Source organism: Anas acuta, chromosome 5 (assembly GCF_963932015.1).
Source record: "Anas acuta chromosome 5, bAnaAcu1.1, whole genome shotgun sequence".
NCBI classification, from domain to species: Eukaryota; Metazoa; Chordata; class Aves; order Anseriformes; family Anatidae; genus Anas; species Anas acuta.
Window position 1 is genome coordinate 26,793,661 of NC_088983.1, and position 204,238 is coordinate 26,997,898.

The following is a 204,238-nucleotide window of genomic DNA, read 5'->3' on the forward strand; positions in this document are numbered from 1 at the left end:
TGCCACTCCTAGATCACACGCAGCCCTGGATTCTGTTTGTAGCCAAACATAAAGCTTTTTCAAAAGATGAGCTCATCAGTTTAAAACCACATGCATGTGAACCAAAGCAGGCAGGGGAGCAGTGGCTGAAAGGGATGGAGGGCTCCACATGGGCAGCACATGCACATTGCTTGCAGTGGAACAACCCATGTGTTTTTCCAGCCATAAGCCTCAATTCTGCCATCAGCATGTGTGGGGCTGAGCAGAATGTCCTTTTTTGTGAGTGTTTGCAGTTTTGTTAACCAGCAGGGAATACTGGAAAATGTCAGGCTCTTAGTGAGAGCTGTCAGACTGTAATCATCTCACAAGGGAAGGAGCAGCAGCCCCATGGGAGTTCAAAACCATGAAGTGCCACAGGAAAAATCCTAAGGATGAATAGGATGATTTAGTAACTCTTCTGCAAAGAGACAGTGAATGATGAAGAAATTAGATTAGCTGGAGAGAACTGTGTGCATGGTAAAAGAAAAAAAAAAAAGACCAGGCATTCCCATGAAGAATAGTATTTTCTTAACTGTATGGGGCTATTAGCCTTCATACTTCAGGGTATACAAGATTGCTGGTCAGATGAAAGAGAAACACACCTCTGCATGCATTTGTACAGAACTGTCTGCAGAAGGAATTAATTCCCAGAACTGAAGCACCCTGTGAGGTACCTGATGTTAGTGCTGAAGAGATGTTGCTCCCTGGCTGACTTGAGTTGCTAGCTGATTTGCTAGCTTTGCTTTGTTCCATGTAGCAGGGTCATAGGTCATTTCTGGCCACAGGACTGTGTAAAGGTTCACTTCATCAAGTTGTCCTTTTCCTAGCTCAGCTTTAAGGCTCTTTCTGATTGCTTCTCACTATAGACAGCGCACTGCAGCTGCAAGGTGGGACTGTCTCATCCCCTCACTAGGTTGTGTGGATACCCTATGGCTGTTACTTCCTACTCCATAGCATGTACTGCGTTCACATGTTCATGTGTTGGTCTAGGAATTGTCATCCCACAACAGCTTTGAAGTGTATATGCTTCACCCGTTGCCAACACAGACCTCTTGTTTTATATATATTAAAAAACAAAACAAAGCAAAACACCATGTGTGAGATGTCTCTTCCACATCTCTGAATCTGTTTGGTTCAAGTCCTTCATGTCCTGCCGTTTCCTGCACAAACTGACCAGCAAGGTGCCACAGGAAGGGGTAATCCGTATTCTGAGCTTTTATTACACCTGCAAACCCCTTTACTACTGCTAATTTAAACTAAAGACTGCTTATCAAAGGATATACCTTTATATCATATACCTTTTTTGGGGGCTGCCATGTGCTGTTTGTTTTCTCAATAGGCTTCCTGGTCATTCCAGTGAGCTGAAGAGGTCGTAATACAGATGAGACTAATAATAAACTTGCAGTAAAAGCAGCTGCACTCTAGAGCTTTAAACCTAAAAGAAAAGCAGGCAGGGACAGTTTTAACCACAAAGTTCTCTTTAATTGAAACCTGGGCTGGAACTGACCTGCCTGCCTTGTGATACTGTGTGGGTTGGGTGGGGATTCAGTCTGCATTGTTAACCTACCCCTGTAATATTTACATAGACAATTTTAGCCTCTGACAACATGAAAATTATTTCTGTGTAACCTTTGGCCTAGGCCACCCACAGGCCCTGGGAGAGAGGAGGTCATAGGAGCACGGGCTTCATTGGTTCCTTGAGGTTATCACACTCCAGAGAGGTAAAACAGTCCCAGTGCAGGAGACAGTACTAGCTCCGGGGAAGAGGGATTTCAAATCATCTCACTTTTTTTTTTTTTTCTCTCTTTTTTTTTTCCCCCCTTTGCAGTGTTGCTGAAGGCTTCTTTCCAGTACAGATTCCCCTCATTGTGTGTTTTTCTCTTGTCTAAGGAGGCTTCAAAGTCTCTTCAAGAGACTTCTGCCTTAGAGTGGTGCCTCTTACAGCCAGCTTTGCACAGCACTAGCAGAGCTGGGGAAGGAGTGTGGGACAGGCAGAGCAGACTGTGCAGCGAACTGAGGCTGAAGTGGTTAGGCAGGTCCCTGGGAGTCCATTACTCTGAGACTATACAGATGTGCTACAGCACCACCTATTCTTGAGCCAGCTGAACCTAAGGAAAAATGGGCATCTTGAGAGGAAGTCCATGCTAGTGAGGACTCTGGTTTGATACTGGAGCCCGATAACCACTTCGTCCCTGTGCGGCCAGTGATTCAAAGCTTGTGGGGCCTTAACAGCGGCCTGCCCTCAGTGTCACTCTCTGAGTAAGCTGCCTGTGCGAGCAGCTGAAGTGGAAGGTTGGTTTGGTGTCAGGACAGGGTTTCTCCTATTGGCTCAGAAGAGAAAGGGCTAGGAGAACTGAAAATGGGCCAAGGGGGCTGTTGCTGGCTTTTGTGACAGGTGGCAGCTCAGCAGGCAGAGAAAAGCTCTTCTCACTCTGAGTCTTGCAGTTGCGTTCGCCAGAGTTAAGGAATGGTCGAAAGTGGGCCTGCTCTGCAGGTTGCAGTAAAAACAGAGAGCAGGAGGTAAAGGAGATGGGTCCTTCACATTTCTTACTGAGCTCCATGTCCATTGTACTTTGCCCTCAAAGGAAGAGCCCTCTTTGCAGTCAAGCTGGCTGGAGCTGCATGGCAAGAAGATGACAAAGCCTGGCAGAACGTTGTGGTGATGGGGTGTGCATCTATAGGGGCACAATACACCAGTGCCATTGCCCAAGAGGAGGGGCATATTCAGAGGGGCATTGCCCAAGATGAAGGGGATATTCCTTCATCTTCTTCTTAGAGCATTTATACAGCCACGTAGCTCATCTCATCTGAGGGTATGGAGGCATAAGCAGAGAGCATGGGCTGATCGAGAGCACCAGGTACTCTTCTTCCCTGTAAGACTACTTGGAGGCAATGAGCCTAGGCAGCTGGAAAAGCAGAGCAGCGGGAGCAGGGCTGCACCTTATGCATCCCAGCTGCAGTGCAGGGTGATCAAGTGCTCTGGTGAAACGTGCTTCCTGATGGATCACTTGTCAGGATGTGGTGCATGGCATTGCAGCAAATTTAGGTGTGCCTGAAAATGCCACCAGTCAGCTGTGTCTCATGATGTGGTCACAGAGGGAATGCAGGCAACTTGAAGCCAGAGGAGCTCACCCCATTGGGTTGGTCAGATTGGAGCCAGGACCAGAGCGTCACTTGGCCTCTGCAGCCTTCTAACAGATAGTGGCACTGCTGGCTTCCTGTAGGGCAGGTGTCTGGAAATGTATGACAAGTGCCAGCCTTGCTGCCTGTGCTCCAGGACACCTTACCATGGGATCCATTTTCCATCCTCCTGTGGCTGCCTCCCAAAGTTCAAAGGTACTTTTATTAAGATCTTGGGATAGAAAACAAGAGATGTATCCTTAGTATTACACTGTCCAGGATAACGGAGACACAGGAACAACTGTGGATGTACCACAAAGTATTTAGCCTTCAAGTGCATAAGAATGAGAGAAGTTTTCCAAAACCTCTTCTATTCAATGTGACTTTTGTTAGTTGATCTTTGATTGCATTTAAATATTTTAGCCATGCTCCCTGCATTGGGCTGGAGGCTTACATATACTGAGATGCTGCTGCCCATGGGTTGAAAAGCTTGTTACTGGTACAGAGCAGACAGATTTGAAGTAGAAAGAGAATGCACAGAGAGAAATGGCAACTAACTTAAAGATGTAGAGCATGATAGTGGTGAAATCCAGAGAAGTGGCAGGGCCTCTGGTTTCCGGATTATTTCTCCCCCCATCCTCCCCTCACAATATGGCTTCTGCTGTTTTTGTACAAGAAGAACAATCTGCAGCAGGGAGGGGAGAGAACAGAAGCTGCCGTGCTCTAGAGGCAGCATTAGTCCTGCTTCGAAGCTTTCCACAAGGCATCAGCTCACCATCAAAGATGTCAGCTCCAAATAAAACTGTTCCAGGACATTTCCTCAGTGTGCTGCTCCGCAGCAGGCTGCGTTGGCTGTGACACTGAACAGACCACTCAGAGTGGTTTGGAAGAGCAACAAGCCGGCTGCCAGGAAACACGCCTTCGTTTTGTGGCAGGCCAGGAGAAAATGTGCACAGGGCTGCAGTTGTTTTGCATATAAGAAACACTGGCTATTTTGAATCATGGGAGAGGGAATGAGGCACCAAGGCACAACGTGCCTTGAATGGACAGAGCAGAGATGGTATTCTGAGCAGAAGGTCTCAGAACATGCACATTTTCATAAAAATTGATTTTTATCTTGGTCTGGGGTGTGAGTAGCCGGGGCAGGAAAAAGGACCTTTCGTTTTCTGATATCTACTCTTCTTCTCATGCTGGATGATAAGAGCTTTGTGTTGATCTTGTGGCTTCATGCCACAACAGCAGTGTCACCTGTAAATCCAGTTTTAGGTGTCACTTCGTCAGGCATTTGTTCCCCAGGGGTTACTGCATCCTCTGTTGTGCTCTGTGCAAAATCAACAGCATGGCTTGTTGGGGGTAGGAGGGTGTTGCTTGTTTTTTACTGTTTCAACCAAAAAATCTTTAAAATTAATTGGAGTTGGTTCATTTCATGGCTGTGCATTACAGATGAGCTGTCCCCAGGGGGATCATTAGCACTAAGAGAGGAGCATGGCAGACAAAATGAGCAGCCTGAATCAGAGCACTGACCTCTCACATCAGATTGCATCCTGAAAGTGGGGTCCAAGGAGAGGCACTTGGTGTTCCCTTGCTCCATTCCTGTTTTCTCTGTCACGCTGAAGTCATTGCTCAGAAGTGCTTTGGCCCTCTGAGCTCTCTGTGTGGAAGGCTAAATATTGCTCTACCCTATTACTGCCTTTTCCTGTTCCTGGTTTGGGATGATCCAACAACCACCTTGATAATTTCCCTACAGAGGTTTGCAATAACTCACTCCTCTCAGTCTCAGTGACTGTATGACCAGGTGAAACCTACTCGAGCAGACAGATACTCTTTGTGGAGCTGAAGAAAGGAGCCTCACCTTGTCAGCTCTGCAAACCCGGGGGTGAGCTGTACCTCCTTATCCTAAGAATAGGCTGTTCTTTCCCACCATCTTTCTCTTGCCTGACATTGTATGCAACCTTTCCCTTAAACTGCTTTCCTTTGTCCTGAAGAACTGGCTCTACAGAAAGTCTTTTCTAGCACTGAAGTGTCATGAACTCCATCACCATTACTGCTATTGAGAAATTAATGCCTGAGAGACTCATCTCTGGATTTGTTCCTGGATTTTAAGTAGCGGATCCTGAGTAGGTTAGTTCAGTAGGCACTGATGTGTTTCAGCTATTTTGAGATGTGTTTTCACTGGAAAACTAACAGTGCATGGCTGAGCCAACTTTAAAAGTTCTCTCCTCTTGCTGAAGAACAGGATTGCTCAAGATGAGATTACAGAAAATTTATTTTAACATTTAAATGATGGCAGCAGTTGTATTTTTCCTTGCCTATTCATTGCCTTAAAACTGAAAAACATCTGAACCAAACTTTCCAAAAATATTAGGCAGAAACCAGAAGGGCAGAATTCCAGCTGAAAAAGTTAAAGTTTAATGAAGTTGCCTACAACTGAAAAAAGCCACTTGAGAACAGAAATGATTAGGTGGCCTTAAAAAGAGTTGTTCATACGTGCTCCTCTTCTAATACATCCTAACAGCCAGAAAGTTACAGATGGCTAAGGAGCATTTTATAGGTACTTCAGGTACCTAAAAAGTTTCCAGGAGTCTGTCATGTAGACAGGTCTTAACAGTATATGGCAGCATTGCACAACAGCTCTTGAGAAGCGGAGAAAACTGGTTCCTGGTGAAAACTGAAGTTCCCTTCAAGCATGGAAAGGGAACTGTAATTACTCCAGCTGGATTGGGACATGGCCAGCAGGCTTCTAAAATTTTGCTTGCTGCAAACTGCATCGAAAACGGTCAGTTCTGTCACTTTTTATCTGACACAGAAACGGAGCTTCCGAGAGCAAAGTTTTGCCTGGCACTGGGACTGGATGAAGATACAGAGCTCAGGCTGGGAAGGGAATCATCTAGTGAAATGCAAATGCCACCTCTGGCAGCACCAGGTATTTTATTGGCAGCTGTTTATTCAAGTGTTGACTCAGCCTAGTTTTTGAGATCTGACAAGATCAAGAGCCCTAAAGGGCTATGGCCGTGGGCATTAATAAAGTAATCGTGTTAAGAGATAATTAAGTTGCATTTATTAAATTCCTAATTAAGAAGCAAACTGTAAGTTTGTTAGGTAAGGAATGCTCAGTTGGAATTATTCACTTTCCACACCCTTGCAAAAGGTTAAAATGGGGAAAAAATGAAAAAATCCCCCACCTTCTGAAAAATAAATTATATTTTAGGTGTGGTGCCAGTGGAGGAAGCAAGACTCGAGCCTCTGCCCTCCCGAGATGTGCCGATTAGCACATGGAAGGGTGGGGGCTTCATTTGCAGAGTTTTACCCTCATCCTCCTAGGGAGGATTGCACAATGTGAGCGGGTGGTACCGCAGCAGTAGCTCTGTATGGGTGCTGCTCCTTGTGAACAAGAGTAATGCAAACTTTAATGTGAAAAGAAAGATCTTTTGCTTTCTTAGGCAGTTTGGGTTAAACTCAGCTCCGCTGTGAACCCGTAGCCTCCTCAAGTCTTAACAACAACCATAACCAGATCTCAACTGCAGGATGTATGCTCTGGCCAGACAGAAAGGGCGTGAAGGAATGAGATGTTTGGCTACCTGTGTTTTACAGATGGGGGAAAAACAGGACCTAAGAGTCTAAGCTAAGTCTAGCTTGAGATCTTCTTGGCAGAATCCCAAACAGATCAATCTTTCTCCGTTTAAAGTGAGTGAAAAAAGTGCTGAATTGTTACTTCCATGCCAGGAAGATGGGAATCCAGAGGAAAAAAATCTGCTGGCATTATTTTGGGTATTTTGTTTGTTTGTTTGCTTGGCTCTGCAGAGGTGGAGGATGGGAAGAGGGCTCCTCCAGTGCACGGCAACCTTTCGCAGAGCTGGCGAGGGCGCGGTGATGCTGGCGGCTTTGGCCGCACCTAGGGGAGTGGATGGCATGCAGCGTTTGGCCTGAGGCTCTGGGGCAGGCTTCTAGGTGGAGCCTAATAACCTTCCCCTGCTGTTCCTCCGAGCTACCGACAGCAGTCCTGGAAGCTGTGCTTTGGTTGATAATTTGTCTCCCAAACCGTGCTCCTTGCCTGAAAACTCTTGTGGAGCCTATCATTAAGATAAATTTTGTTTGTTTGTTTGTTCGTTTGTTTGTTTTTACTACAGGATTTCCTTTCCCTCTCTGCATTGTATTCATGTCTTGCAAGAGACATATCCATAGCTGTAGACAGCTTGTGTATTTGGACTGATCACAGACATCTCTGATACTCATTTTCTGTTACTGGTTTGGTTTAAGCTCCTCTGTTCTCTAGAAGGGAGATTCCTCCCCAGTCTGCCTCATGCCCACACACATCCCAACGGCCTTGCTTTTCACACATCCCCCTGGTGAAATGCTGCCTGCAGACAGAGATCTAGCAGGAGTCTGCAGAAGCCATCCCACGGGCTGAGTGCATGTCCCTTGATCCCTGGCCTTTCATCACAGCCAAGGGCACTCTGAAGCATTTCTTCTGTGAGCACCGCAGTAAAGATGACAGAAAGACTGAGTTTGTGGAAAGGTTTAAAGTCTGGGGCACCGGCTGATCTCCAGGTTCAGCTGCTGCTAAACTGTGTCTCCACTGGGCAGTGCATCCCAGTCCAAGCTGTTCCAGCACCTGGCCTGGGTGCGAGCAGTTGTTTCTTTCGGTGGTCCTGAGAAGCATGGGGAGTCAGGAATACAAGAATTCCAGATCCCATGAGGATTATTTTCCTTTCATGCACACACCATGGCAGGAGATAACATTCAGGACTAGCACGAATCAAAATCATGACTGAAGAAGAAATGTGGTAGGCACGTATGTACGCAATGACAAGTGGTTTGTGAAGACTTTGTACTCTTATTTTGCCTCCTCAGTCATTTCTGGTGCCTCTGTCTTTGGCTCCCATTCTGCTATAGGTTCCTCAGTCTGTAACAGAACCTATATGGCATTAGTGACATCTTCAGCCAGAGCCAAGTCTGTTCCTTGCTGTCTTGAGTCAAAAAAAAAAAAAAAAAAAAAAAAAAAAAAGTGAAGTTTCAGGCATTGAAACTTGCATGATTTTTTTTTTTTTTTTTCCATGATTTTGGGAGGCCTTTTGCTTCTAAAGCCTTGCACTCACAGGCTGGGTGTTTATGCTGCTTCCTCACTTGTATCCTCCAGCCACAGAACAGGTAAGCACCAGAGGATATTAGTCGAGCTCTGGATTCATGCACAGAGCCTCTTTTAAGGAAAGAGGGTGTGCTCTGAGGACCTGGGTGAGGGACAGAACATGCAATTAAGGGGCTGAGACTGTGTGACACAGTTCCTGAAAGGCTCTTGCTGGGGTAGGGGGGCAGCAGCAGCCACATGGCACCAGGTGTCACCCATGGAAAGTGAGACCTTGCAGGTAACAAGCAGAGCTGGATTGTGCCTTAAAGCCATTCGCTTCAAATCACTTCAGTTGTTAATGTCATTACAAGCTGGATGAATGTTGACAAGGAGGACATCTCCTTTTGACTTCTCCCTTTCTTTTTTTTTTTTTTTTTTTTTTTTTTTTTTTCTGTGCAAGTAGCAGGACCAGCATTCATGCAGTGTTTTCTTGAATACAGTGTCTGGGTCCCATTAGTACCCCTACTGCTTATTTTCATTTCAATCAGCCAGGAAAGCAATTAGCACAGAGGTGAGATCTCTGATAAGATCAATCCCTTTTCTGGCAGCTGTTCAGAGTCTGAAATCATTGTGAGGATATGAAGTGCCCACAAAATGATCCATAAGTCTTGCCTCTCCTGTTGATCTAGGTCCATAGTTTGGTAGGAAGGGATGATCTTGTGTAGTGGGCAGGGTTGTCTTTGCCACACCATGAACACTAGCCAAAGCTGAAGCCTCCCTTCATATGCACGTATATTTTACTAACCTGAATTTGTACTGGCAGAGGTTGAGGGGTGCTTGTCACATATGTGGTTGTACATTCACAAACACTTACTCACTTCTACATACTAATATATACATATAAGTATTTAATTTCTTTCTATTAGGGTTGCTTTCTCCGTGGGAACTCTGATTTACAGCGATACTCTTTCTGGTTATTCAAATTCCTTTTCTCTACCCTCCTCCTGTTGCCTCTTTCATAGCTTAAGCCAAAATATTTGTCTACCACAAGCGATCAATGCCAGATTTGTTGTATGGGCAGGACTAACACAGTAAAGGATAACAAAACAGAGAAAATTGATGCTTTACTAAAAATAGTCCTGCTGCAGAAGGTAGAAACTAGTTCCTCATGTCAAAGCTAAAGGATAATTAATTGAGCAATTGGGATGAATTTGGAAAATGGTTCTTGGTGAACCACATCCTTCCCGTGCTCAATGAGCAGGCAGTGTGTGTGCTCTGAGGGGGCAGGATGATACAATTAAGTGAGTGTAGCAGTGGTGAGAGGGGCTGTGTTTACAGCTGTCGGTGACTAAAGCTGCCTATCATTTTGTTTTTATTGCAAGAGGTTAGAGCATTATTGCCAGAGGCACGTGGGCAGTTCTTGAGATATTCCTGTCTGAATGTGTGGAGCCCAGTCTCATGTGGAGACTTGGCAGAGGGAAGGGGACACGACCAGGTTTCTGGGCCTGGCATGCCTTGAGTCTGCCCCAAACAAAATTCCTTGCCTGCTCTCTACTGTACTTCACCTGTTGTGCCCACAGACTGTCACTTGCCAAGGGCTCAGGCAGTGCCAAGCTCTCATTTTAGCAGGGGGACATCCATGCTTTAGGATAGCAAACGCTACTGGTCCGTTGGAGGTTATTTAGACTTAATTCTGTATTCTGCACGCTGGACCAAGGCCTGCAGCTTAATGCAGCTATACTACTGGATCTACTGAACATCGCTTTGTCATTTCATCTGTCGTCCTCTAACCCACGGTCTCTGCGCCATCTGACTCAAATCTCCCAAATGGAGGATGTTTTCACCATTTTGCTACAACAGATTAGAGCAGCTGATTCCTGAGGCAGCACCTGCTGTTTAATTACAGCTAATAGATTGTTAGCTATAAGCACCACAGTTGCCAGCCTGGGGAAGAAAACTGTGCTAGAAACAAGCTGTTTGTGATGCTGGGGAACTGGAGGCTGCTGGGGGATACGAGGCATGCCTGGATGAGTCTGTTGCACTTTTCTTTGAAGAAGAAAATATCAGAGTAAGTGGGAAATGACCTAAAATGACCTGGAACAGAACAGGTGCCACACTACTTTTGTTGACAGTCTGCATCATTAATAAGGTCACAGATATAATGAGATGCCTATGTGAAAGGCCCAGCCACAAGCACTGTGCCCCCTTCAATTAGTCAGAAGGTTAGCAACATCAAGCTGAAGGGGCAGAGGAAGGAAGAGCCACGAGAAGCACTGAGATGAGTGTTAGGTCTTGACTGCCTAACATAAACCTGTATGAAATGTTTTCTAGAAAATAATCTAGCTTTGATTCAAGAATGGCCAGGGGAGGAGAATCTGCAATTTTTTAAGCTAGATTACAAGGTTAGTAGAAGTCTGCGTTAAGAAGGTGTGCTATGTTCCTAGTCAGGATTTTGGTATGAGGCCACTTGAGCTTATTGTGTCTGTGGCAGTGGTAAGAGAAGGCCCTCTTGTGAAACACAGGTGCATCTAGACTGTTGTCAAGTCATCTCTTAATCTTATATTCAGCAGGTTAAAGGAAAGATATGGCCCATTGAAACCAGTGGGTGAACCACTCATCACCTGAATCAGTTATTTCCTAGTTATCAGTGATGATGAATTAGGCAGAGGTCTTTCTGCCTCAATAGTAAAGCACCTATAAATCTAATGAAAGACATGAGTAGGTAGAAGAGAGAAACACAGACTGGTGCCCTTACTGAGGATGAGACCAGCAAAGCTCAGCTGTGACAGTGTCCCAGCATCTGTTTTGTCAAACACCATGATGTGGGCTGGCCAGCTGGTGCTATGCATAGCTGTGACTGGCTGCAAGGCATTATTTCCTGGCTGGTGGGCAGGAAACAGGGAAGCTGCAAGGTTTTGAATTGTGGAGGTGTGACAGTGAACGTGGGATGTAAAGAAAAGAAACACTCTTTCCCTGGAAAGAGGGTTGCTTCCATTCTGCTTTTTTTTTTTTTTTTTTTTTTTCCAGAGCTACTTATCTTCAGATGTAGCTTTCCCTCTACTTTTGCTACTGAGCCTTTCTAAAACAGGCTATAACATTGTTTTGGATATTCTTACAAGGCTTTAGAAATATCCAGAGAGGTATTATTTAGAAATACTCAGAGGCTGTCCTCTTGGGGGAGACTTTGACTCCCTTTGTGTATTGCCTAGTCTGCACTTTGCATTCTCTTGTCTTCACTAGATTTATTCTTGGCATCTTGAATCCTTGGGTGTCCTAGACATGCAGGCAGGGAAAAAACTTAGTAAATGAATGCGTTTCTTCCTCTGTACAAAGGCAGCGTCAGGCATATCTAGGCCATCCTGTATAGAACACCTAGTCATTTTGATTAATTGTCTAAACCTGTTCCTGGATCCTACATGAAGATGATCCCACAGTCTAAGTGAAGTTGTCTACAATAATGCTTAACTAACATTACAGTTATGAAGTTTTATTGCACTGATTAACTGAAATCTTGCTTATAATAAATACAGATTTTTTTTTTTTTTTTTTTTAGATGGAGAGAACTTAAGCCATATTCTTTAATTTCATTTTTTTATACATTTAAGATATTTTGCCATATATTCCGTACGTCTTTCCTGTGTGAGGCAAAACAAGTATGTTCTTTCTAACTCTTTGTTGTTGTTCACTGTAATTCCTAAACTATCAATATTACTAATTTTCCTTTAACTAGCTTGCATTTTGGGTAAGTGTGAGGCCTAGAAGAGATTAAAACTCTGCTAAGGTAGAGATTAAATCTGCAATGGTAGAAAAATACATGTAACCTAATAGCAAGTCATACACGACAGTTCAGTGCACTATAAGGTATCTAGTGCTGCTCAGTAATGAATAGGGAAAATGTAAGAATCCTACTATACTTAATCCATAAGTCTGTCTCTGCATTCAGCAATCAGTGGTTTAAAAACTTCCTGAACTGGTGGTTGCATCTGCATCATCATATTTAATAGGCCCTGATGGGCTAATTGGTTGAAAAAGAAGTTAGACAAATCTTATGGTTAATCTTCAAAGCATCTGGTGACACTGAGTTCCTCAATTTACGTGCTATCCACACAAAAAACATATTTCCCACAGCTTGTCTCAGATGTGTTTGCCTGGCAATTTAACCACTGCTCCCTCCCTCCCCGTTAGCTCTTGCATCGTGAGAAATAGCAAATGTTCTTCACGTCTTCCTTATCACTTATGTTTGCACAGACCTGTGGCATGCTTCTTTTCTAGTACCAAGTGTGTACCGCTCCTGTAGTCCTAGCATAAGATTGACCTTTTCTAGACAAATTATAGCAATTGGTTTGCACTCTGGGCTCCTGTTCAGTTTGTGGTTTGGTTTAAGTCCTGACCATTTCCTTCAGGGAAGTTAGTCCCCTTTGTGAATAGGTGGATTTTTTTTCTTTCTCATCTGTATCATAGGACTTCACACTTCTCTTTGCATCATGAAAGACAAAGTTCAGTAGACATTTATCCTGCAGGTAGGGATCACTGGAATCAGTACTGTGTCTTCACTAAGGGCACCAAAACTCTGTATCACAATACATGTTTAACCAACAGTTCTCTTTCTAGTTCTCTACTTCTACGTTTATTTATTTATTTTTCAGGAACAAAAACCAGAAGCTTGTCTCCATTAAGCTACCTAAATTTAATCCATTGATTAGTGCCAAGGAATAAGAACGTGCTTCTGGATGGGTAGGTGGCATCTGGGGATTTGATTGCCTGAACTTTGAGAATTCAGGATTATTATCTCTGTCAGAGTAGTCTGAGAACCTTTCATCCACTTTGATTGCTGTTTCTACAACAGAAAGTAATAATTAAATGCTGGGCCCCAGTCAAACTAGTCTGCCAGTTCTCGCATCATATGTGGTATTTCACCTGAACAGTTCCTTCCAGCTAAACAAATGAGGTGATCACTTAAGGGTCAAATTTTTCATCTTAAAGCTTAAGGAGAAGTGCTGGGAGATGTGATCCCTAAAGGCAAGTAAAAATATAATTTTATATTTTTTTCATTGGAAATTCATGACTTCTTGAAGTCTTAGGGAGGGTGTAATGTTGAAAATTGAGTTAAGTTGCATATGATTCGCTTAAATCCCTGTTTGCTGCCAGGAGCCAGTGTCTTGGAGCTTAAGCTGCTGTTTGGAGAGCTGGATGCTAACTTGCTGCCTTCTGCCAACCCCGGGCTCGGTGTCACAGTGCTGCACCGAGCCACCAGAGGGAGATGGAGGGTAAATTTCTCGGAGGACCTGGGTTTGGCTCTCCAGCGTCTCTGCAACCTTTCCAGGGGCTGTTGTACCCTGAGGATGGCCACCAGAAAGGCGCAGGCTCTGCTGCAGGCATTGCATGTGTGCACGCCTGTATGTGCTGGGTAAGGTTATAAAGCTGGATGAGCTAAAACTACTGCAGTTACAAAAGGTATCCAGCGCAGGCTTTTGCCATCTCTTACCTTTTTTCCTAATGTGGCCTGATTTAATGGCATTGATTGTGATTAAATAACCTTTGGTGCTTTGTAGAAGTGAGTTTTTGCAGCTGAAAAAAGCTGCATAGGAGTCATGCAGAGAGGCAAAACAGCCTCTTCGTTCCACTTTTTCTTCCTGTAAATGGTATGTGTGTTTTATCACTCGCTCTTACGTGCATACTTCTAAAACACTGATTTTAAAAGCTGGAAAGCTGCTGTTTCAGCTCTGCTCCAAATGTTTTAAGGATGGCTCTGCAGGGTTTTAGTGGGACCAAAGTGACCTGCAGGTAACCCACTGTTATGGGCTTCTCTGGAGGATGAAAGTGCCAGCATTCTGTGCAGGACACTGCATGGACAGTGGTGTTGGAACAACACGACATATTTTATGGGATTTTACAAGGTTTTAGGAAGGAGGTTTCTTACTGGGTAATTTATGAGGGTAATGAAAAAAATGTGAGGTCTGCTGTGATTACAGTTTGGAGCAACCAAACCTTTGTCACTTATGGAAGTTGTGACTATTCCTTGCCCCATTCTGTAACTTCTTTCCTGCAGAGAAGTGTCCTGCATGCTTTCTTTAAAATACAGCAGCAGCTGCTCCTGCCTTTCTGCAATGCCACAAATCTCCTGCTGAAATGGGGTGAGATGCTGCAGTTTCCTGCACAAATTAACCACAGACTTCAGCTGCTGAAGTAATTGCCTGTGGGAAGGGGACAGCATGTAATTTGAGAAAGGATTTTTGCCTTCCCTACTGCGTGTAGTAGAAACCTGCTTGGTACATATGCCTGGTGCTGGAAAATCAGAAGGGCTGGAGAAAATGGCTGCACCTGTGCTCTGCAAATGTGTCCACATCATCCTTATACAGGCTTGCTCACTTGTCACTTCTTTCACCTCGGTGATATCTGGAGGGTGCTGCTGTACTAAACCTTTATTTTGAGCTCTTTGCAGTCCCTCAATGTTCTTTCAGTAATGTTATGTGTCTGGTTTAATTGTAATAAATGCTGTATTTATGTCTATAAAAATAATGAAAGGGCTTTGTTCCTCATCCACATACTACTTATTCTACATATCTGACCTCAGGAAAGTTACTGGGAATCTTCTGTAGAGCACAGCTGGGTGCTGGTGATGATATAAGTGGGGGATGTGAAAAACATACGGTGGCCCTACCTCTACATTAAGGATAATATAATTATGTGTAACACAGGAAATTACAGGCCAAATGCTGACCACTGCATCCTATGTAGATTTTGCTGAGATTGGCTTTGATTGTCAACTGGTGGCCAGAAATGAGCTGTGACTCAGTTTTCTCTAAGGCCACCCACCTGGTGGCTCAGAGGCACTGGAGTAGGCAGATTGCTTGTGGCTGCAGCAAATGCTACAGCCAGAGGTCAAGTGGGCAGGAGATGGCATTTCCCTGCCCATGCAAAATGGGTTGTCCTGATCCTATCTTATTGGTAGATTTGTTTTAGGCCAGATGTGAGCTGGCTCCATGTACTGTAGTATTAAAACTTCATATATATTTATGCACACCCTCATTGGAGAAGTCTCAGTATCAGATTTTGATGTTAGTCATGAAAATCTGTTGGGAGGGATAGGTAGGAGGAAGTATTCACAAACTATTACTCCAGGGACTTCTGCTAACAGGCTCACCAACCCACTGCACTGAATTGGCTGAAAACCCCTGTGGGAGGTGAACTTTAAGATGCTTGCGGATGGAGCTGGGATGGCCTTACCTGCTCAAAATATAGCTGTGAGTACAAGCTCCAGCAAGTCCCATGGATGCTGGTATTTGCTGCTATGGCCTCTAGGTACTCTGGTGAGAACGACCTTTGTGGGATACAGGAGTGATTTGCTAATCATCAGGAGTAAGGAGGGTGTGGCAGGGGAGGGATTGTTCCATACACAATCTGTCTCATATGCTTTCTCTGTTGACTCCTGTAAACCACAGAAATCCCAACATACTTCTGTCTGGAGGGAGAAAGAGGTGAGGTGAACCTTTAGTCTCACCTATACATCGGTCCTTATGATGTACTTGGGTGGAGAGACAGAGCCAATGAATCCCTAGAGAGGAAAAGGCAAAGGCCTAGCAGATGCCTCTGAAAAAATGTGGTGGTAGGGATTTTTTTTCCTCCTTTTGACCTAAATCAATGAAGCCATTTTCAAAGCAGACCTGAAAGGATGGGGTTCCTTGCACACCTTCAGGCTTGTTTAGTCACAGGTGAGCCCCCTGCATCTAAGCCACCTGTTTCTGTGCATTGAATCAGTGTTGTCTACAGAGGTGACAATAGAACTAACATTTCCTTTGTGAAAACCATTGTTCGCATGAAATTCATGACCTTTAAAGGAAGGGGAAGGAATATCAGCCTTTTTGTAGCCATTCCAGCTTAGCAGGTGCGATGGACAGGACGGTCAAACTTTGCTGTAGGTGGAGCAAGAGGAGAAATCCTGGAGGCCTGCTTGTATTTGTGCACTCATCTTCTCCAGGAAGGCAGTTGGTCTAGCATGCTGCCCATGTAGCAATGCTGCTGGGCTGAGAAGGGGAGCAAGGTAGGGGTTAAAATGCAGGAAAACTTGCTCTTTGGCTGTCAAGCTGACAGCGAGCTTGTCTTTCTAAGCCACAAGAATTCCACTGTTAAGGAAATTAGTACCTGAAGCTAGCTTGCAGGAGAGCAAGCCTTGAGATAGTCTTAGTACATCCTAGTTATTAGTGTACTCAGTAAACAAAGGTTTTGTGGGAGAAGAGCCTGCTTTGTGACCCTCCTTTGTTCTGCCTTGCTTTCACATTCTCCCTCAGTTCTTTGTGTAATGTTAGAACAAATTTTGATAACTTATGTGGCTGACCTAGAGCTCAGAAAACTGGAGAAAAAAATATCAGGAAAGAAAGTATAGTGTCAGTGCTTCTCCCTGCCTGGTCACTGCTCCTTTTCCCTAGCCCTGGCTGCCAGTAGCTCAGGTTGATCTTGAAACAGAGATTGCTGGGTGGGAGGAGAATTGAGCAGCAAAAAGGCAGGCAGGACCTCAGCATTGCAGGAACTAATATTTTCTGGGAAGGAAAAACAAAAAAAAAAGAAATCCCTAAGCAGCTCTGAAAGTCACCACATTACAAGAGGGTGCACTGAAATGTGTTGCTGGTGCCTGAAATCATTCAGTATGTCTTGGCTATGTCAATGGCTTGCACATGCTTTTTTTTTTTTTTTTTTTTCCTTTGAGTAGCAAAAATGGCAGATGATAGATTTCTGGGGTTGGTAGTGTGGTTCAAATCAATTTGTGTTGTCCCGGGTTCCTCAGAGTGCAGTCCACCAAAATGAATTCAGTTGTTTTTGTGCCAACAAGGGCCACATCACGACTTGACTTTCACAGCCAAACCGGAGGGGTAAAATTCTCACCAGCCTTCTGTTCAGTAGGTACGCAGCACTTTCTTCTGTACTGAAACCTAAACACAATCACCCAAACTTGTCCAGTTTGTAGAACTGAACCTGAAAGATCACATGCCCAAACCTTCTCTGTGAATTTTGCCGTAATAGTTTCTATCAGAAAATGGGATGCAAAGTGAAACAGAAGAACTGTTCATCACCTGCCTGTTTTAATCAGGATTCCACCTGGTGAGAAATTGTAGTGATGTTCAGTCAGATTCTTGCTGCTCTGCAGTGATTTTCCTATCTCTACTTCAAACCACCCTCTGTGGTGTTTTTTAGAGAAAGAAGAATGTGCTGCTCTGCTCCACAGAAGCTACTTATAGCAATGTTCATGGTGCTGGAGGGATGTCAGCTTTCCTAAGCTGTGGGGCAGGGGGTAAGCAGGGATTCAAGATAAGAATAGCACATGAAATCTTAAATTTGACAGGCCTGTCAGGGAGGAAATTACAGCTTGGAGGAGGAAAAGTGGTTGTCTTTTCGAATTTTCTGTAGTAAATATAAAGTCTGGGGGTTTTGGCGGTGAGGAGGCAGTTCCACCAGGAATGTGTAAGGCTTTGTTTGGGACATGCCTGCCACAGCTGTTTTCCATTATAAGAGAGCAAGAGGAGGACTTGGTGACAAGGAACACTCTATGCTGTGGTAGAGCTGGTGTATAAGGCAGGCTAAGGGTTAGAGGCTGGAAGATGCTGGAAATCACTTAAACAGCCCAGGTGGTACTTGAATGAGCTTGGCATTGGGTTGTCCTTTCCTTCCCTTCTCCACTGAAACAATAAATTGCTGACCTCACCTGGCAGTAACTGCAATGCAGTTTCCAGCTGCACCAGGGGCTGGACTCTTGTCTCTTTATAGTCTGTGTTTAAGAATATTTTGCTTGCTTTTTAAATTATATTTTAAAGCCTGTTCTCAGGCCAGCTTGAATGTGTGCTGTGGAAGAAATACTGGTATTTATGGCTGCTATGCTGAGTTTCTGCAAAAACTTACACCACAGGGAGTAGAGGGCAGAAGGGAGGATGAGAGGTGTGGAGAAGAGCTCTGTAGCTCTGATCTAGAAATGTGCTGGCGCACATACATGCACTATCACAGGCTGTTCACAGGTCAAGAGTTGCTCTGGCCTCATCTTTGAGGCAAGATCAGTGTGTCATCCCAGTATTGGAACAGGGATGTCCAGTAACATTGAGACACCCCTTACCCGCCGGTTGTGCAGAAGAGTCCCACACAGGGTACAGAAGCTCTGTCTGTCACCACCTGTGCGGCTGCTTCTCTGGAGATCAGCCTGCAGTTGTGCCACCTTCTGTGAGCCATCCTCTCCTCAGCAGACTTGGGCTAGCTTAGTCAGTTGGCCAGACCTTCCCCAGGGGAAGAGGAGACACTTCCAGATAGCACAAGCGTTAGTGAAGTGGGGCCAGGTATTTGGGTGCTGTGAACACCCAGCAACTAGGCCTGAGTTTCTGAAGTGCCACCCTTGGGCCCAGTCTTTCCATCCTTAGTACCCTGAGATGTTTAAGAAATCCAGCCTTTTATTTCAATGTTTATATGACTGCCAGTCTACACACCTGGCCTTGCATTGTGTGTGTATGTAAGATATTGGGATATTTCACTTTACTCTTCCTGGTTGCCGTCCTATTTTAAGGGAAGGAGGTGAATGATTTTTTGCGTGTCCTCTAAGTAAGACTCAGCACTGATGATGTCCTACCTTACAGGAATACCAGCTTACTAATGAGTTTGGTCTTTGAATTCAAAGCTGTTTTTTTCCCACCTATTCCAGCCTGGGTTGTGCCCACAAACTCCTTCAGAGTCCTTTTGGATTATTTCTTATAGTTAAAGAGCAAATAAACGAGAGTTCCTCTTGTTTATGAGGGAAATAAGAACGTTAGAACCAAAAACTGGCCTGTTCCCTGAGGACATGTTATTGTGATAACGGGGAGCTGATGACTATCCCAGGGCAGTACCAGAAAGCCAGCATGATGACCACCACTCCTACCAGGGCTCTGGTGTTGGCTTCTTACAGTGACATCACGGCGCCAGGAGCTCAGGCCAGGGACGGTCATGGAGCCAAAGAAAATATTTAAGCAAGGGCTGATGAGCACAGACTGCGTCTCTAACGTCATGTGTTTCTTGGAAATTTGAGTGCTAAGAGCTCAAGCTTTTTCACTTCTGCTGTAACAACAAGTCAACAGCTCAGACTACCTCCTTCCCTCAATCTTTTCCCCTATCTCTTCTCTTCCAACTTATTTTTTATTATTTTTCCCCGTGGGTCACAAATAATGATTATTCTTCACTTACAAGGCTTGAAAATAGCAGGGAGGTATGGAATGAAGGATTCAGCCTCTCCCATCCAGATAGCATGGGCTGGAACACAGAGAAAGCAACAGGCTTTGTGTCCTTTCTCCTGGCAAAGACAGGACAAAGATAATATGCAGGTCAAGTTGCCCAAGGAGAGGGTATCAATAAGGCATTGATGAATTTTGGAAGGATAGCTCAGTTGTTGTTTCTCTTTCTTTGTTCTTTTTGGCCTCTCAGACAGGTTACAGAACTAGAACAGGTCTGGCTCCTGCTTCCCAGTCAGCTGAAATTCCACGGGATGTGGCTTCTCTGCTTTTCCTCTCCAGTCCTCCAGAGATGAGACTTTCATACTCCAAATACAACCACTTCAGAGAGAAGGCGCAGGCAGACTTCCCCACACCCATTTTCTCCAAACAAGCAATGTGAGTGCTCCCCCTTTGACCAAGTAGCAATACAAAGTGCATTCCACAGCTTCTTGCTGAAATTCACTGCCATAGGTTTAGCTACCACTTGCCCTCTTTTAATTGCAATTATTCAAAGACATACCTTTTAGTTCAAGTAGGAGGAGTTCTGGTGTTTTTATACTAAGTAGAGTCATGGTCAGATTTCAGCCTGAAGTTTTTGGAGGCTTGAAAAACCTTCCCCCCCCCCCTAAATCCAAGCTGCTTAATAACCTGTTGCAGCTTATACTTACTAATGGTCTCACACAGAGCTATTGCCCCTATGTAGATTTCTTTTTTTTTTCCCCTGGCATGCTTTCCTGACGTTAGTCTTTTAGTCTTGGCAGATAAAGTGTGAGCTCCTTGTTTGCAAGTAGCTGCTTTATACTTTCCACTTTGGCTTTTTATTGCCCAGTTGCTAAGGGGCCTTTATTTCTGTTGTGTTTTCCCTTTATTTTCCATTTGGTTTTGGGTTGTTTCAGAATTTATAGTGTCTTTTTGCAATAATAACAGATGTCAGCGTGGCTTGTCTCATGTCATAGACTGTGTAGACCAAAACAGGATTGACCGCCGTTGAACTGGGCCTCTTCACATGAGCAGGCGGTGCATCCTAAAAGTCCTTTGGGACTTAAAGGAAGGTAAAGACATGATTTTAACATGAGGAATCTTTTGTTTTCCTCACTGATGAATTGATGGAAGGTGGTGTAGTTGTGATGTAGTGTTCTTTACGTATGGACTTCAAAACATTTCAGAGGAAAGTAGGATTCTTCTCCCTTTTGTAGGTGGTTAAAGCAAAGCACACAGTAAAAGTATCATCAGATGCTGAACTTGAGAATACAACCCAAGCATCCAGCACCTCAGACCATGCCCTCTTCATTAGGTGATGTTGCCTCTATTTTCATTCCATTGCTGTCCAAATCTGCCTGCTGCACAGGGAAAAGTGTGTGCAGTGGCTGTGGCTGGATGGGCATCTTGTTACCCCATAAAACCACAGAGCAGCATCAGCAATTTGCAGTGTCGCAGAGCCCTTCCTAATGCCATGACTTCCAAGATTACTAAAGTAAAGCAGCTTAACAGCTTTATCTACTTATTTATTTTTTTTATTTATTTTTCCCCCTTCTTGGTGAGTATTCTTTTTTTTTTTTTTTTTAGCCTGGGCAAGAGAGAGAAGCTAGTCAATTTGTACTTCAGTTCATTAGCACTGGTTTACCCCTTTGGGCTACTGGGCATCCTAGTAAACTAATGCAATTCTTTTGTAAGGAATTGTTAAAATCAGGGTGAAAAAGGGACCGCAAGAGGTCAGCTGGCCCATGACCCAGCCTCAGGAGAGAACTGACTGTGTGCAATAAATCTGAGAGGTGTGTGTCTTATTGGATTGCTTAAAACCTCTGGCAGGGCTGATTCCTCACTCTCCATTAGCATCTATTCCAGCTAGCCTTATAATAATTTTCCTCAGTTCTAACCTGGACTTCCCTTGCTGTGATTTGAGCTTCTTGACCTGTTTACCAAGGGTGTAAATTTTTTTCTTTTCTCTTTAAAGAAGCTAATAGTCTTCTCACTTTTCTCAGTTCTCTTTCCTATAGACCAGCCAATCCTGATGACTATTGCAGCTACTGATGCCATTTTCCAATGAATATCACAGCTACTCTGTAGCATTTTCATCCAACCCATATTTTTCTGGTTAGCTTTTGAGGTCATGTGAAACAGTGCTAAAGCCCTTAGCAGAGTTAAAGTATGTGGTTTCCTGTGCTTGTCATCTGTCTGTATCATAAAAAGGAATTTAAACACGCTTCAAGTGATTTGTTTGTGACAGATGTGTGCTGGATGTTACTTACCTCATGATTTACCTGGTGGGTGCTTCCAAACGGTTTGTGTTGGTTTCTGTTGGAATTGAAGTTGAACTAAGCAAGTCATGCTTCTGAGTCCTCCCTTTCCCTTTTCAAATTTTCAAAGATGAATACAGTCTGCATTCAAAATGTGTGGATGACTCTTCTGTCTTCCAGAAACTTTCCAGTCCTGCACAAACTGTCAGAGATTACCTGTGATGGGTCTGAAGGTTCTCCTAAATTTTCCAGGATTAATAATATCCAACTAAGAACAATGTATCAAGTCTATTCTGTTCTTCCTGAATTCTATCCTGAGGTTTTCCCGTACATTGTTATTATTATGTTGACTGCCTGATCCATAGTGGTTTAAAATGATTTTTTGCTTCAGTGTCTATTAAAAACTATGCCTGCTTCATGACATCTAACAAGAGACTTCATTGTCTTGTAGTAAATCAATTCCTCAATTGTTTTCCTTTCTCTGTTATTCTAACAAGGCAAGCTTTTGTCATCTTTCTTCTCCATGCTAGTTGTATTTCTGTTTCTGCCATGGCCTCCCTGATTATCTCTGTATACCTGTACCGTTGTTTTATATCCACAGGCTTTCGTTCTGTGGGGAGGGCTGCTGAAGAAGTCATGATTTGGTCTCTTTGTCCCTGCAACTTTTATGTTAGGGCAGTTTGTGTCTTAGGTACCCTTTCTTTAAGGATAGGAGACCTGTCTGAGCTTCTTTCCCATGGGATCTTTCCTCTGAATTCTGTTAATTTAATTCCATGTTCCTTACAATAGAGCGAGAAAAAACAGATTAAGCTTTCTTAAGGCTCTGAGGCTTTGTTGTTTGGTCACTCTCAACCAGCTTGCGTTCCTCGTTTGTTTCAGTGTGTTTCAACACTACTAGCATCAAATAGGGAGGACTTCAATCCTGTGTGTGGTTTCTCAAGATTTTGCATCCACAGTGTTTCTCCTCATGTATGGCTGAGGAACTTGTGGAACAGCCCATGCTCTGTGATATTCCTGTCTCACTAGTCCCTTCCTTCCCCTGGCAATTAAAGGTATTCTCATAATGAAAATTGCCATATTTCAATTTGGCTGGAGTTCTATAACTTGGTTTCTAAACAGTTTTCTTATGGCCTGAATTTACACCGGGTGTAAATTACACTTCTGTCAGGTTTTATTCTTGATTTACCAGCCACATTGAGGAATTCAGATGCTTACTTTACAAAATCCCTCAGGGAACGCAGCAGCAAGGAAAACCCAGAAATGCTGGAGAGGTGAAAATCAGTAAATCAAAGTTAACTTTAAGACTGGCCTGTTTCTGCAGTGAAGTCAAACAGTAAACTGAAGATAGAGCTGGTAGAAATTTCTTGTAAAGACACTCTTTTTTTCTCTGGAGTGAAGAAGTCCAAGATATTAACACTGTCATGTTTGGCACAAATGCTCTGATATGTTGACTTAAGCAATTATTTTGATCTCATAGAAATCCAGTTAATAAAACCCTAATACTTATCACTTCTGTTTCCTATGCTGAACGTCATAAGTTTTTTAATTGATGATGCTATGCTGATATTTCATTAGTACAAGTATTAGCTTTCAAATAAATTCTTGTGCAGAAGTTCTGAACTCCTGAGTGGTGCCTCAGCACCACGTTCCTGTGCCTCTGTATGTGGTGTGCTGTACCAAAACGCGTGTCTGTTATGTATTTGTACTGTGCAAATATTGTTTGTTTAATGTATGATCTCAGCATCAGAGAAATATCGGTGAACGCGAGCGGTGAAGTGTCCGGAATCATTAATGGATTAAAAAAAAAAAAAACAACAAACAAACACCACCTTGCTTTCCAACAGTGAAAGGTGCTACAAAAATCGTAGGTATTAGTTGGACTACCCAGAGCTGCGGTGTGGCTGGTGATGCTCACCAATGCTGCCATCTACGGGAAGTTATTCACCATTACCGACCTTCAGGCACATTTCACGCTGTTGCACCACCACAGAAATAACTTCAGTTTTCTGTACAGAGTTTCAGTCAACTGACTTGCAACACAGTGAACTCAGTGTGGGCATATTATAGGTTCTCCTGTTTACGAAGTGCTGAGAGGATAATGTTCAAGAGAATGCTAAATGTAGGAAACTTGCATGTGTATGTATTGATGCCTGCATAAATACTATAGAAATATTATAGGAAGTCAGGACTCTTTTCCCATTTACACCTGTCTGCAGCTTTTCCTTTGCACGTCACCTTTCTTTTTTTTTTTCTCCCTTACCTTCCACCTCCTTTCTTTGGCAGCCGACAGGAGCACTTGGTGCGATCCCAGCAAGAACCACTCCAAGTGCTGTCAGCAGGCAGCTAGCACGTAGGGTTCATGTAACATTGCATTCGGGACCAGTTTCAACATCCACAATTTTAATATCTAAATAGTCATGGCACTGAGCCATGTCGTGGGGCCTTTCCCACTGCATACAAGAAAGATTCACATCTTGCCAGGACAAAGCAAGTCTTGCCTGGCATCTTAACCGCCCACAAAAATTAGTCAGACAGTAACTAGTCGAGCATGGCTTCACCCCTGCTTACAACACTTTTTATCTTAAGCAGCTTTGAAAAGTCAAAGAATTTTCTTTTTACGTGCTGAAAATATCAAAGAAATGACCTTTGTGACCTTAGCTATAACTTAGTTAAGGGAGCATCTTACCACCAGTTTGCTCTGATACTATTTTTACATCTTCTAATCCTACACTACTTGACTTGGTGATGCTTTTAATGCTTGGAGGTGAGCTTTGTCTTTTAAGGTGTGAATGAATATGACAGGCATGTACTAGTGCTAACAGATCATGGTGTTTTGCAATGTTTCCTCTCTACACCCATGTGCTTGCTGAAAGGGTAATCACACTACAAATGTAGCACATTCTGTGGCCTGTCACACACATTGTAGCAGCTTATTTTTATTGTATTATTTTATAATATTTATAGTATTATTTTAGATGTATCAACCACAGTTGGTTGGGGGTAAAGTGAGGCAGGACTTGGCTGTTGTATGAATAAATGCTGTGTCTCTGAAGACAGATGGATGCCAGATTTACCTCTTCTACTATGAGAAGTATGGGCTACTCAGCAGCTTGAGTATGACTGCGTGGAGCTTCTGTTTGCAACCACTGACTGTAATCTGCCAGCTGTAGCAAACCTATGGTACATAGGGAAAAGAAGGCAAATACACCAACCGAAGTTTGCAGTGAATTGAATGTTGTGGTGAAAAGCCAGTTATCATGGGTGGGCAGATGGGAGATGTGGAATGATCATTTATAGACATCAATTACTGCATAATGCTTTTCTTCAAACAATGAGATTACCGGGGCTTCAGGATCCTTCATAAGAATCTTTCCTTGCTCTGCTTGGTACAAGACTCCTGTGTAATGCAGAGATGCTTGGAGCAGTGTAGAGGCATGTAAAGATGCCACCCTAAATCACAACACCTCTCTCTGACCCTTTCAGGATCTGCTCTTACATTCTTCTTATCTCAAGCCCAGTTCTTTCCAGTCAATGCTGCATTTGGAGAAGGCATCTCAGGTTACCCTTTATCTTATGTCATGACTGGAGCTGAGATACTCCTTGAGAAGTTCCCATGTGATGAATATAGCATTGGAGTGAGACTGAAGAAACCTGCTACTGGCTGTTGTAGTAAGGCCTCAGGTGATACCTTGTGTTAATGGCTGTGCAAACCTAATGTTTTAGGTCCCTGCAAGCACTGGAAAAAGAGAGATGCGTAGCTCTATGAATGGACCTACTTGGTCAGTTATGTGGATGCAGCATAGGCTAGATCTAATGACCTTGCAGTCTGGATCAGGCAGAACATATTATGTTCAACTTATCTGAATTTCTTAAAAAAAACAACAACAAAAAAAAGTGTTTCATTTGGGGATTTTTATAGTGCTACTTCAATACTTATTTCTGTGCTGAATCCTTTAATTTTTGCTGTCACTTTAGATTTCCACTGGAATACTGGAGTTGCTTGTAAAAAAAAAAAAAAAAAAAAAAAGTCTTCCACGAGGAATATAGGGCAAAAAGTTGCAGCTGGCTTTCTGTGTTTCTCCAGGCAGAATCACTCTCCTTTCACAGTTCCCTTATTTCCTGCTAAAGGGATGATATTTCCTCACTTTGATACAGAACTTTGGTGACCAATAATGAGATGTAAAGTGCAGCTCAAATAGATTTACAACTGGCTTTGCGAAGGTAGCTGCATGGAAATTTTAAACAGCAACTCTTGCCTGTACAGCGCAGAGAAATGTGATGACTGCTGGTCTGGTAGCTGTAGCAGGGAGTTTAGTTGTGACCAGAAAAGTATTCAGAGTCCAAGAATCACCACCAAAAAAACCCACTGAACTATTTTTATGTTTTCATAACTTTTTATGGTGACATGTTTCTCCTCCTCAGGCAGTGTCAGCCCCTCTGTTCCTGAGGCTGCTGGCCAGCAGGAGGCTTTGGGAACAGGCTCTTTACCCTCGCCATCTCACTAACACAGGACAACCTTAACTATTGTTTCAATTAATACTACCAGGATGCCTTTCATACATTTTTTAACATTGGTGTTCCTCTTGCAAACCTGTCAGCCATCTCTCCCTAAGCTCACTCCTTCCAGGAAGTCTGTCCCATAGCACTCTGATCTCTTGACTTGCAATGTCTCCAGATTTTCCTGTATTTACATTATTGGCATGTGTGTTCTTTTTGTCTCTGTTGGAGTAGAAGCTCTTGGCAGATGGGCCCTGAGTACTGTGGAAGATCTCAAGCACTGGCAAATGCTTAAAGATTGCCATTCTCGGGCTCCTTCCTTCTGTAGTCCCATCTAAATTACTTACAGCACTTCCCTTCCTTAGAATATAACTATTTGACAAAATTGTCTTTTTTTTTTTTTTTTTTTCCCTCCCAGCCCTGTTTAGCTGCTGTAACCTCACTGGGGTCACGACACTGGAAATGGCTGCACTAGAAATGTCAGGGTTTTACTTCCATGCATGGCACTGGAACCCTGCCTGGGAAGGAAAGTTCTCCAGTTTATACATGTATAATGCACAGTGTTCTACAGTTGTATCTATAACGCACACACGCTCTTTTGCTTGGCTGCCTAGGCCCCAAAAGAGTAGCTTTTTTTGATGTTTAACCATAACCCTTTCCTGACCAACCTAAACCTTTTAACCTTTTTCAGTGCTTGAACCCTTATAGCTCTCCTAATAAGCATAACAAGTCCTGTATAGAAAATTTAACATAACAAAGTTTGACTTGCTTTTCGTTGTTATTTTCATAAGTGTCTTAAAGCATACAAACCAGAGGCTGAAAGATCACTGGCTTTAACTTAAATCACACATTTTTTATGTCTGTATGACAGATTCTTGCTGTTTTAACTGTTCAGTTCATGTTATAGTTTATCTGGGGAGGGGAAAGAAACAATAAACTGGCCATTTTTAAAAAAAAAAAAAAAAAAAGAATGTTGGGTTGTGGAGATATTTTGGGGAGTATTTGATCTGAACAAGATCTGCTTTTATGACTGTGCAATGCCAGGGAACCTGCATGATGTAAACAAATGTGTATGTCTTATGGCCTTTTTTCTAGGGATTAGGAGGTAGTAATGATAATGCTCTTTTACCATGTCAGGCAGCTTCTTAATTAGTGGCAGTGCAGCTATTTAGTTCTAAACATTTAAGTGTCATTTAATGCTCAACAAGTGACTTTTTTCAAATCAGTGCCTGAAAGTCCTGTGCAACCTCAGACCTGGCTTGGACTGTGCTAGCATCTGCAGGGAATAATGCTCTGAACTGGCAAGACAGATAAAGGAAGAGGAAAAAATTTACCATGTGGGCAGAATACAAGCAACTGATGTTGCGGGAGCCACTGAGTGGTTCCTATAGAGTCTGATGGATGGATGTGGAGACAAAGCTGAAATTTTCTGAAGCATGTCATGGTGAGCCCATAACGACACTCATCCTATGCGAAGATTTCTTCAGATGTCTTCTCAGTAGGTGTAATCTTAACTGTGGCTGTTGTATACGTGGTGTCCTCCTTGCATTGAGTTTTTGGAGGAGACAAGGGAACCTGCATCCAGATGATATTTTCCTCAGTCATTTCTTTCTTATTCTAGATTACCTATACACATTTTCTATTGTGATAAAGGGTGAGAAGGACTGAGTCCCTACATAGTTCTAGTTTGAGGCTGCTTTCTGTCCAAAAGGTGGGTGAGGAAGTATGAAGAAGTGTATTTGAGATGCTGAAAAAGGAAAGTGATTCAGTCTTATGGTCTTAAGAGTAGTAAAGGAAAATGTAGTCTTATTATTATTTTCTGTTCACTTTGCATTCTTTTTGTAAAACACCACAGAATATCCTCAACGGATTTGGATCTAGTGACTTTGTCTTCAATAAACAGTGCTGCCCCAGAGGAATAAAGATGCATGTCTTGGTACTGATATTCACCATAAAATAAACCTGTGTGTCATTTATAAGGCAGTAAATTCACTTTAGGGGCTTCTGCAGTTGTCATTAAGTGTTTAGCTCTACAGGAGCTCAGACAGCTCTGGCAGCTGGGAGAGAAGGATGCTGTAAACTGGGATAGGAGGGAGAAATCCAGGAGGAGTAAATACATAGAAAGCATTTAAATCAATTCAGTCAAGCCAAGTTTTCCAGCTGTGGTGGGATGGCTAGGCTACCCCGAAGGACATCCCTCAGAGTTCACATACAGCTGGGCTCTTTGTTTTCCCTTCTATGCCTCTGCACTTCCCTCCTTTCTCCGTCAGGGATGACCACAATGGCAGAATGCAAGAACTGGCCTGCTTGCAACTTCGAGGGGGTGTGCTGGGCTTGCAGTCTGCATTTCTCCTCTTCCTTCTTCCTATAGGCGGGCCCTAAACCTGCTGCAGCTTCTTTTACACTATGTGGACAGGATGAAAGGAAAATTATTCCCCCTGCCCCTTTCATGAAAGGAGAAACTGATGAAATGCTAGACTGTGACTTGCCCAGGGGGTTACTCAATGCCTTGTTTCACCTACGTTTTCTTGGCTCTGTTCTTGGAGTCCTACTTGGGTGCTGTGTGCATGCAACCTTCTCTGAAAGGAGTGCCTCTTTCTTCTATTAGGAAAAGAAAAAAGAAAAGTGTAACACTATGTTGTTGCTATTCCAATAAGGTATTTTTAACCAGTTTTTTACTTCCTCACAAATGTATGTGTCCGATATTTCAGGAATGTCACAGCTTTGCTCTCCCAGGTTTTGCTGGAGGAATTCTTGCAGGGCTGGCAAAAAGGTGGGAGGCAGCTTTCTCAGCACACAGGTCAGACTTCCTTTTGGAGTTGCCCAAGTTTAATTTTCTCCCCAAACCCCAACAACTTATTAGCTGAGGTTAAAATGGCATCATCCAGTTTGGAGGAATACTGCATTCCTCCTGACTGCTACTAGATTTGCCAGCACTTTAGATAGCAATTAATGTTTTAGCAGAGGTCTTATCATCAAAGCCCCCCAAAAAGCATTCTGGTAAGACTTTTTTTTTCTGTAGTTGCCTACCTCCATAGCCTGGTCTCTCTCCCCTTTGCTTTAGCTTTAAGTCTGCCACCCAATCTGTTAATTGAGGTAGGCTGATTCAGGAAGGAAAGGGGGTACCAAGTGAGAATACTCTCTAAAAAGAAACATTCAAACATTTTATTCCAGCTCCATGCTACTGTGAAGAATGAACTTCCATGTGGCATGAAACTGCAGTTTATGCCCATGAATAGTTCTCTTGGTTTGCTGTGTGGGTCCAGTTGGTCACCAATGGCTTTTTCTAGCCTAAAGAGTTATTCTTAAAGCAGATACCTTCCTTTGGAAAATGTGTTCTCTGTTGAAATCTGTCTAAATCCAGTCAGTGCCATCTTTATCTTTTTTAGCCTCTACTTTTGTATAACATGCTTCTGCCCCTTTCTTGTTGGTAATGCGTTTATATGAACAGGCAACGCAAACTTGCTGCTGAAAAGTGCCTTTATTTGAGAAGTAAGGTAGATGAGAAGCGTTTTCAGAAAATGTTTTGGTGAGAAGAGAAAGGAAAATTCCCCCTCCCAGGAGCAGGCACCCACCTTTTTTCCTGGAGACAGGTAAAGGAGCATGCATCTGCACACTGCTTTTCTACATCAGTTGCAGAAACCTTTCTTTTTAAACATGGGGCAAGCAACTTTTTCTGACCCTTCCTCTGCCCCCCTTGCAACCTCCTGCCTGGTTTTAGAGTAAGTGCTCCAGAAAGAAGAGGGAAAGGAGGCAAGGAAGGGAAGAAGACAGGAAGAAGGACGGAAGAAGTAAAGAAGGAAGAAAACACCCCTAACTCCCCCCCAAACAGCCTCAAAGACAGAACCGCCCCAACAGCCCCTCAGAGCCCCGCGTCCCCCGGATCCACGGGCTCGGGGCCTGGGCCGCTCCCCCGGGCGTGGGGCGGCCGGGCTCGGGGCTCCTCCCCGGGTGCGAGCAGGAGGAGGCGGAGGAGGAGAAGGAGGAGGAGGAGGAGGGTCGTCTCCAGCGCCTCCCCCCTTGCCCGCCTCCCTCCCCGCCGAGCGCAGCGCCCCGAGCATGGAGCCTGCCTGAGACGCTCCGGCGGCTGCTGCTGCGGCACAACATGGAGGCGGCGGCGCCGCCGCTCCTGCTGCTGCTGCTGCGCCTCCTGGCCGCCTCCCTGCTTCGCTGCCAGCCCGGCCCGGCCGGGGGTGAGTTCTTCTGGGCTCCGCGGGGCCCGTGGGGGCGGCGGTGGGGGGGAGCCTCAGCCCCTTTTGTTGTAGGACTTCGCCAAACTTATCCCCCCCCCCCCTTCTCTCCTTCCCTCCCGGGATGGGGACGGGATGGGGTGAATGGGGTGAGAGGGGGTTTTGGTGGGGGGTACGTGGGCGGGATTTGGGGTGAGTGGGGTTTTGGTGGCGGGGGTGCTTGTGCTGTGGGTTGCTACTCCTGCTCCTAACCCCTCTTTGCTCCCCCTAAAGGCACGTGTGTGGTGGGGAGTGGGGGGGCCTTCTTTCTGCACCCCCTCGGGACACGTCCTTGGGGTCCGAGGGTATTTCCCCCCCGGGGCAGAGGCGGGGGAACTCTGGTGAACTCGTAGGGTTGAAAAAAAAAAAAAAAAAAAAAAAAACCAAAACCCACAAAAGTCGTGCCCCCAGAAAAACCCCAACCCACCCTGCGCCGTGCTTCTTCCGCGGTCCCAGCCGCGGCTTTCTGCGGGGTTTGGGGAAGCTGGTGTCGGGTGTCGCTCCCAGGCGGAATCAAACCTCTTGGCACGGCTGCCGAAGGGGGTGGGAGGAAGGCGAGGGCCCCCCCGCAGCCCCCCCGGCTCCGTTTGTCAGGCTGTGGGCGGGCTGGGGGGCTGCCACGCGTGGGCCCCGGCCCCGCCGAGCCCGGTTTGCTTCCCCCTTCCCACCCAGTGTGCTGACCTGGGCACCCAGGTTGCTGGGACCTTGCTCTTCGCAGTGATCCACGACGCTACTTTAAAGTAAAAGTGCTCCCACTTGAAAAATAAAATGTATATGGAGAGATAAACGAAGGCTGCGTTCTGTCCCCAACATCCTTGGGGAAGGGTCTGGGGATTGTTCCTCTCCTTTTCCACTGCTTCAGTCCCGTGTTCGTAACATCCTCCTTTGGGAGACTTCTGGCTTCTTGCTGCTGCATCTGGCCCGCCTGGATCCATCAGCTCCCTTGGATCCATCACCTGAGCGCTTTAGCAAGCTGAAGCCTAATTGTTGCAATTTCCTAGGCAGTTTAGAAAACTCGGCAGCGCGGCCAAGGCTGGCAGAACATCACCTCAGGGCCTTTTTTATTAGGCCACCCACCTTTAGAAACCATCTGTAATTATTAGAACTGTCATTTAGAGCAGGAGAACTGACCGTTTTCTGCTGGCATCGTTGCTCGCTGTTTTTAGTTGGAACTGTACGCAGGTGTATGCTGCGCCTTGCTTATTCTGCCATAATTATAGGAAAAAGATGTCCTTTGCATCTCAGACTGCACCTTCTCTATCTATACACATCGCCCTGGTCTCTTAAAAATGTTTCAGAAAACCTGAAGTGTGACTTGTTCCATTCTGAGCGTTTCTGTTTGTGTAAAGATGTTCAAGTTCATACTTGAGTGAATTCAGCTATGTAGCTTTAGGAAGGGGGGGGGGAAGTTAACTTCTAGGGTGTCTTAAATGGAGAGAGAACAGGCTGATAGTGCTCCTTGAGGGTATCCACACATTTATTTGTCGATATTATGGACTCTAATCGAAAGGAACATTTTAAAAAGGAGGTAAGTTTGCTTTTGGAACTCCTAGGGAAGAAATGTAATGCAGTTCACAGTAAAACTAAGAAATATGTTGTAACTTGAAGGTTGGATTTGATTCACCTCGTATTAGAGCCAGTGATTCTTTTAATATAGTATACGTTCTGTATCAAGAGTCACCTTCCTGAAAAATGGGTGGAAAAACTCCTCTACAAATGTGCTGGTTTTTAGTAATTAGCTGAAGAGTCTTGGTTATAAATCTTTGTGACATTGCTTTTGTTCTGAGTACTTAGTAGGAAGGTATGTGATTCTTTGTTAGGTTGGTCTGATGGTGCTTTTAAGGACAGCTCATCTGTCCTTTTGGGAAGAGCATGAATGTACTATGAGGGGCTCCCCACATTTTCAGTGGAGTAGTCTTGGTTATCAGTATGTTCTGTATTTGTAGACTGCAAAACGTCAGAGAGGTGTAATATGTACTGTATTTCCACCTTCCAGACATGTTTATAAAGCTGTGATCCCTCCAAGTTCGAAGAATTACAGCGTGTTTTTCATGCATGTGAGACAGACCAGCTGTAAACAATCTGAAGAGGCTCGTGCTTTCTGTTTCCATTCCTGAGAATCGAAGCAGATGCCTGACTTTGAGGGACTTCTACCTCTTGAAATTATTTTGATGTGCTTATCTTACAAATATGTAAATAGATCTCTGCAAGGTGGGGGATGTGTTGGAACTTCTCTAGTGTTAAAGCTTCTGCTAAGTTTAGCGTGTTATAATAGATTCTGAATACTTTGGCCATGAAATAATTTTTGCTGTGGAGTAATGTCCTTGCTCTGTATGTGGTCGTGTCAGGAGAGGTTTTATTTATGTGGCTTGAAATAGTGATAGTCAAGATGTGTGTTATGATGGACTGTTTTCACCGAGGTGAGACAAAATGATTATTGCATTTAGCACTTCCTTGAAGGGGGGTTCATTTGCCTGTTGAAGTATTCAGGAACAGGATAACTATAGCATGTTACTGTTACATTATTACATGTCTTGTTTTGTTTTGTTTTTCAGAAAATATTTTAAGTTCCAAATGCTTTATACTGTATAACAGATGTTTTACGTGTAGCTCTTGAAACCTAAATGCGTTTGAAATAAGTCTCGCTAAAAAGTTATCTTAAGCAAGAGTTGCTCTTAAACTCACAGGAGCTTGGTTAGCTGTTGTTTGTGGTGTATGAGAATGCTTGACAAAATTGTGGGACTATATCATAATTTTATTTAATGGAATGATTATTTGCCTAACATTAAGAAAAGCAAGATAAGGAAAGCTGAACAGAGAAGTGTGTGGGTGATTTATGAAAGTTTGAAACCAGGGATGCAGTGTGAAATAAAAAGTGCAGTTGAGCACAGCACTAAAATGGCTTTTAATTCATAGCACTTTTCTTGAGATAAGCTAAAAGTAATGAAACTTATCACTCTGCTTAAACACAGAACGCAGCAAGATAGAACATGTGCTACTTTTATGATGAGGGAATGTGCTACGTAGGAGTCCCTACAACTTCAGAGCTGTTTCAGTCAGTCTGTCGCTGGTTTCGGGAGCTATTTTCCTAGTAGCTACTAGTAGCATGGTCTCAGGGTCTGTCACAAATTATGGTCATCAATCCGCTGAACTAGTGAAGAAATGCTGGAACTTCAGACTAACTATGAAGTTTAAGTTCGTGTTTTCAGAGCACTGCTGCTTCTCTGTCCAGACACAAAGGTTTCTCTCTCTTTTTGGTATGGTGTTTGAATTCATTCATTAGTTCTGGATGCTTTAAATTTACTCTTATGGTAGATGTTTACATAATACATATATCAGTTTGACACACAAAGTTAATACTGTAGAAGAGTGTGAATGTATTTCATCAAAATTTGGCCAGTAATGTAAAGTTAAAAGCAGTTGTCCTCTTTTTGTCAAAGCATAAACAAGAATAATAAATCACTCTTGATGATTTTCAGAAATAGCTTTAATGGCAACAGTTCAATTTGTTTAGTTTCATATTAGGTCTGTATTTTTTGTGAACTTAGTATATTGTGTGAAAGCAACCTGCTTTGTTGAGGTTGAGAACAATGACTAGGTTTAAATCTATTGTTAGAAAGAAGCTGCACATTGTAGGTAACTTTTTTTCAAAGAAATCCTCTTACTTTTCCCCTTACATCTTTAACATAAGAGCTATTAAACATTCAAAATATCTGACTATTTTTTAGTACAGAATTTCTTCTGTGTGTTGATATGGGTGAGAAAAAACACAGCATTGAGAATACTTGAAGGAAATTGTTATTTTTTGCTTGGGATCTCTGTGAACAACTCAATAGGTATCAAATAGGTGTCAACCTGATCCTTGAGAGATGAAGTTCACTTAGGGCATGACCAGGTAATGAGAATATAGGCTGGAGACACTGGCTGGCCAAAGTCCCGTGCTGTTTGGACACTTGGGATGTTGTGAAGGTGTCAAAGATGTGCATCTGACAGTACATATCTGGGACTTCTGAACTAGAAAAACACTTCTGGAGAGCCCTACGCTCATTAAGTTAGGCCATGGAATGTATCCTAATAGAGTTAAGGGATATTTTGAGCAGCATTTGAGATTGTGGGTGATTAAACTGTTGTGGTGAGAGGAAGAGAGAAAATTGGAAGTATGCCCCAGAGGGTATTGTTCAGTACGGTTTTTCGTTAGGAGTTTATGGGCCAACAATTCTTTTGGTTCCTTCTCTCTCTTGGAAAAAATAGAATGTGGAACTCACCAGTGTTTCATCTCTGCGGTTTCTGCTCACTAAAGAATAGATGGAAACTATCTGTCAAGCCACAAACTTCTACTGTGATGTTCCAAGGAGTTTAAAGAATGGATGATGCATTGGTAAGGGTGCTGAGGGTCCGTGTTATAAACAGGATTTTTAATTTGATTGCTTGATTTGATTGCTGCGGATTGCTTTGCTCTTTCTTGACTTGTCCTTTACCTGCCAGCACAGGCAGATGTGAGGTTGTGGTTTTATATTAATTGTAAATCCATGGTGACTTGCAAGGACACAAATAAATTCACACGTTAGGATTCAACTGGTTAGTTTGTTGCGGATAATAAAATAGTTAAAGCAACCAAAACAACTTTTAAACAAATAAATAACTTCTGTGATTGTGTTGCATTAAATTAGCTGAAAGAGGACAGTCTTAGGTTCAGGCAGGCCTGTTGGGAATAAGAATATATCAAACAATATTTAAAAATATATAATCAGCTACAGGTATTGTTTCATTTCAGGTCAGTGTGCTGACAGCAGATGCAATAGCAAGTTCCCAGTGCAGTTGTGAATGGTCTGCAACCATCAAATATTGATATATGTATTTAGTAGTGCCCCTGCTTAATAATGTAGTTGTTGAATATCATTTGGCACTTTGGGTTTCTGAAGTGCATTTGATAATTCTGAATATTCTGCTAGCATAGCATCTATTATTTAATACATAAGGAAATTGAGCTTTCCCAGAATAATTAATCTGGGGGTTCTGTCCTTTCATTCATAGAGGACCACCACTGGCTTGAGCTTTATCTGAGGCAGCTGACTTGTGGACTATGTAGCTATATTAGGCTCAGTATTTAATATCTTTTTTTTTTTTTTATGATTTCAGAGGTTCTCTGCTGTCCTTCTTTTGGGTTGTCATGAGTTTATGTTGATGTTAATTTCAGTGTTGTTGCATTAAATCTGATTCATCAATCTAAACCTTCTTTTTGCAAGTGACTTAGTACATACGATAATGAAGGTGTTAAATTAGCCTTGAGGGACTCTAGATACTCAGTCTGCAAGAATAGGTTTGATCTGAAGTAGGAGGTGGCTGCAAGTGAAGACAGAAGCTTGGCCTCTTCTTTCTGTGATGTTTGAGGTGTGTTTTTTTTTTTATCGTTATAATTTATTAAAAAAAAAAAAAAGCTAGAGTGTGAAGGAAGCATTGTCTACATAGTGTTTCCAAACCTCTTGGCTGATGAGGAAGATTGGCTGATTGAGTGGACCTGTTGAGTTAGTTTCTTGTATTTTTTTGTGTGTTTGGGGACCAGATAACATCTACAAAATCATGTTGTAGTGATGCTCATTTTCTTTTCTACTCTTCTGTGCTGTTTTAACTAAACCAAAGAGAAAAGGAGTGGAGAATGTGAGAATTTGATGGTACAGTGCTACTTTAACTTACAAACTTCCGAAACGTCGGGTTTTGAGTTAAGCACAGGTTATGCCAAACGGCAGGAATCCTCTTAAATCCTTATCAATAACTTCAGTGTACCTTCTGTGCAGATTTCAGTTTCACTTGGATTCGATTCATGAATACTTTGTCCAGTCCTTGTACTTCTATTGGTTTGCGTTTTGTATGAACACATTCTTTCTGGTTGTTGCTGTTTGTTTGTTTCTTTATTTGTTCCAAATTAAAACTGTCCTAGCTGGAATTCAGAGGGTAGAAAAATGCTCAGAAGACCAGAAATGTAATTCAAAGTTATTTTTTTTTTTATGCAAAATTTCATGCTGTAGAGCATGGCTGTCAAGAAGGTCGTTTCCTGTAATATCATTGTAAATTGAGAGGAAAATGTAACCCTAAGCTTAACAGGTGTACTTGTCTTCATATGAATTAAAAACAAACAAACAAAAAACAACATGAGTGCCTAACTGACAATGTATCAGTTGTGGATCAGCTGAGCAAAATGTCTTTGTGATAACTTGTATTGCTGTAAAATATCCATAGGATATCCTGACCTTAAACTTCTGTGCCCATGTACTCCACTGCATGCCCCACTTCTGCCAGGCTGTTTTCTCCAGGTGGTTCTTAAAGATGTGGGTTTGACCTTGCTGTGAGAGAAAAAGCGAAAAAAAGTGAACTTTGTGTGACAGTGGTGTTCTGCAGTACCACATTTTTATGTTGTTGCATGCTGCTGGAGGAAGGAGCTGGGCTGTGCGTGCCGTGGGTGTTTTGCAGGTTTCCCTCCCTGGTGCATCTCTGTGAGCTTTTTACCTTTCTGGAGTAGCTGGCATATGCCACCTAAAGCTTAATTTCTTTGGAGCATGTTATATTCCTTTTTAGACATCTATATTTGTATTTGTTTTTCCTTTCATTATAAAGGAATTTAAAAAGAAAGAGTTTGGCTTTTGGATAAGAAGCTGACTGATGATGGTGAATAATTCAGAAGGAATGGAAGGTTATGAGATTTATTACCTGATGTGTAACTATAGGGGATGTCTGCATAATATACATAAGCTAAAAGTGCTAAGACAGAACATTAATACAAAAGCCAGAATGCTGTTCCTTGAACTTTTTAAAAAGAGCAGAATTTAAACTAAAAAAATGAATCATTTGTTTTATAGACAGTGTCACCTTTGACCACTAAATCATAAATTACGCAGTGTAATATGTTGTGACTGATACGCATGTGTTGTGCAAATTTTGCCTTGGTTTAAAGTTGCTTCAGAGGCTTTCTTTCATTTATGTAACTTCAGTTATTTCAGGTAAAGTGTGGTCTACTTATGAATTTGAACCCATTTAAGGAAGGTCACTCGGGCCACAGAATTATCTGTTTTCTCTATCACACTTTAGTTTCATTTTAGTCATTGAAAATTTTCTGATTCTGGATCAGTTGAGAAGTTCAGATCAGAGCTGCCTGCTTACATCAATGAATTTTGATGTAATTTCTCATATAAATAGTGTTTTTTTTCTTTCTTTAGATTTTTCTCGTTGCTTCCTCTACTTAAGAATTGGAAGCTTAAAGTATGTGTTTAAATTTTTTTTTTTTTTTTAGAGGAAAATGCATTAGTATCAGAAAAGAGTATTGGTAACCTACCTGGATGTGTGTTTTGCAAAATCTATGAAAGCAAATTAAACTGCTGTGTTAGAGTTCACATTCCCAAGTCAGAGTCAAGAGGATGGAAATAAACATGGGTAGCACTTTATACATAGAGGGTCTACACAGCTGTGGAGGGTTTAAAAAAAAAATCTATACATTTTTTGAGTCTTCAATAGTTGAGTGAAAGAAATCTGTACTATGGAGGATTTTTGTCTGTCTGGGTTTTCACAGCTTGTTTTTACTATCTGGATAAAGCTAAGACTGACTTATCCATGCTTTAAAACTCAGTTTGCAGGTGTTTAAGTGCTAGAAAGTGTATACCCAGAAACAGTTGAACATCTGGACCGATTTAGGCAAACTTCATGGTGAGATTTAGGTAGGGAGTGGCTATTGCAGGCAAAACCATAGTGAAGCCTCAATAAATTGAACTTGGATCATTTGCAAGGCTTTCCCTTTTGCCTTCCTCAAAACCTGCATGATCTTCATCCCGTCAAAACTTTCTTTATAACCCCCTTCCAACCCACCCTGAACCACAAGGCCCCACTACACTAGATGGCAGCTCTGACTTGGGAGCTTGTGTACAGAAGGAGAGCGTTTTCTGTGATGCCATCAAAAGCTGCATTTTTCAATTGCAAAAGTCAGATATGGGGACTATGAGAAGAAACAATGCATGCCGTAAGGAGACAGGATATATTCCTGGGGACTTTTTTTTTTTTTTTTTTTTTTTTTGAACAGTGTAAATCAAACTCTAAGGGAGATCAAAATTTTGGTCAATATTGTGGCTAATGACGTGACTGGGAGAAACGCACACAAAACAGCAAAAATTTACGTCAGCATTGGATAATATTTGCAGTAAATACGCCACTGTCAGGAGGTGTTACGGAAGAGCTGCAGACAAACAACTGCAGGAGTGAGCTCTGTAGCTTGCCTGCAGAACCAAGGCGAACCATTTGAACTTTGAATTGTGTGCTCTCAGGAGAAGGACCTGGGGTTGTTGGTTAATGAGAGCTCGGTGTGAGCCAGCAAGGTGCACTTGCAGCTCAGAAAGCCTCCCGTACCCTGGGCTGCACCAAAAGCAGTGTGGGCATCAGGGTGAGGGAGGGGATTCTCCCCCTCTGCTCTGCTCTCATGAGACCCCATCTGGAGCCCTGTGTCCAGCTCTGGGGCCTCTGGTATGAGAAGGACATGGATGTATTAGACTGAGTCCAGAGGAGGGCCGTGAGGATGATCAGAGGGCTGAAGAAGTAGAAGGCTGGCTGTGAAGAGAAAGGCGAGGGGTCTGGGGTTGTTTGGCCTGGAGGAGAGAAGGCCCCGAGGAGACATCACAGCAGCCTGCCAGTGCCTAAAGGGGGCTGCAGGAGAGCTGGGGAGGGACTCTTTGTCAGGGGGTGTGGTGATAGTGGTTTTAAATTGACAGAGGGTGGGTTTAGATCAGCTGTAAGGAAAAAATTCTTCACTCAGAGGGTGGTGAGGCTCTTGCCAGGCTGCCCAGAAGCTGTGAGTGCCCCGTCCCTGGAGGTGTTCAAGGCCAGGTGTCTGTTACTGCTCAAAGATGTGACGTACATTGCGATTAGTTTGTTCTCTCAAGTGTTTTTCTTGTCTCTGTTCATTTCCCACTGGTCACTACCGTCACATCTGACTGCAAGCAAAAATGAAATGCTCGGCTGGAAAGACTTTTACTTTAAAGGGCAGGGAGTTGGCCATGAAGTTACTGTAGCTACTTCAGAACTTCCCTTCTGCTGTCAAAGCAGTAGACGCCAACATGTTCACTGGGGGTGAGGGGCGGTAATCCTTCTACTTGAAGGAATCCCAAATGGTTGTGACAAAACCCATGTGTTGCATGCCTGTTAACACAGAGGTCATTCTGCTGTTTGCGAATTTCAGTGCTTTAAAGAGCCTTCAAGACATTTGTGGAAAGTGAACACATTTTGCTTGAGCCAGAGGACTGGAATATGCTTGGGTTTTGTTTACTGACTGGTAGTTACTCAGAGTTGAAATGTGCTACCAGATAACTGAATTCCCCAGAGCAGAGACAGATTTGCTCATAGTTCACAGAAGTGCTGACATAGGCAGAAGAAATCTCTTACAAGGTCCTGGTGAGCTTATGCTGAAGAACGTACGTGGGGAAGTGTGTGAGATGTTTGAGAGGGGAATGCGTTCCCTGTATGTATGTGTATGTGAGTGTGTATACAATATGTATGTTTTTATGTGCTTAAATACTTGATTAACCAGTTTCTCCTGCTCTGTTTTTTTTTCCCTCCATTCTAATGTTTGTGTTATTCAATAACCTTCCATTTCTAAGGGGGAAAAAATGCTTTTTTGTGTAACTTCAACTCCGTGTCTTTATATGGGAGTTTAAGGAGGAAAGTTTCACAGTTGCTAGGCGTTGTGCTGGAATTCAGTACACCTGGGTTTCTTCTTGGTATTGTTACTGAAGCATGCCCGTAAGTCTGTGAACTCCAGCTTTTCATCTTAGAAAAGGTGACAGCGATATGTAAATGATCTCCCTGATTGCATCTTGGAGTGCTTTACTCGAGAAGCACCTTGGAGTAATCTTTTCCTATACCAATGCTTTTTAAATAACGTTCTGGTAATAAACCTGCTCCATGTTCTGGTAATAAACCTGCTCCATTTGACTTCGGTGTGTTAGTCTCTCAGTAAATGGTGTTTCATGAGAAGAAAATGAAGCTGCAAACTAGCAGAACAATAGGGAAAGTGTCCCTGAAAAGGTAGGAAGATGTGTTTTATTAATGAGAATTGTATACCTGATCAATTTTGTGCAGCATAATCTTTTATCTTGTGTAACCAACACTTTCCAAAACTTTTTCAGTCTTTATTTTATAATTTCTACATGGTGTAACTTTCTTCTGTGTCGGTAGTGTTTCTTAGCTTGTAAGCTCTTCTAGGCAGGGATGTTTTGTATGACTTTTTTTTACCTGCTTGCTTTCTGCTTTTTTTCCCACTGTCTGAAGAACCACGATTGCTAAAGGCTGTAATGTGTGTAGGTGTGTAATTAAAAACAGTGGTCAAGAGAGCTCTTGGAAACTTGTTGGGTTACTTCTCTAAGTAGGATGATGAGACAGCATTGTTGAATGGAAGAAAAACAAAACAAAAAACCACCACCCTCCTTTTTCTGGCAGCTTGAGGAGACTGCTTGCTGTCCCCTTAGCATGTGGTTCAGCTAACATTGCCTGCCCATGGTAGAATTGGTAAAAATGGAGAAGGTACAACTTACATTTGAGGATTGCTGTTTGGTGTTCAGCCATGTGCACAACAGAGAGAAGATGAGTAGGTAGAAGTACTTTACATCTGTGACCTCTGTTCCAAATCGTCTCTCAACTTGCACGGTCCAAATTAAGGTCTTCATTGTTATCTGCAAAAGATTTAAGTGATCTAGGATTCATTTACCTTTGGGATTATCACCTCAACACATCCAGCCCTTCTCCATACTGCTATAATAATTACAGCTCATGGAAAATAACTCTGGCTGCTGCTCCCCAGGGTGTGGAACTCCTGGCATCTGGAGATAGAGCACATCTGGCGCTGGTCCTCAGAGGCACAACTCAGTCAGCCAGAGCTTCAGAGCTTATTGCATGTGGGGAATGATGCAAGTGACATGTTTTCTCTGAACAATGGCTATGGGATCTTTGTAAGCATTGGCCTCTGGCCTGGTTATCCTGATTTTTTTTTTTTTTCCTGAGGAAGTCTGTGTGCAGTGAGGGAGGATGTGGAGCGCTGTTAAGTTCTCGATGCAGCCAGCTCAGTACCTCCAACCATACTCACTCTTTGGGACTGTAGTTCTTACATATGCAGAAAGTGTGTGTAAAGGCTGCAGGGCCCATCCAGAAGGTAGTTGGTAGATCTTGGTAAAGATTCTGGTGTGCATTTGTGTTTTTCTGATTCCGAGGATTTTGTGGGGTCAATATTACAATATCATATTGGGACACGGAGTTTTCTTTTTAAAGGAGATATGCTGTAGTGCATGACTTTGAGGAATGTTCTTGGGACCTGTTTGTATGGATTATGAGGCTTTTGTAGGGTAACAAAATGTACTTCATTTGAGATGGAATATGCATTCAAAATTTAACAGCTGTTGCACAATAAAGTCCCCAGTAATGCTTTTATTTTAAAATGGTTTCCATACAAAGCTCTGTTCAAGAATACTGTATTGTAATTCTTTCTTAGCATTAGCCTTGGAGCTTGTTTCGGACTACAGGAATTGGGACTGTATAACAGGTTCATATATTGACTCTGAGCATCTTCTGGTCACATCATGATATAAACTGATTCATTAGCATGGTTGTCTCTAACATAACACCTGCCCATATGATTTTTGACAGCCTGTTAAGACCCTCTTGTCCATGAATGCTAGTTTCTGAGGGAGGATGCCTTCTTCTATGTATCTCTTGTCTTAACGCAATGCTAAGAGACTGTGAGAACATCTTTGGGGCTATGCAGCAAGAGAAGAGCATCTGGACATGTTTTGCTGAGGTTTGATACTTGTTTGTCATTGCTAGGAGTAGATGGGAGGACTATTTGTGTGGACAGCAGAAAAACTAATGCTTTGCTTTGGAGTCCATGCTGTAGGACAGGTATGCTCAAAGCAGTGAACTAGTACATGACATGCATTTGTTCTTCTTTACTTGCTGCTGAATTCTCCAGATGTTTCTCTTTACTACAGTTCCCCAGATATTAATTGGGAAGAAGCTGCTTTAGACTTTCTTTCCTATGCTCATTTTGAGACTAGCAGCAGTTCCTTTTTTTTTTTAATACATAAAATCTTGGTCTGTGTTGGAAACCAAAATGACTTCAGGTCTCTCTTCCCTCCTGGGTGACTGTCACTGCGGTTGCAAACCACTGCGTTGACAGAACCTCATCATTGGCTCAGTAAAACTTGAGCGATTGAGAGGTTGTGTACCGGTGCATAGGAAACGCCTTTGTGTGCTTTATGGAGACTTGGGCATCACCAGGTACGTGGAGAGGTTGCAGAGAAAAATACAACTTGACAGCTACCATGCTTAGGATTATACCTGTATACAATGCTTTGTCCTGTATAACTTGTCAGCTGCTTCTCTGTGAGGCAGAAGTAATGTGTTGGATTCAACAAGAATCTCCTTTTTTTGTCTGGGAAGTTGAATTTTGAAATTTTTTGATTTTTTTAACTATAGTCTCAGTATGCAAGTATAGCGCATTCGGGCTCGGTGGGAGATGGGAAGCATTACGTGCATACACTTAAGACTGTAAAAAGAAGCTTTAGCACTAGTTTGTTGTTATAAAATCTGAACTAATGTTGGCTGTTTATAAAATAGAATGGAGTTTGCAGTATTATTTTCCTATTTGAACATCAGCAGGACACAAAACCGATTACTGTGAATATTTGAGCAAGTCATGTTTGCTTAGTGAGCTTGGCAACGTTTCTGTCATTGAAAGTTTAACTTTTTATCCAAGTTCAATTTCAAAACTTCGGCCTCAGTCAGGAAGGTGAGATGGCTGGGAAAAAATATTTTTATTTTTACTTCTATTTTTGGTGTGGATGATGTCAGTCATATATATGGCCAGAAGCGAGTGTTTTATTATCTTTGTTGAGAAAGACTTTTTGAAACGAGGAACAGCAATTTAAGTCCAGTCATAAATATTGCTTGTTCCTAAGAGGATGATTTTTCTGGAACATTAACAAATAGATCAGACTCCAGCAGATAGCATTCTGTGCCTGTCTTTCTCCCAGGTTCTGCTGAGCATATGCCAAACGTATGATCAGACTCCCTGCAAGATGCTACAGATCTTCCAGCTTCGATTCCACTTGTTGCACTGGCTTCAGCAATGCATTGCTAAAGCAGTAAAGTTTCCAAAACACTGCTCAGTGTCTGAAATGGCATGAACGTTCTAGTCCTGACAGTGGTAAATTCATGTTAAAAACCTGATCTTAAAGCAAGAATCCCTGAAACTTGTCTATTAGCAACTTCAAAGGCCACCTTTCTGTACAGTTGTAAAATTGGCACCAACAAAAAAGGCTGTGTTTAAATTGTACGCAGAACTTTACATGCAAACCCCAAATAGCACAGAATTTGGATTATCTGCAACTTAGAGTTCAGATACTATTTTTTCCTTCTTCCCTGATAGTTAAATTGAATTCAGCAAGTGCTTCTCTTGTTGCTTCCTGAATGCAGTAGTTTTGTTTGTTTTAAGAAACAATTGAATCAATATTTAGGCATAGATTACTGCAAATGGGGTTGCAACAGTGTCATGCCACTCAGTGGACTAATTTTAAATGTTCTAGACCCTACTGGGAACATTTTCTTAACTATCTGTGTTGCTTTAAGCCTGAGTGAAAAGGAATTTGGTTGCAAAATCCAGCATAGTTTAGGAAGAGGCTGCTTCTAAAGGAGCATTTTGTGCAGTGGTTCTAGTTTAAGCAGCTCGCAGGCTTCTGTACCGTGATCCATGCAGGGACAGTACAAAACAAGTGTGGTCACTTGGCAAATCAGATTTTGAGGACTGGTTGGGCTGAAAGTAACCTGCTGTTACATCACCTGCTGGTTTGTGGGATGGTTTTTCCTTGCTGGATTTTTTTCTAACTTTCTTCCTCTCCTCCTTTCCCCAGCTAAATCATTTTCCTGTCTGGTTCACAGAAACATGATAGCATTAATGTATAGCTTGTGATAGCTGGGGAGCCACTGGGTGAGAGATAGCCACAAAGATATTTAGGTATATTTGTTCTAGTTTTGACTAGGATATAGTTAGGTGCCTTCATAGCAGCTGGTGTGGTGCTCTCTTGTGATGAAAATGGTGGTGATAACACACTGATGTCCTTGTGAGAAGTTTTTACATGGACTTGAGGGCTCTTCTGAAAACTGGGGGGTAAAGAAGGAGGAAGGAGGGGATGTTGGGAGTGATGGCATTTGTCCTCCCAAGAAACTGTTAGGCACAAGGAGCCCTGCTTTCCTGAAAGTGCCTGAACATCTGCTGCTGGTGGGAAGCAGTGAGTGAATTCCCAGTTTTGCTTTGCTTGCATGTGTAGCTTTAGCTTTACCTAGCCATCTCCCTTTATCTTTCTTACAGTTTTCTTCCTTCTACCCTTCTGATTCTCATCCACATCCCACTGTACAAAGAGTGAGTGAGTGGCTGTGTGGTGCTGAGCCTGCCTACCAGTGTTAAACTGCAATAATACTGAACGTCTCCAGACTGCAGGTGCTTCTTTCAGCCACCCAGCCTCTCCCCGATTGACTTTATTTCTTCAGTAATAATGTGCTGTCTGACCAAGTCCCTGTAAACTAATGCAGAACGTGGGTTTTAGGGAGAGTGGGGCATGTCTCTATTTGTATGCACATAACAAAATCAGAGTATAGAAGTGTTCCACACCTTGGTTTACAGTTTGCTCCAAAGCTGCAGTCATGCAGCTGTGATGTGTTACGTTAGTGGTGTTGCTGTCCTGTGTTCAGCTCTGGAGCCCCCAGCATAAGGATAGGAACCTGTTGGAGGACAGGAATCTGTTGGAGTGAGTCCAGAGGAGGCCATGAGGATGCTCAGAGGGCTGGAGCACGTCTCCTGTGAAGACAGTCTGCAGGAGCTGGGTTGTTCAGCCTGGAGAAGAGAAGGCTCTGGGGGAGACCTTCCAGTACCTAAAGGGGGCTGCAGGAGAACTGGGGAGGGACTCTTTGTTGGCAGGTGGTGATGACAAGGGGTGATGGCTTCAAATTGCCAGAGGGTAGATTTAGGTAGGGTTTGTTCTTCAGTGAAATTCTTCACTCAGATGGTGATGAGGCACTGGCGCAGGCTGCCCAGAGAAGATGTGGATGCACCATCCTCGGAACAGTAAGGTCAGGAATAACATCTGCGTGTGGAAGGGAAACCTGAGTTTAGAAATGACCTCTGCTGGCTTTGCCAGCGTCCCTTGGCATCCTTTTGAAATAATTTTCTGATAAGTGGAAGGTGGTAGCGAGTATGTAACTCGCCTACCTGCATAAGAGGAGCTGTGTTTGCATTGTCAGAGTTCGGGTGGTTGGAAAGCAAAAGCAACGCTTGTACTGTGAGTGTAGGCATAGAGCCATCCGTCAGGTGTAGTGTTAACAAATACCTGCATCAGGGGAGAGAGAGGGGTTGCTTTATGATACTGGGCAAAACACAATTTAAATCAATTTTTCTCTAGTCTAATAAAAATTGTGATAGTGCAAGATCAAGGATTTGATGGGTCTGACTTACTCAGCTTTGGAGGAAGGGTAATGCCACATGTTTCCATGCAATTCAGATGTTACGCAGCCTATGATGTTTTGTTCTCTGTTCTTTTTTTTTTTTTTTTAAATCTAAACTCAATGTGTTATTTTTGCAAGTCTTTAATTGTTTGTTCTGCACCTCATTAGCGACAAGAATAGCATCTTGGAGAATCTTCTAAGGAACACAGAAATGGAGCATGTGTTTGCATTTACAGTGTGATGTTATAGAGGGTTAATTGTATGGATTAACTGTTATGCAGGAGCAGATAAACGTTCTCTTCTTTGATGTTGTGTTGTTCTGTGGTGTGCTTGGACAATTATTGCATGAGACGAAATTTCTATTTTGAAGGCTTCAACTTAAGTAGCCTTAAGAAACGTTTGGTGTCATTTGATGTCAAGTCTTACAACCGTATGAAGTGTATACACACACGCACACATTTATATATGTAAAGATAGTAGGCACTCGAGGGTTTCATAAAGGCGGCAACATAATGCTGTAATCAGTGGGGCACATGCTTTTGAGAGATTTTAGATACCCTAACTGCCTCCAAGTAAAACATAAGATGTTTTTCACGTGTTGAGAACGGAGAGGAAATAAAATGCATCATCTTGCTGCAGTGGCTTGTGGTGCAATTATTAAGAAGAGGAAGTGGCCTGGTGGTAATGACTTGGAGTTACTGGTTCCTCAGTGACCTGTAGAAAAGGAGTTGGTGCTTCTGAATCTCTTTCCTGCTGAATCGGTAGGTGTTTCTCACAGTGCTGCTGTATGGTACAAGCTGTAGCATCAGCAAAGGGAACAACAACAAACAACAACAAAAACCACAAACACCCAACCTGAATTGCCCTTGAAAGTGATTTACTTGTCACCTAGCTGGGGTCTGTTAACAGCAAGGTTGGCCTGTATTGCACATGGTAATTACTACAAGACTGACATAAACAGGGAATTCGGTGTTTCCAGTCCACTTATTAAAGGAGAAAGAAATCTTCATTTCTTTTTAAATCTTCATTGATTGATTTTTGCACTAGATGAGCTTGATGAGGGAGTTACTCCTTTTCACTTTGTACTGCTCTTGCTCTTCGTGTAATGTTGCAATGCTTTCTGCCAGTAGAAAGTGGAGGTTGCCCTAACTCCGAGCAAGTATTTGGTTACAGATGGAGGTGCCTAAGTTTAGTACAGAAGCGAAGGACTTCTGTCGGCTCTGCTTCAAGTTTGTGCTTGTTTGTGTGGGCTGGGATTTTTTTATTTGCTTTTTTGTTTTTGTTCTCAGGAGAAAGTTGAGTTTCATAAAAAAGCAAGTGCTTCTGTGGTCTAGTTTACATCTAGTTTTTGGGGAAGGTAGGTTTTTCCTTTAGTTTAGCCTCGTCTCTGACAGTGCTGCAGAGGCTGAGTGAGTTCAGACACAGTGTGCAATCTTGCAATTCACTAATGAATTTTAAGGTATCTTTTGGGCTGTTGTTTTTGTTAAAAAATATTCACATAAACCTTATGTTTGGGTCAAAACATAATTTTTAAACAAGTTTTCCCCCTTTAGTATGTAGGAAGAACAGCTCTTCTCCTCTGCATGTAAATATGTGGGTTAAATTGGGTTCGTAAGCCCCCATTGCTTTTTAGCAAGAAGTAGGTGTTTACTTCTGTATTTCGTCATTATAGGTCATACCTGGAGGGAGTTACTTAAACGCAGTCATTTCTTGCGTATATTTTGTGTTTATTAACAAACTACTGCAGGGGATTCTTTAGAAAAGGTAAAATGCAGTTATTGAACGCTAATGATGTCCTAGTGTCTAGCATGGCCACTGTGCCACACGCATCACATTTTTGGATTGGAAATGTGATTTTAGGCTTGTAGCTTTTTGTATTAAGTGGCATGCAGTGTGTTTTATAATTGCATACTGGGGAGGGCAGAATCCATGGCATTGCAACTCCAAAACAGTCCGCAGCAATTGGAAATGGAAGAAGTTTCCTGGTTCGGCTCCTGAATCATAGCAGTGGTTTGTTTCTTTTTTTTTTTTTTTTTCTTTTCTAATCTATAGCACATAGTTGGGAATGTTTGCAGAATGGTGCTTGGTGGTTGTTTGTAAAAGTAGTGGATGTTTCCCAGACACAAAGGGAGCTTGCTTCCTGCTCCGAAAGGCATGCGGTCCAGAGTCGTGTCTGCAGTGCTGAAACAGGTGTAATTGTTACACCAGGAAAGCAATCCTGCTGTAAAAATCCAGATAGAGGGAGTCAATGTGGCTCCATGTACCTGATGAAATCTCAGGTGAGGAGTGACACTGGCTTTTTACTTGATGTAGAAGTTTCCTTTTCTCTGCTGGCATTTTAAAATTGAAATAGTGCATTACTCAACACGTCTTACTCAGAGCATATTAACTCCCTCTCGGTGTAATAATTACATCTTTAGCAAGGAGCACACAGCCAAATAGTGAAAATGAAGGCGAGGGGAAAGGGATACGGTGCACAAAACAGTATAATCAGATCACTGACAGCAACACATTGTTTGAGTTGGCTTCATTTTAGTATAAACAAATGCATTTTGCTCTGCCCTCCACGCTGCTGCTTCCTTGTGTAATGCTCATAGGCTTGCACCCTTCCTTCTGCAGAAATAAGGGGTAGATAGAGCATTACATGAAATAATAAAAACCAGATAAGCTCTTCCCTCCCCAATGTGTTTTGTCACCTGTGTTCTTTGAGCAGATTCAGATTTTGTATACTTCGATTATTTGTGGGGGGAACTGTGTTCTTCTTCCTCTCCCTATCATTCCAGCAGTGTGCTGCTCGTGTCTGTGGTCTTCTGATTTTGCAGATGAGCCAGCTGTCTTTTCATTCCCAAAATGGTAGCCTGTATCTTCATTTTTCTTTGATCTGACTCTGGCATTTTTAGAATTTTTTTCCCTCTATTTGAAACAACTGACTGTAGCAAAGCCCCAGAGTTCTCTTTATGCACTTAAAGTTGCTAAAATCGGAGAGGAGAGAGATGGAAAAATCTTCAGTTGCATTTCTCCGGATGTTTTGTACATCAGGAGTACAGTTCATTATTTGTAGTGCACCTTGTCTAGACTGCCGAAGGGATGGGGTGGGGTATATCCGTACTCTGTCTGGAATGAAACCCTGGTTACGGTGTAGTGCTCCTCTTGGTGCATCCTAGTTCCCATCTCAGCTCTGCCACAGCCTGAAATGTGTAGCCACGGGTAAGACCCCTAATCCCAGTCTTCTGTGGGCTTCCTTTCTTTGTCTTGTGTGTCTAGATGGCAAGTTCAGGTGTGAGTCTTTCACGATGTGTCTGCGTCGTATTTTGAGGATGAGAATCTCAGTTCTGGCTTTTAGGTGTTAACCTAATGGATGGTGTAGGGCTTGTGCTTTTTTCCCCTTGCATAGTTCCTTTGAAGGGAGCGTATTGAATTCCTTCTCATTTTGGACCTCTTCTATGATGATCTGAAAACTTTTTAGGTATTCATTTCCTTTCTTGTTTGGGAAAGGCAGATATGTGTTGGGTTAAAACAACAATTAGGCTGGGCTGTTTATACAGGTGGGGAAGCATGTGGGCAGAAGAGAGCTTCTCAGAGTGAACTGGGAAGAAAAGAATAATACGTTTTTTTCCCTTTAACCTGCCACTGAAGTGCTAGTTGAAGTGCACAAGACCTTCCTAGTTGCTTTCTAGGACCTCTCCAGCTCGCTGTTAGGACAACTTCGTGTTTCTGCAATAAGAGAGTATCTGACAAACTTGTGGCAGCTCCTCCTCTTTGTGCAATGAAGATATTTAATTTATTCTGGCAGTAGTATGCTGTTGAGACTCGGATGCAAATTTCAAAAGGTAAAAAAGCATAATTAAAAAAATCAAAGATGAATTGTAATTTGTAGCTCTATATGAAATTATAAAATAATCTTAATTTTGTGTATGTGTGGGTGGCCAGGTCAGTGTTTGGACATCAGACTTGCATTACGCATTGCTGTTCAGACACTTCAGAACAAATGCTTTAACCTCTCTCCTGACCCTGTTACACAGGTAGGCTGGTTAAATGAAAGTTTTGCTTACTGCTTATTCAGATCATGTTTGTGTTGACCTGTTCTGATGTGGAATTTAAGAAATGAATGGCTTCAACTTGAGATGAGTAGTGGTATTTATGTGCCTTTGCTAGCAAAGTCCACCCCATTAACCTTTCTGTGCAAAGTGGTAAATTGTGCATAGATTCCTTATAGGACTGTGTTAGACTCAGAGAGCTGCATTAGGAATGGGTGTTTTTGGGGTCACGGTACTGGTAAGCCACTTGGCAGATTGTAATTTGTTTTCTATTTTACCAGACCACCTCATGCAACCACTGCTTAAATATTGCCCCTCTTTGCATTGCTTCTAAGAAACAGTTTCATACTTTGATTAAGGATTCAAGTACAAACTTGCATTTGCCTAATACAATAGAGCGCTAGTTTAAATTCCATAGCAGTGTTTACCATTTTCAAACCACACTGGAGCTATCTGTCAGCTGACTCGAGACAGTTTTCTTTGTGAGAATTAATATGGCACTGTGCTTGTGACCGCAAAAACTGGAAACAGCCTGTCCGCTGAGATTTCTGGTATTTTCTGATTTAAGAATAAGCAGAAGTGGCATCGAAATAGTCTCTTACGTGGTACTGCAGCTGGGCTTTGCCAAAATGGTAAGTGCAAAGGCTGTGCTTAAAAATACGGATGGGGGATGTGGCAGGAGAAAACCATACTTGGATGTTTCACATCCTATGATGCAGAGTACATGGCAATAATTTATTTCGCTGCTGTTATTTTAAATGTACTAGGCATGGATTCCCCCACCCCCAGTGTTATGCTCAGTGCAAACTGAAAATTTGTCCTATTGATGCATAAACTGGTGTGGAAAAAATGCAGATGAAGGGGTTACTTCCGTGAACACCTAAAGAGTAGTTTTGCTTACAATGAAATGGGGGGGACGACAAACAAAAGACCTGTGGTGTCCCCTTTTAGATTCTGGATGCCAAATGTTTGTGAAGGGAGCAAGGTCCATTTCTGTTGTTTTTGCAGTTTATTTTATTCCTTCTTGGTTTGGCAGACAACTGTCTAGCCAATAATAGTAGATTATGCAGTGATGATGGTTCCAAAATCTTAATGGATAAAATAGTGGTTCTACATCATTTGGAAAATTTGGCTTTCAAATTTTCTTCAGGACTTCAACAAATATAGGCTTGACAAAGGTATGCTTGTTTCTAATCTGAATTGTTTCCAATTCCTAGTTCCAGATGTTATATTAACTCCAAAGGGCACTCATCTTTTTTTTTTAAAAAAAAAAAAAAAAAAAAAAAAGCTGAAAAGAGACTTCTTGCTTCTGTCTGCACTAAATATACGATATCACTAAAACTGTGAAGAATGAGCATATGCTAGATTTGACTGGTGGCAAATGTCATTCATTGGAACAAACGTATAGTTGAGTCAGATACGAAGGTCTCAATTGTAGGCTCTACAATAAGACTTGCTTTTATTCTAACTGTTGCAAGTCTTCCCAAATAAAATTGTTTTTTAGGTGGAACCTGCCCCATGGTGCTGTGCTTTAGAAGGTATGAAGTGGGGAGAAGTTTCTAGTGACTAGTCGTGGACAGCACTTCTGTGCCAGTCGTATGGCTGTCTTCCAAGCAAATATTCAATGTTTTGGTTTTGTGTTAGCTAGTTAGGAAGGAGAGCAAAAAGAAGGTGAAGTGGAAAGGATTATTTAAGACAATGAAATCTGTAATACTGTATTTATAGCACTGATAATATTTAATTTACAGCCTCTGATGTAGCACAGAACTATCGCAATCTACACTCAGCTCTGTAAATCATTCCTTGCTGGGGGTGATTCTGCTTTAGCCAAGATCATTGATTAAACTAAATTTGTTCCTTATGGCTCCTTCATTTCTCTGTAAGGCCAGTGTTTGTCCTGCTGCAATGACATGAAGGAATATTTTTTCTACTGTCTTCTGTATTATTCTGTGAATATAAGTGGTGCTCAGTCTTGTGGAGTCAAACACATGACATTTCTGATTTTTTTTTATTTTATTTTTTTCCCTCAAGAATCTGGTCTAAAAGAGTGGTTTCCCTGAAAGAGAGGGCGTGTTCAAAATTTCACTAAATCTTCTCCCACTTTATATCAGAAGTTTGCCAAGGGTCTGGAAAAAAATAAATCTGACTTTATTTTAGAGTTAAAATGTTCATAGTATGTTACAAACTGAGTGGAAAAATGCTTCCAAGATCTGTAGGGGTTTGAGTGCTCCTTCAATTAAAAAGGGCATCAATTCTAGGAATTTCCATCATTTGGGTAGGATTAACAATTTCTGCTACTGCCTCAAGTTTCTCCTTCAGAATCAATACTTATATGTTCATTTATCTTACTACAGTTGCAAGAACGTATAGAATAATTTTAGGACTGAAGATTATTGCTTGTGATGTTGCTAATCATTAGTAGAGGTCAAAAAGCTGTCTTGCCAATAAAATGGGAAGAAAGGGGAGGACCTATCCATTTGATTGCTTCAGGTTTTGCATTGGCAACTCTGGTATGTGTAAAAAGACTGCAAAGAAGATCTACTACCAAGCTAAGGTTTGGTGGCATGTCTCTGTTGGACAGAATATCTCCTTGGATTTCTTGGAAAAGATTCTGAGTCTAGATCATGATTTGAAACTGAAGAAAATCCCCAAGAGCGTGGAAGTTTGGGACCTTGGAGTCTTAAAAGATGAGTTAAAGACGAGTTATGTAAGAGCTATTTGAACGGTTTTGTTCTGTGTGTTGTTCTGTTGTTTTGCTTTTTTCTATTTTTCTTTACAGCTGACTAATTACTTCTCTGCCTAATGATGCGGCTATTAACTGGTCCCTTCTTCAGTATCTGAATTCTGGTGCTTGTAGCCTCGTGCCTGCAGTATGATACGTAGTTGAGGCTAAAGCCCAAACACAAGTGGTGTGAGAAGGCTGAGCTACTGAAGTGGGCAGGTGGCACCAAGACTGGAAACCAGTTTTTGCCAGGGTATAATGGGCAGGAGAGGGAACTAGAGGTCCCAGGACTTTTGAGGTGAGACCTCAGCCCTGGGGTGTTGCCTTTCGTTTGTGTTTTCTCTTGAGTTCCTGGCAAAATCGTGCATTTAGTCACATGGTCTGAACTTTTGGGTTGACCTATGTGGGTGGTGCTGGGAATTGGACTCGATGATCCTTGTTGGTCCCTTCCAACTCAGGATATTGTCTGATTCTATGAGAACAGGCAGGTTTTTCTGCAGGCACAGCCAGGAGCTCATCTCTGTTGAGACTGCAGGAGGGGCCTCCCCGGGAGTGTTGTTTCTTCAACACGCAGGTTCAAAGGTAAAGCTGCCTTTACCATACGGTGTTTCTAAGCGTATAGTCCCAGAAAGGAGACTTAAAAACAACGAAAAAAAGCATCGATGCCCACCTCTGGTTGAACTTGTGTGTTCCTGCCTGTCCCCAGCTGCTGGTTGCTCCCCAGCCTCTCCGCTGCCTTGCAGATGTTTTGGTGCCCTGAGAGCTGCCAGCATGACTGCACATGCTATTGCTTTCCTTGGGAGGATTCTGCCAAAAGGATCCAAGTTTGAAAAGGCGAGCCCAAAAACGTGTGTTACAGTGTGCTACAGCAGCTTCTTCACCCAGCTGAGCTGCAGCCGGAGCACAAATGGAAAAATGCAGCAAATGGAAAAAACTTTTACTGTTGCAGTAGGTTTTTAAGAAATGCTCTCAGTGCTGCTGCAGTAGAGAAACAAATGGATTCACACTGAAGGGCCACAGACCTGGCCTTGAAGCAAATGTGCATGCCATTAGCAACTTTTTTTTTTTTTATGCTTGTGTCATCTTGGTGACTTGCAGAGTGACTGATGCCTCACAGTATGGTCCTGAGACTGCTCAGCTGTGTTTCTTGCTGAGGTAGGGTCACTGTGGGCTTGTATGAGAGGCACTATAAAGGAATACTCTTCTTCCCACAGGGAAAGTAACCTGTGTTTTGGAGCCAGGGTTACACGTTTGCATCTCCCGCTCCTACAAAAGGCGTAGCAGAGACTGTGGTTTGGTAGAGCTGAAGGAAGCGAGATGCAGTGCAGTGCTCTGTGGTGTCTCTGGAGCGGTTCGCTCCTCACATTTTGAGACAGCAGCTGGTGTGGGAGGCCTGTGACAGCCCTCATTGTGTCACACTGTTCTTAATTTAACATAGAGGGGATTTGGAGGCTAGCTGCAGCTGGCTGTGGTGGGGGTCAGTGGATAGCCCTCACGTATGCAGTGGGTTTCCTTCTATCCAATTCCTTCCTTTGGACGCAGTGGCGGACTTGAGCAAACTGGTGCTTTTACAAACCAGGGCTGCTTGGAGTTTGCTGCTTTGCCCTTGGAGCTGTTGTCGATTCCTCCAGTGTGCAGGTAATTTTGCGAGCCTGCATTTGGGAGCACAGGACCTTGGGATCTGGCTACTATGATCCCTTGAAGACTGAGAAACTGCAGGGCAAAACTGGAAGGGAGGCAGCTTCAGAACAGCTTAAAACAAAATTGCTGCTTGGTAGTAAAATAAACCAACCCAAATGCAACGTCCGCGGTGAATTAGGTAAACTGCAGCAGAGGGACTCGAGGTATTTTTTAAATGATAGGTTGCAGTCAGATGTGTGTTGGTTTTTAAGCTAATGCAATTCCATCGTTATTTTTCAGGGTGTCAGACATTCTTACAGACAGCAATTGTTATCTTAAGTGATAGATTAGACCTATGAGTTACTGTTGTCCAGTTGTTCATAAAGACTGGGAAAGGTTTTTCAGCTTCCTCGTGGAAGGTCTGGAATTTACTGTCTGCATTTAGAGTGGGATTTTCTGTGGAGCCAGGGAGCTTTGGCCTTCATTGCTGAAATTTGATGGCAATTCTGTTTAAACTCACTTTGAATTCAGTACAAATCCAAATCTCTAACCATCACCAACCCAAAAAGTGGACTTTTGAGCCAAGCATGCTTAACTTTTCAAAATGCATAGGAATTTTCAAAGCCTGCTGTTGATCCTCATTTGGAGGAAAAATGTCCTAATCCCAAATAGACAACGTATTTGCATTGAAGCTGTCACATGCATTGTGGTTATTGAGTAGTGAAGTCCTATTACCCCATCACAAAAAGCTTATATAACGATTACTTCTTCAGAAGTACTGTGCTTAAAATCACAAATTGTAGCAGGATCCTCGGAAGAACTGACAAACTGTTGTGAACAGCATACTTTTGCTTTTGGTATGTTGAAACTGGAAAATCCTATGGATGCTTTAACCTCTGTAAAATGCTCAGATGGAGAATCTGAGGTCAGGAAGAGGTGGAGGTTCAGGCTGCAGAGAGATGATCTGTTTAGCATTAGCTAGTCAGGATTGCATGAGACTGCAGTCCTCACAACTGTTTGGCTGAGCACCAGCTCTGCATTACATAGAGAGCGATTGCCAAGAGCCGGGAGTTTTGCAATAATGTTTAGAAATTTCCTCTATTTAACAAAACAGAGCAGAGGAAAATTGTTCTATACTCCAGTGAATTGTGTTCTCCTCTAAATAAAATGGTTAAGGTGGTTGTGAGTCTTATCTAATGAGCATCTGAGCAATTTCATATACGTATCCCCAAATCTCTGCTGATATTCTGGTTTTTGTTCAGTTATCCAGCACATCTCTAAACACGTTCTGCGTGCTGCTTGGTGGTCCGGGCCGTGTTGGCTGCTCTCATGGGCTTGGCTGTCCTCCTTCCCAGCTGCTGAACTGTGTTAAGAGATGATGAAATGTGCTGTTCCATGTAACCAATTTCAGTATTTGCTGCAGGGGTATTAAGGACAGTCTGAGAGCTATTGCCTTGTGCACCAGGAGGGGAGTTCATGTGGCATGCTTAATGGGTGGTCTGTGGGAAAAGAAAGAAAAGTTTGAGGAGCACTCCTTAAAAGTATGTCTGTAGGAAAGTGGTCTGAAAGACACACGGAAAGCTTGTTTCCAGCCTCTGCGGAGATGGAAGCGTGCTAGGTTATGCGCGCTGAATCCAGTCAGTTGCCTCTTCTGGTGCGTGAAGGTTTTTACTTGGAGTAGGCGATGTAATTAGATGCAAGACAAAACAATGAGTAAGTTCAGAGTGTGCTGTTGGAGAGTTTCGAAACACTTTAGTGCCATCCCAGAGAATCCCAACAAATCCTAAGTTACAAATAAGGAAAGAAAAAAAAAAAAGAAAATTAAAAGGCAGCTTTTCTGGATTTCTTCAGAGAAATCCTTTCACATCTTTCAGCCAGGTGCTATACACCAACTCAGGCCAGTTGAGATGAAATTGAATATAACATTTTATTGTAAATAATAATGTTAACAGTGACAAACAGCAGGCTGTGCCAAACAAAATCAACACTGAACTAAATCTCTTCTTCCTCAGACACCGTTATTATTTGGGGGGAAGGATCCTAAGACATATAACAAGATCTTAATAAACTTGCTTATTTTATTTAAAAGCTAAAGAGCAGTTTATCTTAATATTTTACCATATTTTAACATTAGTATTCAATAATAAGTTCTAGATACATCTGCTTTGGGAGGCTGATAGGATCGTGACTGTGATGTTACTGGGAGAGGTGTGTGGTTTTTGGTGGTGGTGTTTATTGTTATGTCTTGCATTTCAAGGCACACATGAAACTCATTTGCTGGGGTAAGATTCAATTGAACAAAAAACTTGAGGGTAATGGCTATCCAGCTGCTATTTAAAATCACCTTTTGCAATGAATTCTACAGTTTTTGTAGCGTGTTCCAGTGTCTTCAGTGCGTGTGTTGCTCCGTACCCCATCCACATTGACAAAAAACCCGAAGCCTGCCCAGATCTAATTTCTTCAGTGTGCCTTTTCTCCAGGGTCTAAGAATAAATGATCATGATCCTCTCATAAAGTTTTTGCTGGTCGGACTGTTACTTTACTCGTCTCTTTCTCCATGACAACCTTAGCACATCTCCTGAACAAGGAGGACAAATCCCTTAATTCTTTCACTTCATCTGTTTTCTGAAGCCAGTTACAACTTTTTATTTTTTAGGCTTTTCTCTGGACCTTTTCCAACTTGCTGCTGCTAAACTAGATTTCCTTTAAACTTACAGCTAATTTACACGAACCCTCCTTCTAACATATGTGTAACCAAAGCTGTTTTGCTTCTTGGAGGTACATTGGTGGCTGAGCAGGCTCTCTTATTCTAGCCTGGTGGCAAATAGATGACTGAGCTTCTGGTTGTCTTCTAATACTTAGCAGTGATACTCAATATAATACTTAGCATATATAAATAAAACTGGCACCAAATGGGTTCGTATTTTGGGATACGAGTGTGGATAGGATTACTTTGCACTGATTTATGCCTAGTGTAACCATGTAAACAATTTAAAGTATAGGTTTTTAAAGAGTAAAATTTATGAAAATTGCCTGACATCTGCTACACACTCTTGGCATAAATGTGGGATATTCTTAGTGGTTTAAAATAACACCTCAGTCTCCCCAGAGTTTCAGACCTCAATTCCACCCAAAATTAGATAAATTGCAAATGAATCCTCCTTCTGTGATAACCAGAATGCTTAATTTCACATTTTAGAGGGGAAAATTACCACCAAGTGGGTTTGGAGAGTTAGATGGAGTGGAGAGTGGGAGGTGTGGAGCGGGTGCAAATGGAGTGGGGAGTTAGAGGAACGGGGTGGAATGTGGGAGAAGGAACATATTTTCCTCTCAAAGGTGGGACTTCAAACCAGCCATCACCGAATAGCTGTGCCTTTACAGCTCCTCAACCCCCATGCTCACTGCCTGATTAATTTATTACAAATGGAGCAAGGAGTAGGCTGCTGAAGCACCTGCCCAAGCTCTTGGAGGCGGTGTATGTGGGAGGAGAATTGGGGAACCCTGGTTTGAGTGAGGTCCATGAACTGCTACCACCTACCTCTGGGTTGCAGCACAAATATTCTTTAATTCGGTAATTACACTGGGAATTCACCTTATCTAGAATAATGGTTTTTGAGGATGAAAGTCATAGCCTTCTATTCTTTAGAGGACTGTATCTGGCAAGTTTAAACTCGGGCTGGATATGCGCAGTTAGTACAAGATCAACATTTAATCTTTCTTTTTGAAGTTGGTGATCAATGGATTTCAGATTCTCTGCAACAACAGCTGCCAGTAAAAAGGACTGGGGTCCAGAATGCAGAGCTTAGGGTTTTTAAGAAAGATTTTTTTTCCTGCTGAATATATAACAGTTGTGTTAAAAGAGGAAAAGCAACTTGTGTTTGTAGGATTTGTGCGTGCCGTTGTCTTCTTGCACAGTGAGTTGTCAGAATTTTATTTTTAGTTGTGCTTGATTTTTGGAAATGGGCCTGGCAAAACTCTTGATTCCCATACTTTCTCTTCCACGCCTGAATCCCTTTCCTTTTTACCTTCTTTCCTGGGTCTTTATGGCTCTTGTAGCATCTGTGTGTTCTGGCGTGTGAGCTTCCTGCTGCCACCAGCTGCTGGCTCACCCCCTGAGCTAAGCCATGAAAAATGGGGCTAACACCCAAAAGGGTGACAGCATGTGGAAGAACTTCCTTCTCTGGGTGTTTAAAAGCAGCCTTATGCTTCATATCAAAGGCCTAGTCTCCTTATGTTCCGAAAGTGTTAGAGCTGAACGAGGGAAGGGATCACTCTGTGCTGTTGATCTGGTTTCTCTGTTGAATTTCAGGCTGGTGGGACCGTACTGACTCGGGCTGTTTCTGTGCAGCAGCTATTTTTGAGCCCAGAAAGCTGGTGCACGCTGGCCCCGTATCCCGCCTTAGAGTTTGCATAAGACTGTAACACACTTGGGTGCAAAAGTTTTGACATGTTTGTTTTTACCATCTTGTGTGCCTGTGGCATCGGGTGTGGGGGTTGTTTTTGTTCCATGGTAATGAGTGTTTTTGTGGTTTGGGACATGGACTGCAGAAATAATTAGATGCTATTCTCTCTGTCCAGCAGCACAGACAGCTTAACCACGGAGGTCTCCGATGCATTTGTCCTGTTAAGAATTGCTATAATGTTTAAAATTTCAGCTGTTGCACGTACGGTTATTTTGGATAGCTGGTTTAGGTTGTGTGCTTGTTAAAATGAGATCTTCGTTCTGTGTTGTGATCCTCGGTCGTGTGTGTTAAAAGTGCAGCCAAACCTTTCAGTGACCTTTAGCCTAGTTAGCTGTGTTAAGATTTGTTAAGTAAGGCTTTTTTCCTGAGCTATACATAGGATTTGTGTGTCTTCAAGTGCTTTCGAGAGTAAGAATCATGCATGTGTCCAGTGGTGTCACGCCTTCAGCTTGCAGGGGATGCAGACAAACTGTGGGCACGTAAACAACTGTGAGCCAGTAGTATAAATATCACTGCCTAAAACCTGATAGCTCAGCTCATCTTAGTAGGGCTACTACAGCCTTACAACTGACCAGCAACTGGTAACACGCTCTCTTGGTACTACTTAATGTCATCTTGGTCTTAATATGTCAATGAGTTGAGCAGTGTCTGACTTTTGCTGAAACCAAGCACAAAGGCTGTTTCTGAAGGTCCCGTAGTCATCTAAGTGCAGTTGGCAGTCGTTTGTCCCACACCACTTCTGCTGGGGATAGCGGAGGGCGTCGTAAGCTTTAAGTGCTGTAGCTGGGACTGGTGAACTTAAACCCCAAATGAATGTGAATGACTGAATTCAGAAGCAGGTTGGGGAACAAGAGGCACATACTGGCCTGCTCTGCTAGAAGGCAGTTGGTTATAGCATCAATAGAAGATGTGCCCAAGAGCATTCAGAAGATCTAGAGCAAGGCTGGAAACTGAGCCCACGCTTGCTTCCCAAGCAGGCTGATCAGGACTGTTTTTTCCAGCTAACAGACCGATGAGAAGCTGTATTTTCACACTCCGGTGCAATAAGCTTCTGTGTAGACAGCTCCCCCATGAACTCAAGGGTGTGTTTTCCAACAAGCAGAAAACAACAGGAAAATGCTGTTTTAATAATGTAGTATCTTTCTAGAATAAAGCAATGTTCTTCAGACACTGCATAATGCAGATTAGGTTGTAGAACTACTACAGATCTGTACCTGAACTGCAGTAGTTTTTACCTGGTTAGAGTTCATTTGTTACTTTGTGGGATTTCATGGTGTGTTTCTTTTTCTTTGTCAAGGGATTGTGATCTCCATCTATGTGTGGAGGTTGTAAATGTTGCCTATTATGGAAAAATATGAACTGTTCTAATTTTACTGAAGAAAATACAACTTCTTTTTTTTTTTTTTTAGTAGCTACATTAAAATGTTGTCCTTTCAATTGGGTGGTAATAGGCTGCATATAAACAGTTTGTCCTCCACATTCATCATTCATCCTCCTTCTGTTTATTCTTTACTCTCTTCAAAATAGAAGCTGGTTTCCCTTTTCCAGCATTTTGCAGTTGTCAGGAGCGTTGCTGATCAAAACAGAACACAGAACCAAGTGTTCATTGAGTGTCTTTTAACTTGCTACCCATGAAATAACTTCTCAAGCAAGGGATGTTGCATCTCGTTGTCTAACAGATAAGCCCATTTGAAGGTAAGCAGTAATCAAAATTGCTGCTAGTTTTTTGGGTCTGCTTCACGTGCCCTCACCTCTAGCCTGTCTTAGTAAAAAGGGTCAGAGGTTTCAGAACAGTTTGGAGTAGGATGCAAAATGAGCTTGACTGCAGATGGATTTTGAATACAGCCCACAGTGACAGTGTTTACAAATTAGTTGCTTTCACTCGGATTTCTGTAGAAACACATTGGTTGTTTGACATAATAAACATGACAGAGTTTATGGTGTGAAGATGGAGCAGATAGTGGTAAGAGCAGAAATTGTTATTAACCGTGTTTCCAGTTTGCCTTTTTAAGAGCTGTGCAGTAGACTTAAATGCATCAAAGACGAACTGTTCTTGGAAGCTTCAAGCCCAGCTCAGGATTTGAGTATATTAGTAAGACTTGTTTGTAAGGAGATTGATCTTCACGTTTTTAGAAATGAACCTTCCATTCTACATAAAGACGGGATTAAAAATGAACAAATTAGTACTATGTGTTGGTGGGATGATATTGAATCTCTGGTTGTTCTGATGATGGCACAGAAAATCAAGTTGTCGTTTTTTTTTGTCAATCATGTTTGTTTTGTTTCTTTCTGAGCTTTCTGTTTTCTCGTTCTAATGCCTTTAGAAAATAAATGGTTATAATCACATAGAGGCTGAATGTATCGTTTGAATTGCTAAACTGTTGAATTCAGTAATTCTATGAAACTAAATGCCATGAAGCAGTTGCCAGCATGTTAGAAGTCTGAGCTGAGGCATGAGGCAATTTTTTCTCCCTCTTCCATATGTCTTAAAGGCCATCTTTGTAGGTTGAAAATGACTTCTGCGGTGTTGCCATAGGTCATGTTAACTGACTGCTGACTGGTAGCCTTTCCCTTTTGTGCCCCAGACACCCCTGGGTTGTCCACTTTACAATTCAGTGAATTGTTCACAAGTGTGAAGTGGTTTTTCTTTGGTTGGGTCGAAGCCTGAAAAGGCAGGTATGTTTCTCTATCAAGAGGAGCACAGCTCCTAGCTCTGAAAGTAATGCTATGTATAAAGGCTGCTGTTTTACCTGTCATTCTAGAAAAGCATCTGCTTTCCTGAGTGTCTCTTTCAGATTTACTCTTTACTCTCTGGGAAAGGTGGAAGTTTGCAAAATTTTCTCAACTTTTCTTTGGACACCATAGAGTTTGTATTTACTTGAAAAGCTGCAGAGTTGGCAGAACTAACCTTGCCACAGCGTTAAGAGTTCAGACCTCATGTGGTAAGTGCCAGTCCATGGAAACGGAGCATTTAATCTCTCTTCTGACTCTTGTGTTATTTGCAAAGTTGGGACAGCCTGTGTTTCTTCAGCAGCATTCCGAGCAAGAATCAGTGTTGAGAACCAGCTTGTTGTTTTGATTCCTGTTTTTTTCCCCTTTCTTCTCCATGCCAGCAGTGCTCTAAAAGTGCTCTGCGGTGATTTTTATAGAACATGGTCTGCATAAAACATGCTAGCGGGGAGGAGCAGAGAAGTGAACATGATTTTTAAAATCAGAGTTCCGCCAATTATCTTTTTTTTTTTCCAAAAGAAATTGAATACTCATTTGTTTTTAAAAGGGATGAGCTCTGGACATCTTTCAATAATCAATCGGTTTACATCTGTGTACAAATGCAGTAAAACTTTAACACAACTGCAAGCAGGGCAGTATGATCTCCCTGCTGGGTGTTCGTAGCGAAAACAATGCAGCTGTACTTCAATCAGGACAACTCTGAAGCACAGAAGTGACAGTGAACACAGCGGTTAATGCGTTATCTGTATGCTGTTGCCCTACTGTGTGCATCAGTGGGGAAGAAATCTCTTGAAAGGGATGGGGAACTGGGATAATATTGATACTGATTGGATTAGACGTTGTTCATGTCTGATCTTTAGTTAAGAAGCTGTTGAGTTCCTCTGATGTTGATTGGAGTTGATATTTCAGGCTCCTTTTTCCTTTGTAGCAGTATTAATGATGGCTTCAGTGTGGAAATGTCTAGTGGAAAATCTGTCTATTCGTATTCCTTAAAACATTTTGGGGAATATATATATTTAATTTTGTACGTAGACCTTTTATGGCTTTAATCTTAGGCTGGATATGGGACAGGTTTGGTGAAGCAATATGCATAACTGAAAAATCCTGTCCCAAAGAACTTGTGACTTAAACAGAGCCCACTATCATCAAACTTTCCAAGTGTTCAGATGGTTTGGTACAGTGCCACTTAAAATAGACATAGTTATGGGGAAACAATGAGTTGCAGAGAAGAAAACAAGCACTTTGCATTCTAGATGTTTTTTCTGTTTTCAATAACTAACCTGTTGGGCTTGTGTGATATTGCTGGTGCTTTTAAAGATGACAGGGGAGGACGTGGCAAGTTAGGAAATGAGATGGAAGTGATACTGGGACTTCATTTCTTAATAAATAATTCTCTTCAAGCTGTGTAAACTTTTCTGAGTTATAAATGTTGTAGAGGAAAAATGCTTCACTGAAAATAAAACATACACGATAACAATTGTCTGTCTCTGTGCCGTCCGAGATCCTCCCCAAAACCTGCAGCTGAATTAAATTTTCCTTATTACTTTCATCAGTTCAGGCTTCCTTTAAAAAGAAAAACAAAGCCATCTCTTTCCTGACTTGGGGGGAAAAAGGCAGTGCAGAATGTTAATAAAAAGGTGGAGTTTTTAAGCATGTTTTTAATTTCATCTGAAGTTGAGTCGTAGACTCCGACTGAGCCCTTGGCCTGCAGATAAATACATAAAGTGTTGTCCTGGGTGTACTTTGCTTTGGCCCATGCAGTTCCAGGTGCTCTCCAGTGCGCTTGTAGTTGGAGCCAGAGGTCAGGAGCAATAGCACGGGATCAGGCTGCCAGCATAGCAGACCTGGAACTCAGAACTTGTACAAACTCTCGTCTTTTTTAAAGGATCGGAGGAACTGAATGTAAAAGACATATGAAAGTTAGCTCTTGATATTATTATATACAGTAATGTGGAATTGAAACAGGGGGTATTTATATCACAGGCTTGAAATAATAGACAAAATAACATCTGTCATTGCTGCTCTGTGTGTTGTTCCTTGATATGAGTGGCAAGTTTATGGACCTCTGCTGGTTGTGCATTGGAAGCAAAAGCATGAAGTGAAATGATGAAGCTAGAAGTCAACAGTTGACCAGCATAGACCTCTGCCAGCTGTTGTTTGAGACAGAAGAACTGGAAGAAGGGATGGGGAGAGTACTGGGTTTCAAGGTGGCCAAAGTAGGGGCAAATGAAAATAGTTCTTCATTTGATGACAGATCGCTACCAGACTTGGTCAGTCTGAGGAGAAGCTGAGGGAGCTCCATTACTTCCAGCAGTTAATGACTTCTTATGGAATGTTGGTCTTCTCCTAACCTGCAAGTAGTGTTTGCAGCCGTGACAGGGATGGTAGCACCATTGTACTTGGCTGCTGTCTCCTGAGCCATATCTGAAGATAAGCAATTTTCTGTTTTATTGCTGGATGAATAAGAAAGACTTTACTTTTGGGGGAGAGATGAAGTAGTTAATTTGACCATCAGTCTGACTGGCATGGTTGGGAAAGCACGTTCTGCAATATGGCTACTTAACGTCCTCTTCTGGAAGGAGCAGTGGGACTGAATCATGCCTTTGTCCCATCTGTAGTGGGTCCTTCAGAGGACACTTAAGCTTTCCCTTTCCTGGAGTTTTGTAACCTGGCTTTTTAGAATTTGTCCTAAACCTGGGTTTACAGATTGATCTGCGTGGGAGTTGGAGTATCCATGATTACATTGGAGGGTGTGAGTACAATAGCAAAGAGTTGTTTTTTTTTTTTTTTTTTTTCTGAACTGGCAAGGTATTTCCTGTATTAATATTGGCATCTTGTCTATGTTAGTCTCAGCTGAATGCTTTTTCACCCACTTGCTAATATGTAAGAATGAGTTCTAGGTGAGTTTGGACTAAGCTATCGAAGGGCCTCAGTCCAAACCCTTCAGTTGTGTGAAGGGCCCTATTGTAGATAAGGAATTGGGCCCACTTGTCCCTCTGTCTTTTCTTGTACTCCTTTGTCTGACAAATAGAGGCAATAAGTTATGGACAGGGTGCATTTTTCTCTCACATGAAACTTCTGTGTTCCTCTTTCTGTACTGCCTTCCCTGACGATCTGGGAAAATACATCTTCCTCTGCAGTAGTCATACTTGGCACTTGAACATCTGTAGATGCTGCTAATGCTAATACGTTTTTGTTTTTCTCTTCTGTAGCATCTCCCTTCCTGCTTTTTGCCAACCGTCGGGACGTTCGACTCGTGGATGCTGGAGGCACGAAGCTGGAGTCCACTGTGGTGGTCAGTGGTTTAGAGGATGCTGCTGCGGTTGACTTCCAGTATTCGCAAGGCATCGTTTTCTGGACAGATGTGAGTGAAGAAGCCATCAAGCAAACCTACATTAACCAAACTGGGAATGTGGTGCAGAATGTCATCATTTCTGGTCTGGTTTCCCCGGATGGCCTGGCATGTGATTGGATTGGGAAAAAACTTTACTGGACAGACTCAGAAACCAATAGGATAGAAGTAGCTAATCTCAATGGAACATCCAGAAAAGTCCTCTTCTGGCAAGACCTTGATCAGCCCAGGGCAATAGCTTTGGATCCGGCTCATGGGTAAATATTAATTTGACTTAAATGCTTAAATGGGTACAGTCGTGATTTATGTTGGGTTTTCATTTCCGAAAGAGAAACATAGTCTTTTGTTTCAGTTTACTTTTTCCCAAGGTATTTTTCTCAAGATCTGTAGCTGAACATATGTTTAAACTTAAATATTTTGTGGTCAGAAAGGAGAGTCCTGGGCCAAAAAGAAAAATACAGCTGTTCCTAGGTGCCAAGTCAAATACTTGATCAGTATGATTGCCTAAGTTATTGCATTTCAGAAGCACTATGGAATTAATTTTTCCAGCTTTCTTTATTATTATTCCCTCAGTTATCTTGTCTGGTAAATTCCTTATTTGGTATATGGTATCTAATGTGTCCAGTCAGCAAGGTGTGTAAATCCGTGTGTGTCAAAACAGAAATTCTCTCTTGCTGTGCTCTGGTAAACACAACCAGGATATTTTTAAGTGGTGACTCGAACGGTTATGTTTGTGCTGGCAAGTGAAAGAACCCAGGTGAAATCAGGGGCTCTTCATGCTTTAAGATGACCAGGGTAGGCAGTAAAAAGAGAAGAGGCTGGATTTGTTGCAACAACCAGTCAGGTGCTTGTAGTACTCCCGAAAATACTTGTGTCTCTGTATGGTTCATCTTTCCCTCCCTCTTCAATAACCCCCAGCCCTGCACATGCACTATTTGCTGTCCCTATGCACAAACAGTACTGCTGTTCACTTTGTGCCCTGTATTCATTGCAGTGATGATTGAAGGGGTCCCTGCCCCTTGTGGATGGAAATCATACTTTCAGCAGTGATGGACTGTGGGTAAGGGGAATAGCAAGGAGAAGCATTATGTTCACAAGCAAGGCTATTTGCTGTTTTTAGTTTGCTGCCCTTTTTTACAACTTTTTCTGAGGGTATTTATCTTCTTCTTCTGTATGGTCTGTGCCCTTAGGTTTCTCATCTTCAGGACATCAGGTGACAATTTCATTGAGTCCATCCTCTTTGTAAAGGGATGCTGAGTTAATGCAAGGTCTTAGCATAAACCACAGACAGAAAGTAATTTTATTGCTTATTGGTAAAATGGAACCGACTGCTCTGGGAGATCGTCAGTCTCTGGAGAAATGATCTTCAGGTGTGTGAGAAGTGAATACTGAAACAGAGCAATGAAAGAGTGCAGCTTGGGATTGCCATGTCAGCAACTGCCACATGCTACAGACTGAAGCTTTGAGAAGTTATTTTTGCAGTGATCTTAGCATAAGGCTTTTCAGATGAATGGGAGGTGTTATGGGTACATTTATGATTAACATATGAAGGACACAAAAGAACTAAATGAAACTGTGTGCAGCCAAAGAAACAGAATCCTTAGTTTTGTTGACATACCAAGTGCCAGAGCTGCCAGTGTTCTCCAGATAACTGATAGAAGGGGAAGTTATAATTGGTAAGAAGGAAAGTGGAGAGACTGTTTTGGACCACAGGACTTTCAGGAGAGACTTTGTTCTCTTAATGCTGACTTCACTTCTGCTACTGATGCCTTCAGGTGAAAGGAAGGAGAGAATTTACCTTCAGGGGTCAAGAAGTTCAGTAAAATATTGATTAAAAAATCTTCAAAACCTGAAATCTGTAAAATTCTTCCCCTAGCAAATTGTATGCAAATATTTTAAGTAAATTATCTGGAATCCTTTGTCTATCCTTACAGTAACTAATCTGTGCTTAGTTAACAGTGTACGCTAACTTTAAATGAGTTCAGTAGTATAATTTAAAGAGAGAATATGATGTTAAATTCAGTATTTCGTAATGAAGTAGATCAGAAATAGTGGAATGGCACTGTCCAGCAATACCAATGCCAGGCTGACATCTCGTAAGTGGATCCAGTTCCTCACCTTTTGACTATTTTCTTTAGAGTAGCCTACATGTTGGTCATGGAAATGCATTTCATGCCTTCTTAGGTGCTTTCTGACTGTTTTGAAAAACTGATGGCTTTAATTGGGGATTTCTGGTAACATTCCTCCTATATTACGGGAAATGCAAAATTAATCTTTTTAATAAAAACTGGATTAAAACAACTGGGAGAAAAAGTGTGGCTGGTACAGTCAAATGGAGAACTTTTATAAAAATCACTGGCATTGTTGGTGAAGCTGTAGTGTTCTGCAGATCTAATCCTTGGTTGTGTTTGGAAGGAGGAGGCGGCACAGGTGTGGTTCATTTTGCATGACTTTGAAAGAAAGATCTCGGCGGCAGTACTCTGTTCAGAACAGATGTGCAGTATTTCTTAAGCATACACAAAATTCACCAAGTGTAACAATAGAGGACTTTGTTTCACACTTGCTTCCTGTTGCCTGGGAGTTGTACTGTGTCCAGTTTACAGCTCAATATTTTTTGGTTATAAGCCACATTGCAAGATTAAGAATACAGTGCCAGCATACAAGGAAGTTACCTGGCATTAGCTGCCTGCTGTATGCTAGGCATCATACCTTGGGTTTGCGTTTCTATGGGTCCCGTGGTAGCCTTCTCTTTCTTTCCTGGAGGACTTCTCCACTTCTAATTATCTTGCATTTAGTCCTCCAGAGAAAGTGTGCAGACATGAACTGTGGAATGGGCTAATATAAGGAACAACATTTATTTGCCAAAATGGTAGGTATCTGCAGGTGAACTGGTCACCTTGCAACATTTCGGTTTTGATTATCGTTATTACTTGAGGTGAGGAGAGAATGATAGTTCTTCTAAGTTTTACACAGATAATTTTTTCACTTGCTGGTGTGGCTTTGCTGAGCATTAGTTCAGTCTGTAGGGGATTTTTTTTTTTCCCATTGGGAGCAGCAGCGTTAAATGAAACACTTCCATTGGTTTTTAACTTGTGGCAGATATTTCTAATGTTTAGTCTGATTTAAGTATTAATCCAGTGCAACAAAGCAAAGTAAATTAAACCTTAAGCAGTCTGTGAAAATGAACGTATATATATCTTTTATAATTAACCGATTCACCCCCATTAAGGTTTATAAAAATCAGCCTCCAAAGAGCTGCTGTTCTGGTTAAAAGTGACAAAATCCAGTATTGCCTAATTGCACGAGAATCCTATTGAATTAAAAGCAGATTTGGCCAAATAAGTATGTCTGTTAGTGTAATGCAGTGAACTTAAGTCAACAAATCACGTACGTGGCATGACAAATTTGAATTTAATGTGATTTTACAACCAGTTTCATGTGGTAGATCTGAAACATTTTATAGGTGTAGACATGACATTTGACTTAGGCACAGCAGGCTCTGGGTTTGAGCTCCTCTAGAAACAGTTGTTCCTCATTGACCAGTATTTTCCGGGGTAGGAAAGTGGGTTTGTCAAGAATGTTCTTATATCGTATCAATATGTTAACAGAATTTCTGTCATTAGAATTTCTTTGTAATGACGAAATGTGTCCTTGTGCAGATAGGTGACACTGTTACTTCCATTGTAGCTTCAGTGAGGCTGTTCTGCAGAGGTGAATGGAAGACCCAGTTTCATGGTTGGGAGTTTACATTGAAATATTGTGCCCAGTTTGGTATTTGCATAATATATATATTTTTTTCCATTTTAATGCAGTTCAAGACATAGACTAATTTTAGAGAATAGAGGAGAACATACTGAATATGCAGTAATCCTGAAAACATGGCCTCTGAGGAAAGATCAAATGGTTTCATGTTGTTTATAGAGATGTAGGTGACAGAAGCTATGGAGAGGAACATGAGATATGAAATACAGAGGTTTTGACAGATCATAGCAAAGTTGTTCTTAAAACCTTTAGTGTTTAGTGTTAGAGACTCTATGACCTCTCTGGGCTACCTTTTCCAGGTCTTTAAGTAGCCTTATGATTAGAAAGCTTTCTTAGTAACAAGCTTAAATCCTCTTTACTCTTTTCTAGATGTTTTTTAAGCTTAGTACTTTCAGTCTGGTCTACTGTGGGCTTATGGAGTATTCATCACTAAAGGCTTTAAGAACAGTTGTTTTGATCATCTCACGGGAATGTTGGAGGTGTAATTGACTGTCTTAGGGTGTGGAGATGGACTAGATAACTTTGAGAGGTTATTTTTAAAGCCAATTTTTCTGTGATTTCCAGCTGAAATTCAAAAATTTGAATATACAAATATGATTTTTTTTGAATGTTTTGGCAGGACTGCTAAATAGTCACAATAGTCACTTGGTGGTTTTTGACATAATGACATTTATAAAGAGAGCATCATCATTTCCACACCAAACTGGCATTCCCTCTTTAAAGGTAATGCTTGTCTAAAGCTTTCTATATTATGGCAGTGGAATTTAACTGAATACTCTGAAAGTTCAATTATGTTATCTGTAAAGGATTTGTTACCTGGAGTAGGCAATATTACCTGGAAAGAATTTCAAATAAGGCAGCAGTACAAATTAGAGTATAACTTGAAAGAGAGGCCCTTGTCATCCACCAGCTAGCCTCAAACAATCATTCAGAGCACTTCGGGAAGTTCTTTCTTTTAAGGCAAGCAATGAGAGACTATTTTAGATCATCTGTGAGTCTTCACTCTTCACAGCACTAGTGACAAATCTTCATTTGTACAGGATTTTCTTATGCCCCGATCGTGATTAACATGCAGCTACTTGACATGTAAGGTGGCATTCATTCCTGGGCACCATAAAGCCGCCTTGCTGGAGCCATCTCTCGTTGACTAACGAGGTGTATTTTGTCACTAAAGGAAGAAAGGGATGGGGTGACTAGAACAACTGTGAGATTTAAAAAGTGTTTTTAGAAAGAAAAACTGTCAAGAATAGAAAATTCATCAGTTTGGTGTCTGAAACGAGAAGCCTTAGACAAACTTAATTGGTAATCCAGTGTTTCCTCAGGGTCACAGCAAAACCATGACCTATAGTTGTGAATTATGTAAGAGCAGCTCTCTTTATAACAGCACTTAAGTAAACTTTTAGTGGTGTTGACTGCTGATTCACCAGGACCGTGGTCCCACGCAGAAGTGTATTGTGTGTTTAAGGTTAAGCATGTTGGCTTGCTGTGTTGAAATCAGTGGGATCGTCTGTATGCTGAAGCTGATGTTTATATGTGCTGTAGTGGGCAGGTTTTTAAACATTTTAAATTAAATTATTAGGTATGGTGAAATGTGTTTTAAATGTGTTCATCTGATCTTATCTCCTTTGGAATAGTTGGGTGGAGGGGGATTACTGTTACACACTTGTGACAATTGAAAATAGGGGAGATGAAAATCATCAAACACAAAGAGTGTGGTTTTTTACTCACTTCTACTTGTGGCCACCTTGTTAAAATACAGAAGATGCTCTGATTTAGAGTAAAACATTATTGCTGCATCGAAAGCTAGAGATTAGTTTATATCCTGTGTTTCTATATACTAATGAATTTAAAGTATAAAAATATTTTGAAGCTTTTGGTTAATTGTTTAAAATGTTGTAATGAGAATGAATGTATGAGTAGCACAGTTGTTCTCTTAAAATGTAAAAAGGGTACTCAACCATAAAATTGGTTACGAGTTGCATCCAGTCTCTTGGTATGGCTGTAATTTCTGGGAGTTGGAAAGCTTTTGATATGTTATGTGGCCAAATAGCTGAAAATGGTCTCATGCATGAGAAACCTGAAGTTCTTGTGGAAAGTGTTATTTACTCTAATTTTCAAATCGGTGCCCTTGATGGTGACAGCCTCTACGCAAATGTTTCATCATTCTCTTTTTTGGTTGCTTTTCCCCTTTTTCCTGCTCACAGATATAAAGGGCATAAATTGTTCAAAGACATTTTGCTTCATCTGAGAGCAGAGCTGCCTGTTCAGAAAAGGCAGAAGGAAGCATTTTTCTTTTTTTTTTTCCCCTTTTTTTTCTTTCCCTTTTACAGCTGAGATTGTACAGGGGAGAGGTAGAAGTGTGTACGTTTCCTTAATAACCCCATTGGGCTCTCTGCCCCATTAGCACTCTTTTTCACTACAAGTTCTGTGATTCCTCACATCCTGGAAAGAGTAGAGGTAACTGAGAAGAAGCCGATGCTTCTTTGCCCTGTACACATTTAGCCTTCTTAAGTAGTTGGGAAATGATGGTATTCTGATCTTTATGATTTCTGCACCATTTCTTAGGGAGCAGGAGGAGGTTGATACCATATAGCAAGAGGATGGCTTCGGTTCCCTTAGTGCTGGTGTTTGAGGTGACCAGGAACGTGGTCTTCATTTTGTTATTGGCTCTGAGCCCAAAGAGATGGTGGAAGCTGGAATTGTCTTTGATGAGAAGTCTCGATCAATGTTGGTTTTTAAAATGCACAAAGGGTTGTTCTGGTCATTGTGAATGGGTGGCTTTGGTTTGACTCAAAACATGTTTTTAATTTTTTCATGTAAAATTAAGCAATGATATAAGCTGAAGTACGGCTTTTTTCATGTAACCTGTTGAATGTGAACTTAAACAGGATTGTGTTTGTTTCATTGTGTTTGAAATTACAAGCTTGCAAGTGAACAGACCTTGACAAATTGTTGATGGTCATTTGAGTGTCCTGTTGTCCCAAATTTTGAGTGAACCTGCATCAAAATACTGATATAGATCAAATCCATTGGCTTGAGTCAAGCATTCAAGGGCGGTTGTGTGAGATCTGTGGGTAAGAGAGCAAGCAACATCTCCCTTGCAGGATTGAATTGCTGTTGTTCACTGTGTTTGTTGGATCCCTGCCCTCTATGAAGTCAGTACGATGTGTAGGTATCATTTCTTGGACTGTCCTGACACACTGTAATCCAGTGTTCCTTATGGTCACAAAGATAATTTAGGATTGGAGCATATGCCATAGAAGGAGAAGCCAGTTGAGCTGAGACTGTTTAGCCTGGAAAAGAGAAGGCTCAGGGGGATCTTACCAATGCGTATAAATACCTTGATGAAGGGGAGTAAAGAAGATGGAGCCAAACTTATCTCAGTGCTATCCAGTGAAAGAACTAGAGGCAATGAGCACAAATACAAAATAAAGTTCCACTTCCAAAAGAAAAAAATCTTTTCTATTTTGAGGGTGGTGAAACACTGGAACAGGTTGCACAGAGGGGCTGTACAACCTACATCCTTGGAGGTGCTCAGAACCCACCTGAAGGAGGTCCCGGCTGCCCTGCCCTGCTTGACTCCATTTGGAGTGGTGGGATTGGAGTAGCTGATCTCAAGAGGTCCCTTCCAACCTGAGCAGTTCTCAGTAGCTGAGTATCTGTGAAAAAGGTGCCATTCTGGGTCAGGGCTCCAGAATTTATATATATTTATAATTAATAATTAATATAAATTAATATATTAATGAAGATCATCCAGGTTGAATAAAGGAGGCAACTTGAGTAAGCGTCTTGCAACTTCTTGCTATGCAAGACAGCCATTCTTTTTCCTTCTGTAGATGATTGGTGCTATTTCACGCAGCAGTCAAGTTTTTGGAGCTTAAGCATTTGGATGAGGGAAGTAAGTTTTGAAAGTGCAGGATTCTAAACTTCATGGCAATTTCCTGTAAACTCCTGTTTTATGCCTTGGGCTTGTATAAGTTGGAGAACTTTGAAATTGGAGAAGTCTGTGCTGATTTACATCATCTGTACAACTGGCCCGTTTTGTGTAAGCAGGTTATGTAAGATTTGGCAACTGTATTGCATTTGGGGAGGTGGAAAAAGTGTGCAGCCAGTGTGGCTTCTTTTTATTATGACCACGGTACCTTGCAGCTCGGATGGCTGATCGGCTGCTCTTTGAGGGCATAGCCGTGATTTCTAATCTCTTCAAAAACGATGACAACAGAGATGAAGCAGCAGGAAATAAGGAATGACCTGCGGCTTTACAGCCGAGGGGAAATAGGTCCTCATCCTGTTTTTGCTCCTGCACCTGGAATTTTAAAATGAGTTAAGCTGGCAAAATTAAGGCCACTGGGGTGCAGTTCACCAATTTTATAATCGGTTTATTTTGCAAGGTGGCTTTCAGTCCCGGTCTTCTGATATTACTGAAGCACCATTTAAGCCCTGATTCAGTGTGGTAATCAAGTATATGCCAAAATCCAGTGACGTGCTGGCTGGTAAATTCTGGCTGATGTGAATTTCTTTCCCCACAACCCTGAACTTTTTTTTTTCTTTTTTTGAAAGTTTGGGGTTAAAGCCTAATACCCAGCAAAGGCAAAGTAATAAATGACAATTAAGATTCCCCAAGGAACTGAAGAAAGGAACCAGAGAACTTGTCCCAGGGTTGCTTCTCTGGTGCTCTTTGGTTTTTCTTTTTTAAGAGTAACAATTTGTGATAGTTGCAAAGCAGTGAGTTTTGCTCACAATGGCTCTTTTTATTAGCTCTTTAGGAATTCATGTTTTCTTTTGCTTTCATAGCCTCACTGTTGTTATGCTTTTATTTACCTGTTGTAATCCAGGTGGGATACAAAACTCCTGGGGTACCAAATGTTAGCCCTATAAACACAATCTACTGGATTTGTGCTAAAACACAAGATAGTGGTTTTGATATTTTTAGTTTCTCCTAGTTGTTATGGTGTGCCCTAACCCAGGGATATTTAAAACTGTGCAACTTACACTTAACCAACCAACCAAAAGAAAAAAAAAAGTTTGCAGTGCTGCTCAAGCTAAGCTTGTGTCATTCTTTCCACAATAATCGTGGATTTTTTCCAGGATTTATAACTTGTCCAGAAAATGTCTGTCTTCAGCTGAATCTCAGTGCAGCTTGTCTCAGCCAGGATACTGTTTGTGTTTAATTTGGTCCAAACTAGCCTTGTCACTCTTGCAAAACAGAGTGGAAAAAAAAAAAAAAAGGAAAGTTTGACACTGCATTCTTGAAAATCCCCCACAGGCATGCATTTAAAACATGACATTTTATGGCCTTATTAATGTCTCGTGCCAAATGCTATGTTGTGCCTTGTGTTGACCAAAAAAAGTCAAAACAGCCTGGATGCTATGGCGTGGAAGGGGGGATGAAGCGGGCTGCCCTAGCTAGTGATTGCCAATTGCTAAGGTAGCTGAGAATGCTTTCTTGTAGGGTCCTCATGTCAGAAGCAGATCTGGGGACCAGGGAAGGAAGGAACTGCTTCGTTTGGCAGTGGCATGGTTTTAAACAGGCTCATGCAGACCAGAGATTCCCCCTCCCTGCTGCAGGAACAGTTCAGCTGTTCGTATAATGACGTCTAAACTCCCAGCCCAGTCTTGACGTGGTTAAGAAACCCCCCAAATGGTGTTGCAGTTCTGTTACTTTGGGTTTAGACCTTTGAATGGCAGTGGCATTGCTGAGGATTGAGCTTGGTTCCTGCTGATGAGCTAAGAAGAAGGGATGTAGTTTTTCTGTGGCAAATTATGTGTGAATTTGAAAGTGCTGGTTATATCCAGCAGTCTCTGCGTGGCCATGTATGTGCCCAGTGGGAAAGCACGTATCAGCTATGAAATACGGCAACAAGTTCAGGGGGCAGAGGAGGAAAGGTTTTGGAGCTTGAACTCCATTAATGAAGCAGAAAAGCCACAAGGGCCCTTTGGCTTACAGACTTTTCTTCATCTGAATGCGTTGAGCTTCAGGGCAGGCTGCAAGCCTTATTTAAGAAAAGAGAATTGAGAAGAGGGAGTTTGCTCCAGGGTAATATTTTGTGTAGGTAGGATATTTTTCATCCTTTTTATTCTAGCCTGCTTTTAAGATTTAATTGGACTTAGGTAGTTTTGTCTCTTTTGTTTTTCTTTAAGTAAGTATTGTGGGATTTCTGATTCAGGTCTGAACTACTTTTTGGTCTGTGTTTATGCATTTAAGTATATAAATGAATGTGGCATTATCATAACCATATTAAATAGCCTAACATCACCTTTTGATAGTCAGAGGTTTCTTCATTCAGCAGTCAGGGTTTTGACTGCTCTGAACTGATTCTTCAATTTGCAGTGAATTCAGAGGTGCTACAAATCTGTGAGCTAGGGAAGATGCAGGAGAGAGGAAATTCTGTTCTGTGGTTTGAAATTTCAAGTGGGATTTCCAATTCAGGAATTCTGGATAACCTTTTTTTTTTCTAGGAGCAAGAACATGTTGGGACAGCTGTATTGGGACTCGTCTCTGTCTCCCTGCTCCTTGTTCATTTTCTTTCCCGTAGAGAGGTCTCAAGGTGTGCTTTGAATACTTGGTTTTGAGTGGGTGAGCCAAATGGTGTGAGCCAAATCAGAGAACTGATTTGACTGAAAAATGACTCTATGAAAAATGGCCGGATCAGTCCCTCAGGCTGATTCACCAGCTGGTTGTATGCACGGTTTCTTTCATGTCTGCCCATCTCTGGCTTCAGTTGTTTGTCAATAGCTGCCTCACCACACAGTTTGAACTGCCACAAATTACAGCCTGACCTGTTAAGGAAAACCAAAATGAGTGGCAATTTACATTCATATGTTGGTCTGTGAGCTGTGGCAGCTCAGCTCCTGCTTCTGCTTCTTCGGGAGCAGCTGGCCTGGCCTGGCTGGGGGAGCTGAGACATTTTGGGAAGGCGTCTGGGGACGGGAATCCACTGCAGCCATCCTGAGGTAAGCCTTCTCAGCTTGTGAATCAGAAGCCTGAGGCCTCATCTGTATGGAAATGTTACTAGTTCAGCTGGCAAATAGCCTGTTTTACCCTCCCACGCTCAAATGTACATTGATAGTGATACGAGTCATTTCTTTCTCTGTCTGAACTCCTGGTAGCAGGACTTAGCTTAAATGTTGCTTATTTAGTGCAAATACCCAGCTGGTACCTGTACAGCTCTGCTGGTGATATAACACAAAGAACCTGGTGCACAGACACTTAAATTATTTTGTTTGAGAGCTCACTCAAGTTGAAGGTTTGCCTGCACAGACAATGCCAGAAATATCTGTATTGGCACTGGGAAAGCAGTCGGTTTTTCTGAGCGGCCTGAGATAGCGATGCGTAGGGTTAGCCGTGTTGTGTTTGGACCCCTGGTGTGCCTAATTTGCAATTTGGATATCTGTCTCTGGGTAATGCTGGCTGGAAACTGACTGTCCTCTCTCAGTCAGAAAGCATCTCTCTGAACTGCACAGTCTCAGCTCACCCAGGCACTGGAATTTGTTGCTTTCTGATCTTTTCGGTGTACCAACTTTCCAAAGCAAGTACTGCGATGGTCATTTTGGAAATTGCCTGTTTGGGTAGTAATTGGTTGTTTCTGAATGTGATTTAGGATATCAAGTTTAATAATTGGCCATGCAACTTGTAATAACTGGGCATACATCGGTTATAAATGCTCGTGACAATCAGGTGGTGCCCAACATTAAAATATGATGGTAATATGTTAAGCAGAGGCAATACTTCTGAGACCTGCTCTAATGAAGGACTTTCTTTTTGCGCTCTCTGGAATGGTGATTTGAACGGGTAAGTGCTAATGTATTTTGGGGATATGTATTTATGCATATACACCACTTTAAGGTGCGACACAAAATAAGCAAAATCAAAACAAAACACTTCAGAACTTTATAAAAGCCACTATTCCTTCTGTTGCTGAAGCTAACAAACATGTATTGTGATATATTTTCTCCTTTTTTTTTTAGATACATGTATTGGACTGACTGGGGGGAAACACCCAGAATAGAACGGGCAGGAATGGACAGCAGCACACGAAAAATAATTGTTGATTCAGATATCTATTGGCCAAATGGACTCACAATTGATCTTGATGAGCAGAAACTTTACTGGGCTGATGCAAAATTAAGTTTCATTCACAGAGCGAATCTAGATGGTTCCTTTAGGTAAGTTTCCTTTAGTCTGTAATACGGTGTGAATTATTCCTCATCTGCTGCATTTGTTTTGCACTGAGACTTTTTTCAGTAATCTATAATAATGTAAATGCCTTATTGTTAATTTTAACCTCAATTGTTGATAGCCTTGCAAAAATAAAACACTCACATGCCATAAAACTGACTTTAAAATTTAGAGTATTTGTATCATTATTTTACTCCAGATAGTTTCTAGCTTTCTTGTACAGCACTTTTTTTTTTTAAGGCTCATACTTATCTTTAGAATAATTGGAAATGCTTTTCCGTGGCTCCAGGAAATCTAACATTTAACTAATGCTTATGGGGATTTTAAAGGATTTTACTGTATTTTTTTTTTACAACGGGGTAATATATGTTGAGACACCTGTCCTTGGCCCTGTCCAAAGATGTACTTTGTGACACGCCTATAAAGTAACCAAATTCAGCTTATTTCAGGTTGTGAGCAAATGTGTTTTTCCTAAGGCTTGATACAAAGCACAGTATACAAGTTTTGTTTGGTGGTCTTCTGTCCAAGGGTCCCTGTTGATTTTTGGCAGAGATGACTCTTTAGACAGGCCAGAGTTTGGGCACTTGAGTTTGTACCTGAATCGCAGTGCAGTGTTCATTGGACACGTTGCATGGGCTCTGAAGGGCAGCTGCCATCTGCCCGTGAAATGTCCTGCTGAGGATGCAGTTCTCTGCCTTTTGGTCCAGCTTTGGTCTTAATGTAGTCTCAAGGAACAACCTGTTGAATAGGCAGTAGACTACTAAATGCCATGCTGCGATTGATTTCTGTTTAATTAATAGAATTACATTTTATTTGGTTGGCTGAGGCACTCAAAATTATACCTTCTTAAATGTAGCCTACCTGACTCTTTGGATCTTAAGTTTAGATTTTCACATGAAGACTTGCGTATGTCTTCATGTCTCATTGCGTATGTCTGCGTATTGGGTTGCGTGGATAGCAAGCTCACAGTGCAGAAATCCTTCCGCTGATATTCTTCTAAAAAGCAGCAAATTATGACACTACATTATCACTTCCCTGTAAGAATAATGTACATGAGTTGTCTTATCCTGAAACACAACTTCAGATGCTGAGATTTTGTTAATCGTTCTAAAGAAGCTTACCTTGAGGAAATAGAGAGGGATGTTGGGTTATGGTATAGTGCTCTGCCAAATTGTGCATAGTCAGAAGGTCGCTATCCCAACGTGTCAACAGCACCCTAAGGCAAACTGGAAATTGCAGTGACCTTTATATAATGCGCATAAACTCTGTATTTTAAAACATATAAAATATCTTTGTTATGAAATCATTTAGTATTGATCAAAATTTGGAGTTTTGTTTTTATGCCTCCCCCCTCCAAATAACACTGCATTTTATCATGGTGTTTTTAATTTCTTTTTGCAGAGGTGCATTCTGTGCCTGATTTTCACACTCATAGAAGAGGCATAACAATATTGACATCCTTTATAAAACGCTCTAAGTTCTATTGAGAGTACTATGTAAGAGCTAGATAATGGTGGCATTGTAGTCAGTGACAAGTACTAAGTGACAGTCAGAAGTATAGACAAGGGAAAAGGCCTTTACAGAAGTGGAGTGGAAGCTCAAAGGCTTGATACAGGTTCATAGAAAGAAAATACTGTCTCAAAATTCTAAATCTAAGAGTTTTTCAGACAATGCATGTAAATATGTTTCTCTAGCTTGGGGGTAGGTGGCAGAGTGTAAGATTTCCTGTCTCAGTCTTGGATTTCTGCAGTTCTCTTACACATGCAAATTTAATAAACGTTACTTCTCAGTTTGTATGAAAACTTAAGAGTTGGAATTGGTAGGTCAAGTTTATTTTGCTCATGTTAAGGTAGAGAGAGACCACCTTGAAAAAGAACCAGCCTTTGAATACATGTATCCCAGCAATCAGTCCAAATTATTTTGTGATAAATTGGTGCGCTACACTCTCTCCCCCTCCCATGCGGTATTGTATCATAAAGGAAAAGGTATTTTAGGAAAAGTTAATGTATGTGCTATTTTGCATTAAAAAAAAAAAAGTTTAGCTTACTGATGCACACTCTTACATGTTTTACTATCAGCTGCTGGAGAGCTGATGTCACACTGGATGTCATGACGCTCCTCTGCAGGATGCATTCTGTGAAATTACTTGTCTCTAACTGCATGTGGGCTTCAGGCATTATTTAGTATAATAGCTTAAATGTCATTTAGCTGTGTATGTTTTAGATCGTAACGATGACAAAATTTCCTTCTTAAAATGCTATGCCTATTAATAAATCCACTGAACATTGATCTTAATTTTCTTTTTCAACACTCAGAGAAGTGAAATCTGTGAAGTTCCAAAAGCTCCTTCTCCTCCCATCCCAGAATTGCTTCAGAATTCAAATAAAAAGGAAATGTACCCTCTGCATGGTAGATTAATGCTACTGGATCAATCTGCCTGTTACATTAGCAAGATTCAGTTTCCAAGCATGTCAGCTGGAACTTTTTCAAGGGATGTAATTACGGGAGAGGGGGGGACTTGATATTTAAGAATGATGGAAATAGGTACACTATATAGTGGAAAACAGCTGCTACAATACTAGAATACAAGTCCAGTCACTACTGCTACTAGTTTAAAAAAAAAAAAAAAAAAGAGAAAGCAACAGCAAAGGTGAGAGTGGACATGGAAAGTGAAATCAGTATTTCTATTTGTTCTGCAGTATGTCCTGGTGAGAAAAGTGATAATTTGAAGTTCAGAAATGTTAGAGCAGTTTTAGTTTTATATCTGGAACAGGAAGAATAATATTGTTTTTCCACACTGCCTGCTTTATACAAGTAAATGGGAATATTTGTTTGCATATACCAATCAGTTTTAAATCTGTCCTTTATGCTCAAGATGTGTCTGAATACATATGAAGAATTCTAGGGCTACTTTTTATTCCCTTCTCAGGAAACTAAAAATGGTAGCAATGCTGATTAAAAAAAAAAAAAAAAAAAGAAACAATCCTTTCCTTCCCAAGCATTAGATGTTTTTATTGTTATCATTAATCTCATCTACGGAAACAATTCAAATCTGAATATAGGTATAAGAAAAATGTATTCCTTACTTTCCTCCAGGATGATGCTGAGACTTAAGGTTTCTCCAAGTTGTATGCTGAATAAATTTGAATACTGGTTTGCTACATCAGAGCACTGGTTTAGGAGGCATGTGAATGCCTTTTTATTTGTACACACATAAAATGCATGAAATTTGTGAAAACCGAGTTTGTGTTATTTTGACTGAGTTGTTGTCAAGTGTTTTTACACTGAGTGAATGCCTCCGAGACTGATGAATCTAAATTACCAAAATTTATTGCGATATGTATAAACTTGTGGATCCTGTGAGTTCAGAAAACATGTTGGTAATGTCATGTGTTTGGTGAAAATGTGAAAATGCATGCATCCATAGAAGCAAAGGAGTGTGGCTGAATGAGGAGGGTGTGCTGAAAAACATCTGAAGTGTTTCCAATTTGTTTTCATCACAAATATTTAGTCTTAGACAAAGTATAACTGACAGGAGACAAACAGTTTACTGCCTTAAGGGAGAGAACACTCAAAAACAACACATCAAAAACCTCTCAAAGTGTCTAGTATTTGAGGTGACCCCAGAAAAACTGGGTGAGAAATAAGGTATCCAGGCAGGACGTGTTTAATTGAGAGGAGAGAGGGGAAGGAAGAAGAGAGGTAATACGTTGGCAGAAATCTCTTACTGGGTTTGAACCTTCTAGGGGGAAAAGAAGATGCTCTTTAGGCTTTGGGAGCTACTGAGCTAGGTATTTCATGTGGCTCTGAGATGGCATGAGCTGCTGCAGTGGAACGGAAGCTGGTTCCCGAAGTAGGCAGGATATTTTTCCAGATGCTGTTAGGTTGTTTTCTAGGGCAAGCCTCTGCTCTACATTTCAAAAGGGATACCGAAAAACTTTTGTTTCTGCTGTTGGCCAAGTTAAGAGGGTAACTTATAGAGACACTTAGGTAATTTTTTCATTTTCCTACTATGAGAAAGGACTGGGTGCAGCTGATGATCCAAAATGTGGAAATTCTGGGTAAAGAAATAATATTTTTCAAATGGAGGCCAATAAATAAAAATTAAGGATTTAATTGGAGGAGCACACTCCAGACCTGTGTTTCCTCCAAACAGCAATTGTATTTGGATGTTTGCACAGCCCTGGTAAGGAACTTTGGTGTGGCCTTTCAGAGGTCAGTGTACAGCTGGATTAGATAGCGTGTTGCTATGAAACAAAGTGTATTTGTTTCCTCATTGCTATGAAGGAGCAAAGTCTAAATTTTCATTCCTGCATTTTTGCATAGCTAACTATGTATATGGGAGGTGCTTGCCATCATACTGTGTGGGCATACTGATATGATGTGACTCGTGGCTGCTAAAACTACTATTTTTCTTTAATTTGCAGCCTTCAAGGTTAATTGTTAAGTTTGTCCTATGGTGGCTGCTGCTAACAGTGATTTGTTTGAAAGCATTTTCAAGCTGATGTGTGAAGAAAACTAATTTTCAAGTTATAAAGACTGGAAGAAAAAAAGGAAAAAATTTGTATCATGAGTGCATTTAACGTGCAGTAGAGGAAGATATATGTAAAACAATTTGCAAAGATATGCAAATAAATGTACTGGTTATGCTTCTGCTTGGCTTAAATTCCTCTAGGTTACTGTAAAAACTTAATCTACATTTCAGTGTGATTGTTTTTATCACCAGATGATTCTTTTGTTCCACTGTTTTTATTAAAAGATGACAATTCTTATAAGAATTAAGAGAGCCAGATTTTTTTTTTTTTTTCCAAATGGCACCTACAGAAAGCAATGCATGCTAATCCTTGCCCTTTCTTTTATCTAGGCAAAAGGTGGTTGAAGGTAGTCTTACTCATCCGTTTGCACTGACGTTGTCTGGGGACACTTTGTATTGGACGGACTGGCAGACGCGCTCCATTCATGCCTGCAACAAAAGGACGGGAGAGAAAAGGAGAGAAATACTATCTGCCCTGTATTCGCCAATGGACATCCAGGTCTTAAGTCCTGACCGGCAGCCCTACTGTATGTTTCACTTTTCCCTGAAGCTTTTTGCATTACTTTAATTTATTTGTCAGGAATAACATCATAAAAATGGTCACTGTGGAAAGTTTCAGTGTCCTGAAAACTTTTGGGGAGATTGGTTGCTAAAGACATAAGTACCCGAGTCCTTTACATCTCTTTGAAAAGTCCAATCTATGTAGGTAGAATCTCATTCATCATCCCAGTTGTTAACAAAATCCAAAATCCAGGGCAGTACTTCAGTGACATCTGTTCGATCTGGATAGCGCAATGAGTGATAAAGACTTGTCTCACAACTTTTTTAATACAATAATTTTAAAGACAAAGTGCATATCATGGCATTTTAAACAATCATAATAAGTACAACTACTGTAAAATGTTGTGTTAATTTTTTACTTACAAGGGTAACTTTTAAATCCAGACTTAATCTTGCTTACCTTCAATATGTAACAAATAGTTCATGAATGTTTTCAGTGTGAAAGGTATTTAGTCCTGAGCTTTTATAAGAAACATGTATGCCTATTTTTTTTTTTTTTTCCTTTGTGTGTGGTCCTTCAAAGAAAGCTGGGTGTAGAGAATGGAGTATTGAAAGAGCCTATGTGTATTTTGAATGTGGGTGATTTCATGTAGAGATCAGTCTAGGTTTCTGGGTAGGAATGTGGAAATGGGATTTTAAAACGAGTGGAAATGTATGTAATTCAGTAGCTGTGGGAAGAACCATCTCTTGCCTACAGGAGATACTCTTGCTGTTTGGATTGGCTTCTTTGTTTATGCCAACTATGATGTTAGTTTCCCTGAAGATAGCATCTGTTTTCCTAGTAAAGTTTACAGGATGTCAGTAAACAGGCTTGAAAGTAAGCAAAAGGAGTTTGGAGATCATCTTGGTGATGGAACGTGCAAATTTTCATTGAGGTTGTCAGGTATGAGCAGCACCCTGGTTTATCTCGCTGCTCCAGATAAGAGTTCAGCTATACTGAATTCTTGTCATTGCTTTTAGCTAAGGTTATGTCCCAGCCTTGGGTCACAGTATTTCTGGGTCAGTCACAAGAAAATATGATGCACAGGGAAACAGCATCTGCTAAAAATAGCTCAAATGCTGTTGATTTCATTAAGATCTGGCTCAAATTCTTCTCCATCTTCTTTCTCAGTGCCTGTCGGTGGAAATACCACAAATCACATTAGCTGAATTGTTTTTAGTTTTATAATAAAGTCATTCAGAAGCTTATTGAAACTAAGATTGATTTTTGGAGAGGTCTTGCACAGCTTGCAAGATTTTTTTTTTTTTAATGTGGCAATATTGTCTTTATTGTTACAGTTTAATCTGTTGCAGTTGTTACTTGCTCCAGGTAAATGAGATAGGTGCGTGCAGTTGCACTCCCGTCCTTACCCCCCACCCTCCTTATTTTTATCTGTTTATATACATGTATTTTACATTTTCAAAATGGGAGGCTGAGAGAAAAGAGTAACATAACAATTTGCAATCTTTTTAGTATTTGAACTTTTCCTAATGTTGATGAAATATGCAAGGGACGTGACATGTTCCCTTCATGCATTTCCTGGTGATTCAGGGATATGTCTTGCTGAAAAAGCTCTACAGCAGAGAGAGGTATTTCCTAAATGTATCAGCAGGGAAAGGAACTGGTGTCTGTAGTTCTTAGTTGTACTGAGCCTGAGAAACATTGAAAGAACTGCACAGTGAGGATGTGCAGAGTTTTCAGCTCTTGTGAAATTGGCTTTGCATGAGTCTCAAATTAGATACCCTCAGAAAGAAGTTGCTGGGGAGGTGGGGAATCAAATACTTTATGGCTCTTCTGTCTTTAAAAACTAAACTTGTGCCAGTCATTTGTGATCTATAATTTCTTCCTCAGGGAGGGTTGGAATGGCTTTAGGGGTTCTAGAAAAAAAAGGAAAATAAAATTTATTGATTGTTTGCTTGGTTTCTTGAAGTTCACACTCCATGCGAAGAAAACAATGGTGGTTGCTCCCATCTGTGCCTGCTATCTCCCAGAGACCCCTTCTACAGCTGTGCTTGTCCCACTGGCGTGCAGCTAGAAGATGATGGCAGGACATGCAAATCAGGTAAGAGCCTGGCTTTTCTACAGTAGTAGCCTTGGCTTGGCTTGGGTTTGCTGCTTGAAAGTTGAGTCGTGAAGAAGTAGATTGAGAACTGTCTGACATGCTGAAATTTAACTGTTGCTCTGAAATTGCTGAGGTTTTGTCTTAATTGCAGAAACTTTGCACCTAGATCTGAGTGATCACAAATTTTGTGCCTTTTGACTGTATCACCAATTCTCTCTAGAGAGGAAGAGGCATGCAGAGGCTTTTGTGGAAGTGATTTATTAGAATTAACTTACTCTAGGACTTCATTCCATCTGGACTGAGGACCATGGACAGAGAGGTTTGCTCCCTCCTGTTCATTGGCTTGTAGCTATTGATGCATAGTGGTGGCCAGGTAGTTGCCTTCCACTTGCATCTCAAAGAACAATGTGTTTGAGATACATTCTGTATACTGAAATGCCAAAAATGTTCAAGGCACAGTCCATGCGCTCATGTACTATTTCAGAGATAAACCTGTGTGTTGGCCCTGATTCAATTAATTTTGTAATGAAATAATCCGAACAGAAAAATGCGAAGTTAAGATTTAACCTAAAAATACCATTTTTCTGTTGCTGAAGATGATTAATCCCTCTCTTTGAGCTGTTCTTTGTGAAGAGATATATGAAGAAATTACACAGGGAACTTTTTCTTGCTGAGTCTAGTTTGTGGTTTTGGACATTAATTTTAAAAAGTCAGCCAAGGTGTTGTGCAAATCAACTTACAAAGTTTGCTGATTGAGATAATGGACGTAGAGAAAATACTGTTCTAGGTGCCTATTCCCTGTCACTGAAAAAGAGGTGAAGAGTCTTTTGTACTACTATAATAATAAAAAAAAAAAAAGCTGTTCAGAGAATTAAGAGCTAGAGCATATGCTTTAAATGAAGTGTATAACTAGATGCATATTCATATTGGTAAGCTGAGTGAGACAGGTGGTATACTTGAAAAACTTGGCTTTATCATTGATCAGGAAGCTTCTTGTACAAATTCATCTTACAAAAACGGGATTAACACTGACGTGGTCATAGAGATGCTAGGAGGCAAGTTTTAGACAAGGTTCTGCTGACAGACTGAAAGACGCTCCATTGCCTGTCTCTGCTGCGTTTTCATGAGGCTAGTCAAAGTGTGTAGTCACTTTCTGATGTGCCTTGATTCCTCTGACTACTAAAGCAAGTATAATAGACTCCTTTCATTTGTGAACTTGAAGCAGAATTTGAACACTGAACCTCCAGGGTTTAAGGGCCAGCTTTATTAGCTCATCCTGCTGCAATTGAAAGGCTTATAAGGTAGTTCTTGCAGCTGCTGAAAGACCTTTCTCTTTCCTTCTTCCAGCTTTGGAAAGTTTCCCTTTCACAGCCTTTAAAAAACATTGCTGAATACGCAGGACAACCTTTTTAGACGTTCATATTGACCTTATGTTTCTGGCAGTGGGAATGAAGGTCAGCCTGCTTTTGGCGTTTTGGCGGATAGCACAAGCAGGAGTGACTGCTTATACTGTGCTTTCACCTTTCCATTGTCAGGGCAGACAATCTGTCAAGGGTGTTCTGTCAAAGGAGGGCAAAAAAGTGGGATGGGAACAGGAAATCTGGTTTTGCATAAGAATGTGGCCTTTTGGTTCAGTTTTATGGATTATTTCTTTCCCAAGCTCCACATCTTTTGTTGTCCTGTCTGCCTTATGCCAACATCCATGTGCTTCTCTTTCCACTCTTATTAATTAACTCCTTGGTTGCAAGGAACTGACTTTTTGTTCTCTGCACGAGTCCTTTGTAGTAAAGCTGTATCAAGAACTACGGATGCAACAGTGTTGACCACCTCTCCATGTTGTTCCCTATTAGCTAGAGCACTAAGTCACTTCGGCATATCAGCTTCGTTGACATTAGGCTTTTAAGGCAATTGCAAAAATGGTACCGGGGATTTGTGTGCAAGAAGAAAAATCATTTTGTTCTCAAAATCTGTGTCTGTATGGGGAGTTCACCGGTACAAATATAGTTATGTAATGTTACTGTATAGCTCTGTCAGAAAGTATTGTTGTGCAAAAAAGCCCTGAGATTCTTAAGCAATTTCATCTTTCTTGAATATTGCAGAAAATACACATATAGTTCTCATATTCAAATATTCTGTATAGCTCATTGCAGTGTAAGTGTTGAATGGTAATGGGTAATATATATATGTTGGAACTTCAGAAGTCTGGATTTTTAGCGTTTTTCTAAACACATAAATGTTGATATGCTGAAGCCATTACTAAACTGTAATTCATTAATTCTGCAGTCTTGGCTTTCAGTGTTAATTCATTTCTGCTTTCTCTCTGGTGCTAAAGCGTTATTCTGCATAAATTAAAAAAGTTGTACGGTAGATATACATCACTAATAATGTTAAATACACGGACAGATTGGCAACTGGTATCAAGTACAAAGCCTTCCCTGGCAACGTGAACTTGTTCTGTGTAGGTAGATGCTTTGTGTTGCTTCCCTCCAGACACATGACGTTAGTCTGTTTTATTCAGTTGGTATTTGATGTTTTCTTTGCTCATTGATAACGTGAACTAGTACTTCCAAGAGGACCGCTTGTGTAGAGCCATTCTCAATGCAAGAACAGGTTTTGTAACTGTAAAGGCCGAAAAGCCAAAACTAGCAGCTTAGCGTGAAAACAAAGCACCTGTTGCGTGAACTTTAAGTCAGTTGATTTCTCCTTTGTACATACCCTTACCTGGATTTGGTAGTAAAAGATGAGTGCAATATTTGAAAAGCATTAACAAGGTTGTTCTGGTGTCTGTAGTGGCAATCTTATTGACTGGTGTCTTTGATTGCTGAAGGTACAGGCAAGGTGAGCGTTTCTCTAGCTGTTGTAGAGACGGGTAAGGAGGTTGCAACCGCATGCAGCTCATTATCTCAACAAAGTGTTCCCTTAAGCAGTTCTATAAACACTCAGAAAAGTGATCTTTCAAGCCAAGATCTTCAAAATTACATATTAATTTCTGTTGGACCACTGCTGGAAGGGAGGACAAGGAGGCTTATGACCAGAGATACTGAAAACAAATCGACCTGTTTGCCTATATAAAAGTACTGCCAGTTGCTGGGAACAAGATTTAAATGGTATGGGACAAAGTAGTAATTAGTGTTTTGTTTTTAACTTTAAATTTTTAACTGTTCAGTAGAACAGCAGCTTGTAACAAATAGAACCTGGGACATCTTTGCTGCTGTTCTGGTTTCAAAATGCTGTTACTCTATCTTATTACAGCTCTGGTGCGCCTTTGGTACAATTTGCACCACTTGATGTGAATGGAGCCATGATCTTTCCATCTTGCTCTACATCATCCCAGTCTCTCGTATAATAGCTGTATGCATTATTCCAAGATTGAGCCCATTTCTGCAAACTGTGTTCAGCAACATGCTTGTTTCTCTTTATGTTTCTGGAAAATATGTAATTTATTTCTGCAGCATTCAATGTTACTGGCATACAGCCACTGCTGCCGACCTTCCAAAAGAATGTTTAAAACCTCATCTTTTTTTATTAGAAGTGGTTATGTTTCCCAGTAAGTGGTTACCCCTATTCTTACATCCCCATCCCCCCCCCAATGTTGCATTCCCAAAGGATCTTACTCCCATTGTGCATCATTTTCTGATACCATGGTACTAAGTAAGTCAACTGCATATTAAGTAGAATTTCTTAGAATTTTAAAAACAATCACTTGATACCACAAAACATTTTGAGTAAAACCTCAAAATTTAGTCCCTACCTCACCCTCCAAAATTTTTAAAAATTTGGATCTGTGACTATAGAGAATTGAAATGAGTAGAAGAAACTAGGACTTCAGTAATGCTTTTTTTATCGTGTATATTTTAAACTCAGTAGAGGTGCTCAGCGCTACATAAGCTCAGAATTAGTCTCGGATCCATGCAGTTTTTGGAAGCTGCATACCTCAAGGTTCTAAAAACAATGTTCCATTTTTATTTTTGTTTCTCAATAAATGTGTAATGCTTTGTTGCAGAATATGGGTAAAATATTTCAGTAAAAACTACATATTTTTGCTTTATGCATTGCATAACTTAATTAATTATTGCAATTTTACTTAGCGCATCGTTCTTTCTTGATTCATTTTAATTGTTGTGTTGGCTTTGGCTCGGATGGAGTTAATTTTCTTCACAGCAGCCCATACAGTGGTATGTTTTGGATTTATGACCAAAACCATGTTGATAACACACCTACGCTTTAGTCGTTGCTGGGCTGTGCTTACCCAGCCTCCAGGCTCTTTCTGCTTCTCACGCTGCCCCACCAGCCTGGGGCTGCAGAAGAATTTGGGAGACAACACCACCAGGATCACTGACCCAAACAGACCAAAGGGCTATTCCACACCACATGGTGTTATGCTCAGCAATAAAACTGGGGGAAAGAAGGAGGAAGGGGGTGACGTTTGGAGTTAGGACATCTGTCTTCCCATTTAATTTTTGTACAGTGGTGAGTGTCTGATTGGTGCTTTCCATGGAAAAATGTTATTTTGTTATTTACACATTTTTTTTTTTTTTTTTTTTTTTTTTTTTTTTTTTGTGTGAAATTATAGTTGTTTTTCTCAGGGGCTTTTTATATTTTTGTATATGAACCTATAAGGTTTTTATAAGACCCTTTCAAGGTTTAATTTCTCTTCTTAAGCTAGAGATGCTTTCACAGTGAAATTATCAGTTCAGTAAAGTACATTGAGGTGTTATTTGTTCATTCTGTGATGGGGATGGAAACCTGGCCCTGCCAAGCTCAGTGGAAGGCTCCTATTACTTTACTTGGGACAAGGGATAGCATCCAAGAACCTCTGGATATTTTGTGATGCCCTTTAATAACCCTAAAGTGTTTGTTCTTACTTCATTTTTTATTTTTCTTAAATGGAGTGGAGGAGGATAAGCCTTGGTGTGTCAGAGGAGATTGGATTAGATTGGATTATAAGGTAGATATGAATATTTCAGGGGAAAAAATACACATGATGTGTGCAACAAATGCTCAAGTGCAGAAACCTTTACTGTCTATAAGAATGTGAGTGGTTATTTAGGATGTATGGCATGTTCACCTCAACTCATCAGAGAAGCATTTCTGCAGGAGAAAACAACTGTTATTTGCTTGAAAGTGGGAGACCTTGGGCTTTTGAATCAGTCTCATATGGTGGTAGGAGCTGTAGGTTTTCTGCTGGAAAGACAAGACAGCTGTGGTTTCTCAAATGAACTATAGAAAAAATCAACATTTTCATAGCTGGGGAAGAAGGCGGCAACTTCAGGTGTTTGAATATTCAGTTCTCCTTTTCTATCCTTGTTTCTGTTGTTGAGGCAGTTGGTCAGGGTTGGGCAATATTCCCAAATGTGGTATTTCTCCTTACCCTTTTTCATAATGCAGAACAGCAGTGTTCTTGGAACCTGCTGGCTCATACTGCAGGATTATGCTATTTTTTTATGCAGGAAATAGGATAGTATTGAAGGAAGAAATGTTAAGGCATTTCTTTCTCATCTCCTCTGTGTTTCTTGGTACACATCATACATTTTGAAAATTTGGTGTCTACAGTTCCTTCGCTGAGCAATCATCAGCTTATTTGAGCAACTAAGCTTCCAAGCAAGACAAGCAGGAGGATGAATACCTCCATTGTGAAGTCTTTCTTCCAATGCAATTTAACCATTGTGACTACCAGAGGAGAAGATCCCTTTGTTCACACATCTTCCTAAAGAGAAACAGTATGGACTAATCCAGACTTTCCGATTAAATATGTCAGCTGGTAATTGCAGATGAACAGCCTCTTTGTCAAAGGGAGCAGTTAAGGAGTCGATTGTTATTTGGGATAATTGCTGTAAATCAGCTCCCTCAAGTTCCTGAGAAGGCTTCTCCTGGAACTGTGTGAACAACACACAATAACTGGCAGGAGGCGTCTGGTACTTGGAAGACGCTGGAAGATAAATCTTGCAGACTTGTAGATAAACTCTGATTATATTCTGGTATTGATGAAGAGCTGCATTGGGAAGGAGCGTTCACGTACATATGTTTGTTGCGGGAAAATAAACAATAGAAAACCTATTTCCTACAAAAAAAAAAGTTTTTGGAGAATAGTATTGAAGGGATGCCTGCATGCCTGTCTCCTCCCCTTGCCCTCTTTGTGATTGAAATGCAACTGTGGAAAAACAAGATATTTTCATTGCAAAATGCTTTCACTTCATAGGTGTCTTTTGTCCTGTGCTTGGTGTCTGACTACCATGGGGAGAGCTCCGTCAGAAGTTCTGGAGGACTTTTTCTTGTTCCCCATCTTGCATCCACTATGATCCCAGTGGTGTTTCATGTTTCCTTTGCCTACCAAGTAGTAGCTGACCCTCTGTGTTCCCTTTGTTAGGCTGAGCCGGGGCCACCTTCAAGCTTGCTGTGATGCGGTTTTTCCTTCTCTGAGTGTGGGATTTGTGTAATTGGTGTCACCAAAGTGGTGCAGCCACTTTAGTTCTGTACTCTTAGTTGTTTTATTTCTGCGCCCCACCATCACACAGATCTAGTCAAAGGATCCGTGGGTGTTGTGCACCACCAGATGAGAGGGAAAGAGTTTGGATAATAAAGCAAGCTTGCAAGTAGTGTATGGTGGAGTTCCTGCAAGGTGGAGAATTAACCAAATGCCTGGCATGAAAACGAGATGCAGTAGGTTGAAAGAGAATATAGCATTTCACTGCCTATATCCAGACGCCACATTGGCCATGATGTATAATACAGGAACACACCCTGTTGACTCTTTAGCACTAAAACAGTGGGACAGAAGGTTATTTACTACGTTAGAAATACCACATGTGAAACTCCATTTCACTGAGATGCCTTTGCAATTAACCAGGAAGGATTGTAAAAGCTGTCCAGCAATGGGTATCGGAGGATCTAGGAAATCTGCAGGCTACTCTGCAAATAAGAAATCAATGAGTGAGCCATCTGTTTTGATATAAACTCCATAACTTATTTCTCCTAGGGTTCTTCCATGTTCTTTATTGCCAACTATGAATACTCCTCCCTTCAGTTTTAGGAAACTTTAGCTTCTGCGTGCAGCAGAATCACAATAGTGGAAAATCTGTCCATTTATGTGCTAGTCATGAACCCTGTCTGCATCTGTCAAGGAAAGCAATGGACTTTCCCCCTTCTGTTTCTACTCTATTTCATAAAAATTTCATGATTATTTTTTCATTCATTTGTAGCTGTTGTTTGTTTTGAATCTGTTTTTTCCCCTTGCTTTTGTCAGTATGTTATGGTTATGATTTCATTTGATCTGCATGAAAAGATTACATTGCTTTCTATTCATAGCATCTTTTATCCTCCTAAATGGGGAGTACTTTGTGTAGCAAAGAAATGAAACAGCCTCTTATGGTAATGGCCGTGTTTAAAATTTCATTGGATAGAAGCCATGAGAAACAAGCTGTAAGGAACAAACCTGGAGGGAGTGTGGAGCATTCTGGAAGGTCTGCCACATCTTCTAGCTCTGTTTTCAGTGAGTTTACAGGATTAATGAATGAAATTCTCCTTTCGGCATTTGACATGTTTCAGACTGATGACTACTTTGAAAAACTCTGAAAAGCAGTCTGGTTCAGAGCTGGTAACTAATTCATTTTACATGTGTGTGGATGTGTGTAGAGAAGACAAAGCAACACTTCCCCTTCTCAGCAATGCTGAGTCTCTAGCTAGGCGTAGTTTTTATACTGCAGTAGAACCACACCTTGTGTCTGCAGTGAAAAGGTTTGTGTGTAAACTTTATCTTGCATTCTCCATGGGCTAAGTACATGCACATGGAAAGATACCAAGTCTCAGTGCTAAGCTGTTAAGCTGTTCTAGCTTGGCTGCATCTTCGTACTGTGACCAAGCTCTGTTTTACTGCATCAAAGTAGCAGCAATAAGGTTGAGATTTGCAAACCCCAATTTACAGTTGTTTATAACTTTTTCCGTGATGTTTACCCTCTGACAGATGATGATGTTAGCTCACAACTTATTTTGTTTTGTGGCTCCATCTTAATTGAAGCATAATAATTAACACTTAAACTTCAAAACATTACATAGCTATCTATCATCCTCAGAGGGGGCCCATGGGACATGAAATATTTATTCCTGTTTGTTCTAAGGAGGAAAACAGTGCAGAGAAACTAATGTATATGAGGTCTCTTGGTGAGTTGGAAACATTTCTGATTGGAATGCACAGGAATGGGAATGCAGTAAAACTACTGTGTGTTTCTATTCAGTATTTCAAAAAAGTGATAATTATGTATCTTGCTGGGTTTTAGTAGATTTTTGATGGCATGTATTTGAAGGTGTCACCACCAAAACTCTGTTTAATAGAAACTAGTTAAGTGGCTGCGACTCTTTAAAAGTTAGTGATTTTGTAGTCTGAGCCAGAAGGGTTGTATGTCTCCATGGGAGAATAGGTGCTTTAAAACTTTAAAACCATGCTTAGCAAGGAAATACCAGAATCCAAAGACTGTACCTTTTTTTTTTTTTTATAGCAGTAGGAATTCCTGGCACACATTTTTTTTTCCCCATCATATTTCCAATCGCTTACTATTACCAATGGACTGTTGGTAATAATTCTGTGTAAAGAGGTGTTAATTTTTTACTAATAAAAAGTAGAAGCCAGGACTGATACCCATAAGATAACATTCTTTCTTCAAGGCACACATGGTACAGACAGTCAAACCTCAGGGTAAGCATTAAGACTTAATTGTTCAAGTGCTTTTTGGATGAAGTGTCTGTACAAGGGCAAGTTCTTTTCTTGGAACTGAGACAGACGCACAGTGGTGTTGATCTTTGATTCAGGTTACTACCAGTGCAGTTATGACTGTTGCATTATTTTGAAAAGTTTTCATAAGACTTGGCTACTCCTTTGTTAGTAGTAACTTCACAGAGCTTTGTGCTCACAAATATATATGTATTATGTATGTACAAACTGTAGAGGTTTCACAGAACCTAGGTCCTAAATTAGAATGGGGTGTTAACTGTGTCTTCTGTGTTGCAACAGCTTTCTCTGGAAGAAACATTGCTTTATGTCTTAGTCAGCTGTTTTGTGCTAATGATTTTATCAGATGTAAAGTTTAATTAATACTCTGAGTTTTTTTGTTGTTGTTTTGTCACCTCCCCCCCCCCCCCTTCCAGTGGTCATATGAATGTGTCATAATGCTGCCTGAAATTTTAGATCTTCTCTGGTTTAGGCAAAGTAACTATTGGAAATCTAGAGGTCTGCTGCTGAGATAATGGAAGAAGCACTGGACACCAGCTTTTCAATATAACATGCAGGCAGATATGATGTAATTTGTGAGTTACGTGAGTGCTCTGGCATTTCCTTTCTTTGTCATAACTGTTAGTTTTCCTTATGCCTACTTACCTTTCAGTTCAAATTCTGTCTAAATGTGGGCACTCAAAACATTTTTTTCAGATAAACCTTTCTTAATTCTATTTTGTTGGTTGCTTACTCTCACTGCATGCAATGCTCAGTAATAAACTAGTAAACCTTATGTGTGCTGCATGCTTCCCCTGGTCCACAATATCAAGTAGGAGGAGAACATGTTCCCTGCTTTTCCCAACACAGAGCCATCACCACTGTGGTGTGAAGCAGTGGTTTCTTACTCTCAAACTGGTACGTAAATGAAGAGCTGAACACAGTAGTGTTCTTGTTTCAACTGGCTCTGTTAAAATATACACACACAGGAAAAAAAATAAAGAAAACAACAACAAGGAGAGAATGTAAAAAGAATTTCCATTTATTTCTAGGTGTGACCAAAGTTTGTTTCAACTCCTGTAAATATTTTTACATTCTGCAGGAGTTGAATAGCAAGAGTGGGGTTTGATACCATATTTAAACATCTCATAGTTTCATGACATCATTCTTCCTGTGGTGTGAAGACTGGCTAATGCTAAACACTTGTGCAAGATGTAATTGTTTTGAATATTGGCAAGATTATTAAAAAGTATGGCAACATTTCCTATTTTCATCCACTCCATACAGAATAATGAAGTTTTCTCCCACCCCCTTATTTCAAACAGCTTGTAAAAGAGTTGCCTGCAGTCAAAGTACTTCTAATGGACTGTTTTCAAAAAGAGCTAACTGCTTTGTTCCACAAAGAACTAAAAGCTTTACGATTATTACGGTTTATCTGATTTTCCCCGCAAATAGAGAGATTTCGAAAGTTGCCTTTAAATAGACTGAGTGTGTATGTGCATATGCATGCACATGTGTGTACGCAGAACCAGGGGAAGAGTCCCACAATGGAGCATTGTTCTCGCCTGATTAGCAGACAGACAAATGGGAAAGGAATAGCGTGGTGTTTTCTGGCATAGATTAGCAGAAACAACCACTGCAGACTACATTTGTTTAGATTGGACGAATAAATTGGAGCATTTGTTACTGTATTATAGATGTCTTGTCACTTGTCAAATGTGAAGTGGGCCAAGGGAAGAATAAAAAAGGCTCTTGTCAAGCTGATGAGATGGCCCGTTTCACTGCTGTCAGCTCTGATTGCAGTTAATTTTGCAAATTGAATACAGCTGCCATTTTCAGCACTGAAGCATGAATTTTTAATAACAAGTGCACAAAACAACAAAATCAAAGCAAACACTATACCTAGCATGGGTATTAAAAATAATAGATTAGTGGGTGTGGGAGGGACTGTGTCACATGTACAAACAAGAATATCTCTTAATGTGTTTCTATAGGACTTCTTGATTGCAAACAGAGAATATAGTCTTCAGGAAGGGAGAATAACTGCCTTGAACAGTATTATTTTTTTCTGTTTGTTTTTTAAATTGAGATATTGTTAGCATTGGTTCTGCATGTTAAGCAGAACAGTTCATGGGTATTTATGGATGTTAGACTGTCTGAAAAGTTCTGTGGAAGGTCTGCAGAAAGCTTTTGGCGAATAAAAAAAACAATGCTGGAGTAAATTAATCAGTTAAAAGTTTAAACCAGTGGGAAAAATAAAGCAGCTTGTACTTGGGTTTTTTAAAATGCTTTCCAAATGGAAACTTCAGAGAGACCTCATTTCTTCTATTTTTCTGTCTGCATGGAGGACTTTTGCTGTGATACGGTAGTACCAGGAATGGTTTGCATTCTACCCCCCTGATTCCCAAAGAAGGAAAAAAAAGAAAGCTTTTGATTGTGTGGTGTTGTATGTGACTGTGTTTTAATAGTTAGCAATTCTGCTGGGAATCTCTTAATCAGTGGTTACATAAGTGCGGTGAGAGAGGTTTGTGAAAATCAATTTAATTAAATAAATGCTGTAGCACTCTAGTACTAGTTCACTGTAACATATTAGACAGGTTCTGGGGTTTCTAATATTACAGCAGGCAAGTCACAGCATAACACTTCCATAGCTTTCAAAACATTCCTACCAACATTAATAATCAAAATGCCTACATGATACAGATAAAACTAATGAGGCAGACAAGCGTGTTTGTCCAGGTTTTTAGGGAGAACCAGCGACGGTGCTGAGATAAGTTCTCATCTCTTAGAGCTGTGCAGAGCCCACTGCCAATTTTCTCTCCTTTTCTAGCAGGAATTTATTAAGAGAGTCAAATACGGTTATAACAAAAACTGTATTTTTTGGACCGCACTGCAATAAAGGCCAGGATTTTTGCACCTATTGAAACCCGTCCACAATAAGGATATTTTAGCAACTTTTAAAAGTAGCTGGAGGAGGGCAGAATGTAATGAGACGTGCTGTGTTAACATTTTCTCAGGTCATATGGATTGTAATGGCAAAGGATGTAGATACACGTCTGTCATGAGGTCTTGTTGCATAATAATTTGACTTCATTTTGAACAGCTGCATTTCTCCAATAGAAACTGCTAAGCAGCCAGAACTTTAAATCAGTCAAGTAGCTCATTCCTCTTATTATTTCTTTTTCCCATAAGTCTTAGTTAGAGGCATGTTAAAAATCAGAAGAATTTTCCAAGAAGCGTTCTGTTCAACTACCAATAAACTGTCCCAGTTGTCAACTGGAATGAAGGATTTTTTTTTTTTTTTTGGTCAGCTGGGTCAATAGAGGAAAAAAACAATCTAATCCTTAAATCTTGGGCTGCGAAGTTGTATCCTACATGTTCATTTTAGCTGTGTATGCCCATGGGGCAGAACTGAGTTTGGGAATATTCCTCCACTAGTGCTTGCCTGCAGAAAAAACCTGACTGGCTGAGTACATTAGAAGCAGGGTTGTTTGTTCCCTGTGCAACGAGGTTGTAGTCATCGTGCAATTGCTGATTCAAGGGGTAGTAGTTGCTGCCCTGTGACTCCACTCCCTGGTCAAAATATTATTTTGTACGCAAGCAAACGTGTGATCATACACACAGGTGTACATAGGACAGAGGTAGGTGAGATAAAGTTGAGCCTGGTTATTGCTGCTGCGAGGAACTGAAGACTGTTTTGGTTTTATTTGTGGATTTTAGGGGAATATTAACAGCCTGTTGTCTAGCCAGTGCCTGTAGGTATAATTTGGGCCTTTAACTTTGATCTCCTAGTTCCTTCCTCCAGTATGTTCAACCCTGACCTTGTTCACCATGAACCAAGGCGAAGATGCAATCATTCGTGTGAAGACGCGAAACACTTGCATGTGATTTTTATCTGTCTGTTCCCATGAAACGATGCTCATAATGTTGGTAGTCCTGGAAATGCGTGTAATATTGGTAATTGCTGTGTTATCAGTTGCTATGCGTATGTTTGATGCTATTCTGCTTCACACTACACATAGTTAATATTAAAGATTATGATTGCAGACATTAGTATAATAAAAACTTACGAGGTTAAGGGGCTATGAAACTGAGTGCTGTGGGTGGCTGAACAGCTGCAGTGCTGCTCATTTTTTGACCCAGTTGAGCTAAAACAATGTATTCTTCTGGTTTTGTGGAACATTTTGATGACCAAGCACAACCCCTTTCCACATCGAGTTTTGGGGCTTGAATTTTTACTGAAATTCTCATGTTTAGAGCAAGTTATTTTGACTCCCACAAGTGAAATATTTCAGAAACACAGAAGCAAGACGTAAGATTGTTACAGGAGGTATGTGTTTCTGCTGTAGCTTGCTGCCTGACCTCTGCAGTTGCAGATTAGGGTCTGCAGATGCTGTCTGTAATGATGGCTTTTTTCTTTTTACCTTGTCTGTTAAGGTGTAATCTCATTTTACATTTGAAACACACACAAAATATTTCATTTTCTATGTGGTAAGAAACAGGACCTTTGGGAACTTTTTCCTGTAAAGAACCCATGTGATGGTGGACAGTCTGTACTATTTCAGGTAACGTGCAGGATTCGAGCGATCTGGGTTCTTTTTCATTTCTTCTCTCACCAAGATGACATGCTCTGGACAAGCAACATGTTTTCTTCCTTACTGTGTTGTGTCTGGTGACGCTGCAAGTTCTTTGGAGATGGTACTGTCAGAAAAATCTGTGTTTTTAATACTTAGCACAATGGGACCTGATACCAATTAAGTACTTAGAACGTAATTTTAACACCCACAATTTAATGAAACAAAAGACATCTAAAAGCCTTTCTGTTTGAACAGGCTCCATAAAAATGTCCTTTTTAACCGCATTAATCAGCTTTGAACGCAACCCTTGGATTCAACAATATTATTTTGAAGGTCCTCCCTTTCTGTTTAAAGTGGATCCTCATCATAATGTTTGAAATGAGCATAGCTGTTTGGGGCTTGTTTTCTAATCCAGAAATGTCAGCATAGCCCATGACTGTTTCTGGGGAAATCCTTGAAGTAGAGAGAAAAAAGTATCTCAAGCTATGAACTTCTTTTGTTCCCAGACAGCTTTTTAAAGTAGTCTAATAACTACAGTTCTTATGCTTGTTTAAAAAAGAAAACTGCCTTGCATTTGATATACTCAGAAGTAGGTAGAGTAGATAGAGTTGTTAACAGTGTCGCCTTTCATTCCTGCTCTCTGCCATTATATGTAGTTAATCAGTCGAAGATCATTTAGCTAAGAAGCATTGTAGAAGAGAGAAGGTGTAAATTGTATATTTTTATTTCTGTCCACCATGGTCTTTTTTTTTTTTTTTTTTACACCAAAAAAAAGCATTTGATTTTTTTTCCCCCCACTACTCAGAAAGGAAACTGACGTTTCTGAGCACGATATAAAATATCAAATAATGATAATTTTCCTAGCAGTGCCTTCTTACAGTTGCTGGTACAAGTTGTTCCCTTAACAGAAAGGAAACCTGGGGGGGGGGGAGGCGGGGAAAAGAAAACCTGATGCTGTGTTTTCCTAAGGGAGCAATGAAGAAAAGAAGCCTTACAATTTGTCTGGTCACCTGGGACTGTTCCCTTCTCAGCTTGGACTGCAAGTTACTAGTTTTGATACATTCAGAGAAGTAATCAGAAGCTTCAGGCACAACCAAAAACTGTTCCTGAAAACTGTTTTAATCTTGCCACCTCTGAAGCTGGAAAATCTTAATGAAATTTGATGGCAGATTGCTCTCTTGCTTTGCTATCAAGAATGTGTGGGTTCTCACTCCTCCCATTTCTCCACGTGTTCTTAGGCTCTGTATTATTGTTGCTTTCCTTCTGCCCAGCCTTTCTTCAAGTCTTCTGCTGCAAATGATGCTGTAGTTATCAAACCTTGTCAGCCAACACTGACTGGAAGAAACATTCATGTTGGTGGCCCTCCCCCTGCCAGCACAAGTGTTTGTGGAGCTCTGCAGTGAACTGGGCTGGTTAAAAACTCTGACTTCTTTCTGCTGAGTTAGTTTTTGTTTAGATCAGCTCTTTTTAGGGCAGTTTGCAACATGCAGCCTTGCTGCCTGTTGTGCTTACACCTGAGAAGGACTGATACAGGAGTGAGGACAAGCAACCGATGGCAAAGAGAAGGTGGCTTAAGGTAGCTCAAAGCGTGCATCGGTTTATGTCCATGCAGTATAGCAAAATAGCTTGGGTGTGTTCAGACACTTTTTTTTTCCTAGATCCTTCCTTGTGTTTTATCACATCCTTGCAACCTAAGCACTGTTTCTTTTCAGCGCTTCTGAGATATTATTTGGAGATTACACTCTGATTTCCAAACCCAAAAGTAGAGAGCAGTACTTCAAGAGCAGATGGCGAATATAGTGAATATAGCAGATAGTGAATATCATTTAGTTTTGAAATGCAATAGATTAAACTTCTGACTCTCCAAAACTCGATGCATATCACAGAATCACAGAATTTCTAGGTCGGAAGAGACCTCAAGATCATCAAGTCCAACCTCTAACCTAACACAAACAGTCCCCAAAAAATACGCCTAGGTACAATTTTCTCCTGGAAGACTCTTATGAGGATTTGAATTTCTGTTTTTGTGAGTAGTCTCAAAAATGCGTGTCCAATGTTGGTAGCTGGTGTTTTCTGGTCCAGGTGAAATGAAACAAGTGACTTTGTTCTGCTTTCCAGTTTTGTAGTGTGGCTAAAAACTCATTGCCAGTTTTGAAACTACATGCCACCAACTTAGTAACCAAGTAGGGAATAGACTATGCTCGCTCTTTATGTGCGAAGCACGTGGGTGTGAATGTGGGCAAAATGTCTGAAGTGGCTGGATGTTCTTCTGTGTCTCGGGTTTGTTCTGATAAAAGAATTTGCCGGAAAGACAACGCTGAAGACTCCATTGTCTTTAAAGTGTGCTCCTGGGTGTTGGCTGGCATCCTTTCCACCATCAATGAAACTTTGCAATGGGGAGGTGGAGTAGGGTAGAGAGAAAACTGCCCTGTTGCCTTAGTTTTGTATTAGCTTTCACCAAGTAAGAAATACTTGCTATACCTGTGACTTGTTGTTATTAGTTTGTCTAGAGTACTACTACTGTAAATTTTTTTTAACATACTGAAGTCTTCTGTTAGCACTGTCATTTATTATGTAGTGTTTGTGTGTTGAAAAACATGTCTAATGCAGTGATACAACTAGTGGGAAGTTTGGTTGAGCTGGGAAATTCTGTATAACATGATGAAATATTTGGACATACCCCCACTTTTTTTTTGATTCACCCTAATGAAAGGAATGGCATTGTTCTATATGCAGCCTGGCTGATCTACACTTTCATAACTTTTTTTTTTTTCCTATTACTTCTTTCCTGATAGTGGAAAAAGTAGTTTTGTAAGACTTTGTTTATGTAACCAGTGTTAAAAAAAAAAAAAAAAAATCTTTTTTTTTTTACTTGGATGAGTGGTAGAGAAAGACACAGGTGCTATTTGATGCCAGCAGCGTTTTCAAGGCTAGCTTTATGAATATTGATTTATAATCTTTGTTAGATATGCATTCATACCAACTCTATTTTACCACTAGAGACAAGGTTGCTAGTGCTGTGCAGTCCTTTTTCATGGAGAATGCGGTAAATTGTGATACTAGCTGGAAGCTGGAGCTTGGTGTTTTCAAGCTGCACATTTGCATTGGTCAGGATATATTGGGTCTGGTTGTTGGTGTGCTCCTTGGGAATTCCACCTGCATGTACATTTTTGTTTGGCTAATGGAGGCTGCTGATTTACAGCAAATCTGTTGTCCTCAGCTAACTACCTGCATGGATGCCCTTATTCTAGATTGAGGGTGCTATGTTCCATGTTTAGTGTAGGAGGCTGGGAGAAGGATACTGTTATTGTGAATTAAGAGTGCCAGCACAGGTATTCAGTTGAGAAGAACTGTTTAAGGGTAACTCCCTATTCAGACAAGGCTTTATTTCAGTGAAAGTGCTGTACTATATTGAAGTGTTTGTATTGATAGCAAAAGAACTGTGTTGCGGGGGTATTGAAGAAAAAAAGAAAAGGATACCATGAATGGTTTTCTCTCCAGGTGCTGAAGAAGTCTTGCTGCTTGCTAGAAGGACAGACTTGAGAAGGATTTCCTTGGACATGCCGGATTTCACTGACATTATTCTGCAGATAGACAACATCAGACATGCAATAGCCATAGACTACGATCCCGTGGAAGGCTACATCTACTGGACTGATGATGATGTCCGGGCAATTCGTCGGGCGTACCTTGATGGCTCTGGAGCACAGACTCTGGTAACCTCAGAAATCAACCATCCAGATGGTATTGCGGTGGACTGGGTGGCAAGGAACCTGTATTGGACTGACACTGGAACAGACCGCATTGAAGTGACCCGGTTGAATGGGACATCAAGAAAGATCCTTATCTCAGAAAACCTAGATGAACCTAGAGCAATTGTGCTCAATCCTGTAATGGGGTAAGTTTTATTTTCGTTAGTAGTCCTGTGGTAGGTCTTTGGGTCCAGCTTGTGGTTTTATGAAACTGAAAGTCTGCAGGTTACAAGATGATTATTTGTCAAATGTTGTTTTTGATTTGAAAATAACTTGCGTTTCTATAAGAGGTGACTACTAAATGCAGTGTTCTTTGAGTCTATAAGTTGCATGTTCAGTTGAATTTTTTTTATCTTTGTCTTCAGTAATGTAACTATTAAAGAATTGGGCCACTGCACATTTTCAGTAGTTGAATTTAGTTAACTGAGTTTAATTCATTTATTGCTGATGACAAAACAACAGAATGGTTGAAGTGGGAAGAAACCTTTGGAGTCATCTGGTCCAACCACTGCAGGGCCATCTAGAGCTGGTTGCTGAGGTCCATGTCCAGGCATCTTTTTGAAGATCTGCAAGGAGGGAGACTCCACAGGCGCTCCGGGCAGAGAGGATACAGCTGAAGTCAGTTGGTTGGTTTGTTTGGAAAACAGAAAGCTAGGATGTTTTGTCAAAAGCAGAACAGATCTTGATGCTTTTTGGCTGGAATGTTTTATGCATTGACTGTTTCTGCCTTTTCCTTTACAGCTACATGTATTGGACAGACTGGGGTGAAAGTCCAAAGATAGAGTGTGCTTATTTGGATGGCTCAGAGAGGAGAGTTCTGGTGAACACCTCCTTAGGTTGGCCTAATGGCTTGGCACTGGATCTTGAAGAGGACAAACTTTACTGGGGAGATGCAAAAACAGATAAAATCGAGGTGAGTAACAAACCTCTCTTGTTTACATTCTCAAAAACCATGTTGTTGTTATATGCAGCTTTATGTCTTGGATGTATTTATCCATTTTGAGGGGGCAGGTTTTTTGTTTCATTAATATTTACAATAAATTTATCAAAACAAGACAGTAGAGAAGAAAAGAAGTATGTTTGTATGCTGTACTGGTTCCAAAAACTTTCATATCAACTGCTATGTCAAGGGATATGCAGTCAGAAACTTCTGCATTGCTGGAAGTATAATCTAATTGCTTGAAATCTCATGTTTCATCTGAAGCTTTTGAAACAAATTGAAACACTGAGGTATGACCTCTTTTAATAATGTTTTGCATTGGAACTAGTATCTGAAATTGCTGCATGCAAAAGACTTGATGCAAGGTTTGTGTATGGGAGAAAGTGGATGTGGAGGTCCTAGAGAGCCATATTTCAGTACCTTAATGATTATGTGGTGTCCAGACGCATGGAAGAAAAGTTGTTTTACACGTACCATGACACTTAAAAGTACCTTCTGCCTGCCTTGAAAACAACGTAGGCATTTTGTCACACAATCTGGGGAGGGGAAATCGCTTTCATGATGTTGTATGAGTGTTTATGGAAAATATTTAATATTTCTTAGTTATTAAAAGAACTTCTGATAGAATATGGCAGGATTTCTTTTTGTTCTCCTTTCTTTGGGAAGAAATTTTTTTAAATGCAAAAAATCTATCCTGTCTACCTGTTTTCAAACTCTTTATTTTTTTTTAATTTTTAATCAACCTGCTTTGTACATTTTGTATGCTAGACAAAGCTGGAAAAAATATCTGCTTATTTGTTACGTGTGTTTCCAGCAGTAAGATTGTGAGGTGTCTCTGGAGATTCATTGCTTTAAATTTAAGATATGATCAAAGCAGACATCTGGTATTGGTGTAGTCATGGATGTTGACAATTGCACAAGTAAGGCCTGAGATGTTCCAGGAGATGTTCTCATAAAGGAAATGTTTTTTTTTGTTTTTGCCTCAGTATCCCATGATTAAACCTTAGTCTAAAAGAATAATTGTGAAGTGTGCTACGACAGAAATTAAACAGCTTTTAGATATAGCAAAACAAACAACAAAAAAAAACCAACAACTGAGTCCTGAAGTAATTTCACTGAGAAGATAATAAATTAAATAACTGAAAGATGTGGAATCAGGTTCTGAGGCCAAGCTATTTGGGCTCTTGAAGTCATGTCCATGAGCTTCTGAAGTTTCACTGAATTATTAACAGTTGACTGTAAACTGTGGCATTTTAGGCCCTATACCAGTGAGATTTGGTGGCTTTTCCACCCCCAGCTCCCAGGAAAGTCCAGCCTGAGAAGATACAGCTATGTTATTTGTGCAGCTCACCAGTGTTTTCTCTTGCAGCCTGCAACTTCCAGCTCCCAATGCATATTGAGCCAATTTGACATCTTACCCAGCAAGCGTAGAAATACTGTTTGGCCTAGGACAATTGTTGCTGTAGGAGCACCAAACAGTTTAGAAGAGAGCTGGCAGTAAGGCATTTAATAAGGTGTTAGTGACAGAAATACCAATTTCAGGCCAATAGGTGTAGCTTTTCGCTATTTTTCTATGGCCAGCAGAAAAGGCGTGATGTTAGCAAAGCAGGATGCTGCAGAGGTGATGGGGAAGAGAGGAAATTTTCCAAGAGAAAACAGAAAAATATGGATACAGCCAGGTGTTGTGAGGAGGTCTGAAACATTTGATTTAGATGCTGTTGTGTTCCCTTCCACTTTCAGTGCTTGGTTTCTTAATAAAATAGTTGTTTAGCAAGGTCACTTTATTGCTGGTGAACTTCCTAAACTTTCTTTAGCTCGCGTTTCTGAGAAGGAAGGAAAAAATGGATTTTGAAGCTCAACCAACCTGAAGTTGTTGTAGTAGGCTATAATTAATCTGAAAGCTTGGTTGACAGCATGAGACATGACCTGAGGTCAGACAAATTTGAAAAGTTCTATTCTATTATCATTAAATGATGAGATTTGTCATACTGACAAACGTTCATTTTTAATGTCTTGTTCTAATGCTCTGGGCATCTGGTGGAAACAGGTTCCTTGAGCTATCTCTGGTACGTTGCTGTTGTGAAGCAGTTGTTTATCTTTCACAAAGATGTCAGAAAAGCAGTTTGAAAATTAAAGGTGCTAAATAATTAGCTCTGAGTATTTTAATTTCAAAAGGGAGTTCTCCAGGGAATTTGAAATGGCTTCAAAGTAAGATGAGGTAACCTAGCTAATTGAAATCAATTCGTAAACAGAATTGCCAAACCAGAATGGGATGAAGAAGGGGATAAAACTATTGCTTTAGAGAGATTTTCTTCCCTGTAATGTAAGTTTTCTTCCTATAATGCAAGCTAGTTTGTTGAGGTTGTGTTTTGACTATATTATATATTTATTAAAAAAAAAAAAAAGTCCATTTTTGTAACAGTACTTAGTAAAAGCAGTATAGAAACTTTACCCTTGTTCTCTGAAGTCAATAATTGAATTTTCATGTTACTTGGGGGAATAGTATATGCAGCATTTTAGGATAAATAAGTTTTGGGGCCTTTGGTAATGTCTGTGCTCTCTGAAGTTTTTGCCCTCTGGAAGAAGTGAATCGAGACTGCTGGCTTGAGAAATATAACTTTGCTGTCTGGCAGTGTCTTGATGTACTGGGCTTGATGACTAGTAGAGGGGTTGTCTCCCTCCTTACCTTTCAGGCTCTCGCGAAGAACATTCTAGATTCCACCATTTGTAGCTGGAACTGTACTAGTGCAATTGATCTCCCTGGTTTAAGCAGTCTGTTCAGTCTGCCTGACTTCATTTTAAGACAGTAAAGCCAATGGTACTGTTTGATTTGGCATCTAAGTTTAGGAAAGTTGGAGAAGCCAAAGTAAGGGCTTTTTATTCCCTCAGTTTTTCTTTTGCTTATTATACTTTTAGTGGTTCTCTTCTGTTTTCAAAAATAGAGAGAAGAGGGTATTTTACTTGGTCTCAGAAACAGAAGGTATTTTTTTACATGAAGTGGATTGCAACATCTCTCTTTTGATTGCTGTATGTCATGCAACCCAGTTATAATCGTTAGTACAAAGATTTAAATATTTTATCTCTTATGTGCCTATCAATGAGTTCTTAGGTTAAAACAGGTATAAATGTTCCTGCTTTAAATCCCCGCCCCCCTTTTTAACACTTTTTCTCTTTATGCTTGGTGTTTACTTTTGCTAGTTAGCATGAACAGACCCCTGACATTTACAAATCCCTAAATAGGCCCATTTAGGACGTGATGGGGGAAAAATATCATGGACGTTGTCTGGAGTTCTGAACAGTGCTGTGAAGGGGCCTGTTGTGGTCCACTGTGCAGCTGCATGAGTTAAAAAGGCGCTGGCATGCCATCAGTAGAAATGAATGTTAAATGTCTATTGCAGAACGTCCATTAGAAAACAAATTTTCAGTTTCCATTTTGGAACAAATGCCAGACATTTGTATTCTGCTCACTTGGGAAAGAACTGCATGACTTAACTGGTTATTGACACAGCTTAGGTGTTGGCTGGTTCCAGACTGGTCTCCAGTAGAGCTTCTTTTTATTAATACTTCTCTGCAAGATCAAAAAACTGCAGTAGGGATATGTTTCAGAATAGAAACATTTATCTAATGGATTGTATTTCATATCTCTTGTTTATCTTGCTCTATTTGCAGCCTTATAATTGTTTCCTGAAACATTTCTCTGTTTGAGAGCTTCCTTCAATACCCTAGGTTTGCCTACTAAGCCACATTTCATGCTGCTCTGCTAGCCAAAGTACATGTGAAGTCCTGTGTGTATGGTATATGAGGTGGGACATTTCCACTTAGTGTTGAAGTTATTCTTCACTTTAACATGAACTCATTCTTCTCATGTATGTGTTCTTTTGCCAAGAGGATGCTATATAGATGGCTTGCCAGCACAGCTGGTGTCTTGGTGATTTCTTCTGTGTGTCTGTCTGTTGCATCCACAGTTTGTCAAAAACAAAGCCTAGCTTAGCTGCAAGTTGAGGATGTGTTTAATATTTTCTACTGTTGTTGACTTAGCTGAGTATTAAGATTTTTTTTTCTTTTCACTGTTGAGGACATAAAACTATCTAAAAGAGTAGTGCTGGCTAAACTTTCCTCTAACCCCCTAGTTTCACCCGCCTCAAAATGTCCCAGCTGACTGTGTAGAAATTGCAAAATTGAATTAAACTGAAAACATTATTTCTACTACTTTGCAGAGTACAGTTGCAATTAAAGTCTGTCTGGGTGGTGGAAAAATGAGTGTTAAGCCTTATGCCTGATAATGTAAAAAGTGCACTATTAAAAACCTGTACACTTTTTTGTAGGTTTCTGAAGAGCTGCTTGTAGAATAGAATTGCTTTCAGCCTATGTATTCAACTGCTTTCTATTCAGGGGAAAAAAAAAAAGCAGGAGTGAATTTAGCTTGTGTATATTTATGCATCTCTCTGCTTGATATTCTTTTTGCTAGACCTCAGGTTTCAAATGTACTGTGACTATCTGGTGTGCTTGTGGCTTTTTTTTTTCCAATTATTATTATTTTTTTCTTGTTTGTTTTATTTAGTTGGTTTTGGTTGTGTGTTTTTTTTTTTTGTGTTTTCTCAGTTGTTTTTTGGAGGTGTATTTGGTAGGTTTTGATTTGGATTTTTTTTACACATTTTGACATTGCTTTTGAGTGTGCTCTTTGAAAAACAGAAAAGGAACACTGCAGAGATGCTGAAGGTACCAAGCAGTGTCCTGTACCAGGAGAGTATGTTCTTATTTGTGTGCCTAAAACTTCACGTGGTGCAAACAGCAGTTACTCTTTCCTGACGGAGACCTTCCCATCTGCAGCATTCAGCTGCAACACAAAGGGCCCAGTCACTTTGCAAGCAGTTCGTATCCTGAAGAAACCATTTGGCAAGGCTTGTCAAACTTTGCGTGACAGCAGCCTGTGAGGCTTTCACTGCAAATTTGGCACCCTGTGGTAACATTGTTCCCAGCTTTTTAAATTTCTGCTTAGTTTGGCAGAGGCGACGGCAAGTAAAAATATATAGCAAATTTTGAGTCATGTCTGTTGAAATCATGTGTTTGTCCACACAGCTTCAGCTATGAGTAAGGGGCACGGAGTAATCCAAGAGAATTTGAGATTTTACTGACAGAGAAAAGGTACTTTCCAGGAACAAACAATAGATTAACAAGGATTACTGAGTTCCAGCAGGGAGAGAAGCAAAGACCCAATGGCATCCACGTGTAGAATTTCCTAATTCTCCTTAAAAAACAATTTTGCGGTTAGCCAGGTTTCCCTTGTTTTATTTCTTCAGTATTTGCTTAAAGTGCCTAAGGTGTAATTGCATAATGAGCAATTACTGAATTCTCAGGTGCCTGTTATTATGTATGCATTTTACTTAAGTTTGTGCAGTATTCTTGGAATAAGTGTTACGCAGACTACCCCTTCTGGCAACTTCTCTTTGTCCTCCTGCTTTCCTGTATCCCCCTTGACAAATGTCCTTCGTTTATCTTTGCAGAAAACTTATAATTATATATACAGTGATTCTTTGCAATTTTATAGGGTGTTCAAGCTGATCTGTAAGCATCAGATGACAATCCTGGAACTCACCAAAAATTTTCCAAGATTCAGTTACATGGGCTGTCCTTGAAATGCAAGGAAGCAATTTTATAATTAGCTTGTTGTTAACCTACTACATAATAGGGTAAAATGTCATTTGGAATAGTTTGCTACTTAAATTGGAGTAGTCTTTGCAGAAGTGAATTGTAGAGGGGTAGAAAAATTAATAATCTAATTTAAAGCTGCTTTTTCTAGACACGTTGGAGTATACTTCACATATCACACTTTGTTTTCCACCCATTTGAGTAAAAAAAAAAAAAAAAAAGGAAATATTAATAGATGAGTTTTAACTGATACATTTTAATGTGTTTGTATCTTTGCTCTGGCATTTTACACCAAGTGGCTAAAAAGTCCATATAGTGTAATAAACTCATTGGGAGATATTGTGTATTAATTTATTGAAATAAGAATATCTCTTGGAAAGAACAGCTATTTTGAATTTACCTCCACGTGCTAATTAGACATTAAAAAAAAAAAAAATCTGGTTCTGGTGGACACAGTTCAGCAAGAGTCAGCAGTGTGCCCTTGCCACTAAGAAGGCTGATGATGTTCTTGGCTGCATTACACAAAATATTGCCAGCAGGTCAAGGGAGGTGATCCTTCCCTGCTGCTCAGCACTGGTGAGGCCACATCTGGAACTGAGTCCAGTTCTGGGCTCCCCCAGTTCAAAAGAGGCTGAAGAGAGTCAAATGTAGGGTCGCTAAGGTGATGAAGGGACTGGAGCATCTCTCCTTTGAGGAGAGGCTGAGAGCTGGGCCTGGTCAGCCTGGGGAAGAGGAGGCTCATAGGGTTTCTTATCAATGTCTGCAAATACTACCTGAGGGGAGGGTGCAGAAAGGACAGAACCAAGACCAGAACCAGCAGGCCCGAAGTGGGACATGAGAGGTTCCCTGGAAAGCCTGGGCAGCATGGCTGTGTGTGGGTGCTGGAGCCCTGGCACAGGCTGCCCAGAGGCTGTGGGGGCTCCTCCTTGGGGATCTCCAAAATCCACCTGGACGTGGGCCTGAGCACCCTGCTCTGGGTGACCCTGCTGGAGTGGGGGAGACACCAGATGACTCCAGAGCTGCCTTCCCATCCTGTGATTCTGTAAACAGTCCCCACACTGCATTTTAGTATAAATGCATGAGAACAGAGAAGTAAAATGGATGTAGAAATAAGGAGCACAGGTTCTTTTTGATCTAAAGAACAGATGTCAGTCCAAGTAGACAGCTGCAGGAATAAAATTGCTTAAATTGATAATATAGTGAGTGGCCTTTATTTCAGTGAACTTAAAACTTCTAATGACGCTTGATTTGATTTAGAGCTGTGGCTGAGAAACGTTGGCTAAATGTAATTGTTAGGAATGAAGTATAAATTGAAGTACTTACAGTTTTGCCCCTAACCTGAAATATAACTTTCCTATATTTTTCACTCGATCATTTTTTCTGTTGTATACTTCCTAGATGCAAGTTCTACATATCTAAACCAGATCAGATGTTAATCCTGAAGAGCATATATCGTAATAGGCCTAGCAAACCCATATAATTCCCTAGTCTTTATATTGGTCTGTTCAGCAGTGTATTCCTGTAGCCTGGGCTGGCTCTTTCAATACTGTTCTTAGTGCCACTTCAAGTTTTTTTTTTCAAATTACTTTTCTGTCTGGGGTCAAACTGTTGTTGAGGGAGTGAGGTGTATAAACCTCTCTCCATTTGTGGCCATTGGATATTTGTTGTTGTTGTATGTTTGTGTGTAGTTGGTGGGCATCAAATACTGCTATGTGTTTATTAGTTTTAAATGGCTTTTAGGCTCCTTTATTGCTGTGTGTTTTGCTTGAAGAGCAAGCAAGCATGAATGCTGTTGCCGATGATTTCTTGTTTTACTTGGAGGGAGCCACGCAGTTCTAGGCAGCAAACATTTTTGTGTGAGCACTAGATTTGCAGCAGTGTCCAAAGAATGGGTTTGTAATTATCTTTCAAGGTTCTGAAGGGGAATAATCTCTAGTAGTGAGCTTGGGAACAATTTTTCTTGCCAGCAGCCAGGTAGTCATTGTAAATGGATAGGAGGAGTCATTTGAGGGCAGGGCTTTCTTAAAATACTGTTACAAGTTTATGTCAGTTCTTGGACTTTTAAGACTGACAAATTAGTTGTGATTGCTTTTCCCAGAGGAATGTTGCTGGAATGGAACACAAGTTTTCTGGGAGGGATGAAATCTGTATCTTTGACTTCAGGGCTTTAGCGATGACAACTATAAATATACATTTTGAGAGTTGCATAAAGACAGAAAGCCTAGCAAGGCTTCTTCAGTGAAAAGGCGGTGTGCATCTTTAGGAAGAAAAAAGAAATCCAGCAGCAAGGGGGACAGAGGGTCTTCTATTCCTTCCTCTTCAGGGTTCCCCAGTCTCCTGTCTGCCTGTTTGCAGTGTTCGGCTTGCACTATCAGACTTATCACCGGATTTGGAGTCAAGTATAAACACCTTGGTTTAGACTGACAAGGATGTTGGTGGAGTCTCAACTTCCTCTGCTAAAAAATGCTGATTTTTTTTGCTTAGGTATATTTGCAATGCTCTTAATAGAAATGGTATTGCAATTGCTTGAACTTTGTGCACAGCAGCATGTAGTTTGGAACAGAGACTGCTGAGATGAAACACACTGTAATGTTCAGCATGTCAGACCTCCAAATAGTTTCAGATCCTAATACTTTCTTATGAATTTAAACTCTCTGGCTGTGTTAATTCTTTCTAAGACAGGCTCTGGTTCAGGATTTCCTGGTGTGAGACTGCCTCTTTCTGGAGCACAGAAATATAGTCAGCCTTAACCTGCTTTAAGAGCATAGAGCCTTCTGACTCCGTTTTTCTAATTACAAGACTAAGTTGTCTGTGTTTTGCTTGCTGCTTGATTAGGAATTTCCGTGTATTATTTTATACTTTGCACTACTTGGTCTTTGTTTTCTTTTAAGAGCACTGTTACCAAGTGTGGTGGCTGCTGAAGCAAATGAGATCCACATTCACAAAGTGGGAGGCTTTTGCTGATCTGAATGCAAGCACTGCACCTTTCTGCTCTAAACTACATAATAAGGAAGTGCTCATAGAGCAGAGAAATTCATTTACCAAATCAAGGAAGACATACTTATCAACATGCATTCGTTCCTCTCCCCTTTTAGTGAGTCAGCCACCAGGTGAACTTGTATCTGAGCCCCAAGTTTAGGAAAGGTATGACAGTGTTGAGTGGGAAACTGTCAAGAGTTTGCAGCCAGTGTTTTATAAAAGGGACACATCTAAAGTTTGGCCAATTCCACCTGTGTTCAGGACTGCTCTTGGAGAAGTGTATTGTTTTAAGTATATTATTTTTCCATTCTTCAGCAGTCTTGAGTAAAAACCTTTATTGCCATTCTGGGTGGGATGGGAAGGTTTCTTTGCAGGTGGATGATGGTCTAGCCTCGATTATTCTTGTCCTTATGTTCTGGCTGACATGAAGTAGCCCAGTAAACTGGGATGTGGAAGCTTCAGTACTCAAGGGAAATGTCCTGGACCAGTGTCTTATCAATAGCCTGTGGTGCTGTGAGCACATTCATAGTGCTTCAGTCTGAAACGTCCCAGAAAACCTCAAATCAGTTTCAAGACCTTAGTTCTTTTTATAGGCCCAGTATAATGAGAAGGCAATTTACACATCTGGGGTGAAGACTGCTGTCTGAGATCCATTTGAGCATAAGTGGATTTTCCACAATAAAAGCAAATCCCTTCTGTAGTAAAGATAATTTTTTCTTAAAGGTTATGCTGAGATACTGGCTTAACCTCCCGTCTTACCCCCTTTTCCTAATTTCCAGGAACTAAAAAAACATCAAAAAGTTCAGTGCTCTCTGTTCCAAGTGCAAAGTTCTTGTTAGTTGACCTTGCGTTCACCATTGTAAATAACTAGAAATGTTAATCTGTAAAGGAGTAAAGCAAATCCAGCCTTGCAGTGAATCCCCATTCTGTGGAAGCAGTCACACCAAGGACTTCTTTTCCCAAGTAATAGATCCAGGAGATGATGTGGCCTGTGTTAGTCACGCCACCTAATGCGCTAGTAGAGGGCTCTCAAATAATGATTTGATCGAATGAGGAGCCTCCATAGAATGTTCTTGATCAGGGATTCTCCCAAACTTTTATATGCCAAGCTTGACATTTTACCCATTAGCCTCAAAGTGAAAATCCACAAATGCTGGCAGCTGCCAGTTTAAATACTCCTCCGAGTCTTTCCATGGTGGAATCCATACCACTATGAAGTTATTCTCCTCTATGACCATTTATAATTTATTAGGGTTGCTCTACAGTCATAAAAACCTCTAAATCTTGTCAATTTTCCAGGGACTCTATTTTGTACTACTTCTTGTAAATGGGCAACTTAAAAACTTAGCAGCTGACAGACAGCTTCTAAATTTGGTCTTTGCAGAGTGCTTAGGAATTACTTCTGTATGTGCAGCTTTTGCTATATTTATCAAGAGGAAATCCTGAGGATGTATTAAGCTACAAAGTTGAAGAATTATTTGAGTTTTACATGCTTGAGGCTCTCCTTTCTCACTGAAGAATTATTTTAGGCTATCTGATATCAAATTACCCTTTTCCGTTTTGCTAGGGAGAGAATTCTGCTTTGCTTCCCTTGCTGGGATCACCTTTCTGTATTTAAAAGATCTTGTATTTAGCTGTACGAAGGCTTCTATACCTATGAAGTGCTGTAATGGCTCTACTTTTAGGAGAGCCTAATGCATTTTGGGGCACAGAATAAATAAGTGTATTATTCCAGATGCTGAGGAAAAGGTGGGTTCTATGTCACATGTAAATTTGATTCCCTTTATCAGACGAGCACGTAGGATGCTTAAAGTTTTTAGCTGTCACCTGTTTGCCAGTAGCTGTGAGGAATTTTCTGTAGCACTCTTTTCCATTTTGCTTTTTTCACAGTCTCTCTCTCTTCCAAGAATAATAGAGAGCATTGCCATACAGCTCACCTCTGGCCTAGGAGGAAGATAAGGAGCAGCTGCCCAGGTGTTGTGACCCTCTGAATATTGTCTTATCACAGGGTCGAGAGACATTTGTTTCTGTCTTTGTGTATAACTGTGTCAATATGCACAGTGCACTCTATCAGATTATCAGACCACGTTTTTCACCATGGTCTGGGCATTAACTTTTCACTGGTAAGAAGTCTTTCCCCAGCTATTATTTTTCTGTTGCTGTTTTGGAAGGAAAGTATTGAATATAGTTGACCTTTCAGTGCCTGGAACTCTCCTCCTATGTAATCCTCTGAAACCACTGGGGAGGACACCGCACCCTTTTGGTGTTTATTGACATTAGGTGTGAGCTTTTCAAATGAAGAATACAGAGTGAAGTGCCATGAACACAAAATTTAGCATTCTTCTTGGTCTTTTTTTTTTTTTTTCTTCTGATTCAGCTTAATGATAGTGTTTCACAGTACTATACAGCAGAGAGAATATTGCAAAGCACAAGCTGAACTGTCTTTAGCTCCACTAATACTGTCGCAAACTAGTGATTGCTCTGCCTCATTTTCCATGATACGGGGCTGAGGGATCTTGTTCCTTCTTTCCTTCTGCTGGAATATTTCTCCAAAGCCTCTCACTCTCACACCTCCCTTCATCTCGGTTAGACTCTTTTCTGTTCAGTTTAATTTTTTCCTTTTTTCCTTTTTTTTTTTTTTTTTCCTTCCCATAAGTTTCATGGTAGTTTGCCACTAAATCTCCTCTCCTTCCATTGTATTACAGCAGTGAGCCCACAGTGCAGCTGCTGGGAGGGCAGAAGGTACCAAATCTGCCCATCACTGAATTTCTCGAACCTTACATTGTAAAATGTGCAAACCTGGTTACTCTTAGAAACAGGAGCCCTGTCGTCATGGGCTGCCCTGATGCAGAACTGGGATTCCCGTGTTTCTAAAGAATGCAATGCTAAAAATAGGGGGTGAAGAACTTTGCTTTTTTGTCCCACATCTTATTAATGAAATTTTTAAAGTTTTGAGCACCATTTTTAGACTCCTATGTTCTGTCCGTAATAAGAAAGAAATCTAATGGACATACATGATGGCCACCACCAGCCTACCCTAGGACTCCCAAGATTGCCTGCAACGGTGGGAAATTTTTCTTATAAATGTCTGTAGTGTAGATGAGACCAAAGGTTTTTGTGTCTATTTAGCCTTTCTAAAAATTCTTCAGTGTGCTGATGGGATAGCAGTCACTCAAAGGAAGACTTCCTTTGCTGGCTTGATTGACCAGAGTCATTCTGTGGGAAAGGAAGCTAACTTATTCTAAACTGAAGGTGACCCTTGCCTTTTTGTGAGCAATAAAGACATAATAGAAGCCCAGTTAGGGTTCAGTGGAACCCCCACAGCCATCTGCACACTTCATTGGCAGAAGTGGCTTTCACTTGAACTTGCATTTGACAAGTGTTTTCTGTCTCTTTCTCATTCAGAAGGGTCCTTCAAAGCCAAGTAATTGAAATGCTCTCACCCCTCGCTCCTTTTCCTCCTTCCCCCAGACTCCCTTAAATTGCAGCGTGCTGGTATTCAGCGTTAATGAGTAAAAATGCATGCGCCTCCAAAGCTCGCACGTTTTTTCCTTTCCATAGGGAAGTTTCTGAAAAACTCTTTTCCACACTCTCTAGCACCAGCTTCATAAAGGAAAGAAAAAAAATCTGAAAAAGTGTTTCTGTTGCCTGTTGCCATTGCTGTTTCTCTCTTCTCCCCCTCCCCCTCTTTTTTTTCTTCATAGTGCTGGACTTTTGAAATGAAACACAAATCAGGTCCCCGGAATAAAAGGTTGTGAGTATGCCTTGTGGCATTTGGAATGAGACTATTCACTGCCTGAATAACTATAAATAGAAAGCTAGGAGCTGTGTATTTCTCAGTTCAGACTCCCTGCAAAGAAGCGCCCTTCCCAGTAAAGGGTGACTTTTGAAAGGAACCTTGTTCCTCGCGCTGAATTGAATTGCTCGGGGAATTCTTCTTCGTGCAGCTCGCATAAAAGGCGTTAATCTCTAATTTATTTCTCCTTTTAAAGGCAGTGTTCTCTGCACTAAATGTATATTCTCAGCCATGTAGCCAGAGATGCCTGTCTTGTCTGTGCAGAGTTTGGTGTAGGGTTCTGAGCGCAGAACAAACATTGTTCTCCGCGTTTTGCTCCTGAAAGCTTTCCTTTGGCTCCCTTCCAGCTGTCGGCTCCTTTTTATCTGGCATTCATTCTTCAGTAAGAAGGCTAAATTAGTGGCACTCAGGTTTTTAGGGTTTGAGGAACAGAATGGGAATTGTGATTGATTTTTTTATAATAAAAGATTTGATTCTCCCAACAGGCTTCTGATGTTACCGACATAAGAACCCCGATAGCTTACTGTTGCATTTCTGCAGACAATTTGTTTGGCTGATTTGGCTGTTAGAAATGCTCGCAAATCTCCAGTGTTGTGCAGTTATGCAAATTTAGGACAATCATTTTTCTTCTTGCTCCCCTTTTCAGAAGTACTGTAGTATTGAAGGAAGAAGCATAGTGGACAGGAAAAAAAATGTTTGACAGGTTTGTGAGTTGGCAGTGCTAAATATCCTACCACTCAAGAAGTTGTCATGGCTTATTTTTCCCCCCTTCTTTTTCCTTTTTTTTCCACTTTTCCCCCCCCCTTCTTTCTCTTCCTCCCCCTCTCCCCTCCTAACACACTGGTGTTTTGTGCAGTGTTATTTTGAAAGCTGCTTCTAATTTTCTCTTCAGACCTTTTGTTTCACTTTTTTTTTTCTGCCATCTGAAAACTAGCAAGGGTAGCCTTCTTCACAGAACCTTTTTTCCCCCTGTTCAGAATTTTTCATAGGACAGATCCATATATTCCTTGCATTGATGCTTCCATACCTGCTGGATTCCTAGTTGTGTTGTGGTTTTGAGTTTGTTTGTTTGTGTTTTCTTACCTCTTTTTTGTTTAACAAAGGAATTAAAAGTTTGGCAAACACCCACCTTCGTTTCTTAAAGCTTGGTCTCTGAGTGACCTGTAATGCTTTTTTCATTAGTGCTAATACAAAAATGAGAGCAATGGTGAACAAGTGAAAAATAAGGTGGCTGTTTGTGTAAGGGGTTTCTACTAAAAGGGAAAAACAAGCAGAAAAATAAGTATGCTCTTCGGTGAGCTTAGGAAAGCAGATTATAAGGAGTCTCCAAGGAGTAAGGAAAGAAGAGATTATAGAATATATAATATCTTTGTAGTTTTGTAAACTATAATTTCCTGAATGACCCGCAGTCAATGTGACTATAATAGGATTTTTCGTAACTGGACACATGAATGATGAGCTTTGTAGACAAATAAATTCAAAGTGGATACTTCCTTCTCTTGATCCTGACCATTGAAACGTCTTGATTATCCTTGTCATTTTACACTTTGTCTGTTCTCTGTCTTCTGTCTGGTGTGCCATCTGTTTTCCTCGTCACCTTTTATTGAGGTGACTTCCACCTAAGATGGGCCCCTGCCATCCTTTAAGGCTGCTTTTGTCGATGGCATCTACCATCCAATCATAGCTAGGAATAGTGGCAGGAAAATTTTACATCTTAACTCATTGTATGATGTGTTTTATCTGTGATTTTTATCCTCCTCGTAATTTGAAGTGCCTTCGCTTCATGGATGTGTTTTACCTTTACAAATATACTTGAGCAGAGATCTTAATTTAAAAATCAAACAATTGCTTAGGTTATATTTTGCCACTTATTCACCTGAGTTGCCCTTGAGTTCTTTGCTTGACTTATGGTCACTTAATTGGTAAAAATTAATAAATACTAAAAATACAATTTTTCTTAGATCAAATATTGCATTGGGTTATTTTTATTTATGTTGCACACCATTTCAATTTAAAATTTTGGACCAAGTGCTTTTTTTGACTTAGTGTATGCACATAATATATTTAATAATTACGTATGTATATAATGTTGAAAAGTACAACATTATGATTTTTACAATGGCTGGTAAGCACAGAGTACCCCTTTCTTCTAGCTATGCGTCTGGTTTTATTTCTTGTTAAAACACGAAGCACATTTGGCAAATTTATAAAAAGAATAAACTTGCTGAAAATGGCATCATTAGAACCCCCAGGTAGTTTCTTGTAACATAAACTTCTTTCTCTCATACGCATTATTGATATTTTAGTCTTATTTAGGATGCCTGAAAACCCCATTGCTCTCACTGAGCAGGTAAAGCATGGGAGAGTCCCTCAGCTTTAGAAACTAGCAGCATGAAAGCTGTGCCCTTGGAGAGAAGGTAAGTGAAGTTTCTCTAGGAAAACAAAACTGGGTTTTGTTTCCCTCTCCTGGGGTTCTTCCTTATCAAGCTGGTTAAAGGGACATGGCTGTAGACCAGCTGCACTTTTATCATCTTCTGTTCCTATTGTGAGTCCTGATTTAGCCCCAAGCAGTGAGCATAAACCTATGTGAGGAAAGTCCCTTGTTTCACGAAAACATCTCAGAATTGGATCTTCAATTCACCAGATTATCAGCAAGACTTAACGAACATTTGTTATGTCTTTGAGATGATCTTAAAACATCTTGAGGGCGGAGCTGAACACAGCCATTTTTGTCGTCATAGCTTCCTAGTATTAATCTGAATGACTGAATGCACACAGATCACTTTAGAATAGCATCTTCTAAGCATGATTTTTGTTGGTATAAACTGTGTGTTTTAACCACTGTGGGCTTATCCCATCTAGTCCTCTCACTGAGAGGCATGTGTACAGTTCAACATGCATAGCAGAGCTTACTTTCCAGTCTGAATGCATCGTAAAATGTCTGCAATGAAAGATCTGGTTTTGTTTCCTTATTCAGATAGCAATGGAGACTTCTACAAATTGTGTTTGTAGGTTTTATAAATTGTGCTTGTAGGCTTTACAAATTGTACCTGGATACTCAATCTTCTAATTTACTTCCTCAAGTTCATTTCTGTTCTGGTCATTTTGAGGTTTTCCTAAGTCAGAAGCAATGGATGTTGAAATCTCATCCGAATTCTGTGCTGTCATACATACTGCTGACAGATTTGCAGTTTGAACTTCAGCTGTCGGGAATGGTACAAGGCTTAGAACAGTTAAAACTATGGAACCGCCGTTCCCAGTGATGTAAGATAATAAAAATGTTGGTTTTGCTTTTAATAGTGTTTCAACTGGGTACGTCTGTGTGTGCTTTATTTCTTTGCTTTGCTTTTCTTCAGTCTAACCTCACAAGGTAGCATTATTACCAACTCTCATGGCTCAGAGCTTTAGCTGTATGCCTGTAGGAGTCAGAGGATTTCTGTCTCTCACGTATATCTGAAAAGATGTATTCAGCTTGACTGCACCTGGAGGCAAGACATTGAATGAGATCTGTGGTCTGAGGTGATGCAGGAAATCCATTTTTAACGTGTACTCGGTGTGCCTTATTTGCATGCACAGTCATAAGGATGACTTGATCCGAGGTTAGGAAGGAATATTCTTGAGGTGGTTGAGAACTTGCTGGTAGTAATATAACTATGCAAGTCTTTTGTCAGACCAAGGCCCTTCCTGAACTTTGATAGATGGCGTATGTTTAAAACAAGTCAAGATACTTGAAAAAGAAGCTACAACAAGCTTGAGTGTAACGTTGCTACATGCAGGTAGTAGCAACTGGAAGCAGGACCTGGACTGAAGGCAGAGAAATAACTGTCTCTGTTAAAGTGTAAGTTAAATCTTTGTCATGAGCATTATAAAGAGAAGTCCTTGGTTTTATTTGCACAAAAATAATATCAGCTTAAGCAAATTTTTGGCACTCAACTTGTCACTACCTGTGAGAGCTTGTGTATAAATCATTTCAGCTGGAAAATCTCATGTTTGTGAGTTTATGCTTATAAAGGAGGTTACTCCTGAAGGTATTGCCATGCTTTGGAGGGTACTGTTTTTGCTAGTGCCAAACTAATGCAATAGATGTTAGTTGTCCTGCTGAACTCCCACTCCAAAATGGCAAGGCTCAGCCTAAGATGTGATACTACTTTAGTGATTCTGAAATGTTAGGCACCAGAACAATTAATGCCAGGCTACACAGGGAATCTGGGAGTGTCAGATATCAGAACCAGGATTGTCTGAAGATCCTTCTGGAGTAGTAATTGCATAACTCCTGTTTTTACTCTTAACAGCTGGTTGCATTCTGATGGCTCAACAGAGATTTAATAGAGTCCTGTCTTGTTTTTGTCCCTGATACCTTCTTATTTAGACATGTATCTGCCTAGTAGGTAGTATTCCGTTTTTTTGCAGTGACTTTTCAAGAACATCCTGTGAGGCAGTGAAACATAAGTACTTGCCTTTTAGAAAGATGAATCCTCCCTGCCCCCTGCTTCTACGAAGGTGAAGAGCTCTGTAGGTAGGGAGCATCATTACCCTTCATGTTACAGATGATTAAATTGACACCTGTTTCAGTTTAAGTGAATTGGCTGGAGGCGGTTAGGTCTGGGACTCAGGCCAGGTCCAAGAGTTTAGCTGGTTACGAGTGTAAAAATGTCATGCCCTTCAGCCTAATGCTAGAGCTCAGGAGGTTGTTTGCTCTCAGTGCTCGTGTCATTCAGAGAGCACTAGCACTCCTCCTGTTGGTGTGAGATGTTTCTCTGCTACTGGGTGTTTCAGGCTGAGTAGTACTGGTGAAATCTTCTAGCACAAAGTAGTTTCCAAGGTGACAAAAATAGCTGGTACTTCCAGTGACTTATCCAATGCAAGGTTTTGCAGCGTTTCACCATCATGTGCCCCTGCAGTGGAGTATTTTGCAGTTTATTGAAGCCTTACTAATTTCGTGTTTTAGAATGCTATGTAAATGCAAATTTAGTGACGCAAAGAAATGAGAAGAATCAAGGCATCTTCGTTGAGTGCCACTGCTTCTCCTTTGGCCTGCTCTTTTTTACCTATGGTTTGTCTAGTTTTAATATTCTGTTTATGTGAACCATCTCTTGAGGATTCAGTAGGACACCAAATGTCAAAATTTTTAGTTACAAGCATTTGTCTTTCATCTTGTTTACCGCTAGGTTTCTGGCATTGCCATACAGGCAGCAAAAGGAATGTCTTCTCCTCTTGGTCTTTGACAGTTTGCAGTCATGGCATTATGGAATATGAGACTGGAGCATTGTTATGGTGCTTATGTGGGACCACCTTTTGTTGTGAGCCTAACACCCTAGCAAGTGTTCTGCCTTGCCTATCACCTGGTTGTTTCTGCTGTTGAGACAGTCTTCCAAGGAAGAGAAATTCCATTTGTTCCACAGAACAAGCACACTTAGTGCCACCTTTGTGTAGTCAAGAGCTTCTTATCTGTTTTTTTTGTTTGTTTGTTTGTTTGTTTTTTTCTTCTGAGATGAGAAGGATCTACAAGACAGCTAGCCTTTTTCCTCCACTTTCATAGTCAACTGTGACCTGTTGCTTGTGCTGCATTGTATGGAAATCAATGGTAGTTGCTGCTGGCCAACTGTAAGAACCAAGTGAAGGTTGCATCAGTTTATCCCCATTCTCTGTTTTTCCTAACTTTTGAAAGTTGGAACTTCCGATTCTAATACCGTACCTGATTGCACAGGACAGCTTTTTAAGTGCAAAGTTAAAGTTGTTTTTTGTTTGCGACTATCCCAGCTTGCTTAGATCTTTTGGAAGGAATTGAAAACACATCGCAAATAATTCTCGAAAGAGGAAAAACTGCCAATGAGGACTGGGAGGGAGAGACGGTCTGAGATCAAAGATAATTTGTTGCTACAAACTGACAATACAATGTAAATCATTTGGTTTTGGAGTAACAGACTAAGTTCTTAAATATGTCAGATCATTCCAGTCTCTGAGATGGAATGGGATACCTTATGCTATGAACAAATGCTGGAATAGCTAAGACAACTGATTTTTCTCCAAATTAAACTGTAGTGGAGCTTCAAATGAATGTGCTTTGTTTTTCTTTTTTTTTCCATGCTGTAACAAAAGATTGTAGGAGTGGCATAGGCACAGTGAAGAGGTTTTACACATCCATATACCGTTCATCTTATTTGAGAAGTTGTGGCAGTCTGTTCAAGTTCCCTGGAAGAACGGAAACATAACCCCCATTTTGAAAAAGGGGAAAAAAGGAATACCCAGGGAACTACAGGCTAGTCAGTCTCACCTTGGTGCTTAGCATGATCATGGAGCAGATCCTCCTGGAAACTCTAAGGCACATGGAAAATAAGGAGGTGATTGGTGACGGCCAACATGGCTTCATTAATGGCAGATAGTGCCCGACAAATCAGAGAGATGGTTTTACACTACAAGGGGGCAGGTTTTTAGGCTAGATACTAATACGGATGAAATTATTTACTATGAGGGTGGTGAGGCACAGATCGCCCAGAAGAAGCTGTGGATACCCCATTCCTGGAGGTGCCCAAGGCCAGGTTGGATGGGGCTTTGGGCAACCTGGTCTGGTGGGAGTTGTCCCTGCCCATGGCAGGGGGTTGGAATTAGATCATTTGAGCATCTAATAGTAGTTTACTATGTAACAGCTTCATAGCCCAGGTGTTTCCAAATTTTGAAATATTTTTCATGTGGAGAGGATCGATTCTTTTTTAAAAGTAATTGGGCTTGGGTGTACTGAACAAATTCACCACTGGCAGTGGTTGAGTAAATGATTTTTATTTTTTTTAAACTCCCAATCAGCATAAAACTAATAAATATAAACAGTGTGACCCAGATCAGGAAACAGCCTTATCCCTAACACAAACAAACAAACAACCCGTCCCTCTACCCAGAGAAACCTCTCAGATGATAAACCATCAAATCCAACTATGCACCCAAATTTAAACAGGAAACTAGTATTTTTGTAGTCATAGTGGCTGCCTCCTTCCATATCCTCAGGCTCAAAACAAAAACCATATGTTTCTAATACATGCGTGGAACAGTTGTTACTTCTTTTATGTCAACTCCATAATTTAGAGTAGAAAATCAATTACTTCGGTTTGTGATTCTGTTTAGGTTATCCTCTCATTTTCAGACTTACTGAGTAACAACATGGGGGAAAGGTTTAAGAACTTTTATCCAGAACTGAGCATCTGGAGTTTCCTGTACCTTACATACCAATCCTTGAGGTAGCCAAGATCAGACAGTGCTGGAGTGAGACAGCCTCTTACTGATAAAGCGATGAGAGGAGCAGTGCCATCTCCCACGTAAACCATCAAACTGGCCTTGGGAGAGCTAGATACTTCTCCTGAGTCGGGCACTGCAGATACTGTATTTTTTAAAGATCCTCATGTTAAAAGTGTTTAAATGAGGCAAAGAGAAGTTTGTGAAAATAAAATAATAAAAATTGCTGCAGCACTCCAAAAATGACAACTGGAAGGTAAAACTCACTTTGGCTAAACAGATTTACTTTCCAGGCTTCCATACAGTTAAGAACTGGTATTCAGGCTTTAATTTACATGGAACTGAGCTCATCCAGAAATTTCATTTAATGATTTTTTATTATTATATTTAAATGGTCATCTCCATCTTGGGTATTAAGTACTTGACATTGGCAATGAGATGTCATTTTCCTGTTTCATACAGTTGGATTTGCGTTCTTGATTCTGGCATAAATGCCTATTTTAAAGATAATTATAATTCACTAATAATAATTTGTAAGTGGACTTTGAACTTCTGAAGGGAGAAAAACATAGTGTTGTAGTTTGTAGACTTAGTGTTTGTCTTTCTTTACTGTCTGTGCACAAAGCTTTGCAGCACTGGGAACTCAGAGGAGTGACAAGAGCCACATGTACACCCCCAGTTAAATTTTTTGTATTCCTTTTAAACATTTCTTCAGCCAAAACCTTCCCTTCAAATTTGTTCTTCCTGGCCTGTCAGGCACTGCCTGTTAGGGATGTAAAAACTGTGGATACTTATTTCTGGTGCTTCCTGTGTTTTTCAAAATGCGGGGGTGACGGTGTCAGTCTGGAGGCAGCAGTACATCGTGTGACTCTACTGCTGCAGCTGCCTGACCTGCAGCACTCTGCGTAGCTTCCTGACTCAGTTTCCCTGTTTGCAGCACTGAGAGAAGTGGTAGCTTTTGGTATGAAGTGCTTGAATCTGAGGATGGAAAGAACGGTGAAAAAGGCTAACCACTCTAGCTTGAGTGGAAAACTGACCTCTAGCTGTACTCCTCCTTCAAAGTATATGTTGTGTTTGGTTGATAGTGGAAATCTAATCCTTTGGGAATCACAAATGCCTATAATGGCTCTGATATATATAAATAAAAACATTTTCCTCGTTACAAACAACTTCAAAGCAATTGCAATATGGATTAAAATACACAGCCCCCATCCTCCGTACTTATATCCAGCAATGTGAAGTTCAAATGAAGCCATTAGCAGTATCTCCAAATATTTGGCAAAAGCAACCACACTTGTGTAGCTACAGGCAATGAAAGTCCCTACTACAAAAAGGAAGGGGGGGAAAGGGGGAGTAGCCTGCATTGATCTAATTAGTCAATGAGGCACAAAGTATGTAAAATCTCATTATATATCACCAGGAAGATTTGGCTTGAGAAGTAAAGAATATGTAACTGATTTGTCTATGGGTGGGTTATTCATGTCTTTGAATTTTCCAACAGGAAACAGGATTTCTGAAAACATTAAAAACACACACACGTCCTGCTGGACACACACATACATGTATATGTATGCATAGAGACGCATGCACACATACATGTCACCAGGTCCCAAAACACCCAGCCCTTACTCAGGGTAGGCTTTCATGAGATAGCTCCTGATAGAGACAAAGTGAAGGTATTTTTTTTGTTTCCTAATGAAGTCTGAATTTGGCTAATGCCAGTCACAGCCCGAAAACACAGTGTGTGGCACTTAGAGTATTACTATACACAGACGATGGGTTTGTCCCATTGCCCCAGGCAGTACAGCTCATGCATGAAACAGCTCTTCTCCCTAAAGAAGATCTGCTAAAAAACAGGGACTTAAACTGGCTTCTTATAACTTGCCTTTTGCCCTTTTCTTTCGAGCCTTTCAGGGATTCATGTTACATTTTTTAAATTTCTCTAAAACCAAGAACACTTGAAACATTTATATTAGAATTTAAGCCAAGATTCCTACCCAATCAGTTTGTCTCAAGAGCTGAAGATTTAAGTACAATGCCAAATATGCTACAACACCCCCCAGCACCCCCCCCCCACAAAAAAAAAAAAAAAAAAAAAAGCAACCACCCACCAAGCCCTAAAGCTAAACTGACAAAACAAAAGGGGAGAGGGAGAGACAGAGGCACTGAAAGGAAGAGACTAGCTCAGTCTTGCAGGTAGCCAGTGGCAGGTAAAGGAAGAACTCTTCCCAGCCTAGCATTGGAAGGAGAGATGGGATTTGGAGAAAGTGCTGAGTGTTACCAGTGCAGGTACAATTTCTGATTTAGTTCTTGTTTGCAGAGTTCTTTAATAGATATTTAACATTGGCTATGCTCCAACCAGTCTGTTTTGACCATTCGCCTTTCCTTTTTTTTTTTTTTTTCCCTCCACACTGGCAAGATAATTTGTTTAATCTTGCTCTCGAAGAGGTTGTTCCTGTTCTTTGATTTAGATGTTAAAATTTGTTTTGACCTGGTCAGGTTCTCCTTTATCAAAGCAAAGTGAGGGTCATTCTCGTTCCTTGTTTGCTTTCTCCGCTTTCTCCTAAATATGGAGAATTTGGATTTATCTTACGTGCTTCCCCTTTTGAAATCCATTTCTATGTACCCCACTTCAATAACTAAACATCATTCTGGAGCTTGCATTCCAGGAGATCAGGATTTCTCTTCCCTCTTTGATAAGTGAAGACAAACTGTCCCCAGCTAATAGGTAGGTACAGCACTGATCATTTCTGTAACCTGTTAAAAGATCTGAAGGGATATTAATGGTCTTAGCAGCCCTGAATGCAGACATCCTTGAAATAAAAAAGGGAGTTCTGTGTGTTTGGAATGAATTTCATACCAACTTGTGGAAGAATTCTTAGAGAATTATAAACATCATCAGTTCCATGCTATGTGGAACCTACATCCCTGCCTACTGAATGCACAGTCCTCTGTTTTGAGCAAACAAGAGTCTTCCGACATTACGAAGTACATACAACCTCTGTATTACACTGATACATGCATCCTTGTGGATCAAAGGTGGCCTTATCTTTCCTATCAGGTCAATGAACTATTTTCATAGAAGCAGTCCTCCTTTGTCCTATTTTACAGCTCATTCTTCAGGAGATGGCAGGTTTGGAAAGGCAGGTTCTTTAGGTCTACTGCTTCCTGAACCAGACAGAACTGCAGTTGCTAAGCATATGGCAGCCTGTGCCTTCCCCTTTTCTGCCCCAGACAGACTGGTGGATTTATTTTTGTTAGACATCTTTGCCTCTGCCACACTAGTTGTGGTTTGCTTCCCTCCCTTGAACTCTGCTGGGACACAAGTTCTCCATCCAACTCCTCCTTTCACTCTGGTTGAGGAGGTGATGTGGATCCTGCTCATATCAGAAGTGATTCGGTGAAGAGGAGAAAGATCTTGCAATTTTCAGAAGTCAACATGAGCAAAGTTGGACTGTAAAGTTTTGCCTGGATGCTACTGGCTAAACTGACAAACACAAATCACAGAAAGCCCGTACCTGCTGCCTCCTCTCAGACTGGAAACTAGCCAGATCCCATCTTGTGCTCCTTCTGAGCAAAGTGTTTTGGCTTTTTTTTTTTAATTTTGGAAACACAAGCGCGAAGGTGCTAATAGGCCAAGTTCTGTTCTTATCCCTTCCATCAGAGTGGTTCTGAAAAGCGTTTATCAATATGGTAACGGGTGCTTTATATATATATATATGTATATATACATATATATATGTATATATAAACTTCCTACAACTTATATTAGAACAGAATCTGAAAAACAACAAATCCATGTTGCTAAGTGTTTAAATTTGGGCCTGCATCTGTGAAAAGAAAAAATACATGCATATGTGCCTCTGACATTGGCACCAAATTACCCAAATAATCAACCAAGTGTCTGCTCGCGCACGTAAATGTGACTAATTATTTGCTTCTGAACACACAGGTGTTCCTCATTCCAAAACTTGGATGAGTAGAGTTGAATATCACAGTTGAAATTTCTCATGCTCTTTTATTAGTCTGTGTTAGAGTACAAGTCTGTTAGGTGGTCTTTGGCCTGCAGTTCCCTGCAGTTCCCTTTGGCCTGCAGTTTAAAGCAATTGACATTGCTTTATTGGTAGTGGTGAGGCACTAGGATGCCTCAGCAGAATCTGTTGCATCAGCTAAATTTACTTGCTGGAAGGCTACAAGGTATAAGTATCTCCTTTTTTAAGGAGGAAATCTTATGTTGATGCATATCACAGTTGGAGCTTACATCACAGATTAATTATTGATACTTGTTTTCTCTCTATAAATAGTGCTAAGTAGAAATATATTAAGAGGTAGCTAACTGTAGTTTTTTTCTTCCCACAGATAATGGGTGCCTTAAAATTGTATTTAATCCTTCTGTGTTTAAGAGATGTCTTTTTTTTTTTTTCTTTTTCTTATCTCCAGAGAGCCTTCTGAAAGGTTTGTCTGATGGGAGAGTGCCCTCAGGGCCACTTTATTGCCATTAAGAATATATGGCTTTGTTTTTACAGCTATTTGTTTTTGTCACTATTTCAGTGTGTTTTTACAAGAGAGTTGTATACCACTTCTGGTGAGTGGTGTATAGAAGTTAAACCTTTGCAGGTAATTATAATTGAAAAAGAAACAGATGTGCAGGTGGACATCCATGGGTCTAGGTTTTTGATGAGGTCAGTCCGATCCCAGAAAATGTTGTATCCTTTCGTTCTGTGCCTTCCAATGAATGGTACAGCAGCCTTAAAGCTAAAAGTGCTGTATGAGGTATTAGCTCAGATGTATAGCTGGATCTAATGCAGGAATGCTGAGCCCATTTTGGAACAGAGATAGGGTGCCTCACAAGTGTTGAGGCCCTGCACATTGAGCCAAAGTTTAAATCTAACTTTAGAAAAGAAGTTGAATATTTGTGTCCATGAAAACCGAAACCTTGTCTCCTTGCAGGTCTGCAAATTTGGTGGAGATCGTACTGGGGGAAAAAACAAAACAAAACAACACATTGTCAATTACTGAGTTCATTAAATGAATGATTACTTCTATGTGGGGTTGGCAGAGATCTCTGGTAAACCAGGGCCTCCATTAATGTGCTTCAGCTGGTACTGGGAGTCTTCTACCTACAGCCCCACAGGAGGGAAGTTTCCTGAGAGGTGGAAGTCGGCCAACATTCTCTGGATCTGGATTTGACCCTTGAGTGAGATGCTGGAGGGAATGATTTATACACGTGGAGTATGAATGCAGCACAGTGTCTCATTTTGAATAGCTTGTGTGCTTTTTGTAGCAGACTTCTTAAATGAAAAGGCAGAAGGTAGCTAAAACAGACTGTCTAGCCTTTTTATGAGCTGCTTTGTTTTAATGTTTTAAAACTGGCTAAAGGAATGAGGAGAATATTAGTTGTGGTATGTTTAGAAAGACTGTGTCTTGACTAAACAATCAGAAGAGCTTGGATGCTTACTGGGTAAAGCTTACAAAGAGAACGTGGCAAGTTAGCCTAAAATTCAGATGCTCCCTCTATATTTTTAATATGTTTGTTCCCTTATAAAAAGAGACCTTTTTCAGGGGAAAAGCACATTTGCATTGTCCACAAATGTAGGGATAAACGAGGTGCGACAACCTGCAAAGAGTGGGGGAAATGAGTCCTGCAGTGCACTGGGAGTCGGAGAAACTATGGTCTGGGGTTAGGCACATTACACCCCCCTACTGCCCTAATGAAATAGTGTATTTTTTTATAATTCAGATTACAGAGCACCTAAGCGACTTGCTTTTTTTAACCACAAGCTCGAAGAAATACAGACTTAAAGTATACAAGTTCTTTCCTGAAGTTTATATTAAATAAATGCTAAGAGGGCAGTAGTGACATATCTGAGAAATGTTTGTTAACTATTGGTCTCTTATCTTTCAAAAGCTAAATGTGATACCCAGTGTCTCAAACTAGGGATTATAAGAGCCTTGTGAGCCCCCACAGTACCTAGTGAGACACAATTCTTTTTCTCTTTTGTACCAGTCAGTCAAGAGGTGTTGTTTCTTTTCATCACAAGGGCAAAATTACTTTTAGTTCAGGACGTCCTTGGCATGAGGTATCCTGATAGTTTGACATATGGCACGCAGATCTGCCTGCTATGTCAACAATTCCTCAAATACTTCTAATGTGATAGGTGAACTTTTGAATTGAATGGAATCACACAGATGTGACAAAAAGGAAGTCTGATGAAATCTATGGTAATACTGCACAGGTACTTCGTCTTCTACTATTAAATGGTTCATTGACTGTGTGAAGAGCAGTGATGCTGTTAAAGGAAATAAAATTTCAAGAGCAAGTCTGTCATCTATTACAGTATTATTATTTTAAAATATTCTTACAAATCCTATCTTTCTAGGTGTAGCTTCTGGCTACATATGTACAAAGACACCTTTGGAACGTTATAACCCCAGAGATGGCAAAACAAAACGGGAATTTTCTATAGTTAATAGTACGTATATTTTTAAAAAATGCCTGGAAATACATCTGAAATATAAGGATTTTGACTTCTACTGTATGAAACTAGGTTTTAAAGGACTACTTTGGATTTAGAAGGAGAAACTTAAAAGTTATGTAACAAATTACCAAGGTGTAGATTCCCCCCCACCCCTACGTGAAACTTCTTGTTTTATAAATGGTTCCCAGTCTCCATGAAAACTGATGGATTGACTGCAGTCCATTCTGTATGTGCTGGAGACCACAACACGGAGGAGTTTACAGCGTACAAGGTAGAGTGCAGATAATGGGGATAGGAAATGCCCATCTCTAATCTCTACGTGTTTTTTGTTTGTTTGTTTGTTTTAGAACCATTTATAACCCTTTCTGTGGTACAAACACTGAATGAATGTCTGAACACACTAATTTCAGCTAAGGGATCACAATATTGGTAGAAAGGATTCACCAAGCTGTAGAATACATTGGGCTTTAGACACATTGCCACATTGTATGTAAAGTGAGAGTGACAGTGTTGACACAGAAAACACATCAATGAAAACGTAGTATTATACATGTATGTGCTTCCAGTTCTACGTGACTGATCTGTCTGAGGGTAAACAAGGAAAATGTATCTTTGGGGGTGTAATGCACATTACAGCATATAAAGAAACTGGTGGTCATTATATATAGTTCTTTACTATAATTGTGTCATTTAAAGCATTTGACAATATCCGCATATTTTGCAAGGCTGGAACCGGAATGCACTTAATCACACAGGCCACCTGATAGCATACATCCTAGGTCAGACGAGCATTTCTGATGTGTCACCCAGAGTCTAAACCATCAAAACTGGTGGAAAGAAATTTCTAAGAGCATTTTGCTTCGGGTCGCCATAAAGACAAGAGCCTTCAAACCAGATTTACACCAAAGCTTTGAGACTGGTTTAAGTCAACACTGTAGCTGAAAGAGAACAGGAGAAGAAATTGATTTTACCCTGAATGAAATCCTTGATCTGGTTGACTGAACAGCCACAGAAATGCATGTAATGGCATAGAAGGACAACAGAATGAGCTGCAAAGGCTCGTGTGTAGGGAGAGGGTCTTGGACCATCCTTTCCAGTAGCTGTGTCAGTTTAATCTGATCATGAAACGGCAGTGCTGTTGCATCATAAAACTCTAGCCTCAGGTTATATGAATCTGTTGAGAGAGATAAGAATCCTAAACCCTTACCTCTGGCTTAAGTTTTCCAAAGTTTGTGCAGAGAAGTGCTCACCTGAGAAAAGGAGAGACCTAGCCCTTCTAATGGGTACCTGTCAAACTCTGCTGGCTTTTGTAGCTCTTAATTCAGAGCCACAAGCAAAGGGAGAATCAGAGTGAAGAACTTTTTCCTAGGAAGCATATCAAAAAGTTTCATACTGGTAGCAGTGAGAGCCAGGAGAACCAGTTTCATGCCTTCTCATAGCTCTGAAAGAAAAAAGAAAAGGGATTTGGAAAGTAATACACATTTCTAGGGCTACTCTCTTGAGAGGAAATACTATTAGAATTACTGTGCTTCTACTTTTCTTGGCTGGAAGATAGTAACGTTTCTTTTCCTTTTCAACAAAAAATATTTTAAGCAAACATTCTTTGATTATTTAACGGGTTTCAAAGAAGCAGCTTCTAAATTCATTTTCCTGTGGAATTTGATTTTTTCCTAACGTTAGATATGTGATTCCTAAATGGACTTATGTGAACATCTTGCATTGTAACATTGGCTTCTTTTATTGCCAGAAGTCTTCAGGATATCAGGTTAAATAGAGAAATTGACACAAACGCCATTACAGAGAAAGTCCTCTCTCTAACACCACCTCCAGAGCCCATTTTATATCTTGTTACAATACTCTGTCAGGGTACATCAATCCTCAACGAATCTGTGAAATAGGAGACTAGGTAATTTCTGATCTTAGGGTAGACTTCTCTTTAATTCATTGTTTAAAAAAATTGGGAAGAAAAAAAAGTTTGTATTGCTTTAAGTCTCTCTACTGAAATGAACTGTTGCTTTTTTTCTGAAACCTTAATTTGGGTAAAGCTGATGCCACTAGATTAGAACAAAATAAAGGAGAAGTGAACTGTGTTCCTTGAGCAAGATTAGGAGTAATTCAGCCCTGCTCATAGGATGACTTAAATTATGGTGGCCATCTCTCCGAAACAAATTAATGTTTTAAAATTCTAGGAACTAGCTTTGGAGTTAAGTTAGCTGGGGATCTTGATGAAATATTAATAAGGGCTGTCATTTCCAATTAAAGCTAAATCCCTAGTAGCATGTGTGTTAATGGATTAGGCCAGTGAAGGAGGCTGAGTTTAAAATGGCCTTATGGTTTATTGCTGTTACAGTTTACAGCTTTTAAATGTGTGAAATTTGACTATTTTAACAAGGTCAAAATAATTGTCTGCAGTGTGTGTTGAATAAATTAGCTTTAGGATTAAATTAAATGAGCATGTTTGGTTTGCAAAATTAAGTATTCATAGCTCAAATCCATGTTCAGAAGTAAGCATTGTTAGGTGATTGCTCATTTTTTTTGTCTGTTTGTTTGAAACTAAATGCTTATTTCAGGTATTTCATGCAGAGTTTTAGATTTTTTTTAAAATTTTTTTTTGTAGGCAACTTTCCAATGAATTCTTTCATCTTCTTTTTTGTTGTTGTTGCTGTCAGAAATTCCAGCAGGTTTAAATAAAGCTTAAACATGTGTTTCTGATTAATTTGTAGGGATACTTGGAAGTAGACCAGTAATATGACTACAAATATTTTTGTTTAATTTACAATGCATGCTTTATTGCTGCTTTAAAAACAAACAAACAAAACCATCAGTTTTACGCCATGTATAAACAAGTGCTGAGGTGAAGTTATGCCTTTATGGTATGTTAGCAGATAGAGTATCATTCAGGGTGAATTCTGTACTTACTGCTATAAGTGCATATAGTAATTAGCAGTTTTTTGTTTGTTTGTGTTTTTTTTTTTTTTTTAATTCTGTTTTGTATAATTGAGTTCAGGTCTTTAATATTCTACGGTATTTGCATTTGTCTCCAGTTCACCCTTCCTTTTCACCTCCTTATTTGTCTGTCTGTTACAAGCATTATGAACCAGAAGTGCCACATCCAGTCTAGATGTGAACTCAGCCTACCTCTACTAAGAGAAACAACTTTGGCTTTGCATTAATCAGTTACAACTCTGTGTCGTCTTTTACTTGAGTTGAGCTGTTTGAAAGAGGCATTAATAAGATCCTGGCGAAGAGGTGGGTGCAGCTGATACCTCCTGTGATGCCCCTCACACTAAGCAACTGAAGAGATAAACTGTGTATCTGAGAGCATTTACCAAATGCTTCTTGAGCACCAACAGGCTTGGGGCCATGACCACTTTCTGTTTCTGTTCCTGACCACAATCCCAGCAAAGAACCTTTTCCTAATAACCAATCTGACCCTCCCATGACGCAGCTTCATGCTCTACCCTCGGGTTCTATCACCAAAGAGAAGAGGTCAGAGCTTGTGTCTTTACTCCCCCTTTTGAGGAAGCTGTAGGATGCCACAGGTCACCCCTCTGCCATGAGTATTCTAAGCTAAACAAACCAAGTGACCTCAGCCACTCCTCCTAAGTCATGCCCTCTAGTCCTTTCATCATTTTGTTGCTCTCCTTTAGGCATGTTCTAACATTGTTAGATTCTTCTTATGATGTGGAGCCCCATACTGCACATGGTACTTGAGGTGAGGCTGCACCAATGCTCAACATGGTGAGACAGTCACTTCTTTTGATCTGTTAACTGCGCTGTGCTTGATGCACTCCCAGGATATGGCCGCTAGGGTATGTTGCTGACTCATGTTGAGCTCACCATCAACCAAAGCCCACAGATTCCTAACTTGCATCTACATCCAGGATTACACTGATTACACTGTCCCAGCAGCAGAACTCTGCACCTTGGCAGTGTTTGCGAAGTTGATGGAATATAGGTCAGACAAAGAAATCTTGGCTTGTAAGCAGGTGGAATCCTTGACTTGTCTGCAAGTCCAGGATGAAAAAACAGTGCTCTTTTCCTCCCGTCATCAGGTTCCTCACTTTTCACATACAGTAGATTGAAGATAAACGTGGAGTTTTGAATTTTATTGCAGGAGAGAACCATCAGTGGGGTGTGAAGAGGTGTTTGGTCAGCTTTTTATCACTTGGTTTTGCAAATATGCCCTGTGGGTCACTCGTTTACATGCAAAGTTTTAGCTGATTGTATTTTATCCCCTTTATCTGAGATCAAGTGTATTCACATGCTGCTGGATTCACATTCAATATGAGCTTTTTGGCCATTTGCTAGAATAACGGGAGTGTAAGTTTATGATTTGTTTATAACACTGTCAGTGCTCTCAACTACAGTTATCAACTATAATCTACAGTTACTCAATTCTTTAATGTATTTATTATTTAAAAATAATTGTGGGATATATTACGTATAAAATCACTGCTACTCACTCAGTGAAAAAACTCTTGTTACCCAGTGAGGCATGCTATAAGGAGACATTTTTCCCATTAGTCCTATACTACATCTCTGAAGATGGTGTTTCACAAGTTCTTTGCATTAGTGCCTGCAGGCAGTCACCTGCCCTCCCTCTCTGACAGTGTGTTTCTGCCCAGTTCGATGTGGAAAGTACACTGTTTCTGTAGCCATGAATTTCCAAAGATGTACTGTGTGTGCCTCAGACTGTGAGGTGTCCTCCCACCTTTGAGATTTTTACTGGTACTGTTCTTTACCTACTGTCTTTAAATGTGGTGTTTGAATTGAGGAAGTTGATCTCTCTTGCCAAGTAATTTGTGGCTGAGTTGAGTTAAAAATGACACTAATGAACCACAAGAGTGTATCCGGCCTGTTTTGTGGAACTCAAGAATGTAGATGAAGGGGATATGAGCGGTGGTTGCTGCTGTCCCCAAAGGTAACAACGTTGTATGGTCAGAATGGGAAGTGCTTAAGAACACTTAAACTTTGTTGGCAGCTAGATCTTTGGACAGTGTTGTCGATACAGTCTTTGACTTAGTTTTAAATCCTGACTGATGGATGGGTCTCACAATTGGAAGCAGTTTTCAGGACAGGCTTTTCTCTGATACCTGGAAAGTTTGCCTAAGCCTAATTGTGGAAGCATTGATCACCTCCTCCTCAAAAAGATAATGGGATCTTTCCTGACTTCAGAGAGGGGTTGAAAGACTAGCATTCAAGCTAGATAAACCACAGGTGACAAAGCTTCCATCAGCTCCAGTATCTCTGTTTTTTCTGGGTAGACATGTTGATTGCTTCTGTGGAAAAGTTTTGGGCCTGTAGGTAACTGGACTCTAGCGATCTACCACACAAAAAGACCAGGACATAACTAATTTAAACGAAACAAAAAAAAAACCAACAACTCCTAGAGGGAAAGATGGAAGATTAATAGAACTTGTCAGTTGCGTGTGACTGAAAAATACATGAGGAGGACTCTTACGGATGGCTTAACTTTAGTGTTATGCACTTCTTTGCTTGTCTGTACCAACATGGATTTTAAAAGAGAGTTTGCCATTACTGCCGTGCTTTAGCTTGAGGAGGATTGTAAAAGGGCCTGTGAGGCAAGGCTGTCAAAAAGAGTAATGACATCTGGTAATCCCGCTTGGGATTCTCTTCCCTGAACGTCTCAGAGTGGTTTTTGTGTCATTAGTAAAGATACAACACGTGTGGACACAGAGAAGTATCTTTTCCTGCTATATCCTCAGTGAGCTAAAATGGCATGGTCTGTAGTGAAAAATGATGAAATTTCTCTTGGCGAAAAGAATCTATATGTAAAGGATGGTATTGAGTCACTACTTGTATTTGCTGATATCTAAGCATCTGACAGTTCAGAAAATAATAAAAATGTATTTCTACATCAAGACTTGCCTGAAATGAGAATTTCGGAAAAAAGAGCCACAGAAGGATGTATATGATTAAGCCATTAAACATAATGACAATAAAAGCTTACAGAATTATATTTATGATGCAGCTTTTATTTTATTTTATTTTATATTGCAGCTTTTACCAGGTTGTCTAAGTATCGTAAAGGTGAACTGAAATTATTGACAACAGTGAGGAATGCTTTCTAAATTCTCAAGACTCACTAGAGTGTCTGAGCCAACAGATTGCAGAGAGCTTCAAATTATTTTTTTGTATGTACGTGTGTGCATATGTGGAAAATGGCCAGATATGTCTGTCATCCAACCATCCTCCCAACCTTTTTTGATACTGTTCTGGTCCTGTTTGTTTTAATTCTATTTTCTTTTCTGTTTGCCAGTGTCTGCCAACACATGCCTGGCATTAAACCCCTTCAGAATGAAAAAGGAGGAGTCCACTTTTATCCTGAAGCATTGATGAAAGGTGGTTTTATTTCAGCTGTTGGAAATGTTAACGAATGGCTTAAACTCAGCTGAATATAGACTGCTCACAGCTGCTTTACTCTTCTCTTTTTGGGGCAGGCTTTTTGACCCTCTGAAGTTTTCTGCTTCTCTTCATTTTTCTATATCTTTTTCTTTCCCTGTTGACTGTGACCCACATGGTGGCTCCTTCAGGTTCTTTATCTAGCCAAGGAAAACTGGGCATGATTCCCTTAAGGGGATGATTCCCCTCTTCTGGGGTCTTCTGAGGAGAATTGATAGAAGCCATTCAAGGAGCATTCCTTTCCCACAGGCTAACATCGTGCTCTGGATAAAGACATGGATCTGCAAGTCTACCAACCTAATAGTATGGCAATCATGTCATTTTATCAGTGCCAACCTACCATGTCTGCTTACTGATCATGTAGTGATTTAGCTTAACCCAATAATTGGTTTCCATTTCTCTCAGCTTTGTCTGTAGCAATTGAAAAAAAAATTGTTTTCTCTTAATGAATTAAATAGAGGAGCAAGGTGTCTGAGTTCTGACAGAAAAAAGAAAAAAAGAAAAAAAAGACATTCTATATATAATTTCTTCTCTCTGGTGACCAGTGATAGGATCTGAGGAAATGGTTTGAAGCATTGACAGGGGTGATTCAGGCTGGATATCAGAAAAAGGTTCTTCACTGAGAGGGTGGTCGGGCACTGGACAGGCTCCCCAGGGCAGAGGTCACAGCACTGAGCCTGCCAGAGTCCAAGAAGTATTTGGACGATGCTGTGAGACACGTGGTCTGATTTTTTGGGTGGTTCTTTGGGGACCCAGGAGTTGAACTCAATGGTCCTTGTGGGTCCCTTCCAACTTAACAATATTCTATGATTCTGTATGTGCTGAATAGCTGTTGTTTTTCACAGATGCACCTGAAATATAACTTAACTACATGAATCACACTGATGCATAGAATTTAATTGCATTGTTTACTTTAATCTTCTTCAAAGAGCTAAGAGCTTTTGAATGTTATATTTGGAAATATTCGTTAAATCATTTTGCATATAGTGCAGCAGCATCCAAAAAAGGAAAAGAAAAAGCACACCTTATCACCTTATCATGTTTTTTTGTGTAATTCAGTTCATTAGAGTGTTTGATGTTGATTTCATTTTGCCCACAACAGATTTTGGCTGAGCTTGTCGATGCCTCATTAAGAGATTGTCATTGAAGTCTAAAGACTAATCAGGGGCTTTTAGTGCATGCCGCTGTTCAAGGGGACCTTTTGGTGTTTCGTGTGGAAAGCACAGCAGACTTAGTGTTGTATTTGTCCTTTGACCCAAGTCGAGATGAATTTATCAGTTATAGGAAGAGGATGAAAACTCTGAGTAGAAAAAAACCTGTTCTGTTTCTACCTTCCAGGTGTTTTGAGGAAAAATTCTGTATAATGAGGGAAAAAGAAAAGCTATTTCACAAAACAATCCTACTGTTGCCTACGGATGGGCTTAAAAGTCCAGGGTAGCTTTTTCCTGCTCTGTCTCATAAATCTTTGTTTCTTTCTATTAGTGCTTGTGCAGTTAAACATTGAATCATTTCAAGACGTTGACTGCATTAAAGCCCTCCCCAGAAATACTGTTTGTATTTCTGATCATCTCTGAGCAGCTTCAATGTGCAAGTAATATCAGTGCAAGAAAGGGAATTGTAATGCAGCTGCCTCATCTGCACTGGAGTTGTAATTCTTTGACATTTATTTATTTGAATATACCTAACATCATACATTCAGTATGAGGTTGTCCTTAGGTAATTAAACTGGGAAAGCACTTCTTAGTGCACTGCTAGATTTCTGTTAATAGCATTACTTTTGCACTTAAATCTGTATGCACTGTTACAGCTGCCCTTTGGCTGCAGCTTACCAGCTGCAGCCAACTTTAGGCATTAAATGATGAGATAATAGGGTATTTTATCAGCTGTGCAGTTTTAGCGAAAGGAGTTGTGTTTCTGGTCATATTGTGAAACCCATTTACAGGTGTGTTTTTTTCTACGTCCTCAGGGTTTAGGTTAATGTTCTAGAGTAGAGGTGAATCTCAGGGAAGATAAATGACAGCAAACTCCAAAAGACAAAACGTGTCTGTACCTTTACTGAACTGCATGTGATGGCTTACTGTGTTCAAGCTTTGCCTTGGTTGCTACTGCAAGATAGTCTAATTAGCACTTAGTTATCACTTCTGCCTATTGCCATGGATTAGATACAGCCAGGAAGGCTCCGCAGCCCATCACACACAAACCTAGAGCTGCCCTTCTGCATCCAAGGGAAACCTGCTTTGGTTCATAGGTGTTCTGCTGCCTGGATGGGGAGGGGGGGTGTTTGAGACAGAGAGGGAAAAACAGGAACACTTACTCCATCTCCTTCTTAGCCAAAATATAAGCCATTAAACATTTCTTTTTCTTTTTCTTTTTCTTTTTCTTTTTCTTTTTCTTTTTCTTTTTCTTTTTCTTTTTCTTTTTCTTTTTCTTTTTCTTTTTCTTTTTCTTTTTCTTTTTGTCTGATGCAACATATTTGATCTTCATTCCCTCTGTGCTTGATCAGTCATATAATTTAGGAACCCTTTTTTACATGGACAGGAAGGGACTTAGATTGCCTAACAGGCTTTTCATTTAGTAATTTCAGTGGAGGTTGTGTTTTTTTGACAATATGCACAGGTGTGCATGGATATAAATAATGTATGTTTCTGCATCTTTGGATCCAATCTTAGCCCTCGTGTATTTTAGTCAACAGGTATGGTATTTGAGCTGTACCTTTACTGCCCAGATCTGTAAAACCAGTTTGAAATGTGCTAGTTTGATCCTCATCCTGCTGATGCAGTGGTGTGTTTGTACGGAAAATGTCTTGTTTACTGAAGGTTCCACCAGTTTGTCTCTGGCACCTGAGTATGTGTGATGAACTTTTGAACCTGCAGTACTGCCTGTGGGATTGATACTGTTTTAAATAAGTGAGCATTTGGGGTTTGCCTGGACATGATGTAATGAGATAATTGCAGAACCATTTGGCTTTTAACCGCAGACAAACTTTTTTTTTTAATGTGTTCTATTTAGCTTAACTAAATAAAAAGACATTAATCTTAAGCCTCTGCTACTTCATCAAATGGTAGGTTGGTTGACACAAAACTCCCCCAAATCTTACTTTGAAGGAATGTCAGTGTTATTTTTAATTGTCCCCAGCAGGAGGCTTTTTGGCTGGAAGGAATCCCTGGATTTACCCCCCCCCCTTCTCACAGTTCTGGTGTGGCTGGGAGATTTCTCTCTCCTTGCAAACGGTGCTTTTTCACAACTTCTCCAATTTTTAGTTAAAAAGGTTTAAGGAAGAAAAGTCTGTGCACTGTCTTTTGCAGAGAGAATAAAAAAAGGGAGAAAGGCGTTGTGATTCTTAAAGCACCTTTCTGCTGCCGATTTCTTGACTGTGCAGAGATTTCTGTATCATGACTTTGTAACATTGCAAATAATTAATATTTTCTTGTTCTGCTTTCATATTTGCTGTCTCTCCCAAAAGATTATGTTGTAGCATGTGTTCATATTCACATAAGCTGTTAGTCTTGAAGATCTTAAGAAGCTTTTTTAATCTGCAATTGAAGACACCTGCACTATAGTAATGCAAGATAGACAGTGTTATAGTGATGTTTTTTGTGTATATAATGCAAACAAATATAGGGTGCAGCAAATGACTGCTTACCCCTGCTGTTGGGCTGGTGGTAGCTGGAAAATGTAGGTTGCCCCATGTATGCTAACATTTAACATCTCTTTCAGATAACATTCACATAGAATTGGTGACAATATTATTTGCATTTATCTGAAGTGGGAATGTGCCCAAATTAACTGTGTAATCAAAGAGAGATGCACGTTGCTTTCCCAAACCTACAAAGTATTACACAACTAACTGTAATAGAAACATCAGATTTCAAATTGGAGGTTTCTGTTATTATTAATTGGATACCTACCACAGGTGTGCATGCACATATTAAAAGTCAAATACAAATTTAATAAGATGTGATTGTCATTAGTCACATAAAAATAGTGTGCTCCCTCTGTCTACCATGTATGGGTAGAGCCTTACAACGTACTGTTTTTTTTGGTTTCTGTATGGAATTGAGGTAAAACGGATTGATGATTTTGACTGCCCATTAGGTTGTTAAGCATTTAATGGATTAATGTTACATAGCCTTTAAATTATGGATGTTTTTAATACGAAATAAATACCAATTAATAATTTACAAGTCGGGGAATACAGTGTCGAAATGACCATGCTTGTCTTTAAACCACGAGAAAATAAAAGCATTGTACAGTGAAGACAACTTCATTTCCTACAAGGTACAAGTTTAATATCTTGATTCTAAATAAAGAAATAATATCTGAATGATAGCAGAGATTATTTAAATTTCTACTTCAGTCACAGGCAATGCATTGCCTAGGTTAAAGCACAGGTTGTAAACCTGTGAAGTGTTTCTAGCAGCAAATGGAAGATTGGATTGCATGGGAAAAGAAAAGTTACAGTCTTTTGATTTAAATGTTACTGAACTTGGTGCTGTCCATAGTGAAAATTTTTAAATAGCACTTATTTATTCCTTTTTTCTCATGTGTCTCGCAGGTCATAAATGTTGATGGAACAATGAGGAAAACCCTCCTAGAAGATAAACTTCCACATATATTTGGGTTCACACTGCTAGGAGATTACATCTACTGGACTGACTGGCAGAGACGAAGCATTGAAAGAGTTCACAAGATAAGGGCTAGCAGAGACATTATTATTGATCAGCTGCCAGACTTAATGGGCCTTAAAGCAACAAGTGTTGCCAAAGTGTTTGGTAAGCCTGGGCTGGGTGGATCCAATGTTGAGTGGTTCTTTTAGAATTCTCTGTTGACAACCCATAGAGTTAACGTATTTTGAAGATTTGTAATTACATTGCACTTCCTCTCAGCCTTCCCCTTCCCCTTCACACTGTCTCCGTAATACACTAATATCTGTTTTGTTTTTGTTGTTTTGTTTTGTTTTTAAGGAACTAATCCATGTGCAGAGAACAATGGAGGCTGCAGCCATCTATGTTTCTTTACACCCCAGGAGACCAGGTGTGCCTGTCCCATTGGCCTTGAGCTGTTGAGTGACATGAAGACTTGCATCATTCCTGAAGCCTTCTTAGTTTTCACAAGCAGAGCAGCCATTCATAGGATTTCCCTTGAAACCAATAATAATGATGTTGCTATTCCTCTAACTGGAGTCAAAGAGGCATCTGCTCTGGATTTTGATGTCTCTGATAACAGAATCTATTGGACTGATGTTAGTTTGAAGGTATTACTGACATGTGAATTCCCTGAATATAATGCCACAGAGCAGTTCCTTTGATCTAACAAAGGTCTCTGTTACATGATCTATCCTGCAGTTGCTAGTGTTGTCATTGAATTGCATCCAAGGAGACTCTTGGAGATGAAGACAGTTGCATTGTTGAATGCACAGTTGGGTGACAGGCATGTTCCTGCTTCAAATAAAAATCCAAAGTGGTGTTTGCTCATACTGAGTGCTGAAGTCTCAGATGCTGCATGGGCTGCATCCGTATATGTCCCTGTCCTAGAAATGCCATTTTTATGTCACGTAGTAGAGTAATTTAAGCACCAAGCTTGGCAACCCCCCAAGCTTTCTACCCCCCTTACAGTTTTGACTTGGAAAACAATCTTATTTAATATTAACAATTGGCAAGAGAGCTTTGTATTGGTTGCTGTTAGCCTATGACTCCAGCTTGTCACAGAGGAGTCTAGGGTACTGATCTAGTCCTCTCCATGCCGTGTTAATTGCCCCCTACCAGCCTCCACCTCTGTGTCATTGTGTTCCCCAGCAGTTTGAAACTTCAGTTTGATGTGTTCTGGTTCATATCCAGGTGCATGCTGAAGTGAACGTTGTGGTGTTCATCAGTGTTGCTTAACTTTTTGAAGGGAATTAAGTAATGGTAGAAAATGACACAGTCACTTCACTGGAGCTGAATTCCTCTGTTTAGCCTCTTAATAGGTTTTTCCAAGAGCAGTTGAAGTTTCCTTGCCAATGTGCCAAAGCCATAATAGGAAAAAACTCAATTGTAGCGATGGCAGGGCTAGTGCAATTTTCATAGCCTCTCTGGGAAGACTAATGAGGGTTGTGCTTCAGCATTAACAGTGCTGCTTGTGGTGTGGATACCTTCCTAGGAACAGTGCCAGTGTAACAAATTAGTGTGCTGCAGACACGGTTTCTAAATAAATCTCATGCAAGCATGTGGAGAGCTGGGGCTACGGTTGTCTTAACCATTTGTAGTGGAAAATACATTACTTCAGCTGCATCAATCGGGTCCCACTCTTACTGTGCAGAACTGAACAACATTTTACATGTCTGTGGCCTCCTGAATTATCCAGGAATACTGTGTTTTCACATACATATCAGCATACATTTCAGAATGCCTGGGCTGTCCTTCCCTCTGTCCCCCCACTTTCTGCAGTTTGGCAGTAGGCAGTGTAACTTCAGAGCCCTCTTCCTGTTTCCATAGACAGTTCCCCTGATGACCACTGCATCCCTAAACATATAGCACATGAATTCTGGTTTTGACACTTACCTTTAAAAATGTAAAACATCTCTTATTCTTATATGTTCATTTATCAAATGATTAAGAAATCAATACCTGAAATTTTAGCAGGCAGTTAGGAATAAATGTAAAATGTTCAGCATTAATGTGATAACAAGGGAGGGTAATTGTACATTGGTCCTGGATGTTCCCAAAGGTTTATTTGGGCATTGTTCATTGGTAGGAGGAGCTTATTTATATGTACACAGTCCTTACCCTATGGCTTGTTTAGCTGACTGTATATAACCAAAATGTAGATGAGAGCAATTAACTTGCTCAAGGTGACTGATTGTGAGAGAAAAATTAATTCAGGTTTTGTTGAATTATGATGCATTCATGAGAATTAACACATTAGAGAGAATTAAATACTTTAAAAAAAAATAAATACTTTTATATGCAAATGTCAGAGAGGAAGACGGGTCAAGGAAGAATCTGCAGATATACAGTGCTTTCTGAAAGTCATGTCCTCTTAAGATGCTTTGAACTGGTCATCAGAAACTGTACTGTTAATTTTTCCGAATATTCAGGTCTTTTTATCCTGTGAATTACTATACAGTTTTCTTTTAAACAGACATTTATTTTAAAAATGTAACAGACTGATTGTTGTTTTTACTACTAACCTCTTTTTGAATGCCAGGCTTCATAATAACTTCTCATTTTGAGTATCCGTAAATGCTGAAATATTTTTACATGATTGTTTTCCAGACTATAAGCCGAGCTTTCATGAACGGGAGCTCTGTTGAACACGTGATTGAATTTGGGCTAGATTATCCTGAGGGAATGGCTGTAGACTGGATGGGAAAGAACCTGTACTGGGCAGATACTGGAACCAACCGAATTGAAGTAGCCCGCCTGGATGGACAGTATAGGCAGGTCCTTGTGTGGAAGGACTTGGACAATCCACGGTCTTTGGCTCTTGATCCTACCAAAGGGTAAGGGATAGTGTTGGTTTTCAAAATTCTGTGCGTTCATACTCTTACATGACAAGATACTTGGCAGTTTATATAGCTTCATTTCTTCAGGGTCCTTGAAAACACAATGAAGGCTTTTTAAGCTCCACAACCCTACAGGTTTCAATGAAAATTTGGGAGTTGTTGATCATGTTTTTCTCTCTATGTTTAAAAAAGGGGTGCTCTAATATACAGTAATTAACTGCCTATAACCACATGGGATATTCAAATATTAAAAAAAAAAAAAAAAAAAAAAAAGGAAAACTTGAAAGCAATGAAATGAAAACATAGAGCCAAACTCAAATCTCACCTAGTTGTAATCTTTCTGTTCCGCTTCTCATTTCAGGTACATGTACTGGACAGAATGGGGAGGTAAACCTAGGATTGTTCGAGCATATATGGATGGAACAAACAGCATCACTTTGGTGGATAAAGTGGGTCGTGCCAATGACCTTACTATTGATTATGCAGACCAAAGGCTATATTGGACTGACTTAGACACCAGCATGATTGAATCGTCAAATATGCTAGGTATTCTGGCTTTAAATTACATCAGTGTTACTCCATCCAGTACAGAAATATGCATTGGCCACAGTAAAACGATTGAGTAGATTTTTAGAGTGTTTTAATTACATTCTTGAAATGATTGTCTCCAAACTAACCCTGATGTTTTTTTTGAGTGGTGATTTCTTCACAGTGAGGGTGACAGAGCATTGGAACAGGCTGCCTAGGGAGGTTGTGGAGTCTCCTTCTCTGGAGATATTCAAGGCCTTTCTGGATGCCTACCTGGGCAGCCTGCTCTGAGGAACCTGCTTTGGCAGGGGTGTTGGACCCGATGGTCTTTTGAGGTCCCTTCCAACCCCTACAGTTCTGTGATTCCATAATGAACTGTTAAATCAATTGTCTTTTTCTCTGAATTGTTAAGTCTGTTAAATTTATTAGACTTAAAGCATGTACGTACCAATTTGTGGTAAGCAGTAACTTGAAAGATTGAAATAATATGATTTATATTAAATCTGCATGTATATTTTCATCGTGAGAGTGAGCAGAAAGTTAAATGCTTGAGGAGGTGATAGTGATAATAATAATGAAAGCTTCCTAAATTAATAACCACGTGGTATTTTTAATGATGATAGTGAAATATAATACTGTTTTAATCTTGTTTCTCTGTATTGTCATGAAATTACGTGCACTTTACAAAATTAGAGATATGACCTCTGAGAAAGTGAACACGGCTAACAGATTCATTATAAACCAGCTCTGACTTCCCAGTCTTGATGCTGATTTTCTGTCAAACTATTATCCAGGTCTCTCTTTCCAGCTTCCAACTAATTTTATTAGTTGGAAATCCAAACCAAGGTACTGCTTGGCATTCCGTCAGAGATGGAATCCAGAAGCTTGTGACCTGACGTCGTATGTCCCATTTCCAAAGAGAGGCCTTTGTTTAGATGGGAATTAACTAACACCTCTGGGAATCCAATATAAAAAGCAGGCTTTGTGTGGAAAAACATACAGTATTTAAGAAAACTCATACAGGATTGTTGCAGCAATGCTCTGTTTGATGACACATGCGGTTTCCCTGCAACTCACTTAGTTTTAAATCTTCTGTGAAAAGCTAGTATTACAAAGAGATATTTTTTTAAGGTGTTATTGTGTGTGCGTATCTTCAGAGTATGGAGAATCTGCTACAAGGTTTTATATGCTTTTGTTTGAAGATCTTACTCTATAATTGAGAGAGAGAGAAAAACAAATGAAAAAATCTGTTAATGGAGAAAAGGCTTTCTCACATGTTCTGAATGAACATTAAAAAAAAAAAAGTTGTATCAGCATTTTGACTTAACCTTTGCACCTTCTTATGCTTCTGTACACATACTGAGCTGCAGGACTTCATTTTTAGCTGATGACCTAAATGAGTTGAAGTAATTGTTTTGATAGCTTCTTAGGCCACTGTGTATGTCCAAGAAAAAGAAGCGTTAGAAAGAATCACATACTCTTCTGGTGATGTGACTGTATGTCAGTTTTGGCTTATGTATGCTCTCCATCTACAGGTAAAAAAAAATTGTTTATTTACAAGTTGGCATTTGAGCAGGATGTTTAGGAAAAGGACATTCTGAAAAGCCATAACAAAAATGGATGAAATCTCTGGAAAACAAAGCTATGCAGTTTTGGATTCCAAGGCTAACAGTGATTTTGCATCACTTGTATTCATTGTGTTGGGATAAGAACTGCTTGAATGGGTGATGCTAGTTAGAAATTGCATGAAAGTTTTTTCTTTATCTAGAGTTGTGGGTGGGTTTTTTTTTTGTTTGTTTGTTTGTTTATTTTCATCTAATGCATGATCTATCAAAGCTAAGCTTCTGCATTATACTTGAGAAACAAAATAGCCAGAGGCAAATTTGGATTACAAACTGATTGTGGTATTGAGAAGAAACACAATATTCAAATAATCTGTGGTAAATTAAACTAGTTCTAAAGCTGAACCAATGGTTAACATTAATTTGTGGTGAGAAAGTAGGAGAGGAGGACTGCTGAAGCTAACAACGTTGTATGCTTGTCCTTTAAGTTAGCAGATTGTAGGGTAGGCTTCTAGCATGTGGACTTATTGGTTAAGGAAATGTTATTAGACTAGAACTTGAGTTGTATTATGCACTGCTGGCCTCCTGGCCAGGATGGATATGCATGGGAGCTGGTGATAGAAGCACCTACCCTACCAGCAATAAATAATGCACTCTGAAGTGGATGATTGAATGCTGTCCCAGCTTATTCTTAGGCATTATAAATGTTACCCAGCAGGCCAAAATCACTGTTCTGGGAGATTTTTCTCCATCTAGTGCCTAGTAAAATTCAGGTAGTCTATTTGCTTCCCTCAAAAGAACCTCAACCCTGAATTCATCACTATAGACCAGGATTGATCTAAGTACCTGAGAGTGTTCAGGATATCTGTGCTCTTAACTTGGACACTTCAGATGCCTAAAAGTAGTTGTGAAGTTTGCCTCTATACCTAGTTCTAGTATTTTATAGAAAAAAATGGCTTAATGGGTTTTTAGTTTTATTGTATGCTTTCCATTCCTTCTCCAGTGTTGTCTGAATGAGAGAGGGTGAAAGGTAAAGTGAAGCGGGGGAAAAGAGGTGATGTTCTGTAAAATAATAGCATTTGAATATTGGTTTGAGGCAGGGAGAGATGATGCTGATGAATCTTCACTTGATATAAAGTGGCAGAGATTCAGGGAGTTTTGTGCTTGAAAATGTTTAGGAGGCTGATTTATAGGAAGACCTTACTTTAGTAGTGAATCTCTGGCAGAGGCCATCTAATGCTCTAGAGGTGTTAAATCTGTTTTGAATGTTGCTAACTGAACCACTGAGTGTGAGAGTACTGGGATTTCTGCCAAACAAATGGTTTCCAAATCCTTTGGGGTATCTGTATGTTGAATTGCACTGCAAATAATTTGTTTCTTGAGTGAAACACTGTAGTTTCTAAAAGCTTGTTCTCTTCGAATCCCAAGTTTCCTATATGTTGCTGTTGTATATATTATTTTATTATTATTATTATTGACCTAAGTCTTGGAGCTGATAACATTCTTGAATATGTCTTCCAGTATTTATTTGTGATGTTGTGTAAGAAATAGAGCAATATTTATTTAAATGGCAACACATGGGCACGGTTTCAGATTGCTCTATAGGCAAGAAGTTGCCAGGATAACATTTTTGAGGGTTAGTGTTCAGGTTCCTTATTCAGCAGGTACTGCTTAATAATGAATCCCGTGATGCTGACTGGTGAAATGAGGTTTTATTTTAAAAGGGGAAGAAAAAACTTTTTCTTAGTGTCCATCACACTCTGCTTCATGGCTTGGGAATTGTGTTTTAGTTGATTATATTTATTTTTGCAGGACAAGAACGAGAAATCATAGCAGATGATCTACCTCATCCATTCGGATTAACCCAATACAGTGACTACATCTACTGGACAGACTGGAATCTTCACAGCATAGAAAGAGCAGACAAGACCAGTGGGAAGAACCGGACACTTATTCAGGGCCATCTGGATTTTGTGATGGATATATTGGTCTTTCATTCTTCACGTCAGGATGGCTTGAATGATTGTGTGCAAAATAATGGCCATTGTGGTCACTTGTGCCTTGCCATACCAAACGGATTTAGGTGCGGCTGTGCTGCTCACTATACCTTGGATCCCAACAGCAGGAACTGTAGTTGTAAGCCTTTTTGTTTGCTAGTTTATTCCTCATTGCTTGTGGATGCCATGTGCTTGTGATTTCTTTCAGCATAGGAAAGTGTTGTGGGTTAACGTTGGTAGGTAGCTAAACACCACCCAGCTACTCTCTCACTAATTCCTGAGGGAAAGAGTCAGAAGAATAAAATGGAGACAACTTTTGGGGTGAGATGAAGGCAGTTCAATAGCTAAAGAAAAAGCCGTGCAAAGCAAAGTAAGGAATTCATTCACTGCTTCCCATTGGCAGGCAGACAGTTAGCCGTTTACAAGAAAGCAGGGCTCATCACGTGTAATAGTTAAATGGGAAGACAGATGTCATAACTCCAAATGCCACCCCCTTCCTCCTTCTTTCCCCCAGTTTTATTGCTGAGCATGACACCATGTGGTGCAGAATAGCCATTTGGCGTTTGGTCTATTTGGGTCAGTGGTCCTGATGGTGTCCACTCCCAAATTCTTCTGCAGCCCCAGGCTGGTGGGGCAGCATGAGAAGCAGAAAGGGCCCGGAGGCTCAGTAATGACTAAAACATAGGTGTGTTATCAACACGGTTTTGGTCATAAATCCAAAACATACCACTGTATGAGCTGCTGTGAAGAAAAGTAATTCTATCCCAGCCAAAACCAGGATAATCTGCACCCCTTACGTCATGCACCTTGTCATGCTTGGGTCCAGCAGTATCCAATACATATCCATTAACAACCGTCTCCCATTCTGTCCTGTAATTTTCATACATTGATATTACTCCCTTAGTCTACAGGCTTCCCACATAAAGATGTCCATAAAATGTCCAATTAGTTCATTTAGCCCATGACTTGGGTTCTGTGTGTTAAGGTGGTCACTCAGGACAGGAGAAACAGTGTTGTGTGGAGTTCTTGGACGTCAAAACCAGATCATCTCAGGTCACTTCTGCATTTGCGCTGCTTCTTTGAGGCTTGTTTGAATGGTTCCTGCTATAATATTTCCTGTAACATGCAACTCAAATCGTGGGTAACAACCATTTAAAGGTATATATAATCTCCATCCCTGGTCTGTTTGGACCATTGTATAGGGCTTAACTTTGCAATGTACTCCTGCCCTTGCCCTTTTTCTGGCATGGATTTTTGCATGGGTAGAGGTGGAACTGTTCCTGTATGGTCTTGTTCATGGGCTGCAATCCCTTGAGGGGCACATTTCCTGCATCATAATCTTATCCACAGCCACCTTGAGGTGATCTATGATGGCCTTTTCCATAGCCACAGATGCTTTGAGGTATACCTGAGATATACCAGTGTGGACTTAACGATGTCCACAAAAGCTTTGGGGTGCACCTGCCTCACTCGTGGACTTACCCACAGGTCACAGTCCCTCTGACTCAAATTCACCCTGTGATTCCAGCCTGTCCAGTACAGGAGCATGGGAACAGAAGCAGTTCCCTGGCCACCTGCCAGCCCAGGCGCATGGCTGCTGCTGTTATCAAAATGTTCCCAGGCACAGCAAAGTAAGATGATAAGGACTGCAGCAAACAGCGAAAGTAAAAAGCAACGAACTGCCAAGCACTGCAATACACAGTAAGCAAGCAAGTCCTGTGGCAAGCGCAACAGCCTGCCAATTAGTAGCTAAACAGCTTTAAGAACTAAAAAAAATCAGTCTAGGCCACTCCACTCAAATTTGTTATCTCAAACCCTTCAAGCCCCCATGTTGGGTACCAGAAAGGACTGTTGTGTGTTAATCCCAGTAAGCAGCTAAGCACCCTGCAGCTGCTCACTCATTTCCCATTGTGGGATGTGGAAGAGAATGGAAGGGTAAAGGTGAGAAAACTCTTTTTGGTTGAAATGAAGACAGTTTAATGGGTAAAGCAAAAGCAGTTTGTGCAAGCCGTTCCAGCCTAAACCACTATGAAAGGGAAGGGGTAGCAGAAATCCATTTCAAAGGTTCTGTCTTTAAAGGTAATCTGAAATATGAGGACAGAATGTGGAGTTTTATGTCCATTTTTGTGATATGGATTAGGGATGAAGATTTGTATTTAAAGTCTTAGAAATAACAGCACTGTCAAGTCTGGTCCTACTTGTTTTGCTGGAAGTGCTTTCCAGGTGATTCAACTGTGTGATTGAAGCTTTCCTAGTCTTTAACTAAGTGTGTAGGTGGGTGGAAGAGAAATTCTTTTTGTCTTAAACGTTGTTGAAGTCAACAAAGATAGCACCCAAAAAACAGCTTTCTTGGTAGTCTGAAGAGCAGCATGCACATGCACTTGAAGTTTGTGGCAGTTTATGCGTATTTGTGTAAGTTCAACTAGATAAAAGGATAATGTAGGAAAACTGTGCAACTTTGTTATTTCTCAATATTGCTGGTGTTACTTATACTCTTTTTTTTTTGACTTGTTTCAGCCCCTACCAGTTTCCTGTTATTTAGTCAGAAGTCTGCAATCAGCCGAATGATACCAGATGATCAGCAAAGTCCAGATATCATCCTGCCTATGCATGGTCTAAGGAACGTGAAGGCTATTGATTATGATCCCTTAGATAAACTGATCTACTGGGTAGATGGACGTCAGAATATTATAAAAAGAGCCAAAGATGATGGCACTCAGGCAAGTTTACATGGTGTACATACTTGTTTTTTTTTAGTGGGGAGGGGTCTTTCTTTGCAATTCATGCTTGACTTTCCCCTCCTGTCCCCTGCACCAGGGAGTCATCAGTTTAAACTTTACTCTTGCTAGTGCTTATTCATGTATATTCTGTTTATATGTAAAGATTACTGGAGTTTTTTGTTTGTTTGTTTTAGGATTTTGATTTTAAGTTATACACCAGGAAGTGTAATAGTCTATGTATATCATATGTACCTGAAACAATGAGCCTTAGAATCCTAAAATCATTAGGGTTGGAAAAGACCTCCAAGACTATTTGGTCCAACCGTTCCCCTACCACTGTCACCCACTAAACCATGCTCTAAGCACCACGTCCAGCCTTTCCTTAAACACCCCCAGGGGATGGTGACTCCACCACCTCCCCGGGCAACTCAATCCAATGCCTCACTGCTCTTTCTGAGAAGAAATTCCTCTTAATTTCCAACCTGACTGTGAACCCTTAAACTGTGATATTTAGCTAAGGGTGGGCAATGAAGTCAGGCAGGCTCACTATCTCTGAATTATACTAGAAAAAGAAATTGTATTCTAAAATCAATATTGTGCATGACAGTTGTGTGATCATATTGTCATCATTGTAAAGCTGTCACAAAATGAAAACTCTCACAGCTATCCAAGCTGTAGTTAAAACCCTTGCTAAAGCTGACTGTTGTGTCACATAGGGGTAGACTTATGTGCATACAAAATCGTTTTACTGAATTAGGTGCATAAATGTTTTTCTTTGCTAGTTATTCATACAACAGTGGAAAGAAGTGTGCTGTTCTTCTGGGCAGTGTTGTCCATTAATATTGCTTAAGTCCCAGGACAGAATAACAGATTCTTTAAAAGCTGTAGTTCGAATAAGAATACAAAAGGAAATGGAGAATGGGCGAGGTATATTTTCTTAGCTTTGGGCAGTCATATCTAAACAATGTAATGTGTTTTCAGTGGAACTGAGCTGGTCTTTTCATGTGTCTGGGGAATTGGTGATCTTACAGTGCCCTTTAACAAAAGAGATGATGATTTGATTTTTTGGCAATTTCTTTTAAGATTGGAAGAGGTATCTTAGGATAAGCAGCTAGCTGGGTTGCGGATGAATTTTGAAGGAGTGTTTCTTTTGCTCTTTTGGATTGTGCTAGGTGCTAATTGTTGCAGTCTAGCTTCTCTTTGGTACTCGCTAGGTGTAAATTGCAATGGAGATTTGTCTGCTCTGTGTTTTCCACTACATTGGCCGCACAGCTTTGAAGATGCAGATCCCCTGCAAATTTTAACTTTCCAATTTTCACTAACTATTTTTACTGAAATTTGCTAACTCTTGTTTTCTTGCAAACAATGCACGTGATATACTTGGGTTACATTATCATTGATTTCAAGATAAGAATTACTTCTTTTTATTTCTGGGCACGCTGACAAGAAAAGATAGGGATAAAGATTTAAATAAAAAGAAAACATTCCATCACAATGTAGAACTTGGTGGCTTAAAACCAAACTATGGAAATATATTGTAATTTTCTCACTTAATTCTGTTTTGAGTAATTCATTTCGCTTAAGCTGAGTGTGGAATAGTGTATGCATCTTTCTTGACCCATACAACCTTTTCTTTCACTGCTGTTTCTGTTTTTGGATTGAGAATGCCATATCAGGACACTTTAAAGAAGACACCATTTTCCCGTGACCATTCTGATGTGACCAAAACCAGTCACCTTTGAAACCTCCTTTGATGCTGGGAGTCCTGCCAGTGGTATTAGTATCCCAATGGCACTGGGATTAGCAGTAGACTAGTGGAGCCTCTGTAATGTCAAACTGAAAGGTTATTTTCCTTTTGGGACTTCTTATATGCTCCAGTACTCCAGAGTGGCTGAGGGAGCTGGAGTTATTTAGCCTGGAGGAAAGGAGGCTCAGGGGAGACCTTAGTGTGTTCTACAATTACCTTACAGATTTTCTTTAGATATTTTCCCTCTCATCCGCAGTTTGAATCCTGTGTATTTTGTTACATTTGTTGTACTTGCTTCCTTGTGATTTTAGGTATTTCTGGACCTTTCACATAGGTAAACTGTGCTTTTTGTGCAATCAGAGTTCATACAGAATAGTTATTAGAAGTCATTCCTTATACGTTGTCTTGCAGCCTTTTACTGTCATGAGTTCTCCAAACCAAAGCCAGAATCCCGAGAAGCAGCCACATGACCTCAGCATTGATATATACAGCCATACCTTATACTGGACCTGTGAGGCCACAAATTCAGTCAATGTCCACAGACTGAACGGCGAGTCAATTGGGATGGTGCTGCGAGGAGATCACGACAAGCCCAGAGCCATTGTGGTGAATGCAGAGCGAGGGTGAGATTCCTTTCTGTTCTTCACACAGAGCACATCTGGGATATGTCAGCTGCGTGCAAATCTTGTGATGCATCTGAGTATTTTAAAAAGGAGAAATTTTGCATATTTAATCGCTCAGGTTATAGGTGATTGATAGCCTGATTCTGGGTTTTAAAGTTATCCAATTTTCTCTTCCTGTTCTTTCCTTTTCTGCCTCCTCTGGTATGCCAACTTAGATGTTCACACAGCCGTGTGGTACGTTACAGTGGGGAACTGAGATGGGTGGGGAAAGCACAACAAAACAACCTTATTCTGTTCACTGTGTGAGTGCGCAGGCAACAACCTCACCACCAAATCCAGAAAAAACAGGAACTGCTATAAACTGTGTTTACAGCAGCTGAGGATCCACCTCGTAAATGTTCAGTTACATAAAACATGTATTTCCAGAAAAAAAAAGGGATCTTCCATGTGATAGAAATACTCCTGCTAATGTAATAGCATAGAGGTTGAAAAAAAATCAAAATAACCTTACATTCTAGACATTTTAAAGTCAATTCTGTCTTGATGTGTATCTCAAAAAATGCTGAAATTATTTAAGACAGGTAAAGGCAGTGCAGTGATTTCCCACAGGAAGAAAATTTGTAGTTTTGCTGTAAAGCAGTTCTGTTTAGATTCAGCAGACCCACATCTCCACTTCAAGTGGCAGGTAACTTTACACTTAGAGGTCAAAGATGGCCCTTTTGCTGTTCCTTCGAATAAGTTAGATGCTTAAACCCCAGTTTACTCTTAGGTGGCTTTGATATGTGTTTGACAGATGTTGGATGACAATATTTCATAACTGTGTGGATACAATAGTACTCAGAGACCCTACGTGGAACATTTGTGGGACTGTTATTTTGTACAATGCTCACTGCATGGTTCAAAAGCTGCTGTGGGAAGAGGGGGATTAGAGAAAAGATTCTAATCTGATTGGGACTAACTCACTTGGACATTGTTAGTATTTATAAAAACTTTCCTCATTCCCCATTAAAATGGGAGTTTGGGTTTGTTGATCACTGAAACATTCAACTTTTCAGGTTGGGCTTTAAAATGAATTAAAGGTAAACCTGCTTTTAAATTAAAAGAGGTAAAAATGGGAGAGAGACAATGTAGAAGAGCACACTGACTACCTGGGAGGGCTGAATCAGATCTGTGCACTGTCCTGCCTTAGTTCCAGAAATCCTTTTCTCCAGCTCTCCCTTGGCTTGCTCGTTCTCACTGCTGCATCTCCTCGTTCATGCCATCAGGAATGCCTATGCAGCAGTGAATCTGCCCAAGTTATGTATCACTGAAGAAATGGTAGATTTTTCCCTGAAGGAGTTCTCAGTTCACTGTGTGGATGCACAAGCCATTTTTTTAATTATGCAGAGGAGAGCAGAAGCTGCTCCTGTTTGCAGCTGAGCTGGCTTAGGCAGATATAAAGTATTCATGGAACTATGCCATCAGGAACACGACATTCTCAGTTGTTCTTTCTTCTGTGATCATTGTTCCTCTTAAGTTTAGTAGGAACTTACACTTGCTGTGAAGAAAGGAACCCCAGAAAGGAGGTAATTGTGTTGCGGGTTTTTGTTAATTTGTTTTTTTGTCAGAAAGAAGGTGGGGAGAGCTTTACCTGAGGACAGTTGCAGAAAGTCTTCTGTGCTAGCCTCTTATAATCCCTACCTCCACTGCAGGAATATTGCAGGGCAGCAGTGCTGAATGCTGAAGCATTTTATGGCCTGGTGTATTCAGGAGAAATGCAGTTATTTTTAGGCTGTCTCAATATGCCGTTTAGCAAATGTTGGAGCTTCTGCAGCTGCATAGATCTGGATCTGTGCAGTTGGGAGCAATAGTCACCAGTCATCCCTGTGTACACCATCCCCACTTACAACTGAGAACCTGTGTGTGAAGGTGAGCTGCTTCCCTTGACTCCTGAAGCTTTTAGTTAATCAGCTGGTGGCTTTGTTCTCAGGTACATGTACTTCACCAACATGCAAGAGCGAGCTCCCAAGATTGAGCGTGCAGCCCTCGATGGCACAGAGAGAGAAGTGCTTTTTACCACTGGGTTGATCCGCCCCGTAGCATTGGTGATTGACAACAAACTTGGAAAGCTTTTCTGGGTGGATGCAGATCTGAAGCGCATCGAAAGCTGTGACTTGTCAGGTATGTGGTATGCAGTTAAACATTTGGAGCAGCGCGTGTGATGTATAGGACATCATTCCCTCTTTGATACTGACCCCAGTAACTTCTTCCACAGTTGCCAGTTCTGTGCAGGCAGGCACAGCTAACAATTGCTGGTGGGCTTCTGTCTTTGATGTGATTGGAATAAATGTGTCTGTAATGACTGCTACCCTCCAAGAGGGACATTTGATTTTTGATATGTTCTGAAAGCAACTCTTGGAAGATCAGATTAAAATAGGTGTTGCTAGTCATGGCACCACTAAATTACTCCTGCTTTTTATTTTCTTCTGGCTTAGAAGTTTGCATAACTCTTCAATATTTTTTCTCTGGAGGTTACAGCCTACTAAATCAAGGTAACCAGAAGAACAAATGGAAGGGGTAGCAAAGTTTTTTCTAAGAAGGATGATAAGGCAGCTCACCTGGAACACCAGTGTTGTAAAACAGTGGAGAGATGTCAATTCATTGCACTTTTTCCATATTAGTAAAATAATGCATTATTCCACATCTATAGCAGTAGCACCACGTGCTTCTTACAGAGCGCTGTTCATCGCTGAATTCTAAAGCAGTTGGCAGTGCTGAAAAATGGAGAAATGTGCAGTGTAGCACAGAGGATCCAATGTCTGTGTCTTGTCACTTGTGATTCATTCTCTCTTCCTTTGTGTGAAAAAATTAAACTCCTAAAGGAAGTACAGAGAGAAGTGAATGAGTGTCAGGGAGTAGAAACTGGGCTGTTCTAGTGATTGGCAGCTGCCGTAAAAAGCTGAGCCTCCAATTTTTGATGGACTTTCTCTTAATCCCATATAGTCACATCCCTTCCTTTGAGAGGCAGTGAACTAAAATAGGTGAAAATTGTTCACTTTTTTACAAGAACGGGAGGGAGAGAAGAGGTACCAAGGAAGACTGAGAGACTGAGACTTTGATGGCCTCAGAGAGGGGAGATGTATCTGTGAGAAGTGATGAGCTGAGGAGAGGGCTGGTAACTAGTGTTGCTATAGATTAAAAAGATGACCCCCATGTAACAGAAAGCCGTATTATTTAATGAAGCTGTAGCACGCAGTGGACCTAGCTGTGGCTTTTACATGTATGTAAAAAAGCATGCCTTTTTTCCCCTTGGATTTAGCATGCATGCAAGGCTGAGTCACAGCTAGCAGGCAAGGAGGATCACAAGAGGTGGGTGTTTCTTGCTGGAGACAAGCTGAGTCCTTGCGTGGTACAGCATAAAAGGCAGAAGCAGTCTGTAGATTACTGTTTTAGATCTAAGTCTAAGGCAAAAGGACTTTACTAAAGTGATATAGGAGTAAATTAGCAGCTAGGCCATCACACTCTGGTAGTTTGTATCCTGTGGTTGCCATTTCCTTTGTATGTGGTATGCATTCCTCCTTTGGGTGACATGGAAACTCTATATAAGCATAGGTTTGAATACTGGACTTATATTTTAATCCATTTATTTACAGAGAAAACTAAACTTTCTCTGGTTAATATTGAAACAAAGCTTTTCATGCACATTTATTCGATGGGGTTACAACTGAAGAATCTAACCCTAAAGGCAAGATAAAGTGGAGGAAAGCTACAGGAGTAAACAAAAGCAATAACTGGAAGCCATGCATCATGTAGCCAGAGAACTCTGGTTATGGTTGGTCTAGCTAAAGCTCCCTGTAATTTGATCCACTGAGCTGTTTTGTAGTTGTTTTGTTGTTTTTGTTTTTTTTTTTTTAGAAGTTAACGTTTTTATTTTAAAATATTTTGCAGTCTTGTATTACAGCTTCAGAAAAAAATTGATAGCCGAAGTTAGGTTGGGTTGAATTATTTCCTCAAAAAGTATTTCTTGAGCTGTCACTTTTAAATAGGTCATATGCTAGCAAAAGGATTTCTAGTGTAAATTGAGGCTGCTGAAAAAAATGGACTGAAGTTCTACGTAGTGTCCTCCTTGCTGATTAGACAGTTCCAAACAATCTTATTCCCTCACAGACTTGGGGAGATTATATGTTTCTGGAGGTTTCTGAAGCTTTCCCTATACCCTGATAGTTAATAGCAGCCTGCTAAATGCTCGGGTGACCAATACTCAACTTATTAACTTTCAGAGAGGGATGAAAGAACTACAAACCTGTCCAGAGAGTGAACACTTATTTGCAAAGTTGTTGGATTTTTCAGCTGGAGCTATTGATGCTTTTCAGACACACATAAAACATTTGCAAATAACTTGTCTGCCATATCAGTCAATTAAAAAGTAGCATTTTATATTATCGTTGAAGTGACTGGAAAAATCTATAAAAAAAATGCTTTAATTTCAAATATTTTAAATACAGCAGTTGGTGTCCTTCCACCTTAATGTTATTTACATTTAAGTGTTAATTTCAGTCTTGAAAAGACTACACATCTGTTTCATTTTGGTAACTAGAATACTTAATTACTGTGGAAATTCAACACTTGGAGCATGTTTTCTTTACCTTTTTTTAAGCGTATCTGCTGAAAATATCCTTCTGTTCACTCTGTTTTTCATTTTATTCATTTTTCTAAACAACAATCTAATGGCGTCATCCAGTGCTATCAGTGCTCTTTGCCTCTCCTTTTAGAATTACTATTTGGACTGTCATTTACTTAAGATCAAATCCAGCATAGTTCAGTATAAATCAGTCACCACCTCCAATGCTCTCTCCAGAGCTTCACAAATCACCAATGTTCAGCTTTTTATAGACGAGGGAGGAAAAAGATGATGCTTGAAGGTATATCCCAAAAACCGTTAAATGTAGCCTGTTTGGGAGGCTGTTCAAAGAGGCTAGGGTTGTAGCAGGACTGCTAGCTTGCAAGTGTCACTAGACACCTTGTGTCTTCATGGTTTTAGGATGTCCTCAGGATACCAGCTTGCCTTTTATTTCTAAATGGAAATTACCAACTTAGCACTTAAGAAAATGAAAGGAGGATTTCATTATATAATTTGTAAATTAGGTTTTCCCATTCTTGACTTATTTTAAATACAGCTGAAACTTCTGCTTTTTCAAAGTTTGACCCCAGAGTCTGACAAAAGAACAGTTATCGTTGATGGTCCAATGTTGCTGAAGTTCATAGGGATTAATGGTGCTCACAGACTGCAGAGCAAATGAACAAAATACCCTGTATTTTTTTCACTGTATACCTTCTTTTGTCAAAATGTTATGTTTCACAGTATTTCTAATTTTTAAGATCTGTACATTTAAGAGAAGACAAAGGACATGCCAGGAATTGCACTGCTAGAGAGTATTACTAAGGGTCTGATTTAGTGAATGAAACCAGTGCAAGTGCATTGGTTCTGTTCTACGTATGTCCTTACAAGAGTAAAATCCAGTGGAAGCATGTACAATAAAAGATGCATCAGATTACAACCAGGACTGTGCTATCATACACACTTCCTGAGTGTTCCTTCTGAAAATGAAACAAAACAGGTGTCTTGTTCATTGGTTTGAAAGCAAAATATATTCAGTGATAAAGAACTAAAACACCAACTGCAAGTACAAGAATTTCTGACCTCTCTTTATTCTGTTTTCTAAATTTCACGGTAATGTATGCTGGGCAACGTTCATCATGGCAGTCAAGCGAGAGTTGTGGGCAGTAAGTTTATGTGCAAAATTAATAGTCTGTAATTGAAATAAATGTCATCTTCTTATGCTTGGCTGAGCTCCACATAATTTATGCAGCAAATTAGTTGAATCTACTGTTCATTAGCATTTTTATTATGTATCCAGATTCAGTAATCTCATTTTGAGTAGATATTGAAAACTTCCATTTTTTGTAAAATGCAAGCAGGCATAAGGCCTTTATTCTAAAATGAAACATCAGATGAGAGGTAGCACCAAGTTATAATTCTGTTTTGTATTCTTCATTTTTGAAACCAAATATGTGTGGTATACACTAAAAATGTTTTCTGTGAATTAATAGAATAATCTGGGACCTCTTGTTCACCCTAGGCAAGCATAACAAAAGCAACAATTAAGTGCCACTAACTGTAGTGCAGCACATGATAGAAGACTGCAAGCAAATAAAATTAAAAGCAGTCAACATTCATTTTTGTTTAACCAGATTTTTATACCTTGATTGAGATTTATTTTGTAGAGCAGTAAATCTGAACATTTGATGATGATCTTGTTTAAAAGCCTCTTGAGTTACATTTCACTTTTGCTAAACACGGAACTTGGGTTTTCTGCTTGGTTACTGAAGAAAGAAAGAAATTGAAGAAAGAAGTATGCTTGCTGGAATATAAGTTTTTTTTTTGCGATCATTATCTCTGAGGATGTGATATAGCATATGACAGGATTTGATTGCTTGATTCTTGTTTTGCATGATTACTGTGTGTTGTGTTTTATGATAGGAATGGCAGTAAAGCTAATTACTTCTATTTAATTCTTGCTTGTACATTCCAACAAAGTTTACTGCTAGGTGTGTGAATGTATTGTTTAAAAAAAAAAGTTCCAAGAGAGGAGACCCTCCACAACCCAGTGGGATAGGGGAGATAACTGCAAAAAGCAAAAACTCACAGGTTGAGATAAGGACATTTTAATAAGAAAGAAAAAGGGAAAGCAAAATGATTAAAAATAATAAAAATAAACAAAACAAGCAATGCACAATGTGATTGCTTACTGCCTGCTGAATGATGCCCAGCCAGTCCCCAAGCAACGGCAGCCTCAATTTGATGATTGAGCGTGATGCACATGGTATGGAATATCCCTTTTGCCAGTTTGGGTCAGCGGTGCTGGTTCTGTCCCCTTCCAGCTCCCTGTGCACCCCAGCCTCCGCCCTGGCAGGGCAGCATGAGAAGCCAAAAAGTCCTTGACTTAGTGTAAGCACTACTCTGCAACAACTAAGACATAGGTGTATAATCAACATATTTTCATCCTAAATCCAAAACATTCCAGCTACTATGAAGAAAATTAACTCTATCCCAGCCAAAACCATAACAAAACTGCTCACAGTTATTTATAACAGACCATGCCAATGTGAGGCTCTTCATGGCTGGCTGATGAGCCAACGTACCCAAGGATGAGCTGTGCTTCATACTGGATCTGCTTGCCCTTGTAATAATTTGTTGCACTTACCTGAAATGAAACTGAACAAGTACTGCCATGGTCTGCCAAGACAAATGGAGCCGTTAACCTAAGAGCTCCTTCTGAAATGAATGTACTGGAGCTGGTTTTAGAAACCCCCAAAATCATGTCAGAGCGTGTTTCAAAATGTAGTGTTTTTTTTTTTTTTTCTTTGTGTGTTTTTTATTTTGTTTTGGTTGGTTGGTTTGGTTTTGTTGTTGCTGAAATGAGTTAAAAGTCGTTTCTGTTGATCTCAGGTGCTAACCGCGTGACCCTGGAGGACTCCAACATCCTTCAGCCGATGGGACTGACAGTGCTGGGGAATCACCTGTACTGGATTGATCGTCAGCAGCAGATGATTGAGAGAGTGGAGAAAACTAACGGATACAAAAGGACTAGAATTCAAGGCCGAATCGCTCACCTAACAGGCATTCATGCTGTGGAAGAACTCGATATGGAGGAATTCTGTGAGTTTATTTAAATATCTCTCTGTGACTCTTGGCCACTGTGTCTCAAATTCCTCATCCAGCTGCGTGTTTTAATAATACTGCCCTGTGGGCTTTAAGTTAAGACATGGAGTGCTTTCAACTTGGAGGGCTGGGACTCTAGAACAGAAAGATAAACAAGTTTCTTACTCTTGTCCAGAGGAGTCCTCCTGTTCAGCTAGACTGTGCAATTTCACAACACCTTAGTTAGTTGCTTTGCACGAGCTCACATGATACTGAATTCACTCTAAAAGTTGTTTGGAATTACGGTTTTTAATTTTATGTGTATATATAAGTACAACCAAGTAACAGAGTTCAAAAAAATCTTTAAAAAGAAAGGAGAGGATAGTAATTGCCTTTTCTTGAGGCATTTCAGACCCATTTCTAAAATGTGACTGGTTTGACTCAGCACAATTGATAACATAGAAGCCTCCAGTAAGGGAGGGGGAATAGGCGGGAAGTTCCTAAAATGAACTTCCGTGGTTGTGGAATTTCTCTCCTACCGAGGTGGAGCTGATCCCTTCTGACAGGGGTCGCTGATGGTTGGACCTTATTTTTCTGGCCTGGTGCCTCAGTTCCAGTGCCCTGAGGGAGAGTGCAGAATCCCCTTGAAGCAGTTGCTCCTCAGGGTGGCAACCTGCAGCTCCTCCTGCTTTTACTAGGCCTGCTGAGAATATAAAAGCACAAGATGTGGGAACCAGAAGGCCTCTTCAGACTTTGTGGCCTAAGATGAGTTGAACTTGTATGGTGACCCTGTGTAGGATTAATCTGTAAAGGGCACTTGGGGGACATTTGTGTTTAATAAAAGAAAAAAAAAAAGAGGACTTTATATCAATGTGTTTTCTAAAATGTCTGTTTTTTTATGGCAAGAGTAATATTTATTCAGAGATGCACTGAAGCAAATCGCTTTTTACATCTGAAATCTATCCAATATAGGTGACTTCTGTTACAAGTGGGTAAAAATAACATGTGCAAGTGTGCATGCCCACACAAGTATGCGTGCACTTCTTCTGCTAGCAGAAAACCTGCTAACCTGTGCCTCACATAGTAATGTTTCCATCGCTATGTTAAATTGATTAATTTATTAAGGGCGAAAGCAGACCGCTAAGAAGTCTGAACAGATGGAAAACAACTTTGGCACAGAAATAATGATATTTATACTACTTCTTCCCTGTGGAAATTCTTGCTCCTCACTAGTAGTAAAGAATGCATTGTTCGGTGGCATCACGAATAACAGAGGCTCCTGCTCCACAGATCACTCCAGCAGATGCTCGGCACGCTTAAGACATGAGATAAGCAGGCAGGAGACTGGCTCTGTTCTCACTCAGACGGGCTGGGGTCTTCAGACAGTGACTTCACCTCTCTGTGCCTGTTTCTCATCCAACTAATGTTAATTTAGTTTGATTCTATTACAAGCTCTTGGGTACTCAGTGCTTCTGAATAACTGATTTGGGAACACAGCCATGTGTCTTCCGCCGGGTGTGTGTTCTTACACTGCAGTTTTGTGAGTAACAGGGAAGTGGTGAGGGCTTATTGGGGGGAACAGGAGCTGAGTGGTAGGGCTGGATGTTAAGAGGTCTCTGAAATTAGAGGAGAGTTCGTGAGGATTTTGGGAAGGGTGGCATTCTGCAGTAATATATGTTAATTCTTGATGCCTGACTACTCTAGAAGTACAGATGAGATATGTAGGTACATCTTAGGTGTGACCTTCTCAAATCTGCTTTCTCACTTCTCTTCACCTGAGCTCCCAAATTTGTTTTAGAAGTCTTTTAAAGGTCTCCATATCACTGTGTCTGGAAGAGACGTAGTCCTTGTGTAGCAGTAAATCATCTCTTGAGCACAGACCTGAAAAATCCTGCAATTATCTTCCTATGAATTTTAGTGAAATCTTATTTACTGAAAACAGAATTGCTTTATGAGTGGTTTTGTGAGCTTGCCTTAGCTAGTAGTTAGGATTTTTTTTAATACTAATATTCCTTTTTGTATGTTTCTGCAGCTGCACATCCATGCTCCCGTGACAATGGTGGGTGTTCGCACATCTGCATTGCCAAAGGGGATGGGACTCCAAGATGTTCATGTCCAGAGCACCTTGTGCTTCTACAGAATCTCTTAACTTGTGGAGGTGAGTTACGTAAACTTCTTAGCACAACTGTTAAAGGTAAAAATAATAATAATAATAATAATAATTAAAAAAAAAAAGATGGGATTGAGGAGATGTATTCTTAGAACCATTGGAAAATTGGTCTTGACTATGTCACAAGCTGATACGCTGATAGGTCTTGAGAACTCTCTCTCTAAAATAAGATATTTTCAAAAATAACTAAATGAATGAAGCCAGAGTGACCAAAATCAGTTTGTAACTGATGCAAGAAACTTGTCCACCAGGGTATTTGTGACTTGTATATGGTATAAAATTATATGAACTTTCTGCAGGAGGTTGCATTCAAATCCAGAACACGTATTTACACACAGTGTTTTCTTAGACGTGATATGCTGCATTGTGTCTTAAATGTGACCTTTGATTTTCTGCTTAAGTTTTTGGACATGTGACTTTTCGTTGCATGCAGAATACTTCTGTTGGACCTTAAAACAGTTGCATCTTCCACTGAGAGTTTCTTATGGTTTTATGATGTGACAGCTTTGTGCTATAAACAACTGCTTATAACATCATACTAAATCAACCCATGATAACCTAGTAGCAGAAACTGTGCATGTGATTCCCACACCATTCTAGTCTTTCAAATGAATTTGGCCTGATAACATGAAACACTGTTCTGTCTAGTTAATGAGAGGCCAAAAACTCAGTTGGTAGGCTTTCTCTTTAGACTTCGATCTTCCAGTCCCAGGATTTTTGAAAATTGTTACCTTAATCTTGTAGAGGGGATTTAAAATGGGGAAAAAATATTTATTTTCTGGGTGTTCAGTCATCTGTCCCTTTTGGTTGTCTTGGCTTTATTATATACTCATTTTGCTGTGGATTTAATTCTTCTGGCTGAGCTCTGATCTCCCATGGGACAGTCCTTTCTATTATAAACTGTTTTCTTTCCCATGACCACAACATGCTATGTGGTTTCAGAGTAGTGGCAGTTACATCTGCAGGAGGGAAAATAAAACAATCTACTTATATTTGTTGCTATACTTTTGTTTAAAAACAAAAACATGGCCTATGGGAGATTATATCTCGCTACTTTATCTTCTATAAATGTAAAAATTAAGGGGCCTTCCTTTCAGTCTCTGTTTTTTGTTTGTTTGTTTTTATTCTAATCCTTCTGTAAGCCTGCAACAGCTTTTTGATCTATCTGGTCTGCAGTAGTAGCAGCCCATAGCAAGTATTTCCAAACAGATTTGTAGCTATTTTGATTGGAGAATATTTGTCCATGTACCCTCGTGAACACTCCTGTCGAGCTTTTAAATGCAAGCTTGTGCCTGCCAAATGAAGCCACCATGTAGCAAATCACAGAATCATATGTGGCTCTTGATTCAGACAGAACTAGTAATCTGGCTGTTGAATTATCTGAACAGGACGTTCCTATCAAAATTAATTCAAGAACTACCTTGATGTGTATATTTGGAATCTTTATCTTACCTACAGCTGCCAGGTCACTGGTTCTATTTGCAGTCCTCAGTATTGCTACACCAAATAATCGTAACTCATAAACTTAGAAATCAGAAGATTTTGAAAAACCAAGCACATTTGGATTTTTACTTGCATTTTTGTTTTTCAAGCTCTTGATTATACTTCGTCTCATTCTTGAACGTTTCTCCTTAATGAAGGAGGATAGAAGCACTTTAAAAATAGCTTGCATTTTTACAGAAGAACTTAAGTGAATGCATAAGCATGATTTTCTCCATCTGTGGAAAAAGTCTATCTCATTTTACTCTGTCAAAAGGGCTAAAATTGAATGCACACATGTGTTTTGTTTCCTCTTTCTCCAGAACCTCCAACTTGTTCCCCAGACCAATTTACCTGTGCAACTGGAGAAATTGACTGTATCCCAATGGCGTGGCGATGTGATGGATTTCCAGAGTGTGATGACCAGAGTGATGAAGATAGTTGCCCCATATGCTCTGCATCCCAATTCCAGTGTGAGAAAGGACAATGTATTGATGCACATTTGCGGTGTAATGGAGAAATTGACTGCCAAGATAAATCTGATGAAGTGGATTGTGATAGTAAGATTCATTTTCCTTACCTCTTGGCTCTAACATAAGCACCTACTTGGGATTCTAACTATTCCTGATGTACATTTATGATTTTTAGTTTCAAATTGGGAAAAAAAGCGTTACCCATAAGCCTAGCTAAGCTGTCAAATGATTCTGTTTTTCTCTATACAGTGAACCTTCCAGGGGTGCTGGTTACTAGCTCTCATAAGAACTCTGTTTACTTATCATTTAATATGCTTTGACATCACAGAGATTCCAGAGTTAATTAACAAACCCTTTTTGCTGAAATGGAGGCTTCTGTATATAGATAAGAAGTTTAACAGTTACTTAGCCGAGTAAGAGTTCATAGCGTGTCATAAGATAGCATAGAGTATATAAGGTTTGATATATCGAGTTACTACATTTTTTAAATGGCAGGTGATCAGTTACACTTTGTTAATTATAGTAAAAGATTCTTGCTGATTTATTCCCAGTTTTGCCTCAATGGGACCAAATTGACAAAGGATGTGGTGTTACTGGGATCAGAATTTTATTTTAGTCCCACTAAGTAGGATGTGTAAGAAGAAGGAAGAATCAGAGAAATGCAGTTGCATTTTACCTACTGCAGCAAAACAAGTGTTCTGGTGCATACCTGTTTGTATTTGTGGCTTGACATGTCTCACGTTTTGGTTTTCTTAAGGTGCTGCCATGCCTGTAGTGCTTTATCTTTTTTTTCTTTCTGTGCAGCACTTTGTCTGCCCAATCAGTTCCGATGTGCCAGTGGCCAGTGCATCCTCCTGAAGCAACAGTGTGACTCCTTTCCAGATTGCATTGATGGATCTGATGAGCTCATTTGTGGTGAGATGTCTTTGCTTCAGATTCAAGAGCTCTGTTTTCAGGCGTAATACCTTGCAACTATATGCAGAGCCTCAGGCTCTGGGTAAGAATATTCCTTCAGGGAAACCCAGTGAGTCTTGGCCCTATACTCTCGCAGTTGTTTTTGGCTGCTATACATACCCACATTCTTCCATTGATCTGTGTGGCAAAAGAGTGTGAGGTTGCAGCATGGCACAGCATGTCTGCAGTGCCATTATTCAAGATAATGCAATAATAGCAGTAGTGAAGATAAACAGAAATCCCAGTGTTACTTCAGGCTAGTTCTAAAATCCAGTATGGGATAATGCTGCTTTGTTTGGATATGCCTTCAGATCTACACCCAGAATGACCTGATTCCACTATGTGCTATTCCACTGAGTTCTTTGGAACATGCACAGCTGCTGCTAAGCTTGGGGTAGCTTTTAAAAATATGCAGCCCTATCTACTGCAATTACAGACTCGAGCTGGAGGCTAATTATGTGGAGCAACTAACATGCAAGTGTCCACAAAGACCACAAGCTGGTCTCTTAAAGTGCAGGTAGGAAAAGAATATAAGGAGAAACCTAGATTTTTCTGGACAAAAATGTTACTTTGAATTCTCAGGGCAGTAGGAGGTATATGCAAGTTACAGGCATGCTGACAGCAGTTGCTGTATTAGTCCTTAGCTGGGTCTTATTGTACAGTCTGGAGTTAACAGTAAAAGTTACCTATTTCTGCTCTGCTTGCATATTCCCTTTTTTGTGTCATCTGGGTGACTAGTGCATGAAGTTTCATGCAGTGGGGCAGATTAAGGGAGCATATAATGGTAGTCAAGTAGGTAGTAAAAATGTTTGCTACTTTCAGGATAAGAATCTTGCATTTAAAAAAAAAAAAGCTAGAATTGAAAATTTTGTGCTTTAAATTAGGAATATGTTTTAATTTTGTCTTCGCTTTTTTCTGGTATCATATCTGAACTTAATCTTTAATCTTTCTATTTAAAGATTACGTCCTCAGCTGACATAAAAGCTGTTATGCACTAATAAGTACAACAGAAATGAATTCTTGTTGAGCTGTTAAAAGTTTATTGATAGATCTTTGTATTTCCTTTATCCTCCTTCTCAAATTTCAGTTCTTTTGCATTTCTTTCAACTGAAAGGCAAGAATTTGGGAATAATTTGGAATGTGTTGCCCATAGTCAATACGAGATGAGGTACAAAACTCATCTCAAATACTGCAGCACTTTTTATTATTTAACACTAGGCTGTAAATATGAGGAAAATAAATAAAAAGTAGAAAGTATTAAAGGTATTTTGAGTTGTGCTTTTCCTCCAATTTGTAAGGTTCCTTTTAGAAAACAAGTTACTTAGTGACATTTTAGGAAGGAAAAGTATTCTGTTTAAGGGATATTTGAGGTATGAAGAGATCCACCATAGCTTCCCCACCAGTGAAGACTTTTATTTTTTTAATGGTATTGCTAGTCCAAATGGCTTTTGGGAGACCAGATTCCTCTATGGATAAGGAATTGTTTATGAGCGTCCTCTAACAGATTTTGAGGGTGTAGAGTAAATAAAACTGCATGGGCTGTTATTATATCAACATGATAAGGAATCCTGTTACAAGACGAATTGCTAGACAGAAAGGAGAGTAGCTTGGTATGACTTCTTTAAGTACATGGAGGGTAAGGAAGGGCATGGCGGTGTGTTGTGTGTTAAATCAGAAAAAGTTATTGCCTGAGTTTGGTGCAGAGACTTCCAAAGCCATTGTGTGAATGACTGGGAGCTGACTGATGTGCTGCACATGCTCTGGGACAGCGTCATATGTAGTGCCATGTTTAATAACCTCCTTGTTTTTTCCTTCTCTTTCCAGAGAAAACAAAACCAGCCTCAGATGAACCACAACCCCACAGCAGTGCCATCGGTCCTGTCATTGGGATAATACTGTCCCTATTTGTCATGGGAGGAATGTACTTTGTTTGCCAGCGAGTGGTGTGTCAGCGCTATGCCGGGCCCAATAGCCCCTTTCCACATGAGTACGTCAGTGGAACCCCTCACGTCCCTCTTAACTTTATCGCTCCAGGAAGTTCTCAGCATGGCACTTTTACTGGTAAGGATGGTAAGAACCTTAATGAGTTACATTGTCTGGATATATGTATTTTTTACAGGTTTTGCAGGTTAGTAGTCCTAGAGGTAGGGATTTCAAAGAGCAGAAATGGTGTTGTTGATCTGCTCTGTGGTTTTGGTATAAATCTGTGATTTGGATCAGATTTGCAAAAACTACTAGATGCAGTTCACGAGGGACCTAGAAAATCACTAGATTTTCAAATACATTTTTTCCCTAGATTGCATGTACACATTTATGAAAGAAGATAGAAACTATAGAAATACTTAGCCTGTGAAAAACACCCCCTTTAACTTCCTGATGTATGTAATGGTGTCTGTGTTTTGCATAATACTTCTTACTTGAGGCCTGCAAAACACTATGAAGAGTAGTGAACCATGTACAGTATTGGAAACTAAGAATTCTTTGTGCCATTCAGGATCTTAGTGAGAGCTCTGTTCTGTTCTTTGTGCCTTGTACTCCGATGTCCTTGTTTCTGTCCTGTACATTCAAAGGTCTTCACACAGCTTTCCCCTGTGTGCTCAGGGTGGATAAGTTCTTTCACAGTGGAAAGAACCAGAGAAAAGAAGTGAAGAAGCTTAGGCTAATGTAATACATTAAAGCAGGGGCTAAACATCCCTCCCCAAAGTTACAACAACAAATGTGGAAGAACATAAGCAGTCTGGGTGTGGTTTTGCAGTCTGGCTGCTCAGTGCCTGAAATGTAACGAAAACATCCCCTCTGGTTTAGTCCATCTCTGAGATAAATTTCCTGTTTGTTTTGGACAAAGTATTTATATTCTCTCTGTGTCTCAGTCCTCCATCTGTAAAACAGCAAAACTTCTCTACCTTGCAAAGTAATCAAAACACCGATCCAGAGACTTGTATGCAGATATTAAGATGAGACTGAAGGACCTAAAAAGGCTGGGATATTCAGCTAATAGATAACTGCCCAAAGTAAACACTTACGTGATGTATTTTGAATGATTTTACAAATATAAAATATACTTTTCATAGAGGAAAAAATTATTTCTTAACTATAAAGGCCTGAGAAGAAAGAATATTTCTTATTCAGGAAGCTGTAATGTAAATGGTCACCTGTAAACCTACCAGACAGGGTCAGAATACAAGAAATCCATATTTCAGAGTGCTTAGAGTCTGTTTTTCCTGTCATCTTAAAATCAGATAAATGATAAACTTACAGACCAGTGAAAAGACGTGGCATTTCTTCATATAAACAAGATTTTGAGATGTGCTAACTGTTGGTTTCTTCTAGCCATGATTTTGAAGACAACCAGATACTCTTTGCTTTTTAATGACTGTGGTCAGCTGTTCCTGTTTAAACTATGCTTTTATGGTTATCAGGAGGTTTTGTGGTAGGAAATAAAATTTGAAGATGAAATCATTGCAGGTGAAATCTTTGCAGTGGTGTTCTGAATTGGACTTCATATAAAAGCTTTTTTAATTAAAGAAAGTATTAGTGGTTTTTAATCTGTAGCACCGTGGGTGCTGATCTGAGTTGTCATTCTGATCCCTGTTCATATTTGTTGGGTTTATTTCCTAATCCTGCTGCCATAGATTTTTGTCTCCGTATTGTTGTTTGTTTTTTTTTAATTACGACATCTGAAAAATCTTATCATTGATGTTAATTCTAAAGAGAAGACATAATTTATTAATAGCATGGCATTTCAAAAAAGCTAAGTGGCCATAAAAGATGCTCACAAACGGTCACTGCTTGTAATATATTATGTCCCAAGTCTCAAAAGTTTCTGAAAACTTCCAAACTAAACTCTTTCATTAGGACTGGATATTCTGACAGGAAGAAGCTGAAAATCTATTGCCTGATTTAAGTGCATCATGGAAATAAAGAGATTGGAGGATGTTTTCTTCCCCTTTTCCTGTCACCCAGATTTCCTTCCTTTTTCTTCTGTTGATTTTCAGTTTAAGCAATGATATTTTTTTTCAGTAAGGATAATTATTTTTTGCTCTTGTTCATGAATTTGCAGTTAAATTTCTTTGGATGGAAATGAAAAAAATTAAAACTTTGTAGGTCTCTGCCTTTTTTCTCTTAAGCAATGTATAATGTTTGTTTGTTTGTTTGTTTTGATTGTTTTTGGCAAATGCATGAGTTTGTTTAATTGGAAAATTTTTTAATTAGCGATTTTGTGGAAAGTTTGGATCAACTGTTCTAGAGATCCCTTCCTCGGCAGACTGTGACAGTTGTTTTTGAGGAGTTCACTGCTGCAGAGACACAATAGGTGGTCTGGGGATGAGATGTTTTATTTACATAACATAAATTTGAAAATATGTTGTTCCTTGTGATCCTGAAGTTTTTATATAAAAGATCATTCCAAAAGTGACAACTGAGTTGCATGGGTTTGCCGAGCTGTGGACTTGTTTGCTGTTTTGCATCGGTAGGTGCAAAGGATTTGGAAAGGCTGGACCGATGGGCTGAGGTCAACTGTATGAAGTTCAACAAGGCCAAATGCCGGGTCCTGCACCTGGGGCACAGCCCAAGCAGAGCTACAGGCTGGGAGATGAGTGGTTGGAAAGCTGTTTAGTCAGCTGAATATGAGCCAGCCATGTGCTCAGGTGGCCAAGAAGGCCAACAGCATCCTGGCTTGCATAAGAAGCAGTGTGACCAGCAGGGCTAGGGAAGCGATTGTCCCCCTGTACTCGGCTCTGGTGAGGCCGCACCTCGAGTACTGTGTTCAGTTTTGGGCCCCTCGCTACAAGAAGGGCATCGAGGCGCTCGACTGAGTCCAGAGAAGGGCGACGAAGCTGGTGAGGGGCCTGGAGAACAAGTCCTACGAGGAGCGGCTGAGGGAGCTGGGCTTGTTCAGCCTGGAGAAGAGGAGGCTCAGGCGACCATATTGCTTTCTATAGGGACATTAAAGTAGGCTGTAGTGAGCTGGGGATTGGTCTATTCTCCCACGTGGCCAGTGACAGGATGAGGGGGAATGGGCTGAAGTTTCACCAGGGAGGTTTAGGTTGGGTATTAGGAAATACTTCTTTACTGAAAGGGTTGTTAAGGCATTGGAATGGGCTGCCCAGGGAAGTAGTTGAGTCACCATCCTTGGAGGTCTTTAAAAGATGTTTAGATGTAGAGCTTAGTGATATGGTTTAGTGGAAGACTTGTTAGTGTTAGGTCAGAGGTTGGACTGGGTGATCTTGGATGTCTCTTCCAGCCTAGACAATTCTGTGATTGTGTGATTCTATGAAGTTGTGGTTTGCCTAACCTTGCTTTTGTCTCTGTTTCATTGTAGGCATCTCTTGTGGAAAGTCTATGATTAGCTCCATGAGCCTCATGGGAGGAAGCAGTGGTGCCCCCTTGTATGACAGAAATCACGTTACTGGAGCTTCTTCTAGTAGCTCATCCAGCACTAAAGCCACTTTCTACCCTCAGGTATGTCTTGAAAATGTAGATGTGAATTAGATCCACTTCTCAAGAAAACAAAGATGAAAATTTTTGCTACTACATAGGAAGTTAATAACAGTTGTTCTTGGGTGGTACTGTTTATGAAAAATACAGGCCTAGTCCAACACCTGCTGAACTTCACAAAAGGGCTTTGTTGTATTTCACCAAGGTTACACAATACTATATGATGTCTAAAATGTTTTGTTATTAGAGTGATACTCATTTGGGTTCTTCCTGAGCACTTCTGTTCTTCTGTCTTGAGATACCTTTGTACCTCTTTTGCTCTTTGTGAACTGATGTCAGTGGCCCAATGACATTTTGTGCTGTATAATACAGCAGGCACACATGGAATGAAAAGACAAAGGGTAGAATGAAAATGCATAAGAAATAAGCTCAGCTTGCTCTTTACCTGAAGTGATGATTATTGAATCAAAGAACCAAGTGTTCACACTGGGAGAAAATGCTGGTACCAGAAGAGGTGGTTATAAGAGGATTCAGAAGTAGAATTCTGGATGAGGTTCTTGGGGCAATTAGTTATCATCCCCCACAGCTGGCAATGTGTGGTATTCAAGCTTGTCTGGATTGACAGTATTTGTCACATTATCAGTATTCTTGTAGATGCTGATGAGCTCAGCTCAATGGTCAGGAGTCATTTTGATAGACACTGCACAGTGAAGACGTAAAGGATGATCTCTGTTGCAGTGATCTTACAGTATTACTGCGAGAGAAGGACAGAGGCTGAGGAAGGATGCTGTCACAGTTACTGTGACAGGCTGTAGCTCAGCAGAATGCCCTAGAAAGGCTGCTCAGAAGATGCTCACAACAGTAGCAAGGCCTTGCCATCAGCAGCGATGCAATGTTTTTCTGCGTTGGAAGGGATGAAGCACTCTCCTTAGTTTTAGGCCACTGTCCTGCTGGCCATGTCACAGGTTCTGCTTCCTGCTAGAGGGGTAAGAACCCTAAAGGAATTCTATTTATCCTGAATCATAACAAGCTGTTTTCATAGATTAAGGGTTATCAGCAATCATGTACATGCGCACACAGGCTAGGGCAGGCTCTAACTATTTCTTAGCTCCTAGGCTCTTTGCATTGTGAACTGTGCCGAACTGGGCCTCCTGACCCTACTATTGTATGGTGGTAAGTTTAAGACCTGGGGATCGAACAGACTTTTTTCCTATTAGCATTTACTGAGGATGATGTCAGTCCTTACGTCCAAGGAACTGCACTGAGATTCATAAAAACTGGGTCCAGTTTCCAGCTTTACATCAGCCTTCCAGCAGCACAGTGAGTGCAGCAAGGAAGAAAATTCCCTTTACCATGAGAACACAGAAGACCAGCAATGTACCTAAGACCAGAGTTAATCTCTCATAGTGAACTTATGTGACCTTTAAAAAATGCATTAATCTATCCAAACAGCAAGGGAAGGAAACCAAAATAAGGCAGAGTGACCTGTTGAAGACATGAGTAATCTTTTCAAAATAAATAGAGCTGTATAATGAACTCAGACTTACATACTGCTTTTTATTTTTCCTAGATCTTGAACCCACCTCCATCCCCAGCTACTGATCGCTCCCTATATAATGCAGAGATGTTCTATTCCTCAAACATTCCTTCAACCACGAGATCTTACAGGTACATCTTAGATAAATTTTCTGTTGACCTGTCCTTTAGTTTTGGATCTTAAGCAAAATGTTCTTGTTTGGACTTTGTTTGTTTGTTTTGAACAAGGTAAAAATGCCATCTTTCCCTCCATTCATAAATGACCATTCAAATTTAGATTATGCCAGCTGTGACCTTAAACAATAGATTTGCATCCTATTTTGATATAACAGGGTTTAACACCTTTCAACACAGTGTTGCTGATTAAGAATAAAACATGTGCAATATATATATTGCTTTGTTATGGTGCTTTAGCATCCTGTGTAGAGAATTTCTGTGTTTTCTGTTAAAACTTTGGTGGATTGTTAATCCAGTTTAGTCCAGATTGTTAATCCAGTTTAGTCCAGTCACTAACCTATTTGTTAGTGACTGGACTAAATGGTCATTGTGGTCTTTTCTGGCTGTCCAGATCTATAGATCCATCTGGTTAGGGGCTATCATAATGCTCTGCTGGCTGTGGGTGACTGTGCCATTCAAATTTAGCACAGTGGAAGTACTTCTTGTTTGGTTCCTATGAAAGCCATAGTTACGGCTCATATAGAATGAATAAACAGCTCTCTTGACTGGGAACACAAAGGCATTCATTTTCAATCTCTTTGTTTCCCTTTTCCCCAAATTACAACTAATGCCCGTGCATTTTCTTTTTCATTTTCTTTGCAGGCCTTACCTTATACGAGGGATAGCTCCACCCACAACCCCATGCAGCACAGATGTGTGTGACAGTGACTATACTACCAGCCGATGGAAGGCCAACAAATACTATATAGATTTAAATTCAGACTCAGACCCTTATCCCCCTCCACCCACACCTCGCAGCCAGTATATGTCGGCAGAAGAAAGTTGCCCTCCATCTCCTGCCACAGAACGAAGCTATTTTCACCTCTACCCCCCTCCACCCTCTCCTTGTACAGACTCCTCATGACCTCAACAGAAGGAACTTTTCCTGTAAATATTTTTAAATATGAACAGATTTAAAATATATATTTTATGATTTAAAGTTAAATAGGGGTGGGATTTTTTTAAAAAAAATGTGAATAAAAATGGGTGGGAGGGATGGGGCTGTGAAAATTGTACAGAGGAAGAATATTTATAAAATTGATTTTTTTAACTTAATTTCCATTCTTTTGTGCCATATTTGCCTTTTGAAATCTTGGAACTGAGTTAATCTCCAAAGGACTGGAGGGTGGGGGGGGATGTTGAGCTTTTTTGAATTTTGTCACCTTTTTATATGCAAAATGTGTGTAATTATTTTTGCTAATGTGAGAAAAGAAAGTTAAGTGGCTTGTGGGAGGAGGACACTAAAGAAAGACTAATATTCATGGAAAAGACATGCTTAAATGTCTTGTTTGTCAGTATCTCATCCTTTCTCCACCACTGGGTCAAAACATGCAAAGAGTACCACCGTCAAATGCTCCTATTTCAAGTGAGCTGAATGCTTCCCAGCAGAATGTGTATACAGAGACTTGGATTTTGAACCTCACTCTCCATTTGCTCAGCACTGAACTGAAAGAGTCCTCATTTTAGCCAAACCTTCCAGTTTAATTATGCCCACAGTTGTGTCCTAACTGATGCCAACAATGCATGTTGTCAGTTCTGGAACTGAGTCTAGCTAAAAAGATATCCTGCCCCCAAAAGCTTATTTTAGCTCCAGTTAGTTCCCCACTTTGAATGTGTGGTAGTAAAAGCAGTTACACTGACCTGTCATAGAGATCAAGGGGCTCTTAATGTAGTTTTTAAGCAGAGAGAAATGCCTGATGAGCTACAGCTTTGCTCAGACTCACCATTTTAATGGTGATGAAACCAGGCTCCTTCATCCTTTTCTAGCGGCCACTTCCCTGTGAGGCTTTGGTGACTTGTCTGAGAAGGAGCTGTGATAGTCAACTGCTTCTCAAAAACCAGTGGTACTTCAGTTTTTACCCAGAAGTCCAGTAATTCACTGTGCTGTGTCTCTGAGGTGTTTACGTGTGTTGAACTGATCAGAGAATTGCTTCATCTTTGATGTTCATTTCACAAAGTGGGATGATACAGTGACCTGTGTTCATTTAAATGAGAAAGCTGTTGCTTATTAATCTGTGTTTGTAGAAAACATTACCTGCCTAGCTCAAAAACAAAACGCCTGCCATTTGAACAATTTAGTCATGTCATCAAAATTTTCCACCAAATTAGTTCAGGTTTAGAAACATAAAAAGCACAGGAATTAGAGAAGACATATTTCTAATTCTCTTAATAACAATAAAACAACAAAACTCTCCAACAAACTGCTGTATCCTCAGGACACCACGATCAGTGAAGTGCTCATGCTTCCAGCTCCTACCAAAAAAACCCTTTGTGAATGCGGGGCTAGAATCTGTGCCTTTAACAACATTTTTTTTTTTTTTTTTTTTGTTGCTTTGATTCTTCTCTTGCTGTAACAACAAGGATTGGGTATTGCGTGTCACTCACAAATCCAGCTCTGATGATGATAATGTGAGTGCCTACCTGGACATCTGAGGGAAGATCTGAATATGCAGACCTGCACCTGTTTCTGCAGCTGCTGAGTAACAGACGTGTTGGGTCTTTGACAGCTTTAATATTGGTGGCAATGATGAAAAATTTTTCTTTTTTGAATTTAATTCAAAATTGAGTTGGGGTCTTAGGGGCTGGGACTACAGTGTTCTGATCCAGTTTGTGTTTACAGATTTGTTAGTCCAGATCTGTCTCCCGACCTACGTTGCTCAAGGATAATATTTGTACTGGCACTGGTGTATTACTGAAACTTTTTAAGTAGCCTTTATTAACTTCATGGCTAAACTTCTGAGATTCACGTTTGGCAAAAAGATAATGCCTACCATTTTCTTTGTGGAGAAAAATACAGAATTGGAGAATACAGTATTGGAGATAGGAGTTTAAGAACAGGTTATCTTCTCCCATCCCCTTTCAACATTAGTAACTATAGCGTGCCAGGAGAGACAAGGTCATAGCTTGTAACTCTAAGGATGACTTGGCAGACCTCTGAAAAAGTGTCAATGATTTGTTTTTTTTTTGTTGTTGTTGTTTTTTTGTTTTTGTTTTTGTTTTTTTTGTTTTTTTTTAAAAAAAGAGCACTTTCATGTGATCATGTTTCAGTGAACTAAATCATGACTTTAGATCCACAGATATTTTATGTATCACATCAGTCATATGAAGGAATACTTGTTCTGCGTTACAGCAGTTGGTCTAATTTCACATCATCTGTAGTTCTGTGTATAACCATTTGCCACTTACAATGAATGCATTAATTGTTTCATGTTAGAGTTCTAGCTTAGGACCACATCACTAATTTTCCTGTGTTCCTGTGATGACACTGGATGAAAAATTACTTTGTTTTTTTAATTAAACCACTGGTCATTTTAAAGAGCCACAACTGTAGCAGTCCTAACCACTTCATCTCGTATCCTAGTACAAAGTTTGGAGTTGAGTCCAAGAAAATTATCGGTCTTACTAAGAATTAAACTGTCTTAAGGGTCAAATTCTTTTGGGCCTTAGGTATTCAGTAGGAAGCAATCACTTTCTGAATGGAATGAATTAAGCATGAATGAATGAATTCTTTTATTTCAGTTGGACATTTAGATCCTCTTGCTGCTGATATTTGATGAGAAATCACTTCATCTGAGGGACTTGAGGTTTTGTGATCAGAGTCCAAGTCCCTCTCTGTTCCATACTATTGCTTAAAAGCCTTTCTAAAAAGAACTTGTATGCAAATTTAGCATCAAAACATTTAAATACTAAAATATTACTTTTGATTGCTGTAGGCCTACTACCATATAATGGATTAATGCACTCCTGGTGTCAGAAAATATATTTGAATGAGAGGAGCTACTTCTCCCCAGAAGTATCTCTCAGCAAATTTTTAGTAAAGTGTGGTTTCTATCCTGTGAACTTTCAGGCTAAAACTTCAAAAACAGATGCTAGTTTCTTCTAGATCAGGACGAGGGAAAGAGTTGTATGGAATTATTGAATGCATATGATGAATTGTAGCATTTCAGGGCTAAACAGGAAATAAGTGGGGAAGAGCTGTCTAATTGAGGTTTGAGCATAATTCCACTACTGCAAAAATGTAGTCTGAGAAAGCAGGCTGAAATATCCCAGGAGTTCTGCCCTGAGAACATGCAGGGGAATGCATGCAACTAGACTATCTGTGTGAACTTGTGAGTACTTGTATCAGTTTATTCAAATGTTTTCCAAGCCCATTATGACTACATATCACCACTTAAAGCAGCTCAGGATGTAATATAGAACAGTGTCTGGATGGCAGCTAGTGATAGGCAAATGATCTGGTTGGTTCAGTGTCACGTTGAAAGGACAGATGTCCTAGCAGCTGATTTGCCTTCCAGTGCAGTCATAAAAGCTGCTACTGGGGACATCTTCTCTTTTTGTCCTGTTCGCAGAACAGATGTAGCAGCAGTGTGAAACTGTAAGATAAATAGGCAGACTTAAAATTAAATCATGGTCTTCAGAACTGAAGTATCCTTTAATTTCAAGCAAAGGATTTGTGTAAGTTATGCATGGACTTCAGCTGGACTGATCAACAGACGCTGCACCCTGAAATTTACAATGGGTGTCATTGATTTGTTCACGACTGCTGGATGATTTTGAGGAAACTTTGTTTGCACTGCCTAGTTGTTTTAGTGTTTCAATTTGCCTGCTTGGACAGATTGCTAAAGAGCACTCAAGCTAAGATTGTCTGTATGTACAACAAACTGTGTTTTCTTTAGAATAACGTCAGAGTACAAAATGTCCCAAAAACGAACTTGTGCCATTATCATCATGATCTAAAGAGGAAAAGTGAAATAATTGAAAATTTTCTTCTCTTTCAATAATGGGTTTGACTTTTTGGTAATAAAGTTTGATCACTCTGGTTTGCAAAGAGTGCAAGCACTTCCCTAAAAGTTCTGATTCTTCTCAAAGCTGGTCATGCTGGGCTGATGTCAGTCACACGAACGTTTCTCCGTTGCCTGCAGGGTAGATCCCTTTACTAGAGAGAACTCCAGTGCTGCCCTTCATCAGAGCCTGTGGAGCATGTTGTAGTACTTTATGAGTGTGGTCAGTCAGACTTCACAAAAGTTGTGTGTATCTTGTTTGCTTCAAGCATTATCAGAAGCAGACCTTTTCTGATGTCAGTCATTTTGTTGGGGGTATGTGTTGAGTCACTCCAAATGAGTAGCTGTGCTTATAATTGTACTACAAGTGATATCCATTAATGTCAGGAAATGAAAACAGAAGGCAGGCATGTTCCCAATAATTAATAACACACAAGAGTGCCTGGCATGGAGCCCTGAATGTTTGCTGCTACAGTGCTGAGGGACATTTTATAAACTTCGATGTTTGGACTGAGCCTTAGACAAGCCACAGTCAAAGATGACAGTCGTTTACAGATCACATATTCAGTTGTTTCCATTACCAATTATGAGTGCATTATAAATGTTGAGTGCAGTCCTCACCAGAAGTTTGACTTCTCTGTAAAAGGCTCAGGGAAGGCTGTGTCCTAAATGCTGAAAGTGCCTGCTGGTTCTGTTACTCTTCCATTATGCATTGCAATGCTTTCTGTTCATCATTAAACATAAAGAGCCCTTTCTTCATTTATTAGGAGTTTAGCTAAACAGCTCAAGGTATTTGTCAAATGTTAAAAAGAAATAGTCATATACATAGGTGTTTTCAGTTCTGTCATGTCTGCTAGCTTTCCCTCCGGAGAACAATTTACAAAAGTTTTTTTTTATGTAAAGGAGATCTTTTCTTTACTACGTTTATTTTGCAGTTGGCCAACTATGCTGTGGGTCTCTTCACATAAAATCATATCCCCTGGGCAAGGGGTGGTTGGGAGTGGGGGAAAGGAGAAATTGATTTTAAATGAGCCTACTGATAGGAATGATGGAAACCAGTCTGATACAAGCGGCTTCTGCATTCCACAGCAAAATCCCTTGTGTGCCGCATGCTGACCATGCTCTCAGCTGCCCGAGGCAGCAAGTCACCCTACCTTGGCTGTTCCCAGCACGACCCACAGCCCTCATTGCAGCCCACCTCAGGAGTTGGGGGCTTGGTTCTCTCCAGAATCCTGGTGGCTAAAAGACCACAATCCCCATTCCTAAATGGGGCGTTTTATATTCACGAAATGCATGCAGAGAACATGCCTTGAAGGAGTTATCAGAGGAGAAAAGCGACATTGACAGCTACAGTAAGTGACAGCCCAATTCACCAGCGTTCATGTCTTTAAAAAGCGAGTACTCCCACTGATGCCCGTTTCTCTAAGAAAAGAGTAATGCTGCTCTTGTGACAGCATTCCCAAGGTAACTCCGTTTGACAAAGGGAGTGATGTTCCAGTTTGGATTGTACAGAGATCCTGCAGCGTGTAAATAAGTATGGAAGTGTTTTAGTTGCAAGTACAGCTGCAATAGTTGTAAATGGAATTAATCAGCCTAAAGAGATAAAAACAAAAGCTGTTGAAAACAGGAGGACTGCTTTGCTGTTGGATGTGAAATTTGGAGGGCATCATAAAGAAAAACTCTAACCCAGACTGCTTTCATACTTATCTAATTGTATTGTAATTGCTGCTATTGTAAATGTACATGAATATACAAAGACTACCAAGAATTTTTATGATAAACCCACACAATCTTTTTTATATTTATATTAAAATATGTATTCTACAAAAAGCCTAATAATTACAGCTTTATACGTGTATCATTTTATAGAATTTGTTACTACAAAGGACAACCAAACCCAATACTTAAGTGCCTTGTGTGTTTTAAACAGCTCAAACATTAACTGGGGAAAGAAGTAAAGCCTTAAATCACAAACGTCCCTAGAATCATACGTTTATTGTACTCCACTGGTTCTAACACAGCATCTTGTTACTGCTAGGGTTCTCCTCAGTTAAAATACGTACAGCCTCAAGTGGATGTGAAAGCTGACAAGTTTTGATTTTTTTTGAGCATACTTATCTTAACTTTGTAATATTTTGGAATTTGTCTCAAATGCATTATTTCAAGTGGACTTTTATATATTCATATCTGTTTCAACAACAATCTTGACACCTGTTAAATGCATAACATTAAAAAGAAACGCCAACAAGTGATACTTATGTATTTGGGGATTAAATTGACGTTATTTTCAGATTGTCACTGCAGTATTGTTCATTAAAGCCATTTACTGTGTTACAGAAAGTCTTTACCAATTGTTCTTCCAAATATGGCCTTCCAGCATACAAATGAACCTAGTGGTAAAGTCTTAAGAAAAACTTCTTTTGAGGCTTTCCTCACTTAAGACAATTACACATAAACAATTCTCCAGTCATGAAACTTCCATGTTTCTTTATGTTAACAAAACTGAAGTCTTGTTAAAATTAACTGATATTTTGTATAAATATGTAAGGATAACAGATTCTGCATTTGTATTATAGATTTTGTGGATTTTGTTTTATAATAAATACTTTAAAAAAAATTCAATTAGCAGCCCTTTTTATGAACAATGATGTTTCATCATCTACAGTAGAGATAACTAACCAGTGTCACAATTGTTTTAGGTACTGTTTGGTAAGGATAGCGTTGCTCTCTGCTTGTTTTTATTTTAAAATATATGGAGAAAGGAGGTGAAGAGGTTGATTGGAAAATTGATTGTCTTCAAGATTACAATTGTTACTACACTATAGAGTCTACCACAACATTGTCAGCATCGTTACCTTGTAAAAAAAAGTCGCGCTTCATAGCGTTAACCTCTGTGGTTTTGCTAGACTGGATGAGATCTGTATTTTTTTTTCTTTTTTTTAACGTATTTTTGTCAGGCAGGTGCAGTTAAAATGAAAGCCAAACTGAACAGAAGCCCACTTCTCCTTGCTAATACATTTAGAGGATCAAACCTAGAGACTCAGGATTTGGTGTTGGGTTGAAAAGATTAAGTAAGTAATATGTGCTCTTGGGAGCCCACTGTCGTGACATGGGCATTGTGAGAAATAGTGTTCACTGGAAATGCTTAGAATCACTCAGACATCTGCAGTCAAACCCCAGAATTGCTTTTCAGAGCTCAAGCACTGTCAAATGACCAACAGGTGTAGGGACAAAAGTTCCACGGTCTTAAAACAGAGAGGATTGGATTTCCTTGCTGTAACCTCAGTAAGACATGACTGCAGCTAAGGCTGGGGAAGGAAACTTGAAGAGGCATAGGCTGACTTTCCACCTTGTTCATAAAACTATGGAGAGGGCTTTTGACAAAGAGACATCATCTTCTCTTCCAATTTTGCTAAAGGGTTACCTCTGGTTGAAGAAGGTAAGTGGTGGTCATTTTAAAAAGAATTCTCACTTCTTTTCTATTTTCTGCGTCATTTAAAGTAGTTTCAAATACTTTGAATTACTTCTTTTGAAAGTGGATTAGTGATTTGTTTGGTTGGTTTTTGATTGGAGTAGCGTGTTCTCACTCACATTATAGCAACTGTTTTTGTTTTTGGGAATCTGTCAGATTATATTTCATAATATTTAAAACTAGACAGCATTATTACGTGGTATTTCCTCTGCATGGAAGGATACTCTGTAGCATGCAATCTAAGAGATCAGACAATTCATAAGTCTCTCCTACATGAATGAACAGAAACCCAGAAACGCTTTATACTTGTACTATTTTCCAAAACTCAGAAACTCAGGTGTCTAGAAAGACTGAAGTCCTCAGCATTACCAGCATTTTCTCTCATTTAAGTGAGACCCATTTAAGTCACTATCAACTTAAATTCTATATAATATTTGACCTAAGGCCTTATACATGTAGATCCTTTTCCTGTCTATAATACAAGTTTCTATCTTTGTTGTTTACATAAACGTAAGTGAAACTCAGTGTGCCTGCTAAGCTTTGACAACATAAAGCTGAGTTATCAGCCTTAAGTGTCTGTTTTTCCACAGGTCTCAGTGTATCTGTGATTTCACAGAAAATAGATTGAGGATTAATAAGAAAAAGCAGTTCTGTTAGTTTGTAACTGTGGTGTGAGAGAGAATTGACTGTGAAACAAAAACTAGGTAGAAGACATAAATCAAAAAGGATAAGGAAAGACTCCAGGTATCCTTGAGGACAGGTTCCTCAAAGACATGTCAGGTACGTCAACAGGCTAGAGAGAGCAGTCAATCCCCCCAAATATGTGAGGAACATCCACTGGAGATCAAAGCCTGCGGTTATGGCAGAATTGTTCTGCTAACACAGACATAACTTACCTCATTTCACAGACGTGTCCTATCACAAGGTAATAGTTCTAACAACAAATTATGTATTTATAAAGCTGGATGTATCTGTGTGTCAGCAATACTTGGAGCTGCAGAGAAATTTAAAATGAGAATCTGTATTTGGATTTCAAAAATCTCTATCATTGCAGTGTCTGAAGCCCATGCTTGGAGACAGAAAAGTTTGTTTGTTTGTTTGTTTGTTTGTTTTTAAGTAACTTAAGGCTGGGGAGGAGATAAAGCATGAGTAAGAAAGAACAGTGATATGTATGTATTAACAAAACCATGTTACAAGGGTCTAAGTGCAAAGCCAGTCTGGGACAGAAACCCATAACCAACCACACATGGACCAAATGTGATAGCTCAGCAGGTATGCCATGTACAGGCACACAAAGGCTCAATGTTTTGCTTAAGATGGGGTAAAAGGAAGATCCAGGAACAGAATACAATTTTCAGGGTCCTGATTCAGAACCTAGATTATTTCCCCTTTTGCTTTAAGGCTGCATTGGCCTTGTTAAAAGGACCATTGGGCATACAGGCAGATTAATATGGGAAGGTAGCTTTACAGCTGTTGTTCCTATCACAGCTGACTCTTGAATCCTACAATGAGCCTTCATTGCAGTAATACTACATATATGTGTATATGCATTTTGTTTTTTTTGTATGTGCGTGCAGTGAAGAAAACAGCATCTCTGCTAAGCAACTTTGTGTAGCTATAGCAGCAATTTATTTGGTGCCTGATCCAGTAACTATGAGGTGGAATCTCATCCAACATGATGGGGAATGGGAGAGGTTGACAACTTCCCCAACTATAGCTCATCAGTGGGTGAGATTAATCATTAAAGGAGCCAGCTCTTGTCAATTTGACATGCTTTTCTCCCTGCTTTATTATGCTTTGGTATGCTTATGCTTAATTATTTATTTATTTGCATTTAATTGAGTACACTCATGTTTGGATTGTTTGCATGTTGCTTAGGATGCTTATGCTTAAATCATTTACATTTTGCTTCAATATAGGTGTTCGTGTAGTTAAGGCTCACTGCTACAATAAAATTGCTGCTACTTGGCACTCAGTTCATTGCCACTTTGTTGTCTAGTATCCAAAGAACCCTGTTGTGCTGTGACATTTTTGGCATAGTGGGAAGGATACCAGGCACAAAATGACTAACGATAAATGGAATGCTTTGGAGGAGATGTCGAAAGGGATGTTGAAAGGGACTGTCCTGTATTCAGGACTGGACCTGATCAAATTGCTCTGACCCTGCTAATGTTTGGGAACAATCTGTGGGCTGACATTAATGCCAGAAAAATAAATTAGGCAAAGAAAAAGGAAGGTCTGATCAAACTCCTATGTTGCTGTTGGAGGGTGTCTGAGAATGATAAAGATGATTTATAAAGAAAAATTGAACAATTAGAATCTGATTTCCAGGTTTAATGAAACAATATCAGAGCAGGAAAATGGTTGTGAAAAATCTCACGACAATTTGGGGGAGATCAGATTGAAAATCATATCATTGAAAAATCCTCATAAGAAGGATGAACAACTCTAATCCTCCATTTTAGTGGCAGTTTATGCTGGTCTGGAAGGTGGGGATGGGAATATTTGGTCATCCAGTGACAATGAGAGGGGTTCTACTGGCAAGTAGATAGTCTGGTATCCAAAGAACCCTGTTCTCCTGTGACCCTTCTGTTTCACTATCGTGAGACCGGTTTGGCTTTTTAGAACTAAGTTAATCGCTCATACATTTTCTTCTTTGGAGGTAAACACAGAAGGTTTGCAAATCCAGAGATGAGAATCGGGAAAATGCAAATGCCCAGGAGGATCAAAGGATCATATATAAAAACAAACAAGCAAATGCTGTCCTTATATCCCTTATTTGCAGACATCTGCATGGTGCCAGGGCAAGGGCATGGGGATGATTTAGCATTTCAGGGAGAAGAGACACAGTAAAGTGAATCCTCAACACGTCTCTCCTTCTACCCCTGTCATCAACCACAGCATAAGTGCAGGCACTTTGGGCTGTTTTTGTTTACAGATTGTGATGTTTGACAGCAGCTGGGAATAATTTCTCCCACACAGACTGTTTTGCTTGTCTCTAACAGGAAGTATGCAAGCACCTGACCTGCCTGCAGATAGCATGGTCCTTTGGCCTGGAGCAGCCTGTGTTTGGCTCTTCATTTCTAACAGAAAGGCATTAGTTTACTCAATGATGTGACTCCTGCCTACTGCTTGGTGTTTAAACAGTTCTGACAACTGATTCTTTGGTGTTGCTGAAAACTGTGTCTATATTTATCTATGCTTATATATACACATGGATTTCCCTGTCCCTCACTTCTGTATGGTCCTTTTTTTTTGAGAACACATATAGAGAATCATAGAATGGTTTGGGCTGGATGGGACCATAAAGATCATCTAATTCCAACCCTCTGCCATGGGCAGGAACATGTCCCACCAACCCAGTTTGCTCTAAGCCCCATCCAGCCTGGCCTTGGGCATTTCCAGGCATGGGGTCTCCACAGCCTCTGTGGGCAGCCTGGGCCAGGGCCTTTACCCTCTGAGTGAAGACTTTCATCCTAATGTCTAACCTAAATTTACCTACCTTTTAGTTTAAAAGTACTACTGCTTGTCCTATCACTACACCCCCTGACAAAGAGTCCCTCCCCAGCTTTCCTGCAGCCCCCTTTAGGTACTGGCAGGCTGCTGTAAGGTCTCCCCAGGACCTTCTCTTCTCCAGGCTGAACAACCCCAGATCCCACAGCCTGTCTTCATTGGAGAGGTGCTCCAGCCCTTTGATCATCTTCACAGCCCTCCTCTGGACTTGTTCTAATATGTCCGTGTCTCTACATGTATTTTCTTTATTTATAACTGCTACATGTGCTTAGATGTGAATGCTTGATTATCTAAGAATTAACTCTCCTTGACCCTGCCCCATTGAAATCAACTCCCACACATACAACCAAGCCAAGCCAGATTCCCAGAAAGAAAATATACATTTGCTACCCTGTTGTTCAGTTCTGTACTGTCCCTTTTTTGAGCTCTGTTCCTTGCCACAGGCTTAAATGGCTGTGATGAGCCTTGTGTCCTTTGTGAAGGCTTCAGACATGAGACAGATTAGGCTTAAGCTACACTGGTATGATGCTGTGGGGAGCAAAGGCTGCTGCAGGACCTAGAATACCTGGAAAAAGCCAGACTCCGGGCTGGGAGCTTGCAAATAGCCTGTTCAGGTAAGGCCTGCTCTAAACTGTGCTGTTCATCATGAGGCTGCATAAACCCAGAGTGTATTTCAATAAGAATGGGATGAATTTTCTGGAGATGCTTTTGCCTCTCCTGTCCGGGAGGATGGCCTTTGTTCCTCTCATTTATGAAATAATTTGGGTCCGCTTCTGGTATAGAAAATCAGAAGCATTAAATGTCTGTCATCTCAGACCCTACATATGAGTGATGTGAGAAAGCAGGGTCTAACTCATTACTCAAATGAGAACACACAAGTAATTACAGCCCAGTGTCCACTCCTAGCTCCTCTTGTTATTTCTTTCTGTACATTGTGTGGGCTCTCACCATCACACCTCAGCAAAGGTCTAGAAATCATCAGCTGTGGCAACCCCCCGTTGCAAAATAGATATATTCTCACTCCATCCCATGGGCAGGTGCTGAGGTATCTGAGCATCTTCACCAGGCTGCTGCAAGGGAAAATGTTACCCTTCCCTCCAGATGGACCAGTATTAATGAGACATAGCAGAGCTGCCCGTCTAGAATTTAACTTTTTAGTGGCAGATTGAGTTTATGATAGAAAATTAGTGAGAGAGCATCTTAATGCATTATTTCTTTCCCATTCCCTGTGCTCCTTGCCCTGTCCCCACCCCTCCTCCACCACTGAGGCAGAGCACTTATATTTCTTATCCAAACATGCCACCTACTGTTGGCATGGAAAGTATGGTACAGTCAGTAAAGGCAGTGCATACATTAACCAAACTAGATGCAATGCTTATTTGCATTGCAAAATCAAGCAAAGGACCTGGGTATCACAGGTGAATCTGCCCACTGCCATCGTGGAAGAGTCATACCATGCAAATGTCATGGAGTAGCAAGGCCCAAACCTACAGCCTACCATGATGTTATTCAGAGCTGGAGCCCTTGACAGACACTGCCTGAACAATCCCTTTTCAGCCTCCTGCTGAGTTTCTAACACGGCAGGGGTGGAGTCAGTGGAGGTAGGAAAAAAAATGGTGTTCAAATGATACTGGAAGTGCAAAGCAACACTCAATGGCTGCTTCCTAGGAGTAGTGATAGCAAAGAAGGACTAGAGGAAACGGTTTCTTTTCATAAGAAGGAAATAATCATCTTTAACTTTTTTTTTAGTGAACAGAGTAGCGATTAGATGAGTCTATACTGGAGAAAAAGTGCTAAACCTCCTAGAGAAGAAAAGACATGATTAGAAGCAATGCAGAAAGTAATCCTTCCTGCCCACCCCACTCCCCCATGTGGCTGAAAATGAATCAGACTTCCCTTTACTTTTCCCTCCTCTCAGTTTCCTAATAGCAGGATGAGAAAAGGGAAGAGGGGATCCCCCAGAGGTAGCTGATGGAGAAAGCTGTCTGCCATCATTGGAAATCAAGGCCCAGGAGGAAGGTGGATGGTCCTTGAGGTTGGAGGAGGATAGCGGGAGCATCAGAGTTTAAGCAGGAAGTTAAAGCATGTAAGGTTAATTTGGGGGGAATTAATAAGTGGGGTGAGGTGAACAAAAAAGGAACGAGTTAGAGTTTGTGTGATGGGAGGGAGAGACTAATGATCTTGATGATCTGTCCTAGGCAGACTTTTCTGTCTCTTTCTGTAACATAATTTTACATTAAGGCCTCTTTTATTTAAGTCCAAGTCATCTTTTTTTCTCCATATTTTGGAGAGTCGATTGTTTTGGAGCCATGTTAAGTCTGAGTACAGGGGACTTGGGGAAAATAAAGGCAGACAAAAACAGTGATTAAAAACCCTTTCCATGATCTTTCTGTAGTTTGGTTCAATGTGTTTTCCGTATGTTACACTGACAATACAATTACGGTACAGTTACTGTAATTGAAAACCTTGCATAGCCAGTACTCTTATTTTCTTGTGGTTACTTTAAGGTTACTCTTACTTTCTATTTTCTCTCCTTCTCAATTGGGGCACAGCTGTTTTGTATTGGTGTTTTTCACTCATATTTGTTCAGTGTGTTTTCCCATTCATGCAAATTTAAGCTTATTGACACTTACTATGAGTTTACTGAAAGATGTTAGACTTCACCTTAGATATTAGACTTAGATATTAGATATTAGACTTCACCTTAATCCTATCTACATGCACACACAAAAAATAATCTCTATTAGACTTCACCTTAATGTGAAGTCTAATAGAGATTATTTTTTGTGTGTGCATGTAGATAGGATCTTTCCAGCTTTAAGCTATGGTAATACCTATTAGACTAGCAATAACGTCAGTGAGGTTTAAGAACTACAAGCTCATTGTGCAAATTCCCCATACTAATTTTTTGAAGACAGACTCTTGTGGGAAACACCCAAAAATGTCTTAATATAAATGAATGACAGATAAATCTTATTCCATATCTTCCTGTATTTTGTTTTGTTTCAAGGCAGGTTATAATGCCTAAGCTTTTGGCTGCGTTTTGTTTTTTTTTTTTTTTTTTTTTTCTATTTTGTCCTTGAAAGGCATACCTCTTGGATCACGCTATCTATTTTGCTTATGTTGTTTAAACAAGTCTATTATGAGCTAGCCAGTCTGCTTTAGCTAGAACTTGAGTACTATTCCTTGTGTCTTTTAGAAGTGAGTCCATAACTGATATCAGCAGAACATATATATGTGTGGACTCATTGCATAAGTTTAGAAGACACTACTCCAGTTACGGCATCCTTATTATCATGTACTCTGCTAAAACAGTGTGGGGACTTTTTATCACTTCAGTGCAATGTTCTTCTTGGCAGACCAGCAAATAAACTTATTCTCTTCATTGGAAATGCTGCAGTTGTTGGAATATTGTACCTAGGGAGCTTATATGGTGAACTGCAGCCCAGTGATACCTCTGCTGAGGTTTGTTGTGATGTTATAAAATGGCATTAGAAGGTTGAGGATGAACTCTAATATAGCACACAGGCCACTAAAATATTTCAGTCTGACAAGTCCTGCCTAAAATGCTGTGTTGTGCCTGAGATATCCAGCAGAACTGACCCCATACTTAACGATGCGTTGACGTACATGCTTCATTATCAGTGACTTTAAGCTGTCCCATCTCCTGCCTTTGTACTATAAATCCAGGAACTAAGTGATCTTGCATTTAAACTCCCAGACAAGACTGGTATGTTTGGCATGCTCTGAACACACCTAACTCCTCCTGCCTGTGCAGTCGGACTCAGGCCAACACTGAGTCTGAAAACGTTGGGCTGATGTTGTAGGTCTGCTGCAGTCCAAGAAGACTTAAAAATAAGTGTTGAGAGCGTGCGTTTGTGACCAGAGTTGTGGGAATGTGTGTGGGGTGTGTATGTGCACATATCTTTGCATGTGGGGGGAGTGTGTGTGTATGTAAATATATACGTACAGAAATACAAATTTACTAGCTGACTTCCTTACAGCTATTTAGCCTCAGCAGAAATTAAATGCTGTGCACAAATACCTGTATTTATTTATTGTCTCTTGCAATATAAATACTCGTGTATAACATTTTATTCCTGCTGAAGCTAAGATTTACTTAGCTCCCCCCACCCCTCTATTTTTTTTTTATTTTTATTTTTTGAAGAGGTGGTGGTGTTAATTACACTGCATATGAACACTCAGGACATTAATCTTTGCTATGCTATCTGAAGCCAAATTCTATAAAAGTGTTTTGAAGTTGGAAATCACAGCTTTTTTTAAAAAGTGGTGAAATGTGTATGGCTTGTCAAGAGAACCTTTTTGATGACAAAAATTGATCCTCCTCCAAATGACAGATGCTTACTCTTTTTCATAAAAGCTATGAGGAGTTCCAAAATATTCCTTGTGTTTGTTAGGGATATTTCTACCACAGCTCCTTACATGGCCTTGCATTTCCAATTTTCTTCTCTTGCTATATTCATCCGGAATCTTTTATGAAGTTTCAGCTGTCAGCCATGGCCACAGCAGCTAAAATACCTTAGGTACATCCACATAAAATGCAGTGCACAGTCAAACTTAAGCAAAATAGTTTCTTCTACATTTTTTTTTTTTTTTTCCCCAGAATACTTGGAATATACCAAAATTCATTTTTATTCACCGGTATCAGTTACTCTAGAATTCATGAATTCATACTTAGAATGGGAAAGGCACCTCTGTACGAATGCTATTAATGTCAACATTGAACTCAAAGATTTAAAGTACTTTTAAAGTTTTGGTCTAAGTCTTTCCCCAACAGATGTAGTAACAAAGTGTTCATTAAAAAATAATGGCAAACCTCCCGTAAATTTAGGAATGAGTTTAACAGCAATAGGGCACATAGATTAAAAGGTTAGAAAATAAATGTTAGAAAATAAAATATACTTAAGCGCTTAAATATATTGAATAAGATCTTTGAGTGGACCCTATATTGTATAATACAGCCTAAGTTTAGGCTGTGTTAAATTATTTAGACTAAATAATACTTAAATTATTTAGACTAAATAATACTTTTTTTTTTTTTTTTCACATTTTCAAGTTCTTAGTCTTGCTTTCAATCCTCGTTTTAGCAATCACCTCACTCAGCTAACAAGATACTCAGTGCAACAGACTGTGTGGCATTTTAACCTGGAGTCCTGTTCAAAACGCATTGACATGCTCTGTTACATGGAAAGATGGCATAGATACACTATGTTATTGTGTGTGACAACTGTCTAATTCATGGTACAGCAAAAGCTGATTTTTATTTTTTTTTTTTAGGGAATGGTAAGTAGAGTGCTGTATTCATATAGTTATGAGAAGGGCATTGTTTACAAAACCGGAACTCCTGTCCCTTGCACCAGGAACTTGCCATAAATCTTGTCACAAACATGGAAATGGGTGCAAACTCCATTGTAGGCAGTGCCACAGTCATTATGTTTTTATCATCTGTGGCAAACAGCTGTTGGTAGTTCTTCAGAACACTTGGAAGATTTATTGCTTGCTCCCTTAAGAAACTGGTCAGTGATTAAATAATGACTTTCTTTACTAGTTGTTAATCTTGGGCCAGGCAGCTACTTCAGTGTGAATGTTGTTTTCACCCCATGGCAACAAGAGTTTTCGTTTTCATTATCTCAGTAGTGCTGCAGTGTTCTGAGAACTGAAACCTGCTTCTTGAAAACTGTCAGTTTCTTTTCAGTGTTCTCCCCCAGAGCCAGAGTTTTTTTCTGCACCAAGTGATACAATTTCAGAGATGCTTCTCTCCACAAAGAGTTTGACGACTGTTAATGGCCTTATCTTTTGATTGAGAATCCAAACAATGAAAAATAGGTGAAATATCATTCACCTGTTGAGCTGTATGCTAGTGCAGCTTATTGAAGTCCAATTCTGGAAGGCAGAAATACTTTGCAAAGGACAGAGTTGTGGTGCTTGATTTTGTAACTGTACAGGCAGCAAGCTGTACTTGTGGAACTGGAGGAACACGCTCTGTGCACAGTTAGTAATAATTTCCTAATTTTTATTTTTTTTTTTAAATTAACGCATGCAAATGTGTGAATCATAGAACTATTAAGATTGGAAAAGACCTCCAAGATCATCTGGTCCAACAGTCCCCTAAGCACCAATAGTATTAAGGAATAGACTAAATTGCTATATCTAGGTGCTTAAATAATTTAATATAACCACCGAGTTATATTAAGACATGTTCTATTATTATCCCTCAGCTCTAATTCCATCTCAGTTGTTGCTTTAAAAAACCGAAATCAGTATAATGTGATAGGAGATTTGTGGTGCTAATGGTTCCAAATTTGAAGCGACTATACTATATATGCATATAAATGCATATATAATTATTACAAGTTTATTTATTTATTTATTTATTTCCCCAAATAATTGCCATTCTGTTATAATTCAGTCATCAACATCATATATTCTTCTCTTTTTGCTGAAGAATATTAGATTGTTCTTAACAATCTGTTGTAATACTGTTATCAACAATATATGTTACTACTGCTCCTGTCAAAATTTGTATGCTTATTACATACTAGAGCAGGCCATATATCTAGAAAGGACATAATGACTGAATGTACCAGGACAATTAAGGAAACATTGCAACTGTAGATTTGTAAGGGGAATTTAACACTTGCTCACACTTGCTGAAAGTCTAAAGGTGCCAAGAAGTGCAATGTAAATTATTTCTGGAATTCAGAAATAAGGAAACCATACAGTGGAAGCTCCTGGAAATGTCAACACTTGAGTCATTTGCAGCTAGAATTAAGGAAATAAAAAGTATATTTCAGAAAGCAAGCATGTTTGCATAAAAAAAAAAAGGTAATAAAAAGTAGTGTGTGTCTCTGCATTCCAATTAATTGGCCAATATCTTTCAATCAATGTCAGTATTCCTGATATGAAAAAAACAATATGTATATGACCAATTAAGTACAGTTTTATATTGACTTTTGTTTAATGTGACATTTATTTGTGTTTTTTTTTTCAATAGCTTGAATTAACTTTTATGACGTAAGAAGGAACTAGCACTAGTGTCTATAAAACTGTTGTGTACATAAGCAGCTTAGTTTGTAAAAAGGGTACATTTACTAAATAGGTAAGTAGAGGTGAAGTGGCAAGTCTTGTCTAAGAAATGAAACTTGTAAAAGAAGGCTACCAAGGTACATGCTAATTACTGCGAAGGAAGAGACACGAAGAAGCTGTCAGGCACTCAGACTGAGAGGACTGCTTGGTGGCCTCAAGCACGTTATTTATTATGGGGCAAATAGGGGCTTTTATTTCATAAGTCCAGTCTTGCCAGAAAGTGCTAAATATTGCTGTATCTTTTTCTTCCTACATAATGCATTTTTTTTCTGATAATCACAAAGAGGAGTTCAGCACTTTTTCTTCAAAGAGTGAAATCTAGAAATGAGCAGAAATCATGGTACTAACAGCAGGCACAGAATCAGATCCTACGTTATGTAAGATGCTGGTTACATGTTAAGACTATGTTCATGTGGTTTTGATTATACATACAGCATAGGAAAAGGCAGAAATGGAGGAAGGAATCAGAAGCGAGAAAGTGGATATGACAGAGAGTACATGTTTGCTTAGTAGTGTATGTGCACAGCAGTTACGTGTTCAAAAGAACTGGCACTGCGTTTTCTCATGCTTTTTTTTTTTTTTTTTCCAAAGATGGGGAAATGAACTCTTGGTAACATACACCTGCAACATCCTCCCACAGCACCCTCCCCCCCAAAAAAAACCCAAACCAAAACAAACCAAAACAAAAGGCCCACAACCTTTTCAATGATTTTGGAAAATTAATTACTGGATAAACATACTTTCATCTTACTCTGTGACTTCTCAAGCCAGCCCTTTTCTACTTGTGATCAACTATTTCCTACTTTTTTGAGCATAGAAAGGAAAGGTTAATTACTACCTGCATAGTCTTTCATCCTGCACATGACTTCTGAATGTCTCTCCTGCATAAACAATACTTTATGGCAGTGTTGTGTGTGTGTGTGTGGTTTTTTCTTTTTCTTTTTGGTTTGTTTTTGTTTTGTTTTAAATCAGAAAATCCAGTCAAACTGCGTGCCTATGCTGCAGACATTACAATGCTGTATGCTGCCTTGATGAAGAGAAGTCTTGATGAAAAGAATACCTATCAAAAATCATCTGTGAAATGAGATAAGACTGTCCTAATAGTTATATTACCTTGTTAGGGTGTTTGTATACCTCACCGCATTCATAGAAAGACTGTGGGAATTGCATAAATTGAAATGGCTGAGACAGGGTGTTTAAAGAGTGTTGGATTGCCTGGATTCTTGCAGTTTGTGGTTCTTCATGTGCAAATGGCAGTGTGTCACTGTCAAACCTTCAGAAAGAGTACTGTCTAGAGACTAGTCACACGTTCTTAAAGCCTTTGAGTGCAACGTGGTGTGGAATGGTGTAGGACCAGTGAACTTTACCGTTCTACTCCAGTTGAGATTTCAGTCCCACACCTGCATCAGTGAGGAGCTTGTGTTTGATTCCTGCAGTACAGAAACTTGCAGAACACATTTACCTGGGCGGGATTTTCTGTTCAGCACCATGGGCAGGGCCCAAAGCCGGGAATGCGGAACAAAACCAACCAGAATATTCAAACCATTAGGAATAAAAGAAAAAAAAATTATAATGCCATTGATATGGTTCTGGCTGTACTTGCCATGGATGATCAGTACTGTATGGTCAGATAGATTTGCCAGGCACAAATCTGCTTGATTTTTGCTCCCTCCTCTTGATAGTCAACAGTACGTCTCTCCTGTAAATCAGAGCTGCCAGCAAGTAAGGTGAATTGCAGCAGCATTCATGACCTCTTTATCTGAAGGGAAAGATGGTATTGATTTTTCAGGGCTATAGATAGGCCCAAAGGGAACTATGCTAGCAGTCTCTTCACTGGTGTTTTGTTTAGTTTCTTCCTTAGCACCACAAATCAGGAGTTCAAATGTTTATCCTAGGAAATCTGTTCCAAGTTTGAGAACACAGTGAGCATAAGAAACTCAAAGTTGAATCTGAAGGTGTAGTTCAGCTTCAGGAAGTGAATAAAGAATATGAAGCATGTGCATGCAAGTGTTTTTTTTTCTACTTCAGAGTTGCAACAGTAATAATGGTCTTCTTAACTCAGCTTGCTCCACAAATTGGTTTTTAATCACTCTGCAGGAAATTTTATATGATAAAATGTAGTATCTTATGGAAAAGACAGGCTGTACTTATTTAAAAAAATCTTTAAATGAGTTTATTTTATCCTCTTGCATTCATACTCTTCTGAGTTTCACTCATTTCATCTCACACACCTACATAGGTGCAAGCATTAGGCTTGGGAAACTAAGTGTAGTCAGGTTGGTCCAGGTGTGCAAAGTAGACAAGAGACACTACTGTCCAATCCCTGTTGCATTTCTGGATTTCTTCTTGATTGGTGATGACAAACTGCTTTGGACAGATCTGTATATCCTTTTGGAATCATTGGCTGATGTGATCCTTTCCATAGAATATGTCTGCTCTCAGCTTTCCTGAATCTTACATCTGATTAATGTTCATTGTCTTTTTTTCTTCATTTGGATTATGTCTTTAACCAGTTTTCTTGGTAAACTAGCAGGAAAATTAGTGGTCTGTGTAACATGTTGCTGCTTCATTGTCAGCCTCCTGAGAGCAGATTGCAGCATCTTTGCTGGTAACCTCTGCTGTGGTCTTAGCAGAGTGCAGGCCTTTTTTCTTGAAGTAAACAATGCTCTTCTGCTTTGTGCTTGGCAGCAGTGTCTTGGGAACAATGTTCTTCATTATCATTGTCCTACTCATTTTTCCACTGCTTATACATGTATACATCTCCATTTGTGTTTCATTCATGTTCAAATCACTCTTAATTTTTCTTTTACATGTCCTTACAGTTCTCCCCCAAATCGTGTCATGAATTTGAAAATTTTGTTTAAAGGCTGCCATGGGCCATTGCATTTATCTGTCATCTTGGTCATTTTTTTTTTTTTTTTTTTTTTTTTTTTTTGCAGTCATAGCTAGCATTGATTGAATGGACATTTCTGTTTTGGCTGCAGAATTCATCTGTGACTCATACATTGTTGTTAATGTTGGCTGTCTGTGGCCAGCAGAGGAAAAAAGCTATGTGAATAAATGCGGTGTCACAAATGCAAGAGCAAGTCTGAGGAGTTTGCTATGCTTTTATGATACCTTTCAGGATAGAGCCATCATTTAAGCATCTCAGGAGTATTCAACAGGAGATACTGTCGTTCATGGTGAGCAAGTCAGGCACATAATAAGATTTTTCTAAAGCTCAGTGCTTTTCTCTTGCCCGTTTTAAATACATTGTTTAGTGCATTTCTTGTCCTGGTGCTGTTACACGGTGAATTAGTGTTTCTGTGTCAAATGCATGACAAGGGATAAAATACAGTTCTCTGTACTAGCCTGCTGTGTGCTACACTGAGCTGAATTTATTCTGTCTAAAATTTCTTTAAGAAAACAATCTTTAAAGACAAATGCTGTGCTTTTAGAATTGACTGTCAGAACATCAGTGGATCTCACCATTATCTAGCTCATAACCTTTTAATGGTGTAACCCATACTCACTGGCACTTAATAATATATAACATATACACTTAGCAAGGGAAAAAATGGTGTAGAAGACAAGCAGCTACAGCTATTCGGTCCTTTAAGTGTTCTTACAAGCAGTTCACATATCATAGCTGGAATGTTACAGGGCAACTTTTCTGACACTTTTGGGAATGTATCCCATCCTGACTCTTGTTTTCCTTCTTTACTTTTTCTAGTTCTAAGATAAGCTTTTTGGGATGGACTGATTAGAATGATCGTTATATTAACATTTTGACTGTCATTGGTCACTTAGATGATATTTTCCTGATATTTGTCATGTTGGTTTTCTGACCTTTTTCCTGAGAGGTGATAACTAATATCGTGCCTGCATGTGCACGGGCATCCATGCACACACAGAAGATAGGAAGACAGTATGGGTGAACTGGAATTCTTCTGTTACATTCATTGCTTTACACAAGTAGTCACTGATTTTTATCTGTCATTTTTTCCTTCTTAGTGTTGCAGGATAATTCTTCAGTTCTCTTTCAGTTTATTTTTGTCTATCCTGGATAATCTGGGATTTTAACAAACTGTGTAACTTCACAGTTCTCTCTTAAACCTTGATGAAACCCATCAGTTATTGCTGTCCATTGTGAAATTTCCTACGGTTTGTATAAATCTCGTAAGAAGGTTGCTAATCCAGGAGACAACAGACTCTTCTATGTGAGCTTGAGCTTGTCCATGTAAGAGCTTTTATTGAATTTCAGCAGTTTTATACTTGAGCTTCTTTAGAGCATTTAAGGAATGCCGTCTAGCCTTGGCAGTTTGTTACATTTGGTATTAATGGCTTTACTAATCCTATAGGTGTTGAATTATTTACATTAAAGCATTATTACAACATCTCGTATCTCCGTTCCTACCTACAGTGGACAAGTCCCCGTATAGAGCTTATTGGCATTACAAAAAGAGCTCTATATTTGGTAATCAGATTCCCAATACTGCAGCTCTGCCAGCCTCTGCCTTATTGAAAATATTGTTCCTAGCTGATGATCATGTGCAAAAAAAAAAAAAAAAAAAAAAAAAAAAAAATCAAACAAAGCCACCCCACCTCCTGAAATCTAGAGAAAAAATAAATTAATAGCATTGAAAATGTGCTACATATTAGAATTTTTTAATCTACCCAGACCAAAAGTTGTCTGTGAAAAGACATATTGCTGATATAGATAAAAATAACTCTGCCTCAAAACTATTTCTGTTTTAGTAGCTGAAAAATTGACATCCCATGAGGATGAGACATAAACCTGAAATAGAAAGAGGATACTTTGTCAACTTCCTGAAGCAGGTATATAGCATATACATAGAGGTATAGGCTCCTAGGTGTTATAGATCTATCATCTGCCTTTTCTTATACTTCATGACTTATATTATAAAAGAACATATGCAAACTAAATAGTGGTATATCTGGGCAGGTACAGAAACATCAGGCTGTCTCTCCAGAAACATGTCTGCAACTAGCAATGCTCAGGATCGTTTGAATGTCTTCACTAGGTTTTCCCTGGAATCAAGAGAAAAGTTCCTGGGAAATGAAATTTCAATGCTGTGTGCTTCATGGTGTTATATAGTGCTGACCAGGCTTTTTTTTTTTTTTTTTTTTTTTTCTTTCCTCACACTCTCACTTTTTTGTTGATTTGTTTAATTTTTGTTATTGCTCTTTTGCAATTTTTGGCTCATATTTTTAGTGGTGTTCGTATTTCAGGTAGGTCCAGACATGAGTTATCTGTGAGATTTTGTGAGAAGATGAATGGTAGCAAAGACAATTTTGTAGGAGCTAAAATCCAGCGCATTTTCCTGTCCAATGGCAATACTTAGACAATCATTATTCTGACATATCTGTCTTGTTCTTTGATTTGTATTAAATACAAATATATGTTTACAGATTGTATAGAAAGTTAGAAACTGAAATCTTTTTGTTCATTTTCACTTTGTATCATGACCTCTCTTTTGTCGTCTTCTCTTCCAGCTAATCAAATAAGAAAGCTTCTTCCTAAGACTCATGTAGACAGTGCATACCTAACTTGCGTACACTCAGTGACTCAGTAATACACACTAATCTTCTATTCACATCAGTCAACTTTTATAGCTTTTAATTTCACTTTGTAAAATGGGAGTTACCAGGTTGTATGGTAGTTTCTCAGGATTCACACAAAGAGGATACACCTTCTTAGTCAATTAAAAAGCTTACAATAAAGGTAAATGCCATAAGTTAAGCACCAATTACTTCCATGTTCACTTTGTTTACCAGCTTGTTATAGCCTGATTTATATAGCAGGATTCAAGATAATATAGAGGATTATATAAATATTGTTTAACTTTGGAAAACCAAATTCCATTAGTTCAAAATTACTGTCTGCACTATTCATGCAGATCTTGTTTATCTCACACACACACACACACACACACACACACAGAATTTCTAGGTTGGAAGAGACCTCAAGATCATCGAGTCCAACCTCTGACCTAACACTAACAGTTATGCATCCCATCTTGGGATGAAATGAACCACTCTTTCCAAATTCATTGAATTCCCCTGTAATGATGATGAAAGTGAAGAGTTTAGGAGAATAAAGAATTGAGAACAGGGTTTTTCTTTGATATATCTAGATTCCCACAAATTTATTGGAGAAAAAAAGAAGGGGAACAGTTTACCTCAAAATAAACATGACATTACCAGATATTTTTTTTCATATGACAGAAGTATGATATATACATGTTGTTTTATTAAAATAGTCTTCAAGAGCTCATGTTCATGTGTCTTAGTTTTTCTGTTTCCATGGCATCCAAAGTTAACTTGAACACTTTGTTCAAGGTAACTGTTAAATCTGCCTTAAGGTCTGAATGTTTTTTATCATTTTTCTTGTTTTAAACAACTTCTGAATGATGGATAAGTATAGAAGAATGTTCTGCTGTTGTCAGACAATGCTAGCTCTCGGATTCAATACCTGAAGAGTAAAAGTCTAATTGCATTCTTAGTTTGTGGACAATTATGTTCAGTCTGGTGTAAGATTCTAGAAAAAAAAAATCCTTTTTGAAACCTGTGGCTCTCTGAACTGGTAAAGAGATGGTTATATAGCAAGGTTTTGGTAGTGGAGACAACAACCCACAATAGACCCACCACAAGCCGCAGCTGAGCCTGTCAGTGAATTTGGTGGTACCTGTGTGAAAATATATTTCAGAAAATGTATGAGAAACAATACTGCAGACCCCAAGACCAGAGAAGACAGAAAGAGAGGAGGTACTCCAGGTGCTGAGCAGATACTCCTCTGCAGCTTGTGGAGCAACCTGTGGAGAAGACCACCTCAGAGCAGATATCCGCACTGCAGCAGCCCATGGAGAACCCCATACCTGAGCAAGTGGTTATGTTCTGAAGGAAACTGCAGCCCATGGGAAGTAACCATGCTGGAGCAGGCTCCTGACAAGAACTGTGACCTGTGGAGAGGAGGCCACGCTTGAGCAGGTTTTGCTTGAGCCCATGGAAGTTCCACACTGTAACAGGTTGCAAAGGAATGCTGCTTGTGGGAAGGACCCATACTGAAGCAGGGGAAAACTGTGAGGCGGAAGGACTGTCAGAAAGGAGCTGACCACCACTTCTTGTTCTCCAACCCACCTATGCCAGTAAGGGTAGGGAGGAGGTAGAAAAGTCAGGAATGAAGGAAGGAAATTGAGCCTGGAAAGAAGGTGGGTGGTGTGGGAAGTTGGTTTTAGTTTCTTTGTTTCTCAGCATCCTACTCTGACTTTTTAATTCACAATAAATATGTATATATTTGTCAAGTCTGTTTTGTCCATGACAGTAATTCGTAAGTGTCTTTATTACCCTGTCTTTCTTTTAAATCCACAAGCTTTTTCATCCTATTTCCTCCCCCTGCCCCTCTAAAGAGGAGGAGTGAGAGAGCTGCTGGGTGGGTGCCTGGTAGCCAGCCAAGATTATCCCACCACATTCAGAAAAATGAAGAAAATTTTTTATCTAATTGTAGGTTTTCTTGACTAGGGCAAAGCTTAAAGTGAAATTGATGAGGTACTATTCTGAACTTTGCTCTGTCTTGGAAAAGTACAGAGAAGATATTATCATCTATCTCCTGGACCTGCTTTTGATTTAGCATTTTTATTAAGCTATTTGCTTACAGCAAACATCTCTTACTGAGTAGTTATGAAATACTTTTCGCTGTAATGCTTCTAACATACGGAAGCATTGCCAAAAATAACTGTTCTACAGACTGGTCAGAGGAAACTGATTTTGATTTATTTACATTCAGTTTGTTATTTGCATGTTCTCTTACACATATCACGGTGAATCAACAACAGTCTGCTGTGGTGTATTTGAATGAGTCTTACTGTTCAGGTCAAGATACAAATTTAAGTATTTTTGTTTAATCTTTCTCTTTGTATAAACTCAGAAACATCTTTGTAAATGATCTTTGTAAAATCTGATCCATACCAAGGTTGCTATTCCCGGGACATGACCAGTATTTTATAACAAACGTTTGGATTAACCAAGGCCAAAACCCTCCCTCTACTCATGGGCAAGTCCCTCTAAGTTCTGCCTTGTAGTTAGCCTCACTCCTGCTTTCCTGGTGTTCAGAACAATTAAACCCTTATATATTCTGTGTAAAGCTGAACAGTTTCAAAAGTAGGAGGGAGCCTTAGAGCCCATGGATATAGGTATTCTCACAGGAGATGTGAGTAGGTGTCCCCAGTACAGATTTAGATACGTCATTCTTTTCTGACTGAGTACTCAGTTGATCTGTAGGATGAAAGAAGGGTTCTCCTCTGGCATTGCTTTGAAGAAATGGCTCTGTTCCTTGAAACTCATGAAGCAGCTGTCACAAAACCACAGGATGGATGAGGTGGGAAGGGAGCTCTGGGTCCATCTGGTCCAACCCCTACTTCAACAGGGCCATCCCCATCCAGAGCAAGGTGCCCAGGAACGCATCCAGGTGGCTTTTGGAGATCTCCAAGGAGGAGCCCCCACAGCCTCCAGGCAGCCATCACCCAGGCATCAGCCTAGGCTCCATCACCCACTCAGTAAAGAAATGTTGTGTTTATGAAGAAGCTTATGTCTATGAAGCTATTAGCCATGGCTGACAGGAAAAAAGCTAGAATTTAGACTTTTTTTTTCTTTTTTTTTTCTTTTTTTTTTTTTCAGGGGGTAGGGGGGATTTGCCAGGCAACAACTTGTTCAGGATGCTGGCTATGTAAATCTGATTTTGAGTCCATCCTGTAGATTGCCTAAGTACTTCTGTTGCTCCGTATCGCTGGCTGTGTGTTTAATTCTGCAGCTGTAAATATTGGGACAGGAGTTTCGTGGAGACCCATACTGTGATCCAATTTAAATTCTGCAAATGCACGCAAAATAAATACAAACAGGGCAAAATATTGTGGATGTATGTGAAGGAAAATGTTAGGTTGCCTAACATTTCTTTCATTTGCTGTGAGGGAGGCAGCAACTTGCAGTGTTCTTCAATGTATATTCACCATGTTTCCATGATACTGCACTCTGTTATTCACAATATTGCCTTTCTGATGATTCAAAAGTTAATTATAAAGTAACATTATTAAAAAATGTGCATGGCAGCTGGAAGACTTGGATATGAATCAGATATATTCTTCCATTTGACGTAGTTTTTCCCCCGACACGCAATAGAAGGTGCTATAAATTATGTAACTGCTTGCTTATATAACAGGTGAAGTTAAAGTTTACTATAGCTATGGCAACTGTAGTATATTGTACCAGCTGGATTGTAATATGTGGTAGTGGGAGGAGGAAGACTACAAATTTTTAGCTGAAATGCAAGTTTCATGCAGGTGAACTCAAGTTTCCATAGCTTCCTGTGAAACTATCACCACAGTCATACCATGGCTTGTATATTTTTGTATAGCTCAGGTATTTGATATTAAATCTTATCTGCTCACTTTGTTTCATGTTCAAACTCCTAACATCTCCTTGATGCAAGTTGCAGACTCCACTCAGAGTACAAAAGTTTAGGTGCACATGCTTTGCATAGAACGTTTACCAGCTTCTTAGCAACCTGCATTTTCAGGGGGGAAAAAAGCACTTCTTAAGAGGATGGAAGGAAAAAAAATGTGTTTTGCCATCACTTTTATTTCCAGTGTTTCCTAGAGAGAGTATAAAAGATTTAGAAAATCCCACTCCACTGAGACAAAATTTGCCAGGGTGAAGGGAATGATGAGTGTGATTTGCTTTATGCCCTTTCTAAGTCACCCCTTCTTGGCACTGTGTCCAGTTCCCTGTAGTAAATCCCACTCATGCTCAAGCAAAGGAGAACCATTCTAACATTTTTTGAATGCTCAGTTATTTTTTCATGTTTATTGCTATAGAAGCTATCATGCTGAGACTTCTCCCAGACATATGTTTTTCTAGAAAGGACGTGTTAGCAGGAAAATTTACTAGCTGAGGTTATTACTTACCACTTCCGCTCCTAGTCCCCAGTAATTGTGTCACACATTTATCCTAATTGGTACCTAACTGGAAGAGAATGAAAAGTTTTGCAACCTCTGTCTCAAATAGACTATGGGCTACTGACTAGAAGAAGGAAGTATTATGAGTGAAAAGTAGATGCTAATCTTAAAATTTCTGTGCAAAACCATTTAAGGAAGGGCATGTGAAAATAGTATATTCCAGCTAGCATCAGTAGACACCTTGCACAATTATATTTGTTTGAATAAAAGGAGGCCAAGAACCAAAGACTTGCTCAAGGTCGCAGTGAGTAAATTAGTAGTAGTGCAGCAATTAGTCCAACCAGACATTAAATAGCCTATTATAAAATTAAAATAATTAATTACATGATATGAGGTCATAGACTGATGCTAGCATCAGTCAAAGGTATGTGTTTTTTTGTAACATCTCCTTTGCTCTTTTGACATAGAAGTCTGACTGTTAGTTGAGTATGTTTAAGTGGGCGTTTTGTGCTTTAAAGTGGTTTGTAAAAATAGTAACTAGTGATTTCCCCATTAGAACGTCTGAGAGGTTAGAAAGTTGATTACAGGCACATTTTTGCCATTTATTTTTAATTATTTAGTAACATGTAAAACATAAATCTACAGTGATTTTATAACAGTTATACATCCATATAAAGACAGGCCATTTCATGTTCATAATTCTAGGTTAATCTGTTGACAACATATATATAAAAATGAAATGCATCCTTATTACTTCTGCTTCATCACTTTAACTCTCTTTTTCACCCACTATTCAGCATTCTGCTGCTTTTCTGTTTTCCTTTTGTCAAGGTGCACTGTAGAGTACTTGATGGTGCCTCGGTGAAGGAAGCACTGTGATTGCTTGTCAAGCATCTCTTAATTCATACTCTGCCTGTATTTTGCTGTTTCAGGATGGCTGACAGGGAATCCATCTCTGTGATTGAGACAAATGGAGTGCAGTGTATGTCGTGCAGTCGGATGGGCATGCTGAAGTCATTGTGTGCTCTGGTAAATGCTGGTAGATGGGAGAGTGGCAGAATGAATTCCCATGACTGCTCCTGCAGGGTAACCTCACTGATGGGATGATGCTTGACAGCCTGCGATGGGCAGCAAGTCAGAAATGCAAAACCAAATATGGAACAAATTTCAGGGACCAGATATAGTTGTAATGAACATAAGCACGAGCCAGCAGTGAGTCCTTGCTTCTAAGAGGGGTAACAGTATTCTTGGCTGCATGAGACAGAGTATTGTCAGCAGGAAAAAGGACATGATCCTTGCCCTTTGCTTCAGCACTGGAGTTTTTTTTTTTTTTTTTAACTTTGACTTTAATTGTTGCCTGTTGCTATTGTTGTTGTTGGGGCACTGGTATTGGTGCTCCTAGTTCAGGCATATTGGGGAAGATTGTGGAAACATACGTTTCTATTCATGGACTTGAGGAACTTTTAAGAAACTATTTGTGTTGAGGCTCAGGAGTGGGACCTAAATATGAAAAGACCACTGCTCATAACTTGTTCTGGTGATACCACTTGCATTAGTAGCTTTTTTTCCAGTTAGGATTACTGTATGTTCTCAGTTGTTGTGTCCCTAATGGGAGAGAACTGGAGTGCAATGCTGAATTCTAAGAAATATCACTGGCATTAAAGGCAAATGAACAGCTGGTACTGGAAAGAGGAAAGATGACTTCTGATTAAGATGACCAGAAACAAGGAGCAGCACAAAATTTTGCAGACAGATCAACTCAGCTGTGAGGCCATAAAATGTGGGTTAGCAGTAGACAAGCCAGATAAGCTTTAAGCAAAGATGCTACTGGTAGAGCAGAGTTATCTCCGTTCTAAAATGGGTTGATTACTTTAGATTCTCAAACAATTTATAGTAAACTATGGATGCACTTCATCTGCGCATTACCACTAAGATTCATCCGGATTAAAATGCGTAAAGCAAGTTAGTTGATCATGACATAAAGCAAGCTATGATTGTGTATCTCAAATATTGTTATTTCTGAGAGGCATATAAAGCAGCTGGTAGACAGGAGCGTTACCTTTCTGACAATAAGGAAACAGAGATGGTATAGTTTAGCTCATTTCCCAATGCTAGCAAAAGTATGGATGCTTACGAATTATGAAGATAAGGAGCTGTGCTCAATTCTCAGGTTGTCATAGCTCTGCTGGCCTAAGTACAAATTCTGTAAGAGTGGTCTCAGTTCAAAAAGCATTCCTTTATTCCCAAGGTTGGGATGTCACAGTGAGCCACTGCTTCCTATGTGTCAAAAGGACAGGCAGTGAGAAGTTGTTCACGCTGAGAAGAAAAGATGGGAGAAGGGAAGTAGTGTTGTTTTATCTGTATAGCCCAAAATGGGATCGTGCCTCCTGTACAGACAGGTGAGAGCTCAAGCAGACAAAATCAGTTGCTAAAATCCAGTAGTGCTTGGCTCAGAGCAGCTCTTCAGGGAGTTAGACCTATCCTTACAACCCAAAGAAAAATGTATCTGTCACCATGCATAGGAGGAAAAAACCACCAGCATATTGAATTGAGTCATGCTACATTTTGTGAAAGATGATTACCTTTCACAGTCATAGCAAATGAATGAGGCAGATTCTACATCAGGAACTTTCGTGGCAAAGAAACTTGAAAATATGCAAGTTTGCAGTTTATAGACCCAATTTAATGTGAAAAAGGTCAAGCCTGTTGTGTATGTGGACTTTCTGCTAAAGTTGCCAGACTGTATGTGAATGTAGTCACTGAGACCTATTTTTTTTTTTTCTGGGACAACAGCAATACCAGACAGGAGTTTATCTGGAAAAGAAAAGCTGAGAATAAAGTACTTCAGGAATATCCTAAGTACTTTTAGAAAACATTTCTGAACTGAGAACTTTGGTGGCATAAAAGAAAGAAAATTCTAAGACAGAGGATGCCTCTGAGGTGGCATAGGAAGTTAGACCGGCTACAATAACCAGCAAGGAGAAATCTCTATAGGGTTACTTCTTTTTTCTTTCAATGTTTTATTCTAACTGGATATTGCTGAATTTATTATTATTATTATTATTATTATTTTCCATGAGGGAAAATCAGTTCTATGTCCTTCTAGAGATAGACTCCCACAGGAGAGAAGGGTAGCTACTAAAATTCAGTTAGGCCTGTTAAGTGAATGATACCCTGTATATGGGTAAGAGAAGTGCAAATTTGCATCCTCAGATAGGAAAAACAGAATGCCTAAGATCTTTTGAGGGAAAACAGTAAGATGTTAGGCATGAGTCTAGGCCATCTGTGTGTCAAAAATTGTAAATAAAAGGAAACAACAGCTAAAAACCATGCTTCCATGACAAAGGGGTGTTTCTACTTGACTTGAGAAGCCAAAAGGGCTAAGCGAAGAGTTTTACAAAATACAGAAGTTCTACTTAGTTGTAATTTGAGCAATGAAAGTAAGGAACACTCTGAACAACTAAGAGGATTAGAGATTTCACGACACTGCAATGAGAAACTTATGACAAGAAAATTGAGCCTGGCCTGGGAGCTGGAAGAAGTAAACTTTTAGTGCCCTGAAGCAACTATGTTTAAAGGTCTGATTAAATAAATATATTGTACCTCAAGGAACCTGTGTTATATCTTCTGAAGAGAGTTTCAGAAATGTCTCCTCTGAGGAATTTTTCGGAGCAAAGTGCAGTGCGTGTGAAAACTTTTATTTCTGAAGCAGCATTCTGCACTGTTTCCTGCGTCCATCTTCTGCTTTTTTCTTCTCCCAAGGATCCTCTACATCTTTCTCTGCACAAAGCAAAGCTGAGCCTATAGCTTTTTGTAGGATCTGGCATGGGACAGTACACTGGATATTTATTGTTCGTGTAGAAGGTAAGCAAGAATGAACTGTTCAGGGGGATTCTGCCTGAAAACAAGCATGTGATTTTATTCAGTATAGACAATAATGTTCTCCCTTTTTTTTTTTTTTTTTTTTTTTTTTTTTTTTTTTAGTAAAGCTTAGTGTTTTGTGAGATACTTTACCAATTTTTGATGGACTTACTGTTGCATCGCAGCAATGCTCAGTAGAGCATCTCTTGTACTGTGAATTTCTTTAACTTTTCTTGATACCCATTTCAAATTATGTTTGGGGCACAATATGATGACGTATGGACTGTATATTGTTTTAAATGCATCCCAAAGCTCTAAAATTCCAACAAAAGTCCAACAATTGTCTGCAAAATAATTTTACCATGCATAGTGTGTCATAATTTTTATTTATAAGGGTTACAGTTGTCTAATAGGAGCTTCACAAGACATATTTCATATTTAGGGAAATCATCCTATGTGATGGTGAAAAATGAAAGTTCTTTGGCTTTGAAGCTGTTGTTTAAGGGTTTCTCACTTTAAA

General features: G+C 40.2%; 1 protein-coding gene and 1 long non-coding RNA gene across 3 annotated transcripts; both read left to right on the forward strand.

Moving 5' to 3' along the window:
* The first annotated feature begins 10,371 nt into the window (after positions 1 to 10,371).
* LOC137857185 (uncharacterized) lies at positions 10,372 to 28,111 on the forward strand. The gene is made up of 3 exons (XR_011097005.1): positions 10,372 to 10,605; positions 19,638 to 19,818; positions 27,383 to 28,111. It is a non-coding gene; the product is annotated as an uncharacterized lncRNA (long non-coding RNA).
* A 2,045-nt stretch (positions 28,112 to 30,156) lies between these two features.
* On the forward strand, positions 30,157 to 173,993 carry LRP5 (LDL receptor related protein 5). 2 transcript variants are annotated; one of them, XM_068683386.1, is made up of 23 exons: positions 30,157 to 30,349; positions 64,689 to 65,085; positions 76,559 to 76,756; positions 81,634 to 81,830; positions 83,775 to 83,906; positions 100,686 to 101,082; positions 101,678 to 101,849; positions 138,985 to 139,201; positions 139,394 to 139,683; positions 141,683 to 141,909; positions 142,274 to 142,458; positions 145,815 to 146,138; positions 148,517 to 148,719; positions 150,878 to 151,089; positions 153,059 to 153,249; positions 158,579 to 158,788; positions 160,803 to 160,928; positions 162,743 to 162,979; positions 163,697 to 163,807; positions 165,671 to 165,916; positions 169,167 to 169,306; positions 170,853 to 170,950; positions 171,638 to 173,993. In XM_068683386.1, exons 1-23 carry the CDS (start codon positions 30,262 to 30,264, stop codon positions 171,897 to 171,899), a joined length of 4,860 nt encoding a protein of 1,619 aa, XP_068539487.1. In that variant the 5' UTR covers positions 30,157 to 30,261; the 3' UTR covers positions 171,900 to 173,993. The 2 variants fall into 2 exon arrangements, with proteins under 2 accessions (XP_068539487.1, XP_068539488.1); XM_068683387.1 differs by having other exon boundaries at positions 30,158 to 30,349; positions 165,671 to 165,907.
* The last annotated feature ends 30,245 nt before the right edge of the window (positions 173,994 to 204,238 follow it).

Coding starts and splice junctions, on each gene's coding strand:
- LRP5 (XM_068683386.1), top strand. CDS start 30,262: ATGGAGGCGGCGGCGCCGCCGCTCCTGCTGCTGCTGCTGCGCCTCCTG. Junction 160,929..162,742: donor GAATCTCTTAACTTGTGGAG/GTGAGTTACGTA, acceptor CTCTTTCTCCAG/AACCTCCAACTTGTTCCCCA. Junction 170,951..171,637: donor TCAACCACGAGATCTTACAG/GTACATCTTAGA, acceptor TTTTCTTTGCAG/GCCTTACCTTATACGAGGGA.